The 275,721-nt window shown below is 47.2% G+C and overlaps 28 protein-coding genes, 6 long non-coding RNA genes, 4 other non-coding genes and 4 pseudogenes across 50 annotated transcripts in view; 25 read left to right on the top strand and 17 right to left on the bottom strand.

Annotated features, from left to right (window-relative positions):
• The window catches only part of LOC117837432 (large ribosomal subunit protein eL24), a 92,745-nt gene extending 23,482 nt beyond the window's left edge, over positions 1-69,263 (top strand). Inside the window, exons 3-5 of the mRNA XM_034717054.2 lie at positions 67,850-67,951; positions 68,384-68,532; positions 69,116-69,263. Coding sequence (XP_034572945.2) covers positions 67,850-67,951; positions 68,384-68,532; positions 69,116-69,263 — 399 coding nt within the window. The remainder of the gene's footprint in view (positions 1-67,849; positions 67,952-68,383; positions 68,533-69,115) is intronic.
• LOC117837431 (uncharacterized) lies at positions 2,559-4,699 on the bottom strand. The gene is made up of 3 exons (XR_011897128.1): positions 4,329-4,699; positions 3,670-3,747; positions 2,559-2,745 (listed from the first exon to the last, which is right to left on the bottom strand). It is a non-coding gene; the product is annotated as an uncharacterized protein (transcript).
• Positions 31,104-37,002, top strand: LOC117839179 (DNA repair protein REV1-like). The gene is made up of 7 exons (XM_072290990.1): positions 31,104-31,389; positions 34,878-35,155; positions 35,279-35,394; positions 35,483-35,559; positions 35,644-35,672; positions 36,080-36,571; positions 36,767-37,002. Exons 1-7 carry the CDS (start codon positions 31,104-31,106, stop codon positions 36,911-36,913), a joined length of 1,425 nt encoding a protein of 474 aa, XP_072147091.1. The 3' UTR covers positions 36,914-37,002.
• On the top strand, positions 31,462-31,600 carry LOC117841127 (small nucleolar RNA Z247). Its single transcript, XR_004637159.1, has one exon. It is a non-coding gene; the product is annotated as a small nucleolar RNA Z247 (small nucleolar RNA).
• LOC140220105 (probable cadmium/zinc-transporting ATPase HMA1, chloroplastic) lies at positions 38,473-41,246 on the top strand. 2 transcript variants are annotated; one of them, XM_072290949.1, is made up of 4 exons: positions 38,473-39,009; positions 40,474-40,624; positions 40,713-40,892; positions 41,100-41,246. In XM_072290949.1, the coding sequence occupies exons 1-4, from the start codon at positions 38,512-38,514 to the stop codon at positions 41,111-41,113; spliced, it is 843 nt and encodes a 280-aa protein (XP_072147050.1). In that variant the 5' UTR covers positions 38,473-38,511; the 3' UTR covers positions 41,114-41,246. The 2 variants fall into 2 exon arrangements, with proteins under 2 accessions (XP_072147050.1, XP_072147049.1); XM_072290948.1 differs by having other exon boundaries at positions 40,713-40,897; positions 41,084-41,246.
• LOC117839173 (probable cadmium/zinc-transporting ATPase HMA1, chloroplastic) lies at positions 41,484-45,962 on the top strand (annotated as a pseudogene).
• On the top strand, positions 51,120-54,049 carry LOC117837429 (uncharacterized). The gene is made up of 3 exons (XM_034717050.2): positions 51,120-51,569; positions 52,302-53,010; positions 53,604-54,049. The coding sequence occupies exons 1-3, from the start codon at positions 51,305-51,307 to the stop codon at positions 54,004-54,006; spliced, it is 1,377 nt and encodes a 458-aa protein (XP_034572941.1). The 5' UTR covers positions 51,120-51,304; the 3' UTR covers positions 54,007-54,049.
• On the top strand, positions 54,201-56,361 carry LOC140221403 (uncharacterized). The gene has a single exon (XM_072290991.1). The coding sequence runs from the start codon at positions 55,457-55,459 to the stop codon at positions 56,351-56,353; it is 897 nt and encodes a 298-aa protein (XP_072147092.1). The 5' UTR covers positions 54,201-55,456; the 3' UTR covers positions 56,354-56,361.
• Positions 69,194-72,099, bottom strand: LOC117837433 (uncharacterized). The gene is made up of 2 exons (XR_004636354.2): positions 69,981-72,099; positions 69,194-69,765 (listed from the first exon to the last, which is right to left on the bottom strand). It is a non-coding gene; the product is annotated as an uncharacterized lncRNA (long non-coding RNA).
• Positions 72,100-73,323: 1,224 nt separating this feature from the next.
• On the top strand, positions 73,324-74,904 carry LOC117837430 (NAC domain-containing protein 2). The gene is made up of 2 exons (XM_034717052.2): positions 73,324-74,005; positions 74,128-74,904. Exons 1-2 carry the CDS (start codon positions 73,535-73,537, stop codon positions 74,605-74,607), a joined length of 951 nt encoding a protein of 316 aa, XP_034572943.1. The 5' UTR covers positions 73,324-73,534; the 3' UTR covers positions 74,608-74,904.
• Positions 74,905-75,242: 338 nt separating this feature from the next.
• LOC117837428 (methylenetetrahydrofolate reductase (NADH) 1) lies at positions 75,243-81,470 on the bottom strand. Its single transcript, XM_034717049.2, has 12 exons — positions 81,178-81,470; positions 79,643-79,825; positions 79,405-79,465; positions 79,226-79,308; positions 78,857-79,030; positions 77,851-78,024; positions 77,679-77,779; positions 77,479-77,590; positions 77,020-77,100; positions 76,745-76,922; positions 76,071-76,408; positions 75,243-75,727 (listed from the first exon to the last, which is right to left on the bottom strand). Exons 1-12 carry the CDS (start codon positions 81,394-81,396, stop codon positions 75,644-75,646), a joined length of 1,788 nt encoding a protein of 595 aa, XP_034572940.1. The 5' UTR covers positions 81,397-81,470; the 3' UTR covers positions 75,243-75,643.
• Positions 81,471-82,514: 1,044 nt separating this feature from the next.
• On the top strand, positions 82,515-84,326 carry LOC117835089 (large ribosomal subunit protein bL17c). Its single transcript, XM_034714450.2, has 3 exons — positions 82,515-82,800; positions 83,329-83,738; positions 84,111-84,326. Exons 1-2 carry the CDS (start codon positions 82,581-82,583, stop codon positions 83,736-83,738), a joined length of 630 nt encoding a protein of 209 aa, XP_034570341.1. The 5' UTR covers positions 82,515-82,580; the 3' UTR covers positions 84,111-84,326.
• Positions 84,327-85,772: 1,446 nt separating this feature from the next.
• On the top strand, positions 85,773-85,856 carry TRNAL-CAA (transfer RNA leucine (anticodon CAA)). Its single transcript has one exon. It is a non-coding gene; the product is annotated as a tRNA-Leu (tRNA).
• Positions 85,857-90,596: 4,740 nt separating this feature from the next.
• Positions 90,597-95,003, top strand: LOC117838797 (KH domain-containing protein SPIN1). The gene is made up of 7 exons (XM_034718968.2): positions 90,597-90,918; positions 91,065-91,153; positions 92,751-92,899; positions 93,178-93,294; positions 93,396-93,512; positions 93,825-93,968; positions 94,422-95,003. Exons 1-7 carry the CDS (start codon positions 90,839-90,841, stop codon positions 94,563-94,565), a joined length of 840 nt encoding a protein of 279 aa, XP_034574859.1. The 5' UTR covers positions 90,597-90,838; the 3' UTR covers positions 94,566-95,003.
• Positions 95,004-96,697: 1,694 nt separating this feature from the next.
• Positions 96,698-97,955, bottom strand: LOC117838799 (uncharacterized). The gene has a single exon (XM_034718969.2). It carries the CDS (start codon positions 97,672-97,674, stop codon positions 96,940-96,942), a length of 735 nt encoding a protein of 244 aa, XP_034574860.1. The 5' UTR covers positions 97,675-97,955; the 3' UTR covers positions 96,698-96,939.
• Positions 97,956-101,215: 3,260 nt separating this feature from the next.
• LOC117839269 (transcription elongation factor TFIIS) lies at positions 101,216-107,883 on the bottom strand. The gene is made up of 7 exons (XM_034719569.1): positions 107,487-107,883; positions 107,002-107,257; positions 106,537-106,618; positions 105,949-106,006; positions 105,404-105,486; positions 103,604-103,798; positions 101,216-102,466 (listed from the first exon to the last, which is right to left on the bottom strand). Exons 1-7 carry the CDS (start codon positions 107,866-107,868, stop codon positions 101,516-101,518), a joined length of 2,007 nt encoding a protein of 668 aa, XP_034575460.1. The 5' UTR covers positions 107,869-107,883; the 3' UTR covers positions 101,216-101,515.
• A 444-nt stretch (positions 107,884-108,327) lies between these two features.
• On the bottom strand, positions 108,328-112,301 carry LOC117839268 (serine/threonine-protein kinase STY13). Of its 3 annotated transcripts, XM_034719567.2 has the most exons (7): positions 112,141-112,301; positions 111,359-111,862; positions 110,635-110,767; positions 110,354-110,549; positions 109,743-109,867; positions 109,366-109,524; positions 108,328-108,802 (listed from the first exon to the last, which is right to left on the bottom strand). In XM_034719567.2, the coding sequence occupies exons 2-7, from the start codon at positions 111,709-111,711 to the stop codon at positions 108,494-108,496; spliced, it is 1,275 nt and encodes a 424-aa protein (XP_034575458.1). In that variant the 5' UTR covers positions 111,712-111,862; positions 112,141-112,301; the 3' UTR covers positions 108,328-108,493. The 3 variants fall into 3 exon arrangements, with proteins under 3 accessions (XP_034575458.1, XP_034575456.1, XP_034575459.1); XM_034719565.2 differs by having other exon boundaries at positions 111,359-112,272; XM_034719568.2 differs by having other exon boundaries at positions 108,749-108,867; positions 111,359-112,276.
• A 5,052-nt stretch (positions 112,302-117,353) lies between these two features.
• Positions 117,354-120,137, top strand: LOC117840527 (small ribosomal subunit protein eS26). The gene is made up of 5 exons (XM_034721039.2): positions 117,354-117,510; positions 117,594-117,686; positions 118,275-118,359; positions 118,458-118,588; positions 119,853-120,137. Exons 1-5 carry the CDS (start codon positions 117,382-117,384, stop codon positions 119,940-119,942), a joined length of 528 nt encoding a protein of 175 aa, XP_034576930.1. The 5' UTR covers positions 117,354-117,381; the 3' UTR covers positions 119,943-120,137.
• Positions 120,138-120,621: 484 nt separating this feature from the next.
• On the top strand, positions 120,622-126,029 carry LOC140221471 (uncharacterized; annotated as a pseudogene).
• Positions 126,030-126,303: 274 nt separating this feature from the next.
• Positions 126,304-135,130, bottom strand: LOC117837797 (phenylacetaldehyde reductase). Of its 3 annotated transcripts, none has more exons than XM_034717560.2 (6): positions 134,929-135,113; positions 134,677-134,855; positions 134,407-134,595; positions 134,049-134,211; positions 126,767-126,953; positions 126,304-126,646 (listed from the first exon to the last, which is right to left on the bottom strand). In XM_034717560.2, exons 1-6 carry the CDS (start codon positions 135,053-135,055, stop codon positions 126,502-126,504), a joined length of 990 nt encoding a protein of 329 aa, XP_034573451.1. In that variant the 5' UTR covers positions 135,056-135,113; the 3' UTR covers positions 126,304-126,501. The 3 variants fall into 3 exon arrangements, with proteins under 3 accessions (XP_034573451.1, XP_034573454.1, XP_034573453.1); XM_034717563.2 differs by lacking the exon at positions 126,304-126,646 and adding an exon at positions 127,426-127,614 and having other exon boundaries at positions 126,850-126,953; positions 134,929-135,130; XM_034717562.2 differs by lacking the exons at positions 126,304-126,646; positions 126,767-126,953 and adding an exon at positions 130,741-131,304 and having other exon boundaries at positions 134,929-135,130.
• A 229-nt stretch (positions 135,131-135,359) lies between these two features.
• On the bottom strand, positions 135,360-139,525 carry LOC117837796 (uncharacterized). Its single transcript, XM_034717559.2, has 11 exons — positions 139,225-139,525; positions 138,176-139,076; positions 137,450-137,568; positions 137,252-137,371; positions 136,997-137,084; positions 136,817-136,908; positions 136,601-136,705; positions 136,384-136,493; positions 136,095-136,182; positions 135,981-136,016; positions 135,360-135,877 (listed from the first exon to the last, which is right to left on the bottom strand). The coding sequence occupies exons 2-11, from the start codon at positions 138,987-138,989 to the stop codon at positions 135,794-135,796; spliced, it is 1,656 nt and encodes a 551-aa protein (XP_034573450.1). The 5' UTR covers positions 138,990-139,076; positions 139,225-139,525; the 3' UTR covers positions 135,360-135,793.
• A 2,444-nt stretch (positions 139,526-141,969) lies between these two features.
• On the top strand, positions 141,970-143,057 carry LOC117836436 (uncharacterized). Its single transcript, XM_034715860.2, has one exon. It carries the CDS (start codon positions 142,293-142,295, stop codon positions 142,749-142,751), a length of 459 nt encoding a protein of 152 aa, XP_034571751.1. The 5' UTR covers positions 141,970-142,292; the 3' UTR covers positions 142,752-143,057.
• A 376-nt stretch (positions 143,058-143,433) lies between these two features.
• LOC117836432 (DNA N(6)-methyladenine demethylase ALKBH1D) lies at positions 143,434-146,309 on the top strand. Its single transcript, XM_034715857.1, has 4 exons — positions 143,434-143,569; positions 144,123-144,476; positions 144,927-145,271; positions 145,622-146,309. The coding sequence occupies exons 1-4, from the start codon at positions 143,498-143,500 to the stop codon at positions 145,895-145,897; spliced, it is 1,047 nt and encodes a 348-aa protein (XP_034571748.1). The 5' UTR covers positions 143,434-143,497; the 3' UTR covers positions 145,898-146,309.
• Positions 146,205-147,420, bottom strand: LOC117836434 (protein LURP-one-related 15). The gene is made up of 2 exons (XM_034715858.2): positions 146,739-147,420; positions 146,205-146,614 (listed from the first exon to the last, which is right to left on the bottom strand). Exons 1-2 carry the CDS (start codon positions 147,237-147,239, stop codon positions 146,489-146,491), a joined length of 627 nt encoding a protein of 208 aa, XP_034571749.1. The 5' UTR covers positions 147,240-147,420; the 3' UTR covers positions 146,205-146,488.
• Positions 147,421-147,575: 155 nt separating this feature from the next.
• On the bottom strand, positions 147,576-149,073 carry LOC117836435 (protein LURP-one-related 15). The gene is made up of 3 exons (XM_034715859.2): positions 148,406-149,073; positions 148,067-148,300; positions 147,576-147,973 (listed from the first exon to the last, which is right to left on the bottom strand). The coding sequence occupies exons 1-3, from the start codon at positions 148,649-148,651 to the stop codon at positions 147,839-147,841; spliced, it is 615 nt and encodes a 204-aa protein (XP_034571750.1). The 5' UTR covers positions 148,652-149,073; the 3' UTR covers positions 147,576-147,838.
• A 3,626-nt stretch (positions 149,074-152,699) lies between these two features.
• Positions 152,700-163,053, top strand: LOC117838210 (SCAR-like protein 1). Of its 5 annotated transcripts, none has more exons than XM_034718149.2 (12): positions 152,700-153,090; positions 154,497-154,660; positions 154,747-154,870; positions 154,947-155,073; positions 155,613-155,671; positions 155,817-156,916; positions 157,037-157,435; positions 157,552-161,462; positions 161,549-161,635; positions 161,729-161,848; positions 161,958-162,053; positions 162,460-163,053. In XM_034718149.2, exons 1-11 carry the CDS (start codon positions 152,939-152,941, stop codon positions 162,003-162,005), a joined length of 6,291 nt encoding a protein of 2,096 aa, XP_034574040.1. In that variant the 5' UTR covers positions 152,700-152,938; the 3' UTR covers positions 162,006-162,053; positions 162,460-163,053. The 5 variants fall into 5 exon arrangements, with proteins under 5 accessions (XP_034574040.1, XP_034574041.1, XP_034574043.1 ...); XM_034718150.2 differs by lacking the exon at positions 162,460-163,053 and adding an exon at positions 162,195-162,313; XM_034718152.2 differs by lacking the exon at positions 162,460-163,053 and having other exon boundaries at positions 155,616-155,671; positions 161,958-162,313.
• On the bottom strand, positions 161,640-163,761 carry LOC117838211 (CASP-like protein 4B3). The gene is made up of 3 exons (XM_034718153.2): positions 163,059-163,761; positions 162,821-162,959; positions 161,640-162,652 (listed from the first exon to the last, which is right to left on the bottom strand). Exons 1-3 carry the CDS (start codon positions 163,367-163,369, stop codon positions 162,461-162,463), a joined length of 642 nt encoding a protein of 213 aa, XP_034574044.1. The 5' UTR covers positions 163,370-163,761; the 3' UTR covers positions 161,640-162,460.
• Positions 163,762-166,933: 3,172 nt separating this feature from the next.
• LOC117839124 (amino acid transporter ANT1-like) lies at positions 166,934-169,002 on the top strand (annotated as a pseudogene).
• Positions 169,003-172,273: 3,271 nt separating this feature from the next.
• Positions 172,274-174,212, bottom strand: LOC117836531 (uncharacterized). Its single transcript, XR_011897287.1, has 3 exons — positions 173,254-174,212; positions 173,126-173,182; positions 172,274-172,595 (listed from the first exon to the last, which is right to left on the bottom strand). It is a non-coding gene; the product is annotated as an uncharacterized lncRNA (long non-coding RNA).
• A 6,392-nt stretch (positions 174,213-180,604) lies between these two features.
• LOC117837177 (xylan O-acetyltransferase 14) lies at positions 180,605-183,290 on the bottom strand. Of its 2 annotated transcripts, none has more exons than XM_034716763.2 (4): positions 182,469-183,290; positions 182,137-182,311; positions 181,868-182,064; positions 180,605-181,760 (listed from the first exon to the last, which is right to left on the bottom strand). In XM_034716763.2, the coding sequence occupies exons 1-4, from the start codon at positions 182,972-182,974 to the stop codon at positions 181,199-181,201; spliced, it is 1,440 nt and encodes a 479-aa protein (XP_034572654.1). In that variant the 5' UTR covers positions 182,975-183,290; the 3' UTR covers positions 180,605-181,198. The 2 variants fall into 2 exon arrangements, with proteins under 2 accessions (XP_034572654.1, XP_034572653.1); XM_034716762.2 differs by having other exon boundaries at positions 180,605-181,763; positions 182,469-183,287.
• A 6,353-nt stretch (positions 183,291-189,643) lies between these two features.
• Positions 189,644-192,931, bottom strand: LOC117840137 (probable xylan O-acetyltransferase 11). The gene is made up of 5 exons (XM_034720596.2): positions 192,539-192,931; positions 192,230-192,450; positions 190,662-191,033; positions 190,423-190,581; positions 189,644-190,312 (listed from the first exon to the last, which is right to left on the bottom strand). The coding sequence occupies exons 1-5, from the start codon at positions 192,605-192,607 to the stop codon at positions 189,955-189,957; spliced, it is 1,179 nt and encodes a 392-aa protein (XP_034576487.1). The 5' UTR covers positions 192,608-192,931; the 3' UTR covers positions 189,644-189,954.
• Positions 192,932-198,024: 5,093 nt separating this feature from the next.
• Positions 198,025-202,505, bottom strand: LOC117839426 (probable xylan O-acetyltransferase 10). Its single transcript, XM_034719759.2, has 5 exons — positions 201,717-202,505; positions 199,894-200,065; positions 199,285-199,484; positions 198,876-199,034; positions 198,025-198,740 (listed from the first exon to the last, which is right to left on the bottom strand). Exons 1-5 carry the CDS (start codon positions 202,181-202,183, stop codon positions 198,401-198,403), a joined length of 1,338 nt encoding a protein of 445 aa, XP_034575650.1. The 5' UTR covers positions 202,184-202,505; the 3' UTR covers positions 198,025-198,400.
• Positions 202,506-204,615: 2,110 nt separating this feature from the next.
• On the top strand, positions 204,616-208,508 carry LOC117840981 (protein FLX-like 1). 2 transcript variants are annotated; one of them, XM_034721538.2, is made up of 5 exons: positions 204,616-205,274; positions 206,596-206,768; positions 206,943-207,052; positions 207,544-207,694; positions 208,089-208,508. In XM_034721538.2, exons 1-4 carry the CDS (start codon positions 204,712-204,714, stop codon positions 207,649-207,651), a joined length of 954 nt encoding a protein of 317 aa, XP_034577429.1. In that variant the 5' UTR covers positions 204,616-204,711; the 3' UTR covers positions 207,652-207,694; positions 208,089-208,508. The 2 variants fall into 2 exon arrangements, with proteins under 2 accessions (XP_034577429.1, XP_034577430.1); XM_034721539.2 differs by lacking the exon at positions 207,544-207,694 and having other exon boundaries at positions 204,627-205,274.
• A 583-nt stretch (positions 208,509-209,091) lies between these two features.
• Positions 209,092-209,252, top strand: LOC117841235 (U1 spliceosomal RNA). Its single transcript, XR_004637256.1, has one exon. It is a non-coding gene; the product is annotated as a U1 spliceosomal RNA (small nuclear RNA).
• Positions 209,253-209,910: 658 nt separating this feature from the next.
• Positions 209,911-216,280, top strand: LOC117838547 (uncharacterized). 2 transcript variants are annotated; one of them, XM_034718615.2, is made up of 11 exons: positions 209,911-210,154; positions 212,056-212,140; positions 212,447-212,746; positions 213,063-213,221; positions 213,794-213,934; positions 214,044-214,100; positions 214,715-214,853; positions 214,942-215,046; positions 215,140-215,357; positions 215,724-215,765; positions 215,885-216,280. In XM_034718615.2, the coding sequence occupies exons 1-11, from the start codon at positions 210,018-210,020 to the stop codon at positions 216,062-216,064; spliced, it is 1,563 nt and encodes a 520-aa protein (XP_034574506.1). In that variant the 5' UTR covers positions 209,911-210,017; the 3' UTR covers positions 216,065-216,280. The 2 variants fall into 2 exon arrangements, with proteins under 2 accessions (XP_034574506.1, XP_072147336.1); XM_072291235.1 differs by having other exon boundaries at positions 215,724-215,818; positions 215,885-216,066.
• A 252-nt stretch (positions 216,281-216,532) lies between these two features.
• LOC117838548 (phenylacetaldehyde reductase) lies at positions 216,533-218,942 on the top strand. The gene is made up of 6 exons (XM_034718617.2): positions 216,533-216,798; positions 216,921-217,099; positions 217,176-217,364; positions 217,632-217,794; positions 218,256-218,442; positions 218,580-218,942. Exons 1-6 carry the CDS (start codon positions 216,672-216,674, stop codon positions 218,722-218,724), a joined length of 990 nt encoding a protein of 329 aa, XP_034574508.1. The 5' UTR covers positions 216,533-216,671; the 3' UTR covers positions 218,725-218,942.
• Positions 218,943-220,904: 1,962 nt separating this feature from the next.
• On the bottom strand, positions 220,905-222,688 carry LOC117836159 (uncharacterized). The gene is made up of 3 exons (XR_004636026.2): positions 222,374-222,688; positions 222,005-222,281; positions 220,905-221,261 (listed from the first exon to the last, which is right to left on the bottom strand). It is a non-coding gene; the product is annotated as an uncharacterized lncRNA (long non-coding RNA).
• Positions 222,689-223,903: 1,215 nt separating this feature from the next.
• On the bottom strand, positions 223,904-225,275 carry LOC117836289 (protein RAFTIN 1A). Its single transcript, XM_034715684.2, has 2 exons — positions 225,118-225,275; positions 223,904-225,013 (listed from the first exon to the last, which is right to left on the bottom strand). Exons 1-2 carry the CDS (start codon positions 225,160-225,162, stop codon positions 224,246-224,248), a joined length of 813 nt encoding a protein of 270 aa, XP_034571575.1. The 5' UTR covers positions 225,163-225,275; the 3' UTR covers positions 223,904-224,245.
• Positions 225,276-239,680: 14,405 nt separating this feature from the next.
• On the top strand, positions 239,681-259,752 carry LOC117839109 (phenylacetaldehyde reductase-like; annotated as a pseudogene).
• Positions 245,613-246,688, top strand: LOC117837286 (uncharacterized). Its single transcript, XR_004636281.2, has 2 exons — positions 245,613-245,668; positions 246,232-246,688. It is a non-coding gene; the product is annotated as an uncharacterized lncRNA (long non-coding RNA).
• LOC117837287 (uncharacterized) lies at positions 248,985-251,594 on the top strand. The gene is made up of 2 exons (XR_004636282.1): positions 248,985-249,055; positions 251,190-251,594. It is a non-coding gene; the product is annotated as an uncharacterized lncRNA (long non-coding RNA).
• A 42-nt stretch (positions 259,753-259,794) lies between the features above and the next one.
• Positions 259,795-260,750, top strand: LOC140221325 (uncharacterized). The gene is made up of 2 exons (XR_011897092.1): positions 259,795-259,855; positions 260,433-260,750. It is a non-coding gene; the product is annotated as an uncharacterized lncRNA (long non-coding RNA).
• Positions 260,751-275,721: the final 14,971 nt, after the last annotated feature.

Raw genomic sequence — 275,721 nt, 5'->3', positions numbered from 1 at the left:
TGAGCTCCCTCATGTCCTGTTTCCAAAATCTGTGGCCATAAACCAGAGGAAGAAGGTACAAATATGCGGCCATTGTACATAACAAATCCGTCCACCATAGTCCAGGCAGCACCGGCAGTACCTTCATCGATTTCCTTGCGTTTGGCAATGATTTCCGGCAAGGTGTTAGCTTCCTTCTTGAAGTCATTGAAGAGCTCAAACTCAGGCCGTGACATGGACAGGGCCAGTAATTCCACTGTGTCCTCATCGCGATGAGATAGCGCATCTGCTGCACGATTTTGCTTGCCAGGGCGGTACTCCACTGTAAACACATAGCCAAAAAGCTTACTGACCCAAGTATGTTGCGGAATGGTAGACAGGCGCTGATCCAATAAATACTTGAGGCTGAAATGATCCGTCCGAACCGTAAAAGACCGAGTCCAGAGATAGGGCCACCAATGTCTAACAGCTTGAACAAGCCCAATCAGTTCTCTCTCATAGGCCGCCAACTTACGATGCTGCGGTGCCACTGTCCTGCTGAAAAATGCAATGGGGCCGGCGTTTTGATGAAGTACAGCACCAAAACCAGTCCCTGAGGCGTCACAGTCCACAACAAACTCCTGTGCAAAATCGGGCAGCTGCAGAACAGGAGCGGTGGTGAGTGCGTTCTTGAGGGCATTGAACGCATCTGTAGCGTCCTGAGACCAGCGGAAAGCGTCCTTCCTCATCAAGGCAGTGAGAGGAGCAGCAATGACACCATAGTTGGCAATGAACTTCCTATAATAGCCCGTGAGGCCAAGAAACCCCCGAAGCGCCCGAAGAGTCTTAGGCAGTGGCCATGCCTGTACTGCCTCTATCTTAGACAGGTCCATTGCCACACCATCAGCACCAATAACATGACCCAAGTATGCCACACTTCCTTCACCAAAAACACACTTGGACTTCTTGAGGAAAAGAGCATTAGCACGCAGAACTACCAGCACAGCCCGAACATGCTGAATGTGCTCAGTCCAAGTCTTGCTATAAATGAGAATATTTGATGATTACGTTTATCAGCATGAAATCTTATGTTTCTGTGTAAATATAGGAAGGATTGAAGATACTGTTGCGATTTGAGAATCACTTGTGTGGCAAAAACCAAGGGGGAGAACAAAGCCACTGCTGACAGTAATTCTGAATTTGATGGTTTCACCACAAGAAAAGATGCCAAACTGCAGGTATTGCACACTGATTGGCACTATGTGTAGCCCTTCCTCCTTTAACTACTGATTTTTTTGACAGAATTTCACCGTGCTGCACTGAACTGCACAAGCCCTTTGTTTCCTGCTTGTACATATGTGTTCTCTATGCTATGCATACCTGAGTTTGTTCTCAGTCAGCTGACAGCTTTGATAACGAGCATTCATTATAGTATGCCTTGGTTATGTCTGATCCTGTCAAGTACTAGCTAAAATATCCTTAATGAATCACCTGCATTTGAGTGACATGAACTACTTGGCTTCATTAATTTACTGCTCATGGACTCTTGGTCGTTTGCGAATATGGGCTCATGGACTCTTGGCCGTCTGCCAATATGTGCTATGGTTTTAGAGAATTGCTGTAGGACTCTTGGACAATTATGCCAGTTCTAGCTCATATTTCCTGAGATAAAATTGTTAGCTTTTTAGTTATTTGTGGCTTTCAAGGTCTTTATTTCACTCATTTTTTTGGTCAACACATAGTAGCTTTTGGGTCCGTATGCTAGTTTTAGGTCATATTTTGAGCTTAGTAACTTAAGATTTGTTCTAGCAGCATGTGTGCCTGACTGCATGAGACACCTGTGCAGAGGTTGGAACTAACTTTCATTTGGTTTTAATTAAAAAAAGCTGGCAGTAGTACTGATTAATGAAGAAAGCTTTGGCAATAAAAAAAAGCTAGCATCTGTTTGGAAGGCGCTATATACAAGTGTGATCAGTGAAGAAAAGCTCCCTGTCATAGTACTCAACTCATTGTTCTCCAATTAGGTATCATAACTGTTTCTATTGCCAGATATTTTTCTTGTGAGGACAGTACATTATAAGCTTTGGCAATTGTTACATGGTAGTGCTTGTGGATGCAAGTCCTGAATTCAGTAAACTAGGTCCAAAGTTTTTGTTCAGCTGAAATCCTTGGGCAAGCTTAGTTTATAGGACTAAGCAGTCTATATCTGAAAATTTTAATTTTGTATATTTCCCTTGCTGAAGTGTTTTCTCTTTAGTTACATTATACATTCAAGTTTCAAAAAAACATTATACATTCCTGGACTAAGTTATTTTTATTTCATTGATCTTAAATGCTATGTTGTTGTTGTTGTTGTTGTTGTTGTTGTTGATCTTAAACGCAGGTCTCTGAGCCATAATTGCTTCAAAAGGATTAGTCCAATGGATTATTATGCAGTCTTGGAAAACCAATTTTTCCCCTACAGCAACCATCTCTTTGGCCTGATCGTTCACATTTGTCACACTCGATTTCTGGATAAAACCGAATGCATCGCATATGTGTGCCAAGATCCGTTCTCACACATATGTTGATGTCATCAGTGAATACATCAAACACAGTGCTCAAAAATGTACATAAACCAGTAGGAACTTTATTACACTCAGCGTGATAGACACGAAGGTTTTTAATCGTTCACCGATAACTTAACACGCACACACACATAGCGTAGCTTCTCCACAGGCTTGACTGGTGGACTGCCTGCCTAGAACTCCTCGAAGTCATCGAAGAACTCCCCATCGTCACAAGCTTCTGAACAGCGTTTGGGCAAGGGTGAGTACACTTATTGTTGGTACTCACAGGTGGGGAAACATGCAAGGCTCACAAGGAATAGCTCAAGGCTTTAAGCGGTTAGTGTTTTAATTGGTCAAATTTTTATTAGCAGCACCTAATTACTAGATGTAAGTTTATACCAACCCAATTAAGCATATAACATTAACATAACCCAAAGGTAAAGGTAACACAGATTAATCTCATCTTTAAGTTCAATTATCATGTGAGGGTCCAAGCCGCTCTTAACCGTGAGCACGGCTGATATATCAGTTTTCACTTTGAAGAGGTTGTACACTTTACCCACAACTCGTGGTCCCCCGTGTCGCTCGGGTTTGCAAAGCCCTTAAACACTTCCTTTGGTGAGTGGCTGGGGGTCCACTACGAAGCCTTTACAAAGACACGCAGACAACTGGTAGCCCGCTAGAGTTTCAGTAGCGATGCAGACCAAAACCCGTTAATGAGACAGCACCTTAGCGAAGGCTACTGCTCCGGATCGTGCACCCAACACCTTCCCCCTCCTTGCCCTTTCGGTAAAGCCACCAGCTAACTACATGCCTAATTATTCGGCTAAGATCAGAGCCATATGATGTTGTGGTTGTACTGTTTTCTTGGGTGGTTCTCCATGTTCCGATTAAAACAAGTGTTCTTGTAATCAAACATATATAGCAACATAAATAAAGCATGATTAACATATTTCATAATTAGCACATGACCAACTCAATTTAAGCGACTAGCAAGTCTACCCAACATGATTAAACAGGTTTTCAAGGAATAAGGATTAAAACTAGGTAAGTCCTTAATAGGCATTCCCGTCAAATTTATGCACATACAAGAAATAAGTAAAGTGTTTAATCATGATATTATTGGGACAAAAAGAACATGTAGGGGGAGAAGGCCACTTGCCTTCCTCGGCAAACTGGGAGTACTCTTCTTCGAACGGTGGCTGCTCTTGGACTTGCTCCTCCGCGAACGTCACGTTGTCTACACGATCACACAAGGCAAATAAACAAAGAATGATTAAAACAGTACAACAAACATATGCAAAGGCTTACAACAAACTCCTAAATCTAACGTTCATGCAGAGACGATCGCGTGAGCGCGAGAATCGCTGAAATCGGATTTAAAACGAAGAAGATATGAGATAAACAAGTTTCAGGGGCTAAAACAGAATTAACTATATACTTCAGGGGCTAGCAAGGAATTTTAGAAAGATATACTGAACAGTACATGCGAAAACAGAGAAACATAGGGTTAGATCTACAAAATGGCATGGCTCAGGTTAAAATAAAAGAATACAGGAGCTTCAGGGACTTCTTTGAAAAAAATTACAAGACACAAGAATTAAGTAAAAGGAATAACAGAGAGTTTAGGGACTAGATCGCAAAAACTCCATCTTCTTTCTCCAACAGGCAACCAAGCACATAGAAGCATGGCCAACGGGGAGGGTCTCGCCGGCGTGGGCGGAGGCCTCGCCGGCGGCGAGCTCGCCGGTGCGCGGGCGGCGGCGCCTCGGTGGGGGAGAGGAGGGAGAGAGGGAGGGAAAGGAAGGAGAGAGCTCTCACCGGAGAAGAACAGAAACTTCACCGGCGACAGTACGGGTGGCGGCGTGGCGGTGCGAGAGAGTGGCGGGTGGGTAGGAAAACGGAAAGAGGAACTCCGGGAGAGGTCGATGGCGACCTTTATAGGCCCCGGGGAGGAGCGAAAGGGGCTCCCGGGAGAGATCGAAGGTTGGCCGGCCATTTCCGGGGAGAGGAAAGGATGGGGTGACGATTTGAGGCCGGGAGTGGGGGAGGGGAGACGTCGCGAGGTCGTGGAGGGGCTCGGGAGGCCAAGGGACACTGGGAGGCGAGGGGGCCCCGGCCGGCGGCGCATAGGGGGCGCACGGCACCCGTGCGCCTGGCTCCTGGCGCTTCAGGTGCTGGAGGTGGAAGAAGCAGGCCGGCTGGGCTGATTTGGGCCGGTCGGTGGGGAAGAAAGGAGAGGGAGGTGGCAGCCCAAAGAGAAAAGGGAAGCTGGACCGGCGCAAGAAAAAGAGGGGGGGGGAGGAGGGGGGAGGTGGCGGCCCAAGAGGAAAAAGAAGGGGAGATGGGCCTGCGCAGGGGGAAAAGGGAGGGGGGAAAAGAAAATGGGCCGGCTGGTGGAATGGGCCCATTCGGTTGGGAGGGGGAAAGGAAAAAAAATGCTCGTGGGCTGAAAGAGAGAGAAGGGATTTTGGCCCAAGGAGAGGAAAAAGAAGTGGAGGGTTTTGAGAATTTAAATAGAGTTGAAGTTTTCAAAATCCAATTCAAATTCTTTTGAAATACAAAAGCAAGCATTCAAACAAAAGCCAAAATAAAAGAGAAAAGAAAAACTCTACCAAGCACTTATTGCTTCTAAAATTATTTCAAGTGCTCTTTAATTATTTAAAGACCGTAATTTAATTAAAGTAATTTATTTAGTCCTTAGAGCACGAAAAACTAGACCGAGTTGCTTACATTATTTTCATGATGGAATTTTGGGTGTTACAACATTGAGCCATGGATTAAGCTATAAGCCATTTTTTCCAGCTATCTATGGCCATTGATAGAGAAAACACTTGTTCCCATACAGCAAGCTAAGGAGTTATTTATATTTGTTGTGGTGAGCATGATGTGCTGAGCCTGGGACTTGTGCAAGCTAAGGAGTTATTTATATTTGTTGTGGTGAGCATGATGTGCTGAGCCTGGGACTTGTGCAATATAAGTTTCTATTTTATTGTAGTTTTACTTTTTTTTATTGACATAAGTTTGTTGCAATAAGTTTCTCAGTGTATTGATTTTTCCTGAATTTTCGTTGAGTTTCCTTATTTTTCTTGAATTTTCTGTTGCACTTGCGCTATCCAAAGGCAATGGCCTAGTGGCACGGACCAGAGATGGCAATGGGTATATGAAACCTGAGTACCTGATGGGTTTTACCCGATAAGAAGGCGGGTATGGGAACATATCTTTACCCGCAGGTATACTAATGGGTAACATCATCTACCCATCGGGTAAGCGGGTGCGGGTACAAGTACATACTACCCATACCTGCATACCTGTGGGTAAAATATACCCGACTATAATGTGTGATAAACTCATAAATTTGCACATTGTTAGTAAAGGGTGACTTAGTATTGGTAACTAACTAACAATTTTATGATTTATTAGACTATTAATTGGTTAAGAATTGTCAATTATCTTTTTTATTTACTCAAATTTGTCGCTGTAACAATTTTATGATTTATTAGACTATTAATTGGTTAAGAATTGTCAATTATCTTTTTTATTTACTCAAATTTGTCAGTGTATGCACTTTCTCATGTGTTATAATAGTTTATATTCTCATAGTATATAGTGGGTATGCTATCGGGTACGGGTTACCTGACGGGTAAAAAAACCTGCACGGATGCAGGTATGGATAAGGGGCGTTTGGTTCCCTTTGCTTATTTTTAAGCAAGTGTCACATCAATGTTTAGATACTAATTAAGAGTATTAAACTTAGGCTATTTACAAAACTCATTACATAAGTGGAGGCTAAACAGCGAGACGAACCTATTAAGCCTAATTAATCCATCATTAGCAAATGTTTACTGTAGCAACACATTGTCAAATCATGGACTAATTAGGCTTAATAGATTCGTCTCGCCGTTTAACCTCCACTTATGTAATGGATTTTGTAAATAGTCTACGTTTAATACTCCTAATTAGTATCTAAACATTCGATGTGACGGGTGCTTAAAAATAAGCAAACGAACCAAACCAGGCCTAAGAACTTATACCTGCATGCGGGTACGGGTTTTTTAATGGGTAGAAGTAGAGTTCAAGGGTGCGGGTATGGAATAGTACTACCAGCGGGTACGTACCTATTGCCATCTCTAGCACGGACAGGGCAAGTGGAGGCCCAGTGGAAACTTCCAAACAACGCGGGGAGGGGGAAATGTTGCCACGGAAAACAACAGGGTTTTAATTAGCCACTTAAATCCCCCTGGTGGCTTCTGTGCCCTGGATTTTGCATCCCTGATCATCCAAACTAGCCAAGGACTAAGAAAATTCCCTTGGGTTCATGTAGTTTGGTGGAGCTTTGTTGGTGGCAAACCGAATTTGTAGGAAAAAGGCGATATATGGCAATTTTGATTTGATCCATATTGTGGGAAATCCTATTAGTAGAGTCACCTAGATGACTAGATCGTATTGCATTTGCATTAGCTTTTGATGAAATCTTTACAGGCACAAGTGAATGCATAACAGTATAACTTGAAGGCCATGTAAATGCATCGCTTGTGAGGATATGCTGCCAGACTTCTAGCTTGGGCCACTCAACGCGGCGTTCAGATAGTACATGATAAACAAGAGTACCCTGTCTTGCACAAAAGCTAGGTTCAATCTCAATTCTCATTGTTTGCACAGGGTAAAATGGATACCTGGATGCACACCGTTTGCACAAGCAAACTATAATAACAAAATCACAATGGAGTTGTTTTCCAATAAGTTTAGAGTTTAATTTTATTTTCCTTACTTGACAATATATCACTATGGTCAGATCTTATCATTGAAAATTTATTTTCGTCATGTTTGTGATTGATTGCAACATACTGTACACGCTGTTTTTCCTGTTTTTTTTTACTTCTGCTTTACCCCAATGTGCCACCTATGTTCATGAATATACTCTTTTTTGCAGAACAAATTGAGTTTTACAAGATGGAATGCTGATTGGAAAAGTGTTACTTCCTTGTATGAGCAAGCTGGTCGGTGACATCGTTTACCATCCTTCTTGTTTTCTTGATAGAAATTTGTTAGCAACGGGGGCCAGCAGCCCACCTGAACCTTTTCCCAATCCATTAGAACCAAAATGCAATGCATGAGTTCGATAGCAATTTGTTCATTGTGGAGCACGAAAGTGAAATTCATTTCTCTTTAAAGAGATTGTGTATAGGTTCAGAAAGGACAATGGGATAGCAAAATATGCATATGAGAAGGCATCGAAAGGACAAGAAATGTTCTCCTCGTATCCTTTGGAAATTTCTGTGCAATTGTAGAACTTTCATTCACATCATTACCCATATGCCGCTAAGCATACGGAATCTGCTGCTTCTTGGGATTGGATCCTGGAGCTAAAGTTTAGTCCGTGTCACATCGGATATTCGGATGCTAATTAGGAGGACTAAACATGAGCTAATTACAAAACTAATTGCAGAACTCCTAGGCTAAATCGGGAGACGAATCTATTAAGCCTAATTAATCCATGATTAGCGAATGTTTACTGTAGCACCATATTGTCAAATCATGGACTAATTAGGCTTAATAGATTCGTCTCGCGATTTAGCCTAGGGGTTGTGAAATTGGTTTTGTAATTAGTCTATATTTAATACTCCTAATTAGTGTTCAAACATTCGATGTGACAGAGACTAAAATTTAACCTGGGGATCCAAACACCAAGGAGCTTGGACGCTGGAATGAAGTATCTGATTTCTATCGCAGAGCTTCAGAATTATACTGCGAACATGGAAGGCCACAGTATGCTGATCGAGGACATTCTTGCGCGTGCTGGCATGGCAAATTGCAAGCCGGCTCCTACACCCGAGGACACTTTACCGCAGCATTGCCGGCTATCTTCAACGCCTGACTCTCACACGGCCAGATCTTGCCTACGCTGTGCCCCAAGCCTGCCTTCCCTGTGATGCTGAACTTGGTGAAAAGGATGCTGCAGTAGTTGCTATGGTCCGCCACTCCGAGCATCCACACGACCACACATCAATGGAGCTGCTGACCTATTGCGATGCCGATTGGGCAGGGTACCCTGACACGCGCCGCTCAACATCAGGGTACTGTGTTTTCCTCGGAGACTCTCGTGTCATGGTCCTCCGCTCCAAGAGACAAGACGGGGTGGCAAATGCTACAGCAGAGTGCTACTGGAAACTCAACTTGCTTCGTGAGCTGCACCATCAACGTCTCCGAAGCTAAGTGTGATATGTTGCGAAGACATCTCGGCACTAAGCAGTATACATGTCAGCAAAACCTGCTCATCACCAGCGAACTAAGCACGTGGCATTTGATGTTCATTTCGTCAGGGGAAAGGTTGCCCTTGGTCAACTCAGAGTTTTGCAACATGCAGATATAATGACAAAAGGCCTTCCTACCGCTCTGTTTGAGGATTTCAGAAGCAGTATCTCCAGTTGACCCATTCTGTGGTTCAGTTAGATCAGGGAGATATTCTCTCCATCAAAGTCACACACGTTCATGTAAACACGAGCACGTTAGCTACTCTTTAGCACTTTCAGTTGCATGCTCAACATCCTCTCTGTAAATGTATAAGTATATGTGAATGAGAAGAGTACAATTGCGTTGCACAAAACCATTCTCCTTCAATGAAGGGCAGGTAGACAAATGGTAACTACAAATCAATCATTGTTAAATTTTGCTCGAAAAATCTTTGTTAAATTATCTGAGGCTTATGTCCCCGACGAATTACAATATGGAAACTATATTGTCAACTGTAATGAAGCGCGCAACCTCTACGATGCCATTCTTCCTGTCCTAGTACAACACACCCTTCAAAATACAATTGGGTATCGTCTAACACTAGCTCATTGTTAAATTACTTAACTGATCATAGTGAATGCTGCAGAAACAGGATTTGTGAGAATTCTTGGAAGGTAAAACGGTATGTATTGATTGTGCCATACTGACCTTCAAATTGTTCTTCCAGGGAGTTGTGTTGGCCCAGCTCCCCTCCTCAAACGCCCTGTCAACGCAACACAAGAACAGAAGAACAAAAGCTCACACTTGTAATTGGATGGCACACAACAAGACTCTCTGGAACACTGGAAGTTTTTTTTTTTTCACGGTGCTGCACACCAGCACTCACAAACACTAGTATTCACAAAGAGGCACATACGCACAGCACTTCACACACCCCTTGGCGCTCGCTCACCCCCTGGCTAAATAGCCTACGCAGTTGAGTATCATGCACACCACAACGCCGGAGTTTTTGCCAGCCACACGCACGCACGCAGCTCCTCACGATCCAAAATACTCGGTCGCCGGCATACACGGCACTACTTCTTCATGCATGCAGTCAACAACCCGGCCGAGTCTCCATGCGCAGCTCCACGCCTCCTGAAGAACCGGACATCCATGCAAGCACTATCTCCTAGCATGGACCTTCACCAGTTAATGACCCGGCCACCACTAATCACCCGGCCACTAACCACACACACGATACACTTGGCCTGGACACAAACACCAAACAATTTACTCACACAGATCACACACACGACACTGACGCACACTAAATAATAAAAGCAATATGATTAATTCTAACAAGCTGCAGCCGGAACACTGTTGCTGAAAGCACACGAGCATAGCTATCAGTTTGCTGACTTTTTGGGGGGCAATGGAATATACTAAAACTTAGCAGCAGTGTACAGATATGATATCAAGAAGATCCCAGTTTACAAAAACTAGTGCATCCTTTACAGGGCACTGATCTGAATAACCCAGATCATTACATATCGTATTTCTGCAGTTACTGCAGAGGAGACTCTGTCCCGTATTTGGCCTGCATAGCCAGAGTACGGACAGTCACATTTGTTGCTCTATGAGTCTTGTAAAACCTTGTGTTGGATTGTCATGTTGAGTTGCCGAAACTGAGTTGTTATTGGCTTTAATCTCCAATCCGGTAAGTTGGTTTGATGCGGTAAGTTGAAGAATCTCACCATAATTTCATGGCCAGACATATCGTTGACCTGTGTGAAGTGAAGCAGAGCCGTGATCTTTGCCGCAAGTGTATAGCTGTGGCTTCTGTCGTGAGGACGGACTTAAACAAGAATTTAATAACCTAGAATTGATTGCAAAAGATAGGAAATTAGTAAATAAAGAGGATCCACTAACCAGACTTTCCGGATCCTCTTCATGAAGAATTTCAGGAGTCCTCATCAGAGTCCTCTTATGTAAATTTTCATCAGGTAAACCTCTCTCAAAATTGCCTTGATGAAAATGGTATGGATGGCTGGTGCTTTTGTGTCGAGAATAAAGACACCCAAACCTGTTGCTCTCTGAGGCATCTCCGAGGCACTTGTTGCAGTGTCAGGTGGTAGGACAAGACTGCATGTAAGTTTGATCCTAGAAGCAGGGTTAGCACGATCGCCTTGTGCATTGTGACAGACACGAGTAGGAGTAGCTGAATCTGTGGGAGGTGGAGAAAAAATTTGTGCAAAAATTTATCCTTCATGGTTTAGTGCCTTTGGGTCAGACTTGTGCAAAAAATTGATTGTTTGCTTGTCGCCAGTACTTGGTGTCTTGGTGATTGTTCAGATCCCTGCTCATAATATGCAAAGGCCAATTAGATGCTGGATATATCAGCTTTGGTTTCATGGTGTATCTTGCTTACCGATGTACCAAAGCGTTGCGAAGTGTTGTAGCATGTCATCATCAACAGTGAATGGAATTTAATGGTTGATTAGCACCTGTAAGTTAGTGGCAAAGTTATTCACAGCTTTGCCAAGTTAGTGGCAAAGTTATTAGCCAATTGATTAGCACCTGAGATACAAAATCTTGTTGATCTGAACCAGAGTGCTTTCATTAAGCAAAGGTCCATACATGGCAACTTTAAATTTGTCGAACAAGCAGCAAAGTGCCTGCACAGGAAAAAGAAACCGAGCATCCTGCTTAAGCTGGACATTTCTAAGGCATTCGACACAGTGTCTTGGCCTTTCCTTCTACAAGTGTTGCAGACACTGGGTTTTGGGCCAAAATGGAGGGACTGGATTTCAGCACTGGTATCTACTGCAACAACAAGAGTTCTACTGAATGGTTGCCCTGGAAGGCCGATACACAATGCTAGGGGGCTCAGGCAAGGAGACCCATTATCTCCTATGTTGTTTATACTACTCATGGAAATCTTGCAGAAGTTGCTCAAGAAGGCAGTCCAAGATGGGGTGCTCTCCCCCCCCAGCAGACGCCTCAATCCATCACCAATGCTCCCTCTATGCCGATGATGTGGTTTTGTTTGCATCCCCAACAGCCCAAGACATGATTATGATCAGGGAAGTGCTTGCCTTCTTTGGTAATGCCTCTGGGCTTCAGACGAGTTTGCAAAAGAGCATCATGGCACCGATTGCTTGTTCAGAGGAGCAAGTGCAAAGGATCAGAGACATTGTTCCAGCACAGCTAAGTGATTTTCCAATCCAATACTTAGGTTTGCCCCTCACAGTAGGACGCCTCAGGAAAGCACACTTGCAGCCCCTAATTGACAAAGTAGCATCCACAATCCCTACATGGAAAACCCCACTTATGAACAAAGCAGGTAGATTAAACACAGTCAAGGTGGTAATGAGGTCCATATGTACCCACACTCTAATCTCCCTCAAGATCCCAGATTGGGTTATTCAGGAAGTGGACAAGAGGCGAAGAGGTCTTCTGTGGGCAGGGAAAGATAAAGCACTTGGCGGCCAGTGTTTAGTGAATTGGCCTACTGCTTGCCGGCCAACTGAATGTGATGGCCTGGGTGTACCGGATTTGAGGATTGCATCCTTCGCCTTAAGGCTGAGATGGTTGTGGCTAAAGAGAACTGATCCCAATAGGCCTTGGCGACATTTACAAACGGATTTTGAACAGGATGTGGTCCTTCAGCATATGTTTCAGACTTCCATCTCAGTTCAGCTCGGTGACGGTAATTTGGCTCTTTTCTGGTTAGATAATTGGTTAGGCCATAATTCGCCTTGCATCCTTGCCCCAGACCTGTGTAATATGGTCAGGCCACGGATCAGGAAAAAAAGAACCGTAGCTGAAGCCCTGCAGGACAAACAATGGATAGCAGATTTTGTCGGACAGCCTACAGTAGCAGCACTTACCCAATATGTCAACCTATGGCATGCTGTCGCTGCAGTTCAGTTGTTACAAGGAATCGAGGATAAGGTCTCGTGGCGCTGGGAAAGCTCAGGTATTTACTCGGCAAGATCGGCTTACAAGGCATTCTTTCATGGCTCAACGAAATCGCCGGCAGCCAAGCCAGTCTGGAAGGCTTGGGCTCCATTAAAGGTGAAGTTCTTTGTGTGGCTCGCCCTGAGAGAGCGCATCCGGACAGCAGAACGACATCACCGGCATGGGTTGCAGGACCAGGTGCTTTGCGCACTTTGTGATCAGGAAATTGAGACATCAGAGCACTTGTTTGCGAGATGCTCATATACCCAGCAGGTCTGGTTCATGGTTAGTGCAAAGATCAACGCTACAAACGAGCCACCATCTCACCACCAGAATCTGATGGATTGGTGGCTGATGAAAAGGGCAGCGTTTATTGGAACCAAGAGAGGGGGTCTCGACTCATTGTTCATGTTAGTATCTTGGAGAATTTGGAAAGAGAGAAACGAGCGTGTTTTCAGCAGAGCAGTAGCAACTAACCCAGCAATGTTGCCCGACCGTATTTCTGATGAAGCAAGTATACTGCCGGAGCAAGACATTTGAGCGCTCTAGGTTGGCCGGTGTCGGCTACAGGTTCAGGTTAGAAACCGTTTTTTTTTTAGTGCTAGGGGAGTTTTACTTTGCAGTGTAATCGTCTAATTCATTAACGAACCGTGTGCGTACGCCTGGAAAAGCCTGCGTTGTAATAATGGTTTAACCCCTCTTAATATAATGATACGTAGCTCTCCTGCGTATTCTAGAAAAAAGAATTGGTTGATTGCTAACATTATTTTCCAGTGCTTTTTAAATTACAGAATCCTCCATTTCTTTACAGAATCAAATATGTTGAGTCTAATACAAAATCAAAAAAACTAATAGAATCAAATTTGTTAAGTCTATTCCAAAATCAAAGAAACTAATAGAATAAAATTTGTTAAGTCTATTCCAAAATCAAAGAAACTATTGAGATGCTCCAGTCTTACAAACTGGAATATTCAGTTCAGTAACAAATGTCAGATCGAAAGAGCAGCGTAAGAAACGTCAGATGAATCTGACAATTGACACAACATAAACTGGACATATATTACTTCTACTACTTCGACCGAAACCCTGCAGATACTTATCAGTCTCCAACTACTACTTCCACTGAAACCTTGCATACGCTGTACTTCCACCGAAACCTTGCAGAAACTATAAGAGGCAGGCAACCTTTTGTCCATCATCTATCTGAAACGTCAGATGAATCTGACAATTGACACAACATAAACTGGACATATTAGCTAATAGATTACTACTACTACTTCGACCGAAACCCTGCAGATACTTATCAGTCTCCAACTACTACTTCCACTGAAACCTTGCATACGCTGTACTTCCACCGAAACCTTGCAGAAACTATAAGAGGCAGGCAACCTTTTGTCCATCATCTAGCTGAAAAACTTGCCATTCATCAAACATCGCTTTTTGGAACTGAGCAAGTAATAGGGGTGTTGATACATCAAACAAGTGCTCAATTTGGTCGGAGTCAAACATCAGAGGTGCTTGGGGGACTGCTGGAGGCCAAACTGCTGCCTTTGCTGCTACAGCTTTTGCTGCTTTTGCTGCTCTGTTTTGTGCAATTTCCTCACATAGATTGGGATGTTGCGCTACTGTAGTCGCTGCTGCAATTGCAGCTTGTTTTGCTGCTTCAGGTGATGAGTACGACTTCTGAAGCACGGCTGCTACTGCCGACCCTATACGAGAGGCCAGTCTTCTATCGATAGGATTTGGAGGTCCTGCCGCAACACCTGGCTGCAGATCGAATACTGCCTTTGCACCGGTCAGAGCCGCTTCGACACGCCCTCCAAAGTCAACAGAATAATCCTTTTCAAGGCGTGCTTCACCATTCCGTCGAAAATTCAGTAACCCTTCAGCCCCTGTGTCATACTTGATTCTGGTAGTAAGGAATCGTAGAACGATTTTCTTGATCTTTTTGCTCATCTGACGTCCGTCATAGTGCAGAACATGAGCCAGGTGCACATTTTTAGAAGCTTCACTGATCCAAACGTTGCTGTATGGGAGTGCCTTCATGATCTTGAAATATGTTGTTATGTTTGCCCTCTTGAGGACCATCAATCTGTTGAACATCTTCACATATAATGCACACTTGACAGCTTCAACCTCATGGCACACATGACCCAGTACCAATGGATAGTATTTAGGATCAAAGTTTCTCAGAAGATGGATCAGCTGCATAAGGTCTTCTGGTAATGTCACACTTGGCGAACTAGGATGTATAGCATGCTCAATGCAGTTCGCGCAAGTCAGCATGTCTTTGCTTCTCCCATTCAAAGAGACTTTCTTCAGAGACTTCAGCAGAGTTGTGTGTCCTTTAAGGTAACCTAGATGGTCAATGCCAAAATCATGATGTCTAGCGTTACCCTCAAGAGACCATCCCAGAAAGTGCAGATCATAATACCAGGACACCTTTGCTGATGTGGCCAACCTGGCATGATCAGATCGCTTCTTGTATTTTCTTGTGTCACCAGGTACTGTGGTCAGAATAGTATGGGGTCCTGCCCGGACATACTGAAGCAATGACTGCTTCATTTGTGTAGTAGCGTCCTTGAAGAATAGCTGCAAGACATCATCCTACAAAATATAATGCAAACATGCAACAAAATTAAAGTCATCTCAACTTTGACTTTTTCCACCAAGGGAAATGCCCAAATTTCAGCACTGTGAAGTACGAAATTGCAGAGTTTGGTTCACATAGCAAGTTAACAAGCTACATAAGTTCAGAAATAGCAGCATGGCAGTTAACCAGGCAAACCAGTGGCGGAGCTCCCCATACAGCAGAGTGGGGCAGCTGCCCCTGCTACTGGAAGCACAAGACCCATCCCTCTCCTTCATATCCATGGCGAGATCCCTGTTCAACCTTTGGCCGGCATTTTCATGAACACAGAGATGCACAGAGATGCATTTTCATGTTGATACGAAGGGGTATGCCTGTTTGGGCTGGCCCAACTACAGTCTAACATATGATTAGAAGTAAAGGCCCAATTGTTGCCCTAGCTCTCTCTTAGTCCAGTCCTTTTCCACACACTTTTCCTATCAACGCATGATTGAATTTGGCCGTTGAAGATAAGCCTGCTTTCGTGCAATTAATTGTGTGCTTATTTTTGTTGAACGGATAGAGTGTAAGCTACGAATTAGATATCAGGTTTTGCAAATTAGCATGCATAATTTACTAAAGTTTGCCTCCAGCTATAATGCACACAAGCTGTTTGTGCTATTGCCTAGTTAAGGCTTTGGCTTTTTGCAATCGTTGACAAAATGGACGTGGGGTGATGGAAAGCGCGGTGTAACAAGACAGCTTCAACCACTTGCGTCAGGAACGGTCATGCACCATCGAGTTCCACGGTGAGAACAAGCGCAATATGTACATAGGCACCAGCATTTGTCGAGACCACGGTATTTCCTGCCCCACCTTGCATACGCTGCAGATACTTATCAGTCTCCAACTACTACTTCCACTGAAACCTTGCATACGCTGTACTTCCACCGCAACCTTGCAGAAACTATAAGAGGCAGGCAACCTTTTGTCCATCATCTATCTGAAACGTCAGATGAATCTGACAATTGACACAACATAAACTGGACATATTAGCTAATAGATTACTACTACTACTTCGACCGAAACCCTGCAGATACTTATCAGTCTCCAACTACTACTTCCACTGAAACCTTGCATACGCTGTACTTCCACCGAAACCTTGCAGAAACTATAAGAGGCAGGCAACCTTTTGTCCATCATCTAGCTGAAAAACTTGCCATTCATCAAACATCGCTTTTTGGAACTGAGCAAGTAATAGGGGTGTTGATACATCAAACATGTGCTCAATTTGGTCGGAGTCAAACATCAGAGGTGCTTGGGGGACTGCTGGAGGCCAAACTGCTGCCTTTGCTGCTGCAGCTTTTGCTGCTTTTGCTGCTCTGTTTTGTGCAATTTCCTCACATAGATTGGGATGTTGCGCTACTGTAGTCGCTGCTGCAATTGCAGCTTGTTTTGCTGCTTCAGGTGATGAGTACGACTTCTGAAGCACGGCTGCTACTGCCGACCCTATACGAGAGGCCAGTCTTCTATCGATAGGATTTGGAGGTCCTGCCGCAACACCTGGCTGCAGATCGAATACTGCCTTTGCACCGGTCAGAGCCGCTTCGACACGCCCTCCAAAGTCAACAGAATAATCCTTTTCAAGGCGTGCTTCACCATTCCGTCGAAAATTCAGTAACCCTTCAGCCCCTGTGTCATACTTGATTCTGGTAGTAAGGAATCGTAGAACGATTTTCTTGATCTTTTTGCTCATCTGACGTCCGTCATAGTGCAGAACATGAGCCAGGTGCACATTTTTAGAAGCTTCACTGATCCAAACGTTGCTGTATGGGAGTGCCTTCATGATCTTGAAATATGTTGTTATGTTTGCCCTCTTGAGGACCATCAATCTGTTGAACATCTTCACATATAATGCACACTTGACAGCTTCAACCTCATGGCACACATGACCCAGTACCAATGGATAGTATTTAGGATCAAAGTTTCTCAGAAGATGGATCAGCTGCATAAGGTCTTCTGGTAATGTCACACTTGGCGAACTAGGATGTATAGCATGCTCAATGCAGTTCGCGCAAGTCAGCATGTCTTTGCTTCTCCCATTCAAAGAGACTTTCTTCAGAGACTTCAGCAGAGTTGTGTGTCCTTTAAGGTAACCTAGATGGTCAATGCCAAATTCATGATGTCTAGCGTTACCCTCAAGAGACCATCCCAGAAAGTGCAGATCATAATACCAGGACACCTTTGCTGATGTGGCCAACCTGGCATGATCAGATCGCTTCTTGTATTTTCTTGTGTCACCAGGTACTGTGGTCAGAATAGTATGGGGTCCTGCCCGGACATACTGAAGCAATGACTGCTTCATTTGTGTAGTAGCGTCCTTGAAGAATAGCTGCAAGACATCATCCTACAAAATATAATGCAAACATGCAACAAAATTAAAGTCATCTCAACTTTGACTTTTTCCACCAAGGGAAATGCCCAAATTTCAGCACTGTGAAGTACGAAATTGCAGAGTTTGGTTCACATAGCAAGTTAACAAGCTACATAAGTTCAGAAATAGCAGCATGGCAGTTAACCAGGCAAACCAGTGGCGGAGCTCCCCATACAGCAGAGTGGGGCAGCTGCCCCTGCTACTGGAAGCACAAGACCCATCCCTCTCCTTCATATCCATGGCGAGATCCCTGTTCAACCTTTGGCCGGCATTTTCATGAACACAGAGATGCACAGAGATGCATTTTCATGTTGATACGAAGGGGTATGCCTGTTTGGGCTGGCCCAACTACAGTCTAACATATGATTAGAAGTAAAGGCCCAATTGTTGCCCTAGCTCTCTCTTAGTCCAGTCCTTTTCCACACACTTTTCCTATCAACGCATGATTGAATTTGGCCGTTGAAGATAAGCCTGCTTTCGTGCAATTAATTGTGTGCTTATTTTTGTTGAACGGATAGAGTGTAAGCTACGAATTAGATATCAGGTTTTGCAAATTAGCATGCATAATTTACTAAAGTTTGCCTCCAGCTATAATGCACACAAGCTGTTTGTGCTATTGCCTAGTTAAGGCTTTGGCTTTTTGCAATCGTTGACAAAATGGACGTGGGGTGATGGAAAGCGCGGTGTAACAAGACAGCTTCAACCACTTGCGTCAGGAACGGTCATGCACCATCGAGTTCCACGGTGAGAACAAGCGCAATATGTACATAGGCACCAGCATTTGTCGAGACCACGGTATTTCCTGCCCCACCTTGCATACGCTGCAGATACTTATCAGTCTCCAACTACTACTTCCACTGAAACCTTGCATACGCTGTACTTCCACCGAAACCTTGCAGAAACTATAAGAGGCAGGCAACCTTTTGTCCATCATCTATCTGAAACGTCAGATGAATCTGACAATTGACACAACATAAACTGGACATATTAGCTAATAGATTACTACTACTACTTCGACCGAAACCCTGCAGATACTTATCAGTCTCCAACTACTACTTCCACTGAAACCTTGCATACGCTGTACTTCCACCGAAACCTTGCAGAAACTATAAGAGGCAGGCAACCTTTTGTCCATCATCTAGCTGAAAAACTTGCCATTCATCAAACATCGCTTTTTGGAACTGAGCAAGTAATAGGGGTGTTGATACATCAAACATGTGCTCAATTTGGTCGGAGTCAAACATCAGAGGTGCTTGGGGGACTGCTGGAGGCCAAACTGCTGCCTTTGCTGCTGCAGCTTTTGCTGCTTTTGCTGCTCTGTTTTGTGCAATTTCCTCACATAGATTGGGATGTTGCGCTACTGTAGTCGCTGCTGCAATTGCAGCTTGTTTTGCTGCTTCAGGTGATGAGTACGACTTCTGAAGCACGGCTGCTACTGCCGACCCTATACGAGAGGCCAGTCTTCTATCGATAGGATTTGGAGGTCCTGCCGCAACACCTGGCTGCAGATCGAATACTGCCTTTGCACCGGTCAGAGCCGCTTCGACACGCCCTCCAAAGTCAACAGAATAATCCTTTTCAAGGCGTGCTTCACCATTCCGTCGAAAATTCAGTAACCCTTCAGCCCCTGTGTCATACTTGATTCTGGTAGTAAGGAATCGTAGAACGATTTTCTTGATCTTTTTGCTCATCTGACGTCCGTCATAGTGCAGAACATGAGCCAGGTGCACATTTTTAGAAGCTTCACTGATCCAAACGTTGCTGTATGGGAGTGCCTTCATGATCTTGAAATATGTTGTTATGTTTGCCCTCTTGAGGACCATCAATCTGTTGAACATCTTCACATATAATGCACACTTGACAGCTTCAACCTCATGGCACACATGACCCAGTACCAATGGATAGTATTTAGGATCAAAGTTTCTCAGAAGATGGATCAGCTGCATAAGGTCTTCTGGTAATGTCACACTTGGCGAACTAGGATGTATAGCATGCTCAATGCAGTTCGCGCAAGTCAGCATGTCTTTGCTTCTCCCATTCAAAGAGACTTTCTTCAGAGACTTCAGCAGAGTTGTGTGTCCTTTAAGGTAACCTAGATGGTCAATGCCAAATTCATGATGTCTAGCGTTACCCTCAAGAGACCATCCCAGAAAGTGCAGATCATAATACCAGGACACCTTTGCTGATGTGGCCAACCTGGCATGATCAGATCGCTTCTTGTATTTTCTTGTGTCACCAGGTACTGTGGTCAGAATAGTATGGGGTCCTGCCCGGACATACTGAAGCAATGACTGCTTCATTTGTGTAGTAGCGTCCTTGAAGAATAGCTGCAAGACATCATCCTACAAAATATAATGCAAACATGCAACAAAATTAAAGTCATCTCAACTTTGACTTTTTCCACCAAGGGAAATGCCCAAATTTCAGCACTGTGAAGTACGAAATTGCAGAGTTTGGTTCACATAGCAAGTTAACAAGCTACATAAGTTCAGAAATAGCAGCATGGCAGTTAACCAGGCAAACCAGTGGCGGAGCTCCCCATACAGCAGAGTGGGGCAGCTGCCCCTGCTACTGGAAGCACAAGACCCATCCCTCTCCTTCATATCCATGGCGAGATCCCTGTTCAACCTTTGGCCGGCATTTTCATGAACACAGAGATGCACAGAGATGCATTTTCATGTTGATACGAAGGGGTATGCCTGTTTGGGCTGGCCCAACTACAGTCTAACATATGATTAGAAGTAAAGGCCCAATTGTTGCCCTAGCTCTCTCTTAGTCCAGTCCTTTTCCACACACTTTTCCTATCAACGCATGATTGAATTTGGCCGTTGAAGATAAGCCTGCTTTCGTGCAATTAATTGTGTGCTTATTTTTGTTGAACGGATAGAGTGTAAGCTACGAATTAGATATCAGGTTTTGCAAATTAGCATGCATAATTTACTAAAGTTTGCCTCCAGCTATAATGCACACAAGCTGTTTGTGCTATTGCCTAGTTAAGGCTTTGGCTTTTTGCAATCGTTGACAAAATGGACGTGGGGTGATGGAAAGCGCGGTGTAACAAGACAGCTTCAACCACTTGCGTCAGGAACGGTCATGCACCATCGAGTTCCACGGTGAGAACAAGCGCAATATGTACATAGGCACCAGCATTTGTCGAGACCACGGTATTTCCTGCCCCACCTTGCATACGCTGCAGATACTTATCAGTCTCCAACTACTACTTCCACTGAAACCTTGCATACGCTGTACTTCCACCGAAACCTTGCAGAAACTATAAGAGGCAGGCAACCTTTTGTCCATCATCTATCTGAAACGTCAGATGAATCTGACAATTGACACAACATAAACTGGACATATTAGCTAATAGATTACTACTACTACTTCGACCGAAACCCTGCAGATACTTATCAGTCTCCAACTACTACTTCCACTGAAACCTTGCATACGCTGTACTTCCACCGAAACCTTGCAGAAACTATAAGAGGCAGGCAACCTTTTGTCCATCATCTAGCTGAAAAACTTGCCATTCATCAAACATCGCTTTTTGGAACTGAGCAAGTAATAGGGGTGTTGATACATCAAACATGTGCTCAATTTGGTCGGAGTCAAACATCAGAGGTGCTTGGGGGACTGCTGGAGGCCAAACTGCTGCCTTTGCTGCTGCAGCTTTTGCTGCTTTTGCTGCTCTGTTTTGTGCAATTTCCTCACATAGATTGGGATGTTGCGCTACTGTAGTCGCTGCTGCAATTGCAGCTTGTTTTGCTGCTTCAGGTGATGAGTACGACTTCTGAAGCACGGCTGCTACTGCCGACCCTATACGAGAGGCCAGTCTTCTATCGATAGGATTTGGAGGTCCTGCCGCAACACCTGGCTGCAGATCGAATACTGCCTTTGCACCGGTCAGAGCCGCTTCGACACGCCCTCCAAAGTCAACAGAATAATCCTTTTCAAGGCGTGCTTCACCATTCCGTCGAAAATTCAGTAACCCTTCAGCCCCTGTGTCATACTTGATTCTGGTAGTAAGGAATCGTAGAACGATTTTCTTGATCTTTTTGCTCATCTGACGTCCGTCATAGTGCAGAACATGAGCCGGGTGCACATTTTTAGAAGCTTCACTGATCCAAACGTTGCTGTATGGGAGTGCCTTCATGATCTTGAAATATGTTGTTATGTTTGCCCTCTTGAGGACCATCAATCTGTTGAACATCTTCACATATAATGCACACTTGACAGCTTCAACCTCATGGCACACATGACCCAGTACCAATGGATAGTATTTAGGATCAAAGTTTCTCAGAAGATGGATCAGCTGCATAAGGTCTTCTGGTAATGTCACACTTGGCGAACTAGGATGTATAGCATGCTCAATGCAGTTCGCGCAAGTCAGCATGTCTTTGCTTCTCCCATTCAAAGAGACTTTCTTCAGAGACTTCAGCAGAGTTGTGTGTCCTTTAAGGTAACCTAGATGGTCAATGCCAAAATCATGATGTCTAGCGTTACCCTCAAGAGACCATCCCAGAAAGTGCAGATCATAATACCAGGACACCTTTGCTGATGTGGCCAACCTGGCATGATCAGATCGCTTCTTGTATTTTCTTGTGTCACCAGGTACTGTGGTCAGAATAGTATGGGGTCCTGCCCGGACATACTGAAGCAATGACTGCTTCATTTGTGTAGTAGCGTCCTTGAAGAATAGCTGCAAGACATCATCCTACAAAATATAATGCAAACATGCAACAAAATTAAAGTCATCTCAACTTTGACTTTTTCCACCAAGGGAAATGCCCAAATTTCAGCACTGTGAAGTACGAAATTGCAGAGTTTGGTTCACATAGCAAGTTAACAAGCTACATAAGTTCAGAAATAGCAGCATGGCAGTTAACCAGGCAAACCAGTGGCGGAGCTCCCCATACAGCAGAGTGGGGCAGCTGCCCCTGCTACTGGAAGCACAAGACCCATCCCTCTCCTTCATATCCATGGCGAGATCCCTGTTCAACCTTTGGCCGGCATTTTCATGAACACAGAGATGCACAGAGATGCATTTTCATGTTGATACGAAGGGGTATGCCTGTTTGGGCTGGCCCAACTACAGTCTAACATATGATTAGAAGTAAAGGCCCAATTGTTGCCCTAGCTCTCTCTTAGTCCAGTCCTTTTCCACACACTTTTCCTATCAACGCATGATTGAATTTGGCCGTTGAAGATAAGCCTGCTTTCGTGCAATTAATTGTGTGCTTATTTTTGTTGAACGGATAGAGTGTAAGCTACGAATTAGATATCAGGTTTTGCAAATTAGCATGCATAATTTACTAAAGTTTGCCTCCAGCTATAATGCACACAAGCTGTTTGTGCTATTGCCTAGTTAAGGCTTTGGCTTTTTGCAATCGTTGACAAAATGGACGTGGGGTGATGGAAAGCGCGGTGTAACAAGACAGCTTCAACCACTTGCGTCAGGAACGGTCATGCACCATCGAGTTCCACGGTGAGAACAAGCGCAATATGTACATAGGCACCAGCATTTGTCGAGACCACGGTATTTCCTGCCCCACCTTGCATACGCTGCAGATACTTATCAGTCTCCAACTACTACTTCCACTGAAACCTTGCATACGCTGTACTTCCACCGAAACCTTGCAGAAACTATAAGAGGCAGGCAACCTTTTGTCCATCATCTATCTGAAACGTCAGATGAATCTGACAATTGACACAACATAAACTGGACATATTAGCTAATAGATTACTACTACTACTTCGACCGAAACCCTGCAGATACTTATCAGTCTCCAACTACTACTTCCACTGAAACCTTGCATACGCTGTACTTCCACCGAAACCTTGCAGAAACTATAAGAGGCAGGCAACCTTTTGTCCATCATCTAGCTGAAAAACTTGCCATTCATCAAACATCGCTTTTTGGAACTGAGCAAGTAATAGGGGTGTTGATACATCAAACATGTGCTCAATTTGGTCGGAGTCAAACATCAGAGGTGCTTGGGGGACTGCTGGAGGCCAAACTGCTGCCTTTGCTGCTGCAGCTTTTGCTGCTTTTGCTGCTCTGTTTTGTGCAATTTCCTCACATAGATTGGGATGTTGCGCTACTGTAGTCGCTGCTGCAATTGCAGCTTGTTTTGCTGCTTCAGGTGATGAGTACGACTTCTGAAGCACGGCTGCTACTGCCGACCCTATACGAGAGGCCAGTCTTCTATCGATAGGATTTGGAGGTCCTGCCGCAACACCTGGCTGCAGATCGAATACTGCCTTTGCACCGGTCAGAGCCGCTTCGACACGCCCTCCAAAGTCAACAGAATAATCCTTTTCAAGGCGTGCTTCACCATTCCGTCGAAAATTCAGTAACCCTTCAGCCCCTGTGTCATACTTGATTCTGGTAGTAAGGAATCGTAGAACGATTTTCTTGATCTTTTTGCTCATCTGACGTCCGTCATAGTGCAGAACATGAGCCGGGTGCACATTTTTAGAAGCTTCACTGATCCAAACGTTGCTGTATGGGAGTGCCTTCATGATCTTGAAATATGTTGTTATGTTTGCCCTCTTGAGGACCATCAATCTGTTGAACATCTTCACATATAATGCACACTTGACAGCTTCAACCTCATGGCACACATGACCCAGTACCAATGGATAGTATTTAGGATCAAAGTTTCTCAGAAGATGGATCAGCTGCATAAGGTCTTCTGGTAATGTCACACTTGGCGAACTAGGATGTATAGCATGCTCAATGCAGTTCGCGCAAGTCAGCATGTCTTTGCTTCTCCCATTCAAAGAGACTTTCTTCAGAGACTTCAGCAGAGTTGTGTGTCCTTTAAGGTAACCTAGATGGTCAATGCCAAATTCATGATGTCTAGCGTTACCCTCAAGAGACCATCCCAGAAAGTGCAGATCATAATACCAGGACACCTTTGCTGATGTGGCCAACCTGGCATGATCAGATCGCTTCTTGTATTTTCTTGTGTCACCAGGTACTGTGGTCAGAATAGTATGGGGTCCTGCCCGGACATACTGAAGCAATGACTGCTTCATTTGTGTAGTAGCGTCCTTGAAGAATAGCTGCAAGACATCATCCTACAAAATATAATGCAAACATGCAACAAAATTAAAGTCATCTCAACTTTGACTTTTTCCACCAAGGGAAATGCCCAAATTTCAGCACTGTGAAGTACGAAATTGCAGAGTTTGGTTCACATAGCAAGTTAACAAGCTACATAAGTTCAGAAATAGCAGCATGGCAGTTAACCAGGCAAACCAGTGGCGGAGCTCCCCATACAGCAGAGTGGGGCAGCTGCCCCTGCTACTGGAAGCACAAGACCCATCCCTCTCCTTCATATCCATGGCGAGATCCCTGTTCAACCTTTGGCCGGCATTTTCATGAACACAGAGATGCACAGAGATGCATTTTCATGTTGATACGAAGGGGTATGCCTGTTTGGGCTGGCCCAACTACAGTCTAACATATGATTAGAAGTAAAGGCCCAATTGTTGCCCTAGCTCTCTCTTAGTCCAGTCCTTTTCCACACACTTTTCCTATCAACGCATGATTGAATTTGGCCGTTGAAGATAAGCCTGCTTTCGTGCAATTAATTGTGTGCTTATTTTTGTTGAACGGATAGAGTGTAAGCTACGAATTAGATATCAGGTTTTGCAAATTAGCATGCATAATTTACTAAAGTTTGCCTCCAGCTATAATGCACACAAGCTGTTTGTGCTATTGCCTAGTTAAGGCTTTGGCTTTTTGCAATCGTTGACAAAATGGACGTGGGGTGATGGAAAGCGCGGTGTAACAAGACAGCTTCAACCACTTGCGTCAGGAACGGTCATGCACCATCGAGTTCCACAGTGAGAACAAGCGCAATATGTACATAGGCACCAACATTTGTCGAGACCACGGTATTTCTTGCCCCACCTAAAATCTTTGGCGAGCTCCGCTACTGAGGCAAACAGGGCCTGTTTAGTGATCTTGGGAAAACTCAGACTGCCACAAAGACTACAGCAACAGGAACTGCTAAAACAGCTACTGAAGGCCAAGATCTCAACTGTGACTCAAACCACAAAAGCAACAGAGGTGGAATTCCGCCGTTGAAAGCAAGCTTTACTGATCCACATTTCCACGTTAAGGTAAGTATGCAGCGGATGCTTACAGGAATCGCTTGTGGTGCGGCAGGGGGGGCAGCAATCGCGCCGGCGCCGCGCCGATTAGGTTTACTTCTCTTGAAGGAGGCAGTTCCAATCGCCCCGTACCTGCCGCCGCCGCCGCCGTGCGGATTTCTGCGCCGAGGCTGCATTTCGGGGACGGCGGTGTGAGGCGGCGGAGGGACGGCAGGGCGAGGAGGAGAGGCGGCGGCGTGACGGCGGGGCGAGGAGGAGAGGTCGAGCACGGGCGGCGTGACGGTGGGGCGAGGAGGAGAGGTCGAATAGGGTTAACTCTTGTGTATAGACAGAGTTAACTTTAAGCCAATGCCCATCTCAATCTTATCCTCCTCTTCTTCCCCAACATTTTTTAAAAATGTTATGAACATTTTTTTTAAAAGTTAGACTAACATTTTCAAAAAAATAAAGTTGCACCAACGTTTTTATGAAAAGTTGGACCAACATTTCTTCGGAAAAAGTTGGACCAACATTTCTTCGGAAAAAGTTGAATCTGACTTTTTTGAAAAATAGTTGCACCAACATTTTACAAAGAAATGTTGATCAACATTTTTTTAAAAAATTGCTTCAACATTTTTTGAAAAAGATTTTTTAGGATTTTTTGGAGTTCCTTCTCCTGCTCCGGCTCCGAATGAACTGGCACCTTCAAAAAGAGGAAAAGCTTCATCAAACTACGTGGCAAGGAGATCGACCATTTGGTGTTCGATTTTTCTTTCTTTGAATTTCTAAAACCACACAACGCAAAATATGCACCAAAAGAGATAAGCTAAGGTTTATATACAAAGTTAAAAAAAGGAGTTCAGGGCTTCATGCAGCCTAAGGTTGCAGTAGTTTTTGAAACTAAAGGTTGCAATAGTTTCCTTCATGAAAACAAAACAAAGGGGGAAAGGAAAGAACTCTCCCCTCTGACCGTGAGGCTTGGGAGAAGAGGATAAAAGCTAGGAAGAGGACACCGCATCCAAGGCTTCGAGAAAAAGCCTTCCCATCTTGGCGGTCGGGATCCGGCCCGGCGCCTCGATCTGGCACGTGTCGCGTGCCCCGTGGCTGCATGCGCGCGCGCGAGGGCGAGGCGACCGTGCGAGCGAGGGAGCGAGACGAGAGCGCGCGCTGGGTTCCTCCCCTCTGCTGCGACGTGGTGGTCCGCGTCGTCGTCGGCTGCAGCGGGGCAGCAGGGTGCAGGGGCTCCTGCCACCACCGTCTCGCCGCCTGCCTGCGCGCGGTGCCGTGTGCCGGTCGGCCCGTCCCGGTGCAGGCCGGATCACGACGCCGCACGGCTCGCTTGCCTGACCAGGCCATTTTGATTGCTTTTCACCACCAACCACCACGCCGCGCCGCGCTTTCACGGGAACGGCAAGCGGCGAGTACGGTGAGCTGGCCCGCGACGCCGGGCGAGGGAGGGGAGGGGAAGGGCGGTTGCTTTTCGCCTCGCTCGCCGGCAAAAAGAGGATTCGCGTCTGGGCGCCCTTGGCGCGACGCGCTACCCTGCCGCGCCCTCTGCTGCATGCAGCGTCGTCACCGGCCCACCCTGTCCAGCTGATCCCTGCCAGCCGCCCAGCCCTGTGCAGCCCGGCCATGTGGCCTTGCCGCTCACGCGATCACGAGGCCTTCTCTCCACTAGTTCATTTTTGCCTCGATTTCCATAAAATAGGTGAAGCCAAAGCCACTGTAAACCCCTCCAAATAGGCCCTGTAGCAACCCTAGGTAGACGTGTCCATGAACGTTGGGGAGCATGATCTCCTCCGTCTCTCGCTCGCGAAACTGCACAGGCTGCAAGGCCACATGCATGGCCGGATTTGCGCGGCCGGGGGCGGGCAGGGGCGATGGCGCTGCGCAAAGGCCAGGCAGGCAGAGATCAGCTGTTCGGGGCTGGCCGGCTGCCACGCACGCAGTATGCAGAAGGCTAGCTGTTGGCGCGCGCGTCCTGCCAAGGGTGACAGGACGCAAACCCTCTTTTCGCCGGCGACCGAGGAGAAAAGCTACCGCCCCGCCGCTTGCCATTTTCGTGAAAGCGCGGCGCCAGGGCGGAGGCGACCCGTGCCGCGCTGCAGCCTGCAATGGAACCGGCCGACCGGAACACGGCGCACGGCAGCGCGCGCAGGCGACGATGAGAGGACCAGCAGCAGGCCAGCACGTCGCTGCAGAGCCCAGCGCGCTCATCCCCCACGATCGCTTCGCGCCGCGCGTGCATACTACGGCCACAGAGCACGCGACACGTACGAGATCGAGGCGCCAGGCCGGATCCCGACCGCCAGAGGCAAAGGGGTTCTTCTGCTCCTGCCTATATATCTAGGTCGAGTGCTTGCGGCGCCACCTGGCAAACACCTTGGCGATCGGGCTCGATCGGCTGCAAGTTGAAGTCGGAGCCAAATTAATCCATCCATACGTGCAATGTGCACAGAAACAGAATCAGCTAGCTGCACCTACCTAATTGGAGTCCCTATAAAAAAAAGAGTTGGAGTTATTTTTCGAATAAAAAAGAGTTAGAGTTTTTTTAGAAAAAGAAAAAAAGAGAGTTGCCGGGCTCATAATAAAATAACGAGGGCTATTACGTTTTCTTCTTTGTCTTATTCTTCTCGACAATCAGTTGACCTTTGAAACCGATGGATCAGATCGGCCAACGTGACGAATTGAGATACAGGTTTACACTCTTTTTTTTTCAATCTATGATGAATGCATGCATTCTATTCTTTTGTTTCTTTTCCTCATATTCTAGGTACAGCTATATAACCGAATTGCCAATGGTAGTCGTAACGCTAGTGTGAATTTTAGGCGGTACGGTATAAATTACAAGGTGGTTTATGTCTGATTTAATTTTCAGGCGACAACTCCGGAAGTTTATGTTGAAGCTCAGAGGGAAAAAGTCTGAGCTATATGTTAAAGACATGTATGTCACACGCAAATACCGTGCGGATGAAATAATCTGAAGGTCGTCATTGTCTCGAGAAATAATAATGCAGCGAATTGGGATGAGAGTACTGAGAGACGAATTCGATGAGCTCAAGTCTACGGGGGTGCTATGGCGGTGGGCGGTATTTAGGAAGGAAAGGGCCAACATTAATCGTTTAATAGCGTCTGTTAGACGGTCCCTTGACATACAAACATCGGCGTCTGCAAGTAGGGTTGTTGTATTTGACGCCATGTGCAGATGCTTACGACATTAAAGTCCACAGCCATCTCTTGCGCATGCCCTTGAAGGAAGCGTTGAGAAGACGAAGGCTGGGTATGAAGAAGACGAGAGAGATTCTGGCTTCATACTACAATAATGCTGCTCAAGATACAAAAGCCTCGCTCTCTTAGCATTGCTACCCTGCGAACAGTGCTTGGAAAAGCGTGTACAACGAGATTGGTGTTGTACACGGCAGCTTCAGTAGTTTTAAGTTGCATCATTATGTTCTTCTAAAAAGATTTCTAGTTATGTATGAAGGCTTTTTACGAAAAGGAGCAGTGAAGAAAATCTGAATAAGGAGGTTTCCGATCCAGATCTTGCGTGGTTCTCTCTATTTATTATCTCTTCTCTCTTCCACTGACGTTAGGACCAATGGTGATGGAGAAAAAGTCCAAACTACTCCCCTCAAGTATAGCAAAAGTCCAAATAACCTCCTAAACTATTTTCTGGTTCAATTTACCCCCCCTAAACTATGCTTTTTATTCAACTTACCCCTAATGCAATTTGTTCTTTTTGTTTTCTCCATACACAAGTTGAATTTTAATTTGAGATTTTGCAGGTGATAGTGGACATCAGAATCTATGTTAAAAAATATATTATAATTTTTATCATTATTTTTTATATAATTTTGTATAGCAGGGATAAATCTATTATTAAATATTCGACCCCATCAAAATAATGAGTTTATGATATATTTCTCAAATATCTTATGATGCCTACTATCACATTGCAAAATTTTAACTTATGACTCCACTTGTGCATAAAGAAATAAAAAAATAAATTACATGGTCTAGAGGGCAAACTGAACCAAGAAATACTTTAGAAAATTATGCATACTTTGGTTATACCCTGTCATTTCTTGTCAACCCCTTCTCAATGCAACTCTCACCGAGCCCGCATATGTGCCGCATGGCCCTCTATTGTCACGTTTCGATGCTAGGCGTGTGTGTGTGGATGAGCAGGCTGTGCGTGCACGGTGCACACACCATCTGCCTGCTACACCTTGAAGTTGGTGAGTAGCTTCAACCGGCCGGGGGGTTGTTTAGGCTGGGGCCATCTACACGCGCGGTCAGTGGAGTCGATCATGGCCGAGTAACTCTCACCATCGCGTCGTTCCTCCGTTGCGTCGACACAACAACGACACCGGCTGAGCAGCGGCAACCCGGCCGACCGGCCGTTTTACCTGGGCTCAGCTCTGTGCACGAGGACGGACCGCACGCCGCACCAGGACCGAGCCGCGCTGGTGCATGTCTCGGCACAATGCTGTAGGATCTAGAGCTGCACACGCGCCACCGCGAGCACCCTGCCGTCGCGCGCGCCAGGGACGCATCGCCGCAGACGGCCGTCTCGTTCGACGGCGTCATCAGAGAAGGCGCGCGCACCATGCATTTCTCGACGAGCTTGCTGCTGCGGCAGTAAAAGAGAACGGAAAAACTTTGACGACGTTTTGTTTGTTCTGATCCACAGCCAGAGCCGGCGCCCGGCCGTCCCATGCATCCTTGGCGTGCTGGGGATGCCAGCCTATCTCGAGTTCTCGCTCGCTATAAAATCACCACCTACCCAGGCCATTCCTCTTCGTGCATCCCTCGTCTCGTCTGCGCGAAACCCTTTGCCCCTCCGTCCTCCGCCCACCACCACCGCACGAAAAAGTTCCCCCTATTAAAATTGTATTTGTAACCAGGTAGCTCTTGCTACTGTGCGCCATGCGCCATGATCTATTGTGCACATGTGCCATAATTGTAATCTTCGAGATAGACTCGGATTGCTTAAAGATAGATTCTCTTGTAAATCAAGTTATAAAGCAAACGAGTCCTAGGTAATCACAATTGTATTCATGTAAATCTCTTGGTGGTTTTTCACCCTATATAAACACGCAACCGTGGCGAGCCAAGATAAGCAACCACATTTCCTCTTTTCTTACATTACATGGTAAACAGAGCATCCTCTTTCACAAACATCCACAACCTCCAATGACGTCACCATCAACTTCCACGCTGGCGCTATTAGGGGTTGTCTCCGAGAAATTTAACTTGAGACAACTACGTCCTATAGATGGCTCAATTCCTTCCTGCTATACGAGGAGCTCAACTCATGGGGATTCTAAATGGATCTATCCCTGAGCCGCCCAAGACTTTGGAGGTGGTCAAGGCGGACGGCAAGAAGGAGATCGTCCACAATGTCGAGTACGACTCCTGGGTTGCAAAAGATCAGCAGGTATTGAGCTACCTGCTGAATTCTCTCACCAAGGATGCACTAGCATCGGTGGCAACGGCAACCACAGTAGCAGAAGCATGGGAGGCGCTTGAGAGGATGTTCTCGGTGCACTCCAAGGCTCAGATTGCAAATCTGCGCTGCCTACTATCTACAACTAAGAAGGGTAACATGTGGTCCTCAGCTTATTTCACCAAGATGTGTTTTTTTCAAAGATGAATTAGCCACGGTTGGGAAGTTCATAGATGATGATGAGATGATTCACTTTATCTTGAATGGTCTTGACTATGAGTATAATCCCTTTGTGTCTTCTATGCTTGGTCGGGTTGATTCTCTTTCTTTGAGTGATCTGTACTCTCAACTGCTTACATATGATCAACTCATGAAGATGTATCAAGAAGGTGGCCAATTCCAGTCGTCAACCAATATGGCTGGTAGAGGACGTGGCTATGGCAACAACTATGGTGGCCGTGGCTGAGGCAATAACAATTGTGGTCGTGGCCGTTGCAATGGTGGTCGCGGTTGATCATACCGTGGCAAAAATAACAGTAGCTCCGGCCCAAGTAACACGTTCAAGCAAGGAGGACGCAATGCCAAGACAATTTGTCATGCAAGAAAGTAGGACATGAAGCAGATGGCTGCTGGTATAGATATGATGACAATGAAGATAAACAAAATCAAAAGTCCGTAGGGGCAGCTACTACTGGTTATGGCTATGACACAAATTGGTATGTAGACAGTGGGGCGTCTGATCATGTTACTAGTGAGCTTGAGAAGATGACAGTCCATGACAAGTGTAATGGGCGAGATCAAGTACATACGGCCAATGGAACAGGTATAACAGGTATAACAATTAGTAACATTGGTCATCCAACTTTACACACCCCTAGCAAAAATATTATTCTCAAAAATATTCTTCATGTTCCTGGTGCTAGCAAGAATTTAGTTTTTGTTCATAAGCTAGCTTGAGATAATGATGCCTTCTTAGAATTTCATCCAAATTTCTTTTGTATAAAGGATCAGGAAACGAAGAAAGTCATCCATCAAGGTAGCTACCGAGGAGGTCTCTATCCCTTAGGATCAAACATATCTCCAAAAGATCCCAGGAAACAAGTTTTTTCGGTCAATAAACCTTCAGCTACATGTTGGCATAGTAGACTTGGTCATCCAACTTTTCCTATTATAGAGAAAATCCTTAGTTTGAATAAACTTCCTTGTACTAGTGATAAAAATTCAGAGTCTATTTGTAATTCTTGTCAGATGGCCAAGAGTTGTCAGCTTCCATATCCTATATCAAATAGTTCATCTGAATTTTTTCTTGATCTGATTTTTCTGAGGTCTGGGGACCTATTTCCTTATCTGTTGGGCGCCATAGCTATTATGTTAGCTTCATTGATAATTTCAGCAAATGTACTTGGATTTATCTGCTAAAGAAAAAAAATCCAATGTCTTTCATGTTTTCCACAATTTCCAACAACTCGTAGAAAGAAAATTCAGTCGAAAGATTAAGTCTATGCAGTCAGATTCGGGAGGCGAATATGAGAAGCTGAATTCTTTTTTCCAACGCATAGGCATCACACACCGTGTGTTTTGTCCCCACGCTCATCAACAAAACGGTGTTGCCGAACCATCACATAGTTGAGGTAGGGCTTGCTCTTCTTGCTAATGCATCCATACCCTTGAAATATTGGGATCATGCCTTTCTAACCGCAACCTACCCCATTAACCTTCTTCCAAGCAAATTCATCGACTATGATGTCCCTGTTATTCGACTTCTTCACGAGACTCCTAATTATACACCCCTTCGAGTTTTTGGTTGCGCCTGTTAGCCCAACTTGCATCGATATAACTCGCGCAAGCTTGCTTTTCACTCTACTCATTGTGCCTTCTTAGGCTATAGTGCTATGCACAAGAGGTTTAAGTGCCTTGACATCTCTACTGGACGCATCTACATCTCTAGAGATGTTGTCTTTGATGTGGAAATTTTTCCCTTTTGCTCATCTCAATCCTAATGCCGGCACCCAACTACACAAAGAAATTATTCTTTTACCTTCACATTTGCTTAGCTATGTGGATGTAAGTTGTGTGTCTAATGATGCTAATCTATCTAATGGTTCTGGTGAGAATATTGGTGATGTGCAAGAAATAAATCCATCAAATTTGGAGCTCAATGTTGAAGAAGAAGGCGCATACGATAATAACTCAGGAGCTGCTGAAGTCCCGGCCGCAAACGATCCCATCACCGAATCCCAGGCGGATTCGCCTACGCTCACCGCTAAATCAGGCGCTGAAATCCGGGGAGATCCGCCCGACCCCACTGGCTCATCTGCAGCAGCTCCGCATGCGCCGCGTGGATCGGACGCCGATTCCCGGGGCCCCACTCGCTCGCCCGCGGCCTCTGCAAGTGTGCCGCGTAGGGAGGGCAGAGGATCGCTCGCCCGCAGCCTCTGCAAGATGTGTGCAAGACGCGAACAAGGGGATAAGAATCATTCGAGGGGGATTAGGAGCATTGCAATGCACTCTGATTTGCGTGTAATTGAAATGTTGACACAGAGATGGCTATCTCTTTGGTAGCAATGCATAAAGGCAATTCCTTATGCTATGAAGTTTTCTTAAGACCAACGGGTATGCACGTGCGGACAAGCATGTACCACGAGTAGATCGGATCATAGGTAGCCCGACCTGACAAACCCGACCCAACCCACCCGAAAAAAGCCCAACCTGACCCAACCTGACCATGTGACGGTTCGAGCGTGGGCCCATTTTTTCAGCCCAAAACCCGAAAAACCCAACCCAACTCAAAAGTTAAAAAAAACCCGAACCCGACCCATCCCGACCATGTGCCGGGTGAGCGCAGGCCAAAAATTCCGACCCAACCATCCAAAGAACCTGACCCGACAAATGATCACGTCTGACCATGACCTGCCGTACTTCCTACCTACACTTGATGGCAGCCATCCGGTCCGGAGCTGCAACCCAACCCCTCACCGTCGCCGGCTCACCGCAGTTAGCGCGACATGGAGCAGCGGTTGACGGTTTCCTTTGCGCGTTCCCATTTGGCTGCGTGATGGAATGTGAACGCTGGCACACGGCGGTGTTCTTCCCATCGGAGACTCAGAGGACAAGACTTTCCGCACGTGAGTGCCGAACTCAATCTGCTGAGGAATCATAGTACTGTGACACATGATCGACGCAGCCCCGGTCGGGCGTCTCGCACCCAGAGTTTGGTTCCCGACACCGTACGCCGGCCGCCGGCGGTGGTCGACAGCAGGCGCGTCGACCGGATGCCTTTGGTATCCGCAGTCTGAACCTGAACCTTAACTGAGCAGTTGAGCAGTGCGGCCAGCTAGCTGGGTGTCCTCATGGCATGGGTCCCCACGCACCAGCGGCACCGTTTAGCATGTCAGCATCCACTGCATGCTGTGATTGATCACGATCAGGCCGGTCACGTCACGCCACATTTTGCTCGTGCATGGCAGGCCCGGACGTCGAGACGGACAGGCTCTCAGCCGCTCCGCGTTCGCCCGCACCGCGCGCCTCGCTCGCCCACTTGACCCTTCGACTCGCGCGCTCCCAAATTTCCCCGCCCGACTCGCCACCCCGATCGACGGCGCCGCCTCACGGCCACTCCCCTCCGATCCCCGCCGGCATGAGCTCCACCTCCTCGGGTCTCCGCGCCCTGTCGGCGGCGGCGGCGGCGGCATCGTCGCCGGGCCAGAAGCGGCCGCGGGTCCCCTTCCGACCCCGCCAAAAACCCTCGCCGCGCCTTCGCCTCCTCCCCGTTCGCCGACTTCGGCAGCTACATGGCCGCGAAGAACAGCAAGCTCGCCGCGCAGTTCGACGCCGACGCCTCCACCTCCGGCGCGGACGCCGGTGGGTTGTTCGCGGGCGTCTCCATCTTCGTCGACGGCTTCACCATCCCTTCTAGCCAGGTGCCCCCATCTCATCCTAAGCATTTCTCGCACCTGATCATCTGGTCGCAACTGAATTTTGTTGCTAATAAACCAGTGGGGTGCGTGTCGATCTAATTTTGTTTCGTTTGGGGGGATTTTTAGGAACTGAAGGAGATTATGCTGAACAATGGCGGCCGGTTTGTTAATTACTTCTCGAGGCACACGGTGACACACATTGTTTGCAGCAACCTGCCTGATAGCAAAATGAAGAACCTGAGGTATGTAAGTGGATGGGAAGGGAGCCTCAGAGCTTCTGTTAGCATGCCTCTGCCTTGATTATGATGATCGTGTTGCTGTTTGATCCAGAGCATTCAGCAAGGGACTTCCAGTTGTGAAGCCGGCATGGGTGGTGGATTCTCTGGCAGAGAACCGGATCCTCAACTGTATTTTCTCGTCCTTGCTCACCTTTTTGTAGTCAGTTTAGTGCTGAATGATCTGCTTCCTTAATGCAACTTTAGCTTAATTAGTGTCTGTATCTGGATTGAACATGTTGCCTGTATTGTGCTTGTTGGTGACAGGGTTGAGTGAGCTGACACTGTGTGGTTACCTCCTGGGACTAAGATAGATGTTTTATTTTTATGACCAGCAGAGTGTTCTCAATAATTTGTTCCTTGAGTTAAGATAGATATCCCCGTAATTAGAACTATGCTTTGTATGAAGGCCTATATGTAAAAATTATATGTGAAATCATGATCCAACAGTATTTTGCTTAGTTCTGTAAACATATGCCCTCATTTTTTATAAGAATAGAAGATTAATTTATTAAAATATAGACGTATGTACTTACAACCTATGTTGGTGCTTGATGAGCTTTTACACACTCGTGAATCCATATATTCTTATGCATTATCTTTTCTTACTATATTTGAACTCAGGTGCTCCATATCAAATAAGTCAGAATAGTTCTTCAAGCCGAAAGCAAATGAAGCTTTCTGCTTTCTTTCTGAGAAACAAAATGAAATGCGTCACCTGGGGGAGCAAAACGATCAAAATAAGGACATTGAGTTCCAATCTTCGTCTGCTCAGGAGGGATCACAGTATCAAAGTGGGGGTTGTGAAAGTGAAATTTCAATGGATAATGTGGAGTTATCAAATGATTCGTTATCCTCAGATGAACTGAAGGCATCAACATTTGAACAAAGAGATAGTGGTGATTTTGCTGTTGATGAGGGTGAGTATGATTGTGAAACTGCATGTTCAGAGAGGGTTAATGACATGGATGGTAAATGTGGTGTGGCTCAGTCCCCTGATGCAAAGTCAAGGTGTTCAAACTTATGCAGTACAAGCTCTACAGGCAGCCATTTGTCCTCACCATTGGAGAAAAGTGCAGCTAAACCTTCTAGTCGGCCACATTCAACCCTTACAGACCCAAATTTTGTTGAAAATTATTTTAAGGTATGGCGCTGTGGAACAAATAACAATATTTGATTTTTCATTTTCGCATTTGGTGCTCTACTGTTGGTAAATTTGTCATTTTATCTTTTTTAAGCTTCTGTTTCTAGCTTTGCTGCTCAGATATCTACCCATACGCTGTTCATGCAGTTTTTTGGTCATGCTGATTAGTTTTTATATTTTTATTTGGTGTTCTAGTTTTCTCGACTGCACTTCATTGGGACATGGAGGAATCGGTATAGAAAGCGCTTCTCAAATTTACTAGAAGCTAAAAGCAAAAAGTCGAATGCTGATCATTCAGGGAAGAAGAAAACGATCATTCATATTGATATGGTAATCTTGTAGTCCTATGGTGAGCTACAAAAATAGAATTGCATCTTGAATGTTGAATTCTTTATCAGAGAAAAAAGATTATTTGTTTCTGCTATGCTCTTAGGCATATTACTTTCACCGTCACCACCTGTATGGTTGCAAAAATCTAAACAACCCTCCAAACATAGGAAGTCGGATCAGCTTGCAGTATGGATTTCAAATATAGTTCTGAATGCAGTAAGCATGATGAATTAGTAATGTACTTTTAAAGAAAAAAGATCTTATTAGGAATATGATTGTGTACAAAATGCTAACCATATGCTCAATTGTGAATTGCGATGCATTATGATTAATCTGGATGGATTGTTATAATCTCTGTAACCACTCATTGTCACGTGAGTTGTGCTTTCTCGATTCTAAGTCAAGTAATTTCGGACGACCGAGTTAGCTCGTTTAAAGTACATTATCACATGTTAGGCGACGTAAGTGTGCTCCACACACCTCCGCGCGCGGCTGCCGCGGCCACCACCATCACAATCACCATGGCCAGTGCCACGGTCACCACGTAGTGGACGTGCTCGGGCGGGCGGGGGCGCGGGTGCCGCGGACGGCGAGGGCGATTGGGCTGGCCGACGCGCTGCGGGAGCGCGTCGCTCGGGCTCCTGGTGGCCACCGCCTGCCCGCACGTCGCGGCGCTCAACTCCGTCGGGCGCTAGCAGGCCGCGCTCATCGCCTTCGCCTACCCTTCTCGTCGGGGTAATGCTACTCCTGCTCATTTGTTCGACTTGGCAATTACTGGAAGCCTAAAAATACAATCTGAGAAATGCTAGAGTCGAAATGAAAGCAAATGCTACGAAGGCAAAATGGAAAGAGTCGTGCGTCTTGAAGGGGAAAAAATAATAAAAGAATTCATGAGCCTTGGAGGTTTTGGGCCTACAAGGCTGGATTTCTAGGTGCCACAAGTTATGTCTGTGCCTGGCGAAACATTGGCCCAGCAGATGCATCAGCCAATGCCATCGCTTCTTGAAAAAATGATGTTACTGTAGATCAGCAGAGGATAATTTTCTCTTTTTTATTTCCAATATTTTATATTCCTTTTATGACCCATGTAGTACCACTGAAATACTTGTTTGTTTTAAAGGTATGATTTTTTGAACGATCCGATACGAGATTATGCCTGATTTTTTGAACGAATCGATACGAGATTATGTCTATTGCATTGATAGAGGAGAGGATTTCACGGATCACTGAAATATTAATGTCAGATGTGTAGCTGTAGCAAAATAGAGGCCCTTTTCCCCGAAAAAGACATAAATGCGTCTTGTGCATTGTACAGTAGATTAACAAGTTACAAATCGCAAAATCAGAGTCGACACGATGTTGCGACTCGGTGACATGGTGACGACACGACTCCACGAGGCAAACCCCGGCCCGGGCCCCCGCGCCCACGCCCGTCATCGCCATCGCCTGGCTCGCAGGCACCCGTGCACCACACGCCCGCCAGGAAAGTCCAACCCCTGGTGGACTAGTCCCGTCCCCGTCCCCCCCCCCGCCCGCCCCCCCCCCCCCCCCCCCCCCCCCCCCCAACCGCCTCGCTGAAGCGATCTCCATCCCCACCCGCCGCCGGCGCGATGCAATTCCTCACCGCCTCCGCCTCGGTCTCCTCGCCGGTCACGCCGTCCGCGCACCTGCTCCGCCTCTCGCGGACCCCGCCCTTCCCGCACCTCCGCCGCCGCTGCTCCCCGCCCAAACCCCTCGCCCTCACCCGCCGCCCGCCGCTCCTCGTCGCCTCTCGCCCGTCCCTGCTCTTCGCCCCCCGCGCGCACGGCGGCCACGGCCACAGCCACAACCACAACCATCACCATCACCACGGCCATGACCACCACCACCACGGCCACGGCCACCACGGGGTGGACGCGCACGGGGGAGGCGGGGGCGCGGCGGTCATGCGGGTGGCGCGGGCGATCGGGTGGGCCGACGTCGCCGACGCGCTGCGGGAGCACCTCCAGCTCTGCTGCATCTCCCTCGGCCTCCTCCTCATCGCCGCCGCCTGCCCGCACGTCGCGCTGCTAAACACCGTCGGGTGCCTGCAGGCCACGCTCATCGCCGTCGCCTTCCCTCTCGTCGGGGTAATGCTTAGCCACTCTGCTCCTTTGCTAGTTGTGACGTTCCTGCCCCATATCAGGGGATCACTACTAACTAGGTTCAATTGAACAGGGCCGTCGAAGGCCAAGAGCGAGGTGAGCGACCGCGCAGGGCCTAAAAAACGAAGGGCCTCACAGATTTTAACACCCCAAGCCCAGTACTCGATCGTTTAGGGCACAAACTCGGCAGCTCGCGAGCTCTGATCCGCCCGCGTCCGACACCCCGCCGCGCGGCAACTAAATCGTTGCATGCTCGCAGCCCCTTCGGCCCTTCCGCTTCCGATTTTCCTGTGATCCCATCACAAACTCGAGACTCGAGAGTCAAAATCGGATCGACGAATAGCAAGACTGCAGTCTGCAGGTCACGGTGATCTCCTTGTGGCCGGGAAGCCGCAAGATGCCATCGGGCCAACACCCAACGGCCAGGGACCCAGCATGAGGTCAGTTTTTTTCTGAATGCAATCCATTGGTTCCTTTCTTCCTGAATTGATTTTTAAGAAAACTGCTAGTACATGTACGTGTGCTGTTTGATTTAATTCAAATTACTTTTATTTTGTTTATGGAACAGAGATTAGTTTCCATGTCTACATGAATTAGAAAGTACTTGCTCCATCCTAAAAAGAAAGAATGATGTTTTGGCATTCAAAATTTGTCCAAAAAGAATGGCGTTCTAGGATTTAAATCTTATGCATACATAATCTGGCGCGTTGATCTCGTGCATGCATGATTAAATGGAAACATATTTTCTCCATTTTCTATATGCAAACTGAACTAAGGGTACATGCATGTTTTTCGTTCACCCCTAATCTGTCTGAAAAATCCTAAAAATCATTCTTTTTGGGATGGAGGGAGTATGATTTAGATTCTGAAAAGCATGATGTCTTTAATATTGAAGGGCCTCATTTTGCATTTCACACACGGCCTCAGATTCCTGGAGACGGCCCTGCAATTGAAGTTGCGCTGTCAATCTATGGTCACAGTTGCTTCACATGGCATTTGCACTTTCGGAGGAACTAGTTAGTGTCTGAGTGTGTCATTTCTGTGTTGCTGTAATTTCAATGAGAATTTGTTGCTAAGGAAATTATAGCATGGGATTGGGGTTTCAGTTGTAAATGAGCACGCTTCATCCTTTCCTTTGGAAACATTTTTGGCATAAAATTTTATGGGATCAAGTGGCATTGGTGATTTTGTCTACAAGCTTACAGAGGGAAGCTACTATTTGGATGCTATCATAGAACTTTAGTATTCTTGTTCAAAGCTTAAAATTAGCCATTCTGTTGTTGAGACTTCAGCTACAGCTTATCAGCAGCTGACGTGACAGTCATGCCAATGTAAAATGAAATTAATTGAACATGAAACTGTTATTTGCTTTGGTTTCCTCCTGAACAAGGGAGATCAGAATAATTTGTTGTTTTGAGGCTTGCTTAACATTTCTTGCTTATTGTTTAGGTGTCTGCAGCGCTTGATGCTCTTGTAAATATTGCTGATGGAAGAATAAATATCCATGTTCTTATGGCTCTTGCTGCATTTGCTTCTATATTTATGGGAAATGCATTGGAGGGTGGCCTGCTCCTTGCAATGTTTAACTTGGCTCATATCGGTACATTTCTTCTGACAACAATTGAAAGTCCCATGTGTTAGCTCCTGTTGTGTGTGTATTAAAAGTTTCATATTCTTGTTTCTTACAGCTGAAGAGTATTTTACAAGTAAGTCAATGTTTGACGTGAGGGAACTGAAGGAAAATCACCCTGAATTTGCCCTGTTGTTAGAAACAAGTGGAGAAGAATCTGTACAGTTTTCAAATTTAAGTTACACCAAAGTTCCTGTGCATGATCTTGAAGTGGGTTCTCATATCTTGGTCAGAACTGGTGAGGTGTGTTATATCTTGTATAGAATTTCAGTCCTTGCATTTCCTATTTTTGTTTTCAATTCATAGCTTCGTCGTGGATTTTTTACTTTGTTTCTAACTGAGCACAATGGTTTGACTTATCTTTTTTTGCCCTTCATGCTGTTCGTGTTCTTATTCTGTACGGTAGAAATTTATCTCATTTTGGTGCAGCTCTTGTATTCTTTAGTCTGTGCCTGTTGATGGAGAAGTCTACCAAGGTTCGTCAACTGTCACAATTGAACACCTAACTGGTGAAACAAAACCTCTTGAAAGGACAGTGGGAGATGCCATACCAGGCGGTGCCAGGAACTTGGAATGAAGGATGATTGTAAAGGTTTGGCCTTTTTCCCCTTAAATGAAGAGGCTGGTTGCCTGGTTCCAACTTTCTTTGATGAAGAGAAGGGAACCTAATTAACCTTTTGAGATTTAACAAAGGTTTAGTTTTAGTTAGTAGTTGCTAGTAACAATACTTCTTTGCTAGTATATTATGTTTCCTTCTCTTCTAGATTGTTCCTTGCCACCTTGCAAGAGAATGATTTGTTGTCTGTTTACTACCTTTTGTTCTAGGTGACCAAATCATGGGAGGATTCAACACTCAACAGAATTGTCCAATTGACTGAAGAGGGCCAGCTAAACAAGCCAAAGTTGCAAAGATGGCTCGATGAATTTGGAGAGTACTATAGCAGAGTTGTGGTGGCCCTTTCTTTGGCTGTTGCACTGTTGGGTCCGTTACTCTTTAAGTGGCCCTTTTTTGGTAACTCAGGTAATCCTCTAATGTTACACTGCTGTATTGGTCCCGTTATCTACTTACTCCCTCCGTCCCAAAAAACATGTCACCCTAGGAATTTTAGGACAGATTAATAAGGAGGTAAAATGACCTCGATTGCCCCTATTTATTAGCCATATTTGGTGCTAATTGACTGCTATATGCCCACATGCATATGCACACATGCCATGTCTTGTTTTTTGGGACAAATTTGAATTGCAGAATGACTTGTTTTTTGGGGTGGAGGGAGTATATAGAACATATTATGTACTTCTTGATAGTTCTTAATGCAATACGCTTTGGATAACTTTCCTACTGTCGATTTTGATTGACCAATTTTATTGATTTGATACACTTAGCTCCAGGCTAGAACTTTCTGTGCTCTGACATATTCTTTAGTTTGTAGGGGTTCAATTTACCGTGGATTAGGACTTATGGTGGCTGCATCTCCCTGTGCATTGGCTGTAGCTCCATTGGCATATGCAACTGCAATCAGTTCTCTTGCTAGTAAGGTACTGTTTGAAAGTTTCAGTTGTTCGATCTCTTCATTTGATGATACAAACTTTCTTGGTTTATGAATTTCATGAAAGCATCAAACATTTGATTCATATTGTACACAAGTGAGTACAGCTCACAGTATCCTAATAAAAATCTTTGTTCAAATGGTACAATTACTGCATCTGCGGAGTTCCTCCTGGATGTTATGGGAGATAGCACCATAGCAGCTGTTTTGCTTTCTGAACACACACCTTTCTATGAGCTGCTCTGTTTCCACCTGGTATAGTGGATTGATGAACCTTTCTTTTGTTCCCCTGTAGGGAATTTTGTTGAAAGGTGGTCATGTCTTAGATGCTCTTTCTGCTTGTCAGTCTATTGCTTTTGACAAGACAGGCACGTTAATAACGGGGAAGCTTACTTGTAAAGCAATCGAGCCTATCCATGGACATTTGGGTGTGACAAATGGTCATAGCAATTCTTCTTGCTGCACTCCAAACTGTGAAAGTGAAGCTCTAGCTGTTGCTGCAGCCATGGAGAAAGGAACAACCCATCCTATTGGAAGGTAGAGATAATGGATAACTTTCCAAAAGTCTGTTTAATTGTTTTGTTTTGATTTGCATGCATTCTCATAACTAGAACTCTCCACTACTTGGGCTTGCTAGGCGTGGCTAGAATCTACTCCCTGCACGAGTGCAAATATTGTACCAGTGTTGTGGTTAAACTCAGGCACAGATCTGTGTTGCTTATTTGGACGTTGCATTAGTTGGCGCATTCTGTGCATGTGATTGCTGTAATTTCTATTTCACACGAGGCATTAGTTGTAGTCTTGCACTAGACTAGCATGGGTCCTAGTTAGCATGAATGCCACTATGAGCTTATCTGTGCCGATTCAGAAAAATATAGATTCTACTGTTCTTTTTTGTATAATGGGCTGGGGATCCGATTCACGCTTAAGCGAACCTATGTGTACATTTAATAGCGTGTTTTCAAACACTGCACTCAACCTTGGTGTAGATTTCCGTGTCTTTTTTTGCACTAGTTGAAGCATTGCATTGAGACTTGCAGCGCATATAATATAGGTTCTGCTGTTCATTTTTTTTTCTTTTGTGCACTGACATTTGTAGACTAGTCCATACCAAACAATTGACATAGAGTTTGCATGATCACAGGGCTGTTTTAGATCACTCTGTTGGAAAGGAGCTTCCAGCTGTTGCTGTAGAAAGTTTTGAATGCTTACCTGGTAGGGGAGTTGCTGCTACTTTGAGTGGTGTAAAGGTATGTGTAAACTTCATAATACGTTTCAATCAGCAAAGTCATCTGGAAATCTACAATGTGTCAAAGAACTTACCTGTGTTAGATACAACTTAGGTGTGTTACTTGAAACACCATTGGCCATTAATGCATGCTGTAAGTCGCATGTGTTTCATCCAATGGAATTGTGTTGTTCAGTGGTTATCATATTCTCCTACCTACTCACAAGTCAACAATTTAGCATGAATGTTTTTTTTTGCTGTTTGGTCGGTATGGAGTAACTGGAAGAGTCAGCCTTTGACATGCTAGCTTAACAACTCATACATTTGCATTACAGGCAAGAAACAACGAAAATGAGCTGTCCGAGGCATCTATTGGTTCTGTGGACTATATTTCACTATACAGATCTAATGGTGAATCGGAGCAAATAAAACAAGCAGTAAAAATTTCTGCATATGGGCCTGAATTTGTCCAAGCTGCTCTATCCGTTGATAAAAAGGTAAATTAAGTTTCATGTATCTGGCCATGTATTTTGCTCTAGTCCACCTAAGTGATGAACCACTACGGTCCCATCCCATTGCACAGTCAGAATGACCAAAACACATCCCAGGTGGTTTCAACGCTAGTGTTTGGTCCATCTGATATGGGAGTATGGGCATATAGCCTGTGGGCCTCTCTATTCTGAAACTGGATCAGCAGGTGCCCTCATAATTTGAATCTGATGCATGATTTGGCTGGTTTGGACATTATAGCCTTCTTTGAGTCCTACTTAGAACCTCTGAACTTGCTCTTCTTCAAGTGAAGGTGACCTTAGATTGCTTTTTCATTGAAAGAAACATAACCTTACCTTGTTTGGCCAAAGGTTCAGTCACCACTCACCAGAGAAGGTTGTACCAGTGACTGTATCATGTACTCATGGTTCTGCCAGAGTGCTGATTTCTTCTGCTTGCAAAAAAGTACACAGATTTGATCATTCGAATAAGTTATCACCTTATGAGCCTTAGCCCTTAGGTTTCGTAGTAACTCCCTGTCTGACAAACAAGCATTTGGATTTTGAGAACGTACAATGTACCCTCAATGAGGAGTGAACTGATGTCAAGTGCATGTATTCATATCAGCTCGTTTTATGTTTTTAAGGTAACCCTTTTCCACTTTGAGGATGAACCCCGTCCTGGTGTTTGTGAAGTTATATATACCTTAAGAGAAAAGGCTAAACTTCGCATCATGATGCTCACTGGAGACCATGAATCAAGTTCCCAGAGGGTTGCTAAAGCTGTTGGTATTGATGAAGTCCATTCCTCTTTAAAGCCAGAGGACAAATTGAATAAAGTAAAAGCAGTTTCAAGGGAGCGAGGTACATTCCTTTTATGCATTAAATTATAAAATTGGAAACCTATACTATTTATGAGCTCAACCATATATCATAGAAGCTTGAACTCGAAGTTATATAACTTTTGTTTACGGACATTTTCCTTGTGTTTATTCATCATTTACCTTTGTATCGATTCCCAGGTGGAGGTTTAATAATGGTCGGTGATGGTATAAATGATGCACCAGCTCTTGCAGCTGCAACAGTCGGAATGGTTCTAGCCCAACGTGCCAGTGCAACAGCAGTGGCTGTGGCAGATGTTCTGTTGTTGCAGGATAATATTTGTGGGGTGCCGTTTTGCATTGCTAAGGCCCGCCAAACAGCTTCACTGGTATAGACTGTTCACTGTTTGCATGTGTGACACTTCAGCTTCACATGCAATATTACTGATTCTTACACTTTGAGGTTTATCCTTACAGGTCAAACAAAGTGTGGCCCTGGCCTTAACTTGTATTGTTTTTGCTGCGCTTCCTTCTGTCTTGGGATTTCTTCCTCTTTGGTTGACGGTAAGTTTCTTGTCATGGCTAGGTGCATCTGTGTTTACATTGCTAGGAAATTTGGCAATTGTTCAAGTGACCTGGGCCCTAATTAAATTGTAGGTTTAATAAATGCAATGTTATAGATACCCGTCGGTAGTACAGTGGAGTGGCACCTTAGTCTTCTACAGGAATAGTGGATTTCAGTTCCCATATATTGGATGGGTTCTTCATACATATTTCCATTATGCATTCCCAGCAAAGTGTCATGGTATTTGCAAGTGTAGTCCTTTGTCTCCCCTGTGCTCATATTTCTATCTTCATTACAATTTTCAGGTACTTCTTCATTAAGGAGGAACCCTTCTAGTATGCCTCAACTCAATATGAGCCCTGAACACTCCGACATGGTCCTTGGTAGACGACATCCGGCAGCTCTTTGATGGACTAAGGAATTATTTCTCATCCAAGTTCAACAACTCTTCATCAAACTATGTCGCGAACACTGTTCCCTTGTAGATACCATGTACAGCAACGGTTCATTTCTTACCTTCTGTGTGGTACTGTTTGAATTTAGATGAGGGGTTCTAACCTAATTTTTGTAGGCTGTACTCTTATCACCACCATGTAAAGAAAGGAAATTTGGCTTAATGTTGAGGTAAGAAGTCAAAAACAGTGTTGAACATTCTGTTACGATGGTGCTGCAGAAGCCAGGCTTCTGGCCCGTTCGTTTATACTTTATAGGAATCCAAAGCAAGCATACCATTTGACTGGCGGGCCAAAGCAAAACGTGTTCTCATGAGACATGAATGTAGCGACCCACAGACGAAGAGAAAATGCGTCATGCCAATCTAGGAAGATACTGCACTGAAAGACTGAAACTGGAATTCAGATAAAGCACAAGCAGTTGCCTTAATACTTGGGAATTATTCAATTTACATATAGACATAGAGTTGCTATAATAAGAAATAAGGGTGAAAAGACATCTGTGAACCACCACCCTCGCCAACTGTGGTGAAGTATAGAAGGAGAGATGAATAGGGTTTTGTCGATGCCATGATATGTGGCCCCTTTGGCGCAACCTACATCTGTCCAGAATCAGCCTTTTGGCCTTTCAAAAGAAGAAGAAAGAATCAGCTTAGGCCATGTTTAGTTCACTCCAAAATCCCAACTTTGGCACTATGCAAAAAGAAGATTTCCCATCACATCAAACTTGCGGTACATGCATGGAGTATTGAATGTAGACGAAATCAAAAACTAATTGCACAGTTTTGTTGTACTTTGCGAGACGAATCTTTTGAGCCTAATTAGTCAATATTTGGACAATAATTCACAAATACAAACGAAACGCTACAGTGTTGCTACAGTAATTTTGGCACTCCAAAGTTGGGCAACTAAACAAGGCCTTATTAGAGAGATGACGATGAAAAGCAAATTATTCGTTTACGGCCGCAGAACGCTGGCGTTTGGCACAACTCCTTTTACACATGGTATGTATCCATGTCACCATGTGTAAAACTAGAGGTGCTGCGAAGTACTCCCTCCGTCCCAAATTACTATTCGTTTTGGTTTTTCTAGATACATAGTTAAAAAAGTGAAAACAAATAGTAATTTGGGATGGAGGGAGTATGAAAAGGATTGTGTACGGGGAACATTTGGTAAAGAAAGACGTGGTGGGTAGGTACCTGCGGAAGATTTCGAGGCGGCTTAGGAAGGCCAGGGCCGCTGGCAAGGGGTCGCTGCCGTCGCCAAGCGGCGGCGACGACGACACGGCCCGCGAGAGGGCCGAGTCCGTGGCGCGCGCTATCTCGTACTGCAAGGACACGCTCCGGCGCGGCGCGGCGCCGCCCCGGCCGCCGCCCGCCCAGTCCTAGCCATGACGACAGCTGGCTCCACGACAGGCAGGAGGAGATCATCGCGAGCGCCGCGGCGTGCTGCGACGGGAGCGCGGACTCGCAGACCCCGCCGCTGCGCCCGCGCCTGGACGGCGGCTCGCTCACCGCGCGCCGCGGCATCGAGTGCAGGGTCTCGCTGTCGCAGCCCCCGCCACCGATGAAGGCGACGGGAAAGCAAGGGGCAAGGAAGCGACGCTCCGGGGCTCGCCAAGCCGGGATCACCGGGAGCGACGTCGTGCACTGCAAGGAGTTGCCGCATCACGGCCACCACGCCATTAACAGTAGGTTTCTCTAGCCACCCGACACTTATCTGGGGTCTAGGCTGGCATGCATGATGCACTCCAACGTATAATGCATTCGCTCTCTATGCACGCGTGCAGAGTGCCGCCGCGAGCCGGCGACGAGGCAGAACCTGCAATAATGTCGTCGTCATCACCGGGTTTCTGAAATACAAGAAGCCTGGCAGCTTCGATGAGATGGAGTTTCTGAAAATGTTCAACGGGGGCGACGAGGAGACGATCGGCCATCACTTCATCACTGTACAGATCTAAATCGGCTTTGTTCAGGAAGCTGTGTCGAGGAGTTTGCATCGAAAGACAACTGAGAAGGGCACGACTACTAGCTAGGAACAAATTAAACCAACATTTTTTTTGTTGCAGTTAGACATGTACACGTAATACAAAAATTAGCAGTTCATATGAAAAGAAATTTCTTGTAATAAGTTTAGTAGTACAAGGATTGTATGGCAAGATCTAGTGAATTAATCAGCTTAAATTCCATAGTTTCCATCAAATCTTATAAGCATTGAAAATATTGGGTGTAACTCTATACTGTAATTTACTCCATCCATCATTGAAATAAAAATGCACTTTAGTTTGACCAAAGTTATAGAAAAAGGGTAATAATATAATATTTAGGATGTCAATTGAGCAGGATTAGATCTATTATGAAATATATTTTTATAATTTACTTATTTGACGTGATAACTGTTAATACACTTCCCTATAAATTTGATCAAATAGTTTGCCTTATGTTAGAATAAAAGTGCGGAAGCGATAACCCTAAGAACGCAAAACCAAATTCCAAGATCACACAAACGAGAATGACACCGAGGCACGATATTTTTTAACGAGGTTCGGCCATGTGCCTACATCCTCGAGGCATGACTACGGGCGTTCCTCCCCATAAACAACAGCTACATTGGCATCCAAGCACCACCGTGGCCACGCCGCCGCCCACACCAGCCGCCAAGTCGTCTCACGGTTACAACGGTAGTGCCCTTGTATTTATGGGCTTAGGGATACAAAGTACGACTAAGACTCTATCCCTAACCTACCAAATTACAACTCAAGTCCAATTGTAACCAAACCATACACATATTCAACACATATCTAACAAACTCCACCTTGGTGAATATGCACGCCACCTTGAGTTGTCCATGCGCGAACCTCCGTATACAAGACTTGAGTCGTCTCCTTTGCTGCTCACTTAGAACAACCCGACGAGGCCGTTGCCACCTTGCCGACATCCGGATAGAACACTGCCATAGTTGCATTGCCACCCATGACTCCACCTTCAACAATGCTTCCCTTCAGCTTATATTGGTGTGCATTTGACTTCTCACCAACCATGACCATCTTGCTTCCATGCATGACTCTCAAGGTCTTCTTATCAGGCGCCGTCTGATACAACCATCCTTCTTCATGCAAGATCCCAAGCGAAATCAGACTCCTCTCGTAGCCCCAATACATGCTTCACACCTTTGAGTAGTATCTCCTGTCCATCACACATCTTGAACTTGATATCACCCACTCCTATGATACGATAAGCCGAAACATTTCCCAAGTGAGCAAGACCACCATCCTCCTCAATGTATGACAAGAACCACTCCTTTGGTGTTGCATGGAACGAGCTAGCTGAATCCAACAACTATGCTTCACAAGACTTTTCACTTGACACTGTGAGAACATCACCATCGCTATCCAAGTCATCCTGCCTGGCAACCATCACACTTGCGGTTCCACTACCCTTCTTCAGTTCCAGACACTCAGCCTTCTTATTCCCCCACTCCTTGCACTTATAGCATTGTGGCCCCTTCTTCTTATTATTACCCTTCTTATCTTCACCACTGCGATCACTCCTAACTATCACTCCTAACTACAAAAGCACTCCAGAAGACTCTTCAGGTGAATTATTCTTCCTCCTCAGCTCATAAGAAAGTAAAGCAGCAACAATATCATCCACTTTCACATTCTCCTTGCCATATGTCAGCATAGTAAGCAAGTGATCATAAGACCCCGACTACGAACACAGAAGAACAATTGCCATGTCTTCATCATCAATATTCACGTCAACCTTCCCAAGATCAACAATTAATTGATTGAAGATATTCATATGCTCAGCAAGATCCGACCCCTCCTGCATCTTGAACCCATACAACTTGTGCTTCAGGTACAGCTTCCGAGTCAAAATCTTGGACATAAACTTCTCGGCCAAATTGTCCCAAACCTTCTTAGGCGGGCTTTCATCCATGACGTGGTACATGATTTGATCGGAGAGACACAACCTTATCGTTGCACACGCTTGCACCTGCATCTCCTCCCACTTATCATCCTCCACCTTCGCCGGCTTCTTCTCGTGGAGAGCCCTCGAGATGCCCTGCTGAGCCAACAGGTCCTTCACTCTCATCTACCACAACCCAAAGTTTCCAGTGCCATTGAACCTCACCACCTCAAACTTGGAAGCCATCGACGCCATCTGCCTATTGCCACATATCGTCGAAAAATCAATCACACACGTGTACTGTACGCACAGATCACGTACCTCCTACACGTCGTGTGAGGAGCACGCCGCCTGCGCACTCCTTCCTTGCGTCCTGACTCGGACGCCGCTGCACACACACATCCCTGCCGCCTCACGCTATCTGCACGTGTTGCTCCCCGCATGTTGCCGCCGCTGTACACCGTTTGTGCACAGCCATGCCACTCGCAAGTCTCATCGACTTCCTCACCATCACACACAACGATGCTGACCCGTCTGAGCGCCACCTGCCGTTCGCCTGTCCACCGCCGCAAGCTTCGGTTTCCACGAACAGCAAGATTAGATTGCCTTGATGCAATCTCCCGTAGACTCTGGGGTGTTTGGATCCTGGAGCTAAAGCTTAGTCTGTGTCACATCGGATATTCAGATGCTAATTAGGAGGACTAAACATGAGCTAATTACAAAACTAATTGCAGAACCCCTAGGCTAAATCGCGAGACGAATCTATTAAGCCTAATTAATCCATTATTAGCGAATGTTTACTGTAGCACCATATTATCAAATCATGGACTAATTAGGCTTAATAGATTCGTCTCGTGATTTAGCCTAGGGGTTGTGAAATTGGTTTTGTAATTAATCTATGTTTAATCTTTACCTATTATTAAAGCAAGTAACGCCTCTGCCCAGGGTGTTGTACGTTGTGGTAATTTTGCAGAAAAACCCCTGATGTTTTGTGTAATCAACCCGCAGTCCATTATTATGAATAGTGTGGGTGTCGGATTGAAAAAGGAGGAAAGAGAGGGGGTTAAAGGGAAAAGTTCTTCTCTTTCTCCGAAACCGCTCCCGTCTCCGCCATGGAGCGCGCCGACGAGGCGCCGCGGGGCTCGGGGCCCTCACGCTGTGCCGCTCCGCCGTGCAGGCCGCCTGCTACCGCTCCCGTCTCCGCCATGGAGCGCGCCGACGAGGCGCCGCGGGGCTCGGGGCCCTCACGCTGTGCCGCTCCGCCGTGCAGGCCGCCTGCTACCCGCTCGCCGCCTACGCCGCCGCGCGCTACGACCGCGCCCGCGTCGTCGCCGCAGGGGCCTTCCTCTGGGCCGCCGCCACCTTCCTCGTCGCCGTCTCCGACAGCTTCGCACACACTGCTCCTCTCTCTCCCTCTCCCTATCCTCCTCGCCTTCGCCTCAGATTCCTCCCCGTCCCTCTCTATCCCCACCCCCGTTCGGGTTCCCCTCCCCCACCAACACCACCTGACCAACCCAACCCTAGCAGCGCTCCCTCCCTCCAGATCCCCCGGCCCCGACCCCATGGCGGCCCTCGCCCCGAGCTCCAGCCTCCTCTAGCTCCCGGATCGCCCGCGCACGCAGAAAAGGCCAGCCAGCCATGGAGCCCGCCGCCGAGGACACCGCCGCCGCAGCGCCGGACTCGTGGGAGACGGCCGACATCGACGGGCCCATGAGCCGGCTCATCCTCTCCGCGCGCCGCGTGTCCTCCTCGCCCGACCTGGCCGAGGAGCAGCAGCAGCAGGACCTGCCGGCCCCGACGCAGCCGCAGCAGGGCCCTGTTCCCCCTCCGCGCGACGATTCGGCCGCGCAGGTCGATCAGTTCCTCCGGGAGGCCCTCGAGAAGCCGCGGGAGAGGCTCTCTGGTAAAATTCCAGCCGTCCTTTTGCCGACTCTGGTATAATTTGTTTGTGATGCAAAGTTACTGAATTCACGATTGGACAACAGAAGGATTCAGTTAGGAGTCGCGCCGATTTACTCTATGCTTGCTTTGTGCTTTTTATCCGGTCGGGGTGCTTGATTCTTAGTAGTGTACATGTCGCGCATTCCTTTTACTTGCAATTGTGGTCCTTCAAATCATATGTGCACGTGGGCTATCTTTGTTTCTGCTTCACCCCTTGATGGCTTCGTGCAGTAGCCTGTTGGCTTCGTATCTGGAAAATTCGACCAATGTACTCAACGCATCACATCTGCTTTTAAGCTGTGCACAAACATGCTTGACACATTAAGGATGACCAGCATCATAACACACTGCTTTTAATTTAAAGTATAAGACATTTAAATACAGCCCTCAAGTAGTAAAATTCTGAATTGTGAGCCACCAGTGGGGCCTGCAGCATTTACACAAGCTGTTGACTGTTTGGTGCAAGCAATCCGTACATCCAGTGCTCGGATGTCTCAGCTAACACTATCTCAGTTGTCACGAATTGATGTTATACAATTTACATGCTTTATTAATTGATTTTTTCCCCTGCTGTTGTGGTTGCCATATGCTGCCCACACTTGGTGCGTTGCATTTATGTGTGTTACTTCTGAGCTACGATTAGGTTCATGCATATGGTTGTTGTATCTTACACCAATCTTCTGCCTTTTTGCAGTGCTAAGAATGGAGCAAGATATTTTGAAGTTCATCCGTGACCCTAGACAGACACAGTTTGAATTCCCGGCTCTCCCAACTTCTTATCTGCGTCTTGCTGCACACCGCCTGGCACAACATTACTTCCTCCAGTCCATCGCCATACCAGACAACAGTTTGCCTGATGGAACTGGTTCTCGTATTATCCTCCGTAAGATGTCGTCCGAGTGCCGACTACCTGCTGTGCGCCTTGCAGATATCCCAGTTAATCTGCCACAAGAAGAGAGCAGCACTGTGGCCAAAGTAGCCATCAAGCAGAGGCCTCAAAAAAATTTCCATAGCATTAACAGCTCAAGTGCTCACTCTTCAAGAGACAACCTCCAGAAAAGTGTTGAAGAAAGGAAAGAGGAATACAACAGGGCACGTGCACGGATATTTAACAACAGCAGTAGCAGTAATGCTGCTGATGGGAGACCAGCTGAGGAAGCAACTTTGCCCAATACTCTGCATAGGTCCACCTCCTTGGAGTTGAACTCAAGCAATAGAATGGGCCAAGGGGCTGAAATTACTCTTGAAAGGAGTTTGACTACCACTTCGGCCAGCAGGTCAAACAGAAGCAAGATCGAGAAGGAGCCTGCAGTCAATAGAAACATGCAAAACAACAGGGTTGCAATTTTCAGAGACCGTGAGTCAGAGCGCAAAGATCCTGATTATGACAGAAGTTATGACAGGTCAGTTTCTCATAACATACCTCTTTGCTGCTATCTTACCTTGGGAAATTCCACCTGGTGTGCTATGTACAAGATAGAGAGCTTCTGCAGTTACTTTTACATGCTTCTGCTGCATAGTTTCTTATGAACTGTATGGCCCTGCCTTTTAGTTTAGCGGTGTTCTAAAGGCGACAAGGCGAGCTTTGTATGCCTTATCGCCTAGGTGATAAGGCGGACCTGTTTCCCAAGGCGAGCTGGGTCTGCCCGGATGCCTAGGTGTCCCCTTTGGAACACTGTAGTTTAGTAAGTTGACTCCTACTTCAGTTAACTATTACCTAAACATTCAAGCGAACTGCTAAAGTATTTGTGTGATTGCTATTTACTAATGATGGTATGCCAGTGAAACATGCCAAGGATCATGTGAGGAAATGTAAAAAAAATGAAGTAGGCCATATTTGGAAACTCAAAGTAACCTTCTGATGTATGTACTCCTGTCCGATGAAAATGATTTAGCTAGCCTGGCTTGAGTAACACATTTCAATGTTTTCTCCTTGTTCACTGTGATAGGCATACTTGATCCCAGAAATTTAATCACACTATTAATGACTTTACAGGTACATGCAAAGATTTGACCCTGGATTTGGATTTAATGGAGGCCCATACACCATTCAGCCCCTGTATGCCCCTGCTGTTAACTACAACACTGAATTCCCCCAACTTGGCTCAGCACACAGATCTCCTGTTGCTGTTGAACAGCAGCCTCGTCCAATAGCTCAGCACATGCTGGGGTCTTGGTCAGCAGGACAAGCACCTAATGCAATCGGCTATGGACCTCCAGATGGTGTCATGGCACCTTACAGTCCTGGTCACGCAGGTGCTCCTGTGAGATCATCTGTTTTCATGCATGCTTCGCAGCAATATCCCATGCCTTCACGCCCTGGAGTGCCATTTGTACATCCACCTGAATCCATGGGACAGTTTGGACAGGTCTGTATATGCATTTGTCATCCTGTGTGATTTCTTTGCTGGTCAAACTTAATTGATATCTGTTAGATACTTAGATTATCATTGTAGTCTTTACCGTAGCAACGCACGGGCATTTTGCTAGTACTCCTAATTAGTGTTCAAACATTCGATGTGACAGGGACTAAAATTTAGCCCGGAGATCCAAATACTCCTAGAGTGTTATTATAAACCGAGGCAAAAATAGGCAAAAATAGAACAGCACAAGTCCCAACAGAATCGGACTCCTCTCGCTGCTCTATCGTTTCCTTGTTTTCGTCTCGCATCGTGACCTCCTATGGAAAGACTGTTGCCTGCCACCGAGCCTACCGAGTCCAACCAGGTGACGACTCTATGCAGTCGTCGTACTCCACCTTTGACTCGTGGCTTTGCCTTGCCAAGGTAGCCAAACCGCATGCAATCCCAGAATCCACACCCAGCAATACATGCACGTTCCTTTTGGTCCCACCAAAAAAACGTGAAGAACAAATCCAAACTGAACTCCTTCACGGGCCATACACAAACATGCACTTGCATGGGGCCTCCCATCTGCACGCCACCATCTGCGACACGCCCGTAGCCTGGATCAATGCTCGAGCTGCGCGCCTGTCCGCTTGCCGCACCCGATCATACTCCTGGCCGTGCCCTGGGTCCACGCTCCTGCGTGCCCTAGCTGCGTGTCGCTGCTCCTTCGGCCGCCGCCAGCGACGTCCAGTCACTTATTGAAACAACCCACCTCCATAACTCGCCGAGTCTACCGTAGCTTCCGCCACCATCGTTACAGCTCCAACTTGAGCCCGAAACGACCACCTTGATCACGATCGACCACCCGTCAATCTGATCGCAAGTTGAAGCCGCCGTCCTCATCCATGACGTCTTCCAGCCGCATCGTCGAACCTGACCATCACGTCTGATCGCCCCTATCAAACAGCAGCCACCAGCTGCTATCAATCTGATCTCCACGTCTGGACGCATCCCTATTAATTGCAGTTCATTGGACGGTCCGAACCACCCGCCCCAAAGTGTCCAAAACCACTCAACCTTGCGCCCTGCCCCTCCCCGGACAGCTTGTGCAACCTTGCGCGGTGTTTCCTACCTTTATAATCCATGGATCGTATAGGTGCGTAACCGCCGCTGCACCATCTTTGATCGTATAGGTGCGTAATCCTCTTTGTTCACCCGCTGGTAGTCGAGAACAAGAAGGCGGCGAGCAAGGAACGAGGATGCCAAAGCGGCGATGCGGTGAACGTGATGGCGGCAGTACGGCGAAGCCTTGGAAGCGGCGCCTTTACCTTGTCTGTGATGACTGGGACTCTGGATACAGCATCCGCAAGTTCTCGTTGCCGGCCGACTCAGGCGAAGGCGCTGTGCAAGGCTTACCGACTCTTTTCTGGCGCGTGGTGGCGCGGCGTCAGGTTCCCCACCACTTCGCGTCCGCCTTTGGCACCAAGATCATGGGGGGGACATGATCATTGACGTCCGCACGCGGTGCGTCGTCTCAGGCCCTGAGTCGAACTCTCCGGCTCGCCCCATCTACTTCCCCGTCGGTGAAGATAGGCTATACGTTCTGGACTCCGGCTGCTTGGAGCTCTGCCGTCTTCCGCCGGAACAATCTGATGTTGAATCTGATGGTGATGACTACTCATCGCTGGATGAATATGATTCTGGATCTGATATTGATAGCAAGGACGACTGGTTTTGGCACCAGCTACCAATGCCGCCATTCGCTATAATTGACGTCACCTCCTATGCCATGCACCCCCACAGCCATGGACATTCCATCCTCGTCAGCATCAAGAGTGAAGATTTAGCTGCGGCCACATTCAGCTTCGAAACGGAAGTCCGTGCGTGGAATTTTCTCGGTGAGTGGACTTTTCCCTTCAAGGGCCGTGGACACTATGAATCTGAACTGAGAGCCTTGGTTGGGCTCTCCAAGGTCAAGGGGGCCTTTGGGTTCATCTACGCCTGCGACGTGCCCAACACCAGCAATCGTCCCCCTGCTTGGAAGCGCAGCAAGGAGAAGGTGTTCAGCAAGAACCCAGCTGATAAGCATGTAAGCGCTAGCCTCGTGTACTTGGGATACCAGCGCAAATTCTGCCTTGTGGAGTGTGTCTTGGTTGAGGAAGACAAAGCTTGTCAGGAGGTCAAGGAAGACAAAGATGATCAGGTGCTGCTTGAGAAGCCAGAAGGCACATGTGTGCCCCAACGCAGGCGCTACATGTATCGTTTGATGACCTTCTCCCTCAAGTACGACAAGATGGGTGACTTAAGGGTTCGACATCGTCGGGTTCGATACTACAAGGTGCCTAGTAAAGTATCAAAAGCATGCGTCCGTCAGGATCCTGTGGTATTTTGGCTGTAAAATGCTAAAATAATGTCATGGTGATGAGTTTCTATGTTTTCAATAAGGTGAATGTTTCTTTTCTGTGTTTTATTTAATTTACTGTACTCCCAAACTTCTATAATGAGGACCCCTTGCTATGCTTTCACTAAGGTGTTAATGTGTTCTTTTCTATGTTTCAAATTAATGTGTAATCGTAACTGGTGATTCTACGAACCCCTTTCACTCGGGTGTTAATGTGTTGCTTTTCTATGTTTTAGCTTAATGTGTAATATCAACTGTGATTATGTGAATCCTGCTTTCATGTGTAGAGTCCTTAACAACAATATGGAATCCATGCATCGGTTTTTACAATTTTTTGTAGGGTAACCACAGTTTATACAGCAAGCCTATTAAGTATGCAGGGAGGTGCTTCAATACGCGCTTGACTCTAGTATAGAAATGCCTCAACCTTGTTATGATTTTAATCAATTTCTTTTACCAGGTGATGTTCCAACATCTTGTTTGATCTACCATTACACGCGTTTCATTCTGAATCTGAATTTGTGTTCTCAGAACGAGTGCAGGTGGTTGACCATGAAAACAGTCAGTTGAAATAGCTTTAGACTCGAAAGGATTGCACAATTAGCAGAACACCAAGGATATTGTACCGAACATTCCAAACTTATCTTGGCTTGCATCAGGGACAGGAGAGCTTAAGACAACAGTTGTTTTCTTTGTAATCATTGGGGTATTTCAGTAGATGGCGGGGCCATCTCTTAATAACATGCAGAGCCTGATGGCATCTCCGGTGACTCCGTGCATTGTGATGGTGTCACAAAGGCTAAGAAAGTGTTGGAGATGAGTATTAGCATCCTTGATCGGCTTGCCACCGAACGGACTTGCCACCCGCTGCCTGCGCGCCTGCCTCCTCTGTGTCCCGGAAGAGGCAAGGAGAGATCCACGACCACGAGTGGGCTAAGCCTCAGATGCGCTGCCTTTTGCGACCACCGCTTTGGTGTAAGCACGTCCACGACATCCGCTGGCATGGCATGTGCAGCGTGGGCAGTCGACTGGCGGTCACAAGCACGAGGTGGCGGACCCGCTGGGCGAACGTGGCGGGCGCCGTGGCGCGGTGTCAGGCTGCACCAGGCAAGGCCGCGTCGTCCCCTACCCTACTAAGGACTAAGGAAAAGGGTCAAGCTATAACTTTGGTGTCAGGCTGCAACAGGCAAGGCCGCGTGGGCAGATTTTCATGTGCATAAGCAGATGCTAGGTTGAAATTGCACGTACAACTGTATACCAACTAATTTGGTATTGGAAAGTGAGTTGTTTATGTTAGATATTGTGTCAAATATTTGTACAAATCCGGTTATGATAAGACTTAAGTTGTATTTAGAAGTATAGGTAGAGTCCGTGTCAAACTCTACAATCCAAGCCTCCTCTTGAATATGAGAGGAGGGCTTTTCCCTGTGGTTGGAGAGAAGCAAGGTCCAATTCGGGAGCCTTCATCCCGCCGCTCCACCCCCCGCCGCCACCGGTGACCACTCCAGTCCCAGCGTCCACAGCCTCCCGCTGCCACCGCTGGCCACAGATCCGTCCTCCCCTCCCTGCTGCGCAACCTTCCCCTTTCTCTCCCTCGCCCGCTGCACCCCCCACAAGATCCGCCCGCCATGTCGGTGCTGGTTGAGCTCGAGGAGGAGGACCTCAACCCCTCCGTTCCCCCCGCCACCCCCGCCTCTGGCGTGTTGCGAAGGTTGCCGGAACCCGAATCTAGTGAGGCAGACCCGTTAATCCCCTCCAGTCGCGAGATCTAGGAGCTCACGGCCTCCGTATCTTCTTCTTCATCCTCGTCGAACGCGGGCCGTTCCGCGTCCTTCTCGTTCAGCGACACCCTCCATGGCTTTGGAGTCCCCATCCCGGAGCGAACACCCTCCCCCACCCCGGCGCTTCTACGTGGCATCCCTCGCTCCGCCTCATCCCGCGACGATGTGACGGCTGCCTTCCTGGTGCAACAGGTCCTCCGCCGCCTGACTGCTTCCCCAGGTCGTGCGCCCTCCCCTCCACCTTCCACCTCCAGGGGGCTCCTGGGAAGGCGGCCCTTTCCCCAACACCCCCACCACCACTGGCTTTGCCACCACAGCCGCGTTCCCCGGTGGGTGCGGTACGGCCTCGTCAAGCTCCCCATTCCGGGTTCGTGGCATCTAAGGCGGCGTCTTTCCGCGCAGGCCCTCCTTCCCCACCACCGGTCGCTGCTCCACCTCCGTCTAAGAGCTTGAGAGGCGCTCCCCCACCCCTCCGATTGGCCACCCCTCTCGGTGCCCAAGGCTGGAGCTCTATGTGATCCCGCGTTCTTCCGAGGTCGTTAGCAATGAGATTGTCCTAGAAAGGGCACTGGTCGCTGTGGTCGTGGGCACCCGACTAGCATCTTCGACGGCTGACGTTGAGGCCAATCTGTCTGGTCACTTTGGGGTTGACTTGGGATCCTTCGTTGTCCATCCCCACCACCCGAAGGACTTCCTCATTCTCTTCAGGGACTCCAACGCGATGGTTCGCGTCCTCCATGCAACAGTGCTGGAGGGGTCATTTCGCTTAACCTTCCATCGATGGCGACATGAAAACTAGGCAACCAACGCTTCAATGGACTTCCGGTTCCGCATTGGCCTTGTGGGCGTGTCAGCACAACTTTGGCTACTCAGTACCGCATAGGTAATCCTCGGATCCTCCTACTGTGTCATTGCGCTAGCTCAAGAGACTAAATCAAAGGCCAACCTCAAGGAGTTCTTCATCATCACGAATTGTGCCCACCTTGACCTTCTTCCTGTCGAGAAGGTGATGGTCACCCCAATTTAGAAGGATGCGCATGTGGCCCAACCTTGTTTTGGTACAAGGCAACATCATTGAAATCACGGACCTCTGCGAGACTGCGGGACACCCTGCTAACCCTGCGAGTGGGAATGGCGAGTCGACGAGCGCACCCGGGCGCCCTGCTCCAGCTCCTAGCCCTACCGGCAACGGGCCACCGCCTGCCAATGGTCCCTCCGGATCTGCGTGGAGGGGTGGTGCGCATGTGGCCACTGGAGATCGTCGAGTCCACGGCAGCACCCTCCAGGAGGTACCGGTCCTCCCTATCGCAGACGGGCTGCGGCTAGGGGCCTTCCCTTACTGGGGACTGCAGGGGATTCACCCGCCGGCATAGTGGCGGGTTCGCGATGGAAGCCTCTCCGCCTCTGCACCGCCCTTCCACCCCCCATCTTCGGCAGGAGCTTCACCCTCCCCTGACTCTTCTCCACAGGTTGTACGGTCGCTTGTTCACACCCATGTCGCTTCCACGGCTAGTCATTTGCCTTGGCAAGGGTCAGATGCTTAACGATCTTGAACTATTGGAACTCCACCTTCAGGACCGTCTTTTCACTTGGAGCAACGAGCGTACTCACCCAACCTTAGAGTGCATCGACATGATGTTCATAACCACTGACTGGGAACTCCTCTTCCCAGGAAGCCCGTTGCACGCTCTCTCCACAAGGTGCTCTGACCATGCCCCACTGCTGCTACAGTTTCAGGATGGCCTCCACCACAAAATGTCGTTTCTGCTTTGAAGCCTACTGACCCCACTTTGATAGGTTCTTGAAGACGGTCGAGTACGTGTGGAAAGGGCCACGCCCGGACGCCGACTCGCTTCGAACGCTTCATCATCTCCTATGCAAAATGGCCAAGGGGCTTAAAAAGTGGAACGCTAAGACAGTTGGTAGCATCCGCACACAGATTCAAGTTGCCAAGGAGGTCATATTCCAACTCGAGGCGGCTTAGGATCGTAGGTCGCTCTCGCAGACCGAGCAATCTCTTTGACACTTCCTCAAGATCAGGTTCCTTGGCTTCGCCGCACTGGAAAGAACCATCACGCGGCAAAGGTCAAGCATGAGATGGCTTCATGAAGGTGACGCTAACACGAAGTTCTTCCATCTTCACGCTAACCATCGACATCGTCAGAACTTCATTGCCACCTTTGAGGTTGACGGATTTATCTTGACTAAGGAAGAGTAAGCGGCTGCGGCTTTTTAGTACTTTGACGCGGTTCTAGGGACTGTTCATGACAAAGGTTGTGCTCTCGATTTCTAGGCTTTGGGGCTTCCGCAGCTGGACCTCTCTCACCTAGCTCAGCCTTTTTCGAAAGCTGAGATTTGGGACGTCATCAAGGACCTTCCCGTAGATAAGGCACTGGGTCCAGACGGGTTTACTAGTCACTTCTACAAGTTGTGCTGTACTATCATTAGAGGAGATGTAATCAAGGCGTTTAATGCGCTATCCTCGATGGATTGTCGGAGCTTCCACCACCTCAATGATGCTCTCCTAACTCTGATCCCGAAGAAATTAGACCCGGCCACTCTTGGAGATTAAAGACCCATCAGCCTGATCCATAGCTTTGGAAAGATCTTCTCGAAGGCCCTCGCTAACCGCTTTGATACGCATCTCCACGAGCTAATATCTCCTAACTAGAGTGCTTTTATTAGAGGTCGTCAAATACATGATAACTTTAGATACATCCTCGGGGTGGCGAAAGCCCTAGCTAGAAGGAAGATTCCAAGGATACTATTTGAGGTTGACCTCACGAAAGTGTTTGACTTGGTCAACTGGATCTTCCTCTTGGGTCTCCTTTCGGCGGTCGGTTACCCGTGCACCTGGACTAACTGGATTTCGACGATCTTGGCCACAGCCAGCACTAAAATCCTTCTTAATGGAATGCCGGGGAGGAGAATCTGTCATGGACGTGGTTTGAGGCAAGGGGCTCCGCTCTCTCGGATGTTTTTCATGCTTGTTATGGAGTGCTTCCATGCGATGATCAGTAGGGCTGACTCTTTGGGCCCCTTGAAGCCTCTTGTCATGATAACATCAGATTCCGTGCTTCCCTTTATGCTGACGACGTGATCGCCTTCTTCTCGCCGGTTGCCTGGGATCTAACCATTGTCAGAGAGATCCTTTCACTTTTCAAGAGGGTCACAAGTCACAAGTCATGCGATTTTCACGCGAAATATGCGCGTGCGCGGTTCCTGGGATTTGAACCCACGACCTCAAGCCTCACGCGTAGCTTCCTTGCCATCCCACCTACACACCACATCTGACTATATAGGGGATCTAATCCTTTTATACTAACTTGTGGGGGATTCTTTTATCCCGATTTGTGTTTCCAACCGGGATAAAAAAGGGTCCGAGGGATTTAGTCCTTCTACAGCCACACGTGGGGGACCCTTTTTATCCCGGTTGGAAACACCAACCAGGAAAAAAGACTCCTTTTTATCCCGGTTGGTATTACCAACCTGGATAAATAAAAAGGGTCTGAGGTCTTTAGTTCTTTTTCAACCACCCATGAGGGACTCTTTTATCTCAATTAGAGTTTCCAACTAGGATAAAAGATCCTATTTTATCCCGGTTTGTGTCGTGAGCTTTAGTCACAGGTTGTAACACCAACCGGGATTAAAAGGGTGACATTTAGTCCCGGTTATTCTTGCCACCCGGGACAAAAGGGTCCCTCACGGGTAGCTGATGTTTTCACTCGGGACTAAAGGATCCCCCACAGGTGGCTGATTTTTGAACCGGTACAAAAGGTGACTTTTAGTTCTGGTTGCAAATACCAACCGGGAGTAAAGCTCCGCGCACCCCCTATTGTACCAGGTCTACTTTAAACCGGGATTAAAGGGGGCGCATCGAAAGTCAGTTCTCTATGTCGGTTGATCTGCGCGCCTGCAGGTAGTAATATTTGTTCCATGTGGCCATGTAAATGAATCTAGGCAGAGAGATAAGGAATATACAAAACTACAATCAATATTGCTTCCTTTTATTCAAGACAGTGGCATCACGGCTTGCTTTAGAGCCTTCCTGCATCCAGACTACGTTTAGAGATATGCTTTGCCTGCGCCTAATTATCTACCGTTTGTTGTGGCTGTAGTTTTGCTATGCCGGAGATGGCGTTGGTGGGCTTTCCACGTCCTTGCGCGAGGCGTCCGAGATGAGCAGGTTCACGTTTTTCATACTAACCGTATCTATTGTTCTACATAGATTCTGTAACTTGAGATGACTGGTATTGGAATTTGGGATAAGAGTATTTGTTTAGCACTGCATTTTCTCTGGTGTATAGGACTGCTCTAGGGACTATTTTCTTCTTTCTCATGTGATATCTGTGGTATTTCTTAGCTTGGAGCACAGTGATTCCTATATTTTCATCTCCTTTGTGCTAGAATGCTCTGGTCAGCTGCATGCTGCATCCGGTGAGCTGGCTGGGGCTCGGTGCGGCCAACCTATCAGGCCAAAAAGTGCCGATTGTTTTGCTCTCGACAGGTTTTTGTTGCATCAGTTTTTTTTTTTTTTGAGAGTGTCGCGTCAGGTGATGCACCGATGGCTGATGGGTCGTGCAACACTCGATCCAGTACACTGGGCTTCCGTGGGCCTAACCGGAGCCAATTTGCTAACGGCCCATGAGTTCCAGCTCCAGCGGCCACCGGAAACTTCCTAGGGTTTCCTATACCTTTATAATGCATGGATCGTATAGGTGCGTAACCGCCGCTGCACCATCTTCGATTGTATAGGTGCGTAATCCTCTTTTATTCTCCGTTGCCCTGGATTTGTGAATTGAGTTGCGGTAGGAGGATTGGGATTGATTGGTTTCTATTTTAAAATCGATGCTTCTTCAAATTCAAATAGCAGGGATCAGATCCACGAGTAATAATCCGGCCAAAGCGGCGAGAACAAGAAGGCGGCGAGCAAGGAATGAGGATGCCAAAGCGGTCGTGCGGTGAACGTGATGGCGGCAGTACGGCGAAGCCTCGGCAGCCGCGCCTTTACCTTGTCTGTGATGACTGGGACTCTGGATACAGCATCCGCAAGTTCTCGTTGCTGGCCGACTCAGGCGAAGGCGCTGTGCAGGGCTTACCGACTCTTTTCTGGCGCGTGGTGAAGCCGCGTGAGGATCCCCACCACTTCACGTCTGCCTTTGGCACCAAGATCATGGGGGGGCGCGATCATTGACGTCCGCACGCGGTGCGTCTTCTCAGGTCCTGAGTTTAATGCTCCGGCTTTCCCCATCCACTTCCCCGTCGGTGACGATAGGCTATACGTTCTGGACTTCGGCTGCTTGGAGCTCTGCCGTCTTCCGCTGGAACAATCTGATGTTGAATCTGATGGTGATGACTCACCGCTGGAAGAATATGATTTTAGATCTGATATTGATAGCAAGGGCCGCTGGTTTTGGCACCAGCTACCATTGCCGCCATTCTCTAGGATGGACGTCACCTCCTATGCCATGCACCCCCACAGCCATGGACATTCCATCCTCTTCAGCATCAAGAGTGAAGATTTAGCTGCGGCCACATTCAGCTTCGAAACGGGCACCAGCTTCGAAAAGGGAGTCTGTGCGTGGAATTATCTCGGTGAGTGGATTTTGCCCTTCACTGGCCGTGGACACTATGAATCTGAACTGAGCGCCTTGGTTGGGCTCTCCAAGGACAAGGGGGCCTTTGGGTACATCTACGCCTGCGACGTGCCCAACACCAGCAATCGTCCCCCTGCTTGGAAGCGCAGCAAGGAGAAGGTGTTCAGCAAGAACCCAGCTGATAAGCATGTAAGCGCTAGCCTCGTCTACTTGGGATACCAGCGCAAATTCTGCCTTGTGGAGTGTGTCTTGGTTGAGGAGCGCTAGCCTCGTCTACTTGGGATACCAGCGCAAATTCTGCCTTGTGGAGTGTGTCTTGGTTGAGGAAGACAAAGCTTGTCAGGAGGTCAAGGAAGACAAAGATGATCAGGTGCTGCTTGAGAAGCCAGAAGGCACATGTGTGCCCCAACGCAGGCGCTACATGTATCGTTTGATGACCTTCTCCCTCAAGTACGACAAGATGGGTGACTTAAGGGTTCGACATCGTCGGGATCGATACTACAAGGTGCCTAGTAAAGTATCAAAAGCATGCGTCCGTCAGGATCCTGTGGTATTTTGGCTGTAAAATGCTAAAATAATGTCATGGTGATGAGTTTCTATGTTTTCAATAAGGTGAATGTTTCTCGGGTGCTCCTCCCATAAACAGCAGCTACATCGGCATCCGGGCACCACCGCGGCCACGCCGCCGCCCACACTAGCCACCAAGTCGTCGCACGGTTACAACGGTAGTGCCCTCATATTTATGGGCCTAGGGATACAAAATACGACTAAGACTCTATCCCTAACCTACCAAATTACAACTCAAGTCTAATTGTAACTAAACTGTACACATATCTAACACCTTAAATTAAAGCAAACCAAAATGCCTTGTATTTCAAGATGGATGGAGTAATTAGTAATATTTTGTTCATACACAAAACTAACATGATGTTTTCATATTATTAATTTAAATTAATCAGTTGCACAATTTTTATTCAAGCATTGCATTCTTGTGTTCATGCACACACTATAATCAAACAATTTTTTATTAAAAAATATGTGTATCTGTTTGACTTAAGAACAACTTGATGTTCCTTCCATTTGCGCTCCATATTTATGAAGGTGAATTGTGATGGGTCAACGGGCATGCTTGAGCAACATTCCTACTTTAACAAGAATGTGACCTATGGTAATTTCTTATCTATGACATATATATTGTCATCAGTGAAACCATGCATGCGTGCGTTTTAGGGAAGGGGATTCTGCCGGTGTTAAAACAAGATTCATGCATCATGTACGTCTCAAGATTCATGCATTCATGCATCATGCAAGTTAAAACAATATTCTTTTCATAACACAGAATTTGTTCATTTGTTAGATTGCTGCAGGCATCTAGGATATATTTGAGGGTTGAAGATGGCAAATGACTACTCCAGGAGGAAGTTCTTTCTTTTTTAAAAAAAATATGGACCTGTCCGCACAATAGCATGTAGTATTGTTGATTTCAAGATCCAAGACGATGATTTTTGTATTTGTAATGAGCAAATTAAACTATTTTGCAACTGTACGCATTATGTGCATAAATAGTACGTCTTGGGAAATTATGCTATCAGGTTTAGACCATGCATAGCTCTCTCCTCTCTTCTTAGCCATTCACATTGGGATTACATATGGACATGCACGTGTGAGTTTTCTTGAGCATTTGCACTCAATCTCCAGGGCTTATAGTGTAGTCTGTGTAGAGCAGCAGACCATAGTGCTTCGTAGTTCATATGGGTGTTTGGATACGAGGTGCTAAACTTTAGGAGTGTCACATCGGATGTTCGGATGCTAATTAGAAGGACTAAATATGGGCTAATTATAAAACTAATTGCAGAACCCCTATACTAATTCGCGAAACGAATCTATTTAGCCTAATTAATCCATGATTAGCACATGTTTACTGTAGCAGCACATTGTCAAATCATGGACTAATTAGGCTTAGTAGATTCGTCTCACGAATTAGACTCCATTTGTGCAATGGGGTTTGTAAATAGTCTATGTTTAATACTCCTGATTAGTATCCAAACATCCAATATAACGGGTACTTTAGGAGGTGTATCCAAACACCCTCTAAACCTGGCCAACATCAATTTCAGTTGACTGGCTTGAGTTGTGTCATGTTGCCACTTGCCTACTTCACTTGTATGCAAGTGACTCGCTTCAGGCACAACAAAAAGAGGAGAGGTCGAATTTAGCTCTAATGAGGTATTTATAATTTGGCATAAATTCTTATCACCCTACTACAAGATATACTTCGTTCAGCCATTTAAATTTAAGGGGGTGTTTGGTTCTTTAGTTCGGACTAAAATTTATGTCACATCGAATATTCGGACGTTAATTAGAGGACTAAACATGAGCTAATTGTAAAAACTAATTACATAGATGGAGGCTAATTCACGAGATGAATTTATTAAACCTAATTAATCCATCATTAGCATATGTTTACTGTAGCACCATATTGTCAAATCATGGACTAATTAGGCTTAATAGCTTCGTCTCGCAAATTAGTCTCCATCTATACAATTGGTTTTGTAATTAGTCTATGTTTAATACTCCTAATTAGTATCCAAGCGTTCTATGTGATAGGAATTTTAGAAGGTCCTAGAAACCAAACGCCCCCTAAGTTTATTGTGAATCCTCATTGAAATCCGGTACGATAAACACATTGGCCAACTAAACATGTGAGCCTCATGTTCATTGATTCCTCATTGAAATCTGTTGTAACTTATAATTGTGATTTTAGACGAGTACTATAGACAACAATTAAAAACATGTTTCTGCAACAAAAACAAGCTCCTTGCAACAAACATGTACTTTCAATGTACTCATAATGATGCTTGAGTCATTAGTGCTCATAAAAGACAATGTCGTTTCATTGAGAAAGGTACCAAGGAACCATTAAAAACGGAGCAGAAGTACTCTTTCAGTGCATTTCACTATGGATCTGAATTTGTTTTACAAAAGAAACGTCTGTATCCTTAGACCATAAAAAATCTTGAAATTAACACCATCCTCCATGACAAGTTACCATGGCATCAAGCGTTAGTGTTTGCCTGTTTGCACATCATCACTTGCCTCCTCCATGGGATAACAGGGACAACTTTTTTTTCTAAGAGGTTCAAGAAATCTAATATGAAACTCTTCAACTATAAGGACACCCACAACAAAGTACAGATCAACTGCAACGGTTGCCTAAAAATTTAGTTCATCAGCACAAGTAAAGCAAACCGAACAATTGCTGGCATCAAGCACCCTAGCTGCCTAGCAATATTGGTGTCCTTCAAAAAATATAGATATGATGTTTCTCTTAATGGAGCTCACCCATGCAATTCCATCAGCACCAAATATCACATTCAAAACATTTTGTGTGTGCCTGCAACACCATGTCCAGATTGTAAAGATGTTTTAAGTGGATTGCAGCTTGCGTACTACGTAGACCCACTCGGGCTATAGGAAAGGCCACCTTAGCTTCCAGTTTGAACACATGATAAGTTGTTAATGATAACCTCAACACAGGGCTACAAAATTGGGAAAATTAAAGCAGTAATATTCAAAATTTAGAGCAGTATTTTTTTTATGTTGACTTGAGAGTATCCTGATCATTTAATTTCTATTTATGTCTTCAAATCTGACATTTATATGTCTCTGCTATTAGAAACAAGAATCACTCTTTGTATTAGAGTGCGCAGCGGAATCCGGCCCAGCCCGCTATACCCACAGACGGCATCCCACTAGATCCAGGTCCACCGGAGCCTACAACAATAAGACTTGCGCCTAACTCCCCCACCAATATGTTGTGCTCTCCCGCCATCAATTTCTGATGTGGGACTAAATCTAACAATTTGACCGCTATGAAGAATCACTCTTGCTCTTGTACTTGGAATTGAATCACTCAATTCACTCCTAACTCCTCCCTAGAACACACAAGTATATGAGAGGTAACAAAGTAGCTAGTAACTGGAAATTTTATAGATTCACACTACAAGCTTAAACAACACACTAGGTCCTCACAACCTAGAACAACTTGCTTGATATCCACAACTAAGCACTAACCCTATCTCACATCTCATTTAAGGAAATAAATCAAATTTCAGGACTTCCTTTTCGCTAACTCCAAGTGCAAGCGCTACTTCCACGATCGCCTCAAGCCAGCCAAGCTTACATGGACAGCCATGTACAGGAAGCAGCACAAGAAGGTCTGTAAATGTCTTCTCTAGTAACTGCACATAGTATAGTTCATCTTATGTCCACTCATATACATGGAGTGAATATCAGTGTTACCTTGAAATATGTAAGAGTACCATGCTCATGTAGTTAAAATTTTGGCTCATTGAGCTCTCTCTTTGGGAAGTATTTCTGCAGCGTGACAAGTTAATCTTCCTTTTTTTTTCATTCTTACTGGTGTCACTTGCCAACATTCAGTCACAATCCTGAAAAGTGACATGTTTAACTTAAATGAATCACTTGCCATGTTTGTCAAGATTTATCTGCAGTATAAATTTTAAATATTACATAAATCATGTGCAACCAGCTTGGGTTTTGAGTATCTTTTTTCGATTGATGTAACTATAATCTATCCTTAGGCGCATGTAACTTTTGATCATAATTTCTTTTGAATATGGTTACAGGATATCCATGCTGAGGCTGTCAAGAAGAGACGCCGTACCACCAAGAAGCCATACTCCAGGTCTATTGTTGGTGCTTCCCTCGATGTCATCCAGAAGAAGAGAGCAGAGAAGCCTGAGGTTCGTGATGCCGCCAGAGAAGCAGCTCTACGGTAAGACCGCTTTCTGCATTTCTTCTAAAATGCATACGGCACACGAGTTAGTACTAAAAGTGACGTGCTCGTCTGTACAGTAAAATTGTCACATCAGAGTCCACTTGGTTACTGTTTGATTTGGACTTGAAACATTGTGAACTTTCAATTTGCTGGTTATGTGTTTGAAGATGTTATTACCTCTCTTTTTTTCTCGTTGCCCTTTAGGGCATGGTCTTTGAGCCTTTTGTGGCCATGTGTTAAGCTAAAGCCTATTAAACTCAGTATTATGATGACGAATTTTAGTGACAAATTTTAGTGACAAGTCTTTCAGTGCAGTTTCATGCCACAACTAAAACTTCTATTTATATTTGCTGTCAAAATTTGAAGGATTTGACTGTTAAAATTCTAGGATGCAAAGTGAAGAGTATTTTTAATATAGCCTTTGTGTAGCCATTTTTTCGGTACATGTCTCTGAACAGCAATTCGTAGTCCTGTACATGTTTTTTTCTTCCAAGATTCCTCTTTAATCAATGCATCTGTATATATTACTGCTGTCTTTAGAGAGGAGTGTTTACTGATAATTGCAATCATCCTATAACAGTGAGATTAAGGAACGCATCAAGAAGACCAAGGACGAGAAGAGAGTTAAGAAGGCCGAAGCGGCGAAATCTCAGGAGACTGCCGGAAAAGCCAACGCTCCCAAACCTGCGAGAGGCCCCAAGCTTGGCGGTGGCGGTGGGAAGCGCTAGATGCTACCCGTTATCTCGTGGATGATCAGATCTGATCCAGTTACATACCGTAATACAGTACTTGTCTTTGGAGGAAGTTTTGCCTTTACCCCTTGATTTGCTAAGCTACAAGGAGTATCAGCTGTACTAATGGAGAAGCCTGATGCTCTCGTTGTACTGTGTTTATCTACAGAGTTCAACACTATAACCATATCCATGTTTTAGGATCTACAAAAATGTTCCTTTTTTTTTCCCTTCTAATTTTGGCTGATGTAGCCGTCCTTGAGCTTGTATCTTGTTCTGCCCTTCGTCACCCAGGCTGGTAGCTGGTTAAAGAAAAATCCCCCTCGCCGGGAGAGCCAGAGTTCGGGGGATTTTCTCAACTAGGAAGGTTGGACTTTCGCTTAATGAAATATCATTGGACAAAAATGGGTGCGCAGGATCTGCTGCTCGCTCTCTTCCATGGTTGGCGTTGGAGGCGCCTCGGGCCTTATTTTAGTCCCCCTTTTTTTCAACTTTGGCACTATGCAAAAAGAAGATTCCCCATCACATCAAACTTGCAGTACATGCATAGAGAACTAAATGTAGACGAAATCAAAAACTAATTGCACAGTTTTGTTGTATTTTGCGAGATGAATCTTTTGAGCCTAATTAGTCAATGTTTGGACAATAATTCACAAATACAAACGAAATGCTACAGTTACACATTTATGGTAAAATACAAACTTTGCTACTCACAGTTTGGATACTAATCAAGGCCTCGGTCTTTCACGCCTGTCTACTGCGGGCCGCGGCGAATCGTGGCCGGCAACCCCTGGCAGTACGCCATTTGTAATTGCACGGAACCTTGTACGGTTGGATGTGTCGGGCTGCAGCTGGAGACCCTGCCGAGTGCTGCCAGCCGATGCTGATTCGACGTTGCCGTCAGCTCAGCAATCTCGACAGCCGGTCAACGATGAGCTTACGAACACGTGGCGTCCTCTTGATCTCTTCACGAGCTGCTTGCGGCTGGATTGACACGACCGGGTTATCGGAGCAGGCACGTCGGCCGAGCTCGCACCACGCGTCACGTGCTTTTTCTTCCGGGTACGATGCGGATTGGCATGCTGATCTGGATGCTTGGATAGGCATCATGAAGCTCGCTGCCAAAGAGGTACAGCTTTTCCGATGTCGACCCATAGATGCAGCAGAGCTCCCCATTCGCACTGCCTGCCCCAAGCGCGTAACACGTGGTAGGTAAGTTGCGTAGCCCGAGGACCACGCCCCCACGTAGTACGGCCATCGTGCCTGCGCCGACGACATTTTTCGGCTAGCACCCAACCTTTTCCCCGCACCTTTTTCGCCTCCCGTCCCGTGCCGGCGATCCCCAGATATTTCCCCGGCAGCCCTCCGACGAACGTGGCCATCTGCCGGCAGCCATACGATCCCAGCCTCTTCGCCGTCGTGGACAGGGCATCTGATGGCTGACTGGTGGTGGACTAGCTAGCTGGCGGGCGCGATGTCGCGCACCCGCTGCTCCGCCACGCGCCGCGGCGCGGGAGGTGCCACCGGTTCGCGGCGCGAATGCGACGATGCTCTGCTGCCGCCGTGCTGTGACGCCGCCTTCAGCTCGGTAGGCTGTAGGCTCCGCCGCTAATTGACCAGTGAACAGCTGTCAGTTTCGCGGCCCTGCTTGACGCGAGATGCCATGTCAAGTTCAGTGCACGGAAGAATCACCGCACCCGCGGAATTCCCGGATTACCAAAGCCTGTACTAGCCGAGGAAACCTACAGCACTGGCTACCACTGCTGAAAGCCGCCGTTTGTAACAGCGTGGCTTTGACGGCTCCCTCGCCTTGGCAGCCAGGTTCAGCGCACCGAACAAGTGTACCGGCACAGCGTTGCCTGAGCTTTGAACCACGTGTTGCTTTCGATCTCTGGCGCGCGACGTGGTGGACTGGTCCAGTGATCTGGATAAGAACGACGACCACGCTCGCGGACAAGAGATGAGCCGAGCGAGCACAAAATCTCCCTCGAGCACGATTTCGCACATGGCAGTTGGTAGGTGCTGCACGAACGGTGCGTCGCGGCGGCGCGACGTGGGCGCCGGCACGGCCACGGCACCTGCCGACGGCCGCCGCGCGAGCCCCCATTTCGCCGGAGCCCTTTTCCGCCTCCCGCACACGTGGAAATCTCCGCGCGCCGGCGGAGATATTTGCCGGCCGCGAGCGCCGCCCGTCAAACCGCCGAAGACGAGCCTCTCCCGCGCGCCGCGCGCCGGATCACGACCGGTGCCGTGGCCGGGCGCCAAACACCTTTACCCTCTCTCCGCCGCGGACAGGACACGAAATGCGGCGTTGGTAGCAAGCGCGCGGGACGCCAGCGCTGGCACCTGACAGTGACGCCAGCCACCGCAGCTCGTACCGACCCGATCTCCCCCAACCCGGGCACAGCCAACCACGTCGCGCCCCGGCGACTCCACCACGTGCCACGCCCAGGCACCGCCACACGTCCCCTGCGTGCCCGCGGTGCGCGCGGCGCCTCGAGCCGCCGCCTCCTGCCAGGCACTGCACTGCGCTTTTTCCGTGCGAGCGCCGCCGCCGGGGTCACAGGAGCAGGACTCGTGTCGACACGCGTCCCCGCCCGGGCACCACGTGCCGATAACATAATTGGATTGCCTTTTTCCGCGCCCCCCGGTCGTCGGCCGGCCGGGCCGGGGGCGCGTCCCTTTTCCGGCAGGCATGTGTCTCGGTCTCGCGCGGCGCGGCGCGGTGGCTTGGCCTCCACGTACGCGCGCGTGGCGGGGTGATCCGGCCGGCCAACCGCCGGAGGAGCAGTGCGATCGGAGGACTATTTTATTGATTTGTTTATTGGCTGGGGGCGACGGGCGGAGATGATCAGGCGACCTGGCGAGGGCTCGGGATAGATAGGGATGCTGAGGTAGCGGGCGAATCTTCTGGATGCACCCCGAGCGGGCGTGCATGTGGCCTCCCGCCGATAGGCGATCCCGATTCCGACGAAATGGCGGGTGGGCCTGCCTGCGTGCGCCTGCCTCTTCCTCTCCACGTGACGCCCTTTTTCGTGACACCGGAATATGCCATCGGGCGGGATCACTGACCATCTGTAACTTTTACCGATCGACACCGCGATCCTTGGTAGTGAAAAAGGAAAAAAACCTGCCTGTCGTGTGAATCGTGTCTCCGGTGCTCCCTCTGCAAATCGTTTAACTTTTCTAGATTATAAATAATATTATGTATCTAGATATACACTATATCTAAGTGCGTAGTAAAAATTATGCAACTAGAAAGGATAAAATGATCTACAATTTCGAACGAAGATAGTAGTGTTTTTTTTTCCAGCTTGGTTTCTGCTCGAATAAACTTCATTCACTGCATTATGCAAGTCATAATAACGACTCGTGAAAGATGAGTATAGGACGCAAATAAAGGGAATAGTATTGAAGACGATAAGTACGCTACGTACTACCCGTCGTTGACAACGCATAGAGGCATCCTTTTCGCCTCTAGAGACATGTGTACTTCATTTTTCAAGTGCCGTGCACTACTTACAAAAAAAAAGTGCCGTGCACCCGTTTTCTCAAATCAAATCAAAAAAGAAAGAAGGAAAATTCTTATCCCCGCCCGCCGCACGCAGAGCTCGTGATGTGTACACGTCCAAACATCCCACCTAGCCCCCCCTATGCACATTTTTCCCATCCCTCTTGTACCAAATACGTTTCCCCAAAACGTTACCATCCACGGGATGCCCATCACGTCTCGAACCACGCCTGCACTGAACGGGCGGCGCGCGGCCACGGAAGAACCGCGCCGCACCGCCTCGGCGGGCGGGGCGACCAACCGCGCCGCACCATCGGCCGGCACGTCCCAATTCTGCTGAGGTCGGCCGTGACGCCACCGCGGCCGGTCCCGTCCAATCCCCGGGCGCTGAGGTGGCCGTCCACGAGCGTCCCCCACCTTCCCCGAACCCACCACCTCACCCCGCTCCCCCGCCACACGTGCCCCCGCCTTCCTCTTTCCCGCAGCCGCCGACTCGCTTTGACGACGCCCCCCGGCCGAAGCTTCCAGACCGCCGCCGAGCCCCCCGCCCCCTATATATCCCTCCCCTGCCCGCGGTTCCCAGCTTCAAGAACATCGCAGAATCCACAGGACACACCCAGAGACCGCCTCAGAGCCAGCAGCAGCCGCCGGAGCCAACCAAGAAGAGTACTGTTGCAGAGTGTTGCATAGTGGGAGGGAGCCAGCTAAATTTGCCGATCAATTTTCAGCTTCGACCTCACCGTACCGACCGATCGCCATGGGAGTGCCGGTGAGGAGGGAGAGGGACGCGGAGGCGGAGCTGAACCTGCCGCCGGGGTTCCGGTTCCACCCGACGGACGACGAGCTGGTGGAGCACTACCTGTGCCGGAAGGCGGCGGGGCAGCGCCTCCCGGTGCCCATCATCGCGGAGGTAGACCTCTACAAGTTCGACCCATGGGACCTGCCGGAGCGGGCGCTCTTCGGCACCAGGGAGTGGTACTTCTTCACGCCCAGGGACCGCAAGTACCCTAACGGCTCGCGGCCCAACCGCGCCGCCGGGAACGGATACTGGAAGGCAACCGGAGCCGACAAGCCCGTCGCGCCGCGGGGGCGCACACTCGGGATCAAGAAGGCGCTCGTGTTCTACGCCGGCAAGGCGCCGCGAGGGGTCAAGACCGACTGGATCATGCACGAGTACAGGCTCGCCGACGCCGGCCGTGCCGCCGCAGCCAAGAAGGGATCGCTCAGGGTAAGCCGCTGATTCTTCCTCCGAATGTTTTCTTTCTTACTTTCTTCTAGAGATTAAAGATCATCAATTTGGGTTGAACAGAACAGAGTAACTTAATTCTATCCTGATCCATTTCTCTGCAGTTGGATGACTGGGTGCTGTGCCGCCTGTATAACAAGAAGAACGAGTGGGAGAAGATGCAGATGGGGAAGGGGTCCGCCCTCGCCGCCGCCACCACCACCAAGGAGGAGGCGATGGACATGACCACCTCCCACTCGCACTCGCAGTCCCACTCGCACTCGTGGGGCGAGACGCGCACGCCGGAGTCGGAGATCGTCGACAACGACCCGTTCCCGGAGCTGGACGACTCGTTCCCGGCGTTCCAGGACCCCGCCGCCGCGATGATGGTGCCCAAGAAGGAGCCCCAGGTGGACGACGGCGGTAACCTCGCCGCCAAGAACAGTGACCTGTTCGTGGACCTCAGCTACGACGACATCCAGAGCATGTACAGCGGGCTCGACATGCTGCCGCCGCCCGGGGAGGACTTCTACTCGTCGCTCTTCGCGTCGCCGAGGGTCAAGGGGAACCACACCACCGGCGGCGCCGGGTTGGCCCCCTTCTGAATTTCTGAAGTGACGCGGCATGGGAATGAACCATGAGAGGATGGATGACCAGGAGACGGCGCCGCAAGGACGCGGCGGCCTCTGTAAATACAGCGTAGGAAGGAGTCGGAAGAACCTGAACCTGGTCGGGGTTACAGTGTTAAGAGTGTCGGTGTAGCGTACAAGGAGCCGGCCCGGGGGTGGCGCCGGCTCATTTTTTTTTTTCACTTTTCACCTCAGAAGGTAGATACTCGTATATCTGTAGCTCTTTCCTCTTTCTCCCAACAGAACCAGACGAAATTTTGATGTTCCTGTTTACTACCTGTGCATTGACCTGCCCTGTGTTCATTTTTGGTAACCTGTCAAGGTGTGCTTGCACTTGCAGCGACAACGGTGGAAGTTGCAGATTTGCAGCACCTTCATAAGGACATGGCAAACGAATGATGGTGTCTGGCTTCGCAACTGGCAGTCTGCAACAGGCATGTAGCAAGGCGGGTCAACGTTACGGTTAGACTGCTAGAACTCCAAAAAGAACACTTAAAACCAGAACTTCCTTTGGAAAGTATATACTAGTTCTGCTTCTGCAACAAACGGGCCAAGTTGTCATGGTGGCATGTGAGGGTGGTTTCTGAAATTCGAAGTGGTTCAAAACGGGATGTGAAACATCTGGTTTCGGTCGATCTTATTCCCATCACAAGCATAGGCACAGATTCCGTACAATACCGGCCGCGCGTCCCCCCCTTTCCCCCTTTTCTGGGTACATTTCTCTTGTGAATCACTGAAAGCATCCAGCGATTATAACGGAAGCGAATTTTACATCATGAATCTAGCCATTGCGCCATTTCCTCATGGAGGGAATGGAAAGAGCATGGCTATCTCTTATTGAAAAAGTTTGGTTCGAATAAGCCAAAAGAAAGCAGGAAAAATCAGACTAGAGGACTCCTCCAAGGTCAAATGAGCAGAAGCTTTCGTCGCGATCAGACCCTGTGTCGGGGAAGCAATAATATTTGTGGGAATTTAGCCATACAACAACAACACAGACTGTGTAAGAGCGTCATCAGATCTCCTTGAAGGCAGCAAACAGATCCCCGTGGATGTAGTCGTTGTCAACAAGGCTGACCAGATAGTAGTTCTCCTGTACCTGAAATGAGCAGCCAAGAAATACTGTTAGGAAATGCGCTTCTGAAAGAAGGGTAAATTTGTGCAGGTTGTTTCCCTATACACGTGTATTATGCAGATGAATGGACGATGGTACATAGAAAAGAATCAATGCTATGAAATATTTACAAAAAACTTCATCCCTGATGACAGAACACATACACATGCCGTTTCAGACAAGCGTTGCAAGGGGTTATCTGCTCTGGCAAGAGGTTCTCCGGTTCATAGCAGAAAGTGTAATATAGTGGTAACGAGTAAAAGAAACTTTCTTTGCTCGTGCATTTTTATACTTATTTGACTTGACGCTCAAAGTGGTTAAGAAGTACCTTCTTTAGTAGCTCCTTAGAGGAGGAGTCCTCCTCAGGGAACAGACAGGCCCATCCTGCTGTCCAGATTTCAAATGCCTCATCCTTCCAAACCATAAAACTTCCCGAATCAACAACTGTAGGTTGGATAATCTCCTTGCCAGGGAAAACACCCCATGTGACAGCATTCACAGCATTTGCTGGAATATTGGAGGCTGATACTCCATACTTGTTCACAGCAATAAATGTGAGAGAAGGGAATGCTTTGATCTTCTCAACTAGTTGATCCAACTTCTCTTTTGCACAGAAGAACTCAAGGTAGGCCTTCTGATAAACATAGCCTCCTGGACCACCCCAACCTGTAGAACAGGGCACAAATAAACAGGTCAGAAAGGATCAAAGAATAGTTCAAGCAAGTACTCCGTACTTGACAGGATGATCTATATGGCATTTCCAGATGATTTAGCAAACCAAGGATTAACTTTGTTGGCACTATGCTGATAATTGCAAGGACATGAATCCTACACCTGATTTGCATGGATACCCATGAGTGATGACTCAATATACAATTATGATTTTAAGACAGACTAATACATGAATTACCAGTATTTGAGTATCCCTATAATAAATTGGAAGGCATGCTTAAAATACTGCTCCAGGACCACCAAGCATAAAACAAAATACATTCAACATACCAACAGTAGGCGAATCAGATTTCTCTCCATTTACTGCAGGCTGGCTGTTGATGGTAAGGAAGCCCTTCTGGTTAATCTTCACCAGCTGGTCATCAATAATCTTTGTCTCTGGTTGAAGACCGTCCAACTCTGACCATGGGCTGCTTGTAAGCTTCCCTCGACAGAAATTTGTAAAGCGCTGGAAATGGAATAGAGAAGATCAGAATCAGCAGGGTTAGCAAAAGATTGAAAGACAGTAACTTCTATGTCAATACATCACACAATTTAACAGTTACCTCACTAATGTCCTCCACAGATTTCAGTGGAACAGCCCATTCCTCTTGGAGCTTTTTACCACGCCCACGAGGTCTTGTGAACTGTTTGGAATGAGAAGATAATTACATACAACTAGGATATCATGTGATCACAGAAGGTAACTTGAGTAATCTTGAACAACTGATTTTTGTTGACAAAGCCTACAAGTAAAGGTGTAGCAGCTGGTGGGTGGTGACAGTATAAAAACTAAGAAAAATCCCATCGTGAAACACCCTTTTGGGGTCCATGATACTATTTTCGTACTGAACAAATATCTCTGAGTCATAAGTAAATGTTCATTCTAACTTAGATCTTTCCCCCCAGAAGATGCATTATAACCCTGAGAGTGTGACAAAAATGTTGCATACTGCATAGGTTAGGTTAAAAAATGGCAGTAAACACAAAAAAGGTAGACCGGAACAAAAGGATACCGAAATTACCTGGTGGTCAGTAAGTGCTCCATATGATGGGTTCCTGGAATCTCCCCACCGTCCATGCGGATACTGATCCCAACCTAGAGTCCTTCTAATATAGCTCTTTGGTCTGTTAGCCCTGCACAGTCATTGACGTTTATTAGACTGGGTTAGCATGGGACAAAGACATCGATCAACTTAACATAAATGGCACTTCAATCAACTACCAGAATATAGGTCGAACATCCTCCTTAACACGGAAAACGTTAGTTGGTGGCCTCCAAGGTAATGGCCTTGAAACCTTGAACTCCTCAATTAATCCAAGTCTCTGGTGGGGATAAAATAGTTGTTAGCAACAGATCAGAATAAAATAGTTGTTAGCAACAGATCAGAAATTACCTTCAAAATTTCTATAGCAGACTTCTCCATGTTTAGCGTGTAAAGGTGCAAAGTCTTGATGCCACTAGCTAGAATTTTCTTGCACATCTCAGTCCCAAGGTGGACTCCATATTCTTTAACGGCTTCCTCATTTTCTTTAATAGGCTCCAGTGCATCAGTGATCTCAGCAGGTATCTGTCAAACATTCAGTCTTTTGGTGAGAACTCGAACATTTGAATTTTTCTTCTACAAAAGTACTTGTCCATTAGCAGGATGATGGTCTGAATTTTGGAAGTACTCTCTCCATTCTCTTTTGAAAGACTTATTTACAAAACTGAATTTTTTTCTCTTCTGATAGTCCTATTTTAGTTGCCAATCTTGGGTCTGACACGGATGACTGTTAGATTCCTGCGTAGAGTAACTCCTCTTGAAAAATAACTGGTGCATGTATATAATGACGTCGATACCGAGGTGCATGTATATGATAATGAGGAGTACATAATGACATGATTAATTAGATGATAAGTAGGATCATTCTCCTTGGTCATTGTGCCAAGGTGAAATAGGTCTATCAAAAGAGAATGGAGGGAGTATGCATTAACCTTGAGGAGATGGTGTTTGCTGTACATTTACATATATGAGATGGAGTTTGTTGTACATACCTACATGTATAAACTATTTGTACATTAACAGTATGGTGGTGTGAATTTGAAAGTTTCCATTAATCTTGAGAATATCTTATGGTGTTTGACATACATTATCCTGCATGTACTAGCTGTTTGTACATTAACAGTATGGTCCATGTAAATTTGAAAGTTCCCATTTACCTTGAGGAATACCTTACAGTGTTTGCACTAATTTTACCTACATACGCAAGTAGGAAAACTATTCTCCATTCAAATCCAGGAATTGAGATAACAAAATTCAAGCAAAGCGGGAAAGGTAATTCATGCAGAATTTCATGCCAAATTGCCAATTGGAATTGTTTGTGATTACAAATGATGGAGCTACTAGCAACAGATCTTACCTTAGTTTTGCAGAATCCAGTCATCCGTATGAAACCTTTGTAGTTATTTATTGGCATTATGCCAGGAACAATGGGACAAGTAATACCAATTTGACGGCAGTCATCCACAAACTTGAGAAAGATGTCGGTATCATAGAAAAGTTGTGTGACAATAAGGTCAGCGCCAGCATCAACCTACAGAGAAAATTGTATAATGAGAGAGAAGCTTTTAAAAAATAATAATATGCTTGACAAAACATGCAAATGCCATCATTTACAGCATTATACATTTGTTTTCTACATATTTTTTATTCATGAACCAACAAAATAAATCGTAATATCATGTTGAATTGAAAAAAGGAAAAGGAAAATCAAGCAAGTAAAAAGAACCTTTCTCTTCAAATAGGCGAGATCATTGTTATATGCTTCTGGTGTAGCACCTCCCTCGCCTTGTATCGCATCAGGGTGGGCCTCTGACATTTGGAAAAAATATTTCAGATAAAGCACCCAATGTATAAAGTTGGGACTTGAAACCATCCCCTCTTATAGATAAGCAATGTTTAGCTCACCTGGATAACCAGCTACAGTTATGCCAAAATAATCACCATACTTAGCTCTAATATGCTTCACCTGCAAGTACCAAGTAAAAGACAGAAGACGTTTGAATATGAGGTGGTCTTTTTGAGGATTAAGATGGGTTAGTCTATTTTCCTATACATAACAGTCGCTGTGGCAGAATAATTTAGTCACCGTGCCATATCTTGCAAGCGTACTTAACGAGTTCTTTTGCCCGAAATGCGATCTTACCAGGTCAAGAGCACAAGCAAATCCGCCTTCAACTTGCACAAATTTGTCTTGCCCGTGTGGAGGATCCCCTCTAAGTGCCAAAACATTTTGAATCCCATTGGATTTGATGGTTTCCAAAGCATGGTCTATCTTCTCTACTGGCATGTTTGTACATGTCAGATGCATCATAGTTTCCACACACACCTACAAAAGAGAACCAGTATAAAATACTAAATAACCATTCCATATACTTATGGATGCGATGCATGGGATACATCAAAGATTCAAAGATACAAAGCAATTATAAGAAACCAATTAGTTTGAGGACATTGAAGAAGTTCAGAACAGAGCAGCACTAAAGCTGGATGGTCAAATCCAACCAAGATCGTGCATCCCATTCCCAGACTAATATTGAGGCCAGATATGCAGCAGCCCAAATTGGCATTGCTATATGTGTGTTCAACAGAAATGTAGCTGGGGAAATAGTGACTCTGCTGGGAACTAAGGTAAACCCATCACAGTTTAACATTCCATTCAAATCCCACCTTGGGTAGCATCAAAGACATGCGATGCAATCCAATTAGTGACATCCAAACTCATCCTCTGACAATCTATCGAGAAAAATAAGCAAGTTTCAACTTCAATCCACCAGGACTTGCTACCTGAAGTATCACCCACCACCGACAATAACAATATTGGAAGTCGCGCATGTATTCTACCCCACCACATGCCCAACTATCAAAATGGCACATTTCCAGAGAACTGTTCTGCGCGTTAGGCATCAACTTCCTCCTAACTATGCTTATCACTCACTGTACCATTTTTTTTTAACGTGAGTGGCAGGAGCTCTACCTTTCAATTAAGAAAGAGAATAGAGTTTAAACAGTGCAAGTGGCATCGGGCTGTGTAAACAGAAATGGGTAGTCGAACTAGGAACTACCACTAAAACGCTACACTCTTGCAGTAAGTACCAAACATGAAACTGTCCTACGAGTTCGTCCTGAACACACTCACTGCACAGATGATAGGGCTAACGAAATAACAAGGAGAAGGAGTACATCAATCCGAAGTGCCCAAATACCATCATTTCACACCCACGCTGCCATCCTAGAACCGTATCATGTGACCCATTAGTTTTCAACTGAAATAAACTATGGATAATCTAAATTATGTAAAAACTGGTTCAAAATGAACAGCAGTTAATAAAATTTGAAGTTAATGGAATCAGCACCGAGCATCCAGCGGAGCACATACTTATAATTTCTCCGAAATCCGCACTAAATCGGACTCAATCAGAGCCAACCACCTCCCAAAACATTGCCATTCATCGAACGCATTCTCTTCTCACACAGTACCAAGCCAACAAATCCAATTACCCAAACCCGTTATGCAACACAACAAAGCGAATGCATCTCGCCACATCCACCGACGCATTACTCCGCTCCCAGCCGGATCGAACCGAAGCCAGTACTTATGCCAATCATTGCGCGGTGCCGAAACAGATCAGATCAGATCGCGCGCGCGGTCGAGCGGGCTAGCGGCACACACGTACGTACCATGTTCTGCATGCGGTTGGCGATGTCGAGGGTGAGGTCGGCGGTGGATCCCCCGGCGCCCCAGGTGATGTCGCAGAAGGACGGGCCGTGCGCCACCATGCGGTCCATCCGCTCGAAGAGGTTCTCGACCCCCTCCTCGGTCTTGGGAGGGAAGTACTCGAACGAGAACGCCGTCCGGCCATCCGCCGCCGCCTGCTGAATCTTCTCGATCACCTTCATCTCGAACCCTCTGTAGCTTCGCCGCTGCGCGCGCGCTCCAATGGCGAGGAGGGAAGGGGGAGTGCGCAGGTAGGGGAAGTGGGTGCGGGTGGGTTTATACGAAGAGATCTGAACTCACCAACCCCACGCTGTTGGATGGGCTCGGTCCAGGGTGGAGCCTGACAGGTGGGGCCCGCACACGGATTTCTGTGGTGGGCGTACGAGAGGCGAGTCCACGGGAGAGATGGTGTGGGTGTAGGACCGGTGCACGTATCGCTGTCGTGCACCAACCACAAATGTGGGTAGCGCGATGGCCACTCGTGGGTGTCATCACGAATAGAAAATCGGGACGTGCTGCGTCGCTGACGGGTGGGACCCCGGCAAATAATGTAGTATTTTTGCTGCTCTTTTTCATTCTCTTTTTTTTTCGCAACATCTTAGTGTTTGGACCGGAAGGTAACCGGTTCCTACCTACTCACATGCCATATGCCGTCGGAAAAAAAAAGTTCCTAAACCATAGGGCATAGCAACTCAACTACTCTTTGATTCCTGCGAGATTCCACGGTGGAGTTTGTGCTGAATTCATGACTTGGCGACTTTGAAACAAATTACAACGTCTACTCTTCATACAGAGTGCTGGTAGTTGAGTTTTCTAGGCGGACCGTGATTTCGTTAGCAACGTAGTAGTAACAAAGCACACTGGATTATGTGAAACGTCGGCATGCCAGCATGAGACAAAAGAAGTGAAGAGCAATCACCTAGTCCCCTTCACAAAAACAAAACAAAAAACTTTTTTTATTAAAATGAAGTGAAGAACATTCCCCTAGTCCCCTTCACAGAAACAAAACAAAAAAAACTTCTAGAAAAAAGAAGTAAGTGAAGAACACCATGACACTTGCCGCATGCTCGCCAGGTGAACGTGACGCGTTGACAACAACTGTTTTTTTTTTCCCGAAGGAGTATTGATAGCGGCTTGGTCCCGCGTGTAAATGCTGTAGAGCCCATTCAGCTCATTTCAAAATCGAGCCCATTTGGCCTGATACTAAGCCCATTACAACTGGCCCAGGAAATCGCAACCCAATCCGCAGCGCGACGAGCTCAGCAAACGTTATCCGGTTCAAAGCCGAGCGGCCTCGCCACTCGCCCACCTCTCTCCAGCCAAACCCACTCCGCCGCTCGCCTCGCTCGCCCCGCTCGCCTCCGCCATGGCGGCCTACCCCTCCGCCTCGCCGTCGCCGGCGATCTCCGCCTCGACCTGGCGCATGGCGTCCCTCCGTGCGGCCCTTCCCACTCTCCGACCTTCCCCGGCGGGCAGGCTCCGGTCGTCCTTCTCACCCGCGTCGGCGGCGACGGCGGCGTCGGTCGGCTGCCTCGGGTCATTCTCCGGCCTCGCGCCTGTCTCGAATCTTCTCTCCCTTGGTGCCGGTAAAGGAATCTCACTGACCTCTCTAAACTTAGTGAACCGAAGCCGAGATTGCTGTGCGCTAGTTGTGGGGGATGGAAGCGATACGAGGGATGGGCAGAGTTTGCAGCTTTTAGAATAGTTGTAAGTTTAGGAGCGTCAATTGTTAACGCTTGCTAATACACTACAAAATGTGACATAATATATCATTGACATTATACGTCTAATAGTTTCAGTGCTCAACACGTCTAAGCTGTAGTGTTTTTTTATGTGTTGATACAAGTCGATAACTTTTACAGCAATCTTATCATTATTTGCTGTTACCACACACCTGCAATTTGATTGACCTGTATAAAATGACAATGCGCACATCTGCAACCAGTTTTGTCTACCTATTGCAGTCTTATCAGCTTCGCTTGGCTTGTTACCATGTCAAAATTTATTAGCAGACCAACCTTTTCACTCAAAGTTTTGTCCTGATGAAATTAGGATGTTTTTTTAAACTCCGTTTTGTATAAACTCACCCACTGGATTTGTCAAATGCATTGTAGAGAACTCAAGCTTTGAGCATCGGTTGTTCAGTGTTGATGCTCGTGGAAGGATAGTTGCAATGAGACATGGGAGACGTGTTCCGAAACTTAACAGGCCTCCAGATCAGAGGAAAGCACTTCTGCGTGGTCTTACCACACAGCTGCTGAAGCACGGAAGGATAAAGACTACAAAGCCAAGGGCAAAGGCAATGAGGAAGTATGTTGAGAAAATGATCACGTTGGCAAAGGATGGATCTCTTCACAAGAGGAGACAGGCTCTCGCATTCATATATGAGAAGCATATCGTCCATGCATTGTTTGCTGAGGTTGCAGACAGGTATGGAGACAGAGAGGGTGGTTACACAAGGATCATCCCGACATTCCCAAGGCGGGGAGATAATGCACCTATGGCGTATATTGAGCTTGTCTAGGTAAATGAAATTCTTGCTGAATCCTGAAGTTCCAAAGTCACTAAAATACATTTCTTGCATATGTTGACCTAAGACTTTTTGAATAATAAGATAAACTAGTATTCTTATGCATACTTGCTTAGAGCTGCAACAGTTTTATTTGTGTTTGTTGTCTAGGATCTTGGTGTGCGTCCCTGGATATAAATAATACCTCAAGGTACATTAGACAGATGCTGCAGTGAGCAATATTGAAAGCGATAAAAAGAAAATTAGTTCTGTTACATGACCCTTAGTCATGTATCTTATGTCATTTTGTGTACACAAGAATTTTATTCCGCTTCCTTTTATTCATGGGCTATGAGTTTCTTATGGCTTATGTCTTTTTATCTGTAGGATCTTCCATCAGTTGCAGTGATTTCATGGGTGCTGTGCAGGTTGAGTGGTCATGTCTGCAAATTGCCCTTTGGATGCCTATTTTTCTGAAGTTCTTTTTTCTTTTGTAACAAAGTGTAGATCATGCTTGAAGTTTTGAACGGTCAAACGTCGTCCTGTAAACTGTAATTGACGAAGCACCTATGATATATTTTGGAAAGAGTTGCTGGCATCGCATATCAATAAGCTCAGCGTATTGTATCTTGTCTGCCCAATTGTTCCTACAATTAGGTCGGTGTGCGTGTGTAGCCCAGCCGTGGACAAGCTTGGAGACGAACTCTTTAGTACAAATTAGGCATTTATTTACAAGTAGTAAGAGTTGTGGGTGGGTCGAAAGATTGATTTCGGTTTGGACTACGAACATACTTTTCGCTCAAACAGCGTGTTCTTTTTCTAAAAGTATAATTTTTGAATTATAACGCGAACACCCGTATACTGAGCACAACGCAGTTCCGTTTACCAACAACTAACTTGGACCAGGAGTCTGGGACCGGTGGATGTTACCAGTAAAGAACAACTTTACGATGACCATAGGCAAACCTGGCCATCGAAAATGTCGTGTAAATCCCCTTTTATCTGACAAAAAAATAATAAAAATTTAATATATTATTTACAAAATTTCTCTACAATTTTAAACGGATTGTCCCGTGAAAAAATAATGTTTGGAAGGGAGCAAGGAAACGGGAAGAATGAGTGTGGAATTAATGAGGTTTTTTTAATTTTGTCGGGTGAGCTTTTCTTTTTCACCAATCGTGCTCAACATTTGGTATTCAAATTTCCTTTAAACTTTTTGCTAGTACTTGGAATATTGTATTTATCAAAACCTACACCCACTGATAAACGATGAAAGCAAAATGTCTCATGTCTCCCCCCTTTAGTCTATTGTCTCCCATTTGCTTAAGGCTTTGGGTGCACTGAATTCCTCAACGATAGCTTGCGCTCCCTCATGCACCTACTTGTGGGAGCTCAACAGGATTATCTTTAGCTCAAGGACACAAGTGAATCCAATAGTATAGCCGGGGGGGGGGGGGGGGGGGGGGGGGGGGTGGGGGGGGGGGGGGGGGGGGGGGGGGGGGAGACTAAACCCCCCAGCATTTGTGAGCCCCTTACAACCTCTCTCTGTTTTTGTTGGATCATCCACGCGTAAGCAAGATATGAAGCTAAGATCATCAATTATTGCTCGTAGCTCGTAGCTCGTAGAATGTAGCACAGGGTCCTATTAATCTGCAACTATTTCATTTGCTCGACGTTTATGATGCACATGCGGACATGCCTAATGTGATTCGCTAAGGTCTTGCTTGCCACTCACCGGTTAATATCCGCCAAGGTGACTAGACCGTCATCAGTTAGTGTCCACCAACATCACATGGTTATGTGTATTACTAGCCACATAATCACTTGAGCAAACAAAACCCTATTTTATTCACGCAAGTCTAGTTGACTCCGCTGTCCTACCTAATCATGCTCGCATTGCACTCACATCATCTCAGAAAACATTTTACGTTTGTCCGTCCAACTGTTCCTGCAGAGTGAGGCACACATGTAGCTAACAATGGTTAGTGTTCCTGCAGACCGTAGTTGGTTTTAAGTATTAATAAAACGTAATGCGTTTTCAAACACCAAGTCAGGATGGCCGAGTGGTCTAAGGCGCCAGACTCAAGTTCTGGTCCTCTAACGAGGGCGTGGGTTCAAATCCCACTTCTGACATTATTTTTCTTTCTTTCTTTTTTATGTTTCATTTTGTCTCGCCCATGCTCTATCCCCTAATCCTGCCCCTATATATGCCACGCGCAATTACTACCAGTAGTTTCCAGGCATTCGATGACAGTGGTTAATTTGAGCTGTCGGTTGTGATGTTGGGGACGCATGTCAGGCACGGCCATGTCAGAAATGCTTCTCACGACTCACGGTTCTGATGTGCCCTGCAATGGCAGCACGTGCAGAATCAATTGAGCCCGCAGAGGTACCCGTTGCCGCAAACCGTGTGATCCGTCCGAAGATCTAGGGCCGGGCAAATCAGCATGACCATCCGTCGATGCAGCTCGCGCGTATGATGCAAGGGTATGGTACCTGCCACGGTTGCCAGTCGCCACGACCACCACCGTAAAATGAAAACTAAACAGAAACGGAAGTCCTGCCACCGCCAACGCAGCCAGCCAGCCAGCCAGCCACGAATTCACTGCGCACGCATCTGGCTGGGAACGGCCGCGTCGACCGATCGGCCGCGGCCTGCGGCTGCCGGTGGAGTGTCGGGGGGAGGCACAAGAATTGGATGCTCTGGTGGCGCGCAGATGCTCGGGGGTACAATACAATACAAAACCCCGCAGCGAAGGCGCCGTACAGCGGTAGATATCTTTGTCATCTCCTACTCGTCGCCTTGCGCCGGACGGCCAAGATCGCCGCACCGGCCGCATTGGATGCACACCACCGCAATGACGCCGCCATGTGCGCGCCCCCGGCAGCTGCGGTAGGTGGCCGTGCCTGGCCGCACGCCCGCACGCGCGCACGCACGACGCACGCGTGCGCGCGCACGAGGGGGCGCGGCACGGCGGACGCCGCCGGCGGCGGCCGGCGGATCCCGAGCCGACGGCGGCGCGGATCAGGCACGAGCCCTCCTGCTTCCTCCCAAGTTGCCCGTCGCACTAGCAGGCGGCGACGGCATCCGTGTCCTCGTGTACGTGTAGGATAACGAGGGAGGCAGAGCAGCGAGGTGTTGGGTTGGGCTGGGGGCGACTGGGCGCGGCAACGTGCGCTGCCTCCCGGGGATATTAACGCCCGTCTCCAACCATGGCGGAATCCTATGCGAGCAGAGGCAGAGCGGACGACGCGATCGCCATGGGGTGATGGGAATCTCCGGTACTGGAGCAGAACCAAGTCGATTCTGCAGCAGCTTGGTGGCGTTTGGGCTCGCTCGCTTGGACGAACCCTTGGAGGGATCATTGCCGCCGTTGGTCCACCCGATCATCGTGTCCGGAAAAGGGAGATTAGCAGGACGAACGGCGCAGCTAACCAACGTGGTTACTGATTAGCACTGCCGGACGGGGGATATGACAGTTGCCTTTAATTTTTTTTCTCTCTCTCTCTCTCTCCTTTGGAGGCGGCCATGTTGATGGAAAGCAGCGAGTAGTGTACCGCCAGTGCGCGCTCAATGGAGACCGGGTGGGTGTCTGTACTGCTGTCTGGAACTCCGGATGTGTGTGATCGATCTGCTGTCAAGGAAGATCGATCTGCTGCTGTGTTGTGTTATGGAGTATTTGTATATTTGCACATGTCCGTCCCCTTGCACTGTCTAGGCATTGCTTGGCGTGGTTTCTCGTGCCAAACCTAAGCTAGAGTCAACGTCGTACGTGTTCCAAGGACATGCACGGACCTTTGCGGCACCGATCGACAGCACGGGATGGGTCCGGAGCTTTTCGTTGCAACGTTGCCGCGCGCGGTGTTTAGTTTAGACCTTGCTAATGTTGTGTACGGTGTCCAACTGTAGTGTAGCTCGCAGTGCCTTAGTCCTAGTATTTTTTACCGGCAAGGTATAAACGTCACTGCAGGTCGGTGTGCCAAGCCAAGGTTTGTTGGTACTGGTATAAACACACACACAGACTCTCTCTCTCTCTACTATCTCTCTCCCCACACACACGCAAACACGCTTGTTCTGAATTATGGCATAAAACCGGAGCGTGCATGCATGGAGCTGCTGCAGGGCGCATGTGAAGGCTGATGAGTAAAGCAGGGACTGGAAAGGGCCAACACAAAAGTTGATGCCCGGATCGGAGCATCCAGCTTACCTGGTTTTCCTCAGCCAGGCGGCCTTGAGGAAAAGTGGCAAAATCAGGGTGCTTACATCATTAACTTTTACTGACTTACCAGTCACTCCAGCTTCACCTGTTTGCCAAATCCAGCACATATACTGAAAAGACAACAACTCATGACACAGAAAGCAACAGGGAGTACATTCACTTGAACTCAGAGGGCGAGAGAGAGAGAGAGGGAGAGAGGGAGAGAGAGAGAGAGAGAGAGTTCGATAGCCAGATCACAACAACTTATCACATAAATCGATTTGCCAGTTTTACTATTTTGATTACGTAATAAGAGTACTAACACGCAGTTTTTCTTTTTACTATTTTCGTATTATTCCTTGGGATCAAGCACTTGTATTTTGTCCGACACACACACACTCACACTTGCCTTTGTCAGTTGGCTAGTGTGGTCCACAATTATGTACCAAATGGTCAGCTAGAATTGATGAACATTTCCCCCATTTGGTAGAAAGAAAGAAAGAAAGAAAGAAAGCATTCATGCGCTCCTTTTGCGCTGCTAGTCCGATTCATCCGTAGTTAGTAATAGCTTATTAGGCTAATCCCAATGGAGAGTTTCATTTTGATGTTTCCAAGATAGCCACATAAGCAACATGAAAATGAAATTGTATTTGAAACTACCTCTACAATGCAAAATTTCATGGTGTAGTTTCATATGCACCACATGCCAGACACAAATTGTGTTGGTAACTGTGCATACTTGGTTTCATCTAGATGAAATCTCTCTTACCTCTCTCCTCATTAACTCACTGCCACATCATCAAAAATGCTGACATGGCACCCTAATCCTAATTAATGTGCATGAAACCTCTATGAAACCTGCACTGGGATTAGTCTTAGAGAGAAGTCTTGGCTACGATAATTTTGGGAGATTATTAGACTTTGTTGAGCCAGTTATCGTGGGTGATTGGTCAAACAATTAAGAAATGCACCTTTGGGATTCTCTTAGAACAGACTGGCTGGTTTGCAGATAAAATCTCCTGATTAATAAATTATTTAAGATTCTACATGCGCCTCATGGTATTGTTAAAAGGCGTAGCTTATTGGAGGCAAGCTTCGACACAAAGGTTGTCGGGACATTTTCTTCGAGCTCAAAACATGGAAATAATTTATTCATATGGTACTTTTTGTGAAGCACAGATTCTATAATAGTAGACTCATAAGCGAGTTATTAATTATTGGTTTTGTATGAAATCTGTACTAAAAGAATTCAAGCAAATGGGCACTATTTTCTACTTAGCTGTCTAATAAAATTTATTTATTTTTCCGCGCAATACAGGGGGTGCAAAGAAATTTATCGCTATCAGTGGCCTGGAAAAGTTTGCATTGTATCCACCACCACCACACAATGGCTCACTCTAAGCTCTACAAGCTACTCCACCCCACTGTTGATAGGATCCTGCCGCTGTGTACCGATAGTGACAACCATGCTCACCAGCAACCGACACATTTTGCCGAGGAAAAGGGCGATACCCGGCCATTTCTGTGGGCCTCTACGTACACGACCGGTTAAAATAGCAACCTCTGAAAGTTTCCCTGTGGCTCGCTCGCTTGCTGGAGCAAATGCCAGTCAAGAATCCAGATGCAGTCTTAGTCACGAGGGTCCATGACACTGAATGCTTGATAGCCAAAATTGAGTTTGCAGAAAACACCCATGTACTGGGTCTTGGTGGAAGCTCAAGCCAGGGAAAGGGGATTTTGGAGTTTGCTCTAATGACAAAATGGACAGCTTAGGAAGAGTAGCATCACTGCATCAGGCTTGGCTTGTCCAAGATTTCCCAGCTATTATATCACACTTAAGATGCTAAAAAATGGGTGTTGAGAAAACGGAAGAGTGGGCTTATGTGGTTTTATTGGGCAATACTAGCATGGATGAAATTCGGGCACGCTATAAAATGAGAGAAAATATACATTAACTGTTTTGTAATAGTAAATCTCTATAAAATCATTGGAAACTTTGAAATTCTTGTTGCATGGTTGCATACAGAAACGAATGTTGTTATGACTTTAAGACAGCCACAATGTATATGCATATTTTCGTGACGCTACAAACACGAAGGAACACATAGAAGAGATGTCGTTTTTCTTGTAGTACGACAAAAGTCTATACGCCATGATGACTAATTTACAGATAGATATAATTATACGCCACGCAAACTTATATAGCGACATTTTTTTTCGTCATTCATGTCGTCATAGTAGATAGAAAACATATCTAACAAAAGAAAAATACTTCATGCGCGCTTGTATTGCTGTATACACTAACAATATATATAAAGACTAGAGAAGAGTTATAGCATACTCGTCACGAGAAAAGTCGCATGAAAACTTGAACTTATATGTTGATTGCAAGTTTCAGCATAACATGCTGCATGTTCTTAAGATCATTTTAGAGAGCTATAGATATATTACGCGGCAATAATTCCACCACATGTACATCTCAATGAAAAGAAAACAATTCATCGCAAATCGGATAACCACGGTATAGCAACCTGTAGACATGGACTTGTTGACGTGACTCAAGAAAACAAGAAGGGGTATTTTTATCATGTTTTTCCTTAGCTGTTGTTTTTGTTTTGATAAAAAGAAAATCAGTCGTGTCGTGTTGCAAGCAAGAGAGAGAAAGAAGGGTTTCCAGAGCGGCACCGGCTGCCTGCCAACCCCTCTCCCTCTCTCTCTCCTCCCCCTACGCTGGCTGCTGCCGCTGCAGGCTGCACCCTAAAGCAGCGAGCCTTTTTACCTCTCTTCCTACCACCCCACACCGCAAACACCATCTCCTCGCCTCGCCTCGCCTCGCCTCCACTTCTTGGCTGCGTATCCCTCTCAATCACCTGGCCGCCTCCTCGATTGCAACCCTCACTCTCCAGAGCCGCCGCCATGTCGGGGCTCTACAGCCAGGGGTTCTCCCCTGCGCGAAACCTCTCCCCTCAGATTAGAAGCAATCCAGATGTTGATAGGTAGAGCGGCGCATGGATTTCTTCTGTGTTTTATTCGACAATTATTGATTCCGAGATTGCTTCTTTGCCCCTCTTTTCTTGTTCAGTTCAATTGATGGTATTGTCATGGCCTTAACAATCATCATCGGTTCCTTTGGTTTCTTCAGTCAGTATTTAGCCGAGTTGCTTGCCGAACACCAGAAGCTGGGACCTTTCATGCAGGTGTTGCCCATATGCAACAAGCTATTGAGCCAAGGTGAGATCCTTTGATCTGCGCTTAAAGCGCTTTGTTGTTTCTTGTAGTTTGATGAGAGTATCTTAATTTGGTTATGACTTATGAGTGAGTTGGGGACGGATGCCCCCAATGCTTGTATGAGTGTTCAGTTTGGATAGCATTGGCTGCTACTTCTGTCTGTACGGTCTCTGGTTCTTATGATTCCTTATGTTTCGATGCTTTAGATTTGTATTACGATGCTTAATCCATTGATTAGATTAGATGATCAGGCTTCTGGGATATAATGCCATCATTTGGTGTTCTTGATGATCGATCTGGCTGCTATAATCTATGGTGGTGATGGTTCAGATCAACTTCTTGGTCGAACCATTTGTGACTTTGACCCATCACTATTTGGTAGGCTTCAAAGGAATGGATATGTTATATTGCTATGAACTTGATTGGATTAGAGGCTATAGTTGATCTTAACAGAAGTATAAAAAGCAATGACAAAGTTCCTGCATTGTACAAGTGGTAGATGTTAAGTGGTGATAACATATATTTTTCAGTGCACATTACCAGCAAGATCGTGAAGGCATCACACAGCATATGCATGGCTGCTTTACTTATTAGAAACAAATTTTCTGGCCTATTTATGAACAGTTTTTGTGAATTTTATAAAGGAAATTGTGCTTCATATTATACAATCTTTTTGTATTGTTGATACTGGAAATGGTGGGTCCCTTGTTTTGCATTGAAAATTTACCTAATTTTTGTTCTTAATGGGTTAATCATTCTCTGTCAGCTGACTCTGGTATTTGTGTGCAATGCATATTATCAGACCATGACCTGTAGGGGATTCCCCTTATTTTAACTTTTTTTTTCAAAAAATGACCTTATTTTAACATTGTAGATTGATCATCAACTGACCATTGATTGACTAGGTGTTATTTGGTTGGACCGTCCTGTAAAGGGAACTATTGTGATAACCAAGTGGTCACCTGTATATTGTAGGCATAATAACTGTTCTTATAGAGAGAAAGGCGCTTTCCCATAGGCGCTTATGACCTCCCCCTCTATGCCTTGCGGTGATGATTCCTCTGGCATTGTGAATAACCCGTCCTCCTCTCTTTGAAACAAGGGGCGCTTCCGGTTCAATTGTAGATTTGAGTATTGAGCGAAAGGTTACACCTACAGGATAGGTAACCGTTACAGACCCACAAGATCGGGTGGTTTTTTCCCTTATTCTAATGGAGAAAACGTTGGATTGACTTAGGGCCTAACATTGTTTCCGAATGGTGCTGAAACAGAAGTCTTAGTAGTCGGCAACATTGAATACCTTAGAATGCCCCCAGAAAAGGTATAAATAGGGCTATAAGTAGGCCGTTTGCTATTGCAATAAGGGCTGCTCGCCTTTCCTTTTGACTGCTTGGCTTCCTATCGCTCCTATGTAGTGGTCGGCCTTAAAAGGAGTGATTTATATCAATGTGCACATGCTTTGGTATTTTCTGATCATTCTTGTGTCGATTCTCACGGAGTGGGAGTATCATCTTCTGACATTTAGTCTAGTTCTAATCAACAACTTATCTATCTCTTATTATATAAAATTAAGTGATCTCCTGACCTTTTTTCTACCCAGAGATTATGCGGGTCTCGAGCATTGTCCACAACCATGGATTTGGCGATTTCGACAGGCATCGGTTTAGAAGTCCTAGTCCAATGTCTTCTCCAAATCCCAGATCTAATGTCCCTGGCAATGGATTCAGTCCTTGGAGCGGATTACAAGAGGTAACACTTAAAAATGTATTTGCAATCAAGTGCGTAACTCTTCTGTATTTCATACACAAATGGATGTGCTTTTCCTCTGATAGTCCTGTTTTTTTTTATCATGGATAGAGATGAACCTCGCATCTGCTTGAACTGTCAATGATATTTCAGACCATAGTGCATTAACATGAAAAATACATGAAAGATGTAAAGGCATTCATGTTACGCATGCTTTAAGATTTTTTTTGTCACAAATACTAATAAAGTATATGTCTTTCCCTTTATGAACAAAACAATAGAGATTAGGTTTTCCGCAAGGAACTAGTATGGACTGGCAAGGAGCACCGCCGAGTCCTAGCTCACATGTTGTAAAGAAGATTCTTCGTCTGGAGGTCCCAGTTGATTCTTACCCGAATGTATGCCCTCCTCCAACTTGTGCAGTTTCTCTTGAAGTTCACACAAAAGAATCATGGAGCTTTTGAGCTTTTTGTTGATACTATTTTCACTCCTGTCCCAGTTCAATTTTGTGGGGCGCATTTTAGGACCTAGAGGCAATTCTCTAAAGCGGGTAGAAGCATCCACTGGATGTCGTGTTTTCATTAGAGGAAAGGGTTCCATCAAAGATCCAGGGAAGGTAAGAGAAGTTTTCAATTCTTATTTACATCCATCAAATTAAAGTACTGTTTCTCATTGAGCTCTCTGGCAGATATGTATATGTTGTTCAGAAGCCTTGAAACACACCTGATTACTTTTACACCAATGTGCATTGTACTTCTAGCCTGCCTTGCCCTTAATTTCTTTTCCACACTACAAATAGATCAATGTTCCTCTGTCTATTTGACCCTGCTGAACAGAAAATGTTTAATTGCTCTGTTTTTGGCTGTTACTTTCCTGGTTCTGCTTCATTGCAACAAGCTTTATCTATATGGTTTCATGATTTTTAAAGGAGGACAAGCTACGAGGAAAACCAGGCTATGAGCACCTGAGTGACCCGCTGCATATCTTGATAGAGGCTGAGTTCCCTGCCAATATCATCGATGCAAGGTTGAGACATGCACAGGAGATTATAGAAGAGTTGCTGAAACCAGTGGTGAGTGATCTGTAATACATCGTATATCTATATCTGCTAGATTATTGTATGACGCCCATTCCTGCTGCCCCTGGTTGATATCTGAGGAAAACCAAGAAAATAGTTACTTAAACATGTCACGGATAGTTTAACATGAAAGAGCTTTTTAATAATAATAATAATAATAATAATAATATAAAGATCCTTAGAGTTGCCATGTCATCCATGTCCAGATGAGGCAAAAAAACTTGCCTTTGGCTTACCTACTGCTCACCTACTTGTCACATAACTCTTTTCTTGAATTTTGGCCTACCATTTATTCATCTCATATTTTAACATGTTCTGTTCTGAACCTTATGTACGCTTTTACATATGTATAAATTATAATTGCCTCGGTTATTTGAAAGTTCCATATATTTACAAATGAGGTTCACGTATGCTTAGCTTACAAAGTTATATTGGTACCTGCTGCAGGATGAGTCCCAAGATTTCTACAAAAGGCAACAGCTCAGGGAGCTGGCAATGCTAAACTCAACCCTGAGAGAGGACAGCCCTCATCCTGGGAGCGTCTCTCCATTCAGCAACGGTGGTATGAAACGTGCAAAAACGGGTCAGTAGAGAAGCAGCTATACCGTCCTACCTGGCACTGTCCAGGAGTGTTATGCCGTTGTCATGGGAACGCAATGCCTTCAGGCAATATTTGCCATGGGCATGCCGCATGCGTGAAGGAAGCAATGTGCCTTCACTAGCCGAGTCTGGTATCAGTTAGTTTTCGCCTTCAGACAGGGGAAACTGTTGGGATGGTGAGAGTAGTCGCGGATCCTTGGTTGGATCTGGCTTGGTTGTTGTATGGTCTAGAACATTCGTTTTATTTGTTATTGACGGTTAACCCTAGTATGTGGTGGTATGGTGGTGAACTGCAAACTGCATGATAAACTAGAGGCCTGAGTATGTGAGCTTTAGGTGGTTTGTTAACCTTGTATTATAACCTTTTAACATTATGGAGTTGCAAAAAATAAAAAAATAATAAAGATCGTCAGCTTGTACCTTCTGATATCTTGGTTTGGTCACAGGGACCTTGAACTTACAATGCCATAATCCAACCAGGATTTACAATGCCTAGCAGTCTTCAGTTCGCTCTATGGTCCACAACTCCACATTGTTGGAACAGCTACAAACGTTCTGAGCCCCATTCACTCAGACATGTTTGGCTCCAGTCGATTATATTTGTGTAACATGGCCTGCGAGATGTTGTTGGCTTCCTGGGGCACAGGAAGGCAGTATCGCTCTGAGCGCGATAGCGATGGCTGGTATGCAACGGCATGGTGTTGCACAGGGCATGGCCTCAAGAACTGTAGGCTCTGAAGACCTGGGTGATGGCAACAGTTTCTTCATTGCCTGTGTCAGGCCTGGCAGCCCATTATGCAAACTGTAGCGTGTTCAGCTGTCCAGAAACATGTCCCCGGAGGTTTTGTTCGGTGCATGAATCAATCAGGTAAAAGCGAAATTGAGAGAATCGCACTCCCATGGGTGGAGTTCTGCAAAGACTCACCATTCCATTGACATGTTTCAATCAGAATTCAGATACAAGGCGCAAGGGCATCCTATAAATCAAACTGAGAAATGCAGAAAAAAAAGATTGTAGCAAGGCAACTCATGAGCAGAACCAAATGATACATATAGCGATTGCAGTAGTAATGTCTTAACTCTGAACAAGAGCTGTATGATACAAGGCACATGCGGAGCAATGTAAGCTACATGTGCTTTCAAGATCAACTGAACATCACTTCCAAGGGTCCAACAGCTGAAGTGCCTAACTATAAACAATATCAGAGCATAGTACTGTGTCTTCATCTTTGAAGCAAAAAATATGCGCAAGACCAAAAACCTCAAGAGATGCTTACAGTAGCCACCACGTTTGCAAAACCACACCCTGTACAGGTCAAAACGTAAGGGGGGCCACTAACTCAAATTAAAAGAAAATGATGATACAGATGTGCACGTGCATATGTTAAAGAAAAGTTCAGCAACCATGCTTTTATCTCAATGACCAGATAACAAATATTGAATTCAACCCTGCAGCCAACATAAAGAAAGACAACAAATTGTTCCAAATCTGTCGGTCAAAGAAAACATTTCCTTCACCGAGTCACCAAGAATAGCAGTACATGAAGGGATACAACCTGAAACTCACATGACCAAGTAAAGCAATTCAACAGCTTCAGATTGAAGGGCAGATGCTGATTGTGCCAATTGACCACATCTTCTGCTGTAGTTTAAATCATGATAAGAAGGATGCAATTTTATTTTAAAATAATTTTTCACAGCACATAAAGTGAACACACACCGAACAAAGGGTACAGACAGATTATCCACTCAACCATCAACGCACATCTGTAAAGCAGGCACCTGCTAAGCATAAAGAGACAAGAGTAGCAGAACATTATCAACATCAAGAGAAACATAATAATTCAATTCGGACATGACAGCAAGATACAAATTCTAGGAAGTCATTGAATAATAGGAATATTCCTGTCATAGTTACCACATATGCCCACATACGACAGCACATTTAATTACACTATAACGGTGTAACCGAAAAAAAGCCTGCGAACTTGACATGCACATAATAGACGAACAATTAACTGAAATAATCCGTGAATAGATCAACAGGTCGCACTCCAGAAAGGCCATCCCAATAACCAACTATTAGCAATTAAATACAAGATATTGGTGCACACATCAAGAGATTGCATAAGTTCAATTCCACATTCAAGCACGCACATTGCATCACACGGATAACATATTACCAAATGTAACAGAACACCATATATACATAAGATCATCACCCAATCATATCACAACCAGAGTCATAGATTTTCGCATCAACAGTTTAACACTAACCAAAATTATACAATACCAAGTTCTAATGATGCTATGGAGATAGACAATCAAGGTTCTAGCGATAGTAATTATAAGGGTACTTGGGCCCTCAGGCTCCGCCAACCTCCTCCACGCAGACAGAGGCAGCATGAATGGCACGCAGGCGAGTGCCACTGCCACAGCCCGGACGCTTCTTGCGCTTCCCAGGGATCATCTCCCACATCGGCCTTGGTGCAAAGGCCTTGACCTCCGAACTACCTTCCTCCCCCTGGCCGTCACAGCTCCCACCCTCCTCCTTCACCTTCACCTGCAGAGGGACGGTCGATTTCACAGGTACTGGTGGCAAGGTGATCACCTTTCCTGGCCCAGGAGTCAGCGAGATGATAGGCTTGGCTGGCTCTAGTGGCAGCAAGTAGCGAGCGGGGGGAAAGTTGGTATGGGCGCTGGCACCGCGGAAGCGAATGTTTGCAACGTCGTAGGCAGCGGCGGCCTCCTCCGCGCTGTTGAAGGTGCCCAGCCAGATACGGCGGCTGCCGTGCGGGTCGCGGATCTCCGCCGCCCAGCGCCCCCACGCCCTCCGGCGGACGCCACGGAAGCGTACGGGCGGATTAGCCCCGGCCGCTTCCATCACGCGGCGCCTCGCGCCCACGCTGCTGCTGCCAACCCTCGCCCTCCGCGGAGGCGGCGGCGCCTCATCCTCGCTGGAGGACGAATCGGTAGCGTCAGCATCGTGCACGAGGATCCGCACCACGCGCGCGCGCGGCGGCGGCGGCGGCTCGGACGCCGTCATCGCCACCTCCGCCGCCGCCGCGGCCAGCTGTTGCAGGCTAGGGTTTGGACCCATGCCTTGGGAATCGACTCAATCCATGGGGATATGCGATAGGGTTGGCGGCGCTTAGCCTCCGCGCCCCTCCATGGGAGCGTGGGGTTGAAGGCGAGGGTGAGGGTTTTAGGGTTAGGGTGTCACGAGCTGGTGCGGCGGCGAGAGGAGCTTTGTGGGGTTGCGGTGGAAGCGGGGGGACGAAGAGGAATCGCGTTGAGGGGGTGGGGTAAAAGCAGAGCGGACTGAGGTGGCGGTTGGATAGTAGAAACAGAAATGGCTTTGGGTTACGCTGCAGCGGGAAAGGGACAGAGTTGTGTGATATATTTATTTATCCCATGTTTGTTTTAAATTTGGATTTGGTTTTGTTTGTGCAACTCACATGGGAATAGAAAAATGATACTCCTTCCATCCATCTGCTCACCCAGAGCCTGAGAGCTACAAGCCCGCTAGTCTGGTACCATGCAAGGCGAGCGATGGCTCCAGCAGCCTGCCTGTGCGAGGCGGCTCCGGTGGCCTGCGCGCGAGGGGAGCGACAGCTCCGGCCACAGCATGATTGATGGGCAGAAAGTGTATGGCAAGCGAGGAACCAAATTGAACCTACTCTGGAAATCGAGTTACTTAGCATCAAAATCGAGCTGCTTTGGAGGAGTTTTAGTGTTTCGGTTTCGTTTCGTCTCCACTTTATTTTGTATTTGCTTTAATTCATTTGCTAATTGGTCACACATCACTCACATAAGATGAGGGACCGGCGGCATGGTTGACCTTGAGCGAGGAGGCAGAGTAGAGCCATCAGCCAAAGCTACAGCCATTTATTTTGCACGGAGAAAGAAGAACCAGGGAACATGAATAAAAGGGGAAGAAGAAGCAAGCTAACCAATATCACACCCGCAAGACGGCGCTGTACGAGGTGAGCGGCGGCTTGGAGCAACCATGCGACGGCGCCACTCGAAGCAACCATCCCGGTCGTCCCCAATCCAGCTCACGCAAATTGCCCTTGTCTGCCCTACCCAGCAAGGTCGACGACGCCGGCCGCGTCGACCATGTTCACCCGTGCGAGTTAATTTCATCCCGGTCATAACCCACCCCATAGATGGGATAGGAATGGTGGGAAATGAGACTATTATTTCCCATTTCTTTTCCCACCACATTTCCCTATCTTGAAACTCAAACAATGAAATGATTTTCACCACCATCCATTTCCCTTTCTTCGAGCGTTGCCGCATCTGATAGGAATCTCTGGTTTCAGGTGATCAAGGGTCAGGATATTCTCGGATTTTGGTAATATGGTTAACAGATGGCTTACGATCTGTTTTGTGTTAGAATAAGACCTCTGCGCAAGAAATGTAGCTAGATGTGCATGGTGTTAAGTTGAATAGTTGATAATCATATGTGATCGAGGTACGTGTATGGTTGCATGGCATAACTTTTGGCGGGTTTGAAGCCTATTTATTTGTGAGCGTGGAATGATCTAACTCAATCAGATAGAGTTGTGATAGCTAAATATAGTTATGGAGACACATCCTACTTTCGAAATAAGATTTTGCACCGTCGAAGTTATATCGCGAAACCCATGTGAAGCCTGTGAAATGTAAAAATATATGAGTCTATCTGTTACTATGGTTATGTTATTATTTCTCGAGTGTTAAAAGGTAGAAGTAATGAAATAAGTTACGGTAGTAAAAGGATATCATGAGCATGTAATTAGTTAATGAGCATGTGTTTTCTGATTTTCTATAACAATACCTATGCAGAGGGGCGGAGCTTAGTTGAGACCAAAGGGGGCCATGGCCACCCCTGGCTTAACCTAATCTCCATTGAATGAAACAATAATTTTGCTACTGTTCACAGGAATTTAGTGCTTAATTCCACAGGTTGGCCCCTCCTGATTTGTTTGTCAAGCTCCGCCTCTGCCCATGCAAGCAATTCCTCAGTCATACTCTCCCATTTCTATTTGCGCTTGTCATTTTTTCCCTTCCATTGTTTAAGCATACGAAAACATCAATGAGCCTTGTTGATTCCTTTTGTGGTGGCATCCATTGAGTCATGCCGATTTTATTTTCTTGTTTGACCTAGCAGATATTAAATCCTCCACAAATTAGAGTAATAATTTTTCATATTGCAGACACAACTTAATTCCTTTGTTTGAGTTAAAATATGCGTGAGTATGAGCGACTGCATTTGATGAGCATGGTTACCTGTAAGAGCACATTTATATCTGTTTGGATACATCTAAAACTGTGGGAACTGGAATGTTAAGAATTAAGTGGTATTTGGATCTCTGAATTGTGTGTGTATTTTGGCTTTTGCTATTTTTTTTATGTCAATAGCCTATAATGCTCTTAGTGGGGATGGGGGTAGGTAAATGGCAATAGTTGATAACTTCAATAAACACCAATGTTTACTTGGTCTTTTTGCATGCATGGGTTGTCAAAAAATAAGAAAAGCCCTTATTACAGATTGTGGGGTAGGTGAATGATAATGGTGGGTAATTTCCAGTAAAGTCTAATGTGTAGGTTAGCATGCACGAGTTGTTAGAAGATAATGATAATGGTGGGTAATTTTCAATAAACTCCAATGCGTAGGTTGGTCTTTTTGCATGCTCAAGATATTAAAAAGCTAAGAAGAGCAACACAACATATGGGGTAGGTGAATGGCAATGGTGGTGGGTAACTTTCAGTAAACTCCAATGAGTATGTGAATGGCAATGGTCTTTTTATATGCACAGGATGTTAAAAAAGTTAAGAAAAGCCTTTAATAAAGTATGTTGGTATGTGAATGGTAATGATGATAATTTTTGGTAAACTCCAATGTTTAGTTTTTTTCATGCACGTGTTATTAAATTATTAAAAAGCTAAAGAGAGCCTTAGTTAGGATGCGGGTAGGTGGGCGATAATGGTGGGTAAAATTCTATTAACTCAGTGAATAGTTGGTTGTTTTGCATGCACAAGCTGTAAAAGGGTTAAGAAGACGGAATTTTTAAAATCTCAGTTGGTGGATTGTAAAAGCTGAGGTGCTTGGACAAGCTAGATATCGTAAGATTGAAATTTACAACCTGAAGTAGATCTAAGCAGGTCTAATTATCTACTAGAGCTCAATGTCGAATAGGAATAGCGGCTCAAAAGGTTTTAAATGAGCGGACCGGCCTATCCTCCAAGGGCACCAGAATTCTTCACTAAGAATATACCCAGACACCCAGTAGGAGGGATCCCAACTTTCCGAGCATCCAACACAAGGGCACGCCACCATTCCACCGACTGTCCATGTCATCGAACAGGACAGCCTTCCACTGATTCTCGTGGCCTTCTAGAAACAGCAACAATAGACTGCAGTTCTTATCCTTTCCCAATTCATTACAATTTTCTTGTCCAAGCCAAGGCCCTTTCTGGATAACAAAGTGCACGAACATCATAGTTCAAAGAAGCTTCACAGTACATGGAAATGGAAACCAAAGATGGAAGAACAGCACTTTACCAGCATCGTCTGGTTTATTATGAATGCATTCGATCTCCGTCTGAACTTTCAAAGAACAGTGCTGCCAACATTACTATCCATGAGAACATAATAACCTGTAAAACAACCGCACGATCTCATTTACAATGAACCACATAGCCATCCAAAACTGATGGGTACAACAGGTGATGATAATTAAGTCAACAACATTTATGAGTTCAACTAGTACAATCTGAATAAATCAGGTTCGCAGAGAGCGAAAAGCAGGGAAGAGGAAAAAGGCTCCTAGTGGACGAAAAACTGAGTCCAACCTGTCCTGTCAAATTCAAATGACAGCCCTAGCTAGCAGAGCACGCATTTTAGCAGGCTGGTGCTCAGCACAACTACGCAAACATTTAAGCAGGATGGCCACTCAGCAGAACTTCCAGTGATTGTTGCAGTTCACACATGTCACAAATGTTGTCATCGGTTCATCAGCACTCCGAGTCTGGAGTTGATAGTAAGTCGTCTTCCGCTGGCCACACCTGCCACATTTGAACTGGTCAGTCGTTGCCTTCGGTGCTCCTCCACGCTCACAGTCAAACAGAGCCTTTTCCTTGATCTGCTTATTCTCTTGCTTCCTTGCATCACTGGCCATCTCTTCGGGGGATACGTCCGGAAGCCTCTCAGGCCTCACTTGACCAATGAGAACTCTTCTCCGGAAATCAGTGTTGTTATCTGCCCTCAGGTTGAACATTATTGACCGATATTTTGCCTTGTGAGCCCCAGTGGAACGTCCAAGCCTCTCAAATAATGCGGACTCCACTGTTACAGCAACTCTGAATGGGTCACATGCATCTACTTCATCCAAGATGTTCCTCACTTCCTCCCGGTCATCATTTCTAGTCTCTCCAGAAACCTTTGCGAAGGCTTCAGCAAGTAATTCCCGGATTTTGTCTCGGGTAGCGTCATTGCATTTGACAAGGGATGTAAGTTTTGGGGGTCCAGTGGGGACAGATGCTGGCTTCTTTGTATCAGGAGTTCTACCGACTTCTTTGGAAACCCTCTCAACCTTCACAGGATGAGCTTTGGAACCATTACTAGCGGTCTTCTCAACTTTGACACTGTCAGGCTTCTGACCCTTAACATCCACATCTCTTTTCTCAACCTTCATGCTTGATGAAGAAGAATTCCTTTCAATCTTTATGGGCCTCGCCTTCTCAACCTTTCCTGAAGAATCACTTGATCTTTCATTCTCTGAGCTTCCATTTTTCTTTCCTGTCTCTTCAAGAACGACCTTTTTCCAGTACCCAAAAAGGTCTGTAGCAACTGCCTGAATGCCCGAGTGAGGGTGCTTGGTAAGGTGCCGAAGACGTTTGCCAACCTGACAAAATCACAACATAGTATAAAGGATAGAAAGTGAAGTAGCAAAAGAAAAAAAACAGGAACCACCATGTCTTAAAAAAAGTAATCAGGATAAAAAAGAAAGCTTGTTCAACACGCAAGTATTAAGTTGATGTGCCAGCCTAATTTTACTTGAGAACTTGGTTTTAAAAAATGGGTCAGAAGTTCTGACTGTCAGAATATCCATAGACCTTATTAATTGGGAGGTTGTCAAAATTAAATGTTATGTAACTAGATATGCTTTGCACAAAAGATATTTAAACTTAGTAACTACCCTCTTGCCATTCATGTCTGACAAACTTCCCCGCCAAAACCAGATAACCAGAAAATAATCATTTTTACTCTCTTTTTTTCTGAAATCATTAAAGCTAGATTCCACAAATAAGTCATCACATGTTTCGGATGCTTTCCTGCCAAATCAGAATCCCACGATATAACCTGAAACAAACACAAGCCAATGTGCATTCTTCGAGCTAAACAGCAGATTAACTATGATATTTGATCAGATTAGACAAAATCTGAGCCTGGCACACCACTGGTTGCAGAATAACAGTCAAGATATGTGAAGTGATTTGTATATTGACTGCAAATCTGAGCCTGGCACACCACTGGTTGCAGGATAACAGTCAGGATATGTGAAGCAGTTTCAGATATTGACTGAAAAGTAGTTCACCAGCCTCATCAATTCAGCTGGAAACAGCAACACACTGCTTATCTATCAGGTAGAAACTGCGTCGTTTCAGAAATCCCAGACACCTGCAGTTGCCTAAATGCCTACAAACATCCTAAAGCTGGAAGCCCTCCAAAAAACTCAAATTGAGTCATCTTCCTATCCACCCCCAATAGAGACAGAAACCCACTAGATCTAATTCCTGGCAAAGGACCAGTTCTCGCGTCTCCCACGTCGCCTTAGAGAGAGGAAACCAAAAAAATCCCTCCAAGCATCCCGTCAATTTGACGAACCAAACCGATGAATATCCACAAGAAACCCAAATTCATGCGAACGGCCCATATCGCTCACACTTATATTGCCGCCGCCGCACGCATCCAACCGAAACGACACAAGACGAGGGATTTCATCGCAAAAAGGAAGAATCGGATCGGGTTGGCCGCTCACCTGCGTGGAGACGAGGACGTCGGTGTTGACGCGGATGGCGCGCAGCCGCCGCAGCGCGTCGAGGCAGCGGTCGGCTTCCGGCGAGTCGTCAGCCCCGGCCGCCGCGTCGGCCGCCTTCTTGGCCGCCTCGAAAGTCTCCAGCAGCTCCCTCTCCATGGCGGCGGCGGCGCAGCCCGGCGAGGCGAGATCAAAACCCTAGCTCCGCGCCGCCGTCCCCCTCTCTCGCTATCCTCTGTGTGGCGTGGAGGCGGAGGCAGGCCGAGAGGGAAAAGAGGTTGGATTTGGGCGGAGGGGAGACCTTTATAGCGGGCGACCGGCTCACGGCGCGCGCGGCTTGTCAGAGTCCGCCGTTGATTCGGAGGCGGATCCTTCTGGAACGACACGGATCGGACGGTTGGCAGGGTGACACGTGTAAGTGCCTGGAACGGAGTAGTTGCTTTGACAGGACTTGTATGGTTTCCTTTGTTCTGCAGTCCTGCAGACATGACAGGTGATCTGTAAAAGGGTTGTTTGGTCCAGAAGGGTGAAGTGTTCAATACTTCAATCTCTTGTGATTTTTTACCTTCACACCTTTCAATTCATCAACATCTGACACCCCTTTTGAAGCAAGGTCATGTTTAGTTCACTCCAAAATCCCAAGTTTGGCACTATGCAAAAAGAAAATTCTCCATCACATCAAATTTGCGGTACATGCATGGAGTACTGAATGTAGACGAAATCAAAAACTAATTGCACAATTTTGTTGTACTTTGCGAGACGAATCTTTTGAGCCTAATTAGTTAATATTTGGACAATAATTCACAAATACAAACGAAACGCTACAGTGTTGCTACAGTAATTTTGGCACCCAAAGTTGGGCAGCTAAACAAGGCCAAGTCTCCTTCAGTATCTGATACTGTCACCTGAATGGTAGGGTACTTGAGTGGTAGCTCCCAACACAAAGTTTCCAACGCATGCTGCTCAGCTGCTATCACCAAAACAGATACCTGTGAGGCGCTTGCTAATCGATGACGTCACATGCTTTTGCAATGGTGTAAAGAAACATTCCTCACAAGATCTGTGTCTCCACCAGGAGACAAAAAGGGACAAAGAAAATCTAATCTGAATTCAGCATGCTGGTTGCTGGCACCATTACGGAAGCACAGCAGATGAAATTGGAAGTGTTTCAGGTGTTGGAAGGGTCTATCACTGCACAATGACCCGCATTGTACCTTATAACCAGCTTGCACTTTGGGCGTTGCTTGAGACCATAGCTGAAGCCCCATTTCCATCGGCAGCCTTTTCCAAGGAACGGTACTGCAACTTCACGCTCTCTGCATTGTCTAAAGTCTTCACTACATACCTGCCATGCATGTGCAAAAGATTATGGAAAAGAAACAATTTTCAGATGACACGAGCATTTTTCTTGATTCAGGTAAGGTCAGGAAGGAGTAAATGTTTCTAACCATCCATTTAAGCACTGCGCTGTCACAACTGCTTGACGGCCCACAAATCGTTCTGGGGTCCTCTTGTTTCCCTGGCAAAAATCCATTTCTGGCACTAGTTATTGAAACAATAAAAAAACAGAGAGAATGAAAGCCACTGCCGCTTAGTTGGCTTGTCGATAAAAATACCTTGATTATGACGCGGTCAAAGACAGAAAAAGGAAACTGCACACCTTTCCCTCTAGAAAGTTCAGTAGGATTTGGATCGTCATTGCCACATTTGTCCTCATATAGAGTAGAATGGATTTAAGAACATGCAACACACATAGCTGCCAAAATTTGAAGCATAATTAATATGCTGGAAAAGTGTGTATACCTGTTCAAGGCGCTCTCTTCTTCTTTTCAGTGTCTTTGCTGAATCTTCTTCGCGTTTAAATGCCTGAACTGCAAGGCGAAGAGCTGAAAACATACCCAAAAAAACCTCTGAGGTAATGGAAGCTACAAGATACCAGAATGTATGAACTGTCTCACGTGAATGTGTGAATGGATCACAACTCTTTGTCCAGTTACCTACACTACTCCTGAAAACTGATGTCATACAAGAAATGGCAGGGTAAAAGCTCTGCACAACAACTAACAGGGAAAGTTTACTGGAATGAATAGTACATGCATACTCTTGTTTGAGCTGCTAGAAGAAGGAAGCAGACACAAGGGCAGGTAGGTATCAGCATTACAAATTATTCAATCAATGGATACAAATCTTAAAGTTACACATGTGTAAAGAGCTTCTGGTGCCATGGCTAAAGAGCTGAAACATTTGTATGCAAACCGCCAAGACATTTAACAGCAAACGAGCTCATTGGCACAATATAATGGATACATATATCACAGTAGTTGATACTGAGAAGTTCAAACTCATACCCAAGTTTGGTCGAATTGTGTCCTCGCTAATTGGCTGCCCACATTTACCACAAGCTTTCTGCACAATGGAATAAACCATTCCATAACACTTTCACCAAGCACTTGAAATTTCACAAAAGCACTACAATAAGCAGTGAGTTATCAGGTTTGCAGTTTCCAGGATTATTTGGTAATGCTTGTCATTGCAAATGGAAGGTTGCATTATTTATTATGCATGATGTCAACAGATGATTGACTACAAAACATTGCTATAACCCCTGCTATTTTTTTCCCTTCATAGATCTTTATACTCGATGAATGGGAAAGAAAGTGTTGGAACCTTTGTATCATATAAGTTCTTGGAATGGCACGCGCATTACTGGCTACGAGCCAAACCAGAGGCTATATAAATAATGGACAAGGGAAACCATTGCACCTCAAAGCAACAACCAGCTTATTGTGATTTGATTAATATAGCAAGCTTTGGGCCACAAAAATCTTGACTTACTAGCACAGGTAGGTACAACATAGAGAAAACAATTGTAATGATCTAGGTACAAGAGCCAAAAGCTACAAAATTTTCAGGTGGGTAAGGATTCTTTGACATACCATTCTGTAGATATGATGCATCCCACCACTTCCATACGAATGGCCACATGATAGAATCATGGCATCATCCATGAGAACACCTCTGCAGATAAAGATGTGGGAAGATAAAAGAAATGAGATTTTTGGAATTACAGTTCTATTAAGAAGTACCAATGTACCATTTCTGTGTCAGAAGCAAAGTTGATTTGGATCTGAGAAATTTCAGTGAAAACATGCCCGACAATCATTTAGCCAGAAGGAAAAACTAGCAAACCATGAACCTAGTCAAGTAAATACAGTGTGATGATAGGCTGCTAGCAGATGCTTGATATTAGCATTGCATTGTAGCAGTCTCAAATTTATATGATGTTGTTTTACCACACTACAAAAGTGAATCAAGAAGTTCAAATAGCCAGGTTATCTCTAATCTTCTAGTACAAAAGCTAAATTCTCAGGAGAACAACAAAGTCATTTTCAGGTACCCACGTCAACGGATCAGAGAGGTGTGCTCTCAGCAGGTCCCAATAGCTAGATGCAGGACCCCCCTCTCTTCTTCCGATAACTCCATATCCATTCTCCACCCTCATCTCCCTGGGGATAGTACCAGGTTCGTCCCCTCCAGACGAAGTAGACCCATATTGCTCGGTTCCACGGTTATACAAATGACTCTGCTGCTGCCACTGATGCCCCTCTTGGATATGCCTCACTCCATTCTCCCCATTCATCGCTGCCCGCCCAATACCTGGTGCACGATCAGCAAGCAGCAATGATCACCTTCATCCAGATACAGAAGCATCTCAATCCTAACTGGGAAATAGGGGTAATTTTACTATTCAGACTCCACCATGAACCTAGCTTAATCATGGATCCGCAGCGAATTAGGTTTAGCCATTCCCCACCAACAAGCAGCGGAATTCACTCTACTTGTAAGATATGAAAGCCTGAATTCTCTGCTCAAACCCTTGATTCACCTGGGGCGGAGGAGGCGCGTCGCTGCTGCGGGCCGAGGGCGGCTCCGTCCTCCAGCTCGGCCTCATCCTCTTCGCCGCTGCCGTCGTCCATACTTTCCTCATCTTCTTCGACCTCTTCGTCGCCGTCGGAGGTGGGCGGCAGGTGATGGTGCTGCGGCATGAAAGGGACGGCGGCGCGGGAGGGGAAGTGGGCCGCGGCGGCGAAGGGAAAGGGCAACGGCAAGGGCGCCCCCCTCGAGGAGGAGGCCGCGCTGTTGGCCCCCGGAGGAGAAGCCATGGCGCGGCGGCTGGAGTCGGCGGTGGGGTTTGCTGGGCTCCGGCCTTCACGCTTCAGCTCTCCGCACTGCGCTGGTCGCAGGTCACAGCTGAGCTGATGACCCATTTGAACAAAGGAGTCTCATACTCTAAGACAATTTTCACGTTTTGCCGTAAAAATAGAATAAGAACTAACACATTTTTTGTGTAAATTTTGTACATTCCTAACAGTCACCTGGTTCTAAAACGTAAACAAACCAATATACTTGTGCTGCGTCTCAAGAAAAAATTGACTTGTGCTAGGCATCTACTAACAGTATACATCTTTTAACATTATTTTTTCGATTAAAAAGATCAGCAGAAGTATGAAAATGTAGTGCGTGAATAATACTTTTGACGAAATAGTAAGTGCTTTTGCATATTCATGGTAAAGAAATGACTGGATGTGTTCTATGGATCTGTACCGTAGAACCATCCTGTCGGGGTTTATTTGGATATCATGATTTGCCATTAGTTATCATACCAGTGGCGCAGAATATGCAGTGAAGAGAAGATTGCCCGAAGAGCAAGCATGGACAAGTTACAGTAAAGCAGCTGCGAGCTATACATAGCTTGCAAAAGTTGCGCTTCAACTTTCCTTTGTATCATCAATACAACAGCTACTCTACAATGAACAAGATCCCTCTTTGTATTACGCATGACCTAGGCTAGCATCTTTACAGCACCAAAGGAAAACATCTCGGGGCGACGCATCACGCCTTCCCATTGCCTGCCTTCTTTGAGGCGAAGAGATGGCGGACGACCGAGAGCTTGCTTGTCGCGCGCGAAACGAGCGAGGAGCCAGAGGAGCTCCTACTGCTCAGTGAAGACCTTGTTTCTTCTGATTCCTCGTCTTCATTTGGTTCTGAAGGTGGTGGAGGAGGTATTGTCATGAGGAAAGTTTCAAGCATCCGGATGATCTGGCTGAAACTGGGTCGCATGCTAGGATCCTCGACCCAGCATGATTGTACTATGAACACAAGTTCCTGGGGTGTATCCTCAGGAAGTGTTGGCCGCTTTTGCTGTTCATATGAGCAAGAGACAGTATTATTCACACCAGTAGACTGCAATCAGAAACGAAAGTACACTGCAAGCACAACTGATAATAATGTCAAAATGGTAATCTGGTAGGAGTTCATGTTCTAAGGATTACAAGATAAAGTGGAACCAATTGTTAAAGAAAGGTGTTAATGTTATGCAAAGCAGTTGGATAATCCTATGATACATGCTATGTGGACCAGTTGGATTATGTTATGGCATCTGGTTCGTCAATTTGATGCATATAATGGTCAAACAAACATCGCAGACACATCATGAAAACAAAAGGTTAATAATTTGCAATTGCAAAACTTCCTTCCATGACAATAATAAATTCAAAACATTGCTTCCTTGGAATCAAATCTTTGCCATTTCATCTTTAACATTTTAGCCTTCACACTTTAGGTAGCCAAGCAAGTCTTTCAGTGAGGAATAAAAAATACAAGCAGTTAAGTAACTACTAAGTAGTAAGAGGCTAGCAGCTTTACCCACAAAAGGAGGCATTACTAACTTGTGCAAGTATGGGCAGCAATAGTTTCATGCTTACCTGAAAAGCAGCAGCATATGCAGCTTGTAGATTTGACATGCCTTCGAATGGCATCCTATTGGTCAACAATTCCCACAAAACAATGCCAAAGCTGTACACATCCACTTTATTTGTGTAATGCTTTTTCTCACCACGTCGAAGTGTGACTGTGCTGTATAGCTGCAAAATCACATGAAAAGAAAGAACATGAGCAAGCCTTTATAATTGCACCGTTCAGTACAGGAGCATCTGATTCTTTATTGAATAAAAGGTACCGAAACCGTAACAGGATGATACAGCTAGCATATTACTGTAATGAGAGTAAAATGTTTGGTGGTTTTGGTTTCTGTATGTAATTTTGCTAGCTTTAAGATAATGCAGAAAATAGTGTTTACAACCTCTGGGGCCATCCATCGGTAAGTCCCAGTTTCAGCCGTCATCATTTCAGTCACAGTTTCTTCACGTGCAAGTCCAAAGTCAGTAAGTTTCAGCTTCTTACGGTTTGCTGTAAGCAATAAATTATCTGCACAAAAGAGCCATAAAATAAGCATAAAGAATTTAAAGCAACATAGAAAGCACCAACTACTGGAGCAACCAAGAAGGTCAAAGAAGCAAAGCAAAAGATCGAAGAGATTGCAACATTTTGAAGTAGAACCATGAGCAGGAAAGTAAAGCTGGTGCTGATGTAGACTTAAGAATATTCAAATGAATATCCCATATATCTTACAATAAATGTGGAAAATGACAAAACAGAAATAACACAAACACCTTACCAAAAGATTTGAGTGGCTAAAAATATGCATTTAAATCAAAGACCATAATATGGCATAAAAAATACATTCAAATGAACTTAAAGAGATCTTAAATTAAACTACACCCAACAATAAAATATCAGCAAGCTATGCCATGCAGTTTTTGTTACCCAAACGGAAAAGGATAAAAAATTATTCTACAGGTCAAAGGATCAAAGTGTACAGTGCCAAAAGTCAAATAGCTTAAGCATCCTTACCAGGTTTCAGGTCTCTATGTATAATGCCATTGGCATGTAAACAGTCCATTGCATGAGCTATGTCTAGTGCATAGCCAATTGCAGTGTGTGTGTCTAGTTGGCTAGGACGAATGCTGTTCAGGTAATTTTTCAGTGACATCCCAGGTAGTAGCTCGCTAACAATCACCATCAATGGTTCCTTGCAGGCTCCAATGAACTGCAGGATGCATAAGCTTTTGTGAGAAGGTAAAAAAAAATGATGTATCTATCCACACAAGCATGTCATTCAGACCAGTAAGTACCTTGACAAGATTCTCATGTTTCACTTTGCACATCATATTTACTTCTCGAATGAAACGGGCTTCAAGTGTTGCTTTTTCTTCAGGAGTACTGCCACGGTTAAGAACCTTTATTGCTACAATTTGATCACCATACCTATTCAAAGTGTACAAGGAAAAGTCGATTACTGATATGACTTAAATATACTAAATGGTAAATGAAAAGAAAATAACTGAATAAGTTTATGGCATCAACATGACGAATTAAATGGTATGAGTTTCCTCCAGTGATGAGAATGTCTTTAAATCTGTGATGATACCAACAGCCATCTACGACAGAACAGTATTTCTAAGTATGAGAGGCCAATATATTAGAGATCATTGTAGGTTTACTGCCATCATGGCTAACATTTCCTCGAAGGTCATGAAGGATAGCACAGCTCATGGTAATGCTTTGATCAAGGGATCCTTGTGCCTACTAAAATCTCAACAAAACACTACTGGTATAACTGATGGGGGAACGTGATATACTTCCAGGATTTGGGCACTCTGAGAACCTAATTAATTTGAAGCTGCCATTATTTGCAAAGATCTAGTGCACAACACCCATTTAATTCAACAAGAATTAAAATGGCAACTAAAGCAGATACTTCAAACTCGGCCCAATTGGTAAAGTAACTATGACATCGAGCACAGACATAACAAAATTAGGCACGGGTATGCATGTCTCAAAAGCATTTTTACTTACTTTCCCTTGTAGACCTTCCCATGAGCTCCCTCCCCAATCTTGTCCCCAACGAACAGCATCTTGGGATCAACAAGCAGCTTCCTCTCGATCCAGGACGCCGGCGCCATGGCATCCGAGCTCCGAGCGGGCGCCGCCGCATCCGAACACCGTGCCGGCGCCACCGAATCATCAGCCGCGACCTTGCTGGGCCGCGGCCGCCTGAACTCGTCGCTGCCACTGCTGCCGCCGTCCCGGCACCCGTCGCTGCCGCAGCTCATCGTGTCTGGCCGCACGCGGCGCGCCGCAGCAGCAGCCGCCGCGGAGGAGGAAACGACGTTGTCGGGGTCAGCGAACTTGCAGGACAGCCGAGGCATTAACACAGGCACCCCGCGCGCGCGCCCGAGCAGCCGGAGCCCCAATCCGCTCGCCCCGCGCTCATAGAGTGCGCGCAGGTGATCAGGAATCGGAGCACGGGGTCCACGCCGATGAACGAAATTCCACCACCACTAGATTTTTTACAGCCGCCTGATGAACAAACGACGGCAATTTTTGAATCTTTTTCGCACAAAAACCACAATATTCTTTCAGAAAAAAGCAAAATTACAGCCCAAACTCACTCCGAAGCACTAATCGCCTCAGAGAGCCGCGATTCTTACCCAAAAACACTCGGAAAAAACAGAGAAATCACCAAAATAAACGAAAATACTGATTTTCCAAAACAAACTGAACGGAAAGCGGTGGTTTTGAACTCAAGAAATGCGATAAATTACACCAAAATTCAGTAGCAGAGGCGGAACCCTAACCCTAGAGGGAAGGGGATGAGATTTGGTGCGGCTTCCCGGTGTGGGGTTGGGGGGGTGGTCGTCGTCAGTCGTCGTGCGGGGAAGGGAAGGGAAGGAAAAGTTGGGGGGAGAAGGTATCGGGGGAAGCAGAGCCTGCAGTGGGCAGCTTTTTATAGAAGCTCGCTCGGCTAAAGCAGAGGCAAAGGAGCAAGGCGAGTGGAAGCAGCCGGTAGGTGTATTGGCATGCCCCCCGTGTTCGTACCACAGATTGTGCCCATGCCCAAAATATCTCTCTCCCAAAGGCACCGTACTAGGTACCCAAGATCTGCTGCATTTGGTGCTCCATGTGGCGCATGGTTTCTTTCTCCACAGATTTGAAGTGGTTTTACCCTTGCAAAGAAATGAAAGGTGGAGAATGGTACGAGAAGATACCAATATCGTAGAGACAGCATATGTCAGTTACCATATGTTAAGATACGCATAGTGGTTCACGATAGGATAACAGCAAAGTAGAATGAACACGTCCGTAGCGTGTAAAGATGAATTGAATGGTATATTGGATAGGATAATGATATCGTTGCGATAACACGTCGGTTATCATATGTTAAGATATGCATAGCCGATGCAGTGGATAGGAAAACGACAAAAAATAGCAGACACGTCAGTAGTGTTGTGCAAGGTATATCAAAATGGTATATCGGATAAGACAATTGTATCGTAGAGATAGCATGCCAATTATCATGTCTTAAGCCACGTATACTCATGCAGCCAAGCAGTGATAGAATAACGACGAAGTAGAGCGAATACGTCAATGGTGTTGTATAAAGGTGTATCGAGCGGTATGGTATGACATGCAAGATACTGATATTGGTGTTAAGGCACACATACCAACGCAAAAAAGTGATGGGATAACAACAAAGTAGAGCGAGAAGTAGAGCGAGCAACGTCAATGTGCCGTGTAAAGAGTATCAAATGGTATACCGATATCACCCATGTGTTAACACGTGCATAAATGATGCAAGGATAAGATAATGATGAAGCATAGCGAACACGTTGATATAAGTTGTATTGGATGTTATAGTATGGATGAACACGTCAAGGTTTATATGGGGTAAAATGCAAATACAACATGTTGTAGGTATTGTGAATAAAAAAGGTAAAGAAAAATGTGTCCAAATAGCAACATTGATATTTTAAAAGTTCTTTTTCATACATGACTCCAGCAATCGAATTTTCATTCGCCACTCGTGGAAGTTATTCAAACATACCATATTTTTGTTTGCTCCAAGTGTTGCCTCTAAAATTGTTAAATGGGTGTTTAAATATAATGACATACCGATCTAATATCCAACCAAGTTTACTTCTAGTTTAAGTGCGCTCTCGATGTAATCCTAAGTTAGGCTCAAATGCCTGAAAGAACCTACATTACCATTTTTTTATCAAATCCACTGAAATGATATATTGTATTATAGGAAAAGGGATATTGGGCATCAATATTATACATATATAAGCATGTAAGAGTTATTTTCCACTTCGAATTTCTTAAATTAGTCTATACGAAAAGGTTGCACACAACACTAGTTATCGATCAATCGATCATCAATACATATGGTCATACTGATGAAATATGAAAATCCACATTCAAAACTCAAAGAGAATGTTACAGCGCACACAACAACAAAAAATTCGGGCATGCTCAGCAAACCAAGACTCAAAAAAGGAATTAATTTTTAAATTTTAACAACGTACGGGTACTAAACACGCGTAGAAGAACAGCACAAAAATGTTCACTCGCAGGTTGAACCGCGACGAATTGGGGCAGTTACCCGGTGGACCATTAGCCAAATCCTCCTGGCTGGGGGAAGGAATTAAATACTGCTGCGCTTGTGTTATCCTCCAAGAAGGCTCAAGTCTCAGTGGGCGTATTTGACTGACCGGGGCCGAGCCGAGCGGAACGAGCGCAACGACGACGTGGGGGCCGCGACTGCTACGGCTCCTGCACATCACTCACTCCCGTCGTCGCGTGCCCTCCCCCTTCCTTCCCTTCCTCCCTGGCGCGGCGGGGCCCACGGGCTTCCACGTGGTTTTGGGCCGTCTCCTCCCCGTCCCCATCCCTCTTTTCCCGCACCCGCACTAGCCCGCCAACGGAAAACGCCGTTCACGCGGAATCCTTTGCCTTCTTTAATCACCACCGTTCCCTCCTCCTCTTTTTTTTTTCCTTGCCTTGCCCCGTCGCTCCCGTCGCCTCGCAGGACCTCGTCGCCGGGATCCCCAAGTCTCTCCTCGCCGCGGCCGGCGAGCTGCCCCGGCGCTCACGGCCCGTGCCCCGACCGCCGCCGCGTTCCAAATCGATCGGCAGGTGCGGAACACATCCGCCGGTGGAATTCCGCGCGTCCCCACGCGCGCTCCTCCGGGGAATTCAACGGTGTACCGGCGCCGGCACACGTGATGGGAGCGCGGGCATAAAAATGGGGCCGTGCGCGACGAGATTTCGCGGCGCGCCACCGGAATCACGCGATCCTGTCGGTCGTTGGCCAGCGGCCCTCGGCTCGGCGGGAACGGAACGGAGAGCTGCCTCGCGTCGCGTCGCACGGTCAACCCCCCCGCCCCGTCGGCGGGGGGTTGACCTGGACCTGCTCGTCGTGTCACCTGTCACGTCGTAGTCCACAGTCCCTCCGTTGCGTTAGCTTCCGTGTTGATTATTGGCGTGGCCGACGACTTCGCCAAATGCACACTGTGCCGTGCCACTGGGCACTGCCCAATTGTATTTTGGCCATTTTTTCGACCAGATGGCTACGCGAGAGTTGCATGTGTACTATACTGTATATTCGATGCGATTTGACGACTGCGATGGCCGAGCTGAGTCCTGGAGATCCGCAACAGTGGATTTGTGCATATGGTCATATGGATGCACACACAGTGCGTGCATGTATCATGTAGTATGGCTTTTTAATGAGCCTAGCTAGGACTGAAAGATGTGGTTGAGAAAAGAAGAAACCAGTGACACGACGAAAAGTCTAATTGACGTGTCAATTACCTAACACACTTGAACGACGACCACCGAATCTAGAGCTGTACTAGCCTTGTAGTAGGCCCTAACCTAGCCACGTTGCTAACAAGCCTATAGTTACCTATAAATGGGCACCGATCTTGTTAAAGTGCAGGCACAGGTTTAGGTTTGGTGTAATCTGTCGGCCACCGCTTGCAAGTTTTATTACTCGCCACTTGTCACTTCGACGAACGGTGATCTAGTCATCCATCCGTAGCATACAACCTCGACTCCTCGATATGCCATGGTTAGTTTCAAGTCGTTTTGAGCCGTAGGACCGAGCCCATCCTCAGCTGTTTCTGCTTCCAGCGCTAGAGCTTTTAGTGAGTTCCTGGCTCAACCACTGTACATGTACATCTATGAGTTCCAGAAGCATCTGCTGCAATTTGTTTTTTTTTTTTGGTTTGCGAAACTGTAAACCACTCTGCAAGTAAACAAATGCCATCAACTGTTTTCTTGGAACATTGGAAAACACAAGAGTAGTAATCATCTGAAGAGGGAAGAAAGAAAATAAAAGACTCGATCAACCAGTACTAGCACACGTCAGATATTCAGACGCCGCAGAGCTCTGTGATGGACACACCAGACGGGCGACGTGTGAGGAGGGCCCACGCTCCAAGATCTTGGAGCATGGGGCCAAGCCAAGCCTGACCAAACAAACCCAATGATTGTGCCCCAAAAAAAGCGTGCAAGGAAAACATGGGGGGCACATCACAGTAGCCATCCACTCCCACCACCCGTCCACCCCCTCTTGTTCTCTTCTCCACAAACAACACGGGACTGCGTGAGGAGGAGGAGGAGGAGGCCAGGGGCCTTCGCGCGCGCGATCCAGACAAGGCTGCGCGCCCCTTTTAATTCCGCCCCGCTCCGTCCCCATCACCCGGGTCGTCTTCGTCTACCTCCGTGCCATCGTTGGAGCCTCCCTCCCCTACTTTATCACGCAGAGCACCATACCCTTCCATGCCTTTTGCTTTGGATGCTACGAGCAGCTAAAGCGACGGAGCTCTCAGGAAAGGTCAGGTCAGGTCGGGTCGGGTCAGCACTCAGCAGCTAGCTGATGGCACAGTGGTGGAGTGTATTATAAGCGTGTGAGCTTGTGGTTTAGACCTGAGCTGAGCTGAGATGTTCGGTGAGCTGTCACTGTCCGGAGCCTGCGTCATCTTTTATTCCTTTTTTTTTCTACCGTCCCTCCAAGGGGATATTGTGATTTCTGAGTCACGCTTGCACTTGTTTTTTTTCCCTCTCTTTTGACAAGATGAGGTGAGGTGAGGTTGAGGGTCAGTGCAGGTGCGGCGTCACCGCTCTATCATCCGGCGTGGCACCGTGCATTATTTCGGCGGCGCTAGCGCCAGCGCCTAGACGTTTAATGGGAATTTTCCTATCGAACACTCCGTTGCAACATCAAAATACAACATCTGCAATATAAAAAATATATAATTGCAACATTGAAAAAATAAATATATCGTTCGTTTCTAGGATAGAAAATTCCTGCTACAACATAAATACTATGTTCCATGCAACATTCACTGTGAAACATGAAAAAACATACTTACAATATCGATGCTTAATTATCACAACATATGTCGGAGCGTCCGATTTTTCTTCCCATCTGGACACATGTGTCCCAGCATTACCGTTATTTTGGGGTTGCTCTCCGGCGGGCAGAGCAATCTGCGGTTGGGCACTTCATTGGCGTCGCTGTTGGGGCATCGTCGCGTCTTGTCGAGTAAGGTGGACGTGGAGAGCACGATGGCTGCGTTGCCTGGTGCTTTTGAGTTTAACCGTGCAGGAGGGTGCAAAGACTTGGTAAACATTTACGTGAAATGGTTTGAATTTCATTTTGGTATGGACTGATTCGAGCTTTCAAGCTGGATTTGTTTCTCTCGACACGATTGATCGCCCCGTAAACTTCTTCGTTGCTCCTCGAAAAGAAACTGCATCAATGTATAAGAGATATACTCCACGGCGCACGCCACATGTAAGTTTATCCTTTGGAGAAAAAAATAAAAGGAAAACAAGGATCACATGACGAGAACACAAAAGAAGGCCTCAAGCTGTGAACCGTGGCCCAAATAATTCTACTTTAAGTAGATGGGCCAAATATTCTGGTCGAACCAACAGCTTGCTGGGCTTCATCTGGGCTATAGCTTCTAGAGGCTCTAATCTGGGCTCAGAAATAAACTACTGTGGCATAAAGCCCACTAGGGTTCCTGATGCACTATAAAACGCTCGATTCTTCGCCTCCCCGCCCCCGCTTCGCACACCCGCACGCGCCGCCGCCGACGCATCACTCAGCGAACCCTAGCCCTCCCCGGCGGCGGCTTCGAGCTCCTCCAGCCATGGTGAGCTCGCCGAAGAAACCATCTCCCTCCTTTATCACCGCTCGCCGTTTCTGTCTAACCGTTGTTGCTTGTGGTGGGCGCAGACGTTCAAGCGGAGGAATGGCGGGCGCAACAAGCACGGGCGTGGCCACGTCAAGTACATCCGCTGCTCTAACTGCGCCAAGTGCTGCCCCAAGGTATAGTTCCGTGCCCTGTCGCGAGATTGTTTTGATCGATGGATTGATTCATTTTGAGCTTCCGAAGTAGTAGTAGTAGCAGTAGAGGAACAGGGATGTATGGATATCGTCACGCGCGTTAGTGTTGGATAGCCTTGACAATTGGAAGGCACGAAATATTAGATTTCTGAGTTTGTTGGTCACCTTCTATAACTCGTACGATGTTATTAGAGATGTTATTAAGCTAGTATAGTATAAATGAAATGAAATATGAAAAATCCAAACGTGCCCCTCGGGCAACATGCTTAAATCGTGAATCGTGCTAGAACTTGGAGCATGTTTTATGCATACATTGGTGAAGCAGTGAGCTGTACAATTTCAGGATAATGTAAGACTGTTAGTATGCTAGGATACCATATCACTTGTAGTCCTATTTTGTTGTTTTTATTCTCTACTTCTGAGACGTGAGGATACCGTAGGTTCTTAGTATTGGGGTACTGGACAGTGCACATTGACTTTTGCTTTATATTGCAGTGTTGCCTCTTAATTGTGTATTGGTAGCTATATGCTGTTGATGATATTTGACAATTGGCCTATTTTTGCTTACAGGATAAGGCTATCAAGCGGTTCTTGGTGAGGAACATTGTTGAGCAGGCTGCTGTGAGAGATGTGCAGGAGGCTTGTGTGCATGATGGTACTGTAGCCCTTGTTAATTATTGCTTGATTTTGGTCCTATAATTTGATCATCGGTTACCTGGTGAAAATTTTCTCTTATTATGTTGAATTTTTCAGGATATGTTCTCCCCAAGCTGTACGCAAAGGTTCATCACTGTGTCTCATGCGCAATCCATGCACACATTGTCCGTGTTCGCTCTCGTGAGAACAGGAGGAACCGTGAGCCTCCGCAGCGGTTCAGGCGCAGGGTATAATTCTGGGCACATGCTTTTCATTGTATCTGTATTACATCGTTAATTCCTTTGGCTGCACTTGAAGATTGTTTCCTTCTGATTCCATTGAAAGTTATACCTACAACAAAAAGTGGTTTAACGGTTTGATCCGATCTCTGGTCGCGGTTTAATTGTTTACCCCAATCAGTTGGTCCTAGTTTTTTGCTATTATCGCTTTTATAGGCGTTGCATTCACTGCGTATATGTTGCAATGGATGCGTCAACGAAAGCGTATATAAACATGTGTTGGTGCATTGCAGCCTATTTGTGATGACTGATTTCTAGTTCAGCCATTACTTCTTGAATGCACACATTGTGATAAATTTTGCACATTTTTACATTGAGTAGTTGGTACAATTTGCTGCAGTAGTACATGTTTTCTTGTTTAATTATAAACACATTTTATAGGTTTTGCATTCACTGTGAACATAATGAGTGGTTTACTTCTATCACTTGGTCTTAGTGTCATGTTACCATCGCTTTTATAGGCGTTGCATTCACTGTGTATATGTTGCAATGGATGCGTCAACGAAAGCGTAGATAAACATGTGTTGGTGCATTGCAGCCTATTTGTGATGACTGATTCCTAGTTCAGCCATAACTTCTTGAATGCACACATTGTGATAAATTTTGCGCATTTTTACATTGAGTAGGTGGTACAATTCGCTGCAGTAGTACATGTTTTCTTGTTTAATTATCAACACATTTTATAGGTGTTGCATTCACTGTGAACATAATGAGTGGTTTATTTCTATCACTTGGTCTTAGTGTCATGTTACCATCGCTTTTATAGGCGTTGCATTCACTGTGTATATGTTGCAATGGATGTGTCAACGAAAGCGTAAATTAACATGTGTTGGTGCGTTGCATGTTTATATGTGATGACTGATGCCTTGTTCAGTCATGACTTAATGAATTCACACATTGCTTCATAAATTTCACATTTTTACATTCAGTAATTAGTATGATTTTCTATACAGCATGTTTTATGTTTCTTCTTGATCGCCTATTCCTGGTGAGATGATGCCTCGCTTCTGTGTTATGCTCTAGTTTGATAATAATTATCTCCATCACTTAGCCTGTCAAAAACATTCTGTTTTTAGCTGATCATTGGACTGTGATAAGCTTAATTCTTGCCAGTATGCTAAGCTTCTGAGCAATCTTGTATGCTTGCAAATTTGGGACATGTATTTTATGCCAGTGGTTGTTAACTGATGGTTCTGCTCTACCTGCCTTGCAGGATGACGGCCCGAGGCCAGGCCAAGGCGCACCCCGCCCAGGTGGTGGTGCCCCTCCGGCTGCTGCCCCTGCTGCTGCTCCTCGCACCTAAGTTGAGGAATGTGTTTCAGGGCTTAGTTTTGTCACCGATGGGTTTATAGACTATTCCTGTTTCGAGAAAGCAACATTGCTGTATCTGGTTAATGTTAATTTGTTGAGCACAATATTTTTGTCTCCTCGTACGGTCCATGTTCATTGTGTTTCTCTGTATTACACTGATATATTGCGATATCATGCCTTCCGATCAGTTTTCTCGCATTGTTTACGCTGCAGCTAGTTGGAATGCATATTTACTCGGCTGTTCTGCAAGATATAGCAATTTTGGATGTATGACCTCAAGCTCTCGGATGGGTGTATTTTCACAGAATTGTTTTTAGCAAAGCATCAACCTCGAACAACAAGCTAAGCCTGGATTTATTGTGCACAAAAAATTATTATTATAGATGAAAAAATTCTACCAATTTGCCAAAACAGTGCCGTAGCCTGGTCTCCAGGCTCCAGCCCTCCACGGACCCCTGCTACAAGGCGCCGGTGTTTTCTTTTCCTGGAGATTTGGGTCCCAATTCAAAAATCCTTTTCTGCATAAGATTTGTGACTGGCAGGCATATTTACTTGGCCACACGTTATATATTACTGTGCAACAAATTAACATGGGGTAACAGATATTTTTACCGTGCGGCCTCTGTATGGCATTCTGATCCATTTTGGCGAATCATATATAGGCTGGCTATGGCTCCTAAACGGGATGACTTAGTCGATCTACGCAGTTGTTCACGATAGCATGGCGAAGCGGAAGGCAAGAGATGACGAGGTCGCGGCGGCGCCGAGAAAGTGGTCAGCCGCGATGACGAGGACGACGACGACACGAGCCACCACATCGTCGACGCCAGGCATGTGCGACGACGTCCTCCGCAGCATCTTCGCCCGTGTGCCAGCGCGCACCGCGGTCGCGTCCATGGCGCTCTCCAAGCACCACCGCCGCCTGATGCGCTGCCCCGACTTCAGGGCCCTCCACTGCCGCCTCGCCCCGCCGCTGCCCCGCCCGCACGTCGCGTACGTCGCGACAGCGAATGTACGGAGGAGCGGCGGCGAGCGGGGTCCCGCCTCCGGCTACCACGGCTTCCACGTCGCTGGTGGCGCAGGTCTCGGCAGCGGCAACGCCCCGATGCAACGGCGTCGTGCTGCTCGCCGGCGGCAAGCCGAGGCCCACCACGTGCGTCCTCTGGAACCCGGCCATCGCCGACGAGGAGAAGGAAGTGACGATCCCTGTCTCCACCCGTGACGACTGTGCCATACTAGGGTTGGGTTACAGCGCCACGACCAAAACATACAAGCTTCTCCTAACACGCCGGCGCATGCGGAGTAAAATCCTCCTTAGCAGTCCCCCCATTGTTAGGTATCCCAAGGAGCTGCTGGTCTACACGCTCAGCAGCGGCGGCGTCGAGAGGAAGAAGAAACCGCGACTACGGACCGTGTTGTCGGGGGAGGGCGTCGTCGGGGAGATCACCGGCCAATCGCTCTACATGGACGGCACGATCTACCTCCTCCACGTCAGCAAGTCCGCGATCCTTGCTTTCGACGTCGACAGCGAGACGGTCACCAACATCGGCTTGCCGGAGCCCCGTCACGCGATCTCCAAGCTCATGGAGGTGTCTGGCCGTCCGTGCCTGGATATGTACGATAGACGCCAGTGGCGGATCCAGCTTTTTGTTAAGACTAGGTCTGAAATTCGGTACTCAAAAGTAGGGCAGATGACAGGATATACCCCCTTCGTCCAAAAAAGTAAGTTGTTCTAGATTGAAAATTTATCCTAAAAATAAGACATTATCCTATTCGGTATGAGTATGTACATGAAGCTGTCAATTAGCGCAAAATACGGTATGAGTATGTACATGAAGCTGTCAATTAGCGCAAAATATGGCTAATAATAGGAGTAGAGCTAGAAACTGATTTTTTTTTTCATGTTAGGAGGCCAACTGTGTTAAATATTTGAAATTTATTTGAATTTTAAAATTTTCAGTGGAAAAAAAATGGTGTCATAGGGTGGCCTGGCCATGCCCGCCCTCTGTCTACGCCATGCCTAATAAATAGGGACGAACAAGATAATTTTACCATTTAATAAGTTCTAAAATTCTTAAATGGCTTGTCAAGAAAACACATAGAAATAAATACCTAGGAACACCTAGGAACACGAGGGAAATAAGATGCTAAAGTTCCGCTCCTCTTCATTTTGCAATTTGCATTACCAATTGCAAGTCTAGGACTCTAAGTCTGAAATTGCACTTCCAAAATGTCAATTAATATATTGAATAGAAACTTGAAACTACAAATCGTTGGAGATTAGAGAGAGGTTCGAAGATAATTAGATAAACACCTGAGAGGCGCTTGCTTGGCAGCCTCCATCCGGCCGGCGGTGGCTGCCTGCAACCTGCCTGCTTCCTTCCAGCTGGCGCAGCGGCGCGTGTGGGCAGGCCTGCAGGAGGAGAGGAGCGCGAGGAACGGAGCCGGTCGGCTGCCGACGCGCGTGGGCAGAGCTGAGGCGGCGAAGGCGGCGGCGCGAAGCACGAGGCGGCGACCGCGTGGCATAACTCGCGAAGACTCGAACAGAGGCGAGGACGAGCGGTGAGAGACACAGCGAGCCTGTAGCGTGCGGCTGCTGTGCCCTTTTTCCACTAAGGGCTATAGAAGCAACGAAATTACGGAGTTTTGAACGTTTTTAGCAACCGAATCACCCCTGAGACTACAAAAGACCTTCCAAGAAGAAAGATACAAGGGACCTTCCCACCAGGAAGATACTGAACTGACAGAACCTAACCATAACTCCCAACAACACCTATCTATTGCCCAGCAGCACCACAGACTGGTTGAGACACCCAAGCTCCCACAATTACAACTAAACATCAACTCCTCACTGCAGTAGCACCGTTCCTGCATCTTAAGTGCAGTGTCGTCTCCTTCAACGCATCAGCTCCGGCCTCCAGGATTTTCTTCTCTTCCGGTTTCTGAGGACCTGCCCAATAAGATTTAGTTTGCTTTTTTTCAAAACAAGAAGCATTTCTAGCTTTCCAGAGCGCCTAGCAAATTGCTGATAAGCCAACCATATGAACATTTATACTTTGTTGCATAGATCGACTAGTCCAATCCCAAAACTGTGCAAAGGAAGTTGGCCTACAAGGAGCTACAATTACCATAGCTATTAGGCTCCATACATATTTAGCTAAGGATCACCCAAAGAACAGATGTTCAATAGTTTCATCCAAGAGGCAAAAACAACATCTCTTGTCTCCCTGCCAACTACGTTTCAGCAGGTTGTCCTTACTTAGAATGGCATTTTGCTGCAGCAACCTCATGAAAATTTTTATTTTCAGAGGGATTTTCGATTTCCAGATATAAGCATGAGGAGATTCAGTTTCAGAACTGCACATATGTGAATACGTAGACTTGGCAGAAAAAATCCTAGATTTCCCCCGGATCCACTTAGGCCTATCTTTTTCAGCCGAGAGGGCACAAGTTGATAGCATATCCTGCAGTTGCCTCAACTGAGTTTGCGCTCTCTCCTCCAGCCACCTCCGAAATGATAATCTCCATCCTCTTACAGCCATAAGAGCCACACTTCTAGTTTGTTCATCACAGACTTCATAAAGCTCTCTAAATTTGTCTTTAAGTGTCAAAGGGCCACACCATGGGTCCCTCCAGAAGTCAGTATCCTTACCATTCCCTATTTTCATTATTCTACCCTTCATATAAAAATCTTTCAACTTTAAAAGGTCATTCCACCCAGGGGAATTAGTTGTTTTCGTTTCAATCGAGTTATTCCCCCATGGGCCATAAATTTTTTCCTAACAATCGCTTGCCAAAGGCCTTCTTCCATCTCAATCTTCCACTACCATCTACAAAGCAAACCCAGGTTCATTTTCCTTAGATCCTTTATTCCCAAAGCCCCTTTCCTCTTTGGCCTAGTAATTTTAACCCATTTCACCAGGTGGTATTTCCTCTTCGTACCCCCCTCCAAAAGAACATTTTTCTTGTTTTATCCATTTTTTTTATAATTGTTTTCGAAAGCAGGTACATGGACATGCAGTATACAGGGATGCTGCTCAGGTAAGCATTAATCAGGATCAGTCTCCCCACAATCAACAAAGAGCTACCCTGCCATCCATCTAGTCTTTTTAGCAATTTTTCATCTAACAAAAGCCAATCAATGACATGTAGTTTGTTTCCGGCTACAAGAACACCCAAGTATTTAATGGGCCAAGTTCCTATAGCACAGTGCATCATATCAGAGTAGGTCAACGATTTTTGATCATCTTGGGAGACCATTATGATTTCGCTCTTATTGAAGTTAATCTTCAGCCCAGACATCTTTTTATAGATGTATAGCAGGAGCTTCATGTTTTGAACAGTCTCCTCATTAGCCTCCATACACAGGATCGTGTTGTCTGCGTATTGCAGAACAACAATCCCATTGGGGATGTATTCTGGCACTAAGCCTTTTATCTAGCCATTTTCTTGTGCTTTATGTATCGTTTTAGTCAGGGTATCCGCTGCTAGGTTGAAGAGAAGGGGAGACAGAGGGTCCCCTTGTCTTACCCCTTGCCGCTTTTAAAGTATTCTCCCGGCAAATCATTTGCTCTTATGCTTAGCGTACCACTCAACACTACTTCTCTAATCCACTTGCACCAGGTTTCACTAAAGCCTCTTTGCTCTAGTCAATCAAACAAAAACTCCCAACTTATCTTGTCATACGCTTTTTCAAGGTCTAATTCCAGGATAACCCCATCTTTCTTTTTAACTTTTGAGTCATGGAGAATTTCATGCAGGCTTAAAACACCATCCATGATATTTCTCCCTTTTTATGAACGCTGTCTGGCATCTATTTATTATTCTGCTCATACACTCTTCAAATCTTAGCATAAGTGTTTTTTTAAATATCTTGTAGCTCACATTTAAAAGGCAAATCGGCCTATATTGTTGAATCTTATTGGCTTCCTTTATTTTCGGAATTAGGGTGATAACTCCGTAGTCAGTCTACTAATATCCTGATTATGTTCTCAGAATTCTAGAAACATATCCATCAAGTCTTTTTAATGATGTTCCAGCCAGATTGGTAGAATTCCACTAGCAAATGATCAGGACCAGGTGCTATATTTTTCTCCATCGAGAAAATCACCTTTTTGATTTCCTCTTCTGAGATCGGTCTAGTTAGAAGAAAGTTCTCTGGGTCTAGTTTAAAGTTTAGTAATTTGTGGCACAGGATGTTCTCACCCTCGTCGATGTTCATGCCATTGTGCTCTAGAGAGTAAATTGAAAAGCGGCGGCTGTGCCCTGTTGCTTTGGGTCTGGGCCTTTGAGTTTGGGCCACAAATTAAGAGGTGTAGTGGATTTTTCTGGGCCGCGACTAGGGCCACGGCCCGGGTGGCCCTAGGCGTGGGTCCGCCCCTGATAGACGCAGCAGAGCACTGTGGCTGCTCAACGTGCAACGCCGGTGGGAGCGGGGGTGCCTCATCATTCTTCGTCATGACGACGACGATGATTTTTTTTTTCACGATCATACCTTAGCACGTATTTCATTAGGAGGAAAGAAGTAGGGTTACATGTTTGAGCAGTGTCATCTAGGATGGATGGCCTGCTTTACAAAAGACCTCGATCACCGGTGTTTGGGACTGCGGCGGCGTGCTATTCATGTACTTGCATCCGTCACACCGTGGCCGGCGGCGGAGGCGGCGGCAAACTCTACATGTATCGCGTCGCAACCAAGGCGATGGACAAGGCAAAGTTGCTGTACAACCTGTCACCGGAGGGGTCAGACTATGCGTTGTGTTGGGGTTACAAGCCGACGCTCGTGTCACCGGGGAGCATCGTCGGCGAGCTCAGCCAAGAAGAGGTGAGGCCGACGCTCCAAGACTGCACGGCGGAAATAATGGAGGCCTTGAAGCCTCTCAGTGAAAGAGACAAGAGGAAAGGGAAGAAGGCGACGCTGGACATCGTCTGCTTCATGGAGTTCTTGGTTCGCATCATGCAGAAGCTGCCCGAGAACGTGCATGACGTGCTCAGAATGCCGTTGCTGAATTCAGATGCTGCAGCATATTTCAGTTCCAAGAATGAACTTTACTATTCTGATTCAGATTCAGATTTTTAGTGGTTGATGATGATGGTGCAACTAGCGTACTTGAATCTCTTTGAATCATCAAGTTCGTATTTATTTCTTTTGAAAAGAAAGTTTAGTATTTGTAACTCCTTAAAGATTCTCCAATGTGAAGGATGAACTTTACCATTCAGATTCAGGTGCAGGTTCAGACTTTGTGGTTAATGGTTCAGATTCAGACTTTGCGGTTGGTGATAGCCTACTTTAACCTCTTTATTAAATCATCAAGTTTTATATTTGTAACTCCTTGAATTTTTTTACATTCTGATAGGTAACTTGAAACTTCATTAATCAAAACTGAAATTCGATGTCACCTTTGAGAATTCCCTGCTTCTGAACTTGATTGGATCTTAGTTTCATACTGTACGGTTCCAACAGTACCTTATTATCTAAGATGGTACAGTAGCAAGGTCCACGAAGACATTACAGTACCCCACGATCACGATTCACGAGATATACCCAGCCATCAGGAGATGTACCCTCTGCTCTTGAGGCTCTCCACTGCATCCCTGATGATCTTCTCCAGGGAGCTGAACTGCATCCCCAGCGCGATGAGCTTCTTCGACCCCACCTCCGCTCTGACCAGCCCAGGCTGGGTATCCGTGGGGAACCTGTGCACAAAGCAGCAACACAAAGTCTCAAGCACACGCAGAGATTTCAACAGCAGAAGACACAAGCATCCCCAGATATTCGCAGACATTCATTGTGAAAAGGTTTGGATGGTGGCTTACTTGGGCACTTTGTAGTTGGGGTAGAGCTCGGCGACTTTGGCCGCGAAGTCGCTCCAGTGAGAGATGGATTCGTTGCAGAGGTGCCTCCCGGATGCTGATGGGTTCTCGAACACCAGGATATGAGCCAAGGCAACGTCTTCCACGTGGACTGCTCCAATAAAGATATCCCTGTACTCCTCTGTGCAACCTGCATGGCCAAAATGGTGTCCTTCAATGTTTCGTTTAGCTTATTGGTAACGGCAAAATTGAGCAAACAAAGAACAATATTCTCAACACTACATGTAATTTGAAGCTAACATTAAGTGGTCAAAGACTATCTGTAACAATATTCTCAACAGTCAACACTATTTGGAAACCTGTAGATTTGAAATGTAACGAGTAAGCTAAGCTAGACATGATCAGAGGCTACAACTCAAAATTTTCGTATTTTGAATGAAAAGTTTTTTTCGCGACCGTGCCTTGGCACGTATTTCATTAAGAGGGTAGAAGCAAGATTACATGTTTGAGCAGTGTCATCTGGGGGTGATGATCTACTGTACAGAAGAAGTCTAATTAGTACTTACATTAGCACCATTCCGCGACCAAGCTACAAGGCTACCCGTGTCATGAGGAAGAAGAGATGGAGTGAAAGGTGATAGGCAAGTGAAACGTGCAGCTACCCAGATAGAAGCCTCCTCAGAAATCTTGAGTACCAGCTGCATCATTGTTTTCTCTTCTGTTGAAGGTGCGTGCGTTGTGTTCAAGCCAGATTGACCATGAAGTCAAGATCAGCATTGAGTCGAAAGATTTCCTAGCCACCTTGTCAACACGTTTCCTCACTGTCATCCACCAGTCGGCCAGAGAAAGATCTGAAACAAAAGGCGTTAGAGTCTGCCAGTTCACTTGTCAGAGAAACAAGTGCCAAACCTCCCTGGCATAAGAGCAGTTTATGATCAAATGATTGATGGTTTCAGATTCCTGCCTGCAAAGAATGCAAGTATCATCGTCCTGTAAATTGTGCCTCTTACGCCTCGATGCCGTCCAGCATCGGCCATGAAGAACGAGCCACATAAAGAATTTGCATTTAGCGGGTGCCCGCGACTTCCACAAGATCCTTGCTCCAGGTATTTCATATTGTCCGATGAAAAAAGCTCTATATGCCGACGCTGTGGAGAAGTGATGATCTTCTATCCATTTCCAAAGCACCCTATCTGGGGCGACATCATCTAGCGTGATCATCTCCAATTTGTCCCAGATGTTGAGGTAGTGTAGCAGAACCTGAACCATTAGAGTGCCCGTGATATCCTTGACCCATTTTCTATCTTGTAGCCCTTCATAGATCGTTCTTTTCTTGCGAATTTTGGGACCGACCGCCTGGAGCAGGCATGGAGCAATCTCAGCAATGGAGCGGCCTTCAATCCACCTGTCTGTCCAGAACAAAGTTTGTTTCCCATCTCCAACTTGTACCGACATGGAGTACAAAAGCATCTCAGTTCCACTGAATCAGGTAAGGCAGACCAAGATCTTGAGGAGTCTGTTTTCTTCAGCCACAACCAACGCATACGAAGTGCATAGCCCATGATCTGGAGATTTGTGATCCCAAGGTCTCCAAGAGCAGATGGTTTGCAAACCTTTGGCCAGGCTAGTAAGCAATGAACCCCTGAGACCATTTCTGTTCCTTTCCACAGGAAGGCTCTTCTGCGTTTGTCAATTCTCTTGATGACTCGGGAGGGGGGGGGGGGGGGGGAGGGAGGGAGATCGCAATGGCTGTATGAATGGGTATGGCCGACATTTTGACCTTAACCAGAACTGCCCGACCGGCCTTGCTCTTCAATTTTGCCTTCCATGTCGGTAGTCCTCCACTAATCATATCTACTAGAGGCAAAAGGTCATTTCTTCACAACCTTTTAGTAGATAGAGGGATCCCCAGGTACTTGCATGGAAAAGGCTCTAGGCATCCTGGAAAGAACTGCATCAACCTGGCAGTGTGTTCAAGATCACGTTGAATTGATGAAACGAGATATTTGTCCAAGTTTGTATGAAGATCAGATGCACCACCAAACAAATCCAGAATCACTCCAGTGACAATCAGATCCCGCTGCATTAGCGATAGGAACAACACAACATCGTATGCGTAGAGGTAAGTGCGTTCTTGTATGGCATTGTTGCCTAGGGACGTCAAAAGCCCCTCTCTATCTGCCAACCTGACCATGGAATTCAGAGCTTCCATTGCAAGGACGAAGAGCATGGGTGACAATGGATCGCCCTGCCTAAGACCCCTGGCATGGCAAATTCTCCCATCTGGGGATCCATTCAAGATGACCTTAGTGCTTGCCGTGGATAACAACATACTAATCCAATTAATCCATCGTCTTGTACAACCCATGTGTCGTAGAATTCGTAACAGGAAGGTCCAGTCGACCGAGTCAAAAGCTTTGCAGATGTCTACCTTGACCAACGCACATGGTGTCTTTCGTCGGTGGAGAAGTTTAGTTGATAGTTGCACAGCCCTGAAATTGTCGTGTAAAAGGCGCCCTTGTATGAACGCACTTTGGTTGTGACGAACCAGTTTGTCCAATTCATGAGGTAATCTATTGGCAAGCACCTTTGTAAAGAGCTTAGAGAAGCTATGGATCAGACTAATCGGACGATAGTCTCCAATATTTACTACGTCAGGCTTCTTGCGAAGTAGAACCATGTAAGCCGGGTTGACCAGGTGGAGGCTGCGACTGTCAAGGCACCAGAGAGCATGGAAGGCGCGCATGATGTCATGCTTAATGACCGGCCAGGCTATTTTGTAGAATGAACCCGTGAATCCATCAGAGCTGAGAGCCTTATCTAGTGAAAGCTCTTGAATCGTTTTCCAAACCTCCTCCTCCGAAAAACAATGATCAGTAGAGGACAAGTCAGCAGATGGAATACCCAGGCGTTGAAAATCCAGTGAGACTGTTGGTGTGGAGGCCGATCCAAGCAGGGCATCAAAGTGATGGAAGATTGCTACAGCTTTAGCTTCTTCATGTACAACATCAAGATGGCCCACCCTGAGCGAGCTGCGATGACACGCCTGTAGGTGGAAGAACCTTGTGTTGGCATCACCCTCCGCTAAGAAGGTGATGCGTGATCTTTGATGCATGATGGTCCGTAGTAGAGATGCAAGGCCCAAGCATTTGAGCTTCATCTTATTGCAAAGAGTTTGTTCATGATGTGCTAGTGTTCTGGTTTCCTGAGCCACATCAAACCTGAGCACCAGCTCCTTGGCAATTTCTAGTTGGAGCCGAACGCTACCTACATGTTTGGCACTCCATCACTTCAGCACGACCGCCGTACTGCGAAGCTTGTAATCTAAGGTGCGGAAGGCGTCGGCTTCCAGCCATGGACATGTCCAGGCTTGTTCCACAATTTGCATGCGGCCTTCGTATTTCGGCCAGATGGTTTCAAAACGGAAACGTTTGAACGAGGTAAACACGCAACAGGTTTGCAGGAGAAGCGGGGCATGATCTGAACATTGGGATGACAGTGCACGTAAGTTATGATCTGGGAAAGTCCACACCCAATCCTCGGAGACAAATGCTCTGTCAATGCGTTCCAAGGTTGGCTCCAACCGTTCATTGCTCCATGTAAAAAGGCGATCGTGCAAATGCAACTCCTGGAGCTCCAGATCATCAATCAGGCATCTGAAGCGACCCATCATTCTTCGATCAAGTCGTGAGTTGTTCTTGTCATTCGCCTTATATATGAGATTGAAGTCGCCACATACCATCCAGGAGTCGGTGCATCCATTCCTCACTTCACAAAGCTCAGATAAGAAACGTATTTTGTCCCCCTCCGATTGGGGACCATATACACATGTCAACCACCATTCCTCATTATTTGCCAGAAGCTTTACCTTAGCAGTCAGGGAGTTCTCGCAAAACATTGGGTTAGATGCTACCCAGACCTCTCGTCGCCATGCCAGAATTATGCCACCACAAGTGTGCGACGCAGGCAACGCATAGTAGTTGAAGTCATTTCCTAGCAACTACATAATTAACACATCATTACAATCATCAAGTTTTGTTTCTTGTAACGTAATTAGCGACACGCTCCTGGGCGACCAGGTCACGCACGACATTTCGCTTAGCTCTAGCATTGAGCCCTCGAACATTCCACATCAACATGTTTTCAGCAATCATAGTAACATATATCAGCGATCAAAGTTGCTAAGTCAGGTAGGGAGGAGCTCAGGGCTCAATCTCCGCTATCGTCGCCCTGAATAGCGGCCGACCATCAGGAATCAGCTCGTCAAGGGCTTCGCATTGGGAGATGGATAGTGTCGCGGTGAAGACCTCCAGGAAGCGCTGGAAGGCTGCAGCGTCTAGTGGCCCGACAGATGGCCCGGCAGATGATGAGATGCCCAACTTTTTCATAAGCACGTTCTGTGCTTGAAGTGCCAGTTTGTCGCTCGATGGCGAGACTTCTTGGCCAATCTCTCACTTCTCCTGATCGCCGGTGTTGTATTCGGAGGAGTGCGGGCCTTGTGCCTGGGCGGTGTTCGCTGCAAAGTGACCGGCAATCTCGCCCTGCAAATGGAACGTGCAAAGTTAGCCGCAGCATTCTTAACATGCATAGAGGTCTCCGGGGGGAAATGAAACGGTAGTGTATGTGTGGAGCCCCTGGTAAGGGTCACGAAATTGTTATGTGCTGTAGGATGTAAACCAGGAGCCGGAGCATCATCGAAGTGTACCACTTCGAAGTTGATTGCCTCATGATCTGAATCAGAGTGGAGGTTCAGTGATGCTTGCGCGTCAACGTGTTCGACCGGCGCAGGGATGTTCAACCCGGCGTCCATTGCTGGAACCTGGAAGTCTGGTTCATCCTCCTGAATGGCATCATGTGTGGCCAGCCCAGCCGCAATCGCCAACAGATGTGCTCCCGGCCCACTTGCTGCCTTTTCCTAGCCCAGCCCATCAGACGGAGCTGTGTTGGGCAGGATTGGCTGCGGCTTCGAAACGGGAGACAACTCCGCTCCAGCCTCATCGGGTCATGTGCAGACGATGGCCCCCCTCGCAGTGACCCAGGTGGGATTGTCTCCCGAATAATGCAGGGGTGTTGTCCACATGTGGGTGTCTTGCACTCCTCCGGGAATCTAGGACCACCTCCATCACCATCGGGTCAAAATCCCACATGGTTCTACTATCTCTCAGAGCAAAAGCAGCGATGATGACATCCTGAGCACTTTCCGCCTTGCCGCTGCTTGGGGGTGAGGCAACCAGGCACACAGCCGCTACTGTTAGTGTAGCTGTACCGCTCGGTGGGCCCACCTGAGCAACGGCACGCTCCCAGCGACCAAACGGCAGAGGCATGGGCAGCGACCATGCCAGTTCTGGGGGGCTTGCTGTCGCCGTCATTGCCACCATCGTGTACCCTGTCCTCACCAACATGGAGAATGGCAGCCCCCAGCCAGGACCAAGGGAAGGTCCACCACCAGAGCCCCCTGCTTCATCTGTGAACCGAGTCTTCTTTGGCCATGGATTTTTTCTGCTGCGTTGTGAGAAGCCCGGATAGTCCTCATCTTCCGAACTATCGTAGTTGTCCGGCGGAGTGCCGTCGTCAGATGAATCGCTGGAGATGTTCCAATCTTGTACCTCCACAATCCTGATGCACACCCTGTACCACAACCCATCATGCTTGGAGTGAATCAGCTCATGAGGCTTCAGGAAGAGGCCGCACTCAACATACGGCGCCGGCGGCTCAGGGATGAAGATCAACTTCTCATTCGGGACAAGGTCCGGATGAATGCATTAGCACGCAAGATACAAAACTGCATTATTGTTCCCGGCAAGATGTGCCGGGGCCTCCACCACCTCGGAATAGGCAGAAGCAAGAACAATATGTGCAGTATCCAAATTATGGGCGTGTGCAGGGATCCCTCGTAGCTCAACCAACACTTTGAACTGCATTGAGTCCAGGCTTGCCATGGACTGGCAGCGCCATCTTCTCCAGATCAGCTGGAACGATGCTTCCGGCAGCAAATGAGAGTGTAGAATCCGTTCAGCTACCGCCGGCATACTGAACTAAACCAAGAGGTCATCAGGGTCCGATCTCTGCACAGAATATTCCTCAGGAATGACATTGAGGAATTCCTCGAGAATTCATCCAACCTGCATGGCAGAGACCGACGGGCGCGCACCTCCAATAATCGCAACCAGAGCACAGGACGAGAGACGCGATTCACAAGTTTCAATCTGCTGCGACCTTGGTACCACACACATTTCAGTTGCCGAACGGCGAGAAGGATCACCATAGGGCCTAGGTGACGCCGGCGATGAGGGGATAGACATGTCCTCTGGACCTGATGATGGCGGTGCGCAAATTGCTGGAGGGAAGCCAATATGTCCAGTAGACTGAGAATAGGCTGACCTTGTCGCGTCGGAGGAAGCGACCGGTGATCCTCCCGTCTGCAGCGGAGGCAACGGGATGGGTTTCTGCAGGCAGCAGCGACATGGTCTGTGGCGAAGCAATTGAAGCATCGTCCCACCAGGTCCACCGGGACCGAGCGAGGGGCAGGATGCAGGCCGAGGTTGTCTCTGTGTTGTCCCCGACGGCGACGGACCTCCACCCAGCCCTCACCTGAAGGTCCCTCGTCACTGATGTTGGGGATATGCAACTCGCGTCCTGAAGCATGTGCGACATCCGAGGCCTCGCGTTCCAGCAGCATCCGCGGCCTAGGTCGGCCAGCCGAGGTGCCGGATGCAGGCCCTCTCCTCCGGGCATCTGCCATGAAACCACCACAAGGAGGGACGGAGCGATGGGTGACTAGCGAGATGTCCATCGCCACCGCCTTCCCCTTCCCTTTTCGGTGGGCAGCAGACGGCGACCTCGACTGCGACCCATTCAAGGAAGACGAAAAGGAGGCACTGTACCTCAGCCAGTCTGGGGTCCCCCTGACGGCCCCTCGGGTCGCCCGCTCGTAGGGATGGGCCAAGGGATTCAAGGATGGCGACCGGGGCGACCGCAATGCTAGAGACATTGCTGCCGACGGACCCGCAGAATCTTCTTCGCCTCCCCTCCCCCTCCCCCGTCCTTCGTCAGATCCGGAGCTACCCATACGAGCTTGAGAAGGCGCGTTGGGCAAAGGTGGATGCCGGGACCGGGCCGGTCGCCGGCGGTTTGGTTGGTGGATGCCGGGGTCGGGATAGCCGTCGGCGGGGTGCGCCCGAGATGCGCGGAGCTAGAGAGGGAGTTGGGATGCATGTATGTGCCTACCAGTCATGCTTTGAATGAAAAGTAGCATTCAGAGTTCAAACAAGTGCCTAAGCCTTACCTTGAAGGAGGCGTAGAAGGATGGACATGCTAGAATTGATGGTTGGTGGAATTATCGGGCCCATCACAGCCCCCGGGTTAACCACGGCCACATCTACTCCGTTCTCCTCTGCAAACTTCCACGCCGCCTTCTCTGCCAGTGTCTTCGAAACAGAGTACCAAAGCTACACGCAAAAGCAAACGTGACCTGAGCTGAGACCTGAGAGACAGAGATCAGCGGAATTACTGACGAAATCGAAGCTTTGCAGGCGATGCAAATCCCGCATCCTTCTTCTGCGCTGGTGTTCACCGAGTTTCCCAAGCTGATCACATCGTGCGGCATGGTGAAACTAGATTACGCTAGCGATGGGTAGGCTCACCCCGTTCTTCTCGCAGTAGTCGATGTCAGTCCAGCAGCGTTCGTCGGGGACCTCGCCGGCCGGCCACCCTGGGCTGGGCATGATGGCCGAGTTGGACGAGGTCAGCACCACCCGCCGCACTCCCCCGGCCTCCTTGGCGGCGCGCAGCACGTTCAGCGTCCCTTCCACCGCCGGCACGATCAGTTGCTTCTGCGGGTCACAAATAAACATAGCAGGTCAGTCTGGGGTAGAGGAGGGAGAGGACAGCGACGACGGGGGAATGGTTGGTACCTGAGGGTCGCTGACTGGGTCGATGGTGCAGGGGGAGGCGAGGTGGAAGACGCCCGAGCAGCCCCGCGCGGCGTCGAGGATCGCCGCGCGGTCGAGGAGGTCGCAGCGGAAGATGCGGAGGCGGCCCTCGCCGGCGCCGGCGGCGAGCGCGAGGAGGTGGTCCGTCTCCGCCTTGTCATCTGCACGCCACCGCGCGTTCTGATAACCACCGCATCCGAAGAAAGCGAGACCATGACATTGCTGCGTTCTGACCTGGGTTGAGGACGCCGGCGTGGACGTTGTAGCCGCGGTCGAGGAGGCGGCGGACGAGAGTCGAGCCGATGAAGCCGCTGGCGCCGGTGACCACCACCGTCTCCCCCTTCCCTTCCCCGTTCGCCATCTCCGACCTCCCCACTCCCCCCCTCACCTCTCTCGTCGTCTTTTCACTGAGCTGGTGCCTGTGTGTGTGACCGTCGTGTGGCTTCCGGGCACTGGATTTTTATGGATGCAGTTTGTCACCATCTCCGGAACTGAGAAAACCGCAGCCTCCTTTGGATTTTCCACAACAGTCTCAGCCAAATTAGCAATTGGTAGTGCCAAACGGGCAATTGGTGTTCGCACTTTGGTGCAGATGAGAAGAGACTGGTACATTCTGTTGCAAGTTATGCGTGCCTTAAACTGAACAGGAACATGCGTTTCAGATCAGCGCTGAAGAGAGTCTGAATTAAAGCAGAATTTACACGGCCAGTGATACATCTTTTCCTCAGAACATAAACATCTGTGAGTGACTCATAAATCATCACCGAAAATGTACTCCACAGTCTACATCAAGGAGCCATGCATAAAAGGATGTACGGTGACCAGCAAGAGCCAACAAAACACCAGTAGGCTTTTGTGAGCACCGTATATCTCCAAATGTGGAAACCTCAGTTATTTCACGGAATTAAGCAATTGACGGAATTATGTAGATCGGGAATGTGATCTGATCTCTACATGGCATTAATCCCCTCAAAATGACAACAGTTCACTAATATCCAAATCCGAGCCTGTGATACAGCTAGCCTCCGAATCCTAACCTACCTAGGAATGCTTTAGCTAGCCTCCTTTGATGCAGTGTCCAAAACTTGCAGTCGCTTGGCTAAGGTTTGATGAAGCGAGCCAATTTTCCAAGCACACCTCTCAGGTTGCGTATGCCAGCTCCTGTTTTAGAGCTCACCATCATCTACATCAACAAGTATCAGTGCATGAGACGACAATGTATTTTCATAAAAAAAAGCAAAGAGTGCACATTCGGTAAAAGAAGAGAGGCGAATTCAAGAGCTCACCACTGGGTTTACCACTGACTTATTCTTCTTTAGACTCTGCAGTCGAGTGTGCAAACAATTCTGTTAGGTAATAAACTGAAATGTGCATATAACAGGATGGAGTGGGAAAATAACCTCTTGGATTTCCACAGCACGGCGAGCGACATCTATCGGGAAAACTAAATCAGTCTTGGTCAGTACAATTTGGTACGGTGTCTTGTGCCTACAATTGCACAGAAATGTCAATTACAGAAACAGAGGTCACATTAGTATAAATATATAATTCAAAGAGGCAACTAAAATGTTCTGAGGAAATTTGCATACAATAATGAATTATTCTTGTTTTACTGACTATGATGTACTTGCATCAAGGCCATGCAAAAGTATGAACTATTTGAAACTAAAATGAACAAGAAAGGCACACCTTTCCATTAAATCTACAAGCTCATAGTCCAATGGCTTCATTCCACGTTTAGTGTGCACAAGAAGACACACTCTTTCTAGGCCAACCCTGGTAGAAACGTATTCCTTCACCTACAAATTGTAACAGTTGTTTTAGGAAGAATAGCAGATCAACTGACGCAGAATGCAGCATTACAAGATTCATTTTAAGCCTACTATTAAGATTTCAAGGTACTTACAAGGTCTTGCCATGATTCCTTAACTTCTTCCTTTGCATAAGCAAATCCATATCCAGGTAAATCAACAAGGCATAACTTCGATGCAAGCCGAAAGAAATTTATACTCTGCATTTAATAATTAATACTAATAAATAAATTTTAAGCGCCCAAAACCGATATAAGAAAATAAGCAACACTCTGTGCGCCACTCTTCGCACAGGTTCATCGCACACATACCTGAGTAAGTCCTGGCTTATCTGATGTTCGCACAATGCCCCATTGTCTTGTAAGTGCATTTAGGAGTGAGGATTTTCCAACATTTGATACACCTAATATTTCACTGGGTTAACAAAGACATTTGATACACCTAAAATGTCCCAACTACAACATTGTGGTTTCCGTCAGTAGTTCAGTTACCTGCGAATGCTATCTCTGGAAGTGTAGGAGGAGGGAATGATGAAGACATCTTGGCAGCAGCAAAGAATTCCAGCTGATTTCTGAACACCTGTCAATTATTTAATGTGAACAACAAATACTAATTGTAGCTTGAAATTCGCACAACAAAGTGCCAGATAACATCATAACTGTGTGGTAGATATGACTCTATAACCACCCCAAGGCAAAAGTAGAAGAGACTTTTTTCTGGCACTGATTATATGGCATAGTTCTTACACTTTCTTCTATGCGCTCACGTTCTGTGCTGGTTGAGAAGGGAACATTATCCAAAGGAGCAGAAATCTTGACATTGTAGCCAGCATTTTTTATCTCATTTAGACGCCTACGACCTAGTAACTGCAAACAACAGTAAGAGGATGTTACACATATAACTGAAGTCTGCGAGAAGGTTGATAAGAGGTAATTCATGTGTACATTATCTTCAACATATGAAAGGATTGATGGAGCTGGCTGTATAGCACGGAATTTTGCATTTATAGACATTTCAGTCTCTTCAGGTGCACACTTCACCATAACCTTCTCTGCTCTGGAAACTTTAAACAGAAACCAAAAGGACAGAAGGAACATATCAAAACAAAAGCACCAGATTACATATTCAACATAAATGTCTTTCATGAAAGACAATACTCATGAAAAATCGAAGCAAGTAAACACATATTTCATTTTTTTTTTCAGAATTCAGGAGTTCAGGATCAAATATCAAATCGCACGCTTCTCCAATCTAAAAGTAAACTGGCCTTGTAAAAGGTCCCAATGTGTAAGCGTCCTTTGAATATCCTCTTTATTTATTTAGTTCATTTTTTTTAGAAATGTCTGTTCTCATATCATATTTAAATCTTTTCAATATTGTACCCTGGTACAAGGAAAACCAATACAAAGATTCTCTACATTCCTTTAGCCTGACATTAATATCCCTAAAAAATGAAAAATATGCCATGTGTTACGCTTAGGGATAAGAAGTAGAACACTATTTCAAGGTCAGATAAAGAAAATATTCAACAACGAGGCATGTTTTATGTTTAAGGGTTTATTTGGTTGTGCACATGAAACAATAGAACTAAGAAGAATATACATGAGTAGTGCATTAAGCAATAAGATTAAGCTTAAGTCATATGAACAATTAAAAGTCAGAATTCGCACCATCCTGGACAGGAGGAGAATCTTCAATCCGTTTGTTTGAAGTGTCATAAGGATCAAGCTTCATTCGTTTTCTCTTCTTAGGAGGAGAAGGTTCCTCAGCATCAGGAACGACATCCTTCTTAGCAGGCTTTAACTTCTTCCCACTCTGGTCCAGCACTCGAGTAAGGCGAGGGCGAGGTTTCTCTTCTTCAGTAATATGACCTGGGTCATCTGATTTCTTGTTATCTTCAACTTCCTCATCCAAAGCAACATCCTTCGCTCCACCCCTTTTTGTACGCCTGAATTCTGTAGATGCATCAAATTTCTTCCCTTTTGATGCTCCAGAATTGTTACTGAGCGGTGATCGACCCTTGATCCCTCTAATATCAGAAACCTTGCTTGTACTCCTCCTCCCTGCACGTGAATCTTCCTCGTACAAACTTTGAGACTTCAATCTATGATCTTTTCCAGGAACAACTTTTCGACGGTTTATGGTGGAAGCAGTCTTTCTGGTAAACTTTGACTTGGAAGGCGAAACATTCTTGCCACCACCATCATCATCCCATGAGTCGCCGTCGATCTTCCTTTTCCTCCTGTCAAACCCAGACATGCTCTTCTTCTCACCAACTCGAGGCACTCCCTCACTCCAACGCCTTGTTGATCCCGCATCTCCTTGGCGCCCTTTGTGTCCTTCCGTCTCCTTGCTATTGTTCCAACTTGCAACCCTGGTTCCTTTTGCTCTATCATCTCCTCTTTCCTTGTTCTTTCTTCCACTGGTAGACCCGCCGCTGCTCCAATTTCTTTGCCCACCAGGGGCAGACTTAACGCGGGTCATGGGGTTTGTTACCGCTGCACTAGCACCTCGGGTGACAAATCTTTATGGTCTCAACTCAATTGAGCTTGCACGCCGAAGACCAACAGCCTAATCGAACCATGAATTTGATGGATTAGATATAAGTATAACGCAGCAGACAAATCAGTAACCAACTGAAATGGAGAATTGGAAGGAGCATCTAGTCGCGGGGGAAAACACCCAATAACACCCATCCATGAAAGCTGGAGTTACTCACGAACATAAAAGCAGTAAATCCAGGGCTGGACGGATCTCCGCCCCTCGCCAGTCCAGCAGCAGCAGTAGATGGCGAGGAAGATAGGGAGGAAGGCGATCTGGGGCGACGGGAGGTAGAGAGGACTTCGGTGGACGGAGGCGGCTTGTCGTGCCCGTCAGCCAGCGGTGAGGTCTGGAGAGGCACGGAGAACTGCGAGAGGAAGAACGTGGTTTCCCCTCCCGCCGCCGCCAACTAATTCGCCGCCGGCGAAGTGAGGTTTTCAGTTCTCCCCTAAACCCTTCCCTTCTCAAATGGGCTGGCACCTCAGCTATGGGCCACGAGCAAATATTGACACATAGCGGCCCAACTCACACATTTCGAAGGATAAGCCGGTTTGATAAGGGGGAAAAAAGAATTTCGTGGAGAAATTCCTATTGTTTGTACAGAAATAGAGGCTCGAGGGCAACTCCAACAGAGTCCCTACTCAGCAGTGAAAAAAACGCACTTCAGCAGGACTCCTACTCGGATCTCTACTCTAGTAGGCCCCCTACTTTCCTCCCTTCAGCCCCTTCTCCCACGAGTAGAGAGAAGCCCCTGCTCGACTATTTCTTTGGTTTTCCGCCTACGGCCGTCGGGACGTTCCCCATCGCTCCTCACTCGCGTCGACGGTAGCCGCTCCACCACCACACAGACAGCTGCGCCTCACCATCTTCGCCACTCCTTTGCCCAAGCCACCCTAGGTTGGATCCGCACGGGTGTCGACAACAAAGGGGCTGCCTTCCTGCCCTTCCCCATGGCCGACTTGGAGCTCCAATTCAACGGTCGCCTTCGATTCTGGCTGCCTCCAGTCAAATCAACAAATCCACGAGCTCCGATTCAGTGACAAGGAGTAGGAGGGGTGATGGAGGAAGCAGCGTACCGTGGAGGGTCACGATGGGCGGAGACGGAGGCGGCGCGGCAGGCCACCAATGCCTCTCCGTGTATTCGATCGATTTTGGCCGCCTCCACTCAAATCGACAAATCCTCAACCTCCGATTCGATGACGAGAAGGAGAGACGGTGGAAGGTCGCGACGGGCGGAGAAGGAGGAGGCATGGCGTGGAGGGACAATCCTCGAGCTCCGATTCGATGAGGAGGAGGAGGGACGGTGGAGGGTCGCGACGGGCGGAGTAGGAGGAGGCGCGGCGTGTAGGGACGCGACACGAACGAAGGCATTCGTGGGAGCCGGTAGCACTGGCCGATAGAAATAGATAAGGTAATAAAAGAAAATAAGAAAAATAAAAGAAAACAAAGAGTTATCCACAGATGAGTCCTGTCATGTAAAAAGTAGGGACTTACAAGTAGGGGCTTTTGTTGGAGTTATGTGCATATTCTATAATTCTAGAGTCCCAGAAAATTAGGGCAGCCTCTACTCAATAAAGTAGGAGCTTGAAGTAGGAGCCATTGCTGGAGTTGCTTTGATCACGAAGTATTTTTTTTCTAAGACAGATTTTTTTTTCTTTTCAAGTATACTGAAATTTAGTGTTGCAACGGGAAAGCTTTGAGTAGAGAACTTTTATGTACGTATAAAGCGGCGGCTTCTATTTTGAAGCAGTCAATCGTCGTTGCGAGGGCACATCAGTGACTGAGCAGGAAGGGAGCAGGCCCCACAATTTCCGAAAACTGCAGTGGGTTAGTTAGCATGATGCTGCAACTCTTTAAAGCATGTTCAGTTCACTGTATGAAAACAGGTCCAGTTTTTTCAGGGTTCGGTAGGATTCTGTATACTAGTAAGACTGCTGTCAGGCAGTGAGACACGACAAGACCTATGCCTGCAAGTTTACTGGTTGGTCGATGCTGTGCTACTATTCCAGCGAGCGATGGGTAATATGATGGTTAGTTAACCTAACCGGTGGCGACGTAGACTAATTACCGGAGCTATTCCATTAATTAAACAAAGTGTCTTATGTATTCAGTAGCTTGATCTCAGTCATGCCCGGTGAGACGTTTTTGTCACCGATCGGCCGAGAGCGTCGATCCTGGAGTGTGATATGGACAAACGGACGATCTCATTGTCTGAATTTTATGACGAATTCGCATCGCAAGAGAGACAAAAAGTCCTTCTGAAATTACAAGTGATCAGCAACAGACAAGAGGTTCAGCTAGCAACGGGCCAACTACTAGCTAGCTGAACACCTTTCTGCTGGATGACCTGTAAGAAAACCTATGGCCTTTCACTCTTACTGGCTGACCTTCCTGTGCAGTGTACCTGCCACTTCAGAAAAAAAAGACACCTCATGAACCCTCAACTCCTGATAACAATGTGAGCGTGGTTTCAGACTTTCAGGTCGTTGGTCAGTGCATCCGTCTCTTCTCGTTCGGCAATGTTCCAGGATCTCATCCAATCCTACATTTGGGACAACAGTAAAAAGTTCTGAACACTTGGCCGGAATTGCTGCTTCATCTAGCTCTAGAGGAGGTAAGATGACACTGTCGGAAAGGAACCTTGAGCAAACAAACCGACCAGAGCGCGCGTCAATGTCCAAGCGCGCTGCCCTCTCTCACTAATCAAGTCGGCCTCCTCTTCAACAACTACATAAAAGAAACGAAAAGGAGGACGAGAAACACAACTCGCTGGTTCTGAATAATGGCTGAACGCATGCATCATCATCTGTGCTGCTCAAGGCAAGTCCTGTCAGTAAGTGGGCCTGCTGAGCGCGACCGCCCATCTCCATCCCGTTTCCTCTTGAAGCTTGTTATTAAATTAATGCCGCGTCATCAACTGCCCACTGCTCATTATTCACGACTGCTACAGGCACAGGCTTGTGGATTGTAATCGTGATCAATGATCAAATCGGAGCTCGCTAGCTTCCAACTCACTCCCTCTCAGAACCTCATGTTCCGCGCCGAGCCAGGCCAGCAGCTTCACACCGGATCCAGCCTAGCCACAAGTCAAACCGTCCCTGCCTATATAAAGTCCCAAGCTTTAGCTTGCTTCCGTGATCAGAGCTATACTAGGTTCGCCCAGCACCTTGATCGTCGCAGGCTTGCAATCACACTGTTGTATTTCCAGTGAAATTGTTCCTACCACTGAATCCTAAGCTTGACCTCATGGATTCCAAGCAGCTCGCTCTCCGGCGGCCGATCACCTCCAGGAGAAGCGGCAGCGTCGGCGGCGAGGTGGCCGCGGCGATGGAGCGGTCGAGCCTGGCGACCGCGTCGTTCCGGGTGTACTACACCCTGCGCCCCGGCGCCGTGCCGTTCCTGTGGGAGTCCACGCCCGGCACGCCCAAGAGCGCCGCCGCCACGGCTGCCGTCGCGCCCGGCGGCACGCCCAAGAGCGCCGCGGCCACGGCTTCCGTCGCGCCCGCCGACGAGATGGCCGCAGGCATCGATGCTGCTGAGCTCCCGCCGATATCGCCGCCGCCGTCGTACCACTCGTCCCAGCTGAAGAAGGGGAGGTGCCGCGCGAGGTCGCCGTGCCCGCCGGCGGGCCGCGTCCTGAGGGCCCTGCTCGCCGCGCTCGGCGTCAGGAGGAGGTCGCGTCGGGGTCCAGCCTCGCAGCTTTGAGCTGATGCACGCGTCGTTTCCCGCGCTTACGAGAATCAGAACTCTGAATTGCTCTTACGAGAATCAGAAATCTGAATTGCTTACGTAAGTAGTACGGAGTTACATGTTTGTTTAATTAAGGTGATGAATTAGCTCGGTGATCGAGTGTGTTTGGTTGCACGCGATGATCTTGAACCTATTTACTTTTGAACCTATTTACTTTTGAACCTATTTACTTGTATGGTTCACTTCCAGTAAAATAATGACTTGATTCTAAATGGGTTAATACAATTCATTCAACCAAATAAAAGGATCATATTCTATGCATCAATCAAACCAAATGATACAAGTTCACAAGTTCTGCGCTTGTTTAGTTGTGAATAAGATGAGGCAAGAATTTGATTTGTGAAGGGAGTTCAAATGCTTCATCTAAATATGAAGGAAATTTGCCCCAGCATACTTGTCGTATGCGGGGCTTGCCCCAGAGCAAACGCCAAACGGAGCAACTCGCAACGCCGTTGCCGTGGGCCGGTGAAGTTCATGATGAGTTTGACTGTTGGGCTTTCTTAACTGGGCTTGGGCTTCGAGAAAAGACCTTTCTAGCCCCAGCAGCCCACATTGCATCCGAGTCGGTTTTGTTTCTTGCACAAACCCCCGTGACCACCAATAAAATCGCAAGGCGCTTTACCAAAGCGGAAGAAAACGTAAGCCACCGACCCACCGACTTGCTCTTGCACTTCCGCTTCGGCGCCTCTCGGGGCCCGCCCATGGCCGGCGGCGGCGAGAAGACACCGGCGAATTCCGCCCAGCCGTGGAAGGCACGTTCCGCTCATGGATCGGTAAGTGCAGCGATGCCCCTACGTTTCTATATCGGCCGCAAAAACGCCGGCTCCCCCAATAATTTTCGGCCCGTGACGGGGTAGGGTTCGCGGCTACCCGCTGTTGATCGCTACAATGTAGTGCCGAGTCGTAGAAATTGCGCGATGTTTTACCTTCAAAAAAAAAAAAGAAATTGCGCGATGTTGTGTGGTGCGGTTGCTGGTTGGAGTTCAACGCGGGTTAGTTCTCCCTGGTTCGATAGGAAGATGAATCGTCTGTGCGGCTGCCGAGTGCCGAGATAGTAAACCCCATGGGGGACAAATGCAAGTATTGCCCTTTCTCTGCGGATTAGGATATGAAAACGTGATTTTTCATGCCTGTTTGTGCAATATTAGTTGTAATCTTGTAGATGAACTGGAACAAGATGATGCGTTATGCTTAAGTTTGACAACTCTCTGATTAATTTTCTAATTTCGAATTCGAGTTATGTTGGATATGGTAGGTATATTTTTGGCAAACCTTTGAATTCTTCTTTCACGCATTCGGCTTCTAATACTCCAGCTCTACCGTTAGGTCTACGGAAGGTCTTCAGAGCGTCAAAAGCAGGGAGCATGTACATTCTCACCTTCAGTTAGCAGCAGCAAAGATTCACCGCAACATTTGGTTACACCAGTTCAACCACTGAAATCTGCTGACTCCAGAAGCAGTCCGTGTGGTTCAGGATCTGTGGGATCTGATTCAGGAGCTGCCCCATTTGACATATGCATGAGTGCTAACAAATGCCCCGTCATCAAGTTAAATCCTCCTTTATTCGAGGTCAACAGAGGCAAAAGGCGAGACAGGGAACTTTCCAAGGATGTAGCTCCATTCCAACACTTGAGACCTGGGATGGTTCTGTTGAAAAGATTCATAAAGCCTAATGATCAGGTATGTCTTTGTTTACACTTGTTTTTTTAATCTCATCAAATCAATCATGCAGGCCTTTCAGCCTTATCTGAGCTAAACTTCCTTTTATTTTAAAAAAATAGTAGTTGTAAGTCTTTACATAAACAATTATTTTGTTGAAGATAGCGCCTTATAGGAGGAAATATAACGTTTCTGAGCGATGAAAGACTATGAAATGATGTTCTTCATGCTGTTTCCTTTTCTCCTTTTGGAAAATTTGCATGCTTATTTGTTTAGAGTTCTGTCTTCAATATCTCTCAGCATATGTTATTGCAGCTTGCATAATTCTCAGAATTCATATTTGCCATGAATGTAAATTGTCTCTGTTGATTTGATTGTCAGGCTATTCTTAAGTACACATTCAAATATAATACAATCCATGCACATTTACTGCTGAAAGTATATTCCTAATGCTTTTGTTTCACATGTCAGGTTAAAATTGTCAAAGTTTGCCAGCAGCTTGGTGTTGGTTCAGGAGGATTTTATAGACCTGGCTACCGAGATGGGTCTAAGTTAAGACTCTGGATGATGTGCTTAGGGAAGAACTGGGATCCGGATTCATGCTCATACAGCGATATACGTCCATTCGATGGCGCTCAACCACCAACCATACCAGAAGAATTCAGGAAGTATGTTCAAGATGCCATTCAAGCTTCCCATGAACTCTTGAAACAACGCATAGGAGCTGCCAATGCCGTGAAAGAACTTCCTCTGATGTCACCAGATATCTGCCTTGTTAACTTCTATAACAGTAGTGGGAGGTTAGGTCTTCATCAGGTACAAAAGTACCATTTTCTGCAGTTATATTAAATACTAGTTTCAGAACATTGTATTTCATGCTGTGGGTTTCATGCTAGTCAATTATCTGAACTTGTTTAAAAATAAAAAAGAAAAAAGGAAACGGAAACTGATTCCTGCTTAAGTAATTCACTAAAGTAAATACTCATTTTGGATGCCCATACATACTTCTGTGGACATGATAAAGCAGCTTCAGTTATGAAGCTTTACTCGCGTGTGTTTCCTGTCTCGGGCATTTCTAGTACAATGTTCCCTGCCATTATCTGCACTGGAAATGCCATGAGGTTGCAATCTTGCTTACTGGATTCTACAATTGTGTTATTTGACAGGACAAAGATGAATCAAAGAGCAGCCTTGACAAGGGATTGCCTGTCGTTTCTTTTTCTTTAGGGGAAACCACAGAATTCTTGTATGGTGATGTTAGGGATGAAGAGAAGGTTTCAAAGGTTGATCTTGAATCTGGTGACGTCCTAATATTTGGTGGTAAGTCAAGGCACATATTCCACGGAGTTTCCAACACGAAACCAAAGACGGCGCCAAAGTGGCTGACGGATGAGACGAGTCTTCGACCTGGGCGTCTGAATCTCACATTCAGGCAGTACTAGACAGTTGGTTGGGCTGCTTGCAGGAGGTCACTTATCTTTTGTTGTGCGTATTTCAGTATGTTGTTAGCAAAAAAATTGCGACTAGATTATGTCTAGTAACTGAAGATCACGACTTCACCGCCGCTTGATTGAATGTTTGTCGTCATGGCCAATCATTGTCTTCATCATGCATGTGAGTATATGGGAAGAGAGAGAATTCAGAATAATCTAGGGACCATGGGCATGCAACTGTCACCATGCCGTTACTTATCTTTTGCCGTACTGTATTTTAGTATGTTAGCAAAAGTTAGCAAGTAGATTGTATCAGTGACTAAATGAAGATCATGAGTTCATGACTTCGTGAATGTTTGCTGACATGGCCAATCTTTTTGCCTCCATGTGAATATACGGGAAGAAAAACCATTCAGAGGCATACAGACAATGTTTACACTTCACATGCATCACTTGAAATGCAGTGAAATGCTTACAGCACAGTTGCACACAACAGTACAACACACAATAAAGCGAACATGAAGCCATGAAGGGAAGGGATCGATCTGATCTTTAGTCGTCACGTCTTCTTCCTTGAGAAACAGAGGGATTCCCAACGTTCTAGTGCATCTCGTCCAGAATCACGGTCAGTGCAAGGATGAACGCTTGGTCTATGCCTGGGTTGATCCTCGCAGTATATTTGTTCCTCCCGAAACCGAGCAGTTGCGCACTGTTTCTGCGGGTGATCTGCACGACCAGCGAGATATCAAAATTCGCAGTTGCTATAAAACGGTCAGATTTGCATGAAAAGTGCGTGAAAAAAATAGCATGCTCTGTTTTTTTTTTTTTGGAGCTGGAAGATGGCGCTCGCCTGAGCAATGGCAGCGTCCGAGTTGCCCGGAGAGACGGTGCAGGCGCCGTCGTAGTAGCTGCTTCGGATGACGAAGTCCGGCGCCTCCTCGCCGGCGTTGCTGGCCAGGAAGACGTAGATCTTGGTCCTGATCTGGATCGCCGACGACTTCACCACCCTGAAGAGCAGGTTCCTCGGGCTGGTGCTGTCCCCCCTGAAGACGGCCCACCTGGTGCCCATGAGGTACCCCGAGTCCTGCATGGTGAGCACGGGGCGGCGCGCGGCGTCGAGGAGGAGGGACCTCTTCAGCAGCGCGAACACCGCGGCCTCCACCTGCATCACCGCCGCGCCGGCGGCGTCCGTGATGGTGAAGTCGCGCCCCGTGTAGCTGATCGTCTTGGTCAATGCGAACGCCGTGGCCTCCGGCGCGCAGAACCGCGCGTTCACCACCGCCGTTACTGGCGGTGGCGGTGCCGGGGCCGGAGCCTCCGCCGCTGCCGTGGCCGGTGCCGGTGTATCCATCTCCTTCACTAAATCGTGATCAGCCTGGAACGCCCGCGGTGCTATATATCATCGGCGACGAGACCAACGACGAGTTTGAAGTCTCCGGTTTTTGACCGAGACGATCAGCAGCCACGTCAGCGTGAACCGCGGTCAGCGATCTTTGAATGGATGACAGCGTCTCAACTATCAAGATCAGCGAAGCCTCCACTTGCCTGAAGACATTTCAATCATCCAATTTGGAAGCTACCGCCTGACTACTCACCATTCATTCTGTAAGTCAGATCATTTGCTATATAAAGTCGCTCCTTGTCCTCGGAAGGGTTCATGACAATGGTACAAAGAGAACAAAATCACTGCTGTGTCAAGTGCGATTTAACCATTATCCCAACGTGAATTTCAATCTTAATTTGTTGACTCATCATTGTGACAATCCATCACAACCTTCAGAAGGGCAAAGACATGAACCAATCACACAGCTCACAAAAAATCCCAAAATGGAGCAGCAGGACACTAATACTGGGATCAAAATTGCACAGACCCATCAGCACAACACAAAAGGAGCAGCGAAACTGAAGCCTCAAGGGGGGCTTGGGACTGAAACTGAAGCGTGCGTCATGTCATCTCTGGAAATGCATCTCGTCGAGGATGACGACGAGCGCGACGATGAACGCGTAGTCGATGCCCGGGTTGACGGTGACGCTGTACGTGTTCTTCCCCAGCAGCGCGCTCACCACGCTGAACCGCCGGTCGATCTGCAACTACCAATAATCCATTCAGCTTCAGCTCTAGAACCCCGATGAACTAGCGACGCTGACCGATGAGAACAGGAGGAGAGCGCTACTTGCCTTGGCGATGACGGTGTCGGAGTCGCCGAGGGAGACGGCGCAGGCGCCGTCGTGGTAGCTGCCGGTGATCCTGAAGTCGCAGGCCTGCTCGGCGTCGTTGCTGGCGAGGAAGACGCTGACCTTGGTGGGCCCCCGCAGCTGGATCACGGACGGCTTCACCACGGTGAACAGCAGGTCCCGCCGGCTGGTGCTGTCGCCCCGGAACACCTTCCACCGCGTGTTCAGCATCAGCGCCTGCGCGTGCCCATCCCCCATCCCAATCAGAGGCGCCGAGAGAGAGAGAGAGAGAGAGAGAGAGAGAGAGAGAGAGAGAGAGAGAGAAGGGGATCGTGCACAGACCGATTCTTGGACGGTGAGGACGGGGCGGCGGTCGGCGTCGACGAGGACGCAGCGGCGGCGGAGGCTGAAGAGCACGCCGTCGACGCGCAGCACTAGCGCGCCCGTGGCCGCGTCCGTGACGGCGAAGTCGCTCCCGGACATGCTCAGCGCCTTGGCCACGGCCAGCGACGCCGCGTCCGCCGCGCAGAACCGCGCGTCCACCACCGCCAGCGCCGGCACCGCCGCGTCCTCCATCTCCACCGCCATCGCCACCCCCGCCGCCGCCGCGCGCGCAGGCACAAGCTATGGATGGGGACCGACCGACGCACGCGCACGTCGCTGGCACGCCGGGGCGAAGGCAGCGGGTTTGGCTCGAATGGGATGCGACCAGACTGGGCGCACGCACGCACGCGCCTTCCCCTGCTTGCCAAGTTTGACCAGGCGAGGGCGAGCACTCAGGCACTCAGGCAGGGTAGCTCTAGAAGTAGGCTAGCAGCAGGTACTGGCAATGGCAGCTCGGTTTCCGCTATCGAATTTGATAAACAAGCAGGCAGCTTTTGCAACACTGGTTCAGATTGTACTGCTGCATCTAGATCTCAGATTCTTCTTCCAAAGCCATGTCTGAATGGGAGTTCTTCGAACGTTCCAATTCCAAGGCCGAAATCTGGAAAGACTGCGTTTACTTCGTCAGGTAGTACAACTCGCACACGTGCAGGCCGGGGATTGGATACGCCTTCCGCTGCTCTTTTTCTTTTTTGACGCGTCTTCCTCCCATTCATTCATTCATTCCGTGCGGGTGTGATCACGACTGGAACGCGAAGAAATGATGAAACCTGGCGAGGAGATTAATAAAGAATAAAATCCTCCGTGCGTAGTGGCTTCCTTTTTCCTTTGCTTTTGTTCGAGGCTACTCTCACTGCACAGAATCAGATGAGTATCATGTGGGATGAAATTCCTCTCTTATCTGATGAAACTTACTTTATTAATTATCTTGGTAAGTTAGAATTTTGTTAATTTGTCACTTAATTTAATGCTATAAACCTCTCATGAAACTGATCTAACTTTTTTTCTTCCCGAGAAGGCAGCACGGCTGGCAACGCGCAGCATCAGTTGTCTGATCGAGAAAGTGTGAACTGATCCGCCGCCCATTTCGGCGGTGGTCGGCGGTCTTCGTCTTGTGCGTACAGCTAGCGCGCCGCGGTGAAGGTTTCCAGTGGGCCGTCTCCCGAGGCCGGACCTCCAAATCCATCACTCTTTCCTGCCTGCCAAAGCGAGCGCGGCCCACGCATAGGACTAGGTCCGTTCGCGGCCCAACCCACGGGCGCAATGTAGGCCCCGAACTTACCGACTTTTTTTTTTGTTATTTACCCTTTTTTAAAGATTCTCACAAATACACCCCTGGCGGAACCATTTCAAAATCTGGACCCTTACCTTGGCGTCATCCACGCTAGCGTCAAGCTTACATGTCTTAGCGCCAGCCTTCCTGGTGCCAAGGTCCATGCGCAGCTGCTGACGCGGTTGCCTACGTGGAGGGGCTTGGCGCCGTAGATCTCGACGCCGAGCAGTTACGCTATACCTCTTGGCGTTTCGAATGAAATAAGTATAATTACTCTGAGGGACATACAACAAATCACACTGTAGTTCAGTTGGCTAGGACCTGAGCTTCTTGTCCCAAAATTGATTTTTTTTTCTACATTTTATTTCCTTTTCTCCCTCCCTCCCTCGGAAGTAAATAAACACACGCAGCGGCGAAAACGGTGCGCGCGCCCGCCCAAATCGAATGCACCATGTCCTAGCCAACTGAACCACAATGTGATTTGTTGTATGCTCCTCGGAATAATTATACTTATTTCGTTTTCACCAAGAGGTATAGGATAACTGCTCGGCGCAAGATCTACGGCGCCAAGCTTGGTGCCAAAATCCACGGCGGCAAGCTTGGCGCCACGATGGCTGGCGCCAAGCCCCCGCCACGTCGGCATCCGCGTCAGCAGCTGCGTATGAACCTTGACGTCAGGAAGGTTGGCGCCGAGACGTGTAAGCCACGCTGGCGCCCAAGCTAAGGGTCCAGATTTTGAAATGGTTCCGCCAGGAACATATTTGTGAGAATCTTTTTCATAAAAAGGTTAAAAAGTAAAAATAAAAAGGTCGGCCGAACTTATCGCCCGTGGGATCAGCACTTCGGGTCAAAGGTCAGCACTTCGCCGCGCGCGGGTTCAAGGGTTATACCGGCACCGCCGCGCCGGCAGCTCACCTTCGGCTGGCGGCGATGGAGTCCAGGACTCAGGAGGCGGGTCTTCTTCTCGTATCGGTCGGCCGCCACTAGGAACTTGGGACCGAGGGCCAGCACTGCATCTCCTGCCCAGGCGAGATGAGGCCACGGGTGGCGCGCTTGGGCACGGGGTCAGATAGATCGTCGACTTGTCGTCCTCCCGCCGCCGTCCCGCGCGAGATGAATCCGGCGATCGGCTCTGCAGCGCGCCGTCCCCACGTGGGGTCAGCACTTAGCAGCGAGTACTAGCTACCACGGCAGGTAAAAGAGTGGAGTAAAGAGCAAGACCCGACGAGCCGCAGTTCCCAGTGGCGACTGGCGACATGGTGCTAACGCCCAACCGCCAGACCAGTGGCTGGGCAATTATTCGCGCAGCGGTCGGTGCCAAAGCGCCGCGATGTGGGTGTGTCCCGCGTCTGTCGTTGGCGCCGTCGTCTTCCTCGGCCAGGCAAACGGCCACGGAGCCCCTCTGTTCCCTCACCTGCATCTGCATGCTCATTCTCCCATCCGTATGTCCCGTGGATGCAACCGCAGTAACCTGCGCCATCCTGGGATAGGACGAACAAGGCCCTGTTTGATACACGTACAAGTGGTGAAGTGGGCGCATGGTTAACGATCCAGTCAGCCACATTTTCTGTGGACCGAGTCTGCAGGCGACCCTGACCGACCGTGCACGGTGCACCGATGATCTTGGCCCGGCCTGTACAGGGCTGTAGATCGATGCTGCAGGTGTCGTAGTTTCCGGTCGGTAGGTACTGATTATTCAGACCAAAGTCTTAATCGAAAAGGTACAGTAACAGTGGTAGGTGGTCCACATCAGTTAGGTGCCGCGGCACTCGGGTTTTGAATATACACACGTTAATTATCATTTTTTTTATACTGCTCCTTCCATTTTAAATTGTAGGTTATTTTAATTTTTTTTAATTAGAAAAGTTAAAATATTATTTTGGAAGTACTCCGGTCTCTTTGTACGAAGATAGAGATGGACGGATTAAGAAAACGTTGACTCTGCTGCAAACGTAGAGTACAGCCAACGCTTGCAAAGTAATAAAAGGTGCTAACGAGAAGAGGTATCTAGACACGGACAGCTAAAAGCTCGCTGCTGGACACATGCAGCTAGTAGCGTAGCATGAGGCGAACCGAGCTTTAAGCCAAAGCGCTTTACTACAAAAACAAGCAAAACAAACACACTTCAAAAGCAAAACGCCTTCGTACAAAAAAGAAGAAGAAGAAGGGGTTCCTCAAAAAGGAACATCGAGGCGAATCAACCGCTCAAGTAGCCCAATGAGTGATGCTTTCGTGAAGCCAATTGTTTTTTTTTTTCTGTGCCTGGAGCCCTGGACCTGCTGTTGGTACTGCCGTGACGTCTCATCCACAGTGCGCGTGTGCGTGCCAAGGGAAACCTCACCGGCCGCTAACGGCGTCCAAGCGGAGTTATCGCACATTAAAAGGTGGTCAAGTACACTAGTACCCGCTCGCAGGCTCCCGCACGCCACAGTACGTAGCGTACGGCTCATCACCTCGCATGGGAGTTCTGATTCGCCTTTTGATTACTGCTCATGGCGCTTTACCAAACGCACTGGCTAGTTGCATTCTAGCTGCTGCCTTATCTCCAAAACAAATATATGTTGCTAGAATATCAAAACAAATATGTCTACGTCCACCCGTCGAGATGAAACCAAATGATGAACAAAGAAAGGAGCGTCTACGTCCACTCGTCGTCGTCCACGGGATATTAAATAACTCGTCTCCTGCCAGCTCAGCACGATTCAACGCTGGGCCCCCACCGTCAAAACCCAAACCCACCCCATCCAACCCCTTAATTCCCATATCAATAAACAAGGACGCGTCCCGACCCCACCTCTAAGCCCGGTACTCCACTGACCGCCGGGACCCGCGCCGCGGACCAGCGTCTTGCCCCACCTGGCAGCTGGCGGAGCCCCCGAGAATATCTCACGGGCAACGAGGGCGCGGGCCCCGGCCGTCAGGGACGCCCCGCGACGCGCTGCGTAATAAGAATGTGTTCTCTGACGCGTAGCCGTATGAATCTCGTTACACTCACACCGGGCCTCGTCTTCCTCGCTTCACCGCTCTGGAAATTCACGCGCTAAGCGCACCCGCGAATCTACCCACGCCAGCGGGGCCGGGCCAGAGGATGCTGTCCGTGGCGGGGGCGGTGGAGGTTGGGGTGAAGGCGGCCGCTCCAATGGCGGAGTGCTGAGGCGCTCGGGAAGGGAGGAGAGGGCGGTGGTTGCGGCTTCGACCCTGCGAGCGAGCGAGCGGGGATGATTCGGTACCAGATACGGAACGAGTACGGGCTGTCGGATCCGGAGCTGTACGCGGCGCCGGGGGAGGAGGATGACCCGGAGGCGCTCCTCGAGGGCGTCGCCATGGCCGGCCTCGTCGGCGTGCTCCGGCAGTTGGGGGATCTCGCCGAGTGAGTGCTGCTACCTGCTCCGATATTTTGTGTGAAAGCTCTAGGTTCTGAGCATAGCGTGTGATTTTGGATTTTTTTTTTGTCTTTGGCTTGTTCTGTCGCTCGCGGCCGACTGCGACGCCCCCTCCTTTTTGTTCTGGGAGTGTTTGTGTGTAGCGTAATGGGCAAATTCCTGAGCTCATTTGCTCATTCAGGGGGCATCAGTAAAGTGGGGAATTCGTCTTTTATTACTTTGCTGTACGGGTTGCATTATGCTGCGAGTGGTATGTGTGTATCTGTGATTTCTGCAACTTCCTGTCCAATTTGGGCGACATCATTGGTGTTGCTTTTTATAGCCGATTTTAAGGGAGTGGCTTTGAATTTCAGTACAAATTGGGTTTGAGGATCGAATTGGCATCCGGTTCAAGGGTTGAATGTGACAATTGCATTGTATGGCGTCTTTGTTGCACATATTGGAGCTGTTTCGGGAAGTTAGTAAGTTAGTCATAAGACGAGTTATGAGGTTAAAAGTTGGAGAGTGCATCAGTTTCTATGAAATCTGGCGTATTTTTAGGTAATATCACGTGACCTGCGCACATGGGTTGAGATTCTGAAGTGTTTGACCTTGTTTGGCCAAAACTTTCTGCAGCCAATAATCAGAGTATTTGACCTTTGTTGGGTCTGTTGAAGGAGAATTTTCATAATGATTGGGATTTCCCACTGGCCAAATGCCAAAGGACATTGCGTTATGAATATCATTTGCAATGAAATACTTATAAGTCGCAATGTGACAGCTTGCAATATATGTGGAACAAATTTCCTTGCCATTACAACTCTGAACTTAATGCTAGCCTTTCACTCTATAGATTAAAAGCAGAGTTGTTTGAGGAAGTTATAGATTAATTGGCGTAATAGTTTCTGTTTCTCAATAATATGTTGTTACTCAATTTAAACTTCAGTTTAGCCCTTAAATGCCTTGTCTTTAGAAAAAGGACTTGGGGTGATTGGCATTTTCTTTTTGCGAACTAACTAGGTATATCATTCTAGCTACAGGCTTGGTTAAAATTTTACAGATGCATATGGTTTATTTTCGGCTCAACTTCAGCATGAAAATTGATCATGTTTGGTCTTTGATATTTCCTTTTTCATAATTTTGCATGTTACCATGTTCTCAGTTAGCACTATTGTGTGTAATTGTGCAAATTTCTCCTTAGATAAGTTGGCATCTCAAGAGAAGTATTGAATAATGCCAATTGCCAAGTAGCCAACTTGTTTACAATGTAGGAGTTTAGTTGTTGATTGCTAGTACCTTTTCTACCCAAGTCTCAGTATTCCTTTCCTAATGGCACCATAATAGTCAACATGCAATTTTTCCATAGGCTTTTATCTTTGTATCAAGTTTTTTTGTTTGCCTCCATGCGCAATAGGTTTGCAGCTGAAATTTTTCATGACCTTCACGAAGATGTGATGGCCACTGCTTCTAGAGGACATGGTTTAATGCTCCGGTTGCAGCAGCTAGAGGCAGAATTTCCAGCAGTTGAGAAGGCAATTATATCCCAGACTGACCACTCAAATTATCCACATGATGATGGTTAGCTGGAAAAAGCTGTTCATACCTTGTTAATTTCTTTTGGCATGGCTCTTATTTCAAGAAGTTCTCTCTGCGTTCTCTTGTAGGTGTCGACTGGCATGCTAATCTTCAACTTAAACAGAATATGATCACACAAGGAGATATGCCTCGCTTCATTTTGGATTCATATGAAGAATGCCGTGGTCCACCACACTTGTTCACGCTGGATAAGTACGGAGATACTGTCTTTGTATGAAAATTTATATGAACATGTTTTCTGCAATTACACACATGGATTGTTCTTCAGGTTTGATGTTGCTGGTGCTGGAGCCTCCTTAAAACGATATTCAGACCCCTCTTTCTTCAAGGCAGAACATACCTCCAACATGTTAGAAATTGATGTTTCAATTGAAAAGAAGCCCCGTCGACTTAAGGTAAGTGAAAGGTCAACTCTTGCCAGATTTTACTTAAAAAAAACTCGCCCAAGGTTGTTTTCCACTTGTCCTGCATAATTGGTGTCTTTGCCTAGATTCTGTTATGCACAAACAGAACATGTGAAGCTAGCTGCTACTCTTCTATTGCAAAAGCTTAAAGTTTTGGTAATGCCTATTATGGTAACTAAAACGGCTTGAAATTCTTTTTCCTTCTTCTTTAAATTGGCTGATCTTGCTAAAGTGATTCAATTGCATGTGAGAATAGAGTTTTAAATTAGAACCCTGGTTGATTTAGCCAAGAGAACATTGTTCATCTTCCATTTGTTGATAATAGTTAATAATTTGTCATCTCAACTGGCCATATATTTTTAAAATTGGAACCTGGCCTTTTCCCTAGGAATAACCCTCTTTGTATGTGCTTTATTCGCTCTAGTATGTCGCTATGTAGATCTGGATACATCCAGTTCTTTGAGACCCCATATATATCTTTTTAAAGGAGCTATGCTCTTGAAATCAGAAACTTACTTCTCTTAATTCAGAAGAAGGCTATACGTTGGAGGAAAGGGGCGACACTTGAATCATTACTTGCAAAGTCTGAGTAAGTTTGGTGCCATTTTCTTGGTCACGACTAACAAGCATTAAATTCATCCACAGCAACTAACATACTTTGGGGAAAAAATAGTGTATATGATTAGACTGAATTTACCATGTGGTGATACATTGGTTTTGTGTAAAACTTGCAGATCTTTTACTACCCCCAAGGATCGAACTTCGAGGAAAGTTCCACCTAGGACAACAAAGTTGAAATCCAGGCATCCAAGGAGTCCTGACCATAAAACTATTAGCAGAATCTGCAGGGAGCATCTGCTAGAAGTAATTTCATCACAACAAAAAATTTTCTCCAGATATTCTGGAAGGCAATGTCATGTGAGATTTAGGTCAACTGACTCGAGTGAAACGGGAGAAATGGAGAATTTTGGTGCCATTGTTCAGTCTTCTGGTAAACTGGAACTTACTAAAATTGTTCCAATAAACGAATCCAATACCATGGAGATTATATCTGCACCCACTGATGGATCAGCTTACCTGGAGCTAGGTGATAAACAAATTTTGGGGAAACAACATGAACCTTTAGAAAAAAATGGCATGGTCTGTGACTTAGGAAAGCTGCAGGATTGTCCAAACTTCCAGGTTGGTGAAAGTAATCACAGCTCGCATTCAGGACATGAAGAGAAACACATTTTAGCTGGGGTTCCTGCTGATCAAGATGCTGATGGCTGCAGGCCTGATGACATTTGTAGTGATCAAGACAACTTCATCGACGCTCTTAACAACATGGGCCCAGAAGGTGAAGCAGATCCTGAAATAGAAACTGAATTTGATCCCAGTGCCAACGTGGAACAGATTGAATTGAACCGTGACAGCAAGGAAGGTGAAGATGCATTGTATGCGGAGTCCCCACAAGTAGGTCCTGCAATAGACTCGCCACCAGGGTTCAACAGTTCATGCAATGCTGAAGAAGCGACCTGTATGGACTTGCCAAGTGACTCTGCTAATCCTGCAGTGTCAGCCAGTAATGGTCCTAGCTCTGTTTCACAATCTGGAAGACAATTGAATGATGTTGATTGGATCAAAGATGAAGAACCTTTTGATGATGAGGATCTAATGGATGTGAGCTCATCATCTAGTGTAGCTTCTGTCAATGCTGACTTACAAACCGATGAAGATCTCTATGGTTGTCAACAACACCAAGAGAAAGCTTATCACTATCAAAGTAGTGATAATGCAGCTGTTATCCATAGTTCTGATAAACGTTCACCCAAGACATCTAGTGACTTGGATGGTAAGTACCAAGTCTTTTGATAAAATCTATACTTATTTGTTACATCAAATCCAACTTTGCTCATTTTAGCTTTGTCACTATTTTTTTTTTACCAACATATTTATTGTCTTCTCTGGTCAGGTACGGCTGTCGGCAACAACGATTACACTGACAAAGTATATTGTTCCATGGAGCAAGGCCAGGATGTTGTGCTAGATGATACTTCTATGGTATCGAGCAAACCTAACTACGTTCCAGAAGACGAAGACAAACTCAGTTTTAGGATTGCTGATGATTTGTTTCCCCACCCGACCATACCCAATCAAGAGGAAATACAGGAGATGGAGAAAGAATTGGAAGGTGGATCTCTAGATACAGACACTTCACCTGGCATACTTGCATCATGGCCAGATAAGAACCATGTTATGTGCATGAATGATGTAGAGATGGACAAGGACAATGTTATCGTTCCTGAAGAAATTGCTGCTGATATGGCCCCAACAGGTTTGGATCCTCATGACAACCATGATCATCAAGATGGTATGTTGATCATTAGTCTCTTTTTTCTTTTCCTTAACACCTAAAAAATGCTTTATCCAGTTTGGTTTGATATTGCATTTAAATGCTTTATTTGGATGGGTGCTCTGTTGATTCAGGAATTGCACCAGAACATTCAGGCATGCGTAATAATCTACCGTATGAATCATATGATGATGAGATTGCTGAAGATATGCACTCTTTACTAAATGATGGTCTATCAACTCCTTTTAATAAGGATGTTGCAGAGGATAATCAAATAGTTGTGCTTGAAGGAGGGGCCTGTCCAGCTAGCCTCAACTCACACAAAGAGGATTCTGAGCAAGCACCTGCCATGGCCAGGAACTTATCTGATGTCCAAGAGTTTCCAGTAGTAATTCAAGGTGTACCTTCTCAAGAGGAGACAGAAGCTCATGCAGTAGAGACCCTTGCACCTGTGTCTTGTGTGTTCGGTGCTGATACAGAACCAGTGGGGATTAGTGTGCTTCCAGCCCCTAATACTTCCTCTCTACCTGACAACAGTAGTTCATGTGTAGAACAACATGCATTGACTGAAATGGAAGACATTGTGGAGGGTGGCAAAGTTGTGGTTGCAGAAGAATCAACTACTAGCAGGTTTGCAGATGACGTGGTACCTCCTGAAGATTTTATTGATGATGCCATATATACTGAAAAAACACAGATTCTGGCTACAGATTCAACTGAAGAAGCCTCTAGGCATGATCTGCAACTACAGCATAATTCTCCTTTAAGGGAAGGGTTGGAACCAGTAGAAGCTACTGACAGAAATCTTGGGGAAGTAGATGCATCAAGAGAATATATATCTAAGGAAAGGATGTTGCAGACAGACAATATTCCTCCTCTCAATGAAATGGAGCCTACAGGTGAAAAATGTAGTGACAGGGATGAGGTTCTTTCCGCAGGACATTTTCCTGTAGAATCTGATTATCAAGAGGAATTACTAGAGTCCAGTCATAATGCTGGAGTTCACTCTCTGTGTGATTTGGATAAGGATTTTGCAGTAAGCCTGAAATGTAACACCATGGGGGAACAACCAGAGGATGTTGACGATCAAGATTTGGCTTGGGGGATGCCCGATCAAGATTTTACTAGTACAAACCCATTCATGGATCCTGCCTACATGCTGAGCCTAACTCAAAATTGTCCATCTCCCATTGTGAGTTGCCAACCATGTTTCCCTGAAGAACAGGATTTCCTTTCAGAACTTCTAGTGCAACATGACAATATGGGAGCAGCTGCTGATTCCCTTTGGGAGCCTGCAACTCCACCTGATGAAGCGCCATTGCCATCAGAAGTTATGACTGAAGAAGATTTCAGATCCTTCTGCCGTGAGTATCATGAGATAAATTTTTCAGCTGCCGCTGAAGGTTGTCACAGTGAACCGGCCTCAGACTCTAACAATATTTCAAATGCTTTTCTGGTCAGTGAATCAGATTTTCCAAGTTCTGTTTCTGCCTTGCCAGTGAAGTTAAACCAGGAAGCCTGTGTTCATTCTAAGTTTGGTTCTCAGTGTGCTGAGCCTTCATCTACCATGGATATACAAGGCGCTACATCAATGACCTTTTCTGGCAAAGAAGATCTCACGGATGAGACACCAGGAGTAGATTCTCATTTAAAATCTGATGCATCTTTCAGTGTTAACAGAAGTTCTGAACTAGATATGCTCTCTGTTCCAGTAGATTTACAGCAGGAACAGCTGTCTGGAATTGATTCTCATAGTAGTTCTCCTTTGTTGGATAAAGAGATGACCGGTGAAGGATGCTGCTCTCCTTCAAGTGACGTTGTTGAAGTGAAGCACGATCTAGAAATCCACGCCAATCTTGCTCCACATTCTTTTATTAATGAAACTGTAGACGAACTGGATGTTGCTGTACAAGTGGAACCAGAGGTAGGAGCTCATGCTGATGATAACCAAGATATTCCATGTTGTTCAACTAGCGAAAAGGATGATTCCCTTATGGGCAAATCTGTTCTAGTTCAGGAGTCAGAAGTTTTTGCCTTTGGTGAATTTGATTCTCCAATCGTTCCATCATCTTCAATTGATGACATTGAAGACAATCAAGACTCTGCTTCGAGGACTTATGTTCAAACAGAACAAGAGTCAGAATGCTGCACCTCAGGTGAACTTGATTCTCAAACCACTCCATCCCCTTTGCTTGATGAGAAGATTGACAAACTGGACGGCCCTCCTTTGAGCAATGCTGCCATGCTGGATCAGGAATCAGAAGTTTGTGTTCCAAGTGGGCTTGATTCTCGAATCGCTCTATGTTCTTCAACTGATGAGGATGTACATGAATTGGATCATCCTCCTTTGAGCAGTTCAGTTTTAATCAATCCTGAGTCAGAAGATCATGTGTTGGGTGACACTAGTTCCAAGGTTACTATGTGTTCTTTAGTTGAAGACAAGATTGATGAATCCAAAGATCCTCAACCAAACCATAATTTTCCTGAGGTACGGCAGGAAGCTCTTGCATCCCCTGAATTAGACTTTCAGGTTGCTCCATGTCCCTTGAATGATGATAAGGTTGGTGAAATAGAAGGGCCTCCATCGTGCAATGGCCGGGTGGAATCAGAAAAGGAATCTGATTGCTCAATTGAATCTGATTCCCAAAGTGCGCCATGTTCTTCAAATTCACCAGTACTAGCTGACACAAGAGTATTGACTTCTCCTGTCATGCCTAATAATGAGGAAATGAATCAGTTGTCTCCTGGTCCGCCACCCGCTGTACAATTTCAAAATGATTCCTACAAAGATCCTCAAGCTCAAGCACCACCCCCTCTCCCTCCCCTCCAGTGGAGGCTTGGTAGGCCTCGGCTAGGGCTTCTAAGTAGAAAAAGCTCTATGCCTGAGCCTGCAAGGAGCATAGATCCTGTTTTCCAGGCATCAAACCAAGACATGGATATCAGGCTAGGTTTGCTTGATCAACCAGATAGATCAATAGAACCAGTATCCTCTCAAGCGACCGAAGAAGATACGCATCAGAGTTCTTTGTTAGACGGTAATGATCAAAATGTAGAAGTTGGATTGTCGACCAGTGTCACAGTAACTGGTGTGGCAAGGACTGAACACTATTGGCCATTCTCAGAAGCTTCAGAGAACATTAAGGGACCGGAGCATATTTCTTCATCATTTAACGGAAATCTGGATGCTGGGGTCACATCAGCAACAGCAGACGAGGAACATCTGGATGATTCTGGGGTGACACATGGAGCAGTTTTATACTCATCAGACCCGCTGCTTCGATTACCTGCAGATGAACAGCAGGAACCTCAACTGTGCACCTTATCTTCAGATACTCGAGAAACTAGTGTGCATCCCAGCTGTATGCATCCAGGTGCATCTGAAAATGATAAGTCAACAGATGCTGCTGGTGGCATGGAAAGCACCTCAACAAAGGGACCTGATTATGAAAATAGTTTTTACCAGCAACCTCAGCATGTTGAATCGTTCTCAAAGACTTCAGATTATGGAGAGCATATTACAGATGCATCGGTGGAGGGTGTAAAACATCAGTCTGGTACAAGCGAGACACTTTCAGACACAGCAAAGCATTCTGCACCAGGCACATTGTTGAAAGATGGGAATAGCAAGGGGAGTCAAATTTTGCAGGAACAAAATGTGGGTAGTTCTCAGGACAATAAGTCAGGAGGCCCATTGCCCAGCTCGGAATCAATGGCATCTGAAGATTATCGACATGATGAATATAATTTGGAGAGAGAAAATAGACACCCGCCTAGCAACCCAGGCCCACTAGTGGCATGGCCTGGTGATAAAAATAACTTCTTCAGTGGCCTTGATGAAGCTAGCTTTGCACATGCTGAGCAACCACCTGTGATGGGATGGACTGTTGGGCCTCAGATGATTCATCCTAAGTATGGTATATCAGCAGAAGAGAGCCAATTTGAGCCAAATATCACCGACAATCATTTAATCAAGAAGCCTATTTCAATTAAAAACATCCCAAGGAATCCACTGGTCGATGCTGTTGCTGCTCATGATAGAAGCTCGGTAGTTTGCCTCCCCCACCTTGATATTTTTCTATGTGTGCAGTCATGATTCCTGTATTAACTTAACACCATTTATATTTTTTGCAGATGCGAAAGATTTCAGAGCTTGCACCATCGGCTGACAAGCCGAAGCCCAGCGAGAGAAATCTGTTGCTAGAGCAGATAAGAAACAAGGTCGGAAAAAAAAAAGCTTTCTCCATTGACAAACATGAAAATAAAACAAGCGTGCATTCAATCTAACTTGTTTGCTGTTTGCTCTTGGATCAGACCTTCAACCTGAAACCGGTGGCTCCTTCTCAGCCAACAGCCATGAGATCCCCTGCTAGAGCTAATACTAGAAACTTAAAGGTTGCTGCAATCATAGAAAAGGCAAATGCCATCCGACAGGTTGTCTCTCTGCAGTTAACTTCCGCCACTTTCTGCGGCGAACCAACTTCCGTGTCAATGTTAATGTTGCCCTTTTACTTATCTCTCTCTTGTTTATCATATGAAACAGGCGGTGGGAAGTGACGACGAAGACGCAGATAGTTGGAGTGACGCCTAGACGCCCATCTGTTCCCCTCTCGGTGTTCATCAAGGACATCCTGGACAGGTTGGGGTTGCACAGCCATGTCATTTTTTGGTTAGCAATGGTAGTCTTGTGTATAGTATATGCTCATAATCTTCTTTCTTTCTTTCTTTTCATTCTTCTCTTATTCTTTCGGCCGATTATTTGTATACTTGCCTCTCCCAGCAGCAAAGGCTGTTGCAGTGGACATGATCCGGAGGAGAGCATGCATATTCTTCAGGTCTATGTAAATTTAACAGTTCTAGTTAAACACGTCTATCTACTGGGGAGGATTATGACATCAATGATTCCATACATACAGACCTTAAGTTACAAAAATATAAGAGATCCAAAAAAACCCGTTTACTGATGTATTAATCCACACTGCTGTATAATCATGTAATGTGACCAATGTGTCGCAGAACGAGAGAACTGAGAAATGTGTATGCAGGCTATACAAGGACTTCCATGGAAAGGCTGTACCCGGAGACGAGAGCAGAGAGGCCGATGGCAACGAAGGCGAAGAATGCCATGCTGATAGCCGCCGCCGCCGAGTCGGTGAACAGGTTGTCCGCCTTCTGGCGCAAGTAGTCCGTCACCGGCGCCGCCGCGGACATTCCCGATATCATGAGGTAAGCGACGACCTGCACCAGCGATCGTTCCAGTCCCCTTCAGAAAAAAAAAAAGAAGCGAGACAGCAAACGCGATCGGCGGGTGGAGACGACACGACGCTGCCAGGTTGGCCATCGGTGGTTGGATCGGGATCGTCGCGATGCGTTGCTCGTGCACATGCGCAACCCAAGACGACTCACCTGGTCTCCGGCGAAGTCGACGAGGGCCGACGCCTTCCTCGTCCCGATCAGGTCCCGCCCGGAGCCGAGCCGGTGGGCGTCGCGCAGGACCTGCGCCGTGGCGTACAGCCACGCGAGAATCGAGATGCCCAGGCAGTAGCTGCACGGCCGGAGCAGGAGCACTCGCCAATTTCAACCAGTGCGAAAGAATTGCAAATGTGTTGAGTTGATTTGAGAAGTGGATGCTGCTAGTACTGACTTGTATTCGGGGTATTGGCGGAAGTCCTGGCTGTCGCCGTGCTGGTTGGACGCCATGACGATGAGGGCGAGGAGGGAGAAGAGCCACGCCAGGGCCCGCAGCACCAGCCGCGCCCGCGCCGGCGCCGCCTCCATCTTCCACCGCTCCACCATCGACCTCACGCCGCCGCCGCCGGCGGCCGGCTCGTCGTTCTCGGCGACGCCGCCGCCGGCCGACTCGTCGTGCTCAGCGGCGACGCCGCCATCGACGGCGGCCGCTTCCGGCGCCGGGGCGACGCTCGGCGGCGCGTCGGCCGGGACTGATTTCGACATCGGCGGATCTCGGCCGGTGCGCGCGCGTAATTTGCTTTCCCCGGACGGACTGGCGAACAGAACGACGACGACTTGTTAGACGAGACGAGGCAAGGCCGGCGAAACTGACGTGGCTGTAGATATAGGCGGCGGGAGGCGGTGTGTCATGTGTGACGACGGGCCTGCACGGGCACGGTTGATGACGCCGACGCGCGACACGGTTTTGGTTGGCTTTAGCTTTTGCCGGCCGCGTTCGCGTCCGCTCGTGCGCGGCGGCCGGCAGAGCCTGCGGTCCGCAACGAGCAGTAGTTGGATGCGTCCGGCGCCTGGTAACCTGTATCTGCGGTTAGAGACATTTCCGGCGCTGTTGGTACTAGTGGTTCTAGTTGGTAGCCATGATCATCCGAGTGTCACCACTCACCAAGTCACCAGCGAAAAAGAAAAAGAAATGACAAGTGTTGTTACGCGGGCCGTGCCCGGTTGTGTAGGCTATGTGGGCCTGTGTCCTAGGCCTTTAGCCATTATGTGTCCGTGCGACCAAAAAATTACTTGCACAAAACTACGGTCGTGTTTGGATTCTTAGGTTTTCTTATTACATAGAATGTTTTTTTATGCTAATTATAAGAATTAAATATAAGGTAATTATAAAACTAATTACAGAAGTCTTGGGTTAATTCGTCAGACGAATCTATTATGCCTAATTAATCCATCATTTGCAAATGGTTACTGTAGCACCACATTGTCAAATCATGAACTAATTAGGTTTAATAGATTCGTCTCACGAATTATTCTCCATCTGTACAATTAGTTTTATAATTAACCTATATTTAATACTTTTAATTAGTATCAAACATCCAATGTGACAAGATGTGACGGGGGCTAAAGTTTAGCCTCCAAATAGGGCCTAAAGTTTAGCCTCCAAATAGGGCCTACGGGCTTTTCACGATACGGTAGTTACTTTCGGAAAAAAAGAAAGAACCCGAAGTTACATACTTACATGAAGTCTCTCTGTTTTTTTACCATACCGGTTACGCAAAGTAGATGGGACCTGTTGATAGGCTGGTATCTGATATGGTGAGCACCGAGCGGCAAGCGTGGTTAGCCCTCTTTCCAACTTGATTAATGATTCATGATATAGTTTCTCAGTCATCAGCTGTGGCTGATTCAGTCATTGGCTGATGAAATGGAAGCACACGACATGATGTGCTTAGCTTTTTTGTTACTACTAAACTTATGTTTTATCTACGCCCTCAAATAAAAAACTAATGTTTTATCTACTATGCTAGAGGTTACCCGAGTGATTTGAGGTTACTTCCGGCGACGACTTTTTAGATGAGACCTGGTAGGCACACGCACAAGCACTGGCAAGGTGAGCCACGATCATTTCAGTGTAACTACCTGAAGCCCAGTGAAGCCTTACAACTATAAAGTTTATTAGATCCAATTAGGAGTTCAAATCAACATTTCAACAATTCAGATTCAACATTTCAACAAATCAAATTTAACATTTTTTAAAAGTTAGACCAACATCTAAAACTACTGTATTCAACATTTTTTAAAATACAGATCAATATTTTGTAAGAAAAATACAACATTCAACATTTTTCACTATCAACTTCAATTTTTGAACAAATAAGATTCAACATTATTCCAAATAAGAATCAACATTTTAAAAAAAATATCTTCTTCCTCGAGCACGGGCACTGGCAAGCGGGTGCCATGCACGTGGCCAGCAGGGGAGCCAAGGCAGTGCGGGTGCGTGTGGGCGTCAGGCCGCGACAAGCTCGGGGGTGGCAGCGGCATGCTCTCTGGAGGTAACTCCGATTGAGGGGGAGTGAAGATGTATCCAACAGATAATATTACGTGCACGAATCTCAAATAGATAGAAGTTGGGTAAGAAAAAATTTCCGTAGGATATATAGGTTTGCTGTCTAAGTGTTACTTAAAAAAACAAAAATAAATGATAAGTGTTATAGTTATTAAAAGAAAAGAGAGATGAATGGCCATGCCTGGTTGTTAGGCTATGTGAGCCCGTGTCCTAGGCCTTTAGCCCATTTATCCGTGCGACTAAAAATTTACTTGACAAAAAGTACGGACTTTTCGAGATACGGGAATTACTTTAAAAAAAGAAAGAATCCGGAGTCAATGAAGGACCTGTTTTATTTCCCTTATAAACGACTTATCGGTGGAAATTAGTGAGAATTCCTTATTTCCACCGATTCTCGCTTGTTAAGCCACTTTAAAGATTTGAACTATGAGAAGTGAAAAGCGAGAAGCGAGAAAAATTTTACTTAGATTATAATCCAAACGTAGCTAAAAGAAACATATCCAAACAGGATCGGAATCTCTCTCTATTTCTTTTTACCATACCGGTTACGCAAACTAGATGGGACCTGTTGATAGGCTGGTATCTGAAGACGGTGAGCACCGCGTGGCAAGCGTGGTTAGCCCTCTTTTGAATATTGATTAATGATGATTCTTGATACGGACGGTAACTCCACATTTAAACCTCCCACCGCAACATATGTACCATGTTGCATGCAACACTCCAAACACTCCAAACAGTCCATGGTAAGCTAAGATCTATTGCAACATCTAGATACCGAGAATTTTTTTTTAATAAAACGTCGAAAAAAAGTTTGCAACATTAAGAATATGAAAAAAAAAATCTCACGGCCATCCGATCCAGAGAGAGAAAAAACAACCAACAAGAAGCACATAAAAAGAGATCTTGATGTTGCACAAACTGCTGTTGTATGTTGCTGTTGTCTGTTGCACGTGCGAACCAAGACAAACTTCTACTAGCATCACAATCCCTGCTGCAACATATCAAATCAACCCTTGCAACATCAGAAAACAAATATTGAAACATCACAAATCTCATACAGGAGAGGGGCAAGCAAAAATCAACAGGGGATCGTCATCAGCGACTCCCCACCAACTGTGCCTGGAAGCGCAGGAATCGGACGACGACTTCCTCCACTGGCCGTGCCTGGAAGCGCATGGAACCACCAACAAGACGCTGCAGGAGTCGACGGATGCCGGCGGCGGCGCAGACCGAGGAAGCCCGCCTGGATCTGGAGCACGTGGAGGCCGAGGCAGAGCTGTCCTCCGCCTTGCGGTGGTGCTCGAACGCGTGCAGGAACTCGATGAGGCTGCGGCACTCCGCCATCGCGGCGTCGGGAGCTGCTCCGCCTCCGCGGCCGGGCTGAGCTTCTGGTGCGGGTTCGGAAGGGGAGAAGGGGAGGAAGCTCACAGGGGGAACTCCCACGAGGGGAGGAAGCTCACAGGGGGAACTCCCACGGCGTGTCGCAGCCGAGCAACAAGGACGCGTCGGACGCGCGGATACTAGCATTATCGTTCTTGATATGGTTTCTCATCGGCTGATGAAATGGAAGCACACGACATGATGTGCTTAGCCTTTTTTTATTACTAAGCCTATGTTTTTATCTAGAGTGCTAGAGGTCACTCCAGTGATTTTTGGATACGATGATTTTTTAGCAATGTTTTTTTGGATACGATCTTTGCTCTCGATCTTGTTGATTGATTCAGAGCTTCATCCTTTCCGTTCACCCTGTAGCTAGAATGCAGAGACAAACTGCGCGACCAAGAAGCAGCGGTCGAGGTCTGCGCGACCAAGAAGCAGCGGTCGAGGTCGACGAGCAGGGCCATCAGCATCGCTGTTGCAACTACACCTACGGCAACCTCGGCGAGAAGTATAGATTTCCAGACGGTGAGGCCCATTGGGCGGCTTGAGGCCCGACACTAAAAAGCACGGCACGAGCACGGGCCTAGCACAAGGTGAATAGTGCCAGGGCCAGCCCAGCACGATGATAGTGCGGGGCCTGGACCGCATCCTCGGCACGTTGAGCCAGCACGAGCCCGGCACGATTTTTAAGCCAGTCCGATGCTAGTCCGATACCCTAGCAACCCTCTCCCAACCGTTAGATGAGCAGACGTTCCCCTCCCCACCGTTGGATGAGCAACCCACGAGTCCATATATATACAGAAAAACCCTAATTATTTACCCTCCTCACCTCCCTGGGTATCCAGCAACCGCCGGTCCGCCGTCCTCCATCTCGTGACGCCACCACGGCCGCCCCTCGACCCTCCCTCCCTGGCTCCCCTCACGCCTCTGTCGGGGGTCGTCCGCCGTCGCTACCTGGAGAGGCGCCCGCCGGTGCCGGGGGCCGCCGCAACCGCGAGGCGCGCCCGCCGCCGCCGGGGCACCCCTCCACCACCACCACCCCTCCCTCCCTCCATCATCCGTCACCCCTCCCTCCCCTCACTGCTCCGCCGCCGCCACCCCTCCCTGCTCCGTCGTCGCCGTTGCTGCGGGGGACGCGGCCGGAACCCGGGAGTCGCGCTGGTCGCCGCTAGGGGCCGCCGCGGGGGCCGGCTGCCGCCGTCGCCCGCCGGGGGCGCCTAGAGCTGGCCGCCGCAGCTAGTGCCGGGCCGGGTACTAGCACAGCAGGACCCGTCGTGCCAGCGGGCTGGCCCAGCCCGATAAAGAGGCCGCCGAGCCGAGCCTGGGCCGCCTCCTCGGCACGCGGTGACAGCCCGGTCCGGCACGAAAACCTTTCGAGCCTATTAGTGCTGGGCCTAAATAGTGCCGGGCCACATCGGGCTAGTGCCGGGCTAGGGCTGGGCGGCCCATTTGGAAATCTATAGCGAGAAGTGCTTCGGCCGGGCCGGCAGGTACTTCACGGAGGCGACCATCATCCTGTCACCGTCGCCTACCTCGTCTTCATCAGCCAGAACGTCTCCTCCGTCTTCGCCGCTGAGGCCGGCCTCTCGCCGGCCACCGTGGTCCTCGCGCTCCAGCTCCCCGTCCAGACCGCGCTCTCCTTCATCCGCTCGCTGTCCTTGCTCGCGCCCTTCAGCATCCTCGCCGACCCGTGCACCGTCCTGGCCGTGGCTACCGTGGTGAAGGAGGACCTCCAGCTCCTGGCCGCTCGCGGCGGGCCGCCGCTCGCTGGCCGGGCCGCGGTCATGGGGCCCTAGGGCGTCGCGTTCGCCTCCGGCTTCGCCGTTTTCTGCTTCGAGGGGTTCTGCATGACGTTGGCGCTCGAGGCGTCCATGTCCGACCGGAGCAAGTTCCGGCCCGTGCTCCTTCATGCCATCACCGGCGTCACCGTCGTGTACGGCTGCTTCGGCGCCTGCGGGTACCTCGCCTACGGCGACGCCACCGAGGACATCGTCACGCTGAACCTTCCCAACACCTGGTCCACCGCCGCCGTCAAGGTCAGGAAAGATTCCTATGGATACGGACCAGTTCACGATCGTGAATTCGTGATCGACACGGCCATGCAAGTAAGCAACCATGATTCCTTTTCCGTAGGTGGTGCTGTGCATCGCTCTGGCGTTGACGTTCCCGATCATGATGCACCTGATCCACGAGATCGTGGAGGCGCGGCTGTTCGCGCCGGGCGGGTGGCTGCGGAAGCGCGGCGGTGCTGCACGCGACGGTGGTGGCCGCGCTGTCGGCGATCGCGTGCTTCGTGCCGGCGTTCGGGTCATTCGCATCGTTCGTGGGGAGCACGGTCTGCGCCATGCTCTCCTTCGTGCTGCCCGCGCTGTTCCACCTCCGTGCAGCGCGCCGTGGACTGGGGCATCCTCCTGTTCGGGCTCTATCACACTCTAATTTTTTTTGAATTTCAGAAAGTGATTAGAAAGAATAATTAATCAATGATTTTCTTATAATTTTAAATTTTTTCCAACATTTATTTTCTTGATAGGAGAAAATAATTGGTTATTTTTCTAAATTAAATAAGATTGTCATGTGTGTTCTATTCATGTCGATGCATCTTGGTGTTTCATAAGTGCAAAAGGTTTCAAAATGTGCTTAGACAATGACCAGAATTTTTTGAGAATTTTTCAGCTTTTCCTGTAATTCATTTTCATTTTTCTAGAGCTTAATCCATTTTTGGAAGGCTTTAGAATCTTTTTGATTCCTCGTGTCCCAGACTATCTCTAAATAGATTAGATGCCTGCAACCTAGTCCTTATCGAGACCTTTTGCAGATCTAACCCCGAAGATTCATCTACTCGTAGTGACTATTCATAAAGTACAGAGTTTTTTCTCTACTAGCCCCTAAAGTATACAGTTAATCGCAAATAGGTCCCTACAATCTTTAGATAACCCTAGACCTCGTGTTTCATATCCGTTTAAGCTCGTTCTTGCTGCGTTAGTTTCGTCTCATCATAAAGTACGAGCTAATCCTGATGTTTACCTTAATATGTGTTTTAAGAATTTATTCTAAAATTAATTTGATTAATTTTATTTGAATACCCTTTCTTAATAAAATATAATTAGGGTGTACATATCGGTTTTTCATAGCTCAATATTAATTTGAATAATACTATTTAACCTTGCTTTCTAATAAAATCTAATTAGAGCTCCACTTCGGTTTTCATAATAGAAGTTCAATTGATTAATGTTCATTCAATTTGCTTTCTAAATAAAAGTTACATAGGCTATATCTCGAGTGTTCGTAATTAAATATTAATTTGGCTAAATACAAATAGAAATGTGTTTTTAATTATAATTTGGTTAGTTAAACACGAATCAAAAGGTATGCGCTTAGGTGTTCCCACATATGATATCTTTTCCGAATTAAATGTTTAAAGTGGTATAAACTATACATGAACATTTGTACCTAAAATTTGGCTAAGCTTTACTTCATTTTTAAAAATAAAAATATAATATGAGTTAATTCTAACATAGGATATTCTTTGAAATATCATCCACATTGATTTCTACATTTAAAATGTAAGAAGCACATAGCTCTTTTCTTTTATAAACCCAAATCTTTTAATAGTGTATCTTCTCAACCAAAGCTTCATTTTAGTTGGTTCTTGTTGTGTTAATCTTCTTATCATGAGCTATAGTTTAGCAACGTTGTTTCTCCATGTTTCGTATTTTTGATAATAAATATGGTATTAATTCTGATTAATACTTATTTACTTAGCTTTTCTAATTAAAAACTATTTAGGTTTATACATCAGTTTTCTTTAAGCAAGTGTTAATATGATTAATACCAACATGAATGAGTTCATAACTATAACCTGTATAGTTCAATGCGACATATAAAGTTAACGATTAGATGTTATTACATATAGTTTATTTTCCAAAGTTAAATATTTAAATGGCATAATTTATACATCAATATCTATAAATAAAAGTTGATTAGGTTTTATATCATCATTTTAGATACAAATATGATTTGAATTAACTCTAACTTAGAATATTTTCTAAAAGTACCCTTTACATGTTTTTCTAATTAAAAATAACTGCAGCGTGTAGCTCTTGTATATTTCAACGGTACCATCTTTCTTAGTGTTTTATGCACCTTAGTGATCCTAGAATCGAGCCCTATCCTTTAGTACGCTCTTTTAAAGCTTTTTTTTGGTTGGTGTATTGTTCTTAGTTGTACTTGTTTGTTTGTTTTGTATGTTTTTGCCGATGTTTGCTTTAGGTAGAAGGATTGTTATTCGAAAGCTTTGAAGATTAAGAGTTTTAAGAGAGCAAGAGCTAAAGAGCAATAAGAGTAACTTTTCGTTAGAGAAAGGCAAGTGTCCCTAACAATTCTTCTGTCTATGCTTATTTACAATAATACCATGCATTAATTGGAACATGAAGAACCACCCGCGAAAACAATGCAACCACAAGAACTACATGACTTTGATCTTGGCTAATTAATTAGAGACTCTAGTTTCGGATAATCTTAGTACCGGTCGTAACACCACCCAGCCGGTACTAAAGGGGCACCTTTAGTACTGGGTGGTGTTACGACTTGGTACTAAAAGGCCTCCGGGGGTCCCAAAATGCTAATATCAGTACTGGATCAAAATATGACGGTACTGAAGGAGTGGACGAAAGGTCGTTTTTCTAGTAGTGTGGGATCTATAGGGCTCCTGCAGCAGCAATGCTCATATTGGTTGAGCCAAGTGAGTGACATGAGGCATACCCTGAGTAATTTTTAGTGAACTTTTGCTTTTCTTGTAAACTTATGCATTGCTATTGGAGTGTGCCTGTGGAGGGGAAGAGACTCCTGTGCAGGAGTTGGAAGTCACTGACATATGAGCTCGATCCCACGTGTCTGTGACCCAACTGTAACTGCAGAGGCAACTACAGCAGAGGAACCAATTCTGCTATGTGGCCCTCTACGGGCGTCTTGACCTGCGGGCTGCTGAGACGAAGAGGATGACCTTTCACTGCTACACAACAAGGCTCGTAAAATCTACTACATCTGCCTGGGGTTTCATGGGAGTTTGGAGTTTCAGGTTCTGCTGCTATTTTCACGCAACTGGTCAGGTACCATTAGGCGCACTGGTTCAGAACAGAAGCCTAGCACGCAAGGTTACAAGTTCAGAGCATTGCAGGTATGTGCTGCTGGAGACCTGGAGTTCCACTGTAACACGTGTGCACCCCCCTTTGACCCGTACAGTCTCGATCAGAATCCCGAGGCGTGGCAGTTCTAGGAAACCGCTCTTCGTGGCGTGCACGGACTAGTCTGATTAGAAGCACGATTAAGCCCACGATGTTCAAGATTGAGAGGTTTTTTTAGTAGAAAATAGAACAGAAAATGCAGTTTCCTGCGTTTTGTAGATCGAGGAGAGGACGTTGTCTCCGGTCTCGACAGCACGCGCAAGAAACGAGAAATTTTTGCAGCGTTAGAGATTTGTACGAGGAATTATAAAAAGGGCAGGGGGGAGGAGCAAATTCTCCTCTGCCAGCGTACAGATCATTGAAAATTGGGGCTGCATCAGGGTACATTCGGCCTGTTCGCTTCAGCTTATTCAGCCGACTTATCAGCCACCAAACAGTATTTTCCTCTCACAACAAATCAGCCGTTTCAGCTTTTCAGCCGGCTTATAAGCTGAAGCGAACAGCCCTATTGGATTTCAATGAATTTTCATCATCTGGTACTATACTACGAGGCCGCGGCCTCATAAAAAATGTATTCAAAACTTTCACGTGAAGAACAAGGGGGGTCAGGGGCTATGTCTATGTGCCGGTACACTATACTACTCCCCAGCGTGGTGGCCGCAGTGAGCAGCGAGCTGATGCCTTTCGTTCGTTTCATTGCACGCTTTTTTTTTTTTGAAACGAAATTGCACGCTTCCTTTGGCATTTGTTTTTGCAAAGGAACAGGGGAGGTGTCGTCGTCGTCGTCGTCGTGTCAGTCATGGCATGGGCCGTGGAGTCCGGTGGCGCAGAAGATCCGGCCCCCTACCTACATGCCCTGAAATGGCAGTCATCAAGACATGTCAACCGGATTGGAAAGGCGATGAGGCTTTTGCCTCTCGAGACGAGACGAGACCCGCTCTTGTGCAATCCATGGCGTTGCATGCTCGTATGAGCCACGGTGCAAGCGTGCAGAGCTGCTGCTTCAGCTTCACTGCCTCTAATTTTCGAGTGTAAAAAGAAAGCATATATTTGCATTGGAAACAGTTTCAAGCTGAAACATTTTATGAGATTAGATGTCTGGTTCAGGATGAAATTCAGCCTTTATTAAAAGATATTGCTAAAATTTCTCTCACAAGTCACTGTTTCAAGAGGTAACTATATTATAACTACACTGCATAGGAGATATGTAGGACCATGTTTCTTTTATTTTGTGCTGCTACTTTTATTTATTCTTAATGATAATATATTTGTATACACATTTATGGGGGTAGGGAATAACTCCATACTCTTGGTTTTATGAATGAAATTTTGCAGCAGGAGATGATGGAACATGCTCTTGAATCGGTTAGGTCAGCATTAACTCACCCTTTGTACGGTAGCAAGTAAAAACCAGCCGCCGTGCCCATAACTTTTGCAAGCATGCTGCATGCATGAACACACCTCATCCCCTTGCACGGATATGGTAAAATAATCATGGAGCCAGGAGGAGATACCTCGGCCACAGGCTTGCAGCAATGGCGTCAAGCGTTGCAGGGACAGTCTTCATTTCTGCTGATGAGACTACGACCTCTCACGGTCTCACCTGCATTGCAAAAACAGGTGTGAAGAGATTACTCATGAGAGCGAGCAAGCTGGGGAACTCGATCGATCGGCCGGCGGCGTGTGTGTGTGTGTGTGTGTGGTAAGAACAAGCCGTGGAGCTCAGGATAGATAGCGCTTCAGATTGATAGACAGAACCTTCAGAGAAAGGGATCGAAGAGATTTACTTCGATCTCTTCCTCCTCATGGCTCCAATCTAGTGATTTCCTAGGCGCTATCCCTCCTGAGCTTCAAGGATTGTTCCATACCCTTCCTTCTCCCCAGATCTCTTTCTAGCAGCTTCTTGCTGCGCAAACACGCTATCAGCTGGGTTCTTTGTGGAGGAGCAAGGAAAAGCAAGCAGCAGCAATGGCGGCCGGCCACGAGAGAACAAGGGCTCAAGAACTATGGATCACGGTTAGAGTGAGAGAGAGCAAGAAGATGAGGTGAGAGCTGCTTAGGTTTGTGTAGCTAGAGCCAGTGAACTAGTGCTGGAAGTGAAGATGGAATGGCCCCCAAGTGCCCTGCCCTATTTATAGTGAGAAGACGGCCGCAAGACGCTCCCTCTCTCTCTCTTGAACTGTGGAGTGAGACAACTTTCACACTTGTTGAGGCAGCATGGGGGAGGGAAACGGGGGAGGAGCGAGGCCGAGTCTCCGGCGTTTCTACTCCAAAACCTTTGCTTTCAACTGAAGCGAGCGAGGCGCCACAGCCACCGCTACTCCTCCTACTCCTACAACTACACTGCATGGGCAGGGCCAGGCCATGGCCATGGCCTCGAGCAGCTAGCATGCAGCTTCTTCATGGCTCCTGCCCTAATAAAGCGTGGTGTCACTGCTCTGGCACCACACGTCCTCGCCTCACCTTTCTTTCTCCATCCATGTACCGTCCGTCTCACACCGTATCAATAACAACATGACACATGCTAGAGACAAGGGCACTCGCCATGAATGAATATGAATCCATCGTCGTGAATGGAAAAAAAAGTAAAAATAAAGAGAGAGAGAGAGAGAGAGAGAGAGAGAGAGAGAGAGAGAGAGAGAGAGAGAGAGAGAGAGAGAGAGAGAGAGAGAGAGACGCCCCGGTACAGTACAGTGCTAGGGCACTACTACTGCTGGTAGCTTGCACGCTGCACGTAAGATTTCTGACAGCAGATAATCTGAGAGATATTTCTGACACTAAATCATTCCCATCAATGTAAATCCCTGTACCTGCTGCTCCGTGTGGATGCATGATTCGTGTTATTTTTACTGCCTGTTACTGTTACTGACGGGTGCGAGAAGTGATGAATCGTTGAACGAATATTTGTATATATAAACATGCATGCAATGCATGAATGCTGGGGTCGTCTCCGTGTTGTGTGGATGCGATAGATGGTGAAAGAAATTAAAATCCGGTGATTAGACACAGCAGAGATAGGTGGCTTTAGTCAGGTATCATGGATCTAGCTTTTGGTTTTATCTGCCCATGATGTGAGAAGACCTTGACCACACCACCAGCTTGTGCATGGTCAAATTGTGTGCCACCGTGCCAGCAAGACAAGAGCTTTTGCATGTATGATCAAAAGATCATTCAATTCAATCGTCTCTTCATTTCTAACAGTGTCCGAGTTGTGGAAAGGGGCGTGCAGGGACACTACTGAAGAATGTACACCATGAATTGAAGCAGCACTGTTCATTCGGATCGATGGTTCAAAAGCTCGGCTTCACTAACCATGCACGGAGTAATGGATAAAGGTAATTGGTTTTTTGAACGGTAAAGTGGTAAGAGAGGTTATTGAGAAGCAAGAAGGTTAAAGCAGCTAGCACGCCCTCACTGTAGTATTTGGACAGAGCATTGAAATCGATACATAGATGTGCCAAAACCATGTTCATCAATGTAGCATTCACGAAAAATTCAGTGAATGTTTGTAGGACAGCAATAAAAAAGGCTGGCCCCCACTGGGCCGCTTCAGAACATAGCTGCAGGGCCTGCGGCACGCGTATACGCACACCACCAGTACAGTACAGCCATCAAATAGGACGGACGGACGTACGTACGTACTGCCATGTTTTCCTTTCAGCTTCTCTTTGAATGATTTTTCTTCTATTATATTCATCCTCAAGCAATTTGTTGCTATCCCAATTTCTGAAAAGGGACCAATTCTGCTTTCTGATCCAAATATAGATTTAATTTGTCCATCGATCGGGACCACAAAACAGGCAATGACACAATGCACAGACACAAAAGCAGGGAGATGACACAATGCACAGACGCAAATTGCAGCTCACTTTGGCTTTGTACTAAATCAGATTTTTATAATTCTAACTAAATTTATAGAAAAATATATTAATATCGATAACATCAAATAAATGCACTATCAAGATATATTTCATGGTGACGAAAGGGCATTTAGCCTAGTGGTTAGAGCACGTGAGTAGCAGTCAGCATGCTTGGGTTCAACTCCCCGTGGGAGTGAATTAAACGGGTCTAGAATAAAAAATTATAAAAAAATAGGTAGGGACTTCCCTGCTGAATTTGGTCAAAAAAGATATATTTCGTGGTGGATTCGATGAACTAATTCGATAGTATAGATGCTGGTGCACTTTGTATAAATTTAGTCAAAATTAAACAAGTTTGACTTACTTAACAGATCTAAAGTGAAAACTCTCTATCCACAATTAATATAAGAATTCGATGAACTAATTTGATATTATAGATGTTGGTGCGCTTTGTATAAATTTAGTCAAAATTAAACAAGTTTGACTTACTTAACAGATCTAAAGTGAAAACTCTCTATCCACAAATAATATAAGAATTTCTAGTAATTTAGAACACACTAAGCAACAAGTAGAAAGTACATTCTACTCCTCATTAACAAGCAAGAGTAAGTCCTAACTGCCTCAATTGTAGCCAACTTTTATACTTTTCCATGACATTAATAGACGGCTTAAATATGTTGCATAGTTCACGATAAGCAGTAGCATTCTTGATTGGCTTAACTATGCAGAGCTAAAAAAAAAAGTAAGTACCGCTCGAGATTCTAATTCATAGAAGTCCTTATATTTGTGGACAAATGAAGATATCTACAAATGTTTGTATTTGTGGGCAGAGGGAGCATAATTTGGAACGAAAGGAGTAGCTGCCAAAGATTTTGAATGCATTAGTGTAATTTGATCAAATAAAGGGTGATCGTGACTAGATGAAGTTCTAATTAAGTATATCATTTGGCATAAAAAGATTCAGAATACTTGTGGGGGGTTGCAGGGAGTGAGATCCGCATCCACACTCCACAGGGGATGTGGGCATCTGGGTGTGGGTGCGCCCCCGCCATATCTCCTGATGATGGCAAACGTCAGGCGATGATCCCCAGCTTTCCGTGGGGAATTAACTGTGCTGCGCGCCTGTGCCGCCTGCGCGCCTCTCTTTTCCTCGGCACCCCACGTCTCCTTCAAGGCACCAAGCACCCGAGCCTGAGCGGAGGCTCGTGGAGTCATGGGCTGGCACGACCGCGGCTCAGCTGCCTGTTTTTGGCTAATCACATCCGTGTCTCGCCTTTCCCCTGCATGCCCTGTGGATCTGCCTTTGCCGCCACCTCTGCAAATAAAAAGCTTGTCAAATACTGCTGCTAGGGGTAGTACCAAGCATGCTATTCTTGATCCTGGAACATGAACCATAACCCAACTCGCTTTTACCATAACCATTCAGGTAGTAAATCCAGGTTGACCATCCAGGTAGTAAATCAAAACGATCAAGTTTGTTTTACCATAACCATTCCATGGTAACTCATGACTAATTTTACCTTGTACAGGAACGCCATTAACCCTGCTCAACCGGCCTCCTTTTTGACTGAAACATGAACCAACCCCAACCCAGCTCACTTTTACCGGATGGACCAGATTGGACATAAATCACACCCATGTGCCATTAAACCCCAAGCGATGGAGTGAGATGAGATGAGAGAGAGAGAGAGAGGAAGGGAGGGAGCTAGCGCAGCAATAATAGAAAAGGCTGCACCAGAGAGAGGGAGAGGGAGCGCGGTGGTGCGTGTGGGGGAATTTCTCCCTGGCACTGGAAAGCTCATTCCTGAACCCATCCAAAAACAAATAAAATTTTGTACGCGGCCAACTCTGACTGGCCTGCCGGCCGCGGCAGCTCAGCAGTCAGCGCCCCCTGCCACGCACGGCCCGGCTCCATTAAAAACCTTGCCATCATCTCAAAGACCGGGGCTCTGCACCATACCACTCCAACTTACGTAGTAGGAGACGAGGAGTACAGTACAGCATGTCAGCAGCTGTACTGTAGTCGGCCTGTTTACCTGAATCTGAATCTTCACAGGTTTTATCCCTGCAGATGACTATGAGAGAGATACGCAGGATTTGAAGCAGTTTCCAGTGAATCTGCTTCGAAATTTCTACTGTTAAGTTCCTAAAAAAACCCTACTATTATGAACTTTACTAGTGTTGCAACTTTGCAAGTAGGAGTGTGTTGCTGTGCAGATCATGCTTTGCCAGCTTTGGTGTTGCCGTGTTGGGGAACTGGGGGAGAACAGATGAGAGAACCTGCGCTCTACGTGCAGGTGGAGACGTGGAGTAGTGTAGAGCGTAGACGTGTAGTATAGGAGGATGCCAGGATGGAGGCTGGTGGGCTTTTTGGGCCAGTGAACCTGGGAACTTGAGCCTACCTCTCCGTTGACGGCTCGTGGGCTTTCGCGCCCACTAGTCTCTCTGCCCTCACCTCGTCGTCGTATCGTCGTCTACAACAACCCCAGCCTGCCATTTGAAAGGCGAGCGCAGAGTATCCATCCCGGCCGCCGCGCGGCGCCTGGGTGGGTTGCGCTGTGGCGAGCGGCATTCCCTGACAGGTTCGCCGGCCAGTGGCAGCAGGCACCACCACCAACCCCTTCCCCCTGGGCCATATCTTTGTCCGGCCTTTGGGAGGCGCCGCGCCAGGCCGCCAACTAATGCGTGCGTTCTCTCTCCCCTGCCCGTCTGGCCGATCAGCCAGCCGGTGGACATGCATAGACGTCTGAGCGAGCGGCGGAGTGACTGACGGTCACGCACACGCAAACGCCGACGCCGACGCCGCCCACCCGCGCCCTGAACTCCCTTTCGATCGTCTCGTCCGTCCACTGCCAGGATGGGGACGGCCGCGGCCGGCCGGCTGGCCTGCGCGGCTCGTAAATTCTGGCGCAGCGCAGCAGCACAACCCCGGGCAGGCCAGTGGCCAGCTGCGCCACTACTACTATGTAAAGCCGGCCGGTTGAGGGGTGGCAGGCGGCCAGGTAGCCCCTACCCTCTGACTCTGACCCCTCGTCAGTCCCAGGGAAAGGTAGCTACGAGTGAGAGCTGAGAGGCCCTGACCTAGATCAGCTAGCTGGAGCTGGAGCTGGATGCTCCCTTTCCGGTCTACACCGATCAAGGCCAGGTAGGAAAAGCCTAGTGCTAGGCTCGTAATGAGATGGTGATTGCATTGCATGCGCGCGCCTGCGCCACCTGCATGCGGGAATCTCACTAGCGACCCTCTCTGCGCCGCGGGCATATGATCCTCCTCCCCTGCCCGTCCGTCCTTTTCCTTGTCATTTGACCCTAGTTTTTTCTCATACGGATGGTCCGATTGGAATCTCAGCATCTCACTACAGACACCACAATTCCCTGGAGAACCTGAAAAGCTTTCGCGCGTGCAAACACAACTTATCTTTAGGATTGACTAGGCTACTCCTTCGGAAGTATATTTAGGATTGTGCTCAAACTGTTTTTCCCCCCTTAATTTTTTCCATCAATTAATATCTAAATGTACTTAAATTTTGGCAGCATAGTATTGATGCTCGTAGATTCACCATGAAAGATTATTTCTACTTGAAAGACTATACTTGAGAATGAAGTATCAAGCTGAGTGTGGTGAAGAGCATGTCAGCTATACTTGAGAATGAAGTATCAATCTGAGTGTGATGAAGAGCTCAGCTTTGCTTTGTCATGGGTCTAAGTGTGATGAAGAGCATGTCAGCGGGCAAGGGAGCCGGGCGGGAGGAAGGGTAATAAATGAGGAGCAGCTGTCTCCACAACCATTTAATCCACTTTAATCCACTCCATATGAACTGGAGGACTAAACACTTTAGTCCACATTTTAGTGCACCTATTCGGCACTTTAGGGATTAAAAGTGTGTGGACTAAACTTTAGTCCTGGGTAACAAATAGGCCCTTAGGGGGTGTTTGGATACACCTCCCAAAGTTTAGTACCCGTCACATCGGATGTTTGGATACTAATTAAGAGTATTGAACATAGACTATTTACAAAACCCATTGCATAGATGGGGTCTAATTCGCGAGACGAATCTATTAAGCCTAATTAGTCCATGATTTGACAATATGTTGCTACAGCAAACATGTGCTAATCATGAATTAATTAGGCTCAATAGATTCGTCTCGCGAATTAGTATAGGAGTTCTGCAATTAGTTTTATAATTAGTTCATGTTTAATTTTTCTAATTAGCATCTGAACATCACATCATCCAAACACCTTCTTACTCTAATCTCCTGGAGCACTCGTGTAGCTGTGTGCATAAAAGCAGCCAAAAAGGTGCACAAAGTCTGCATGGGGTCTACCAGTCTAGCTATTTGCATGAAACTATTGAAACTAGTACGTGTGCTCTTGAACAGTGACCAATCCTAGCTCAGTTAAGAAATGCAGGCTACTGCGGCTGTAGCATGAATATACGAGCCTGCTGGAGTGCTGCTGGGTCTAGGCCCAGCCCTTGCTTGCATGGAACATGGTTATTGGAGCCTTGGCCTCTGACTGTGCCAACTCCGATGCTGCATGGAGCAGCCAAGCTCGCCAGGTTTACTGAATCCTATGGCTCCAGCTGGGAGCATCCAGCATCCTCAACTTGGACGTTTCTGTTGCATTTCTGGGTTTTTTTTTTACAAACATTTCATAGTGACGTTGATTTAAAAATGGGAGTTTGTTTGAGGCACAAGCAATGTGTGGATTGCCTTGCCTTGCAATCTAATCTGCCTTTAATCTACTGTTAATTGCTCCCTCGCATCTGAACACCTCGGACCCCAGAGCCGATGCTGTCTCGGTATCAGACGGTGTCCCACATCTGGTGAACACTTGCTCCTAGCCGTTACGTGTTCCGTACAATGTTATTGGAGGTGGGACACAGCGACCACAAAGTTGCGGTTGAGATTCTACACGGCAACACTCAATGGTACAGGGCTACACGCCAAAGCTAGACAAACGTGACAGGAGGATAAATTATAGCAAAAATATCTCATTAGAGTGGAGTAAAGTAAAATATACGGAGTGTATATTATTTTTTTACGATTAACCTGTGGGTACACAAGTTATCGTCCGATATAATATCCTAGCTCACAAAATTACCATCTAAAGCCAGGACAAATTTTTACATGGCCAAACTCCACTCACCAAAATGGTAGCATGATTTTGGACAACCTTTGCCACCAAAATGAGCTCAGGTAGCCAAAAAGGTGGCAACCGCATGCTAAAATTTGGTACCCAACTAAATTGTGGCCAAAATATAGAATATAAGTTAGCTTGTTTTCTCTTTTGTCTTATATTGTGAGAGGAAGCAGCAATACGGCAGTACTATTTCATTTCGGCATTTCTTTCAGATGGCAATCTGTGGGCCGACCGGCATGAATATTATGATGATCGGCGGCCCATTTGGCTGCACAGCAGGCCCATTTGGCTGAGCTTACCTGGGCACTCTCATGTGGCCCACTGGACCATTTTTTAATGAACTTTTCGATTCGACGTTTTGCACATCGTGTGTCGTCTCTGGTAAAAAGCTCCTTTTTCTCAGTTACATCACTTCGGCTCGCTCGGCAAAAATCATCCTACCACGCACCACTTCGATGGTCACGACGATGACACGATGTGCGCGTAGAGCATCTGGTTCCAGACGTCGGGCACGCCGGGGAGGCACCAGTGGATGCAGTCGGCGGCGCTGCTGGGGTCGCGCGCCCGCGCCTCCATCTCCGCCGCCGTGGGCGGGCTCCACTGGCGCCGGTGCACCGACGGGTGCGCGTCCTTCCGGTGCTCCGACAGCTGCGTCACGTTGAGCACCCGCACCGCCACGCCGCGGTCCCCCAGCCGCGCCACCTCCGCCTCCACCGCGCGCGCGAACGCCGGGTCCGTGTCCCGCCCGCGGTGCGCCTCCGTCAGGATCGGCTCCGTCTCGTTGTAGCACTGGTGGTTGCCGCCGCTCCCGGCCTCCCACTCGTCGGAGTAGAGGTGCGTCGGCGATATGCTCGTGAAGAAGAACTGGGTGCGGGCGCGGTCGACGTGGAGCTCGAGCCACTCGGACCACGTCCTGATCGCCAGCTCGAACGCGCGCAGGCTGTCCGTCACCTCGTACGCCGCCCTGTGCTCGCCCTCCGACGCCGCCTCCGCCGCCGTCGCCGCTTCAAACGATCCCCACCTGCTGCAGGCGCCAAACGCACGGTCAGTGCCAGTCAGATCAGATCGCACACGTGGCAGGCACACCTCGGCGCCCATGATAATTATGCTACTCTACGACACACTCACAGGACTTTCATGGTCTGGCGGCGCCACCATAGGTAGGAGTTGAAGACGAGCACGTCGGCGTCGGCCCAGTGCCTGGCGTGCCCGGCGATGGAGCCGGCGCGCACGACGCGGTCGGCGACCCGGTGATGCACCGGGTGGTCGGAGTTGGACTCTACCAGCAGCGGCGACCAGTAGAAATCCACCGACGCGTTGTACTCCTGCGCGTACAAATTCACGATGTCAGGCATGCATATACTACACTGGTGATCGCCATGATCGGGTAATCGTACATGGATCCTGAAGGAGACGAGCGAGGTGTTGCCGCCGGCCATGGACTTGTGCAGCGTCGGGGTGGCGGTGTCGATGAGGCACACCATGGATATCCACTGGTTCCGGTTCAGCGAGTCGCCGACGAACGCCAGCCGCTTGTTGCGCAGCCGCCGGAGCAGCCTCACCGCGTCGAACCTGCACCCGTACAAGCATCCATCAGCAGCTAAGCACAAAACAAGTCAACAACTACACAGCTCCTGCGACGTGGGCAGTTGAACAATCCGTTGACTCCAAAAACAACTTTAAAAAAGCGAATTCCAGTTCGTGCGCCATGGATGCTCGCGCCATGTACCTGGGAAGGTCGCAGCCGTGCGGCTGCCATCGCCAGTGCTGGTACTTGAGGTCCGTCCTCCCGAACCTGCCGCACGCCGACTGATCCGACATGAACTTGCACGCGCTCTCCTTGTACAGAGGGTAGGACACGTCGTCGTACACCCACCGGCCGGACGACATGTCGCACTCGCCCACCAGATCATCACCCTGCCCGCCGTCGTCGCCGGCGGCGCCGGGGTCATCGGCAGGCGTCAGCGGTACGGTCGTCGTCGCCGCCGCCTCTCGCCGCTCGTGGCCGCCGTTGCCGTCATCGTTCCTGGTGGTGATCGAGACGGCGAAGACGACGAACAGCACGAGCAGCAGCAGCACGAACGAGTTGAAGTGGCCGCGGAGGCCGAAGCTGACGGTGACGCCCCACTTGGCCTTCTTGGCCGGCGCCTCCGCCACCAGCCACGCCTCCTCCAGGCCATCGCCTAGGACGCCGGCCGTGCTCCGCCCCTTCCGCGGCGGCGTGCTCCCGGCCATCTTGAATTCGAACTGCCCCGATCAGACGACGTCGGTGTCCAGGAGGTTTGCTGGGCCCGCTGGTTGCTCGAGCAGTGCTGCACGCGCGATCAAATAGCTCGCATGGTGTGCGGCAGGTCAGTGCACTGGAAGTGGCACTGCATGGTGCCGATCGCTTGTGGTAAAAGGATCGTCCTTTTAGGTGAGACTCGAGAGTTGTTGCCGCCTGACCTCGCGAGTTTTGGTGCACCTAAATGGCTAAACCTGCCGGTCTAGGAACCGTGTCGACACCTAAATCCTTCTCAAATCATGGCGTCCAACATACGGTATACGGTAGTAGCTCGTGTGTGCACTGGCATATACATTGGAGATGTAGAAAAGTGAGGAGGTGGTTCTGACCGATATGTAAAGAACACCTGAATCAAAGGGGCTTCAGCTTAACTCTGAAGACAATTTGCTCATTATACTACCAGTAATGTACTTGCAAAGTCAGAGCTGCCCCTTATAGCTTGCAAGCTAAGGTTTATAAAATTTTGGAGAAGTTTATGTGGAGCAGATGACATGTAACCAACACCATTTTTGTGAGAATAGAGTTTCCAACAAAGCCCATCTATCAGTACTTCTCTGCCCCCCACAAAGTCCTGACTGCATAGACTTGTGGTAGATCAATAGCTGGGAAGTACTATTCATTCACCAACTCTAATCTTAATTACAGTGCGATTAGTTTAGGGCTTCCGTTGCATATTCCTTTTGTGAATCACACACTGAAGCAGCGTCTTTGTCATCATGCATGTTTGTGGAAATTGGAAAGTGACTTTCAACAACAAGATTGATATAACTAGCCCATTGTTAAAATTCGTCCTACGATTTCCATCTCCGATATTGCTAACCATTCTGGTGACTCAATTTATTCGAATTGCAGCCAATGAGTTGTACCCTGCAATGCATGCAAGTATAAAGTTACGAAAAGGAAAAAGGAAGCACAACAGCTGGGCTACTCAAGTTAAGTGGACAGCAGCACTGAGACTCAAATCAAATCAAATCGATATCTTACTTCCCTTCTAAGATTATGGTAAAAACTTGTGGAACACAAAAGGTTGCAAGATTCGTTGCCTAAATCATTTCCTGTACTGTAAACTGCTATGCATCTCGCCACTCGCGATGCTGGCCATCAGACATATTCAGGAGAAACCTGCATAATTCTTCGTAACTGCGTAAGTTGCCATCACTAGGAACAGGGAGCAGCCCAACACCCTGGTGAAGATCGGACCTGACCTCCGATAACATTGAGAATACTGGTTCATGAGACTTGCAGCCTGCACTCCTGCAGGACCGGAGGGTCGACATCTATCTGTTTCAGATCGAACATCTTCAGAATCCATGGCACGAGCACTAGTCAATTCAAAGGGGTTTGGTCTGTAACTGTAAGACTTTAATCTGAAAGTGGCATGAGACTGCATGGTGCCGCAAACGCTGGCCTTGTGGTTCTGTTGCAATGCATGCGGATTGGGTTATCTGTCCTGCAACTCTAAAAAAAAATCCTGAAACCCACGAGATCCTGCCATCCTGCGCCAATTCCCCGCAATCAAAGCCATGGATGTAACCTGGAGCTTCAGAGACATCAAACACAAACAAGCAGCCATCGATGAGTCCTAGAACTGCAAGGAAGGGACGTTGTTGCGCTTCGCAGAAACTGGATCTCGCGGGCCACCGCCACCGTTTGGCACCTGCGCCTCCATCTCGTCTCCAACCTCCATCTCGTTTGACTGCGCAAGTTTTCGGATGGATAAACATGCGGGCTCTCTGAAATATGAGGCGGATGCAGGGGTGTGTGGAGCCGCCTTGGCCATGGGGAGGTCGTGGCGGCGGCGGCCGGCGGGGCTGGAGCTTCGTGTCTCGTCTGACGGCGGCAGGTTGTTTTTTATTATAGAAAGGCCCCTGAGTATTTAAAAAAACCCCAAATATTTACATAAAACACCCTTTTATATAAAAATCCCTAAAGATATCTGAATTATGACAATAGTCCCTCCATTGCGGCTGTCGTCCTTCCCCTCCGACTGCCGTCGCGGCCGGAGAATGGGATTCAAAATCTACAGTTACGGCCACCTTGCCATCGCGGCCGGAGAATGGGATTCAAAATCTACAGGTACGGCCGCCTTGCCATCGCGGCCGGAGAATGGGATTCAAAATCTACAGTTACGGCCACCTTGCCATCGCGGCCGGAGAATGGGATTCAAAATCTACAGTTACGGCCGCCTTGCCATCGCGGCCGGAGAATGGGATTCAAAATCTCTTCCGATTCTCCGGTTCCCCTTTCCACTCCGGATCTCTCCTCTCGCGCTACGTCCTGCTCCGCCACTGCGTTCTTCCTACCCCTGTCACGCGGCCTCGTTTTCCCGGTGCAGGTGACGACGTGGTGATCGAAGCTTGGATTGGGTGGTTGGGCACTTGGCAGGGGCGCCGACGGCGCGGTGGAGCTTGTTCCCTTCCATGGACCGTCCCTTGTTGGGCAACTAGCAAGGCAACACTTTAGGGGCGTTTGGTTACCTTTGCTTATTTTTAGCACGTGTCACATCGAATGTTTAGATACTAATTAGGAGTATTAAACTTAGACTATTTACAAAACCCATTACATAAGTGGAGGCTAAACGGCGAGACGAATCTATTAAGTCTAATTAATCCATCATTAGCAAATGTTTAGTGTAGCAACACATTGTCAAATCATGGACTAATTAGGCTTAATAGATTCGTCTCGCCGTTTAGCCTCCACTTATATAATGGATTTTGTAAATAGTCTACGTTTAATACTCCTAATTAGTATCCAAACATTCGATATGATGGGTGCTAAAAATAAGTTGGAGGAACCAAACCAGGCCAAAGTTTGGAAGATTCCCTCGCTCTGTACAGGCCCTATTTGGTTCCAGAATTAAAGTTCCTATCACATTGAATATTTAGATACTAATTAGGAGTATTAAATTTAGACTAACCACAAAACCAATTGCACAGATGGAGGCTAATTCGCGAGACGAATCTATTAAACCTAATTAGTCCGTGCTACAGTAAACATTTGAATTAATTAGGCTTAATAGATTCGTCTCGCGAATTAGCCTCCATCTATGTAATTAGTTTTATAATTAACTCATATTTAATCCTCCTAATTAACCTCCAAACATTCGATGTGACATGGACTAAACTTTAGCTTAAGATCAAACATCCCGTACTCTGCTAAAGTTTTGCCCTCGAATAGGAGGACTGGGGACAGAGAAGAATGGCCCAACAGCCAGTTGAACAGCTGCAGCCATTGATTCTCCTGTTGTCAGAACTCAGAACCAAAATCAATTAGATCTTGTAGCGTACGGAAGCATTTTTTATTTGAAGGAGACTCCTCGTGTGGAGCAGAAAGATTCTACATGATCGAGCGGGGAGATCGGCCTAACCTTCAACGATAACGAGCATCTTTCATGGAATCTTGGTTGATGAGAGAGACACTGCACCAATGCAACTGCAGGACAGGGGATGTTCGCGCTGTGCGCAACGAAGAAGCAATCAGTAACAACTAACAACACAGCCTTCCTTTTCATGTATAGGAGTGAGATGGACTGATGAATTAGCAGATTGTTCATGAGTCGCCGACTGACTTGGAAGTAACCAAAAAAAGTTGAGGCCAGTGCACTGGCAGTGGCACTGCAGCAGGTGCCGATCGATCGCTTGTGGTAAAAGGATCCTATTAGGTGAAACTTGAGAGTTGTTGCCGCCTGACCTCGCGAGTTTTGGTGCACCTAAATTGCTAAACCTGCTGGTCTTGGAACGTATTGTAGTAGCTAGTGTGCAGGTACGTATACACTGGAAACGGAGAAGTGAGGAAGTGGTTCTGACCGATATGTAAAGAACAGCTGAAAGTGTGTCTGAACTCTGAAGACAATTTGCTCATTATACTGCCAGTAATGTACTTGCAAACTCAGAACTGCCTCCTCTGGCTTGCAAGCTAAGGTTTACAAAATTTTGGAGAAGTCTATGTGGAGCAGATGGCATGTAACCAACGCCATTTTGGTGAGAATTAGATTCCAACAGAGCTCATAAGTGCATCTCTGCCGCCACAAAGTCCTGACTGAAGAGACTTGTTATAGATAAATAGCTGGGAAGCAACATTCATTCACCAACTTTAAGCTCGAGTTACGGTACATATATATACATTTTGTAACGTCCAATTAGTTAGGCTTTCCGTTGCATATTCCTTTTGTGAATCACACACTGAAGTAGTGTCTTTGTCATCATGTTTATGGAATTTGGAAAGTGACTTTCAGGGACAGGATGTATAGAATATAGTTAAATCTTGTTTTATGATTTCCATCTTTGATGTTGCTAACCATTCTGGTGAATCAATTCATACGAATTGTAGCCTGCAAAGCATGGATGGAAGTATAAAAGTTATGAAAAGGAAATAGGAACTAAGGAAGCACAACAACTAGGCTAGTCAAGTTATTTGGAATTTGGACAGCAGAACTGAAACTCAAATCGATATCTTACTTCCCTTCTAAGATTATGATTATGGTTAAAACTTCTCGAGCGCAAAAGTTTGGACGAAGGCCTTTCGCTGTCCATATCATTCCCTGTACTGCATCTCGACATCTCGTACTCGCGATGTTGACTATCAGACATTTTCAACAGAAACCTGTATAATTCTTCGTGTCTGCTGAAGTTGCCATGACTTGAAACGGACCTAACTTCCATTGGCATCGAGAATCTTGGATGATGGGACATTACAGCCTGCTGAATCGGAGGTCCATTTCAGATTGAGCATCTTTGTTTAAATTTTGTTTTCCACGCATGGTTACTAGCATCAGGGAAGCTACATCAGCCATGTCGCCATCCTGAAATCCCCAGCTCCAGCGCCAAATTCCCAACGATGGAAGAAGATCTGAAGCTCCAGAGGCATCAAACACAAACAAGGCAGTCATCTATAAGTACGAGAACCAGTCCTGTACATGGCACAGACGCTGTTGCGCCGCATATCGATTGGATCCCGCGGCCACCGCAGACGCCGCCGCCGCCCGCGCCTCCATCTCGTCTCCAACCTCCATCTCGAAATGTGCCAAGTTCCGTGAGATCTGAGGCGGATGCGGGGGTGGCTGCCTGGCTGGAGCCGCCTTGGCCATGGGGAGGTCGTGGCGGCGCCGGCCGGCGGGGCTGGAGCTTTGTGCCTGACGGCGGCGGGTTGGCTTTTTTACGGGGGAAGGCCGAAGGCCTGAAATATTTTTAAAAAGCTCCCAATTTGGATCGCGATTAATATTCACGATCCAATTTTTTACATAAAACACCCCAGTTTGGATCGTGATTAATAGTCTCGATCCAAATATTTACACAAAACCTCCCAGTTTGGATCGTGTTTAATAATCGCGATCCAACTATTTGTAGAAAGAGCCCTACATTAATCTCAATTTGTTAAAATAGTCCATGCTTTGCTTGCCGTCCTTCCCGTCCGGCAACGGCTACGGCCGCCTCGCCGGCACGCCGTCGCGAATGGCGAATAGGATTCGGCTCCTCCTCCAGCTGTCCGCTTCCCCCATCCCCTCTGGATCTCTCCTCTCGCTCTACCTCCTGCTCTCCGCCGCTGCGTTCTTCCTACCCCTGTCCGGCCACAGCACCCGCTAAGCTCACGCGGCCTCGTTCTCCCGGTGCCGATGACGACGCGGTGATCGGGGATTGGGTTTGGCGGTTGCCGGTTGGCCACAAAAGTTTGGAAGATGATTCCCCCGCTCTGTACATTCAACTTCTGTACATCACGAGAATCGATGCCGACCCAACAGGCCAACAGCCCAACACCCAGCTGAAGGCTGAAGCATCACTCTCCTGTCGTCAGAATTTTCGGAACCAAATGAATCAGGCCTTGCAATGTACGGAAGCATTTTGATTTTGGAGACTCGAAACTTTGGAAAGGGTTTCATGTGGGGCAAGAATGATTCTACACGGTCGAGTGGGGAGATCGGCCTAACCTTCAATGAAATCGAGCATCTTTCTTGGTTGATGAGGCATGGACCAATGCAGACTGCAGCCTGCAGGACAGGAGGTACTACCATGAACTGGGCCGGAGATGTTCGCGGTTTGTGCAAGGAAGAACTGAAGAAGCAGTGAGCAATCAGTGATAAACAACAGTGAGATGGATGGCTGAACTAGCAGATTGTTCCTGAGTTCGCTGACATGGAAGCAACAAAAAAGTCATCGCGAGCAGAATTGTCGACGACATGGCGTTGTACCTTACTACAATTTCATTTGAGCCCACAGGTTGGAACCTCTCGAAGAAAAAAAGGGTGCAAAATGGCCACTTCGTTTCAATAAAGAAAAACTGGCCCAACAACTGACGGTATAACTCATAACCTTCCTGGGCGGGTCATAGTGCCAAAGAAAGGTATGTATAGCTTATTGAGCTGCAGAAGCCCTTTTTAGCCCTTGGGGAGACCTTGAATCCTTAGCAGCTAGGAATACGACCATTCAGACTAAGGTTAGTTGAGTTCTGCTAATTTGATTTTGAGGTCATCCTGTAAACAATCAGGCTGGAGAGGGAGCGAGTAGACATAGCAAGCTCATCTCCGCTTGCAAGAACAGTTGCTTGTTGAATCCGTAAGATAGCGTGACAGTTTGCCAGCTTTAACTCGTGCTGGATCAGATCTTACGAGCAAGGCCGCAATCATATTCACACGTGCAAGGATATGTTTTTCTATGAATTGCTTCTTCGTTCCTTCATTCAACAAAAGAGCGTCATTGCACTGATCGAAAAAGAAAAGGAAAAAAACAAAAAAAGGATTACACCATCGGCCACCACCCAAGGTTTCTGCTCCATGAACATCAACTAATCATATCGCACACGACGTTCAATTTCTTAATCTACACTTCTTAATTCCTCTCGACGATGCACGTGCCGCGCGATCGATGTTACATTACATGGGCTAGCCCCTTCCAACAATCCTTTTCCAAGTGTATGTACGCACCACCGATCAGATCGATCAGAGGGCCTGGTCGTTGCTGGGGAAGAAGAGCTTCCAGTAGAGCAGCTCGTTCCAGGTGTCCGGCACGCCGGGGAGGCACCAGTGCGTGCAGTCGGCGTAGCTCCTGGGGTCGGCGCGCTGCTCCGGCGTCGGCTCCATCCACTGCTTCTTGTACGTCTGCGTGTGCGCGTCCCGGCGGTACTCGGACAGCTGCGTGATGTTCACCACCCCGACGGGCACCCGCGACGTCGCCAGCACCTCCTCCGTCACCCGCAGCATCTCCCGGCTCGTGCTGCCCCAGTAGGAGGCGTCGCCGATTGGCGTCGTCTGGTTGTAGCAGTTGCCGCCCTCGACATTCTCGCCCCACGCCGTGCTACTGTTATATCATGTTGGTGATCATTCAGAGATAGAGTCACATGTCAGCAGTGAACCAAGCTCTGGATCGATGGTGCATTCACGAGACAGACAGAAAGAACGAGAGCTCACTCTGTGTGGGTCGGCGACGCGGTGACGAAGAAGGCCCTCGAGTTCTTGGGGTCGGCGTTGCGCTCCAGCCACCGGACCACCTGGTGCAGCACCAGCCGGTAGGCCTCGGACGCCTTCATCTCCACGATGTCCTTGCTCAGATCATTGTCGGCGCCCCTCCTGGATCCATCCATCAGCTCAGTTCATCACATATGCAGTTTCGTCAGACTTGAGATCAAAGATGCGATCAGACTGCTTACAGGATCTTGATCTTGTCCTCGGCCGTCCACCAGAGGTAGGAGTTGAAGACGAGGATGTGTGCGCCCTGCCAGAACCGGAAGTGCTTGTCCATGGGCGCGCCGCGGATGACGCGGTCGTCGACGCGGTGCACCACGGCGTCGTCGGAGTTGGACTCAGCGAGCATGGGCGCCCAGTAGAACTCGATGGTGGCGTCGTAGTCCTTGGCCCTGAAGATGCTCAGCGAGTCCAGGGTCTCGAACGACTTGGCGCTGTCGGGGATGGCGCGGTGGAGGAGGCACAGCAGGGACACGTACTGCCCCCGGTTCAGCGAGTCGCCCACGAACAGCATCCGCTTCCCCCGCAGCATCTCCAGCATCATCGTCGCATTGAAGCTGCACCACATTTTCAAAAGCACTTGGTTTCAGACGACAGCTTTCAGGATTCGAGTCGCACAGAGATCAAAGTGTCAAAATATGATACAATACAATGTTTTTCCTCGAATTTCATAATTGACTCCAAGCAGATTCAAAATCCGGTCCCGTCCCCGTGAGCCAGCAAAGACTGATCGTTCACTTGCGACCCGAGTCCACTACGTGATGCTTGACGCCGCACCAAGACAATCCTCGCCGTTTATGAGCAAGGACCACAGGAACACGACGTTTTGTAGCGTTCTGGATCCTGCCCCAAGCGAGTCATGGGTTAATGGGCTCACGGTTTGCCCACCATCGTTTCTAGTGGCTGGTCAGGCCAGGCGTTGATGGAGGAGTGTGACGGCTCGCAACGCAAGGGCACAAACATGCGTTGGGGCATCGCTGTCTTCTTACAGAGATTGCGCATGCATGGTGGATTGGTGGATCAGTGTTGATGGACCACGTTTCAGTTTAAATTTGAACCGAGAACAAGACATTCTACTGCAACCGAAGTAACTGGACACAACTTCTTATGGTCAACTCTTGATCAAAGTATTTACTTGCTGATCCTAATCCTAGTGTACGTACTGTTTGGATTCAATGTTCTAGTAGGTAATGTTACTGCCATTGCCCACTGCTAGTAATTTCTCAACCTCTAGACGCCATGGCTCACCTACTCCTGCTGCCCTGGCCTGTGTGCGCACTGCTGTATCATCGTCCTGTGCGCGCTCGGACGTAAGGCCGGCCCTGCTGCGCATTATTGGCGTCCTACAAGTCACAAGTGAGCGCAGCACTCGAGGATCGAGGTGCTCCATGATGATGATTGATGAGTGAGTAACATCTTGTTTACCCCTCGTCCTTTTAACCTTTGTTGTAAAAAAAGAAAATAAAAGGCATATTGGAGGAGTAGTAACTCCTTGCTAGCTTTCTTCACGGTTTCTTGCAAGTTACTACTGCAGGCTCGCAGCAGAGGAAAGGCAAAGCGGGGGCACACACAGTTCCTGCGTTTTCTCGCCAAAAAAGAAGCATTGGATTCTTGCTACCGGCACACGAAACGCTCACCGTGCTAGCCAACTACAGAATGCAAGAGAAAGAGATTAAGATGGACGCCGCCGGCCGGCCGGCCGGCGAGCCGGCGCCGGCGTGGGGAGGGATGGTGTGGCCGTGACCGCACGTACCTGGGCAGCGAGCACCCGCGCGGCTGCCACCGCCAGTTCTGGTATCCCTTGTCGGGGCGGCCGTGCGCCTGGCACGTCAGCTGCGGCTGGATGTAGGGGCACTCCCACTCCTGGTACCACGGCCGCGCCGCCTCGTCGCGCACCCACTCCCCCCGCCCGACGTCGCACCCCGCCGGCGCCGCGCCCACCGCGAACGGCAGCGGCCCGGCCTCGTCGCCGCCCTGCACACCCACCACAATGGCGCCATCAGAGACAGAGCGCAGCGTATCCCGGGCCTTCGCGCTCCAACCCTGAACTGCCCCCACGTACCTGACCGGCGGCGCGGAGGAACGGCGCGGCGGCGGCAACGAGCGCCAGCACGGCCAGGAGCTTCACCATGGCTGCACGTCCGCGCGCGCGACCCTCCGGGCGTCTCGGTCACACCAGCACAGCTTCTCGGCCTAGAGCGACGCGGCGGCGCGCATTGGGATCTGGGTGTCGAGCCCGATAGCGGCGGAGCGGAGCAGCTGGCTATCACTGACGGAATGGGACTCTCCCCCTGTGGAGCACAGATATAACGCGCGCGGGGGGCAGCCAGCGACAGGGGTCCAGCAGGTCCAGCTCTGCCTCGGGCTTGGCCGGGCGGGCGGGCGCTCTCACTCTACTCCACTCTAACAACCGCGCGCGCCGTGGGCAGGACGACACCGACGAGCTTTCGTCAATGGAGTTTTTATTGGCGAAATCTCCGGTACTGCACGGGCCGGTGAGATTTCTTTCTTTTACCTGGCGGGCGGGGGGGGGGGGGGGGGGGGGGGGGGGGGGGGGGGGGGGGGGGGGGGGCGGGTAGGTGAGGGGGGCCGCTGCTCGCTGCTCCTGAGGTTCTTGCGGTTGGGTGGGAGGATCTCGATCGCCTGCCTGACGGAACTCGGCCGGATCGGTGGGCAGGGGTTATCGGGATGAACGGAATCGCGCGGAAATTTTGTGTGTTTCTGTTGGGAGATTTCGTCTGGAGAAATTCGGACGGACTGGTTTGCAGTTGCAGGACCTATCTGGGTCAATTCACGCGGAATTTTTGTGCGTTTCGGTTCGGGCGAATGCGTTTCTGGGCGCCGAGAACTCTTGTGTTACAGTTGCTCAGGAGCTCCTTTCAACTTTTTAACTCGCTTGCCCATTACTATTCGAGCTTTTTGCAAAACAAAATCAAATTGTGGGTCGTTTATTGTTGGAAAAAAGACAATGGTTTTGGATAGATCAAATTAAATGATTTGCTGTTCGCTCGATTTATTTCTTCTATCACACTGATAATTTCATGGGAAACATTGGCAAGGGGAGGTAGTGTGCATGCACACACATCACCTTGTAACCGGCAAAACACGAAATGTAACAAAAAACAAGTTACTTGACCGTGTTAGAGCAACTCCAAAAGTACCTCAAAAAATTCTTCCCCAAAATTATGTATTGGGGGTTCTCTAAAAAAAATTTCCCCCAAAAACATATCAATCCACAGCAGATCGCTAATAATTGCTCCTAATATTTTCAAAACAGGTCACGTCATCGTATTGGGTCGATCAGAAGGAACGCGCAGGCGTGCGGGAATCAGGATTGAGGGAGGAACGCTAATGCTAAAATATACGCGGTGGCAGGCTGTTTTTTAGCGTCGCTAAAAATTTGGGGAAGGTTTGGGTGGATTGTTGGAGTTCGTTTTTTTCTCTTTTTTCCTAAAAAAGATATTGAGGCTAAGATTAGCAGACTTTAGGAGTTGCTCTAATGATTTTCTTAACAAGTTCTACAAAGGAACTGTTGATTATATTATAAATAAGAAATAGCTTATTTTGAGCAGTCTCTACGTGAGAAAGTTAAGAAACGACAATGAAGCCAACAATATAAGATGACTGCAAAGCGCGAGCACCAACACGTGCCGCACAACACGGTTACCATTATGTTACAGTCGGCGCTTGTGACTCACGTCTTCAAATGCTGCCCTAATTTTCCGTTCATTTGACAGCATAATTTTTATTAAAGAAAGAAACCGTCGGATATGCATGTACAGGAGAAGATGCATCGACCTAACTCAGCGGTGCAGTGAAAAGGTCAGGCAGCATATTGCTTGTGTTAAAAGAAAACTTTTAGTCTCCTGGTCGTCAACTTCAGGGTTGCTGACACCATTTGGTGTACCTAAAATTCTGCGTTATCCGGCGATAACCATGGATGTACTGCACATGCTGCGGTGACAAACCAACACGACAAGACGGCACGTTTACTAATATTTTGCCCAATTCCTTGATGAGAAGTCTGAAAGCAACGTGACCGGCCGGTACATGAGAAAGCAAGAAGTTGCACCACAAAAAAAAAGGCGCGATTTTTCTCGTGTGTCTTGCAAGCAAAGTTCATGGAGAAAAAGGCGAGGTCTTATTGTTTTGAAGGTACGGGGCAGGTGGCCAATGAATAGCCTTATTTGCGTTTGGTGAGGGTTTTCTGAATCCTGACAGTACAAGCGTACAGACAGACCTAAACAAAGCAAGCCGGGAACGGCTGGGAAAAGGCAAGGAACGACGTTGCCATTGATTTCAGTGCCTTGGTTTGGTGCACGTTCCATGGCGATTTGTTTAGCGGAGACGATGAGGTGGAACGAAGAAGCTTCATCGATCAATGCAATGCAAAGGCAAAGCCGATGCGCGCAGCAACCGCGCCTAACCAACCGGCTACTCAACTCAAGGCATTAGCGAGCTAACCAACTAACCTGCCGGTTCTTTAAGAACGCAAGACATCCGCAGTGGTGCGGGTGCGGCCACCGGCGGTGCTGGTCGTTGCGCCGTCGCCGCCGGCCGGCCGGCCGGCGGGGTCCGGCACTCCGGACGGTCTAATAAAATGTTTATTACGCTTTACGCTTCTTTCTGAGTAGTGTGGCCGGGCGCCGGCGAGTGCTAGCCGTTGCGGCGTCGCCGACGGACCGGCGGGTCCGTCCGACCTGCTAGCATGCACTCCTACTTAAAGCAACTTTTGACGACCGGGCTGTGGCGCGCCACGGGCACGTCACCAAACGTTGGGTCCGGGCGTACGCGCCGTGCCGCTCGTGACGACGATGCAGATTGCCTAGCGCCGCGACGAGCACCCAGGCCGTCCGGCCGCCTGGCCATTTGACAGTTCAGCGGCGCAGCCGTGTAGTAGACGGTAGGCCCGGCTCCAATCCGTCCCTCCGTCCGTGCGAGTGTCTACAGCGGCGGTACCCGGTAGGTCTTGAATGCCCATGCCACCGGAACGTGGGGCCCGACCCGATCGGATTTAACTGGCCACGACAAGGTTCTCGCCGCCGGGGCCCCTGCCAGCTCGGCCTTGTCTAGGACGGGTACGGTCGGTCACTACCAAGATGAGATCAGAAGCCCAGAACTGCTTAGCTGTGCTGTGCAGCTATTTCCGGATCGATCTGAAGCAGGGCACCACACACACTACACTACACTACACACACGACACAGCTAAAACATTCTCGCAAAGTACTGCAGGTAAAGGCCGCGTGCGCTCAAGCAGGCGGCGACGGAGAATGTTTCGCTTCCGCCGCGTCACCATCTTGTGGTGGTTAAGCTCGGCGGCGACGGCACGCACGCACGGCCGAAGGTGACTCGGATCGGAGGAGCTGTGTGCCTGTGACACGCAAGCCTTCCGTTTCGCTTTGCAGAGTTAATAAGCAACAGACAGGCTGCGAATCGCCAACAACTTTTCTTTTCGTCCCCTCTCTTTCTCCTTTTCCTGGCGCTGAATGTCAGATCGGTGGTTTAGATTAGACTAGACCGGGGAGACGGTAGTGTGTGTGTGAGCTGAGAGGGATGGCGACGCTAGCAGCATGCTTCTGCTGCAAACAATCGTGCAGCCACCTGCAGATGACCAGCTACCAACCAAGTACTGAATTCGTGTGTGTTTTCAGGCAAATGGATAACTTTTTTGTGTATCCCATCAAGTGTTCAGATAGGTACGTGATAATGGAACGCTAATTGCTCCATGATTTGCAGCGAATCCTCAAAGCACCGGACTTGCCGACTTGGTGCACCCAGGGAGCCTGAGACGTTTGAGTCGTTGAGCACCTCGCCGACAGAGAGCAGGCAGGCGGCCGCGGCATGGTGGTGGTGGCAGGCAGTCAGGCGGCATGCGTTCGTGCCGGCAGCGGCGTCTGGCGTCCTCAGCTCCTCTGCAAATGCAAGTAGGTCGCTGGCGTTATCAAAGCTGCCCGCAGAGGAGGAGGGCCTCACGGTGACATCGTGGATGGGTTGGGTTCCACCGGGAGCTGCTACCCGTTACCGTCCCGAGTCAAACGGCACCATGGATGGCTAGCGTGACGATGTGAGCCCTGACCTGACCGGTGTTCATTTTCAGCGAAACAGCTATTACCTCTGAAGGTTTCGCTTTTTTTTTTCCTTTCTCCCAGCGTATCCGCCATTGCTCAGTACTACGAGTAGTACGAGTACTGTAGCGCAGGGCCACCGTTGATATTCTGGACTGGAGATCTGTCGCGCAGGACAGGAGGAGAGGTTGGTGACGGGTACGTGTCATGGGCTAAAAAGGCTAGGTCCTAGCAAGGTAAGTCGCAGGGGTTAGGGATGCTGTGTCTAGCTAGTTACTGCCTCTAGCACTGACGTACTACTTACTGTACTCTACTAGTAGCATAGGAGTGAGTAGCTAGCTCCATCGGCGACAAAGTCAGCAACCTGCCCCGCCCTGTTCTTTCTCTGTCGCCATGAGTTGCGCTTCCAGAAACAGGTTCCTCTTCCTCAGCGGCCACCGGAACCGGTTGTTGGAATCAGATACCGACAAGGTTCGACGTCACACTCACGGGTAACATCGTCGACAAATGGTAATTTTGCTGGTGGACACTCCTCAATATTTACCTTTGCTGCTGGACACTTCTTAAGTTTGATATTTGCTAGTAGACACCGTATCTATTAAAATAATCATTTCTTGCTATGGAGGAGAGAGAAAACCAGTGACAAGACTAGAATACCCCTACAAGGTCATGCTACGTACAGACATGTCTGAGGAAAAAAGATCATATATGAAGCCAGTGACACCGTACGTAGATAAAAGATAAAAGGAAGATAAAAAGAAGGATACAGCCATACAAAAGTATAATAAAATATAGATATGACAAGCTTTAAATGCTGTTAGCCATATTCGATAGAAGTATTAAGGTAAACAAGGCTAAACATGTTGGCAGCCACCGTGTGTGGCGGACTCGTGGGTGGGGAACAGGAGAGGGATCAGATGGAGAGGACAAGATGCGAGGGGTAGTTTGGTTATTTTTTTAATTATCTCATTCCTTTCATAAAAAATTAATATTATAATACATATGGTGCCTTATAGTGAATATCGAAACTTGTAGAGTGTCTGTTGGCAAAGGTAGAATTGAGTAGCGTCCATCAGCAAATATCAATATTGAGAGTGTTCGGTAGCAAAATTACTCTCGACAAATGCTACCATCTCCAAACCATGGCCATGACAAGGCGGGCTTGGAATAAACCCTTTTTTTAGGGAATGCTTGGAACGAACTTTAGTGCGTGTTCTTTTTCCTCGAGGGAAAGACGGAACAAACTACTCTTCGCCATGGCGGGCCTTACCATATTGTTTGTCTACGGGCCCATCGGGTCCAATGAGAAGGAGTGCTTTACTCAGGCCGACCAGCCACCAGCCAGCTTCCAACGCTCGGCCCATAAAAGAATTTGGGACCGTGTAGGCCCATCCATTTCGTCAGAATACCACGCTTACACACCCGTTTGTTTTTTCCCCGCAATCACTCGCTTTTCATAAAATCAAACAGGGAACAAATGGGGTTAAGATAACTTCATATGACTAGAAGCGTATATAAACGGTCACCTGGTGCAACTTCAGCACTCATGTTCAATAAATGAATTACACATCAACACGCCACGCCGCGTGGAAGGTTCGCCAACAAAGTATAGACAAGTGGCCTTACATGAACTAAGGCAGAGCTTCCATCTCTCGTGTACCGTGTGTGTTCCTCAGAATGTTGGACCTATATGATGTCAAGCTAACTATTCTCCAGCATACCAGCGAGCCTCCCAGATGATATATGTTATGCTCCCAGTTCCAGCTTGATCGTGCAGTTCAGCAACTTATGTTCACTCGCCATTCATCAACTGGGAAATAGTAGGTATCACCAAAACCTCAGAGATGCCCAACCTTAGCTCAGGGGAAAAAGAGCTTGGAGTAGAGCAGCTCGTTCCATGTGTCCTGGAGTCCTGGAAGGCACCAATGCGTGCAATCAGCGTAGCTCTTCGGGTTCGCGATCTGCTCCGGGGTTAGCGGGTTCCACTGCTTCTTGTATACCTGAGTGTGCGCGTCCTTCCTGTATTCAGAGAGCTGGGTGATGTTCACAACCCCAACAGGGATCTTAGACGTGCCGAACACTTCCCCGATGACGCGCATCAGCCCTTTGCTGGTGCCTGGTCCCCAGTAAGACAAATCCTTGATAGGAGTTGTCTGGTTGTAACAGTTCCCATCAGTATCTTCGCCCCAATCTTTGCTCCTAATAACAAAAAGACAAACACATCAATCGAAGGCATGTCAGTTCTTTTGATGCTCGAAACATAAAGTTTTTTTTAAAAAAAAATATAATGTCCAAGGGAAGTTTGAGATACATTATACATTTGGGCTGGCTTACCTGGTGTGAGTGGGTGACATAGTAACAAAAAACACTCTTGAAGTTTTAGGGTCCATGTTGCTCTCAACCCATTTCAGCACAGCCTTCAGTACCATTCCATAGGCATCCTCTGTTTCCATTTCTATGATGTCCTTGTTTTTATCTTCAAAAGAGTTTTGCCTGGAATTGAAAGGTGTTAAGGATAGGAAATATATCTGAAGTATCATAAGTGAAGGTTGTCCTAAACAGACAGTGCTATTAAAGTTTTACACGAAATGTAAATTGCGAGAAGGGTAACTAAATAGATATTCTTTCTTCAAACTGCCATATTCCATGACCTGTTCTTGTTTGATCAATTACTAGGAAACTTCCATTTCAGACAGAAAACAAAAGAACCTCGTAAAGACGTACAGTAAAGGAAGATACATACAGAATTTTCATCTTCTGTCCAGTCATCCACCAAAGGTAGGTATTGAATACCAAAATGTCAGCCCCCTTCCAAAATTTTGCATGTTTCTCAATAGATGTTCCTCTTACAATTCGATCAGCAATACGGTGCACAACAGCGTCATCAGAATTTGACTCAGCCAGAAAGGGAGCCCAGTAGAACTCAATGGTGGCATTATAATCCTAGCAAACATGCAGCATTAAGCTTTTCAGCATGGATGAACTGTAAAAATGATGGAGCCCACAAGCTAGAAAAGAAGCAGGTAAAAACAAAGGCTTAAGTGTAAAAGCATATACAAATTGGAGTTTGTTTTATCCTTCTTAACAGCTCTAGGGATCTTTTTTTGAAGCAAAAACAGTAAGAGAAGATACTAGTGAATACATCCATATCAATATTCAGAAGTTACTGACAAGAAAAGGTGGGGAAAGAATGTCAAATGCCTGGGTAGAAATATTAAGTAAAATTATATTTGGTAACTGCAGTAGCTAACTAAGCATAAAAAAAATGCTGCACCACATTTTGAGCAATGCCACATGCTAATTTTCAGCTTTCATTCATTTGTTATGTTAAAAGGTACAAACAAAGGAATACCTTTGCTCTGAAAACTGTGAGGGAATCAAATGTTTCCATGGACTTGGAGCTATCCGGGATGAGTCGATGCAGTAGGCAAACCAGAGATACGTATTGTCCCCGGTTCAAGGAATCTCCAACAAAAAGCATGCGCTTGCCCCGTAGCATCTCTAGCATTAGAGTTGCGTTGAAGCTACAAATTGCGACAGATGACACTTCCCATTACGATATAGTAAATTAACAGAAGAAATTGCTATGCATAAGAAACTCAATAGCATGCCCTCGTATAAGATATTAATAGTACTATGCATTGGCAACATTATCAATCGGGTTCAAGAATATCTCAATTTATGCTGCAAATATTTACTCACACGTCCCGTATCACTGACACTGAGGGCTGACCCAAGTTCAACATCAGAAGTTCAACATGCTACATCACTGTATGGCTGTATATGCATCTTTTAAAAGTCCAAGGAATTTCCCACAAACAAGATGTGGCCTATATCTGCTCTCTGAGTGACCTAGTCCAAGGGTTTCTACACAGTAAACTGAAATAGCCACGCCACGTACCACCCCCCTCAGGCCCCTCACGCTTCACATCAAAATAACAGCATAGGAATTGTCAAAGGTGAGAGAATGAGGTTGGACGGCAACAAAGCAACAAACGACGTAACAAGGCACCAAAACTCGCATCAGCACTGTCGCAGAATCTAGACCGGATCCACAGAAAAGGAGCGTAGTGAAGGAACCCAAGCCCGTGCAAACGGTAGGCTCCGTCTCCATCCACGGCTGTACGGCCCCACCGTGCCAAGCGGACCACACCGTCCGGCTGGCCGGCCGGCCGGCCCCTCTGTGGCGCGCTTGCTCGAACCCCGTACTCCCACGTGACAGCCTGCACCCTTGCTCGGCCGGCAGCACGCAGGCCGCAGCGTCGAGGACCCGTACGGAGCCAGGGCAGCAACAGCTGGAGCCGGGAGCCCCCGTGCGAGCGACATGCATCGGAAAAGTCTCAAGTGCACCGTGCCCACGGCACATGATTGAGACCCCACGCCTCTCATGGAGCAGCGGCCGGCCGGCCGGCCGGAGACCGTCTCCGACGCCGGCCGATGACACCGCCAGCAATAATTGACCCGTTCCGCTCGGCGGAGCTGAGGAGCGGCCTGGCTCCGTTCTCACTCGAATCAATTCATCCCAGCATCTGGAAAATCTGCATGCCGACGTTGCCGTCCAGGCTCCAGAGTCCGAGCCGCACGCGTCGCCGCATGGACCCGTCCGGCCGTCCCCCGCCGCGTGGCTCGCCGAGCCCCACTGCTCACACGCATGGCATTAATGGGCGGCTACCTGCTCACCTACGACGGCGAGGTACGACGAACTCGGCTGCTGCTACCAACCAGGCTACCCAACCCCCCACCAGGCCCACCGCGGCTCGCGCTCGCCGCCTGGCGCCTGCGCCGCGTGCCGGGCGCTTGCTACCGGCCGCGCTCGGATCGGCATGGTCCAAACCGAAGCGTATCGCGACAAGACAAGCGGCTCGAAACCTCGCCGTTTTTCGGCGTCTCCGCCCGTCCGTTCCAACCGGATGGACCACACCGCCCCAGCGCCACGTCTCCATCGCATGCCGTCTTAGCTTCCCTTCCTTTTCTTTTTCTTTTTCTTTTTGAGATCTTCCCTTTGAAGAAGAACTATAGCTTCAAAAGAAAATTTGAAACAAGCGCGCTCGATCCGGCCTGGATCAAGAGCCTAATTCAAATGTAGATCATACTGCTGAACTGCTAGATCGGCATCACTATTCACTACCCACACCAACAGCAAATCGAAGGGAAACAAGGAGAAAGGTTGTTTACCTGGGCAGCGAGCACCCGCGCGGCTGCCACCGCCAGTGCTGGTAGGCCTTGTCGGGGCGGCCGTGCGCCTGGCAAGTGAGCTGAGGCTGGATGTAGGGGCACTCCTCCTCCTGGTACCACGGCCGCGCCGCCTCGTCGTACACCCACTCGCCCCGCCCGACGTCGCACCCCGCCGGCGCCGCGCCCACCGCGAACGGCAGCTGCGCTGCGGCCGCGCGGTGCTCGGCCGAGCTTAGCTCACTTACGTCGCCGCCGCCGCCGCCATGGTGGGCGGGGCGGAGGGGGCGGCTGATCTGGCCGCGGCGGTGGGACGGGGGGCGGTGGAGGAACGGCTGGTGCAGCGTGGAGGAGAAGTCCTTGAAGTAGAGCACGGAGACGAAGGTGATGAAGGCGAGCGTGAGGGCGTAGGACGTGAGGAAGGGGCTCCTGCCCCTCCCGTTGCTGTGCTGCGCCTTCATCGTTCTCATCTGGGGGAGGAGGTCCCTCCCCTTCCCCCGGGCCGGGCTCCTCCCTTCTCTAATCTCTCCTACCCGCGCGCGCTCCCTCCTCCCTCGCTGTTCCTCCTGCTCGCATCGCAGGAGTCACGGCACGGGCAATGGAGGTGGCGCCTGCCCGACCGGCTGCCGCGCGCGCCGATCCCTGATCTGATGCTGGGGGCGTGGGATCTGGGACAGGAGCAGGAGGAGGAAGAAGAAGAGGGGGAGGGGCTGAGGAGAGAACTGGAGGAGCAGGCGAGCAGCTGCAGCTGCTTTGCTTTCCCTTTTGGTTTTTGGGGGGTCCCTTTTGGTGGAGTAGGCTTTTCTTTCTCCCGAGTTTGCGAGTGGTGGTGGGTCCTCAAGGAAGTGGGTAGCGGCTCCAGGTTGAGTGCAAACCAGCTGAGGCTGGTCCATTTGTTGGGAAAAATTGCGTCACAAGCAAGCCCAGCGTTGACTGCTCATATGACCTAATCAGTTATCAGGGCCCAATCCGCATCGAGACCGTGCTTGATTAACCAATGGTTTCCGTTTTCACTGAAAGTAATTAACCAAGCTCGTCTCGTCACGGTAACATACAACGAGCCAAAGGTATGGCGCCACATCATCCATCCACGTGTGTGAATTAGGTTAGTCCCAGTAAGGTTTCATTGTACTGTTTCCAAGGATGCCATATCATCTCATGAGGTATATTCTTATGAATGAAACAGGAAGTCCCAGAGCACAGTTTCATTTCACGATTTCATAGGATGCCCATGACATTTAATTGTGAGATATGTGATTGGATATGGTTAGATGAAATGAAACTCTATAGCCCACAATGCAAGTTTCAATAGGTTTCATAGTCTTGGAAACAGTGTATACACAGTTTCATCCTGATGAAACTCTTTCCCTCTCTCACTTCATAACTACCATGCCATGTCATCACATATGCTGATGTGTCACCGTATTTAATGTGCATGAAACTTCTATGAAACTTCCACTGGGATTAGCCTTAAGGCTACTGACAACCTGGTCGTGTTGGAGCAAAGCTTGGTCACCCAGCCGACGCAACAGTTGAGCGCATCAGTTCGGGGCTTTGGTTTGGAGGCCTGGACCATGCCGGAAGGGAAGGGAACTGGTATGGGGTAGGCCCGTTGCTATGCATGAGATCCATGCTTCGTGCAAGGGGCTTAAGATGGCGACCGGTGGATGATTAATGAAGTCCCACTCCCTCCCACCGACTGGAGACCAACCGGCAACCGCTCGAGGCCCATTCCATCTGCACACCCAACAGCACGGTCACAGCTAGCTACGGAGTACTTCGCTACAGCAGATTGTCCCAGCGTTGTTTTTTACCATCTGAATTTGACAACCTGTTGAGCCCATTTATGCTTTCTCACCACGCCGCATGAGGGGGAAAAAAAATTATTACTGTACGCACATCTATGCGACGCCTCCCTTTTCTTGTTGGTAACAGGCCTAATTTTGTTCGAATCACGCTGCCTAAATTTGAAAGGTTAGGTCGGCAGGATGCGAAATGAAACAGTGGAAGCAAACCCTGACCAGAGCACTCAACTTTTGCACTATTGCGAGGAGCCGATGGTTACTGCACTGATTGGTAATTTGGTAGCAAAGCTTTTGCCTCTTTCTTCCTTGCACGCTTCACTCACTCAGGCAAGGGCTCGCTACCTAGCTAGTGCTGTGCCTGTACTGCATGCGTACATCACGTGTTTAAACTCTCAAGATTTTTTTTTGTTTTTGTTTTTGTTTTTGTTTTTTGAGGACAACCTTTCCGTGCGGTAACTGGTATAAGGACCAAGTAAAAATGGCATCATTTCGTTTTGTAGCTCCAGCGGCGACGTGGAGGATTCATTTAAACACGACAAAAAACTGCGTTGATGGTTTGCGCGCAAGATCCGTGTCTTTACGCTGCGGTCTGCAATTCGGTTGCTTTATACGACCAGAGAGGAGTCTGGCGGCCAGCAGACGTTTGGCGGTTTGGAGGCTTCACACGAACGGGGCACGTACGGTACACGTCGGCCTGCCAAACCTGTGCTGCCCTGCACCGAATATTCAAACGTAGAAGGAATTCGGTGGAGATTCGACCGACCAAAGTCAACACGAAATCGTAATCACACACGGCACGACTCGCGCTACCAACCGCTAACCACCAAGATAATGCCACTTGAACCGACACATTGTTGAATAAAAAATACATCTGGGCCGAACGAGGCCGAAAATGCCGTGACGTTGTTGGGCTCGAAGGGACTTTTAATCCAACGAGAGAGAAGTAGATGGGTGGGATTGTGTGATAGCGCGTGGGCTGCAGTGATTGTAATGTATGAGTTCTCCTGGCCCATATGACCTGCGAATTCAGCCCACAAAAGCCCAAAAGATAGACTAGTGCCGACGGTTACTGGTCGTCCTCGTCTTCCCCTGCTTCCTTCCCCTCTCGCCTCTCTGCCCTCGCCGAGGCGAACAACCAATCCGACCCGACCCAATCCCCAGCGCCGCGGCGCCAGCCACCGCCGCCGCCTTCGATGGCCGCAAGGCGCGGGCCCCACGTCATCAGCCTGGCCGATCCCAACCCGCCCCTTCTCGGCCGCGCGCCGGGGGCGGCGTCGGCCGCCGTCCCGGCGTCCGCGCCCGCGCCCTCCTCCGCCTCCGCCGCGCACCCCGCCTTCGCCGTGATCGAGGAGCGCCTCGTCGCCCGGGACCAGGACACCCAGGAGCTCCTCATCGACAACCAGCGGTTCGCCGCCACGCACGTCGCGCTCCAGCAGCAGCTCATCGCGGCGCAGCACGAGCTGCGGGCGGTCTCCGTCGCCGCCACCAGGGCCCGCGCCGAGCGGGAGAACGAGGTGCGCGCCCTGGCAGAACAGGCGGCGCACATCGAGGCCGAGGCGAGGGCCGTCGCCGCGGCGCGCGCGGAGGTCGACCAGGTGCACGCCGACATCCAGGTGCTCGCGAGGGCGCGCGCCGAGCTCGTCAGCCGACTCCAGGTCCTACGGGACCACCTCGCGCGCAAGAAGGCCGAGGCGAGTAAGACCGATTCCGTCCGTGCCCAGATTGAAACCATGCGCCGGGAGATCCAGAAGGGCAGGTATTGCTGTTGGTTCATTTAATCACTCACGTTTAGTATCCACTGCTAGATATGCGTTGTGACGGTTTTTCGACCTCAAGATGTCTCCCAGTTTATATTGAAAGTAGCATGCATTTTGATGATTGCTGTGCGAAGTTTGTAAATATACAAGAGCATGCCACACCTCGTGTAGGATGATTAGGAATTCAGGATATATATGTTACACAGCTGCTCTTCGAACCTGCTCATAGAGCTACTTCGGAGAGCTGTCATACATGCAGTCACGCACAGCATCAATTCAACTGCTTTGTAAAAGAGAAGCATTCATTTTTTTGTCCTCCTTAAGCAAGCTGCTTTATCCAAGGAAGCTTTTACACTGTCAGTGTGCCAATTGCACATGGTTTGCTAACAACAGATTTGCAATGCCTTGCAGGCCAACTTTGGAGAGTAGTCTTTTTAGATGGTTAATGAATAATGAGTAGACAGTCTGGTAGCATTGCCGTTATTACATTTCCTAGTTGATGCATCTTGGATAGAATGATACGTCAAGTAGATTTGCAGCAGCAGTGTCCCTAACCCAATTCTGCTACTCACCGTGCTTTAAGCTTTGGAGTTTGGACTGGTTTATTGAGATTGATGCATAGAAGCTATTGAATTTGTTATGATATTATCATCTATCAAGGGTTTTGTATGATTCTATCACACTTTTGGTGAATTGAAACATTACCCGTTTTCTTTGTTGAGGATAGCTGCGAAGTCGGCATGCAGGCCATTCCACCACACTTTTCATGGTGCAATGTTTCCAGTGGGCATAGAGAGTGTAGAGCACAACACTTGTTTAGGCCAACTAATGAACCTAGCTATTTTCATGCTTGAACTTTTTTACCAAACCTGATTCAAATATATATATATATATATGTGAAACCTGCATATGAGGCAAAAATCATATTTGGTCCCAGGATATTTTGGGGCAAATACAAAAAGTTCAGGCTCGAGCCATGAACGATAAGCAAAATTCAACCAAAAATGAAGTGTGGTGTGGCTGCATGTTCTGCAAATATCTTATCAGCTCATTTGTACCAATGCATTGATCTGCCACTGTCTACCGACCACCTGAACCACACTAGTCCTTCCATCCAAAAGCAATAATCACAATGGAATGCACTAGGCCTCCTTAAACTTTTCCTGAAATCTCAACTAGGTCCATAAACTATCAGAGTGAGGATCTGGGTCCTTACACTTTTTAAGTGGTTTGCTCCACTTTAAGTGACAATCCGGTCCATAATTGGACCTAATATTGATATGTTGTTTCTCTCTGATGTCTTTTGCATAATATTGACAGAGCTGCGGTTGATTTCGAAAAGAAGGCACATTCTGATAACCTCGAACAAAGTAAAGCAATGGAGAAAAATATGATCGCTGTGGCTAGTGAGATTGAGAGGCTTCGAGGAGAGCTTTTAAATGCTGAAAAAGGGACCACGGCTGTCAACTCAGCAGCAGCTGTTCCTAACTCTGGTATCATACTGAATCTGCTTTGAGTATATTATCACTTCCCTTTTAAGTAGAATTGAAGTATTAAGGGACAATAGGCTTAGGGGCTTAGCATATTAGCCATATGGCATTTCAGGCTTTCTTGTGTAATTGTTCTGAACAAGTTTTTCTTTTTCCTTCTTTGTAATCCTATCTCAGGGTATCCTGCAGCTTATGGCAATTCCGAGGCAACATGTCCCGGAATGTACGGAAATCCTGATCCAACATATGCTGCACACTCTTATCCCGATGCTTATAGCACTAATCAGGTTTGTTTACTTGCTTTATAATTGTTCTCTTATTTGCTTTAGTTTTAACTTCAACATTTCTTTGCCTGGATTAATAATTGTAGTCTGTTGAATCACACCAATGAAAATATGATTCCAGAATTGATTTCTGATTTGTGTTACTCGAAGAACAGTTATTTATTTTTGGATGACTAATGATCAACACTTTAACTCCTCTCTCCTTCTCTTCTGTGTTATTTTTCTTATTTTCTTTTCCTCATCTATGTTATGTTTCTCATTTTTACCTTTAAAATAGGGTCTATATATCTTCCTAGTACACTGAAAATTTGGTTTCCGCTCCTTTGTGCATTTGCACTAGATCTCTAAATAATATGCCTTGTTGTTTTGTGTTTCTGGAATTCCCCTTTTATCTGTAAGAAGTTGAGTAGATTGGCACGATCACTTTGTTTTATACCTTCCCCAGTCAAATAACCTCCTTAGTTGACATATTACTTATGGATTTTGCTATGTAGGCTCTTAAGTATGGGAACCACTTGCATGGTTGCAGCAGAAACATAACACCTATCCCGTTGGGGCTTAATTTCTGGAAAGATGCCTGTAGACATGTACACTGCTTCTAGCCTTCTACTACTGGCGTCACACTAACTGTGATAATCTCATCTGGTGTGACTTCAGATATTTTTGGTCTAGTTAGCTTATTATTATCCCCCCTTTCTTAAACAGAGTGTTTCACGTTAATATGTTTTGCCAATAAAGAGTTGTGCTCTGTTGTCGAATTAGGACCGCGCTCATTTGTTTGGTGTCTTGTTGGTAAGGCCATTAGTTCTGGCATGTCTTGAACACTATGTGGATGATGACCTTTGTTATTTTTTTGCTTTGTTAAATAATAAAATTCAGGCGTGGTCCCTGCTGTGGAAAACGAATTTTTATCCTGTTTAAAGTACCCTTTGTTCCCCCTCTACAAGGCCTTTGAAATAATGACTGCACAAGACAATGAGCAGCTCAACTGAAAATTGACCTTGAATCTTATCTTGACATCTCATCTTCTAAATTGCAGGCTCATATGCACACCGAAGGCAATTCTCATTACATGAGTCAACCTGTTTCGTATGGACAATATGAGAGCCAGCACACCAATGTTCAAAGATGACTGCCAACTCAAGATAGCTTAGACTTGCCTGCCATCTCAATGTAAAAGGATAGTTGCAGAATCAGCCAAACTAAGCATGTTAGAGATATTCATTACATGGAAGTGCTGGAAGTCCTCGTGTTCATGTTTTTCTTTTCTGGTCAATTTGTTCCAGAATGTATGAGTCGGAATTTGGAGCAGAAATCTTTCTTGCTTCTCGATGTACTAGCCTGATGATTCATCAGTTAGTTCTGCAGATCGGTGTTGTTATTCAGGGATGCTGATGACTCACTTTTGGTGGTGCAGACATCTGTATATAAAAATGGATAATGCTAGCAAGTTGGATCATCTTTGCTCGCCGAGATCAAGTTTTGTTGCTGTTGCCTGCTGAGACTAGAAAATTTGTTCCTCCTCCTGCCCAGCAGAGAAGGCCACAGCATCATTCAATTCATTCTGTGGATTAACCTTTTCACTTCAGGCGGCCGTTTAATTGTTTAGACCTTTCAGTCTTTCATGTGCACCTGATTTTGAAAGTAGGCTGCCAGCGTGTGTAAAACTTTTGACATTTTTTAGGAATCCTTCTCTCTTTCGCGAGAGTATGTAGCCCGCAGAATTGGAAGAAAAACGCAAGGTAAAGCACACAGGAATTATAGCGTATTATAGCGTATGAGGCTCGGAAACATCTTCTTTCATGCACACGGAGCCCATGTTTAGGGAGGAGAAGTTTGTTTAGCCTGGTTGTTTCCTATCGGCCCAAACTTAGAAGGCCCATTGTCTCACTAGCTCACGGAGGGCCCGGCGGCACTGCGGCAGAGCGGGGAATCGTTGGCTCGCTCGGTTCTGTCTGCGAGTTTAGTACCACCTCGGCAGCCGAAGGCGGGTACGCGGCGAGCTCCCGCTATAAGATGAGCCCCCCGTGCCCCTTTGCTCCATACTTACCTGGACGGGATCGACGGGCGATCAAGAAGGCCCGTGGCCTAGGTCAGTGGCCCGCATTGCACTTGGCGGGTGCGCTGGCTTACCATCTCCCCAAGTGGGAGAGTGGACGTCATAATTTGTGGCAGAGGGGGTACGCGTTCGCGCGGCCCCCGCCAATTCTAACAAATTAAATTTTGGTATCTCGTGTAGTGTGTTGGCAAGCTTGCAATATGGTCACGTAGGACTACAGGGCGAAAAAGAGTAACAAAATTTGCTGTTCGATACTCGGCTCCTCATCCTTAGAATTTTTTTTTGCAAAATTTCGCGATATGGTCATCTGCTTAGATTGGCAATATTTCATTTATGTCCTCTACGGGAGGAGTTGTCTTTCCATCCGCTGTATGGTTATTTTTGTTTCAGATTTATTATATGAACCGTCTTTTGAGTCAGTTTTGTGTTTCATTTGAAGTCACTGAGCATATAAAAAAAGGGGTCTATTTTAGTAGCACGGTGTAGTGTAGATTACACACGAACTAAATCAGGTTATGTCACAAGCAACACAGCAATTGTGAGCGTGCGTCCATGACACAGTGACTGTGAGGTCTCCGCAGAGGCGTGGACCCATACGTATCAGCCGCGTGAGAGTACGTTCCTTTCACGTGGACGTGGCAGCCTAGCGTCACACGGGCACGTTTTAAAACCCAGCACAACGTGCTCCGCGCAATCGCGGCCGTCCAGCGCGACCCGCGTCCGCGACGAACCGTCCAGGTGGCTCGGTGAACGTGTCGCGTCCGCCGGCGCCGCCCACCTACATAACCGGCCGGGGTCACCGTCCGAACCATCGAACGACTCGACTCGAACCCACCAGGCGGCAAGCCCTCTTCCCCCACCTGGAAGGGAAAGAAAGCACCAAATCGAGAAAGGCGAATCGAATTCGCCATGGCCACTCCGCGCGCGCCGCTCTTCCCTCAGCTGCTGCTCCTCGTCGCCGCGGCGCTCCTCGCGGCCGCTTCCCTCCGGAGGGCGGCAGGGGCCGGCGAGTTCGACGTCCGCCGCCACCTCTCCACCGTCACCAGGTGCCGCCTCACTTGCCGCTCGACGCTCTCTGGCCGCTGATCTGAACCTGTTCTCTTGTGGGTTCATGGCGAAACTGCGGTAGTAAGATTTGAGTGTACGTGTTCGGTGTTCCCATCGCGTTATTAGGGGGGATTAGGCCCAGGGCTTAGGAGTTGCGGGTGGGTGGTTTGAGGCTTTGAGCCTTCCAGTGTTGGGGCACCGCCGGCCGCGCTTCATGCGATGGGGATGAAGCGCGAGCCGCGCAAACTGACCCGCCGTCCGGGAAAATTGGATTTGTACCACCGAAAGGTATCAAGTTTAGAAATATATCATTAAAAGATCACTTGTTTGATATATATCATTGAAAGCTCATAAATTATCGATCTGTACCATTCCGTGAGGTTTCCGTCACCTCCATTGCTTCTCTTTTTTTCCTGAGGAGTTCTGGTATTGTCCTCTCCTCCATTTCCGTCGTATCTTCACGCATAGCTGGCCATTCGCATCTCACGAAGCCCCTCAAGCCGTCGCCGCACCCCCTGACCTCTTGTAGCGCTCGCCCACGCCTCCGCTCGGCCCTTCTCTACCATGCGGAGCTCCTGCCAGCAGCTGTTCCTGGTGGCCGGGCCGACGACAGCTTATCGATTTCTGTGTTGTACGAGTAGTTGTGCCGATTTCCCCTTTCTGTTTTGAGCAAATTCATTCTTAGCTGCTTTGATTGCGTGGGGAGTGGGGAAAGTAAGGAGCTAGCACAAAGGCACGAGGGATTGGTGGATGGTTGATTGGCGGTGAAATTGCAAATCGGGTCCGCTGCAGCATCGCCATTTGGGGAGTCCTTTGGGGCAGGCTGAAGGTCATGCTTCGATGCGTCCTCGAACAGCTTGCCTCCGGTGCCTGTTTGTACGATACCATTACTAGCCAAGGACGTGGCTGCTGCGGCGGTGGGGATAGGGCATGGCCTCACCTTTCACTGCAACAGGCTGGACGGTGGCAGCTGGCAGAGACTTCAGGAGAGACAGTGGTTGGAGGATGTCGTTCGGGGAGGTGGCGAGAAGCCGAGAAATCATGGAGTACAATAGAGGACAAGGGAGGAACATGAGCTCACTGGACTTTCCCTCTCCGGTGAGGTTGAGTTTGAGCAGGAAGAGCCAAGGAAGAAGATGACTGTGTACAAAATAGACTGGCATTAGCAAAGTTAACGGAAGTGATACAAACCAATAACATTGTGACCTTTTGATGGTATATAGCAAAGAAGTGATCTTTTAATGGTATATTGCAAAACTTGATATCTTTCAATGGTACATACCCAATTTTCCCCATATTTATCTGCTGTGCAGCTCCTAAGGTCCCCAGACCTAGACTTCTACGAAATAGGCGGAGGCCAACTCCGGACACCTGTAGAGTCCTCCGCAGCTCTGCCTCGGGGTGATGCTGCCACTAGCTCTCGATTGAACTAAATTTCTGACGAATGAATGCTAATTTCTGATAAATGAAACTTGGTTGTCTGTCTGATGTAAGTGTAAACCTCAACAGTTTCAGTGTTTGCTTGTAGTATGGATAATGGATCTGCTGCAACTTTCAGACCTGAATTTTAGCATTCATGGCTATATCTAGGTGGTACAATACAACTATTTTTTTTTAAAAAATGTTGTTATGATCCTATGGTGTTTTGTATGAACACATTGTGTTTTACAAGTATCAGAAATGAAATTGGGGGCTTGCCTTCTAGAGCTCATATCAGTAATAAGTGTGGTCTGAATAATACTAGCAGAAATGGAACAGGGGGCTTGCCATCTAGAGCTCATATCAGTAATAAGTGCGATACTGCGATCTGAATAACACTATTGTGTAAAACCGTAAATTGATTCCTATCCCCAACATTTCTTCACTGAACAAAATGCTCTCTACCCTTGGCGATGTTCAGGTATGATGTGGCCAGAGGCTCCAATAGTGTCAATTCTATGCCGACAATCCCAGATGGGTGCCGTGTGATCCACCTCAATCTAGTGGTAAGTTTGCTTCCATACATTTTGCTGCCTTTGATCTATGCAGTTCTAGTTCTTTGTGATGTGTTTGCAACTTCGTGTTCATTCCCTTTTTTGGAGGAGAATAGTGTAGCTAACATCCGTCATATTTGCAATTTCTCTATATGGTGCTGAACTCCCTTTTGAGTTAGAAGGATCCCAGTGTGTAATGGACAAACTGTTTATATTTTGTTTATAACTGCAAATATAATTATATACTGCACATGAAGGAGTGCATATTTAGGTATGATAAAATGGAAACTATTTGATAATTTTGTTTTTGTTTCCTAGGCAAGACATGGGACTCGTGCTCCTACCAAGAAGCGAATCAAGGAGCTTGATAGATTGTCAATCAGGCTGGAAGCTCTTATAAATGAGGCAAAACAAGGTCTCAAGAGTGATTCTCTCAAGAAAATTCCATCCTGGATAAAGGGCTGGGAGTCGCGTTGGAAGGGTAGGACTAAAGGTGGTGAGCTGACTAGTGAAGGAGAAGAAGAGCTTTACAACTTAGCGACCAGAGTGAAGGAGAGGTTTCAAGACCTTTTTGATGACGAATATCACCCAGATGTATATTCAATAAGAGCAACTCAGGTTAGCTCTGACATAGGTTCTTTGATTTACTTCCATGTATCTTACATCTATATATGAAATTATCCTCTTTCCGTCCTCACCAGAAAGGTAATATGTGCCACACTTTGATTGTCATACTGCCTTGTGATTCTGGTTGCTGTTTTTTTTTGGGAGAAAGGGGTCTATTGTGACAAACCCGTAATTTACACTAAGATGAATCCGATTACTGAGCAGAATAGGTGAATCAGCATATATGGTTCCAATTACAGTCATCAAATGTTGCTGATTTCTACTGAGGCACAGCAGGTTAACTATTGCTATATTGCTTAAAATGCAGGTTTCTCGAGCATCAGCTAGTGCAGTAGCATTTGGTTTGGGACTGCTTTCTGGGAAAGGAAAGCTTGGACCAGGGAACAACCGTGCCTTTTCTGTTCTGAGCGAGAGTCGTGCAAGTGATATTTGTCTGAGATTCTTTGACAGCTGTGAGACATACAAGGTACTATTTATTGTAGCACCAACATTTTTAAGAACAACAGCATAGACAGGTGTGCTTATTTGACCTGAATTTTTTGTTCCATTGTCTCTGTATCTAGAGGCTGCTCAGGTCTTATTAAATAATTTGATACTTGAAGCGCCCTACTCTAATCGAGCCTTGTAGAATGTACCTTATAGAAAGACATAAATTGGCAGCAGTGATGTCAAATGGTGCTACCATGTTGTGCTAGTTTCTAAACAATTTCATACATCATATATGCTAACATATAAACAAGTGGCCTCGAGATGTTACTCTGTTGTTTTACAGACAATTGTTTCATGTGATGCATCTACTCTTCTGTTTGCCCCTATCCGGCTTATGAACTTGGTCTCATCTACTATTTTTCCTTTATTTTTTAGAAGGGTCATGCTCATGTCTCCTTTTTTGTGTGCCTTTTATGTTAAGTATATCATTCCCTGTTTGGCACTTGTAAATTGCTACAGGTACAATATGCTAAATATCGTTCTTTTGCTTGTACAACTTGCAATGAGTAATATTTGACTAAAGATCAGTAAATTTGAAACCATTGCCAGGCATACAGGAAAAGGAAGGAGCCTGATGTCAAGAAGCAAAAGGAGCCGGTTCTAGAGCATGTCACAGCTGCACTTGTCAATCGTTATCACCTCAATTTTACAACTCAGGATGTCTCTTCTCTCTGGTTTCTTTGCAAGCAGGTAATGAGTGAAGGATGTTGCTGTGGTTTTCTGCCATGTGTTTCTGAAAATACCTACCTTGACACTCTGGAGTTAAATATGATTAACTTTTGAATGTTTCTCAATCCAGGAAGCATCTTTATTGAATATAACCAATCAAGCTTGTGGGCTTTTTAATGAAGCTGAGGTAGGTCGTCTCTGGACAGCTATAGCTTTTGCCATGCTCCATGCTTGAAATTTTTTAACTGTAAAAACTTTTGTCCCCTTCTGTTCTTGGTGCGTTGTTGTGGACAAGTACGCTGCATAAATATCCGGCCTTAAAACTTTTTAGCGTTGACTGCTAGTTTCCAAATATCGTAAACTCCATGAGGTGGTGAATGCTTCAGAAAGTGTATGTTTGTGAACGGTCTGGTTTCCTTCAAAGTTCATTGGCGCTAGCAGTTTATGCAGCTCAAGCTTTTCATAAAATGAAGCCTCCCCAGTTGGTATTGGTAGACAGTGAAATATTCTCATTTCTCAACTGTAATTCGTCATCCCACCAGTTATTGTTTGGTTGAGAGCACATCACATCCTATTGTATCCAAAATGTGTGCTGATCATGAAATTGAGTATGCTACCTGAAAAATAGTGTGTTAACAGAATGTATAGTTAGTATGCTTTCTGACCTGCACTTTAGGTTTAGTGTTCTTTCTTCAGTAATCTGTTATGCTTTATTACTGCTGTTTGCATGCTTTGAAGTAATTCTTATTTTTAGAGCATTGATTCACTTTGCTTTTGTTTAATAATTAAAGTGCTGTTTAGGTTTATTTTCTAGAGTGGACAGATGATTTGGAGGGTTTTGTTCTAAAAGGCTATGGTGAGTCAATTAACTACCGGATGGGACTGCCATTGCTCAAGGATGTTGTCCAGTCAATGGAAGAAGCAATCATAGCTAAAGAAGGTAGCTGTATTTCATGAATCCAGCAAAGTTTGCTGGTTGTTAGGATCTGTTTCTTGGAATCATAACTAAATAATTCTTGGTATCATAGAACACCACCCTGATGGTACGTATGAAAAGGCAAGGCTCCGATTTGCACACGCAGAAACTGTTGTTCCTTTCAGCTGCCTTCTTGGTCTTTTTCTTGAAGGCTCAGGTATGTTTTCCCCTCTTCACCTAGTCCATGGGCGCATTAATTCTTCCTCTGTGAATTACATATTGATGATTGGTCTCTCATTTGCCTGCTTAGATTTTGAGAAGATACAGCGGGAGGAAGCATTGGATCTGCCACCTATGCCACCACAGGGAAGAAACTGGAAGGGCAGTGTTGTAGCCCCCTTTGCTGGTAACAATATGCTGGTTTTGTACCAGTGCCCAGGCAAAACATCGGATGGCAGCACTTTTGGGAGTCAAAATAACTCATATGTCATTCAAGTTCTACACAACGAAATCCCAGTTTTGATGCCAGTAAGAGTTATTACCTTCATGTATTTTTGATGTATTAATATATTTGTTCTATCCAGCTGCTGGGATCTGGATATATTGTATGACCAAATTCATAAACTCTCTTTGCTCCCCTATATGTTGAAACTTTTTTTTTGGGGGTAGTAGAGGGAGAGGTGGTTTACTGTAAGCCAGTCATGGATGTCAGCTAATGGTGTCCTGAAATCTACACTACTATATCCCTTTACTTGTGTTCTTTTTTGTTTCAATTTGCATCAGTATAGTTTGGCGTATGCCAAGCTTTAGAATACCACAAGTCAAAATGGCATGTTGATTACAACATCGACAGTTCCCGTACTTAATTTTTCCTGTTGGACTATATGTATGCAGGGTTGCGGTAACAAAGATTTCTGCCCATTTGAGGAGTTCAAGGTAAATACAATAACACAGCTTCTCCTTTCATGCTCCACACTGATGAAGCAAAGGCAAGTTTTCACTGCCAATCCTTTTGAATAATGTTTTTTTCTTACTAACATCGTGTGCTTGTACAGGAGAAGATAGTGAAACCGCACCTGAAGCATGACTATGACATGATATGCAAGATCAAGCCGCCCGTGGCAGGAGAGGAGCCCGCCACGTTCAGCTCCAAGGTGTCCGGTTTCTTCACAGGATTGCTCTCGCAGAAGGGATACAGGGTCGCTAGCGCTGAGAGCGTCAAGACAGAGTTGTAGGCCATACTAGCAGCCAGTGTCTGCTGCCTTTTCACCATGTGCCGCAGGCCTTCGTCTGCGTGCGACCACGAGCAAGGAACCCTATTGACCGATGCACTAACCTGCGGTGTTTTTGTACGGGCGAGTCGAACGTGTACGAGGTCTCTGTTGTCCAAGTTCTTCAGGGAAAGATGCATGTCCTCTGATAATGTAAAATTCTGTTTTCATTTTGGACTATTCTTCGTGGTGAAACGGCATGCACGTCCTTGTTGAGGTCAAGCCACGAGTACGCTGTTGCAGTCATGGAAGCTTGTAGCTTCCATGTAATGAAGACGTGGACTGTACCGTGCCATTTACTCTGTTCCTATCTGTACGGAAGGTCTGCAACAGGACAAGGCTTTACTGCAGTGCCCGATGAATTGTGCCGGGCTGTGACTGTTGTGGAAAATCCAAAAGAGGTTACTGTTTTGTCAGATCCCGAAGTGGGTACCAACCGCATCCCACGAGATCGGGCGTCCGGTAGCCACTCGACTCGACACACACACTCTTAAGAGTACGAGACCTCAGCTCAGTTTAGAGAGGAGAAAGGACGGCGAGAGAGACAGGTGAGGCACCGGAGGGATCGGAGATGGCGAGCGGGGAAGGGAAGGGGGAGACGGTGCTGGTCACCGGTGCCAGCGGCTTCATCGGCTCGACGCTCGTCCGCCGCCTCCTCGACCGCGGCTACAACGTCCGCGCCGGCGTCCTCAACCCCGGTCAGTAGCGCCGCCGCTCTCCGGCTTTGCTTTCCGAAGCTCGCAATCGTCATGAATGGCGCAACGCGAAGACTGGTGGCTTCGTTGCGATGCGGAGGTTGTGATTTGCCGGTGACTTGCAGGTGACAAAGCGGAGACGGACCACCTCCTCGCGCTCGCCGCCGGCGCCGGCGAGGGCCGCATGAGCATCTTCCGCTGCGACCTCCTCGACGGCGCGGCGCTCATCGACGCCGCGCGGGGCTGCGCGGGCGTCTTCCACCTCGCCTCCCCATGCACCGTCGACGCCGTCAAGGACCCCCAGGTGGGTACTATTCGCCGTTGCCCCGTCGCCGCTCCGGCCCGCCCGTTAACCGGCGCGCTCCGTTTTGTGGCCGCAGAACCAGCTGATGGTGCCGGCGGTGGAGGGGACACTGAACGTGCTGCGCGCCGCCAAGGAGGCCGGGAGCGTGCGGCGGGTGGTGGTGACCTCGTCTATCTCGGCCATCGTGCCCAGCCCCGGGTGGCCCGCCGGCGAGGTCCGCGACGAGCGCTGCTGGACCGACATCGACTACTGCGAGAAGAACGGGGTGAGCCTTCGCCTACTGGGCAACTCCAGCTTGGGTTCATCCTCCTCGATGAACGAACTCTAAATTTTGGGAACAATGGCATTGTAGCGTACATCATGCATGTACGATGTATTTACATTATCTGATTATATAATCAGCTTGGAAAACACAGTAAACATCCTCAGCACTGAAGATGGTCTGCAGAATTTGCAGGATGCAGCTTCCGCACAGCTTGGATTTCGTCAGTAATTCCACTGTTAAATCTCAGGTCCCCTTTGCTTTTGCTAGGTGTGGTACCCTGCTTCCAAGACACTGGCGGAGAAGGCAGCGTGGAAGTTTGCAGAGGAGGAGGGGCTAGATGTGGTTGTGGTTAACCCGGGGACAGTCCTGGGGCCGATGATTCCGCCAACCATCAACGCTAGCATGGCCATGTTTCGCCGCCTCCTCGAAGGTAAGCATGCTTCCTAGCAGTTCAATAATTGTATTGCTTGCTAAGGTTGGACAACATCTGATATTTTTCTCCTTTTTTAAAATTTTTAAAAGTGAATGGAACTATCAACTTATCATGTCTTGGTCGGTCCTTCTGAAAGCATCTTTAAATCAGCATACTGAACGATCCGTCATGATCAGTACCAGGGGTGTCACCTCAGTTCTGAAACCCTTTTTACTACAGTACATCTTTTTTTTTGGGGAAAAAAAAGAGAGATTGACTGCAAGAGAAACCTTTTTTTTTCCTACTTGATATTCTACTCGGACAAACTTCAGGCATCAGCAGTTTCAGTTGATACAATGATCATGCATTGACTTTGTTGAAACGAAACAAAAATGACATGTATGTAGTGTATCCATAATACCGTTTTTACGAGATCAGGGGAACATTATTGAAGCAAAGCAACACCTTTCTGCCTGCAGGTTGCACCGAGGAGTACGCGGATTTCTTCATGGGACCAGTTCATGTGGAAGACGTTGCCTTGGCCCATATCCTTGTCTTCGAGAACCCATCAGCGTCCGGGAGGCACATCTGCGTCGAGTCCATCTCTCACTGGAGCGACTTCGCTGCCAAAGTCGCCGAGCTCTACCCCAACCTCAACGTGCCCAAGTACGCGACCATCCAAATTCCAAGCCACACGTTCTTCTTTTCATTCCATGTTGGCCTGTGGGACAGTGGGAGAGCAATCTCTGGGTGTGTGCATCAGTGTGCTTGAGCCTTGTGCTGCTTGCTGCTTTGTGTCGCAGGTTGCCCGAGGACACCCAGCCTGGGCTGGTGAGAGCGGAGGTGGGGTCGAAGAAGCTCATCGCCCTGGGTCTGCAGATCAGCCCCGTGGAGAAGATCATCAGGGATGCTGTGGAGAGCCTCAAGAGCAGGGGATACATCTCTTGAGATGGCTGGCTACTGTGATGTCTTCCTGGACCTTCGCTAGTTAAGTACAAACCAGTAATAAGGGTGTCACTAGATAATCTGAAAAGCTAAAGACTTGCTTAAGTGTCGCCTATCTGCTTGATTTTAATTTCCATCTGCAGCATCCCTTCGATCTTTTTAGAGGGGCAAAATCGTAATCTCATGAGGAAGAAATAAACCATGCCGTCCAATCGTGACTAGATAGATGGCCATAAAACTCTCGCGTGGGTTTGAAGCTAAAATGCTCGGATGTTTGCGAGACAGACCATTTTGAAACACGTGGTTTCAACTTTCAAGTAGGACCAAATTATTCACGAAAAAGTAGGACCAAATGGGATGCGTGGGGTTGGGCTTTGCTCTGACCGTTCTAATGGTTAATGTGACTGTATTGTGCTTGCGCCATGGATCCATTGCTCGTTAACCAAAAGCAGATACCGGATCAACCAAAGCAAACATTGGAGGTAGTGTATAATTTCTTGGAGAAACAAAATTACAAGGAATACATACTACTGCCATACAACTTTAAGTAAGTATGGGTACCGTCTATTTTTGTTTTCCTTTTCCTTACCTAATTAGTGTTAGTTAGTTCTAATATGAATATTTATGTTCGCAGTTTCCACTGGATTCTCCTAATAATTATGATTGACAAAAGCCACGTTGTTGTGTTCGATTCATTGAGGAAACCACTGGCAGAGTACCAAGACATTCAAGACATGCTAAACTTGTAATAATTCTAAACCTTTATCTCTATGCAAAAGTTTGTTTCCTAAATTTTCACGTAACACTATATCATTCATTATTTTAATCCGTAGCGCATGGAAACGATTTCTTAAGACTCACCGTGGTGAATTCAAAGAAAAACTTATATTCAATACAAAGTTCCCGGTAAGTATGAAGTTTGCACATTTTGTACATTTTGTAACACGAATATTTCATAACTTATTTTTTTCCCGCTAAAGTGCTTGAGACAGGAACGAGGCAATAATCTATGTGGATACTACGTCTGTGAGACAAGATGCTGTTGTTGCATGATATAAATGTACGTAAAATAAAACTATTAATAATTAATTATTTTCTAGCTCCTTACAGTTAATTGTTCGTGTAACGTTCACATATTTTCAAATTACAGATGTTTAATATTCAACAAAAACTCTTGGAGGAGAGGATTTTGGCAATCAAGGTGGTCTCATAGGATTCCTGGTGGACGAGGTGATAAATCCCACGGGAGAATTTTATTACGACGAACGTGCAATAGCCGCACCGAGCAACACCACGAGAGGATGATCCTAAGAATGAAGAGGACAAATTATTGTATATATAGTAATTGTATAAATACTAGTTTGATGTGTATAATATACTAAGAATTGTGTGTATATATATATGTCATGAAATATATATACGACTTGCATACAATATTAATATGGAAAATAATTTGAAAAAAAGTCTTAAGTACTAAAGGGGTGGCCACGCAGGCGCAGCACGCGCCTCTTTTAATTCCGGTTGGTTTTAGCAACCGAGACTAAAGGGGGTCCTTTAATCCCGGGTGACCTCCCCTTTTGTCTCGAAAACTTAGTCCTAGTTGAATTTTTGGGATCTATGACCCTATCCAACCAGGACTAAAGCTGCGTTTTCCAGTAGTGATAGCAAAAGATAGATCAAGAAAAATCAAAACGAATAGTAATTTGGGATGGAGGAAGTAAGAACGGTTTTGAGCATGAGACATACGACTTAGTTATTAGCACTACTGGAAACTCGAATTCCCCTGTAGGTGACAAAACCAACAGGGAAATTCAAAATACCGACAGGTGAAAAAATTTCCACTAGGGATAGAGCGACAGGGAAATGAAAATTTGCCGGTCGGTTTTCCATTTCCCTGTCGGTTTGGTCATTCTTCTGTCGGTATCTGCCACACAGGGAAATGTCTTCCGTCAGGTTTGAAATTTTTTCCCTGTCGACAAAAGCCCGACAGAGAATAACCAACCAGTTTACCGTCAGGAAAACAATTTCCTGTCGGGTTACAACCGACAGAATTTACTGTCTTCACTGTTTTTTACCGACAGAGAAATATGACAATCCTTGATGATGTCATTCCAATGGGAAACTATTTATTTTCAAGAAATGGTAATTTCAATTAAATCTGAATCATTCACATAATAGTCCAATTATGGAACACCACAACTTAATCATACAAATTGCTTAACTACACCAGAGCTCGACCATTACACACAGCATACATATAAGATGATGTCCAAATGTTTGGCTTAAACACCATTGTCACTGTGTCACATGTCTTCCCTAAAGCAAGTGTATCTCCTACCAACTAAGTGTATGCAGACCAAACACTTCAAAACGTTACAAGTTGAGTTCACATCAGTGAAAGTTCAGAAACTACCAAATAGCATGCTGTTTTTGCACAACTGACGAGCCCATCACATAGCTTGGCTTCCACTGTTGCTATTGTGGCCACCATCATTGTCATTGTTATCGGATTCCGAGGCAGCATGAGAAGAACCAGTAGCCTGCAAGTGAATGGGTTAGATTAGCTACTGCCGTTATTTATCCATCTAATTCCTAATGTCTTATGTACAAAGAATAGATCAAGTTGCATATAAGCAAGTCTCCAAACATTGGCGCATAAGTATTTAGAAAGATGGAAATAAGGCAAGACATCCTACAAGGAATGCGACTGTTAATTATTTTCCGAATAGATGTTATGGCAACAGGCATCAAAATAGAATTTGGACGGCTAAATATTTCTCATGTAGCAGCAAAGAGGGAAATAAACTGGACAGCCTTCTCTACAGAGAGAAGTAACCTTCCAACAACCTGCATTTGGTCTAGACAGACAACAGAAAGAAGCGACGCACAGTCAATTTATTTGGTAACATTCCAATTGGTATATTTCCAGCAACCTGTACACACACGTGAATTAATTTGTTTTGATAAATAATTTTCAAATTACTCAAGTCACACGGTTGTATAAACTCAATTAATCTCTATCCAGCAAGTCACACATGTGCAAAATGGAATTATCCAAGATCCATAGACATGGATCCATCCTCGTCAATCCCGAATAATGGCTGCATCTGTAATCACTCATAGATCATATATCTCAACAAGAACAGAGCACTGCAAGAAGCTAATACAATCTCTGATTCTCTAGTGCTCTAATATCTAGTCTCTACTCTCTATAAGAACATATCAGAGTTCCAGAGCACCACATGTAGACAACAGAGGTGGGACCAACGAAGAGGAGCATCACCTGGATCTCATGGCGTGTTCCTGATTTGTTGTCTTGTCGACTGCTGAGGAGGCATTTCGTCAAACACCTTACTTGCAGTTAGAATAAACCTGTTAGGATTGGGTTACCGGTCGAGGTGGTCTCCGCTCTCAGGTCAGGTTGCCACCTTTGCTAGAGGTTCGGCCGCTCGCTACCTTGCCGAGTCTCAGCCGCAGTCCGGCCCTCCAGTGTCGCCTCCACGAGGAACGCATCCGCTAGGAGCGCATGCTGGAGCAGCCTGGCAGCCAGAACTCCATGGCTGCGAAAATGGAGGAGTGCGGCAACACTGGCTTTCAAATGGGAGAACAATAGAGAGTAATCAAGGAGAAGGAACAAGGGAGCTCGCTTTACCTGAGATGAAGGCTTCGGCCAGCAGCCACAGATGTGCCCTGCGGTGACATGCTCCCCGTGCGCCTCCTCTTGCACGCGTAGCCGCCGCGCCACCACATCGCTCGCTCGCCGCGACCGCCGTCGGCCTTCGTCACGAACCGCAACGGATCCGTGAGCTCTCCACAATGTGAGCGTGGGGTAGCGCGGTGGCTCGGGGCGCTGGAGCGGGTGGCCCCGGGGCGACGATATCGAGCGGGCGGCCTCGGGAGGCTTTCTCTAGCATGCGACGGCTTGGGGAGGGCTCGAGCGAGGCGGCGGCGTAGGAAGGGGGAGGATAAGGTTAGGGTTAGAAGAGGCCGGCCGTTTTTAACTCGCGCGGTCGCATCGTGAAACGTTCGATTTAGATCGTACGTCTAGAATCGCTGCATCCTAAAGAGGCCAGTAGCTAGTTTGGGCCGTTTTATCCCTTTACTTTTTCAGTGCAATTTATGAACAAACTTATTGGACCTAGGTTAAATCAAAATTTTATGTGACAAAGATAAATTTTGCTATTGCCTACCTTAAATCTTGATGGAGAGAGTACCATGTGCTTAGTGCTCACAAATGAACACCAAATGAAACAAACCACTATCACAATTTGATTTTTATGATCAAAATTTCCAGGGAATATGTTTGTTACAATTTAAATATCATTTTTTTAACACATGTAGTCCAAATGAACATATGTATGAATCTTGCTAGAGAGTAGAGAGTTGACTACAAACTTGTGCTCTTAAATGAACACCAAATGAAGCACATCATTACCTCAATTCAATTTTCTCAATAAAACTTTTTAAGTGATGTTAATAGGATGTAGTTTCCTCCCAGCCAAAATTTATCATTTTCTGAGAAATTTAAAATAATATTAAATTTAATAAACTATAAAGCTACAAAGAAAACTGGAGTGTAAAGTAGACAAAGATTCGATTTTTTTTCTTCAAAATTTCCACGTGGTATAAATTACATTATCCTATATATTTTTGTAATTTAATAATAATTTTACATCACATGTAATTCACACACTTAGTAATTCAATAAATAGAGGGAAATATATTTAAATTCTTAAAAAGTATATTATTGCATAAAAAATATGTGTTAGTTACGGATCACCTTATACTTTACAAGAGAGGAGAGAGTTTACTATAATCTCACATATATGTTTGTTGGTAACTTTGTTATATATTATTCCTACGCACATGATAATGTAATTTCCTGTGTGTTATGTCAATTTCCCTGTGTGTTTTAGCTAACACAAGGAAATGACTCATTTAGTCATTTCCCTGTGTGTCATATGAATTTCCTTGTGTGTTTTATCTAACCCACAGGGAAATGAGGAATTTCTCTGTGCGTCAAGTCAATTTCCCTGTGTGTTTTACCTAACCCACAAGAAAATGAGGAATTTCCCTATAGGTTTTGGTATTTGCCTATGTGCTCTTTTGGAATGGACAAGGAAACGTGAATTTCGTTTGTGTGTGCACAAAAAAACCCTCAGGGAAATTCGGCACACACAAGGAAATTAATTCGGGTTTCCAGTAGTGTAATAACCCTGTATTTTTACATCAACACGACATACATAGATTTGAATAATTAAGTTTACACCTTTATTACAGACGACGCTGCAATACTAGCAGCTAGGCACTGTGGAGATGTAGCTAGAGTAGAGAACATGAAAGGTGGCATGAGCCGATGAACGACGACTGATACATTACATAGACATGCATTATGCGCCCCCATACGCTGCGACGATGGACCCCTGACGCTATGTCAGTGATGAACGATCACTGACCTGTGTTATTAGCAACCACATTACGTCGTGCGATAACGTTAATAACGTCAGAGGAACCACTTCATCCCTTATGCCGACAAGAGGCCAGCATATTTCTTGGCCCACAAGATGTGCCCGTACGGCAGGACGTGGCACACCGGCGGGCCGCCGGGCTTGGTGCCGAGGAACCTGAAGGCGACGTGATCCTTGTCCCACTCCGACGTGTCGGTGTGGCAGACGGAGAACAAGGTGACCTTGTCACCACCGGCGCCCTCCATCTCCACCTTGTACGCCCGGGCCGGGCCGGTGCTGTGGCACATGTACACGGTGTACGGGTACTCCTTCTGGTGGCACCCCACGAAGCTGGAGCCCTGGACGGGTCGCACGGCACGGATGGTGTACGGCTGCAGCGGCGACCCGGCGCGGGGCACCCTGGAGATCATCTCGGTGATGCTCCTGGTGCCGAGCACCCCCTGGGCACCCTCGACCAGGGCCTCCAGTGAGGTGGCGCAGAACTTGGCCTCCCACTCGAGGCCCGGGTCCTCGCACATGCCCAGGGTCTCCTCCATCTTGGCCGCCTGGGCGGAGCCCTCGGTGACGTTGAACTGGGCGAGGACGCCCGGGAGGGCGGAGGAGGAGAAGGGGATGGCGTCGGCGACGTGGCGGGGGAGGAAGCCGAGCGGGGCGGTCACCGCCGCGGGGAACCGGAAGGGCAGGCTCTGGCGGACGCGCAGGGCCTCCTCGCGGAAGAAGACGGCCATCTTGGTGTCGACGAGCTCCTCGGTGGCGCGTGCAGCGACGGAGGAAACTGGAGGGGTGTAGTAGGTGTAGTAGAAAGCATGGCTCTGCTGTCCAACCTGAAACAACGTGACGTACAGAGAAATTGAGTTTGCCCGTGCTTGTTCGTACACAGAAAGTCAGAAAAGATGCGTGCAGCAGGTGTGTGTTAGTGGATGCTTACCGCGAACAGGACGAGGAGAGCAGTGAGCATCGGTACGCGCGCCATTGGAGCTAATGGCCAGAAGAAGGAAAAATCCCGTTCCTGTGTTGGAATGAGGAGGCGTCCAGGAAGAGGGTCGTATTTATAGGAGCCGTCGATGAAAGTTAAACTGGAGTCATCATCTCTTTCTTTCTGTGTATGATGTTGAGATATCTTTGAAGTCTGATTGGCCGTTGTCATCATGTATGGTGGCCTTGATGGGCAATGTTTGATTGGTGCAATATTTTTCTAGCATATTTTGTACAGATTTGTCAAGTCGGTGGGCTGTCGTTCTCGACTTCTCGTTAGTATAGTTGTCCATGTGTTGCACGAGATTGTGAAATGTCGAGACCGCTTGATAGTCTTATATCAAACTTATCATCAGCTAATAGTATTACGTACAATTATTGCATACTACGTGGTAGCAAGAAAGTTAGTAAAAAGAGTGCCAATGCCCCCAGCCATAAGCACTACTCCAGAGGTTCATCACCGCCGGCTCCAAACCAGTCTTCACCGGGGTTTGGATCCATCGTCTGACTTTCGGCACTGATGGGGTACCATCACCGCTGGTTTTGAAACCGGCGGGGAAGGCCTATTAAAAAAACAAAAAAAATGGCACTGCCGGCCGCCGCACGCCCGGCCTTGCACTGCCTCGCCGGATCCGGCTGGCCACACCTCGCTGGATCTAGCCGCTGCCGTCCTGCCGGTCGCCGACTGCCTGGGTCCTACCGGATCCGGCTCAGAGAGAGAGAGGCGTACCGGGGAGAGGAAGCCGAGGTCGCACTGCCAGGGCTGCCCACCTGCGCCGCCGCAACCAGCTCCTCCTTTGCCAGATCCGTGCCAGCTCCTTCTTCACTAGAACCTACGCCGCCGTCATCGAATCTGTGTGCTGCTGCTGCTCTCACCCCGCCGCCGCTCCTCACTGCCGCGAGTGAGGAGTGAGCGAAGGGGGGAGAGGAGGGGCAGCTGAGGGCGAGGAGAGGGAGAGCACGCGGGCAGACAGTGGTCGGCAGAGAGAGGGAGGGGGCGACGTTGGAGAGGAAGGGGTCGGAGGAGCTAAGGGGGAGGAGAGGGCGGCGAGAGAGGAGGGAGGAGAGGGCGGCGGGAGGGAGGAGAGGCCGAGAGAGTGAGGGAATCCCCTCTAGTACCGGTTGTGCAACCGGTACTGACAATTCAGTACTAGAGGGGGGCCCTTTAGTACCGGTTGAAATAACCAGTACTAAAGGGTCGGTACTAAAGGGTCTAATTAGTGCCGGTTGGTCTCCCCAACCGGTACTAATTTATTTTTTCCTTTCTTTTCTTCTTTTTCTTTATTCTACATTCGTACATATACTAGTTCTAATACACTAATATATATAAAGTTCTATTTATCTTTAATATTACATTTGAGATACTATTATTATATATATATATATTGTGCATACATATATATGAATAATATTACATATATAGACATATTGTGCATACCCAATGGGATCACGTAGACAGTAGTCCTGACACTACAAATCGATGCGGACATTTCGACGTGCACAATACGTCTTCTGCAGGCTGGTCGATCCCATGCATTACTTCTTTGGCCTAGTTTGGTTTCTCCTGCTTATTTTTAGCACCCGTCACATCGAATGTTTAGATACTAATTAGAAGTATTAAACGTAGACTATTTGGCCTGTTTGTTTCATTGGAATTGGCTGGAATTGGAATTAATTTCCAAAGTCATCCTGTTTGGCTGCTCCCGGAATTGGAAAGAGGGATTCCTCAGGATTCCAATGCTATCTATCGCACATTCCGACCCTAAAAAGAGGAAATCGTTTCCTCGGCCCGACCCCGACTCTTTCCCCCCGTGCCGCCGCCCCGACTCCTTCCCCTTGCGCCGCCGCCCCCTCCTCCACTTCTCCGCCGCCCCCTCCTCCACTTCCTCCGCCGGCCCCCTCTTCCGCTGCCCCCTCCTCCGCCGACCCTCTCCACTTCCGGAGAAGGCGACGTCGAGGATCTCCAGAGCCGGCACAGAGTGCGCCACCCGTGCCGCTCCTCCGCGCGAGCAGCTTCTCGCCGGCGACCACACGCCACGCGGTGAGCCGGTGCTCCTTCCCCCTCTCCCTCCCTCTCTTCCTCGTCGACATACACAACAATTTCTCTCCTAACCCTAACCCTTGACTCGATTTGTTCTTTTTTAGAGGCTGTAGACAGATCTGAGGGAAGGGAAGCACAGGGACGGGAGGAGGAGGAGCTCGGCAGCTATCCATTTTACTCACTGGAAGATCGACGTGCACCACCAATACTCCTGCCTTGGTGAGTCCTGCCTCTCTTCCTTCCCATGTGTTCTTTAGTGAAAAATTTAGTGATATGCCTTGTTTGTAGAGTACCAGAGTTATTATTGTTAAATCTAGGGATGAATCATAAGATATGGACAGTTGCCTTATGAGCTAGCTATACAGCAAAATTATTTGATCACTGTTTTATCACCATTTACATGTGCCTGTTAATATTACTAAGTTTTGTGCTGTTTGCCTGTTTCCCTTGCATTATTATGGTTATGTGTGGATTAGCACTTGATATTGCGTGCCTCTTCAGCCTCTTTTTTTAGCTTAAGATTGTGTGCTTGTAATGTCTTTGCAGGTGCTATGCGTGCCTTCCCCTCAGGACTACAAACTGCCGCAAGAAGAAGTGTGGCTACAGCAGCGAGGTAATTAAGCCTTGTTTTCCCCTGCCATCCAATCCAAGTGTTCTGTATGTAGGCCAGCATTAGTAATGTTCTTGGCTTTACTCATCTTAGCTTTACACCGTTCATATTCTTGGTTTTGTAGCATGGCCCATGCTAATTACTTAAGTCATCATATGTGCTTGTTTAAGAGTTGATACAAAATGGCATCACTGTGCTCCAATTATATTGATAGTGTTGAATCAGTTTAGATGTTATTGGAATTTATACCCAGGTTCAATTATTCATGTAATGCTTGCACTAGTGTCTTAATTTGTCTATATTTACTATGCTGAACCATGTCCTGTTTTAGAACAGTTTGTAAAACATCTATGCACAGTATATGATTGTTTGTTCATTCTGGAGAAGCGAGAGAAGTGACATTCTGGAGTGCCATCTGAAAGCGTCATGCATCAGTTGAACCAACTTATCTTAGCATTTCTATCAGAGCTGTTAGTTTTGTCCTAGTTTAAGTTCCCATCTACTTATCTGTTACTTAAGGCCAATTATTTCACTGTCTTAGATTCTTTTCTCTTTTGTTAGCTACTAGTTAAGGCGTTGCTGGGCGGCTTCAAGAATGGTGCAAGGAACTGATATGCTGAGGCATTGATACATTGTAAGTTCAAAGATTAGCGAGTGGATCCTTAGTTGAAAAATCATAGTTTTTGGTCCTTTTGAAATGTCACCTCCAAAATCTGATGGTTGTCAGATATGATAGTCTGGTACATTTTGATTCTCATGTTTGATATTTCCTCGTTGCATCATATTGCTCCTGCATGCCTTCTGTGGAGCAGGACATGCATGTCCATTTTCTTCCACCAGGACTTCTTTTTCTGGCACCTTGACTTAGCCCCATGCATGTCAACTTGACTTGTTGTCCATGTTCTACCATTGCAACTGGTCCTAGAACTCTGACTGCTGACCTCTCTAGGAGGAGGAGGACTAAAAAAAACATATGTTAACTGAGAATCTGAAATCCTTGTGCTGTCATTTTCAACTTTACACCTTCAACCTATTACTGTGACCATATATATCTAGATGGCTAGACACTCCAGTAAGATTTAAGTCGTAATGTAGCCATGCTCTTCACCTTCCATCGTGGATGCTTAGTTTCGTAGTGGCTGCAGGATTATTATGTAAGCTACTAGAAAGTTAGCCATTTTAGTGCAAACCTGGAGCATCTCCTAGAGTGAAAGTTAGCCATTTTAGTGCATGATTAAACTGTAACACATGAAGTTACTGATTATTTTTTGTCTTCTGATTATCCAAAATAGTGTAGCATTTTGATGATAAATTAAAATATTCCTTTTTGCATATGTGCTTTAGATGCCTGACAACAACATAGACTTGGTTAATACAAGCATGGAGCAAATGAGAGAGATGCGTAGGAAAAAGAGAAAAAGAGTGGCTGCTTTATTTGTTTCTGCTGTCATGAGCATGAATTTATTTTTGAAATATAAGCAAATAAATTGAAATACTTGATCTAATTTTTCTAAGTATATACACATGAATTGGTTTTTGAAGTATAAGCATATGAATTGATTTTTTAAGTATATACACATGAATTAATTTTCTAAGTAGAACTAATTTATTGTTGAGAATTTTGTATACGTACGGTTAATTCGTTGCCGGTCATACGGTTCGGACGTATAAAGCCGTGGATGAACTCACATCCGTAGTATCTGCATAAATTAGTACCCGGCTCCTGTCTCGAACACTATATATATGGAAAAAAAAGTTATGAAATATTTGTTGTGTTAAATAAAGTGTCACGAGATGTGAAAATTCAACACATACCGGGAATTCAGTCTTCCATTCAAGTTCCTCCTTGAATTCACCCACGTGAGTTCGACGGAATCGAGCCCATGCTTTGTTCATAGCGTCTATGATGTCATTGTATTCTTGTTTTTTTCCTCAAAGAGTCAAAGACATATACGGCGCTTATATCAGGCACAACAACAATGAGTATCCAATGGAATCTGTACAGCCAAATTAAAGCTAGTTAGTCTTATGTTTAACTTCTAGTTCGAAAATGAAAGAGATGGGAAACACGCTCACTTGAACTTGTACGGTAGTAGTATGTACTTCTTGTAATGTTGCTTGTCGAGGAACTTATATATATTCTTCAAGGTCCAATTTCATTTATGTCTTAGACTTGCCTCGTTTATAACATCGGGGTCTATGAAGCCTACGTCATAGTATCCGTTCCTCCGACAAGTTTGAATCTCCATCCTGCATGATACAAAATCGAATATGAGTTAAGACATCGCAAATTGACTAGAGCAGGGATTTTGAAGTTAGAGGAATATATTAAAGACTTATAGAACCTAGCAACTGATGAGTGTGTTGTCAAGTGCGTCTTGATTGAACAGGAAATACAGTTCCTCCAACAGCACATTTATGATGTCATGCCCACGAAAATAATGTTCATCACCAATCCGAACTTCAATCACGGAAAAACCCTCTGTTGTAGCCTCCATGTACCATTGGTGCAACTTACATCTGTGTTGGGAGACGTTGCACCAACTGCGGCCACATAAGCAGTTTCCCATACTCATATTTCCATTTAGCAGCCCCAGGGTGTGTTGGGATGTGATCCTCCCCTCGAAGTTGACCTGCGGTCAGATTTGTATCTTTAGCGAATTGCAGTAGGTTCTTGTCAAACTTAGAAAGCACCTTGAGTGAGGCAACCGATTGGTTGGATTGGGCTCCAAGTTGGTGTGATGTAATATAAACCTGGGGTTGACTTTGATGATGATTGTATACACATATAAGGTTTTACAATTTAGACTTCATAAAGAAAGGTGGGGGGTCACTTTAGGGTTGCTCAAGGTAAATTTGGGAAGTTATCCTGAATGTTTTTTTACCTTAGTGCATTTACCATTTTGCCCTTACTATTACTTAATTTATTTTCATTCATTTCTTTTGAGTTTAACTTGCATAATTTGTTTCTACATGCAAACAGTGAGATATGGCACTGAAAAATTAACAGAACTTACCCATGTCAAAGCTAAGCTACTGTAAAAAGTTGGGGCTCGGTAGACTTCTACAAAAATAAGTAAAATTAACTTAAGATCCTATGGTTGATTTCACTTAACTATTTTTATCTCCAGTTTCACAGAGAGTTTGACTCTGAAATTTTAACAGTGAGTTATACTAGTGCAACAGAGGTTCCTGAAATTTGTCCATGATTTACAGTGAAGGACATCTATTTTTCCATATTTTTCCTTTATTTAAACTTGTACAAAAAGTTAAGCATGTTTCATCCAGTTTCATACAGTGACCCTTATATTTCCTAGTGAGTGTTTTGCATCCATGATCTAACCAAAGTGGTTTCATATTTTTCTCTGTCTTATTCCGTTTATTATGCAAAAAGTAAGATTCCACCTAAGGCTTCAAAGTTTATTCTCAAACAGGGTGTGAAACATCTAACTAGGGTCACAACTATTTTATTTAGCACAATATTAACATAACAGAGCTATCAGGAGTGGATTTGTCATTTTACCGTTTCTAGGTGATTTACTAAGCATCTAAAAGCCTAAACAATAAATAAATCCTAGACAAATATTCACAATGGTGACATGTGCAAAGGTATTTTTTTTGTGAAACTACACAACTCAAAAATTCTAAAAAAAGTGGTTTGGTATTTTTTATAAATTTTGTACAATTAGTTATGCAATTTCAAAGTTCAGGCCATTTAATCCAATTTAAAATAGAAAAGTCACTGGCCTATTTACGTAGGGAACCCTAGACCCTTTAAACATTCGTGAACTGGTCCCTAACTCTTGCAGTAAGCCCCCTAAACATTTTTAGAACGTTGCAATGTGGCCCTCGCGGTGGCCAGCGGTCCTCCAGCAAAATCGCCAGCGGTCTATGGTGTGCTAGGGGAAATAAACGGCTTGGGCGCGTAGGGTAGCTCACCTTGAGCAGGTTTGGTGAAGAAAGGGGCGGCGGAGAGGGCTCGACGGCGGCGAACAGCAAAGGGGGCGAGACGGCGGCGGGGCGTCTCTGTCCGACGCTGACGAAGGCTCCGGCGGGCTAGGGATGGCTCGGGGAGCTCTAGTGGGGCACGCGTGGCTCATTGGTGGGCTTGGGAGGTGGTGGCACTGCGCGGGAGGGAGCTATCCACGGCGAGGTCTCACGGCTGTGGGTGAAGCGGAGAGCAGAGTAGAGGGGCAAGTGAGCGGGGAGCTCTCCCGGTGGCACAGTGACTCCTTTTATAGGGTCAGGGAGGAGTGGGGCTGCGAGGTGGAGCCAACGAGCTCGAGCGACATGGCTTGGCGGCGCTGGGGGAGGAGACTAGGATGGACGGGCGTTGGCCGGAGGCCATGGTTGGCGAAGGGAGTGGAGCTCCGGGGGAGGATCTCCCGGTGGTTGGGCAGGGGCGATAGGAGGCGTGAAGGAGCGGCTTTGCCGGGCGGAAGGATTGGCGAAGCTGGGTGTCGTCGGGTCGCGTCAAACACCAGGGTTGGGCGGAGGGCGTCGGCCGGTAAGCGGCGGCGCCATGCGTGTAGCTGAGGGCAAAGCACGGGCACAGGTAGGGCAGCGGCGCTGCGGCATCAGAGGGGAGGATCAGCTCGCGAGGGCATTGGGCAGCTTGGCGAGCTGAGTTGTCACATCACGTCGGTGATAGGCGAGGCAAAGCTCACCGGTGGCGCGACGCCACGTGGCGGCGACGTGCAGGCACACACGTTCTGGGTGAGGGGGTGTGTGCGGTGTTGTGCAGAAAGGATGCGCCGCAGGGGGCGGAGGTGTGCTCGGGCGGTGGTTGGGTAGCGCTGGAGCTTGTCCGGTCGTATCATGGCCACGGGTTGGCCGGGGGTGGCTTGCTAGTGAGGCGGCACCACGCGGAGGACCGCGATGCGCCGGGCGCGATGCGGATATAGGCGCACATGGGCGTGCAAGGGGGCAAAGTTTGCGCCGAAATTTATATTCAAACTCATGAAAAACCCAAACTAGAACTTGTAGTTTAAACCATCCCCTACAAATCCTAGAAAGACTATATGTGCAAAATCATGTTCAATTTTTGAAGTTATTTGAGTTCAAACTTTGTCTTAGTTTTTGAATTGGTTCTGTTGAGATTTTGGCCAAGGGCAAAAGGGTGAAGTTGTAGTACACCTCTAGTACTCAAACATTTAAAAGCTTCAACTTTAGCTATGTTATTCAGGACTTGTGATTTTGAATAGGGCTTTGAATTGCTACTGAATTTAAATCTAGTTTTTGAACATCTTCCTCTTTAAACTAGAAAAAGTTTAAATAATAAAATTTGTTTGTTTTGTCAAGTTTTACAACTCTTATATGGGCAAAAATTGAAGTTGTTATATAAAATTTTAAATTTATGATTTGCCTCCAAAATTAAGCTTTTAAGGGCATTTTGGTCCTTTTTAGCACTAGATTAACTTCTAAACTTTCTACTTAAGCTTTGACAAGACTAATTAAAACTAGGGTTGTTACAGTCACGCTACATGTGTCCATAGCCCTTGCAAAGATGGCACTGAACATCTGTTGTTCTACCCGTGGATGCAATAGAAGAGACACTAGTGACTGGTTTCTAGATAGACTTGGTTGTTGAATTTGTGGGAGAACCACATGGTTTGTCGCTGGAGGGAGGCATTGGTGCTGGTCAACTCGGTGGGGAGTGGTTGGAGGTGCACCTCGGGTCAGCGAAGTAGTCGTGCGTGGCTATCATGATGTAGATTTTGTGCTAGCACATCGTCCCTGCACTTCTCTTTCAACTTTACAAGCAAGATGAAACAAACGAGTTATGTTATTATAATATTTATAAGCAAGGATGTCATAAATTTCTTTGCAATCATGAGCGTCTTGGTCATCTTGTTCAGTATTATTAACATATTCATCTCAATTGTCCTCGACATGCTCATCCTTCTTGTTATCTCCATCATGCCCATTACTAGTTTTGGCATGCATCTCATCAAAACACTTCAAAAGAGCAGCAAGACTCTTGTCGATGTGAGCAACCGATGCCTCCACCCCTTTAAGCTTGGTGTTGGTGTCGATCTTTGTGGCCTCCAATTGCCCAATCTTGTCATTCGCCACCTGCAAGTCATTATGAAGTCCTTCTGTGTGCCCCTTCACTAGCTTTTCAAAATGTTGTATGATGCCCTTGGTGCGGGGAGAACATGCATATTCTCATCGTCCTCTGATCCTGTCATGGTTAGACGAATAAAGGCAATAAGAAAAAAGGTGAAGAAATAACCCTACAGCTATTAGGATGTAGCTACTGCAAGACGCTCACTCTCAACCCATTGCACAAGATTTTACCAATTCTTACCTTGCTCAATAGGAGGGGACGACAACCAACAAGTCTGTAACCGTGGAACAAAGTGTATCAGTGCTGCAGCAACAAGACCTATCAAGCTGTAGTCGAATATGTGGAGCTGTAGGTGGGCTGAAGCAAGGAAGAACTAGCACCACGTTAGTTACAAAAGCAAGCTGAATAATCGTTCAATGGTGGTACTGTGCTGGTCCTAACCTAGACCATGCTAGAGGCGCGAGCCTGGACACAAAGGACGTCACAATGCACCACCTGAACCAAGAGAGACACAAAGGACAGACCCCTTTCTTCTTCTCTCTTTTTTCTCTTCTTCTTCTTTTTTTTTATTTTCTTTTTTTAGGGGATCCTCAAAACTGATTATATAAACAGAGAGACTTCACAAAAGTCAAACACCACACACACTTTTTCTGAAAGTACAGGGGTACTCTCTCTCTCTCTCTCTCTCTCTTGTAAGCCGAGCCTATGGATATGCATAGCATGGAGAAGTCAAGTATAGGTATGAACTACTGTTGCCTTTCTAGAACACTTCAATATATCTAGTACAAGCGCAATAGCAACAAGAATTGGTAACATGGCACAACAATCAATTCAAACTCAAAACCGATTCCAACTCAAACTTCAACACCATGTGAGATTCAGTCTCGATCAACTCCGATTCCTAGTCGGACTTGAACACAAAGATGTACTCAGATTCAGCCAACAAAGGGTTTATATGGTAGCACATGGCTGTGACTAGAACATGACAAGAACTCAAAACTCTAAAGGACTAAAACTAAGACCAGAAACTCGACACAACCGATGCAAACGAAAACTCAACAAGCCCTAACTAAGCAGTACTAGCAAAGGCTCAAAGGGTTTATAGGACTATAGGTAAATTAATCTACTATTTTTTTTTGGCTTTTTTGGACTATAGGAAAATTAAAAGAGTGAAGGATTGGAAGTGTCTCACCGATAAACCTTGCTCTGATTACCAACTGATGTGAACCCGTTGGGTTGAATCCAGATCTTTCGATGAGAGGGGTGGGGATAACTCGATTGGTGCATGGAGACAATGTTCACGGCTCCACTACAGCCATCCAAGGATGCTGCACCTTAGCAACCGATACACCACCTCCAATGGCTGCCGCAATCTTGTGGAGCGCGACACACCGGCCACTAGGGCACTTGTCCTGCAACTAATCGAAGAACTAGCAAGAACAAGTAGAACAAGTACTGAATTACTAGATATGAGTCCAGATCCATATGAAAATAGGCTTCATAAGGATTCAATGAAGTACTTGAACGCCCCAATCCGACTCCGTATGCAACCGTGGTGACTGTCACAAGTTGGTGTTGTTCTGCAGTCCGAATCCAGCTTGCGCGAATCCTTTTCCCTTTCGGTCTTCTCCCTTGTTCCTAAGCAAAATAAGAGTGCATGGACCACCATGGTCTAAATATGATGGACACAAACTCAAGAGTGTACTCACCTGATGGCTGAGTTGACGAGCACGAGCGAGAGTATTGGGACCAGAAATTGGTACTTGTGTCAGCGTGGATGTATCGTTGGTGTTGATATCCTCATCATAGAGGTTCACCTAAAATAAAAGGGATACAACACCTTAGTGAAACTAGTCTATTTCTTTTTCCTCTATTCATATATCCTTTTCAGCCAACCCATCTTTCCTTCATCAGCTTTGAATGAACGAAACACCGCCCGATATTCTTGTTTAATTAAGAGTTGGGTGGCCATAAAATGCTCATCACTGCCTTCATTAGCTCCTACTTTCATAGCTTGGTCAATAAGCTCTATGATATCATCCTCAACCTTCTGGTCATTTTTGCTCTTGCTATTAGACAGCACGTCAACAAGTAGTGACACTTGCTTAACCATTGGATTCCTACCCTTCTTCTTTGGGTTATGAGATGAGTCAACAACACCAACTTTACGCTTTCCTTCCTTCTTTCCATCTTGTGCAATGGGTTCGTCATCTTCACCCTCATGACTATCATCACCAACATCAATGGGAGTTGCAATATTTGAAACTCCCGAAACAACCGAAGATAGACCCATTACATTGATGTTTTGAAACATAACCTCAAGCTCTTCTAGGTTCTCCATAGGTGCATCACGAAACTTGCCATAATTCTTGTTTTCCTAAAAATATTAAGTCATATGTCTTATTTATCACAACTTGGAATTGAATGAGAAAAGAAATACACAACTTTCAGTTTTACATACCGCAGTCTTTTCCTCCCACCATTCATCACTGGCTGTAATTACTCCCTTTTGAACATCAAAACCAAGACCAGTGGCATCCCTCTTCAAATCCAACCACAAGTTGTACTGTGGCTTCAAAGCATCCCATTTATCCTTTAATTTTCCATGTGGGTAGTGTGGTTTAGTCACAGCAAAAAATTTATCCTCAAGGTTCTTGTACCCAATGGAACTCAAGGTAGTCCCTAGCCTATTTCTAGCTAGAGTTTCTTCCTTACATATCTGACAAAATATTTTGGTTGCATATGCATCCCATACTGCTTTTGGTGTCTTCACCTTCCCTTTCTCCATCTATACTATCACAAATTACTCCAACAATAATCAAAACATACAAGTACTCTGACTCATACATCTATCTATTCTTACCCAAATTCTGACCATGAACATAAATCAAATCCAATCTTCAAAACCATATGCATAAATCCCAAGTGAAAGCATGGAAGGAGGAAGAGGAGATGTGCTTACCGTGGTGGGGGAAGCAACCCTAAGAGATCCATGAGGGTGAGGAGGAGCTATTTGTCGAAGAGGAAAGGGCGGCGCTGCAAATCCAGGCAGAGAAGGAATGGGAGGCATCGAAGATCCACAGGGCGGGGAACAGGAAGGAAGGAGCGGCGCTGGCATTCTTGCAGGGAAGGGTGGCGCCAGAGATGGGAAGGGGCGACTCGGTCGGAGATGCGGTGGGTCGGGGGCTGAGTGAATGAGTTGCCCTCTGCGCTCGGGGAGGGGCAGCGCGAGATGGGAGGGAGTGGGGAAGCAGAGATGTTCCGAATATATACCAGTGGCAAAAGTGGGTAATTTCACTCAAGTTTTTTGGGAGGTTCATAACCCTAAAGCGCACAAGCTTGGGAAGCTCCTCTCGCCGAGCTTTTCGTTCGTAGGCCAAGTACGAGCTTTTGGAATGGTTCGCTTGTGGGAAAAGCAGGCTTGTTTGGTGGAGCTTTTACCTTTTGCAACTGGTTGGAGTAGCAGAAGCTGTTGGAAGCTACCCTAAACAGGGCCTATGTTTGCTTGACTGCAAGACCACAACCATACTCGTGTGCATCGCCATTGTCGCTCTATGTGCCCTTTTTGCCACCTTGCTCATAGGAGGTGGGGATTCGTGACATCCTACAGCATGCGTGTGCCATTGGTCGCTCTGGTGCTGTTATCGGGGACTCAGGGCTAGGTATCATGCCTTGGATTACTATATCCACACCGATGCTTTTTTGCAGTATTCTATGCTGCCGCGAGTATGCCGGAATAAGGTTATGCCATATCCATCTCCATAATTGTGTCCATTGTCTCTTCAATACCATTTCCATGTCCGATGCATTCTGCGCATTGTGACACTTTCGTGCAAAATAGATATGACTTTATTTGTATCATCTGGATTAGTGGTGTCAATGCCTAGTGATAGTGCACCAATTTTGTATTCAAAAAATGTATGGCTTCGTTGTTGTTTGGGTGTGCACCTGTGCTACTGTAGGAGTGTTGATAGAATGAAGAGGGAGGCGTAGGAGACTGCTTTTCTTGCCGAGGGGGAAAGGGCGCATCAGGATGCCCTATAGTTGAAGATCTTGGCAGCTCAGATGTGCGGGGAAACGGAACTAGTGGGAGGTGGACATGGAAGCTCTTGGGGTGGACAAGCTGTCGGTGTTCATCAGGGCGTTGGAGGTGCTTAATACCCATGTCGAACACCACCTCGAAATAATGGAATAATCTTGAATGGAGAAGATGGACCATTAATCATTTCCTGTGAGAGTCAGGTAGGTCAGAGACACATCGTTTGAGGGGTCCTCATCATAATACGGTGGCCCACCATACTCGATAGGATTTTCATCCTCATCAGAGGAGTAATTGGAAGGCAGAGATGAAGCAATTGGAGAAAAATCCATGGTGGAGGCAATGGAGAGCATAGAGGCAATGGAGCAGTTATTTACCACTTACCAGGAGGGTATTGGTATATAATGGCACGCAGTTGCCAAGGGAAGCTAGAAGGGCCGCATTGGGAGTTAGGGGAGAATGGCAAGAGGTGCATTGATTGCTAATATTGTAGCGGTCTTTTACAAGTGAATAACATTAAAATCTTAGGGAATTTTAGAAAAAGAAATAAAGAACTAAGTATAATTTTGTTTATAGTACTAGATCACGAAGATAGTTGTACAAGATTGAAGGTACTAATGTTCAACAAGGGACATAGTCTTAACGAGGCAGTTCTAACAAAATCTAAAGGTACTAATCATAACACGATCTACATAATCTCCCTAGGGTCACCTAGGGCCTCCAAGTCGCCAGCGTCAATGATGGTGAAGCAGCTCACACCGTGAAGGCAGTCAACATCCTAGGAGGATTGAAGCACAGTGAAGACAGTCTTGGAGGTGTCATCATTCGCAATCCTGAAGTTGTGGTGGCCCAGCGAAGTGCTGATGCAGACCGACACAGTGTACCAAGGTTGTACTAGTGCTGCTCGATGACATAGGCCACCACCACACAGCCGGCAACACTGTTTTGGACACCAAGATGGAGCAGCACAGGGCGAGATACGGTGAGCCTCATCAGCAAAGACGACCCTAAATCCACATGCAAAAATAGTTTGATCAAGAAGAGAGCGGTAGATCTTAAGTACAAACAGAGGGTGAGGTCAAATGCACATGAAAACAAATCATTATAGAGACCAGGAAGAGAGCACTGTACTGGGTTTTCTAGAGCTTGATGCTGACTGAGAATGACTTGAGAAACCACAGGAGAAGTAGGGTCCAAACCATTCTGATAGCCCTATTTTTATAACAAAACCATCACTCCTTTACCGGCAAGCACCCCAAAACTGCTAGAACATGGTCACATTCCTTGGCAGTCGTGCAACGATGTGACATTGCACATCGTTAGAATGTGGATGGTTGCTTCATTAATACTAGGGTCAAAAAATATATTTGTTACAATTTTTAGAAACAAAATATGTATTACTTTTAATAGGCTAGACTTTCTTCAAATATATCTTGTACAAGACTGGACTTGTCGGTCGTGTAATCACTTGGCAGATTGCAAGGAGTATGGAGTCACTAACGTAGGAACAATTATATTGGAGATGCAAAATGGAACACAATGCATGATGGTAGGAGTTTGGTATATCCCAGGTTTGAAAATGATCTAATATCTTTGAGGTGACTAGACCTCCAATGTTGTGGCTTATCTCTTTGAGGTAGAGTTATGCGAGTTACTTCCAATGGGCGAGAAAACATGAAAAATATTGGGATTAATGGCTGAGTGATAGGAAATCTTAAAGATAGTGCAACCATCACTACAAGAAATGTGCCGATCTATGACAAAAATTTTATGATACATTTATTCTCATATTAGATACATGACGTTTCTGGCTGAAAACATCATAAAATTTCACATCCGAGCAAATTTAGTGACAAAGTTACGGAACACCATAAAAGTTGCCACTGTAGCTAAAAATAAATCATCACTTGCTGTTACATGGTAGTTTTGTGATGATATAAGGTCCACGAAAATGTCACAAACCAACCAAGGTCCCACATGTAAGCATTTGTTGAAAAATAAGGTGTGCAAAAATATCATAAATCGAGGGAGTGTTCCAATTCATCAAGGGAGGAAAATAAAAAGGTAAGAGTGTCCAGAGCAGGGGTCGAACCTAAGACCTCTTTATTTTGATGAGTCGGCACTACCACGAGACATGATGCAGTTTATGATTTTTGAGAAAGGAAGCTTCTTTATATTATAGTTCTAATAAGTCAGGTCCACTTCCTAGTTGCAGGCCAGAGCAACGGGTATATCTGCAATGGTGTACACTACAAGGGGCTCACCGGACGCTCCTGTTGGCTGTGGCAAAGACTTGAGCCTAGAGGCATCGGTGCGCAAATCTGCAATAGGTGGCGGGAATGGCGCACCCTAGCAACGAAGCGAGGAGTAGGAGCTACGGTCAGGCCAGTCCCCTATTTTATGCCACTACTTTCCCCTTTTGTCAGAGGGAAGGGGATTCTCTAAAACTGGGGATTTGGGTTGAAGGCAGTAGATTCCAATTTCATCCTACAGTTTGGTTTGCATCCGATTGGTGGTAGAAGTTGATAGGCTATAACTTTGATTTCAAGTTACAATGACTTTTTTGAAGATTCTGAGTATTCCATTGATATGAACCCACTAGGGTTTTGGGGTCATGCTCGACCCTAGGACATGTCCCTAATGGACCCAACTTGATACATAGCCCATTGGGCCAAAATAAGGCGACGCAGCACCTGTGGATAGAAAACCTCTTGGTAGTATTTCGGTGATTGCGGCCGCCTCAGAACAGATATGGATATGAGTCTAGACCCATATGAAAATAAACTTCATAAGGATTCCAAGGAGTACTTGAACGCCCAAAATGGAGTCCGGATGTGGTCGTGGTGGCTGTTGCAAGTTGGCACAGAGCTGCAGTCCGAATCCATCCCCAAAACGTGTTGGATTGGATCTCTTTCTTTCCTTGGGCTAAAAGTGACGTGATGGCTCGATGGAGGACGTTGGGAATACTTGGACTCGGTCCCCAACTACTTCTTTGATCCTCCATACCTTCCATGTGTGTTTTACACTTATCTAAATGAAGAAGTCAAGTAATACTCCCTCCGCCAAGTCGTTTTGATTTTTTCAGGTACATAATTTTTACTATGCACTTAAAATATTTGTTTATTTAAATGCATACAAATATCTATGAACGTAGAAAAGTTAAACAGCTTACATTTTGAAATGAAGGGAGTAACGTTGTTTGCACGATGCTTTGCTGCCCTTAGAGCAACTCCAAGAGTTCCCCAAAAAATTCTTCCCCAAAATAAGGTATTGGGGGAATGCTAAAATTTTTTTTCCCTAAAAACATATCAGCACACAGCAGAACGTTAAAAACTATACCCCAATAATTCAAAACAAGCCACATCATCATAATTGGATCCATTATCTTATCCACCATGTGGTTCCGTCGTTATTGCTCCGCCGGAGCTTTCCACTCGATCTCTCCCTCTGTTCTCCGAGCTGCTCCTTTCTCTCCGCTCGATCTCTCCCTCTTCTTTTCCAATCGGCAAAGCATCAACTTAAGAAGGAAAAATACAAACGCCAATCTAAGAACGACGCTTAAGGATCTCACTTGTATCGATAATTTGGCAACCAGTATCCTATTGTTCACCAAATATTTCATTCTACTGTGGAATAACAACGTCCCATATTTCATTCTACTAACGGTACCACTATCCTAACTGAACATCTAAAGGCTCAAAACTACAATTCTCTACAACGGTTGGCACATACGCAAAGCTCATCTAATCGCTAGTCAGAGCCGCAGCAATCTCAAACGCAGAATCACAAGTCCCTTCCAGGTTTCTCCACTTCGTCTCCAGGCTCAGCGGGACTATAGATCTCTGATGTTCTTGGGTCTTGATGTCTCTTTTCTACTGCATCATCATCCTTTGCGGTAGTGGTGGCCTCCACTGCTTCTGTATGTTTATTCTCATCTACAGTTTCAGAATGTTGACGGCGGAGACTCAGGTGCTTGTCCTTGGAGACCCGAGCACGCTATAGTCGAGAGCACTCGAGCAGGCCCGCCAGGCGCCCGGCCGTCCCCGCGGATGGGGAATCACAGCGACGACGCCATGCGCGCGCCTGCCTGAAATCGGGACCTCGCCATCGCTTATTTGCTAGTGCCTGACCCGTCGCCGCGCGCGCATAGCGTGAATCAACTAGCACTCGGTCTCTCCCCTCGTCCAAGGCCTGGCACCACCACGGACGGCCCCCGGACAAGAGCAGGCGCCAGAGGCCTTCTTCTCCGCTGATTCGCTTTCTCGTCTGCGGCTGCGTGAGGACCCCAGTTCGAGCGCAACCATCGCGCGCTCTCTAGCTCGGCCCGGCCACCCATTGCGTGGCGAAGGAGAAGGAGCTCCCAGATGTGGCGGCGATGCCGCAGTCCTCAAGCTCGCACGCTCGGCGGGCAGGGCGGCATCTCCCGCTCCTCCAGCTCTAGCGCCGCCTCCGCGGCCAACATCCCGAGCCCACCGCCGTCGAGACCCAACCCCGCGCCGAACCCCGAGGCGGAGCCCTCCTCGTCCTCGGTGCTGCCGGTGGCTGTTGCCGAGCCGCTGTGTCGTCGCCGAGCGCGCGCCCGGGAAAAAAAAACGCCCGCGGGAAAGAGGTCGGGGGCGGATTGGGGGAACACGGGAGTCGCGAATATTTGCGGGAAGAGAGGTGTTTTTTTCGCGTCCCCAATTTTTTGGGAAGTTTTAGGTGGACTGTTGGAATTCTTTTTTTCTCTTTTTTTCCCCTAAAGAAGGTATTGGGGGGAAGATTAGCGGTCTCTTGGAGTTGCTCTTAGAAACTTTTCCTTCGAAAATAAAACAACAAAACTGTTGTGGAAAAATCCAAGAGCGGTAGTTGTTTTGTCAGTGCCAAACCACGCCAACAAAAATCCAGTGTCAGGCAGCCACTCGCAGTCGCCCACTCGAGAGAAAGGACGCGCAAGAGAGAGAAGGACCCCGATGGCGTTGAAGGGAAGGGGGAGACGGTGCTGGTCACGGCCTCACGGGCGCCAGCGGCTTCATCGGCTCGACGCTCGTCCGCCACCTCCTCGACCGCGGCTACAACGTCCACGCCGGCGTCCTCAACCCAGGTCAGAACGCAACAATGCCATGGTTGTTTGCTTCGGATGCGGTGGTTATCAAGTCAGGCGGTGGCGTGCAGATGACAAGGCGGAGACGGATCACCTCCTCGCGCTTGCCGCCGGCGCCGGCGAGGGCCGCCTCAGCATCTTCCGTTGCGACCTCTTCGACGGCGCGGCGCTCCTCGACGCTGCGCGGGGCTGCCCGGGAGTTTTCCATCTCGCCTCCCCCTGCATCATCGACGCCGTCAGTGACCCCCAGGTGCCATTGCCCCGTCCTCGCTGTCCTCTCCTCCGCCCCAAACTGACCAGCTCCGTTTGGTTGTGGCCGCAGAAGCAACTGATGGTGCCGGCGGTGGAAGGGACGCTGAACGTGCTGCGCGCGGCGAAGGAGGCCGGCGGCGTGCGGCGGGTGGTGGTGACCTCGTCCATCTCGGCCATCGTTCCCAGCCCCGGGTGGCCCGCCGGCGAGGTCCGCGACGAGCGCTGCTGGACCGACGTGGACTACTGCGAGGAGAACGGGGTGAGCCTACCTATTTCACTTTCACCATGAATAATGTATCTAATGATGGTATGATCAGAATGGAAATCTCGCACCAACGCGATAAGTAAGCCACCATCCAAACCTTTTCAAGATGAAAAATGAATGAAGTTAGCTGTTTATGTTAGTCAGAGAGCAATATCTGGGAATGCTTGCGTTTTCTACTGTTGAAATATCTGGGTGTGCTTGAGATTTAGACTTTGTGTTGTTGTTTTGCGCGCAGGTTCCCCAAGGATGATACCCAGCCTGGGCTGGTGAGAGCAAAGGTAGTAGGATCGAAGAAGCTCATCGCGATGGGTATGCAGTTCAGCCCCATGGAGAAGATCATAAGGGATGCTGTGGAGAGCCTCAAGAGCAGAGGGTATATTTCGTGATGCTGGGGGTACTGTAGTGTCTTGAGCTTACTCGGTTTGTAATTTGATAATAAGGTACCTTTGGAACCATATCGTGTTGAACTAAGTTCCAATAAAGTTCAGAAGAATAGAAATCTTGAAGGTGACATCGAATTTCAACTCGGAAAAATGAAAAGTTTAATATCGGAATCGTAAATGAATTTTCAAGGAGTTACAGATACGGAACTTGATGATCCAAAGAGATTCAAGCAGGCTAGTGCCAGCTTAATCATCAACAAACTGGTAATCATCAACATAAAATTCTGAACCTGAGCCTGAATCTGAATGGTACGTTTCATCCTTGACACTGGAACCTGAACCTGAATCTGAATGGTAAAGTTCATTGTTGAAATTGGAATCTGAAGCTTTTGATTTCAGCAATGGAATTCCGATCACATCTTGCATGTTCTCAGGCAGCTTCAGCATGATGCGAAGCAAGAACTCCATGAAGCAGACAGTGTCCAGCGTTGCCTTTTGCCCTTTCCTCCTGTCTCGCTCATTGACGGCCTCTCCATTATATCCGCGTCCCGGTCTCGATGCCGCAGTTCATTTTGGCTGAGCTCGCCCACGATGCTCCCCGGTGATATGAGCGTCGGCTTGTAACCCCAGCACAATGAATAATCTGACCATTCAGGCGTCATGCTGCGCGGCATGTTCAGCACTTTCAGCTTCTTGGTTTCAGTACAGTGCAGGAAGAGCTTGTCGTCTTCGCCGTCCTTGCGAGACGACATTCGCAGGTACACGACTAGCACGCCGCCGCATTTCCAAACTCCGGCGATCAAGTAATTATCACGGCGGTTGTTGCGAATCTCCTGCATCATAAATGGTCGCTGATGCCCCTCGATGATGCACCTCCTCTCCCACCGGTGCTCCACCGTGAGGAGCCACAGCCCACAGGGCTCTGCCGTTGCTTTCCTTGATGTCCACAGTCCACACACGGCCGGCCGGACATCACCAAGGGCGCGGACATCGCGAGGCGCTGCCAGGGGCGGCGCTCGCGGGGCAAATCGACGGTGGTGACCGTCTCGTCGTCGACGTCGAAGCCAAGATCACTGACTTGTCAAAGTGGAGGAGGTAAATTGTGCCGTCCATATAAAACGACCGGCCACTGATTCTTCCGTCCAGTCCGTCCGATATCAGGGTCCGTAATCGAGGCTTCTGTCCGGCGCCACCGAGTGCATAGACCAGCAGCTCTTTTGGCTTCTGCCGGCGTGTTAGGAGAAGCTTGTAGGTTTTGGTCCTCGGGCCGTAACCCAACCCCCAGGATGGCACAGTCGTCACGGGCGGAGACAGGGACAGTAACTTCCCTCTCCTCGTCGGCGACGGCCGGGTTCCAGAGGACGCACGTGGTGGGCCTCGGCATGCCGCCGGCGAGCAGCACGACGCCGTTGCACGTGTTGACGTAGCTCTTCTCGAGGTACATCGGCCCCGCGAGCGCGCGCATCGGGGCGTTGCTGCTGCTGCCGAGCCCTTCTCCGTGCCGAGCCCTTCTCCGCCGGCGACGAAGCCGTGGTAGCCGGAGACGGGACCCCGCGCGCGAGCTCCGGAATCCGGACGCTTCCGGGCCGCCGGTTATAAGAGTCCCTGGGTGCCCCGATTCCAGCCCGGATCGGCCCAGCAGCCCGTCCGAGCATATATATATCGCCCCCCACCCCTGCCGCCTCCTAAGACAACCAACCATCTCCTCCGATCCGCTCGTCGTTGCCGGCGCAGCCTGAAGACGAGGCAACGAACTTCAAGGTAACCTTACGTACCCTTCTCGTCGTCCTCCTCTTCTTCGCGGCTGAGTTTCTCGGCGCGCCGCCGCTGCCGCTTCCTTCCTTCGTCATGCTACCGTGAACTCCGTAGATCGACCAGGTTTCTCGATCGTGATTTAGAGGACATATTTAACGTGACTTCAAAGTATTTAGATCGCGATCGTGCTGCACGGAATCCATCACCAGACCGCCTCCGCCTCGTCGTTGCCGGCGCAGCCTGAAGATCTCACGGTACTTCGAGGTTGCATTGGGGTTTGCCGAACTGCCATTGTGGGTTAATTAGTTGCATTGGGGGTGTGTGTAGGTTAATTAGTTGTTTCATTACACGCATTGTTTTCTTTAATTTACAACTTGTTTTGATAATGTTTCGAAACGATTAGTGGTGAATTACTTGTGTTTCGTACCACTCATCATCAATTAGCATTTACACGCATATTTTGAAGCCTAGCACGTTTATTAGTATGAACCTGGAGGAAGTCTCATGGTTTAACATGTTGTTAAACGCTGAAAAAAATTCAACCCTTTTTTTTCAAAACTTTCTTCCAGGTACCTAGCGCTACAAGATTTACAATGCCTCCAATTGGAGACCCAGACGCTTCATGGGTTAGAGTCGCCTACGAGATCGGGTATCTCTCTTGCATCCTGGGGCGCTACCTTTGTGGGAGCAACTATTCTTCTTTGAAGAAAAATGGAATCACAAATCTAGAGTCAGAGTTGTTGGTGATGGCAATGTTTTGCTTCTCGCCGAATGTGATATTTGTAGCTCTTGACTGGTTGGATCCATCCAATTCACGGCCTTGGAGTAGCAGGAGAATCTAATGCAATTAGTATAGGATTCTATCTATCTGTTCTTCATGCTATCGATTTTCTAAGGGATGTATCTCTTATTCATCTTTTTAGAGGGTTGATGAATCTCTCCGTATCTATATAAAGTGAATGAATGCATAAATCCAGGACACAATTTTTTTAATAAAGAAGTACGTTTAGAGTGTGTTGCGCGTTTCATGTGGAGATGTTATGCCATTGCTGCTTCGGCGATGCATAATCTTGGTTTTGTTGCTTGAACCAATGGAGTGCATACTTGTGATCTTTCCAAGTTTCCATATACATGTACACATGCAATAATGGACCTTCTTTGGTGTAACTAATCAGTTTTAGCAGAACCATATATGATCGGTTAGTTGACCTTCTCGAGATCAGCCCTGCCTGCATAGAAATCTTGCAGCATAGTCTGTACATCTGGTTTGAAACTCCCATGCAGCGAACGCAGTACAAGCCTAGGGCTAAAACCATCCGGTCCTGGCGAGCTGTTCGTGTACATGGACCAAACTGCTGCAGCATCCTAAAGAAATAATGAAGACCATTGATGGTAAATGGAAACAATTTATCTGGGCCGGCACGGAGTGAATCACAGCCGGCAAGTGCAAGGTGAATTGGACGTGGTCAGCAAGGCCTAGGAACCAGGGCACTCACCTGCTTGGGTGTCAGGGGCAGCAGCGGTGTCATGGGTGGGTGCGCGGGCTGGCATCGGGGGAGCTGGCGATAGGGGTGGGTGTGCGGGCTGTCGGAGGAGCCGGCAATAGGGGAGGGTGTATGGGCCGGCGTCGGTGGAGCAGCGTGCGGGTGGCGTCAGTGGAGCGGTGGGAGGACAACAACGTGGGTGGGAGGTGCTGGCGGCGCGGGAGGGAGTCGGTGGCGTGGGAGGGACCAGCGTCGGTGGAGGGAGCCGGCAGCACAGGAGCGGGCGGCGGCGTGGAGGTTGGCGACGCGGGTGCGGGAGGTGCCGGCGGCAGGGCGTCAGGAGCACAGCGGCGGCGGGTGAGTGGCGTCGGGCGAGCGGATGAGTAAAAATGCAAACTGAAAAATGCTAAGGAATGTGTACATATTAACACGGTTTGCCGAGTATCCGAGATCTGGCACTCGGCAAACCCTAACTTTGCTGAGTGTTGGATCGGGGCACTCGGCAAACCCTGCTTTGCCGAGTGCCACTCGGCAATTACTATAATTATTTTTTCATTTTCCTTCTTTTCCATAACGTGTTTTTATGTACTTTTAAAATATCTTGTCAAATTGACTCAACAATATATATTTGAGTTTTCTACGAATATTATTCCATTATTTTATGCCAGCTCAAATTTAATTTATATCAATTAAAATTTTATAATTGCACTTAATAAATTAAAATCATCAAGCGGATCCAAAAATTACCAAAATTTCACACGAAACAATCTATGATCTCTATTGCATGTACAAAAAGTTTTGAAGTCAAACCTCAATTTGACCATCACTTTGACTCTAAATCTTACCAAATCCTTCTCAACGCTACGATTCATGCTTCAGTTTGTAAACATCGTACGTGACAAATTATGCGAAACCTTCTCAATTTTTTACCACATATATCAAATTCATGATTTTTGCTTTTTTAGAATTTAAAAACCAATCGGCCACAGTTCAGATGTTCGATCATTTCCCGAGTAAGGCCTCACACTGGACTCAATAACCTGAATATTATTTTTCTACTTATTTTATTCTATTATTTGAATCACTTACAATTCAAATTTGACTTATACCAAAAAATTTCTAGAAATACAATAAATTAATTAAACATAGCAAACAGATCCAGAAATATATAAAATTTTAACATGGAATACCACATGTTGATGTTGAGAGTAGAAAAAGTTTCAAGGTTAGAAGAGAAAAAAAATAAAATTTGTCGCGTGTCACAGATTTACACTCGGCAAACATAGTAACGGCGGGACACGTGGCACGTTTTTTGCCGAGTGCCTCCCTTTGCTGAGTGTTTTTTTTTCTCTTTTGCCGAGTGCTAAAATTTGGTGAGTGTTTTTTTCCCTCTTTTGCCGAGTGTATTTGTTTGACGAGTGTTTCCACTAACGGACACTCAGCAAACGTACTAACGGATGTCCACGTGGCGGTTCTTTGCCGAGTGCCTTACTTTGCCGAGTGTTTTATTTCTCGTTTGCCGAGTGTTTTTCCCTCTTTTGCTGAGTGTAAATATTTTGCTGAGTGTTTTTTACCAGCACTCGGCAAATAGTTTCTTTGCCAAGTGAGTGCACTCGGCAAACATCCTATTTCCGTAGCGTGAAGACTTCCACCACCTCGCCGGCTGGCTGCCTTGGACCCTTCCAGCGACACCGCGCGCAAGCTCCGGAATCCGGACGCTTCCGGGCCGCCGGTTATAAGAGTCCCTGGGTCCCCCAATTCCAGCCCGGATCGGCCCAGCAGCCCGTCCGAGCATATATATCGCGAGCCCCCCCTGCCGCCTCCTAAGACAACCAACACTTCAAACCATCTCCTCCGATCCGCTCGTCGTTGCCGGCGCAAGCCTGAAGACGAGGCAACGCACTTCAAGGTAACCTTACGTACCCTTCTTGATCTGTTTTATGAATAGATGCATCTTTACATCAGATCATCCACGGCCTTGGAGTCGTATTAGAATCTAATGCAATCAGTGCAGGCCGATTCTGTATATCTACGTATTCTTAATGCTCTAGAATTTTTTAGAGGGTTGCCGCACATGCCTGACGTCGACAAAGTGCCGGCTCCTCCCGTCGTCCTCCTCTTCCTCGCGGCTGACTTTCTCGGCGTGCCGCCGCCGCCGCCGCCGGTTCCTTCCTTCGTCATGCTACCGTGAACTCCGTAGTAGATCGACCAGGTTTCTCCGTTCGATAAAACATATCCTTGTGTTAGGTTAAGTTGCCTCATCAACGTAAGAGTTTCCGAGTCCGTCCCCTGGAGTTAGACTCAGACAGAGTCCACCCCGGATCGGCCCAGCAGTCATATATTTAGATCGCGATCGTGCTGCCCGGAATCCATCACCAGACCGCCGGCCGCCTCGTAGTTGCCGGCGCAGCCTGAAGATCTTACGGTACTTCAAGGTTGCCTAATTGTGCCTTCGTTGCCTGGGTTGTGATTCTTAATACAGCTATCAAACCAAGTAAAGAGGTACTCCAGGATATAGACAAAATCCGAAAAAAATTCTTATGGGCGGGGGACCAACAACTATCTGGAGGTAAATGCAAAGTAAACTGGACGAAAACCTGCCTTCTAAAACAACACGGGGTCTGGGCATCCCGGACCTAGAGAAATTCGCACGAGCCCTCCGGCTCCGGTGGCTCTGGCATGAGTGGGTATCACCGGAAAAACCCTGGAACAACACTGGAACCCCATGCGACGAAGCTGACAGGCAACTGTTTGCGGCATGCATGTCTATCAATCTGGGCGACGGCAAAAAAACTAGCTTCTGGTCATCTGGATGGCTACAGGGTCAGCGCCCTAAGGACATCGCCCCACTCCTTTACACCATTTCGCGCAGAAAGAATAGGAGCGTCCATGATGCCCTCAGTCGAAATAACTGGTTACGCGACCTCGCGATTGACAATAACGTCACCGTTTCTCACCTAGCGTCGATCGCCCATTTATGGCAAATGGTCAATGCTACGGACCTCAGATCAGGGGAGGAAGACACTATCAACTGGAAGCTGACAAACTCAGGAATGTATACAACGGCCTCGGCATACAAAGCACAATTCCTGGGCTGCACCGAAACACCATACATATCCTCCATCTGGAAATCTTGGGCGCCACCAAAGTGTAAATTCTTCGCGTGGCTAATTACACACAACCGAGTCTGGTCCGCTGATCGTTTGGCCAAGCGCGGCTGGCCCCACAATGCAACTTGCGCTCTGTGCCGATCCACTATGGAGACTGGACACCACCTATTAGCTGAGTGCAGATACACACGGAGGATCTGGGACCAAACGGCGACATGGCTAGCGCAGCCTAACCTACGACCAAATGCATGGCGACCTTCATCCAACGCTCTGGAGTGGTGGACTTCTATCACCACAACACCGGACTCGTCACGTAAGGCTCTACGAAGCCTCACCCTCTTAATCATGTGGGAAGTCTGGAAGGAACGGAACGCACGTATTTTCAACAGACACGAGACATCACCGACGACCCTGATGATGAAAATCAAAGATGAGGCCTCAGCTTGGCTCTTGGCGGGGGCCAAAGATTTAGCGATACTTCTATCACGCGAGTAGTTCCCTCATGACCCCACCTTTTTTCCTTTTCTTCCCCGGTCTTTCGGGGTTTCTCCTGTATTTTCCTACTCTATTAATGAAATAGGCACCGCCTCGTGCCCGTTCGTTCAAAAAAAAAATACCAAATCATCAAACAAGCGTAAGCACTGAATGTATTGTGGTTTGCTGAAGTGCCATTGTGGGTTGATTAGTTGTTTCATTACACGCATGTTTTCTTTAATTAACAACTTGTTTTGATAATGTTTCGAAACGATTAGTGTGAATTACTTGTGCTTCGTAGCACTCATCAATTAGCATTTACACGCATATTTTGAAGCCTAGCACGTATATATTATATTAGTATAAACCTGGAGGAACTAGAATTATCAAGTCTCATGGTTTAACGTGTTGTTAAATGCTGAAAATAACTCAATCTTTTTTTTCAAAACTTTCTTCCAGGTACCCAGCGCTACAAGATATACAATGCCTCCACTTGGAGACCCAGACGCTTCACTGGCTAGAGTCGCCTTCGAGATCGGGTATCTCTCTCTCGTCCTGGGGCGCTTCCTTTGTGGGGGCAACTATTCTACTTTGAGGAATGACATATCTAGAGTTAGGGTTGTTCCTGACTGGTTGGATCTATCCAATTCACGACCTTGGATTGGCAGGAGAATCTAATGCAATTAGTATAGTATTCTATCTACCTGGTCTTCATGCTATCGATTTTCCAAGGAATGTATCTCTTATTCATCTTTTTAGAGGGTTGATGAATCTTTCGGTATCTGTATAGAGTGAATGAATGCATAAATGCAGGACACAATTTTTTTAATAAAGAAGTACGCTTATAGTGTGTTGCGCGTTTCATGTGGAGATGTTATGCTATTGCTGCTTCGGCGATGCATGATCTTCTTTTTGTTGCTTGAACCAATGGAGTGCACACTTGTGATCTTTCCAAGTTTCCATATACATGTATACACGCAATAATGGACCTTCTTTGGTATAATTTAATCAGTTTTAGCAGAACCATATATGATCGGTTAGTTGACCTTCTCGAGATCAGCCCTGCCTGCGTAGAAATCTTGCAGAAGAGTCTGAGTCTGTACACCTGGCTTGAAACTCCCATGCAGCGCAGTACAAGCCTAGGGCCAAAACCATCCGGTCCTGGCGAGCTGTTCTTGTACATGGACCAAACTGCTGTAGCATCCTAAAGAAATAATGAAGACCATTGATACTAAATGGAAACAATTCCTGTGACCCGGAACGGAGCCAATCACAACCGGCAAGTGAAAGGTGAATTGGAAGCGGTCAGCAAGGCCTAGAAATCAGGGCACTCACCTGCTTGGGCGTCGGGGGCAGCAGCGGTGCCGTGGGTGGGCGCGCGGGCCGGCGTCGGGGGAGCCTGCGACAGGGGTGGGCGTGCGGGCTGTAGGAGGAGCCAGCGTCGGTGGAGCGGCGTGCAGGCGGTGTCGGTGGAGCGGCGGGAGGACAGCGGCGCAAGTGGGAGGTGCTGGCGGCGCGGGAGGGACCAGCGTCGGGGGAGGGAGCCGGCGGCGCGGGAGCAGGGCGGCGGGAGGACGGCGACGCGGGCGCGGGAGGTGCTAGCGGCGGGGCGGCAGGAGCACAGCGGCAGCGGGTACGTGGCGTCGGGCGAGTGGGTCAATAGGAATGCAAACTGAAAATGCTAAGGATTATGTACATATTAACATGGTTTGCCGAGTGTCCGAGATCTTGCACTCGGTAGTTTGCCGAGTGTCTCGGCAAATCCCAGCTTTGCCGAGGGTCAGAACCCCACTTTGCCGAGTGCCCCGAACCCTAGACACTCGGCAAAATAGTATTATTATTTTTTTCATTTTCATTCTTTCCATAACATCTTTTTCTTTTTTTATGTACTTTTAAAATACTTTATCCAATTAACTCAACAATGTATATTTGATTTTTTGTACGAATATTATTCTATTATTCTATACAATTATAGCTCAAATTTAATTTATATCAATTAAAATTCTATAATTACACTTAATAAATTAAAATTATCAAACGGGTAAAAAATTACCAAAATTTCAGATGAAACAATCTATAATCTCTATTGCCCATACAAAAAGTTTTGAAGTCAAACCCTAATTTGATCGTCACTTTAACTCCAAGTCTTACCGAATCCTTCTCAACGCTACGATTTTTCTTGTGAGATGCTTCGGTTTATAAACATCGTATGTGACAAATTGTGCGAAACCTTCTCAATTTTTTACCACAGCCTCCATGTATGATATCATCACACCATGACAAATCTCATGACTTTCAAGCTTCGTTTGCTTTCTTTAGAATTTAAAAACCAATCGGCCACACGTTCGTGGTTGTGTTTTCTGAACAAGGTGTTCGAAATTTCTTTTCATTTCCTGGGTAAGATCTCAAACTGGACTCGATAATACGAATATTATTTTTCTACTCATTTTATTCTATTATTTGAATCACTTACGGTTCGAATTTGACTTATACCAAAAAATTCCTAGAAGTACAGTAAATTAATTAAATATAGCAAACAGATCCAGAAATATACTAAATTTTAACATGGAATACCATATGTTGTATGTTGAGAGTAGAAAAAGTTTCAAGGTCAGAAGAGATAGAAATAAAATTATTTACCGCGTGTCACAGATTTACACTCGGCAAACATAATAACGGTTGGACACGTGCCACGTTCTTTGCCGAGTGTTTTTTTTCTCTTTTGCCGAGTGCTAAAATTTGCCGAGTGTTTTTTCCCTCTTTTGCCGAGTGTATTTGTTTAACGAGTGTTTCCACTGATGGACACTCGACAAACGTACTAACGGATGTCCACGTGTCGGTTCTTAGCTGAGTGCCTCCCTTTGCCGAGTGTTTTTTTTCTTGTTTGCTCGAGTGGCAAACTTTGTCGAGTGTTTTTTCCTCTTTGCCGAGTGTCACTATTTTGCCGAGTATTTTTTGTCAACACTCGGCGAATAGCTTTTTTGTCGAGTGCCCGATATAATGCACTCGGCAAACATTTTAGCACTCAGCAAACACCCTATTTCCGGTAGCGTGAAGACTTCCACCACCTCGCCGGCTGGGTGCCTTGGACCCTTCTAGCGACACCGTGTCGCCGCGCGCGACCTCTAGAATCCGGACGCTTCCGGGCCGCCGATTATAAGGGTGTGTTTGGTTCTGGGGTCGAAGTGGGTTGGGTTGGAGCCGACCCACTTCGACCCATGTTTGGTTGCAGAGGGTGGGGGTTGGGTCCAACCCAGTTGAGAAATATTCCTCATAGATCCGGGTTCATCGGATCGCTAAAAAAAGATGGAATCATCCTGTTGGCGCTAAAGATCACCTGATTGAATCTTAGCGTCGGATACACCACCCGGGAGAATCTGCTTAACTCCTGTTCGGGTGATCGCCCTGGTGCGGTTCGCGCGGTGTGCCAGCCAATCCGACTTGTTGATTGGCAAGGAAAGAAACGTGTCAGATCCCAGAGGTTGCGATCGGCTAAGGTTCCGATCTCGAGGAAGCTTATCAGCGAATCGGCCGATTTGCTATAACAAAGAAATCGGCTATAATGTAGCCGACTACTTGATAACGTTCGTGAAGAAAATTACCAGAGTAAACTAAAGGACGCTACAATAGCAACACTTGGAACAGATCTAATCGGCTATGCAAAAATGGCAGACAAGCAATAAAAGTATAAGTAAGCTGAAAGCTCTAATTCCAAGCTGGATAACTGGTGATAAAACTAGAACAGCAGGTAAGACCTAGAATTCTAGTAAATATCAATAACTGATGAATAAATCTAAACGAAACGACAGCGATGCGTCCGAAGTTAAAGCTTAGATATTACTCGATAAACGGAACTTACAGAATCAGCCGGAGATCAAGCTGATGCAGCCCCGCCAACCCGTACGAACTCGTGAAAAGAAGAAAAGTACCGGCGAAGTCGCCAACTTGAAAGTAAAGTGCGAGAAAATAGTAGATTGTTGTATTGATTTGATGATGTTTACAGATCTCTAAAGATGGCTATTTATAGCCTGTTACAACCAACCTCTTATCCGACTAAGACTCTATCTCTAATTTTAAACGAAAACGAATATTTACAAGCATAACTCGTATTGGAGTTGGTCGTCGCGCTCCTATGGGCCGATCCCCCTTTATCTTCGTAATCCACTTTAAGCCCATATTGGCCCAACTACTCCAGCCTCTCAATCGACGATCTCTACCAACTCCATCCGCCGAAATACTGCAGCACCAATCGGCCGATCTCCAACTGTAGCGCCAATCAGCCGATTCCCAATCGTGACCTCCTTGCCTCGCCGTATCAGCTAATTCTCTCCCTTCTCGACGCCGATTCCATACATGTCAAAATCTGGCATCAACACATCCCAACCCACTTCTCCTCCGTTTCTTCTCCGTTCGCTTTGCCCACGTCCGCCCGCCCGCCCGACGCTGTCGTCGCCCTCCACTGGCGCTGCCCCCGCTGCCCGCCCGACCCTGCCATCGCCCTCCACTGGCGCTGCCCTTCATCCACCCGATGTCAGCGCCGCCCTTCGCCGCCACCCTCCACTGGCACCGACAGGGAGGTGAGCGGGCCGGGGAGGTGCGTGGGCGAGCTCGAGCCCCACTGTGGCCGGGCGAGCTCGGTAGGGAGGAGGACCTCCGGCGTGGGGCGGGGAGGTGCGCGGGGTCGAGGATGAGGCGACGCAGGGAGGCGGACCGCCAACGGCGGGGAGGACCGCCGCTGCGGGTGCTCGAGCTCGCAGGAGGATGGCTCCAGGAGGAGAAGAGAGGAGGATGGCTAGGTGGGGAAGATGGAAGGGAGGGGGTAAAAATAGAGAGAGGGTGACAGGTGCGCCCCGTAGCTGACCGGTGGGGCCCACAATTAACGGTGTTAAATGGACATCCATCCCAACCCTCTCAACCTCTCTAACCAAACAAAATACTGGGTCGGCTCCAACCCACCCATCCAAACATGTAATACCTGCCATTTTTAGTCATCAAAGTAGCTTTGAAGAAATGGAAGCAATTCATGAAGAAAGGGAGAAGAAATTGGCTAAAAATCAAATTCGGGTCAAATTTGACCGAAATTTGAATTTTGAATTTGAAATTCAGAAAAATTCGGCAAAAATATGGAATGGAGGTGTAAGGGTGATTAGAACTTAAAGATCAAGATTTGGGACAAGATTTGGTCCTAAATACCTCAAGAAAATCAAAGAAAGAAATTGAAAATCAAAGTTACTGTTCCCTGTCCAACAACAGCAGTTTCAGAAAAACAGCACAGAGTTCATTTTTGGAAATTGAATTCTTTTGAATTTTTCAAATAAGTGGATCCAAACAACTATACCATATTAAAGTATGGACCTTGGACAAGTATCTTCAGGTGTTGTTGATCAGGAACAGTAGAGGGAACCATTTCAAATGGAAGCTCAAAATCAGCACTTTACCACGGTCACCTTAACTGCTGAACTGAAAATTCTGCCTAAGTCTGAAACCGTGACAACTAGCTATCTTTGGAGCTGAATTCAGAAAAATGGAGTGCAAAGGGTATAAGTGATTATGGGCAAAATGGAATCCTTGGATGCTGTAGAACACAATTGGGAGGAAGTTGGACCAAAAGAAAAGGATTTGGACCACTGAAATGATTCACCAAGTCGGGTAAATGACCACATCGACTGACTAACGAACTGAATGGAAGAACAGAAGGCTTCAGTTATTTGCCAGAGAAAAATTCAAAATTGAAAACTTTTGGATGCTTATCTCGGGCAAAGGTTTATATATGAATTGAAAAGCTCAAGATTATCTACAACTTTGGTTAAGACACTTGTGGGCTGTCGGATGCACTTTCGACCGTGATTGAGCTCTGAAGTTCGGGAGTCAGAAAAATAAGAAAAGGGGGGGAATGACAGAGCTACGCTCGACGTGTCGCCGCCGGCGTTCTCGGTCGCCTGCCAGCGCGGCAGCTACGCCACCTCCTCACCATGCGAGCCTACGAGTAGACCACGGTGTCGCCCATGCGTGTAGTAAATCGTTCGTATATCTACCGCTCCCGCGCCGCCCCTTTTACCGCCGTTCTTTTTCACCACCGCCGCTCACTCTGTCAAACCGCTGCCGCCAAGCAAAATCCTCCCACCACACCGCAGCTCCCGTCGATTCCTCTCGTCCACTCCTCCACAGATACCCCAGCTACACCCCAGTCAAGTCGTTGTCCAACATCCTTGCCGGAATACCCTACGCCGCCGTTGTTTCTGTCCGCCGTCGCCATACCTTCTGCTCACGGTGAGCAACCTCTTGCCGCTCCTCTCTGTCCGTGTAGGTAGTCGTAGGCGAGTCCTCGGGGTGCTAGGAAGCTGTAGCCGTAGTTGTTGGGGTAGGTTGCGCCGTCGTCGTGCTTAACCACGACCGGCCGTAGGCGCCGCCGCCCGCCGCCGTGGAGGGAGTAGCTCCGGCCGTCTCCCGGGAAGCTGTCGCCGCGCACGGGTGCGCTAGGGCATGAAGATGCTTCCCCGACCTAGCCCCGTCGCCGGCGGGGCGCCGGCCGGCGAGCCGCCCCGCCCCCTGTTGTGTCTGTTTTGGCAGGAGGAGGAAGAAGACGTCGGCGTCAGCGGGCCCGCATGTCAGAGGAGGCGGGGGAGTAAAGAAGGCAGGCCGAGCAGAGGCGTCGGTTGGGCCGCGGCCTTGACGGCCCATGTGTGGGTGCGGTTTGCCATTGGAGGAAAAGGCCGGGGGCCCAGGAGTCCGGCAGGCCGACCTTGTGGGAGAAGGGGAGGAAGAGATAGTGGGCCGTTGGGCCGTCACTGGTATAAAGAGAAGGGGTGGAGAGAAGAATCGGCCCAGGAGGGCCCGACCGGGAAGAAGCATGCCGGCGGGTAGGATGAATAGGAGTAAGGGTGGGTCCGCGCCACGGGCCCAGCGTAAGAGAGAGGGGATAGAGTAGGGTTGTGTGAGAAAAGTTGCCATGGGTGTTTTTCGGGAAAAATTAGATTTCCTTTATAGAATAATTAGTTTAAATCCGAATTTCACCTTTTAAATCACAGTAATTTCTAGGAGTGTCCAAAATTAGTGAAACCAATTTTGTTAGGCTTATTTTATTTTCCTTTATGCATTAAAATTTTTATACCCTAGAAAAATAATAAAAATTTGGGTATTTATTTAATGTCTTTCTTTTAAAGGTATTTAAATAAATACTTAATCTTTATTAAATGCATAAAATATGGGATAACATTTTCATAATCACAAATTAGTATTAATTCATAGGAAATTAGGTTTTAAAGCTAGAAAATAATTAGTATTAATTGAGTGTACAGTTTGTATAGAATGTTTGTAATTGGCTCGTCGGGCATTCCTCTTTTTTAATATAGCAGCAGCTCTCCTGCGGGCTCGTTTAAAAAAAACTGCTGCAGCATGTGCCTCTGCAAGCGTAGAGGACGTGCAGGTCGAAATTCCATTCCATGCCGTTGGCATTGTCCTCCCAAGGTGTGCTGCGGTGAATTTTGTATCCTGAAATTCAAAAATTTCAGGTGTGACAAAACCACGCCAACAAAAATCCAGTGTCAGGCAGCCACTCGCAGTCGCCCACTCGAGAGAAAGGACGCGCGAGAGAGAGGGACACCGATCGATCGTTGAAGGGAAGGGGGAGACGGTGCTGGTCACGGGCGCCAGCGGCTTCATCGGCTCGACGCTCGTCCGCCACCTCCTCGACCGCGGCTACAACGTCCACGCCGGCAACGCAGAAGGCTGCAGGATTTCCAGGAAGCAACACCGGCAAAGTTTCGAATTCTTCAGTAGTTTCGCTGCCATCTCTCTCTCAGCTCAGTTCGCATTTGCTTTTGCGTGTAGCTTTGGTACTCTGCTTCGAAGACACTGGCAGAGAAGGCGGCGTGGAAGTTTGCAGAGGAGAACGGATTGGATGTGGTTGGTTAACCCGGGTGCTGTTCTTGGCCCGATAATTCCACCGACCATCAATGCTAGCATGTCCGTCCTTCTACGCCTCCTTCAAGGTAAAGCTTAAGCCATTGTTCGGAATTCTGAAAGCTACTTTTCATTCTAAATATGAAAATCTCCAAATTGTGACCGATGAGTGGAAGGGTGGAGCTTGAGACTGATCCAACTAAATTCCTCAGTGATTCATGCACTTGAAGGAACCCAGCAAAAAAAAAGTATTTTTGCCATTTTATGTTAGCTTCAAATTACATGCAGTGTTGACTGTTGAGTATTGTTCTTGTTTGCTCATTATGCCGGTACCATGAGATAAAGAAAACATTGAAGCCAGCCACTTTGGGCTTTGGCCATGCAGGTTGCACAGAGGCGTACAAGGATATGATATGTGGATGGGGACAGTCCATGTGGAAGACGTTGCCTTGGCTCATATCCTGGCGTTCGAGAACCCATCGGCGTCAGGGAGGCACATCTGCTCCGACCTCCGAGTCCATCCCTCACTGGAGCGACTTCGCGGCCAAAGTCGCCGAGCTCTACCCCAACTACAAAGTGCCCAAGTAAGCCACCATCCAAACCTTTTCAAGATGAAAAATGAATGAAGTTAGCGCTGTTTATGTTAGTCAGAGAGCAATATCTGGGAATGCTTGCGTTTTCTACTGTTGAAATATCTGGGTGTGCTTGAGATTTAGACTTTGTGTTGTTGTTTTGCGCGCAGGTTCCCCAAGGATGATACCCAGCCTGGGCTGGTGAGAGCAGAGGTAGTAGGATCGAAGAAGCTCATCGCGATGGGTATGCAGTTCAGCCCCATGGAGAAGATCATAAGGGACCTCAAGAGCAGAGGGTCTATTTCATGTTGACGTAGCTCTTCTCGAGGTACATCGGCCCCGCGAGCGCGCGCATCGGGGCGTTGCTGCTGCTGCCGAGCCCTTCTCCGTGCCGAGCCCTTCTCCGCCGGCGACGAAGCCGTGGTAGCCGGAGACGGGACCCCGCGCGCGAGCTCCGGAATCCGGACGCTTCCGGGCCGCCGGTTATAAGAGTCCCTGGGTGCCCCGATTCCAGCCCGGATCGGCCCAGCAGCCCGTCCGAGCATATATATATCGCCCCCCACCCCTGCCGCCTCCTAAGACAACCAACCATCTCCTCCGATCCGCTCGTCGTTGCCGGCGCAGCCTGAAGACGAGGCAACGAACTTCAAGGTAACCTTACGTACCCTTCTCGTCGTCCTCCTCTTCTTCGCGGCTGAGTTTCTCGGCGCGCCGCCGCTGCCGCTTCCTTCCTTCGTCATGCTACCGTGAACTCCGTAGATCGACCAGGTTTCTCGATCGTGATTTAGAGGACATATTTAACGTGACTTCAAAGTATTTAGATCGCGATCGTGCTGCACGGAATCCATCACCAGACCGCCTCCGCCTCGTCGTTGCCGGCGCAGCCTGAAGATCTCACGGTACTTCGAGGTTGCATTGGGGTTTGCCGAACTGCCATTGTGGGTTAATTAGTTGCATTGGGGGTGTGTGTAGGTTAATTAGTTGTTTCATTACACGCATTGTTTTCTTTAATTTACAACTTGTTTTGATAATGTTTCGAAACGATTAGTGGTGAATTACTTGTGTTTCGTACCACTCATCATCAATTAGCATTTACACGCATATTTTGAAGCCTAGCACGTTTATTAGTATGAACCTGGAGGAACTAGAGTTATCAAGTCTCATGGTTTAACGTGTTGTTAAACGCTGAAAATAACTCAACCCTTTTTGTTTCAAAACTTTCTTCCAGGTACCCAGCGCTACAAGATTTACAATGCCTCCAATTGGAGATCGAGACGCTTTATGGGTTAGAGTCGCTTTCGAGATCGGGTATCTCTCTGTCGTCCTGGGGCGCTACCTTTGTGGGAGCAACTATTCTTCTTTGATGAAAAATGGGATGACATATCTAGAGGCAGGGTTGTTCCAAATCGGATTGTTTTGCTGGTCGCCGAATGCGACGTTCGTAGCTCTTGACTGGTTGGATCCGTCCAATTCACGACCTTGGAGTAGCAGGAGAATCTAATGCAATTAGTATAATGCAATTATTATAAGATTACCGATTTTCCAAGGGATGTATCTCTTATTCATCTTTTTAGAGGGTTGATGAATCTCTCCGTATATGTATAGAGTGAATGAATGCATGAATCCAAGACACATTTTTTTAATAAAGAAGTACGTTTAGAGTGCGTTGCGCGTTTCATGTGGAGATGTTATGCCATTGCTGCTTCGGCGATGCATAATCTTCTTTTTTTGCTTAAACCAATGGAGTGCATACTTGTGATCTTTCCAAGTTTCCATATACATGTATACAGGCAATAATGGACCTTCTTTGGTATAATTTAATCAGTTTTAGCACAACCATATATGATCGGTTAGTTGACCTGAGATCAGCCCTGCCTGCGTGGAAATCTTGCAGCAGAGTCTGAATCTATACACCTGGTTTGAAACTCCCATGCAGCGCAGTAAAAGCTTAGGGCCAAAACCATCCGGTCCTGGCGAGCTGTTCTTGTACATGGACCAAACTGCTGCAGCATCCTAAAGAAATAATGAAGATCATTGATGCTAAATGTCATATGGCCGGAACGGAGCCAATCGCAACCGGCAAGTGCAAGGTGAATTGGACGCGGTCAGCAAGGCAAGTGCAAGGTGAATTGGACGCGGTCAGCAAGGCCTAGGAACAAGGGCACTCACCTGCTTGGGTGTTGGGGGCAGAAGTAGTGTCGTGGGTGGGCGCGCGGGTCGGCATCGGGGGAGCTGACGACAGGGGTGGGCGCGCGGGCTGTCGGAGGAGCCGGCAATGGGGGAGGGTGCGCGGGCTGGCATCGGTGGAGCGGCGTGCGGGTGGCGGGAGGATAGCGACGCAGGTGGGAGGTGCTGGGGGCGTGGGAGGGACCGGAGTCGGGGGAGGGAGTCGGCGGCACGGGAGCAGGCGGCGGGAGGACGACGGCGTGGGCGCAGGAGGCCGGCGGCGTAGGAGGACGGCGACGCGGGTGCGGGAGGTGCCGGTGGCAGGGCGTCAGGAGCACAGCGGCGGCGGGTGAGTGGCGTCGGGCGAGCGGATGAGTAAACATGCAAACTGAAAAATGCTAAGGAATGTGTACATATTAACACGGTTTGCCGAGTATCCGAGATCTGGCACTCGGCAAACCCTAACTTTGCTGAGTGTTGGATCGGGGCACTCGGCAAACCCCGCTTTGCCGAGTGCCACTCGGCAATTACTATAATTATTTTTTCATTTTCCTTCTTTTCCATAACGTGTTTTTATGTACTTTTAAAATATCTTGTCAAATTGACTCAACAGTATATATTTGATTTTTCTACGAATATTATTCCATTATTTTATGCCAGCTCAAATTTAATTTATATCAATTAAAATTTTATAATTGCACTTAATAAATTAAAATCATCAAGCGGATCCAAAAATTACCAAAATTTCACACGAAACAATCTATGATCTCTATTGCGTGTACAAAAAGTTTTGAAGTCAAACCTCAATTTGACCATCACTTTGACTCTAAATCTTACCAAATCCTTCTCAACGCTACGATTCATGCTTCAGTTTGTAAACATCGTACGTGACAAATTATGCGAAACCTTCTCAATTTTTTACCACATATATCAAATTCATGTTTTTTGCTTTTTTAGAATTTAAAAACCAATCGGCCACAGTTCAGATGTTCGATCATTTCCCGAGTAAGGCCTCACACTGGACTCAATAACCTGAATATTATTTTTCTACTTATTTTATTCTATTATTTGAATCACTTACAATTCAAATTTGACTTATACCAAAAAATTTCTAGAAATACAATAAATTAATTAAACATAGCAAACAGATCCAGAAATATATAAAATTTTAACATGGAATACCACATGTTGATGTTGAGAGTAGAAAAAGTTTCAAGGTTAGAAGAGAAAAAAAATAAAATTTGTCGCGTGTCACAGATTTACACTCGGCAAACATAGTAACGGCGGGACACGTGGCGCGTTTTTTGCCGAGTGCCTCCCTTTGCTGAGTGTTTTTTTTGTCTTTTGCCGAGTGCTAAAATTTGGTGAGTGTTTTTTTCCCTCTTTTGCCGAGTGTATTTGTTTGACGAGTGTTTCCACTAACGGACACTCAGCAAACGTACTAACGGATGTCCACGTGGCGGTTCTTTGCCGAGTGCCTTACTTTGCCGAGTGTTTTATTTCTCGTTTGCCGAGTGTTTTTCCCTCTTTTGCTGAGTGTAAATATTTTGCTGAGTGTTTTTTACCAGCACTCGACAAATAGGTTCTTTGCCAAGTGCTTGATATATAGTGCACTCGGCAAACATCCTATTTCCGTAGCGTGAAGACTTCCACCACCTCGCCGGCGGGCTGCCTTGGACCCTTCCAGCGACACCGCGCGCAAGTTCCGGAATCCGGACGCTTCCGGGCTGCCGGTTATAAGAGTCCCTGGGTCCCCCAATTCCAGCCCGGATCGGCCCAGCAGCCCGTCCGAGCATATATATCGCGAGCCCCCCCCCTGCCGCCTCCTAAGACAACCAACAATCTCCTCCGATCCGCTCGTCGTTGCCGGCGCAAGCCTGAAGACGAGGCAACGCACTTCAAGGTAACCTTACGTACCCTTCTTGATCTGTTTTATGAATAGATGCATCTTTACATCAGATCATCCACGGCCTTGGAGTCGTATTAGAATCTAATGCAATCAGTGCAGGCCGATTCTGTATATCTACGTATTCTTAATGCTCTAGAATTTTTTAGAGGGTTGCCGCACATGCCTGACGTCGACAAAGTGCCGGCTCCTCCCGTCGTCCTCCTCTTCCTCGCGGCTGACTTTCTCGGCGTGCCGTCGCCGCCGCCGCCGCCGCCGGTTCCTTCCTTCGTCATGCTACCGTGAACTCCGTAGTAGATCGACCAGGTTTCTCCGTTCGATAAAACATATCCTTGTGTTAGGTTAAGTTGCCTCATCAACGTAAGAGTTTCCGAGTCGGTCCCCTGGAGTTAGACTCAGACAGAGTCCATCCCGGATCGGCCCAGCAGTCATATATTTAGATCGCGATCGTGCTGCCCGGAATCCATCACCAGACCGCCGGCCGCCTCGTAGTTGCCGGCGCAGCCTGAAGATCTTACGGTACTTCCAGGTTGCCTAATTGTGCCTTCGTTGCCTGGGTTGTGATTCTTAACACCAAATCATCAAACAGGCGTGAGCCCTGAATGTATTGTGGTTTGCTGAAGTGCCATTGTGGGTTGATTAGTTGTTTCATTACACGCATGTTTTCTTTAATTAACAACTTGTTTTGATAATGTTTCGAGACGATTAGTGTGAATTACTTGTGCTTCGTAGCACTCGTCAATTAGCATTTACACGCATATTTTGAAGCCTAGCACGTATATATTATATTAGTATAGACCTGAACACTAGTAGAGAATTGGCTTTCCATACGCCCCCTTTTATCCCGGTTTAAAGTTGGCCCGGGACAAAAGGTTCACCAACCGGGACTAAAACTCGGTCACTGGTGGGGGGCTCACCAACCGGAACCTTTTATCCCGATTGCAAAGGCTAATGGGAAAAAAAGACTCTGAGAGGCCTTTTATCCCGGTTTGAAACACCAACCGGGATAAAAGTCCCGGTTGGTGTTTCAAACCGGGATAAAAGGACCCCCAACGAGGTGACTGGAAGGTGACTGGAAGGGGATTAACTCATGGGGAACTCTATTATCCCGGTTGGAAACACCAACCGGGACCCCTTTTATCCCGGTTGGTGTTTCCAACCGGGATACCCCACGAGTTAATACAAAAGGATAGTAACCCCTACATAGTCAGATGTGGTGTGTAGGTGGGATGGCAAGGAAGCTACGCGCGAGGCTGGAGGTTGTGGGTTCGAATCCCACGAACCGCGCACGCGCATATTTCGCGTGAAAAATCGCGTGACTTGTAACTTGCGACTTGCGCGTGTGGGGGGCCTGCCTGGGAGCTCGGGAATTTTTTTTTTGCAGCGTCAGCGCTCTCGACCCTTTTATCCCGGTTGGTATTACCAACCGGGATAAAAGGGGGGTCTTTTGTCCCGGTTGAGTGACCCGGGATAAAAGATCCCCTTTTGTCCCGGTTGGTTTATCCCGGATGCATTTTCGAGATATTTGCACCTTACCAACTGGGATTAAAGCCCAATTCTCTACTAGTGATTCGATGTGACACGTGCTAGAAATAAGTCAGTGGAAGAAAACGCCCCCTTGATGTCCTGGAGCTTCGCGACTACATCATTCATGGCCATCCTCTGCCCAATTGACTCGCTCGAACATGTAAGGCCCATCTCAAATACCGATGCGAGAATGCTGTTACTAGAGCTAGTCGACGAAGATCCCATAGCACTGTCGGTCTGGGGATCAAAGCAAATGCGTCGGATTTCTTAATCTTGCCATAGCCTGGCATCTGCAATGTCTATGAGCCTTGCTGGAAACGCTTGAGAGACCCACTGTCTCAAGCTCAATCCTTCCACAAACATGAGATCCGTAGGCCTCGTCCCGGTAGAGACCTCGAGCAGCATGATTCCGAAGCTGAACACATCGCTCTTCCGTGACGCCTTTCCCATGAACGCAAATTCTGTCATAGAAAGCTTCGAATAACTTAAGGGTAATTTGATATAAGAAAGAAGGACCGCATATGTATTGCAAAAGAAAAAGTGGCTCCAAAATGATGCGATCAACTAATACCTGGCGCCATGTTTCCAATTGTCCCTGGCATACTTACTGAAATCATGGAGCTGTTGTCTCCTAAGAGTAACTTGGCGATGCCGAAGTCCGCCACATGAGCAGTCATCTCTTCATAGCACGTTGCTAGGTTTTAAGTCGCAGTGCAGGACAACCTCATGGTGGCCATGGTGCAGATACTCCATCGCCATCGACACGTCTAGCATGACGCCCAGCCTCGTGAGGAATCCCATGCAAGGCCTGCTTTCATTCTGCAGGTGTTCCTCCAGGCTACCGTTAGGCATATACTGTAGCACAAGTGCTCTGAAATCCATGTTGGAACAAGTGCTAAGTATTCTTATGAGGTTGTGATGCCTGGCCATCCGCAGCGCCTTACATTCAGCATTGAAACTTTGCATGGCCTGCTCGACTTGCATGCTGAACACTTTTATCGCGACAATCTTACCATCATCTAGTTGGCCCTTGAAAACTTTACCAAAACTTCCAACCCCAAGTAGATTTTCCTCGCTGAATGTATCCGTGGCACGGACGATTTCGTAGTAGGAAACTGGCCTATGGCTAATCATACCAGCCATATCAATAGAAGCTTTAACATCTGGCTTCTTTATTCTCTTTCTTCTCAATAGGTATAAGCAAATAGTGATGGCACAAAATGCTATTGTGACAGCAGCAAGTACAAACTTCAGGAAGTTTTGGCAAAAGGTTCGACGAGACTTGTGTGGACACGGTGAAAATCCTAGTTTTGGAGGACCTCCGCATAGCCGAACATTCCCCATCAAGGACTTCAAGATCAGGTTTGAGAAAAAACCACCATTTGGTACCTGACCTTCTAGTTCATTAAAGGAGAGGTTCAGATTAGAAAGGCAGGTGAGGTTTATGAGGTAATTAGGTATAGGACCTGAAAGATTGTTCGAAGAAAGGTCCAATGTTTCTAAATTGTTCAAACTGCGAAATGAATCCAGGATTGAATCCTCCAAGGAGTTGTGCGAAAAATTCAAGTAGGTTAACATCTGAAGGTTGGCAAATGAATTCGGGAGACGACCAACCAATTGGTTATTCGAAAGATCAATCATATTTATTGTTGGCAAGTATCTGGAGCTGCCGACAGTTGCCAAGGCTGGCCAAAAAATCAAGGTTTCCTTCGAGATGATTGTACATAATAGAAAAATACCAAATTTAAAGGGACCTATGGTTTCCAAGTGTAGATGGTACTGGTCCAGTCAGCTGGTTTTTGAATAAATCCAGATACTCCAAATTAGATAGGTTTCCAATGAAGGCTGGAAAGGAACCTGTCAGCTGACTAGACATAAGATGTAGATGGGTGAGTTGTCTCAAATTTCCCAGTTCCAACGGAATCTGTCCACTTAGGTTGCAGCTTCCGAGATCAAGATGTCGGAGCACGGTGAGGTTGCCGAATTCACTGGGGATGCGCCCAACAAGGTTGTTGTTGCCTAAAAGAAGAAAAGTGAGTTGCTGCTGCTGCCGAGCCCTTCTCCGTGCCGAGCCCTTCTCCGCCGGCGACGAAGCCGTGGTAGCCGGAGATGGGACCCCGCGCGCGAGCTCCGGAATCCGGACGCTTCCGGGCCGCCGGTTATAAGAGTCCCTGGGTGCCCCGATTCCAGCCCGGATCGGCCCAGCAGCCCGTCCGAGCATATATATATCGCCCCCCACCCCTGCCGCCTCCTAAGACAACCAACCATCTCCTCCGATCCGCTCGTCGTTGCCGGCGCAGCCTGAAGACGAGGCAACGAACTTCAAGGTAACCTTACGTACCCTTCTCGTCGTCCTCCTCTTCTTCGCGGCTGAGTTTCTCGGCGCGCCGCCGCTGCCGCTTCCTTCCTTCGTCATGCTACCGTGAACTCCGTAGATCGACCAGGTTTCTCGATCGTGATTTAGAGGACATATTTAACGTGACTTCAAAGTATTTAGATCGCGATCGTGCTGCACGGAATCCATCACCAGACCGCCTCCGCCTCGTCGTTGCCGGCGCAGCCTGAAGATCTCACGGTACTTCGAGGTTGCATTGGGGTTTGCCGAACTGCCATTGTGGGTTAATTAGTTGCATTGGGGGTGTGTGTAGGTTAATTAGTTGTTTCATTACACGCATTGTTTTCTTTAATTTACAACTTGTTTTGATAATGTTTCGAAACGATTAGTGTGAATTACTTGTGTTTCGTACCACTTATCATCAATTAGCATTTACACGCATATTTTGAAGCCTAGCACGTGTATTAGTATAAACCTGGAGGAACTAGAGTTATCAAGTCTCATGGTTTAACGTGTTGTTAAACGCTGAAAATAACTCAACCCTTTTTTTTCAAAACTTTCTTCCAGGTACCCAGCGCTACAAGATTTACAATGCCTCCAATTGGAGATCCAGACGCTTCACGGGTTAGAGTCGCCTACGAGATCGGGTATCTCTCTCTTGTCCTGGTGCGCTACCTTTGTGGGAGCAACTATTCTTCTTTGAGGAAAAATGGGATGACATATCTAGAGGCAGGGTTGTTCCACATCGGATTGTTTTGCTGGTCGCCGAATGCGGTATTCCTAGCTTTTGACTGGTTGGATCCGTCCAATTCACGACCTTGGAGTAGCAGGAGAATCTAATGCAATTAGTATAATGCAATTAGTATAGGATTACCGATTTTCCAAGGGATGTATCTCTTATTCATCTTTTTAGAGGGTTGATGAATCTCTCCGTATATGTATAGAGTGAATGAATGCATGAATCCAAGACACATTTTTTTAATAAAGAAGTACGTTTAGAGTGTGTTGCACGTTTCATGTGGAGATGTTATGCCATTGCTGCTTCGGCGATGCATAATCTTCTTTTTTTTGCTTGAACCAATGGAGTGCATACTCGTGATCTTTCCAAGTTTCCATATACATGTATACAGGCAATAATGGACCTTCTTTGGTATAATTTAATCAGTTTTAGCACAACCATATATGATCGGTTAGTTGACCTTCTCGAGATCAGCCCTGTCTGCGTAGAAATCTTGCAGAATCTGTACACCTGGTTTGAAACTCCCATGCAGCGCAGTACAAGCCTAGGGCCAAAACCATCCGGTCCTGGCGAGCTGTTCTTTGTACATGGACCAAACTGCTGCAGCATCCTGAAGAAATAATGAAGACCATTGATGCTAAACGGAAACAATTCCTATGGGCCGAAACGGAGCCAATCACAGGCAACAAGTGCAAGGTGAATTGGACGCGGTCAGCAAGGCCAAAGAACGAGGGCAGACTCGGAGTACTGCACCTCGGAAAGTTTTCCAGAGCTTTACATCTGCGATTGGATTTGGTAGGATTGGATGAATGAAGGGCCGTCTTGGGAGGGACGCGAGATATCTTGATCCTAAGCTGACCGTAAGCTTTTTGCTGCGGCAACCACAATTACAATTGGAGACGGCAAGAAAATATCATTCTCAGACAGCGGCTGGGTACGTGGACAAAGGCACACAGACATGGTGCCGAACCTTTTCGACATCACATCCCCAGAAGAAAGAACAGGACGCTTTATGATGTGATGACGGGCAACACATGGATACGAGATTTAAACTTTCTACATCGAGGGTTCACCCTGGCATATTTTATTGAGTACCATCGATTATGGATCGAGGTCAGCTGACTGCAGCTAAGACCTGGTCTCCCGGACACCATCGCATGGAAGCTCATGGCGGACGGGAAGTCCAGCTCACAGTCGGCCTATCGAGCACAATTCATAGGGTCCACGGTGACTAATTTTGAGAACCTAATTTGGAAAATATGGGTGCCTCCAAAGTGCAAGTGTGATGACCGGTTCCTAATCTTCCGCGTTAACCTTAATCCTAGCTCTTGATCGTAGTCATCTGTTTTGTTTTGCCGCGCTTGAGTGCTCAGCCTTCCGCCCTGTCCCGACCCCTGAGATCCGACCCCTCCCCGCCTCATTTCGATCCCGACCCCGGCTCACCCAGCTCACCGTCGGATCCTTCTAAGTCTTCCTCAAACGTCCGTTCTATCCGCCCGGTGGACCCGCGAGATCTTTTCCCCAGATCCTCCGCGACAGGCGCACTCGAGTTGCATGCCCGCTTCAGAGTCTCCCTGCCGCGTGGCTCGTCTTCTCCGACGCCGCCGCTCAGTTTTGTCTCTGGCTCGCGACCGAATGGATTCTCGCTCCCCCTTCCCCAATGGCGGCGGAAGCCCCTCTGCCACCTTTCTGCAGCGCCTTGCCTCCCGCGCCCATCATCACACCGCCAGATCCCGGCCCCAGAGCCCGATGTCGTCCGTCTTTTCCGTCACTTCGAACACAGTCGCGCCGCCTGGTCTCCGCTACACGACGATTCCTCCATCGCCAACCCCGACCACGGCAGCGACAGCTCCCTTCCCCGCCCTGTCAGAAGCCGCCCGACAATCTGTTGCTCCGCGCTCGCCCGCGCGCCCGCGACTGCCTGTCTTCTCACCTGTGCGCCCTCGATCCTAGCGCCGTTAAACCGGTCGCTTCTATCAAATCTTCCGCACGACGACGCCCGCCTCCGCCAAATCTCAACCACCGGCATACCCGCTCCTGCGCCGCCCTGACGGCAGAACCCAATGACCGCTGGCGTCACCCCCGGAGTCCTGCACCACCGCCCTCTTCGCTCAATCGCCGCCCCGGCAGAGCACTCCATTGCTTCTCCCCGGCCTTCGTGCCGCTCCCCTTCTCTCTCTCCCACGCCGTTTCCTTTCTCCGTTCCAGCAGCTATAAAAGGAATGCACCAGCCGCCGGAGTTTCCCTCCGCTATTGTTGCCTTCAGCCATTCTCTCGCTCCCTGCTCAAGCTCCTAGCGCCACACGTCAAGTTCTTGAGGAACTCTTCTCTCAGCTTCTCCCTCAGTTTTCTCCAAGTCACCCAGCCGCTTGCTCCTCCGTGCTGCGTAAAAGCTTACTTGTGATCTGCAAGAAGCATCGCCGCCGCCGGAGCATTGCCGGTCTTAGCCGTTGTTCAAAGCTTTAGTCCCTCCGCCCAAGTCTGCCTCTTCCCGACCCCAAGACTTCCTTTCAGGAAGAAGGTAAGCTGCCGATCCCAGTCCGCCTCGCCCGACCCCTTCTATCCACCCGACCCCGGTTCCATCTCGCCCGACCCTATCTGTTCCGCCGACCCTTATCCGCCTCGCCCGAGGGCTCGGCTGTGATCTTTTTCTTCAACCCGAGGGTGTATGTGTAAAACTTAGGAACCCTTCAGCGCTTGCATCTGAGGATCCCTAGTATACCACATCCTCCAGTTCAAGGATCAGATCATAAGTTCCTTTCCGACCCTTGCCTCTTGATCTTCACTAGCTCTCTTGAACCTCCCTACCCTCCTGCTCTTTGTCGCGAGTTTCTGGGCTCAGGCGAGCCAGTGTTGCTGTTGAAATAACCGTCTATGCTAACTCTTGCATTGCATTCGTGTAGAGCTGCACCTCGCCGACGGCTTCTACGAGCTACACCCGGCGCCAGAAGACGAAGCTGTAGCCGAGCTCCTGCCCTCTGAAGCCGAAGCCGCCCCAGAAGTCGAGCAGTTCTCTTCCTCTTTGCTCGAAGGCAAGCCCCGGTTGCATGAAAACCCTGCGTGTTTTACCAAACTTGCGCATGCCTTCTGTAACATGCTTGTGCATTTACGTATAGGAGTTGGTTGGAACCCTAGATGCATGACTTAGTTATCCCCATGATCTGAGCACTAGCTGTTGGACCGAGTAGTTGCATTGCTTAACTAGGAGACGGTAAAAGTCGAGTGATTCCCTATCACTCGCGAGTTGCAGGAGTTGCATGTCTACCTTTCCGTTACAACTATAAGGACGATGGACGGGGCAGGGTTTTGGTAACTCTTTGGTGGACGGATGGTCACCCCGTCTGTCTATGAAATCTTGCTAAGGCCCGACAGTGGTGGTGTTCGTGATCAAGTGTTTGAAAGTACTAGCCTCATACTTAGTATGGGATGAGGAAGCCTAGTACCGGATTGAACCTAGACGTGAGCGGTCGCCCCATTGTTCTTGGAACGGAGTTTCCCCTGCTGGTTGTCGCACGTGGTGGCAAGCGTGGTCACAGGACGGCAGAGGCCGGGTCTGTGGAACCTTGCACCAAAGGAAATGGGTCCGACACGGGTTAGGGGATTGATGGGGAAGGCCGACACAGGAAGCGACCTCCAGGTGCGCGGATGTCGTGAGGCTAGGTTCACCATGCATGGTAAAGAACTCGAATCGATTCGTCTGCCTCTCACAGTTTGAGATTGCTTGATCGCTATGTCACTCTGAGTAAATGAGGAATCTGATGATGACATGGTGTTTGTTGATATATCTACACATCTTGTTTGGTTCTATGATTGCTTAGAATAGGTTGCAAAACCTAGACTGGTAAATGAACCTAGAACCGGAGCTAAAACTTGAAAATAGAGTTTTACTTAGTGCTTTTGGCAAACAAACCCCCCTCAGCCAAAGCCCTGCATGTCTAGAAGGAGGAGTAGTTTTACTCCTATCGGTTAAGTCTTGTTGAGCTTAGTAGCTCAGCCTTGTTGTGGCTTCCTTTTTCAGGTGAAGTTGCTGCCTCTGAGCCTCCTCCTGTTAGCACTTGGCCGCCCCAACTCCCTCCGGGTTGGACGGTCGAGTGGGATCCCTCCTCGGACGGCGAGGAGAGGGATCAGTGACGTCCCAATTGGCCTCACCAGGGATGTCCGACCCCGACGAATTGCTTCCGCTAGTGGTTTACCCTCTGTTGTTTTCTGGACCTTGTAAAACTCTGATGTTCTTTTCGCGACTAAATCAAATGGTTAATTTGTTAACTCAGTGGATTTGTTGTATTCTCTGGAACCACTCACCTTCGTGTGGGTTTGCTAAAGTGGTCCTGTTCAAGTGGTTAAATCGGATGTAATCCGACGGCATTTCGGGTTCACTTGGCTAAGGCATCGGTGTCGCATGTTAGGCGACTTAACCATGTTAACCCAAGCTAATCCGAAGTGGATCCGCCACAGCAAGTTATTCAGTTGGCTGGCTATACAAGACAGGATATGGACACTAGACCGGCTATAGCGTCGGGGATGGACCACTAACCCAAGGTGTGTGTTGCAGTGTGTGCTATGCAACACGACATAGGAGACCGACTATCATCTTTTTGCCGACTGCAACTTTGCAAGAACAATCTGGACCGCGATGAGTACATGGACAAGGTGTCCAGATATTGACCCGAGCCGGCTGGCGGAAAAGGGTTGCGTAGTCTAATTATCCTTGTCCTATAGGAAATTTGGTCAGAAAAAAATCAGAGGATATTCCGGCAAAAGGAGGAGTCAGCTAATCGGATAGTCAACGACATCAAAGACCAGACGACAATGTGAATCACGGCGGGAGCTAAACACTTACATTATTTCGTATACGCGGCATGAGTTTTGTAGTACCACTAGCGGAGTTTTTTTTGTAATCGACTCGTCGGGCATTCCTCTTTTTTAATATAGCAGCAGCTCTCCTGCTAGCTCGTTCAAAAAAACTGCTGCAGCATGTGCCTCTGCAAGTGTAGAGGATGTGCAGGTCGAAATTCCATTCTATTCCGTTGGCATTGTCCTCCCGAGGTGTGCCGTGGCGGGGATGTTTGGTTCTTTAGGAGCTCCTAAAATTAAAACACCGAATATTTAGATACTAATTAGGAGTATTAAACATAGACTAATTACAAAACCAATTGCACATATGGAGGCTAATTTGCGAGACAAATCTATTAAGTCTAATGATGGATTAATTAGGCTTAATAGATTCGTCTCGTGAATTAGCCTCCATCTATGTAATTAATTTTATAATTAACTTATGTTAGTCCTCTTAATTAAGATTCGGATATTCGGTGAGCCGATACTGTGACTCGAGCGATTTGATTCCCCCACAGAACAAAGCCACCACAGGGGAAGAAATTAGCATACCACGATCTCACAATAGGCATGACAAGATTAACTCAGATATTCATTTGACAAGTCCCAGATTAGCATAATGATACAAGATAGCAACTCGTCAAGGGTACAGAGAAAAAAAAACAGGTAATTTTGCAACAAGCGCCTCAGCGAAATTTCGATTCTAAGATGCACGGCATAACAATTTCACAAACGGTGACCAAGATATCTGGTAAGCTCTGCATCTCTATTCCATGTTTTTTCGTTCTCGATTCAGTATCATGTACACACGTCGGTACAAAACGGAGCAACGCATGAACATATTCACTCCAGAGGACACAAACATAGTATCAACATATGTTTACTCCAGCAATTACTCACTGCTACCTGATTTCAGTACGATACCTAAGAATCATTCACTTTTAAACGGTGCAATAGTGAAAGTTTTTTCTACTCCAGCTGTACAGTCAGATATGTAACCAGCAAAAAGAAAGAACTGAACGGTTGTCCGGGCAATTAAGGTATTTCTTCCTCTACCTCCGCAGAAAGCTGTCAATTCTCCTTCTTCCTGGACCTGTCAAAGAAAGCTGAACGAAATTATCACACTAGCAAAGATCAAAGACATACTCGACTTGCAGTTAAAAAACTGTCACACCATACCAACCAATCTTTATGCACACAGACAGGATTCATAAACTACCGAAGCAATTTTCCAAGACAGGTAGCGAACTGTTGAATTGTAACTTAGTTTTGAGGGGATTAACAGACAAATTTGAACTTCTCATTCTGCTTTATAAGTATCAACTGTAGTATGATGTGGGTTTAGCATTATAGAAAGCAATAGCCTGATTTCATCCAGTTATAAAGCCATTTTTTTGTTTTTCAGGGAACTATATTTAATTGACAAGGACCCTCTGACAGCTTCTAATATAGTAACCATTTGCAAGGGAACCATCTCTGTTTGAAAATTTACAGGTGCAAAATACAGAACTATCATTATGGAAAACCCAATGAACACGGTTGATATACACCCAAATCATACATTAAGGTCGCTTGCTCTTTAGTAAAAAAAAACTGCGAAAATGGTAACATAGTTTTCAAAGGATCACGTGATATTGCTACCTTTGGGAAGAAGTTCCTGAGCCCTTACTCCTTAGAGTGGTGCTCATTGTTGTCATCATTTGTTACCTTCATCAGCTGAACTCAATGCGACTAGTTGGTGAAGTCTTTTCTATTTCTGTTAGCATGCAGAAGTGTATTAGATACAACTTGAGCAAAACTCCTGCTCGCAAATGATACATCTCATAGATGAGAAAAGGAAGGTACCAAGCAGTGATAACAACAGCTATTTATCAAGACTGCGCTCGGCAGCAGGACTGGCATTGTATCATTTTCTTTGACAGCAAAGATGAGCACAAAATGTTTCAGTCTAATGATAAAAATTCACACACACATTCTACCAACCAGTCAGCAGAACTGGGAAATCAGACCCATGATACAACTGTTTATGACAATTTAGCACCTAACGATCAATCTACCCCTGCATGACCTTACGAGCGCATGTCCACAGCTATGATACCTTATTTCCTGAAGCATAACCATAAATAAATTCTTATGAACTAACATCTAAAAGGGGGGTAGGCAAGCAATTGCCTTGTGTTGAATCATCTGTTTTTTATGCATGTATTGCTAATGTCAGAATGAATGTGTGCACATTGACCTGCCAAATTCCTAATAATTCTGCTAAACTGACTACAACAAAATTTGACTGAGATAAGAATAGAGTTAACAGAAGATAATATAATTTCCCACGCAGCCACGGCCCTTTGTATTCTTTGTGTTCATAATTACATAAACATCTGATAAGGACACAAGATAAACGATAGAAATAAACCATAAAGGAACAATGTTTCTACATAACCAATGAAATCCTGCCATAACATAACTAAGCACAAGCTTTTCCTCCTACAATGTCACTATATATCCTGTCCAATTGCAACATTGGCAATGAGGGTGGCAATAAAACTAACAATGAATCATTATCATATTATCATGTGACGCGATCAGAAATCTCAATCAAGGAAATAGCGAAATAACATTAACGACACCAATAGAAATCTCAACCAAGGTAACGGTGAAACAGCATTAATGACAGGGCACAAGTGCAGAAGTTGATAACACATGGCTACAATTTAACACTATCCTTAACAGACACTAATCACCACAGCCTCCACTCAACTTCATCTGATAAAAACAACTCACATCATTGTAACATAATCTTGACATGAGAACCATGAAGATTCCATCATAATAACATGGAAAATTAATAACAGCACACTCCATTCGATCATTATAAGCAAGCCCCAAGAATCAGCCTCAATCAGATCAAACATTAACAGAATTAACAAGTATAAATGGTAAGAGGCACTCTAATTCCAACATTAACTAGACGAATCTTTGGCCCTGCTAGCAATGCCGTGTCCTATTCAGAC

The sequence above is a fragment of the Setaria viridis genome, chromosome 9, assembly GCF_005286985.2.
Source record: "Setaria viridis chromosome 9, Setaria_viridis_v4.0, whole genome shotgun sequence".
NCBI classification, from domain to species: domain Eukaryota; kingdom Viridiplantae; phylum Streptophyta; class Magnoliopsida; order Poales; family Poaceae; genus Setaria; species Setaria viridis.
The sequence above is the reverse complement of the archived record's forward strand: the minus strand, read 5'-3'. Positions and strand labels throughout refer to the sequence as shown.

Excerpts from the sequence above, each read along its gene's own strand:
- LOC117839179 (XM_072290990.1), top strand. The coding sequence starts at position 31,104 with ATGGGGATTCTAAATGGATCTATCCCTGAGCCGCCCAAGACTTTGGAG. Across the intron at positions 35,395-35,482 it reads AGCAAAATGAAGAACCTGAG|AGCATTCAGCAAGGGACTTC; the intron begins GTATGTAAGTGG and ends TGTTTGATCCAG. Across the intron at positions 35,673-36,079 it reads CTGGATTGAACATGTTGCCT|TTCTTCAAGCCGAAAGCAAA; the intron begins GTATTGTGCTTG and ends AAGTCAGAATAG.
- LOC140220105 (XM_072290948.1), top strand. The coding sequence starts at position 38,512 with ATGCAATTCCTCACCGCCTCCGCCTCGGTCTCCTCGCCGGTCACGCCG. Across the intron at positions 39,010-40,473 it reads TCGCCTTCCCTCTCGTCGGG|GTGTCTGCAGCGCTTGATGC; the intron begins GTAATGCTTAGC and ends CTTATTGTTTAG. Across the intron at positions 40,625-40,712 it reads GTTTAACTTGGCTCATATCG|CTGAAGAGTATTTTACAAGT; the intron begins GTACATTTCTTC and ends TGTTTCTTACAG.
- LOC117837429 (XM_034717050.2), top strand. The coding sequence starts at position 51,305 with ATGGAGCCCGCCGCCGAGGACACCGCCGCCGCAGCGCCGGACTCGTGG. Across the intron at positions 51,570-52,301 it reads GCCGCGGGAGAGGCTCTCTG|TGCTAAGAATGGAGCAAGAT; the intron begins GTAAAATTCCAG and ends GCCTTTTTGCAG. Across the intron at positions 53,011-53,603 it reads TATGACAGAAGTTATGACAG|GTACATGCAAAGATTTGACC; the intron begins GTCAGTTTCTCA and ends ATGACTTTACAG.
- LOC140221403 (XM_072290991.1), top strand. The coding sequence starts at position 55,457 with ATGATCATTGACGTCCGCACGCGGTGCGTCGTCTCAGGCCCTGAGTCG.
- LOC117837430 (XM_034717052.2), top strand. The coding sequence starts at position 73,535 with ATGGGAGTGCCGGTGAGGAGGGAGAGGGACGCGGAGGCGGAGCTGAAC. Across the intron at positions 74,006-74,127 it reads CCAAGAAGGGATCGCTCAGG|TTGGATGACTGGGTGCTGTG; the intron begins GTAAGCCGCTGA and ends ATTTCTCTGCAG.
- LOC117837428 (XM_034717049.2), bottom strand. The coding sequence starts at position 81,396 with ATGAAGGTGATCGAGAAGATTCAGCAGGCGGCGGCGGATGGCCGGACG. Across the intron at positions 79,031-79,225 it reads TCGCCTATTTGAAGAGAAAG|GTTGATGCTGGCGCTGACCT; the intron begins GTTCTTTTTACT and ends TTTTCTCTGTAG. Across the intron at positions 77,101-77,478 it reads GAGCACTTACTGACCACCAG|TTCACAAGACCTCGTGGGCG; the intron begins GTAATTTCGGTA and ends CATTCCAAACAG.
- LOC117835089 (XM_034714450.2), top strand. The coding sequence starts at position 82,581 with ATGGCGGCCTACCCCTCCGCCTCGCCGTCGCCGGCGATCTCCGCCTCG. Across the intron at positions 82,801-83,328 it reads TCTTCTCTCCCTTGGTGCCG|AGAACTCAAGCTTTGAGCAT; the intron begins GTAAAGGAATCT and ends AATGCATTGTAG.
- LOC117838797 (XM_034718968.2), top strand. The coding sequence starts at position 90,839 with ATGTCGGGGCTCTACAGCCAGGGGTTCTCCCCTGCGCGAAACCTCTCC. Across the intron at positions 91,154-92,750 it reads CAACAAGCTATTGAGCCAAG|AGATTATGCGGGTCTCGAGC; the intron begins GTGAGATCCTTT and ends TTTTCTACCCAG. Across the intron at positions 93,295-93,395 it reads CAGTTGATTCTTACCCGAAT|TTCAATTTTGTGGGGCGCAT; the intron begins GTATGCCCTCCT and ends CTCCTGTCCCAG.
- LOC117838799 (XM_034718969.2), bottom strand. The coding sequence starts at position 97,674 with ATGGGTCCAAACCCTAGCCTGCAACAGCTGGCCGCGGCGGCGGCGGAG.
- LOC117839269 (XM_034719569.1), bottom strand. The coding sequence starts at position 107,868 with ATGGGTCATCAGCTCAGCTGTGACCTGCGACCAGCGCAGTGCGGAGAG. Across the intron at positions 107,258-107,486 it reads ACGCGCCTCCTCCGCCCCAG|GTATTGGGCGGGCAGCGATG; the intron begins GTGAATCAAGGG and ends ATCGTGCACCAG. Across the intron at positions 102,467-103,603 it reads ACGTCCTCGTCTCCACGCAG|GTTGGCAAACGTCTTCGGCA; the intron begins GTGAGCGGCCAA and ends TGATTTTGTCAG.
- LOC117839268 (XM_034719567.2), bottom strand. The coding sequence starts at position 111,711 with ATGCCTCGGCTGTCCTGCAAGTTCGCTGACCCCGACAACGTCGTTTCC. Across the intron at positions 110,550-110,634 it reads AACATGAGAATCTTGTCAAG|TTCATTGGAGCCTGCAAGGA; the intron begins GTACTTACTGGT and ends TGCATCCTGCAG. Across the intron at positions 109,525-109,742 it reads ACCGATGGATGGCCCCAGAG|CTATACAGCACAGTCACACT; the intron begins GTTGTAAACACT and ends GTGATTTTGCAG.
- LOC117840527 (XM_034721039.2), top strand. The coding sequence starts at position 117,382 with ATGCACTATAAAACGCTCGATTCTTCGCCTCCCCGCCCCCGCTTCGCA. Across the intron at positions 117,511-117,593 it reads TTCGAGCTCCTCCAGCCATG|ACGTTCAAGCGGAGGAATGG; the intron begins GTGAGCTCGCCG and ends TGGTGGGCGCAG. Across the intron at positions 118,589-119,852 it reads CGCAGCGGTTCAGGCGCAGG|GATGACGGCCCGAGGCCAGG; the intron begins GTATAATTCTGG and ends CCTGCCTTGCAG.
- LOC117837797 (XM_034717560.2), bottom strand. The coding sequence starts at position 135,055 with ATGGCGAACGGGGAAGGGAAGGGGGAGACGGTGGTGGTCACCGGCGCC. Across the intron at positions 134,856-134,928 it reads CGCCGGCGTCCTCAACCCAG|ATGACAAGGCGGAGACGGAC; the intron begins GTCAGAACGCAG and ends GGTGGCGTGCAG. Across the intron at positions 134,212-134,406 it reads ACTACTGCGAGAAGAACGGG|CTTTGGTACTCTGTTTCGAA; the intron begins GTGAGCCTACCC and ends TTTTGCGTGTAG.
- LOC117837796 (XM_034717559.2), bottom strand. The coding sequence starts at position 138,989 with ATGACCCGCGTTAAGTCTGCCCCTGGTGGGCAAAGAAATTGGAGCAGC. Across the intron at positions 136,706-136,816 it reads ATAAGCCAGGACTTACTCAG|AGTATAAATTTCTTTCGGCT; the intron begins GTATGTGTGCGA and ends TATTAAATGCAG. Across the intron at positions 135,878-135,980 it reads AGTCAGTGGTAAACCCAGTG|ATGATGGTGAGCTCTAAAAC; the intron begins GTGAGCTCTTGA and ends TTGTTGATGTAG.
- LOC117836436 (XM_034715860.2), top strand. The coding sequence starts at position 142,293 with ATGGATTCCAAGCAGCTCGCTCTCCGGCGGCCGATCACCTCCAGGAGA.
- LOC117836432 (XM_034715857.1), top strand. The coding sequence starts at position 143,498 with ATGGCCGGCGGCGGCGAGAAGACACCGGCGAATTCCGCCCAGCCGTGG. Across the intron at positions 143,570-144,122 it reads CACGTTCCGCTCATGGATCG|GTCTACGGAAGGTCTTCAGA; the intron begins GTAAGTGCAGCG and ends CTCTACCGTTAG. Across the intron at positions 144,477-144,926 it reads TCATAAAGCCTAATGATCAG|GTTAAAATTGTCAAAGTTTG; the intron begins GTATGTCTTTGT and ends TTCACATGTCAG.
- LOC117836434 (XM_034715858.2), bottom strand. The coding sequence starts at position 147,239 with ATGGATACACCGGCACCGGCCACGGCAGCGGCGGAGGCTCCGGCCCCG. Across the intron at positions 146,615-146,738 it reads CGGACGCTGCCATTGCTCAG|ATCACCCGCAGAAACAGTGC; the intron begins GCGAGCGCCATC and ends CTGGTCGTGCAG.
- LOC117836435 (XM_034715859.2), bottom strand. The coding sequence starts at position 148,651 with ATGGCGGTGGAGATGGAGGACGCGGCGGTGCCGGCGCTGGCGGTGGTG. Across the intron at positions 148,301-148,405 it reads TCCTCACCGTCCAAGAATCG|GCGCTGATGCTGAACACGCG; the intron begins GTCTGTGCACGA and ends GGGCACGCGCAG. Across the intron at positions 147,974-148,066 it reads CCGACACCGTCATCGCCAAG|ATCGACCGGCGGTTCAGCGT; the intron begins GCAAGTAGCGCT and ends TGGTAGTTGCAG.
- LOC117838210 (XM_034718149.2), top strand. The coding sequence starts at position 152,939 with ATGATTCGGTACCAGATACGGAACGAGTACGGGCTGTCGGATCCGGAG. Across the intron at positions 154,871-154,946 it reads CACTTGTTCACGCTGGATAA|GTTTGATGTTGCTGGTGCTG; the intron begins GTACGGAGATAC and ends ATTGTTCTTCAG. Across the intron at positions 161,849-161,957 it reads AGGCAAATGCCATCCGACAG|GCGGTGGGAAGTGACGACGA; the intron begins GTTGTCTCTCTG and ends CATATGAAACAG.
- LOC117838211 (XM_034718153.2), bottom strand. The coding sequence starts at position 163,369 with ATGTCGAAATCAGTCCCGGCCGACGCGCCGCCGAGCGTCGCCCCGGCG. Across the intron at positions 162,960-163,058 it reads CGCCAATACCCCGAATACAA|CTACTGCCTGGGCATCTCGA; the intron begins GTCAGTACTAGC and ends CCGGCCGTGCAG. Across the intron at positions 162,653-162,820 it reads TCGACTTCGCCGGAGACCAG|GTCGTCGCTTACCTCATGAT; the intron begins GTGAGTCGTCTT and ends TCGCTGGTGCAG.
- LOC117837177 (XM_034716762.2), bottom strand. The coding sequence starts at position 182,974 with ATGGCCGGGAGCACGCCGCCGCGGAAGGGGCGGAGCACGGCCGGCGTC. Across the intron at positions 182,065-182,136 it reads TCGTCTCCTTCAGGATCCAT|GAGTACAACGCGTCGGTGGA; the intron begins GTACGATTACCC and ends TTGTACGCGCAG. Across the intron at positions 181,764-181,867 it reads CGCCAGACCATGAAAGTCCT|CAGGTGGGGATCGTTTGAAG; the intron begins GTGAGTGTGTCG and ends TGGCGCCTGCAG.
- LOC117840137 (XM_034720596.2), bottom strand. The coding sequence starts at position 192,607 with ATGGTGAAGCTCCTGGCCGTGCTGGCGCTCGTTGCCGCCGCCGCGCCG. Across the intron at positions 190,582-190,661 it reads GAGGACAAGATCAAGATCCT|GAGGGGCGCCGACAATGATC; the intron begins GTAAGCAGTCTG and ends GGATGGATCCAG. Across the intron at positions 190,313-190,422 it reads GCGTCGCCGACCCACACAGA|TAGCACGGCGTGGGGCGAGA; the intron begins GTGAGCTCTCGT and ends ATGATATAACAG.
- LOC117839426 (XM_034719759.2), bottom strand. The coding sequence starts at position 202,183 with ATGAGAACGATGAAGGCGCAGCACAGCAACGGGAGGGGCAGGAGCCCC. Across the intron at positions 200,066-201,716 it reads CGCGGGTGCTCGCTGCCCAG|CTTCAACGCAACTCTAATGC; the intron begins GTAAACAACCTT and ends CGCAATTTGTAG. Across the intron at positions 199,035-199,284 it reads GGACAGAAGATGAAAATTCT|GCAAAACTCTTTTGAAGATA; the intron begins GTATGTATCTTC and ends TTTCAATTCCAG.
- LOC117840981 (XM_034721538.2), top strand. The coding sequence starts at position 204,712 with ATGGCCGCAAGGCGCGGGCCCCACGTCATCAGCCTGGCCGATCCCAAC. Across the intron at positions 206,769-206,942 it reads AGCAGCTGTTCCTAACTCTG|GGTATCCTGCAGCTTATGGC; the intron begins GTATCATACTGA and ends ATCCTATCTCAG. Across the intron at positions 207,053-207,543 it reads ATGCTTATAGCACTAATCAG|GCTCTTAAGTATGGGAACCA; the intron begins GTTTGTTTACTT and ends TTTGCTATGTAG.
- LOC117838547 (XM_034718615.2), top strand. The coding sequence starts at position 210,018 with ATGGCCACTCCGCGCGCGCCGCTCTTCCCTCAGCTGCTGCTCCTCGTC. Across the intron at positions 212,141-212,446 it reads TGATCCACCTCAATCTAGTG|GCAAGACATGGGACTCGTGC; the intron begins GTAAGTTTGCTT and ends TTTGTTTCCTAG. Across the intron at positions 215,047-215,139 it reads TCTTTTTCTTGAAGGCTCAG|ATTTTGAGAAGATACAGCGG; the intron begins GTATGTTTTCCC and ends TTGCCTGCTTAG.
- LOC117838548 (XM_034718617.2), top strand. The coding sequence starts at position 216,672 with ATGGCGAGCGGGGAAGGGAAGGGGGAGACGGTGCTGGTCACCGGTGCC. Across the intron at positions 217,100-217,175 it reads ACGCCGTCAAGGACCCCCAG|AACCAGCTGATGGTGCCGGC; the intron begins GTGGGTACTATT and ends TTGTGGCCGCAG. Across the intron at positions 218,443-218,579 it reads CCCAACCTCAACGTGCCCAA|GTTGCCCGAGGACACCCAGC; the intron begins GTACGCGACCAT and ends TTTGTGTCGCAG.
- LOC117836289 (XM_034715684.2), bottom strand. The coding sequence starts at position 225,162 with ATGGCGCGCGTACCGATGCTCACTGCTCTCCTCGTCCTGTTCGCG. Across the intron at positions 225,014-225,117 it reads CTCTCCTCGTCCTGTTCGCG|GTTGGACAGCAGAGCCATGC; the intron begins GTAAGCATCCAC and ends ACGTTGTTTCAG.